This window comes from Pleurodeles waltl, chromosome 4_1, assembly GCF_031143425.1.
Source record: "Pleurodeles waltl isolate 20211129_DDA chromosome 4_1, aPleWal1.hap1.20221129, whole genome shotgun sequence".
NCBI lineage: Eukaryota > Metazoa > Chordata > Amphibia > Caudata > Salamandridae > Pleurodeles > Pleurodeles waltl.
This window is the reverse complement of record NC_090442.1, coordinates 410,268,142-410,556,499: the sequence shown is the minus strand read 5'-3', so window position 1 is coordinate 410,556,499 and position 288,358 is coordinate 410,268,142. Positions and strand designations below refer to the sequence as shown.

The 288,358-nt window shown below is 45.0% G+C and overlaps 1 protein-coding gene across 1 annotated transcript; it reads left to right on the top strand.

Moving 5' to 3' along the window:
- Positions 1-97,704: 97,704 nt before the first annotated feature.
- On the top strand, positions 97,705-256,586 carry LOC138287799 (NADH-cytochrome b5 reductase 3-like). Its single transcript, XM_069228644.1, has 9 exons — positions 97,705-97,850; positions 111,338-111,469; positions 145,434-145,506; positions 186,831-186,937; positions 214,742-214,871; positions 240,696-240,779; positions 240,859-240,944; positions 246,396-246,495; positions 253,295-256,586. The coding sequence occupies exons 1-9, from the start codon at positions 97,830-97,832 to the stop codon at positions 253,465-253,467; spliced, it is 906 nt and encodes a 301-aa protein (XP_069084745.1). The 5' UTR covers positions 97,705-97,829; the 3' UTR covers positions 253,468-256,586.
- The last annotated feature ends 31,772 nt before the right edge of the window (positions 256,587-288,358 follow it).

Sequence of the window (288,358 nt, the reverse complement as noted above, 5' to 3'; positions counted from 1 at the left end):
CCTGTCGCGGGTGCTAAGCCTACCCACACAATTGAGGTATCATTTTTATCGGCAGACTTGGGGGAACGCTGTGTGGAAGGAAATTCGTGGCTCCTCTCAGATTCCAGAACTTTCTGTCACCGAAATGTGAGGAAATTGTGTTTTTTTAGCCACATTTTGAGGATTGCAAAGGATTCTGGGTAACAGAACCTGGTCAGAGCACCACAAGTCACCCCATCTTGGATTCCCCTAGGTGTCTAGTTTTCAAAAATGCACAGGTTTGGTAGGTTTCCCTAGGTGCCGCCTGAGCTAGAGGCCAATAGCTACAGGTAGGCACTTTGCAAAAAACACATCTGTTTTCTGTCAAAAAATGGGATGTGTCCACGTTGTGTTTTGGGGCATTCCCTGTCGCGGGTGCTAAGCCTACCCACACAAGTGAGGTGTCATTTTTATCGGGAGACTTGGGGCGAACGCTGCGTGGAAGGAAATTCGTGGCTCCTCTCAGATTCCAGAACTTTCTGTCACCAAAATGTGAGGAAAATGTGTTTTTTTTAGCCAAAGTTTGAGGTTTGCACAGGATTCTGGGTAACAGAACCTGGTCAGAGCCCCACAAGTCACCCCATCTTAGATTCCCCTAGGTCTCTAGTTTTAAAAAATGCACAGGTTTGGTAAGTTTTTCTAGGTGCCGGCAGAGCTAGAGGCCAAAATCTACAGGTAGGCACTTTGGAAAAAACACCTCTGTTTTCTGTAAAAAAAATGTGATGTATCCACGTTGTGTTTTTGGGGCATTCCCTGTCGCGGGCGCTAAGCCTACCCACACAAGTGAGGTATCATTTTTATCGGGAGACTTGGGGGAACGCTGCATGGAAGGAAATTTGTGGCTACTCTCAGATTCCAGAACTTTCTGTCACCGAAATGTGAGGAAAATGTGTTTTTTTAGCAACATTTTGAGGTTTGCAAAGGATTCTGGGTAACAGAACCTGGTCAGAGCCCCACAAGTCACCCCATCTTGGATTCCCCTAGGTCTCTAGTTTTAAAAAATGCACAGGTTTGGTAGGTTTCCCTAGGTGCCGGCTGAGCTAGAGGCCAAAATCTACAGGTAGGCACTTTGCACAAAACACCTCTGTTTTCTGTCAAAAAATGGGATGTGTCCACGTTGTGTTTTGGGGCATTTCCTGTTGCGGGCGTTAAGCCTACCCACACAAGTGAGGTATCATTTTTATCGGGAGACTTGGGGGAACGCTGTGTGGAAGGAAATGCGAAGCTCCTCTCAGATTCCAGAACTTTCTGTCACCAAAATGTGAGGAAAATGTGTTTTTTTAGCCAAATTTTGAAGTTTGCAAAGGATTCTGGGTAACCGAAACAGGTCAGAACCCCACAAGTCACCACATCTTGGATTCCCCTAGGTCTCTAGTTTTAAAAAATGCACAGGTTTGGTTGGTTTCCCTAGGTGCCGGCTGAGCTAGAGGCCAAAATCTACAGGTAGGCACTATGCAAAAAACACCTCTGTTTTCTGTCAAAAATGGGATGTGTCCACGTTGTGTTTTGGGGCATGTCCTGTGGCGGGCGCTAGGCCTACCCACACAAGTGAGGTATCATTTTTATCGGGAGACTTAGGGGAACGCTGGGTGGAAGGAATTTTGTGGCTCCTCTCTGATTCCAGAACTTTCTGTCACCGAAATGTGAGGAAAATGTGCTTTTTTAGCCAAATTCTGAGGTTTGCACAGGATTCTGGGTAACAGAACCTGGTCAGAGCCCCACAAGTCACCCCATCTTGGATTCCCCTAGGTCTCTAGTTTTCAAAAATGCACAGGTTTGGTAGATTTCCCTAGGTGCCGGCCGAGCTAGAGGCCAAAATCTACAGGTAGGCACTTTGCAAAAAACACCTCTGTTTTCTGTCAAAAAATGGGATGTGTTCACGTTGTGTTTTTGGGCATTTCCTGTTGCGGGCGTTAGGCCTACCCATACAAGTGAGGTATCATTTTTATCGAGAGACTTGGGGGAGCGCTGGGTGGAAGGAAATTCGTGGCTCCTCTTAGATTCCAGAAATTTCTGTCACCGAAATGTGAGGAAAGTGTGTTTTTTTAGCCAAATTTTGAGGTTTGCACAGGATTCTGGGTAACAGAACCTGGTCTGAGCCCCACAAGTCACCCCATCGTGGATTCCCCTAGGTCTCTAGTTTTAACAAATGCACAGGTTTGGTAGGTTTCCCTAGGTGCCGGCTGAGCTAGAGGCCAAAATCTACAGGTAGGCAGTTTGCAAAAAACACCTGTTTTCTGTCAAAAAATGGGATGTGTCCACGTTGTGTTTTGGGGCATTCCCTATCGCGGGTGCTAAGCCTACCCACACAAGTGAGGTATCATTTTTATCGGTAGACTTGGGGGAACGCTGGGTGGAAGGAAATTCGTGGCTCCTCTCAGATTCCAAAACTTTCTGTCACCGAAATGTGAGGAAAATGTGGTTTTTAGCCAAATTTTGAGGTTTCCAAAGGTTTCTGGATAACAGAACCTGGTCAGGGCCCCACAAGTCACCCCATCTTGGATTCCCCTAGGTCTCTAGTTTTCAAAAATGCACAGGTTTTGTAGGTTTCCGTAGGTGCCGGCTGAGCTAGAGGCCAAAATCTACAGGTAGGCACTTTGCAAAAAACACCTCTGTTTTCTGTCAAAAAATGGGATGTGTCCACGTTGTGTTTTGGGGCATTCCCTGTCGCGGGTGCTAAGCCTACCCACACAAGTGAGGTATCATTTTTATCGGGAGACTTGGGGGAACGCTGTGTTGAAGGAAATTCGTGGCTCCTCTCAGATTCCAGAACTTTCTGTCACCGAAATGTGAGAAATTGTGTTTTTTTAGCCACATTTTGAGGTTTGCAAAGGATTCTGGGTAACAGAACCTGGTCAGAGCACCACAAGTCACCCCATCTTGGATTCCCCTAGGTCTCTAGTTTTCAAAAATGCACAGGTTTGGTAGGTTTCCCTAGGTGCCGGCTGAGCTAGAGGCCAATAGCTACAGGTAGGCACTTTGCAAAAAACACATCTGTTTTCTGTCAAAAAATGGGATGTGTCCACGTTGTGTTTTGGGGCATTCCCTGTCGCGGGTGCTAAGCCTACCCACACAAGTGAGGTATCATTTTTATCAGGAGACTTCGGGGAACGCTAGGTGGAAGGAAATTTGTGGCTTGTCTCAGATTCCAAAACTTTCTGTCACCGAAATGTGAGGAAAATGTGTTTTTTAGCCAAATTTTGAGGTTTCCAAAGGTTTCTGGGTAACAGAACCTGGTCCGAGCCCCACAAGTCACCCCATCTTGGATTCCCCTAGGTCTCTAGTTTTCAAAAATGCACAGGTTTGGTAGGTTTCCCTAGGTGCCGGCTGAGCTAGAGGCCAAAATCTACAGGTAGGCACTTTGCAAAAAACACCTCTGTTTTCTGTCAAAAAATGGGATGTGTCCACGTTGTGTTTTTGGGCATTTCCTGTTGCGGGCGTTAGGCCTACCCACACAAGTGAGGTATCATTTTTATCGGGAGACTTGGGGGAGCGCTGAGTGGAAGGAAATTCGTGGCTCCTCTTAGATTCCAGAACTTTCTGTCACCGAAATGTGAGGAAAGTGTGTTTTTTTAGCCAAATTTTGAGGTTTGCACAGGATTCTGGGTAACAGAACCTGGTCTGAGCCCCACAAGTCACCCCATCGTGGATTCCCCTAGGTCTCTAGTTTTAAAAAATGCACAGGTTTGGTAGGTTTCCCTAGGTGCCGGCTGAGCTAGAGGCCAAAATCTACAGGTAGGCAGTTTGCAAAAAACACCTGTTTTCTGTCAAAAAATGGGATGTGTCCACGTTGTGTTTTGGGGCATTTCCTGTCGCGGGCGCTAGGCCTACCCACCCAAGTGAGGTATCATTTTTATCGGGAGACTTGGGGGAACGCTGGGTGGAAGGAAATTTGTGGCTCCTCTCAGATTCCAGAACTTTCTGTCACCGAAATTTTAGGAAATTGTGTTTTTTTGCCACATTTTGAGGTTTGCAAAGGATTCTGGGTAACAGAACCTGGTCAGAGCACCACAAGTCACCCCATCTTGGATTCCCCTAGGTCTCTAGTTTTCAAAAATGCACAGGTTTGGTAGGTTTCCCTAGGTGCCGGCTGAGCTAGAGGCCAATAGCTACAGGTAGGCACTTTGCAAAAAACACATCTGTTTTCTGTCAAAAATGGGATGTGTCCACGTTGTGTTTTGGGGCATTCCCTGTCGCGGGTGCTAAGCCTATCCACACAAGTGAGGTATCATTTTTATCGGGAGACTTGGGGGAACGCTGGGTGGAGGGAAATTTGTGGGTTGTCTCAGATTCCAAAACTTTCTGTCACCGAAATGTGAGGAAAATGTGGTTTTTAGCCAAATTTTGAGGTTTCCAAAGGTTTCTGGGTAACAGAACCTGGTCAGGGCCCCACAAGTCACCACATCTTGGATTCCCCTAGGTCTCTAGTTTTCAAAAATGCACAGGTTTGGTAGGTTTCCGTAGGTGCCGGCTGAGCTAGAGGCCAAAATCTACAGGTAGGCACTTTGCAAAAAACACCTCTGTTTTCTGTAAAAAAATGGGATGTGTCCACGTTGTGTTTTGGGGCATTCCCTGTCGCGGGTGCTAAGCCTACCCACACAAGTGAGGTATCATTTTTATCGGGAGACTTGGGGGAACGCTGTGTGGAAGGAAATTCGTGGCTCCTCTCAGATTCCAGAACTTTCTGTCACCGAAATGTGAGGAAATTGTGTTTTTTTGCCACATTTTGAGGTTTGCAAAGGATTCTGGGTAACAGAACCTGGTCAGAGCACCACAAGTCACCCCATCTTGGATTCCCCTAGGTCTCTAGTTTTCAAAAATGCACAGGTTTGGAAGGTTTCCCTAGGTGCCGGCTGAGCTAGAGGCCAATAGCTACAGGTAGGCACTTTGCAAAAAACACATCTGTTTTCTGTCAAAAATGGGATGTCTCCACGTTGTGTTTTGGGGCATTCCCTGTCGCGGGTGCTAAGCCTATCCACACAAGTGAGGTATCATTTTTATCGGGAGACTTGGGGGAACGCTGGGTGGAAGAAAATTTGTGGCTTGTCTCAGATTCCAAAACTTTCTGTCACCGAAATGTGAGGAAAATGTGGTTTTTAGCCAAATTTTGAGGTTTCCAAAGGTTTCTGGGTAACAGAACCTGGTCAGGGCCCCACAAGTCACCCCATCTTGGATTCTCCTAGGTCTCTAGTTTTCAAAAATGCACAGGTTTGGTAGGTTTACGTAGGTGCCGGCTGAGCTAGAGGCCAAAATCTACAGGTAAGCACTTTGCAAAAAACACCTCTGTTTTCTGTCAAAAAATGGGATGTGTCCACGTTGTGTTTTGGGGCATTCCGTGTCGCGGGTGCTAAGCCTACCCACACAAGTGAGGTATCATTTTTATCGGGAGACTTGGGGAACGCTGTGTGGAAGGAAATTCGTGGCTCCTCTCAGATTCCAGAACCTTCTGTCACCGAAATGTGAGGGAATTGTGTTTTTTTAGCCACATTTTGAGGTTTGCAAAGGATTCTGGGTAACAGAACCTGGTCAGAGCACCACAAGTCACCCCATCTTGGATTCCCCTAGGGCTCTAGTTTTCAAAAATGCACAGGTTTGGTAGGTTTACCTAGGTGCCGGCAGAGCTAGAGGCCAATAGCTACAGGTAGGCACTTTGCAAAAAACACATCTGTTTTCTGTCAAAAAATGGGATGTGTCCACGTTGTGTTTTGGGGCATTCCCTGTCGCCGGTGCTAAGCCTACCCACACAAGTGAGGTATAATTTTTATCGGGAGACTTGGGGGAACGCTGGGTGGAGGGAAATTTGTGGCTTGTCTCAGATTCCAAAACTTTCTGTCACCGAAATGTGAGGAAAATGTGGTTTTTAGCCAAATTTTGAGGTTTCCAAAGGTTTCTGGGTAACAGAACCTGGTCCGAGCCCCACAAGTCACCCCATCTTGGATTCCCCTAGGTCTCTAGTTTTCAAAAATGCACAGGTTTGGTAGGTTTCCCTAGGTGCCGGCCGAGCTAGAGGCCAAAATCTACAGGTAGGCACTTTGCAAAAAACACCTCTGTTTTCTGTCAAAAAATGGGATGTGTTCACGTTGTGTTTTTGGGCATTTCCTGTTGCGGGCGTTAGGCCTACACACACAAGTGAGGTATCATTTTTATCGGGAGACGTGGGGGAGCGCTGGGTGGAAGGAAATTCGTGGCTCCTCTTAGATTCCATACCTTTCTGTCACCGAAATGTGAGGAAATTGTGTTTTTTTAGCCACATTTTGAGGTTTGCAAAGGATTCTGGGTAACAGAACCTGGTCAGAGCACCACAAGTCACCCCATCTTGGATTCCCCAAGGTCTCTAGTTTTCAAAAATGCACAGGTTTGGTAGGTTTCCGTAGGTGCAGGCTGAGCTAGAGGCCAAAATCTACAGGTAGGCACTTTGCAAAAAACACCTCTGTTTTCTGTCAAAAAATGGGATGTGTCCACGTTGTGTTTTGGGGCATGTCCTGTGGCGGGCGCTAGGCCTACCCACACAAGTGAGGTATCATTTTTATCGGGAGACTTGGGGGAACGCTGGGTGGAAGGAAATTTGTGGCTCCTCTCTGATTCCAGAACTTTCTGTCACCGAAATGTGAGGAAAATGTGTTTTTTTAGCCAAATTCTGAGGTTTGCACAGGATTCTGGGTAACAGAACCTGGTCAGAGCCCCACAAGTCACCCCATCTTCGATTCCCCTAGGTCTCTAGTTTTCAAAAATGCACAGGTTTGGTAGGTTTCCCTAGGTGCCGGCTGAGCTAGAGGCCAATAGCTACAGGTAGGCACTTTGCAAAAAACACATCTGTTGTCTGTCAAAAAATGGGATGTGTCCACGTTGTGTTTTGGGGCATTCCCTGTCGCGGGTGCTAAGCCTACCCACACAAGTGAGGTATCATTTTTATCAGGAGACTTGGGGGAACGCTGGGTGGAAGGAAATTTGTGGCTTGTCTCAGATTCCAAAACTTTCTGTCACCGAAATGTGAGGAAAATGTGTTTTTTAGCCAAATTTTGAGGTTTCCAAAGGTTTCTGGGTAACAGAACCTGGTCCGAGCCCCACAAGTCACCCCATCTTGGATTCCCCTAGGTCTCTAGTTTTCAAAAATGCACAGGTTTGGTAGGTTTACCTAGGTGCCGGCTGAGCTAGAGGCCAAAATCTACAGGTAGGCACTTTGCAAAAAACACCTCTGTTTTCTGTCAAAAAATGGGATGTGTCCACGTTGTGTTTTTGGGCATTTCCTGTTGCGGGCGTTAGGCCTACCCACACAAGTGAGGTATCATTTTTATCGGGAGACTTGGGGGAGCGCTGAGTGGAAGGAAATTCGTGGCTCCTCTTAGATTCCAGAACTTTCTGTCACCGAAATGTGAGGAAAGTGTGTTTTTTTAGCCAAATTTTGAGGTTTGCACAGGATTCTGGGTAACAGAACCTGGTCTGAGCCCCACAAGTCACCCCATCGTGGATTCCCCTAGGTCTCTAGTTTTAAAAAATGCACAGGTTTGGTAGGTTTCCCTAGGTGCCGGCTGAGCTAGAGGCCAAAATCTACAGGTAGGCAGTTTGCAAAAAACACCTGTTTTCTGTCAAAAAATGGGATGTGTCCACGTTGTGTTTTGGGGCATTTCCTGTCGCGGGCGCTAGGCCTACCCACCCAAGTGAGGTATCATTTTTATCGGGAGACTTGGGGGAACGCTGGGTGGAAGGAAATAAGTGGCTCCTCTCAGATTCCAGAACTTTCTGTCACCGAAATTTGAGGAAATTGTGTTTTTTTGCCACATTTTGAGGTTTGCAAAGGATTCTGGGTAACAGAACCTGGTCAGAGCACCACAAGTCACCCCATCTTGGATTCCCCTAGGTCTCTAGTTTTCAAAAATGCACAGGTTTGGTAGGTTTCCCTAGGTGCCGGCTGAGCTAGAGGCCAATAGCTACAGGTAGGCACTTTGCAAAAAACACATCTGTTTTCTGTCAAAAATGGGATGTGTCCACGTTGTGTTTTGGGGCATTCCCTGTCGCGGGTGCTAAGCCTATCCACACAAGTGAGGTATCATTTTTATCGGGAGACTTGGGGGAACGCTGGGTGGAGGGAAATTTGTGGGTTGTCTCAGATTCCAAAACTTTCTGTCACCGAAATGTGAGGAAAATGTGGTTTTTAGCCAAATTTTGAGGTTTCCAAAGGTTTCTGGGTAACAGAACCTGGTCAGGGCCCCACAAGTCACCCCATCTTGGATTCCCCTAGGTCTCTAGTTTTCAAAAATGCACAGGTTTGGTAGGTTTCCGTAGGTGCCGGCTGAGCTAGAGGCCAAAATCTACAGGTAGGCACTTTGCAAAAAACACCTCTGTTTTCTGTCAAAAAATGGGATGTGTCCACGTTGTGTTTTGGGGCATTCCCTGTCGCGGGTGCTAAGCCTACCCACACAAGTGAGGTATCATTTTTATCGGGAGACTTGGGGGAACGCTGTGTGGAAGGAAATTCGTGGCTCCTCTCAGATTCCAGAACTTTCTGTCACCGAAATGTGAGGAAATTGTGTTTTTTTGCCACATTTTGAGGTTTGCAAAGGATTCTGGGTAACAGAACCTGGTCAGAGCACCACAAGTCACCCCATCTTGGATTCCCCTAGGTCTCTAGTTTTCAACAATGCACAGGTTTGGTAGGTTTCCCTAGGTGCCGGCTGAGCTAGAGGCCAATAGCTACAGGTAGGCACTTTGCAAAAAACACATCTGTTTTCTGTCAAAAATGGGATGTGTCCACGTTGTGTTTTGGGGCATTCCCTGTCGCGGGTGCTAAGCCTATCCACACAAGTGAGGTATCATTTTTATCGGGAGACTTGGGGGAACGCTGGATGGAAGAAAATTTGTGGCTTGTCTCAGATTCCAAAACTTTCTGTCACCGAAATGTGAGGAAAATGTGGTTTTTAGCCAAATTTTGAGGTTTCCAAAGGTTTCTGGGTAACAGAACCTGGTCAGGGCCCCACAAGTCACCCCATCTTGGATTCTCCTAGGTCTCTAGTTTTCAAAAATGCACAGGTTTGGTAGGTTTACGTAGGTGCCGGCTGAGCTAGAGGCCAAAATCTACAGGTAGGCACTTTGCAAAAAACACCTCTGTTTTCTGTCAAAAAATGGGATGTGTCCACGTTGTGTTTTGGGGCATTCCGTGTCGCGGGTGCTAAGCCTACCCACACAAGTGAGGTATCATTTTTATCGGGAGACTTGGGGGAACGCTGTGTGGAAGGAAATTCGTGGCTCCTCTCAGATTCCAGAACCTTCTGTCACCGAAATGTGAGGGAATTGTGTTTTTTTAGCCACATTTTGAGGTTTGCAAAGGATTCTGGGTAACAGAACCTGGTCAGAGCACCACAAGTCACCCCATCTTGGATTCCCCTAGGGCTCTAGTTTTCAAAAATGCACAGGTTTGGTAGGTTTACCTAGGTGCCGGCAGAGCTAGAGGCCAATAGCTACAGGTAGGCACTTTGCAAAAAACACATCTGTTTTCTGTCAAAAAATGGGATGTGTCCACGTTGTGTTTTGGGGCATTCCCTGTCGCGGGTGCTAAGCCTACCCACACAAATGAGGTATAATTTTTATCGGGAGACTTGGGGGAACGCTGGGTGGAGGGAAATTTGTGGCTTGTCTCAGATTCCAAAACTTTCTGTCACCGAAATGTGAGGAAAATGTGGTTTTTAGCCAAATTTTGAGGTTTCCAAAGGTTTCTGGGTAACAGAACCTGGTCCGAGCCCCACAAGTCACCCCATCTTGGATTCCCCTAGGTCTCTAGTTTTCAAAAATGCACAGGTTTGGTAGGTTTCCGTAGGTGCCGGCTGAGCTAGAGGCCAAAATCTACAGGTAGGCACTTTGCAAAAAACACCTCTGTTTTCTGTCAAAAAATGGGATGTGTCCACGTTGTGTTTTGGGGCATTCCCTGTCGCGGGTGCTAAGCCTACCCACACAAGTGAGGTATCATTTTTATCGGGAGACTTGGGGGAACGCTGTGTGGAAGGAAATTCGTGGCTCCTCTCAGATTCCAGAACTTTCTGTCACCGAAATGTGAGGAAATTGTGTTTTTTTGCCACATTTTGAGGTTTGCAAAGGATTCTGGGTAACAGAACCTGGTCAGAGCACCACAAGTCACCCCATCTTGGATTCCCCTAGGTCTCTAGTTTTCAACAATGCACAGGTTTGGTAGGTTTCCCTAGGTGCCGGCTGAGCTAGAGGCCAATAGCTACAGGTAGGCACTTTGCAAAAAACACATCTGTTTTCTGTCAAAAATGGGATGTGTCCACGTTGTGTTTTGGGGCATTCCCTGTCGCGGGTGCTAAGCCTATCCACACAAGTGAGGTATCATTTTTATCGGGAGACTTGGGGGAACGCTGGATGGAAGAAAATTTGTGGCTTGTCTCAGATTCCAAAACTTTCTGTCACCGAAATGTGAGGAAAATGTGGTTTTTAGCCAAATTTTGAGGTTTCCAAAGGTTTCTGGGTAACAGAACCTGGTCAGGGCCCCACAAGTCACCCCATCTTGGATTCTCCTAGGTCTCTAGTTTTCAAAAATGCACAGGTTTGGTAGGTTTACGTAGGTGCCGGCTGAGCTAGAGGCCAAAATCTACAGGTAGGCACTTTGCAAAAAACACCTCTGTTTTCTGTCAAAAAATGGGATGTGTCCACGTTGTGTTTTGGGGCATTCCGTGTCGCGGGTGCTAAGCCTACCCACACAAGTGAGGTATCATTTTTATCGGGAGACTTGGGGGAACGCTGTGTGGAAGGAAATTCGTGGCTCCTCTCAGATTCCAGAACCTTCTGTCACCGAAATGTGAGGGAATTGTGTTTTTTTAGCCACATTTTGAGGTTTGCAAAGGATTCTGGGTAACAGAACCTGGTCAGAGCACCACAAGTCACCCCATCTTGGATTCCCCTAGGGCTCTAGTTTTCAAAAATGCACAGGTTTGGTAGGTTTACCTAGGTGCCGGCAGAGCTAGAGGCCAATAGCTACAGGTAGGCACTTTGCAAAAAACACATCTGTTTTCTGTCAAAAAATGGGATGTGTCCACGTTGTGTTTTGGGGCATTCCCTGTCGCGGGTGCTAAGCCTACCCACACAAATGAGGTATAATTTTTATCGGGAGACTTGGGGGAACGCTGGGTGGAGGGAAATTTGTGGCTTGTCTCAGATTCCAAAACTTTCTGTCACCGAAATGTGAGGAAAATGTGGTTTTTAGCCAAATTTTGAGGTTTCCAAAGGTTTCTGGGTAACAGAACCTGGTCCGAGCCCCACAAGTCACCCCATCTTGGATTCCCCTAGGTCTCTAGTTTTCAAAAATGCACAGGTTTGGTAGGTTTCCGTAGGTGCCGGCTGAGCTAGAGGCCAAAATCTACAGGTAGGCACTTTGCAAAAAACACCTCTGTTTTCTGTCAAAAAATGGGATGTGTCCACGTTGTGTTTTGGGGCATTCCCTGTCGCGGGTGCTAAGCCTACCCACACAAGTGAGGTATCATTTTTATCGGGAGACTTGGGGGAACGCTGTGTGGAAGGAAATTCGTGGCTCCTCTCAGATTCCAGAACTTTCTGTCACCGAAATGTGAGGAAATTGTGTTTTTTTGCCACATTTTGAGGTTTGCAAAGGATTCTGGGTAACAGAACCTGGTCAGAGCACCACAAGTCACCCCATCTTGGATTCCCCTAGGTCTCTAGTTTTCAACAATGCACAGGTTTGGTAGGTTTCCCTAGGTGCCGGCTGAGCTAGAGGCCAATAGCTACAGGTAGGCACTTTGCAAAAAACACATCTGTTTTCTGTCAAAAATGGGATGTGTCCACGTTGTGTTTTGGGGCATTCCCTGTCGCGGGTGCTAAGCCTATCCACACAAGTGAGGTATCATTTTTATCGGGAGACTTGGGGGAACGCTGGATGGAAGAAAATTTGTGGCTTGTCTCAGATTCCAAAACTTTCTGTCACCGAAATGTGAGGAAAATGTGGTTTTTAGCCAAATTTTGAGGTTTCCAAAGGTTTCTGGGTAACAGAACCTGGTCAGGGCCCCACAAGTCACCCCATCTTGGATTCTCCTAGGTCTCTAGTTTTCAAAAATGCACAGGTTTGGTAGGTTTACGTAGGTGCCGGCTGAGCTAGAGGCCAAAATCTACAGGTAGGCACTTTGCAAAAAACACCTCTGTTTTCTGTCAAAAAATGGGATGTGTCCACGTTGTGTTTTGGGGCATTCCGTGTCGCGGGTGCTAAGCCTACCCACACAAGTGAGGTATCATTTTTATCGGGAGACTTGGGGGAACGCTGTGTGGAAGGAAATTCGTGGCTCCTCTCAGATTCCAGAACCTTCTGTCACCGAAATGTGAGGGAATTGTGTTTTTTTAGCCACATTTTGAGGTTTGCAAAGGATTCTGGGTAACAGAACCTGGTCAGAGCACCACAAGTCACCCCATCTTGGATTCCCCTAGGGCTCTAGTTTTCAAAAATGCACAGGTTTGGTAGGTTTACCTAGGTGCCGGCAGAGCTAGAGGCCAATAGCTACAGGTAGGCACTTTGCAAAAAACACATCTGTTTTCTGTCAAAAAATGGGATGTGTCCACGTTGTGTTTTGGGGCATTCCCTGTCGCGGGTGCTAAGCCTACCCACACAAGTGAGGTATAATTTTTATCGGGAGACTTGGGGGAACGCTGGGTGGAGGGAAATTTGTGGCTTGTCTCAGATTCCAAAACTTTCTGTCACCGAAATGTGAGGAAAATGTGGTTTTTAGCCAAATTTTGAGGTTTCCAAAGGTTTCTGGGTAACAGAACCTGGTCCGAGCCCCACAAGTCACCCCATCTTGGATTCCCCTAGGTCTCTAGTTTTCAAAAATGCACAGGTTTGGTAGGTTTCCCTAGGTGCCGGCCGAGCTAGAGGCCAAAATCTACAGGTAGGCACTTTGCAAAAAACACCTCTGTTTTCTGTCAAAAAATGGGATGTGTTCACGTTGTGTTTTTGGGCATTTCCTGTTGCGGGCGTTAGGCCTACCCACACAAGTGAGGTATCATTTTTATCGGGAGACTTGGGGGAACGCTGGGTGGAAGGAAATTTGTGGCTCCTCTCTGATTCCAGAACTTTCTGTCACCGAAATGTGAGGAAAATGTGTTTTTTTAGCCAAATTCTGAGGTTTGCACAGGATTCTGGGTAACAGAACCTGGTCAGAGCCCCACAAGTCACCCCATCTTCGATTCTCCTAGGTCTCTAGTTTTCAAACATGCACAGGTTTGGTAGGTTTCCCTAGGTGCCGGCTGAGCTAGAGGCCAAAATCTGCAGGTAGGCACTTTGCAAAAAACACCTCTGTTTTCTGTCAAAAAATGGGTTGTGTTCACGTTGTGTTTTCGGGCATTTCCTGTTGCGGGGGTTAGGCCTACCCACACAAGTGAGGTATAATTTTTATCGGGAGACTTGGGGGAGCGCTGAGTGGAAGGAAATTCGTGGCTCCTCTCAGATTCCAGAACTTTCTGTCACCGAAATGTGAGGAAATTGTGTTTTTTTAGCCACATTTTGAGGTTTGCAAAGGATTCTGGGTAACAGAACCTGGTCAGAGCACCACAAGTCACCCCATCTTGGATTCCCCAAGGTCTCTAGTTTTAAAAAATGCACAGGTTTGGTAGGTTTCCCTAGGTGCCGGCTGAGCTAGAGGCTAAAATCTACAGGTAGGCACTTTGCAAAAAACACCTCTGTTTTCTGTCAAAAAATGGGTTGTGTTCACGTTGTGTTTTGGGGCATGTCCTGTGGCGGGCGCTAGGCCTACCCACACAAGTGAGGTATCATTTTTATCGGGAGACTTGGGGGAACGCTGGGTGGAAGGAAATTTGTGGCTCCTCTCTGATTCCAGAACTTTCTGTCACCGAAATGTGAGGAAAATGTGTTTTTTTAGCCAAATTCTGAGGTTTGCACAGGATTCTGGGTAACAGAACCTGGTCAGAGCCCCACAAGTCACCCCATCTTCGATTCCCCTAGGTCTCTAGTTTTCAAAAATGCACAGGTTTGGTAGGTTTCCCTAGGTGCCGGCTGAGCTAGAGGCCAATAGCTACAGGTAGGCACTTTGCAAAAAACACATCTGTTTTCTGTCAAAAAATGGGATGTGTCCACGTTGTGTTTTGGGGCATTCCCTGTCGCGGGTGCTAAGCCTACCCACACAAGTGAGGTATCATTTTTATCAGGAGACTTGGGGGAACGCTGGGTGGAAGGAAATTTGTGGCTTGTCTCAGATTCCAAAACTTTCTGTCACCGAAATGTGAGGAAAATGTGTTTTTTAGCCAAATTTTGAGGTTTCCAAAGGTTTCTGGGTAACAGAACCTGGTCCGAGCCCCACAAGTCACCCCATCTTGGATTCCCCTAGGTCTCTAGTTTTCAAAAATGCACAGGTTTGGTAGGTTTACCTAGGTGCCGGCTGAGCTAGAGGCCAAAATCTACAGGTAGGCACTTTGCAAAAAACACCTCTGTTTTCTGTCAAAAAATGGGATGTGTCCACGTTGTGTTTTTGGGCATTTCCTGTTGCGGGCGTTAGGCCTACCCACACAAGTGAGGTATCATTTTTATCGGGAGACTTGGGGGAGCGCTGAGTGGAAGGAAATTCGTGGCTCCTCTTAGATTCCAGAACTTTCTGTCACCGAAATGTGAGGAAAGTGTGTTTTTTTAGCCAAATTTTGAGGTTTGCACAGGATTCTGGGTAACAGAACCTGGTCTGAGCCCCACAAGTCACCCCATCGTGGATTCCCCTAGGTCTCTAGTTTTAAAAAATGCACAGGTTTGGTAGGTTTCCCTAGGTGCCGGCTGAGCTAGAGGCCAAAATCTACAGGTAGGCAGTTTGCAAAAAACACCTGTTTTCTGTCAAAAAATGGGATGTGTCCACGTTGTGTTTTGGGGCATTTCCTGTCGCGGGCGCTAGGCCTACCCACCCAAGTGAGGTATCATTTTTATCGGGAGACTTGGGGGAACGCTGGGTGGAAGGAAATTCGTGGCTCCTCTCAGATTCCAGAACTTTCTGTCACCGAAATTTGAGGAAATTGTGTTTTTTTGCCACATTTTGAGGTTTGCAAAGGATTCTGGGTAACAGAACCTGGTCAGAGCACCACAAGTCACCCCATCTTGGATTCCCCTAGGTCTCTAGTTTTCAAAAATGCACAGGTTTGGTAGGTTTCCCTAGGTGCCGGCTGAGCTAGAGGCCAATAGCTACAGGTAGGCACTTTGCAAAAAACACATCTGTTTTCTGTCAAAAATGGGATGTGTCCACGTTGTGTTTTGGGGCATTCCCTGTCGCGGGTGCTAAGCCTATCCACACAAGTGAGGTATCATTTTTATCGGGAGACTTGGGGGAACGCTGGGTGGAGGGAAATTTGTGGGTTGTCTCAGATTCCAAAACTTTCTGTCACCGAAATGTGAGGAAAATGTGGTTTTTAGCCAAATTTTGAGGTTTCCAAAGGTTTCTGGGTAACAGAACCTGGTCAGGGCCCCACAAGTCACCCCATCTTGGATTCCCCTAGGTCTCTAGTTTTAAAAAATGCACAGGTTTGGTAGGTTTCCGTAGGTGCCGGCTGAGCTAGAGGCCAAAATCTACAGGTAGGCACTTTGCAAAAAACACCTCTGTTTTCTGTCAAAAAATGGGATGTGTCCACATTGTGTTTTGGGGCATTCCCTGTCGCGGGTGCTAAGCCTACCCACACAAGTGAGGTATCATTTTTATCGGGAGACTTGGGGGAACGCTGTGTGGAACGAAATTCGTGGCTCCTCTCAGATTCCAGAACTTTCTGTCACCGAAATGTGAGGAAATTGTGTTTTTTTGCCACATTTTGAGGTTTGCAAAGGATTCTGGGTAACAGAACCTGGTCAGAGCACCACAAGTCACCCCATCTTGGATTCCCCTAGGTCTCTAGTTTTCAACAATGCACAGGTTTGGTAGGTTTCCCTAGGTGCCGGCTGAGCTAGAGGCCAATAGCTACAGGTAGGCACTTTGCAAAAAAACACATCTGTTTTCTGTCAAAAATGGGATGTGTCCACGTTGTGTTTTGGGGCATTCCGTGTCGCGGGTGCTAAGCCTACCCACACAAGTGAGGTATCATTTTTATCGGGAGACTTGGGGGAACGCTGTGTGGAAGGAAATTCGTGGCTCCTCTCAGATTCCAGAACCTTCTGTCACCGAAATGTGAGGGAATTGTGTTTTTTTAGCCACATTTTGAGGTTTGCAAAGGATTCTGGGTAACAGAACCTGGTCAGAGCACCACAAGTCACCCCATCTTGGATTCCCCTAGGGCTCTAGTTTTCAAAAATGCACAGGTTTGGTAGGTTTACCTAGGTGCCGGCAGAGCTAGAGGCCAATAGCTACAGGTAGGCACTTTGCAAAAAACACATCTGTTTTCTGTCAAAAAATGGGATGTGTCCACGTTGTGTTTTGGGGCATTCCCTGTCGCGGGTGCTAAGCGTACCCACACAAGTGAGGTATAATTTTTATCGGGAGACTTGGGGGAACGCTGGGTGGAGGGAAATTTGTGGCTTGTCTCAGATTCCAAAACTTTCTGTCACCGAAATGTGAGGAAAATGTGGTTTTTAGCCAAATTTTGAGGTTTCCAAAGGTTTCTGGGTAACAGAACCTGGTCCGAGCCCCACAAGTCACCCCATCTTGGATTCCCCTAGGTCTCTAGTTTTCAAAAATGCACAGGTTTGGTAGGTTTCCCTAGGTGCCGGCCGAGCTAGAGGCCAAAATCTACAGGTAGGCACTTTGCAAAAAACACCTCTGTTTTCTGTCAAAAAATGGGATGTGTTCACGTTGTGTTTTTGGGCATTTCCTGTTGCGGGCGTTAGGCCTACCCACACAAGTGAGGTATCATTTTTATCGGGAGACTTGGGGGAACGCTGGGTGGAAGGAAATTTGTGGCTCCTCTCTGATTCCAGAACTTTCTGTCACCGAAATGTGAGGAAAATGTGTTTTTTTAGCCAAATTCTGAGGTTTGCACAGGATTCTGGGTAACAGAACCTGGTCAGAGCCCCACAAGTCACCCCATCTTCGATTCTCCTAGGTCTCTAGTTTTCAAACATGCACAGGTTTGGTAGGTTTCCCTAGGTGCCGGCTGAGCTAGAGGCCAAAATCTACAGGTAGGCACTTTGCAAAAAACACCTCTGTTTTCTGTCAAAAAATGGGTTGTGTTCACGTTGTGTTTTCGGGCATTTCCTGTTGCGGGGGTTAGGCCTACCCACACAAGTGAGGTATAATTTTTATCGGGAGACTTGGGGGAGCGCTGAGTGGAAGGAAATTCGTGGCTCCTCTCAGATTCCAGAACTTTCTCTCACCGAAATGTGAGGAAATTGTGTTTTTTTAGCCACATTTTGAGGTTTGCAAAGGATTCTGGGTAACAGAACCTGGTCAGAGCACCACAAGTCACCCCATCTTGGATTCCCCAAGGTCTCTAGTTTTAAAAAATGCACAGGTTTGGTAGGTTTCCCTAGGTGCCGGCTGAGCTAGAGGCTAAAATCTACAGGTAGGCACTTTGCAAAAAACACCTCTGTTTTCTGTCAAAAAATGGGTTGTGTTCACGTTGTGTTTTGGGGCACGTCCTCTGGCGGGCGCTAGGCCTACCCACACAAGTGAGGTATCATTTTTATCGGGAGACTTGGGGGAACGCTGGGTGGAAGGAAATTTGTGGCTCCTCTCTGATTCCAGAACTTTCTGTCACCGAAATGTGAGGAAAATGTGTTTTTTTAGCCAAATTCTGAGGTTTGCACAGGATTCTGGGTAACAGAACCTGGTCAGAGCCCCACAAGTCACCCCATCTTCGATTCCCCTAGGTCTCTAGTTTTCAAAAATGCACAGGTTTGGTAGGTTTCCCTAGGTGCCGGCTGAGCTAGAGGCCAATAGCTACAGGTAGGCACTTTGCAAAAAACACATCTGTTTTCTGTCAAAAAATGGGATGTGTCCACGTTGTGTTTTGGGGCATTCCCTGTCGCGGGTGCTAAGCCTACCCACACAAGTGAGGTATCATTTTTATCAGGAGACTTGGGGGAACGCTGGGTGGAAGGAAATTTGTGGCTTGTCTCAGATTCCAAAACTTTCTGTCACCGAAATGTGAGGAAAATGTGTTTTTTAGCCAAATTTTGAGGTTTCCAAAGGTTTCTGGGTAACAGAACCTGGTCCGAGCCCCACAAGTCACCCCATCTTGGATTCCCCTAGGTCTCTAGTTTTCAAAAATGCACAGGTTTGGTAGGTTTACCTAGGTGCCGGCTGAGCTAGAGGCCAAAATCTACAGGTAGGCACTTTGCAAAAAACACCTCTGTTTTCTGTCAAAAAATGGGATGTGTCCACGTTGTGTTTTTGGGCATTTCCTGTTGCGGGCGTTAGGCCTACCCACACAAGTGAGGTATCATTTTTATCGGGAGACTTGGGGGAGCGCTGAGTGGAAGGAAATTCGTGGCTCCTCTTAGATTCCAGAACTTTCTGTCACCGAAATGTGAGGAAAGTGTGTTTTTTTAGCCAAATTTTGAGGTTTGCACAGGATTCTGGGTAACAGAACCTGGTCTGAGCCCCACAAGTCACCCCATCGTGGATTCCCCTAGGTCTCTAGTTTTAAAAAATGCACAGGTTTGGTAGGTTTCCCTAGGTGCCGGCTGAGCTAGAGGCCAAAATCTACAGGTAGGCAGTTTGCAAAAAACACCTGTTTTCTGTCAAAAAATGGGATGTGTCCACGTTGTGTTTTGGGGCATTTCCTGTCGCGGGCGCTAGGCCTACCCACCCAAGTGAGGTATCATTTTTATCGGGAGACTTGGGGGAACGCTGGGTGGAAGGAAATTTGTGGCTCCTCTCGGGTTCCAGAACTTTCTGTCACCGAAATGTGAGGAAATTGTGTTTTTTTGCCACATTTTGAGGTTTGCAAAGGATTCTGGGTAATAGAACCTGGTCAGAGCACCACAAGTCACCCCATCTTGGATTCCCCTAGGTCTCTAGTTTTCAAAAATGCACAGGTTTGGTAGGTTTCCCTAGGTGCCGGCTGAGCTAGAGGCCAATAGCTACAGGTAGGCACTTGGCAAAAAACACATCTGTTTTCTGTCAAAAATGGGATGTGTCCACGTTGTGTTTTGGGGCATTCCCTGTCGCGGGTGCTAAGCCTATCCGCACAAGTGAGGTATCATTTTTATCGGGAGACTTGGGGGAACGCTGGGTGGAGGGAAATTTGTGGGTTGTCTCAGATTCCAAAACTTTCTGTCACCAAAATGTGAGGAAAATGTGGTTTTTAGCCAAATTTTGAGGTTTCCAAAGGTTTCTGGGTAACAGAACCTGGTCAGGGCCCCACAAGTCACCCCATCTTGGATTCCCCTAGGTCTCTAGTTTTCAAAAATGCACAGGTTTGGTAGGTTTCCGTAGGTGCCGGCTGAGCTAGAGGCCAAAATCTACAGGTAGGCACTTTGCAAAAAACACCTCTGTTTTCTGTCAAAAAATGGGATGTGTCCACGTTGTGTTTTGGGGCATTCCCTGTCGCGGGTGCTAAGCCTACCCACACAAGTGAGGTATCATTTTTATCGGGAGACTTGGGGGAACGCTGTGTGGAAGGAAATTCGTGGCTCCTCTCAGATTCCAGAACTTTCTGTCACCGAAATGTGAGGAAATTGTGTTTTTTTGCCACATTTTGAGGTTTGCAAAGGATTCTGGGTAACAGAACCTGGTCAGAGCACCACAAGTCACCCCATCTTGGATTCCCCTAGGTCTCTAGTTTTCAACAATGCACAGGTTTGGTAGGTTTCCCTAGGTGCCGGCTGAGCTAGAGGCCAATAGCTACAGGTAGGCACTTTGCAAAAAACACATCTGTTTTCTGTCAAAAATGGGATGTGTCCACGTTGTGTTTTGGGGCATTCCCTGTCGCGGGTGCTAAGCCTATCCACACAAGTGAGGTATCATTTTTATCGGGAGACTTGGGGGAACGCTGGATGGAAGAAAATTTGTGGCTTGTCTCAGATTCCAAAACTTTCTGTCACCGAAATGTGAGGAAAATGTGGTTTTTAGCCAAATTTTGAGGTTTCCAAAGGTTTCTGGGTAACAGAACCTGGTCAGGGCCCCACAAGTCACCCCATCTTGGATTCTCCTAGGTCTCTAGTTTTCAAAAATGCACAGGTTTGGTAGGTTTACGTAGGTGCCGGCTGAGCTAGAGGCCAAAATCTACAGGTAGGCACTTTGCAAAAAACACCTCTGTTTTCTGTCAAAAAATGGGATGTGTCCACGTTGTGTTTTGGGGCATTCCGTGTCGCGGGTGCTAAGCCTACCCACACAAGTGAGGTATCATTTTTATCGGGAGACTTGGGGGAACGCTGTGTGGAAGGAAATTCGTGGCTCCTCTCAGATTCCAGAACCTTCTGTCACCGAAATGTGAGGGAATTGTGTTTTTTTAGCCACATTTTGAGGTTTGCAAAGGATTCTGGGTAACAGAACCTGGTCAGAGCACCACAAGTCACCCCATCTTGGATTCCCCTAGGGCTCTAGTTTTCAAAAATGCACAGGTTTGGTAGGTTTACCTAGGTGCCGGCAGAGCTAGAGGCCAATAGCTACAGGTAGGCACTTTGCAAAAAACACATCTGTTTTCTGTCAAAAAATGGGATGTGTCCACGTTGTGTTTTGGGGCATTCCCTGTCGCGGGTGCTAAGCCTACCCACACAAGTGAGGTATAATTTTTATCGGGAGACTTGGGGGAACGCTGGGTGGAGGGAAATTTGTGGCTTGTCTCAGATTCCAAAACTTTCTGTCACCGAAATGTGAGGAAAATGTGGTTTTTAGCCAAATTTTGAGGTTTCCAAAGGTTTCTGGGTAACAGAACCTGGTCCGAGCCCCACAAGTCACCCCATCTTGGATTCCCCTAGGTCTCTAGTTTTCAAAAATGCACAGGTTTGGTAGGTTTCCCTAGGTGCCGGCCGAGCTAGAGGCCAAAATCTACAGGTAGGCACTTTGCAAAAAACACCTCTGTTTTCTGTCAAAAAATGGGATGTGTTCACGTTGTGTTTTTGGGCATTTCCTGTTGCGGGCGTTAGGCCTACCCACACAAGTGAGGTATCATTTTTATCGGGAGACTTGGGGGAACGCTGGGTGGAAGGAAATTTGTGGCTCCTCTCTGATTCCAGAACTTTCTGTCACCGAAATGTGAGGAAAATGTGTTTTTTTAGCCAAATTCAGAGGTTTGCACAGGATTCTGGGTAACAGAACCTGGTCAGAGCCCCACAAGTCACCCCATCTTCGATTCTCCTAGGTCTCTAGTTTTCAAACATGCACAGGTTTGGTAGGTTTCCCTAGGTGCCGGCTGAGCTAGAGGCCAAAATCTACAGGTAGGCACTTTGCAAAAAACACCTCTGTTTTCTGTCAAAAAATGGGTTGTGTTCACGTTGTGTTTTCGGGCATTTCCTGTTGCGGGGGTTAGGCCTACCCACACAAGTGAGGTATAATTTTTATCGGGAGACTTGGGGGAGCGCTGAGTGGAAGGAAATTCGTGGCTCCTCTCAGATTCCAGAACTTTCTGTCACCGAAATGTGAGGAAATTGTGTTTTTTTAGCCACATTTTGAGGTTTGCAAAGGTTTCTGGGTAACAGAACCTGGTCCGAGCCCCACAAGTCACCACATCTTGGATTCCCCTAGGTCTCTAGTTTTCAAAAATGCACAGGTTTGGTAGGTTTCCGTAGGTGCCGGCTGAGCTAGAGGCCAAAATCTACAGGTAGGCACTTTGCAAAAAACACCTCTGTTTTCTGTCAAAAAATGGGATGTGTTCACGTTGTGTTTTTGGGCATTTCCTGTTGCGGGCGTTAGGCCTACCCATACAAGTGAGGTATCATTTTTATCGAGAGACTTGGGGGAGCGCTGGGTGGAAGGAAATTCGTGGCTCCTCTTAGATTCCAGAAATTTCTGTCACCGAAATGTGAGGAAAGTGTGTTTTTTTAGCCAAATTTTGAGGTTTGCACAGGATTCTGGGTAACAGAACCTGGTCTGAGCCCCACAAGTCACCCCATCGTGGATTCCCCTAGGTCTCTAGTTTTAAAAAATGTACAGGTTTGGTAGGTTTCCCTAGGTGCCGGCTGAGCTAGAGGCCAAAATCTACAGGTAGGCAGTTTGCAAAAAACACCTCTGTTTTCTGTCAAAAAATGGGATGTGTCCACGTTGTGTTTTGGGGCAATTCCTGTCGCGGGCGCTAGGCCTACCCACCCAAGTGAGGTATCATTTTTATCGGGAGACTTGGGGGAACGCTGGGTGGATGGAAATTTGTGGCTTGTCTCAGATTCCAAAACTTTCTGTCACCGAAATGTGAGGAAAATGTGTTTTTTAGCCAAATTTTGAGGTTTCCAAAGGTTTCTGGATAACAGAACCTGGTCAGGGCCCCACAAGTCACCCCATCTTGGATTCCCCTAGGTCTCTAGTTTTCAAAAATGCACAGGTTTGGTAGGTTTCCGTAGGTGCCGGCTGAGCTAGAGGCCAAAATCTACAGGTAGGCACTTTGCAAAAAACACCTCTGTTTTCTGTCAAAAAATGGGATGTGTCCACGTTGTGTTTTGGGGCATTCCCTGTCGTGGGTGCTAAGCCTACCCACACAAGTGAGGTATCATTTTTATCGGGAGACTTGGGGGAACGCTGTCTGGAAGGAAATTCGTGGCTCCTCTCAGATTCCAGAACTTTCTGTCACCGAAATATGAGAAATTGTGTATTTTTAGCCACATTTTGAGGTTTGCAAAGGATTCTGGGTAACAGAACCTGGTCAGAGCACCACAAGTCACCCCATCTTGGATTCCCCTATGTCTCTAGTTTTCAAAAATGCACAGGTTTGGTAGGTTTCCCTAGGTGCCGGCTGAGCTAGAGGCCAATAGCTACAGGTAGGCACTTTGCAAAAAACACATCTGTTTTCTGTCAAAAAATGGGATGTGTCCACGTTGTGTTTTGGGGCATTCCCTGTCGCGGGTGCTAAGCCTACCCACACAAGTGAGGTATCATTTTTATCAGGAGACTTGGGGGAACGCTGGGTGGAAGGAAATTTGTGGCTTGTCTCAGATTCCAAAACTTTCTGTCACCGAAATGTGAGGAAAATGTGTTTTTTAGCCAAATTTTGAGGTTTCCAAAGGTTTCTGGGTAACAGAACCTGGTCCGAGCCCCACAAGTCACCACATCTTGGATTCCTCTAGGTCTCTAGTTTTCAAAAATGCACAGGTTTGGTAGGTTTCCGTAGGTGCCGGCTGAGCTAGAGGCCAAAATCTACAGGTAGGCACTTTGCAAAAAACACCTCTGTTTTCTGTCAAAAAATGGGATGTGTTCACGTTGTGTTTTTGGGCATTTCCTGTTACGGGCGTTAGGCCTACCCATACAAGTGAGGTATCATTTTTATCGAGAGACTTGGGGGAGCGCTGGGTGGAAGGAAATTCGTGGCTCCTCTTAGATTCCAGAAATTTCTGTCACCGAAATGTGAGGAAAGTGTGTTTTTTTAGCCAAATTTTGAGGTTTGCACAGGATTCAGGGTAACAGAACCTGGTCTGAGCCCCACAAGTCACCCCATCGTGGATTCCCCTAGGTCTCTAGTTTTAAAAAATGTACAGGTTTGGTAGGTTTCCCTAGGTGCCGGCTGAGCTAGAGGCCAAAATCTACAGGTAGGCAGTTTGCAAAAAACACCTCTGTTTTCTGTCAAAAAATGGGATGTGTCCACGTTGTGTTTTTGGGCATTTCCTGTCGCGAGCGCTAGGCCTACCCTCCCAAGTGAGGTATCATTTTTATCGGGAGACTTGGGGGAACGCTGGGTGGATGGAAATTTGTGGCTTGTCTCAGATTCCAAAACTTTCTGTCACCGAAATGTGAGGAAAATGTGTTTTTTAGCCAAATTTTGAGGTTTCCAAAGGTTTCTGGATAACAGAACCTGGTCAGGGCCCCACAAGTCACCCCATCTTGGATTCCCCTAGGTCTCTAGTTTTCAAAAATGCACAGGTTTGGTAGGTTTCCGTAGGTGCCGGCTGAGCTAGAGGCCAAAATCTACAGGTAGGCACTTTGCAAAAAACACCTCTGTTTTCTGTCAAAAAATGGGATGTGTCCACGTTGTGTTTTGGGGCATTCCCTGTCGTGGGTGCTAAGCCTACCCACACAAGTGAGGTATCATTTTTATCGGGAGACTTGGGGGAACGCTGTGTGGAAGGAAATTCGTGGCTCCTCTCAGATTCCAGAACTTTCTGTCACCGAAATGTGAGAAATTGTGTTTTTTTAGCCACATTTTGAGGTTTGCAAAGGATTCTGGGTAACAGAACCTGGTCAGAGCACCACAAGTCACCCCATCTTGGATTCCCCTAGGTCTCTAGTTTTCAAAAATGCACAGGTTTGGTAGGTTTCCCTAGGTGCCGGCTGAGCTAGAGGCCAATAGCTACAGGTAGGCACTTTGCAAAAAACACATCTGTTTTCTGTCAAAAAATGGGATGTGTCCACGTTGTGTTTTGGGGCATTCCCTGTCGCGGGTGCTAAGCCTACCCACACAAGTGAGGTATCATTTTTATCAGGAGACTTGGGGGAACGCTGGGTGGAAGGAAATTTGTGGCTTGTCTCAGATTCCAAAACTTTCTGCCACCGAAATGTGAGGAAAATGTGTTTTTTAGCCAAATGTTGAGGTTTCCAAAGGTTTCTGGGTAACAGAACCTGGTCCAAGCCCCACAAGTCACCACATCTTGGATTCCCCTAGGTCTCTAGTTTTCAAAAATGCACAGGTTTGGTAGGTTTCCGTAGGTGCCGGCTGAGCTAGAGGCCAAAATCTACAGGTAGGCACTTTGCAAAAAACAACTCTGTTTTCTGTCAAAAAATGGGATGTGTCCACGTTGTGTTTTGGGGCATTCCCTGTCGCGGGTGCTAAGCCTACCCACACAAGTGAGGTATAATTTTTATCGGGAGACTTGGGGGAACGCTGTGTGGAAGGAAATTTGTGGCTCCTCTCAGATTCCAGAACTTTCTGACACCAAAATGTGAGGAAAATGTATTTTTTTAGCCAAATTTTGAGGTTTGCAAAGGATTCTGGGTAACAGAACCTGGTCAGAGCCCCACAAGTCACCCCATCTTAGATTCCCCAAGGTCTCTAGTTTTCAAAAATGCACAGGTTTGGTAGGTTTTTCTAGGTGCCGGCAGAGCTAGAGGCCAAAATCTACAGGTAGGCACTTTGGAAAAAACACCTCTGTTTTCTGTCAAAAAATGTGATGTGTCCACGTTGTGTTTTGGGGCATTCCCTGTCGTGGGCGCTAAGCCTACCCACACAAGTGAGGTATCATTTTTATCGGGAGACTTGGGGGAACGCTGGGTGGAAGGAAATGTGTGGCTTGTCTCAGATTCCAAAACTTTCTGTCACTGAAATGTGAGGAAAATGTGTTTTTTAGCCAAATTTTGAGGTTTCCAACAGTTTCTGGGTAACAGAACCTGGTCAGGGCCCCACAAGTCACCCCATCTTGGATTCCCCTAGGTCTCTAGTTTTCAAAAATGCACAGTTTTGGTAGGTTTCCGTAGGTGCCGGCTGAGCTAGAGGCCAAAATCTACAGGTAGGCACTTTGCAAAAAACACCTCTGTTTTCTGTCAAAAAATGGGATGTGTCCACGTTGTGTTTTGGGGCATTCCCTGTCGCGGGTGCTAAGCCTACCCACACAATTGAGGTATCATTTTTATCGGCAGACTTGGGGGAACGCTGTGTGGAAGGAAATTCGTGGCTCCTCTCAGATTCCAGAACTTTCTGTCACCGAAATGTGAGGAAATTGTGTTTTTTTAGCCACATTTTGAGGATTGCAAAGGATTCTGGGTAACAGAACCTGGTCAGAGCACCACAAGTCACCCCATCTTGGATTCCCCTAGGTCTCTAGTTTTAAAAAATGCACAGGTTTGGTAGGTTTCCCTAGGTGCCGGCTGAGCTAGAGGCCAAAATCTACAGGTAGGCAGTTTGCAAAAAACACCTGTTTTCTGTCAAAAAATGGGATGTGTCCACTTTGTGTTTTGGGGCATGTCCTGTGGCGTGCGCTAGGCCTACCCACCCAAGTGAGGTATCATTTTATCGGGAGACTTGGGGGGACGCTGGGTGGAAGGAAATTTGTGGCTTGTCTCAGATTCCAAAATTTTCTGTCACCGAAATGTGAGAAAAATGTGGTTTTTAGCCAAATTTTGAGGTTTCCAAAGGTTTCTGGGTAACAGAACCTGGTCAGGGCCCCACAAGTCACCCCATCTTGGATTCCCCTAGGTCTCTAGTTTTCAAAAATGCACAGGTTTGGTAGGTTTCCGTAGGTGCCGGCTGAGCTAGAAGTAAAAATCTACAGGTAGGCACTTTGCAAAAAACACCTCTGTTTTCTGTCAAAAAATGGGATGTGTCCACGTTGTGTTTTTGGGCATTTCCTGTTGCGGGCGTTAGGCCTACCCACACAAGTGAGGTATCATTTTTATCGGGAGACTTGGGGGAGCGCTGAGTGGAAGGAAATTCGTGGCTCCTCTTAGATTCCAGAACTTTCTGTCACCGAAATGTGAGGAAAGTGTGTTTTTTTAGCCAAATTTTGAGGTTTGCACAGGATTCTGGGTAACAGAACCTGGTCTGAGCCCCACAAGTCACCCCATCTTGGATTCCCCTACTTCTCTAGTTTTAAAAAATGCACAGGTTTGGTAGGTTTCCCTAGGTGTCAGCTGAGCTAGAAGTAAAAATCTACAGGTAGGCACTTTGCAAAAAACACCTCTGTTTTCTGTCAAAAAATGGGATGTGTCCACGTTGTGTTTTTGGGCATTTCCTGTTGCGGACGTTAGGCCTACCCACACAAGTGAGGTATCATTTTTATCGGGAGACTTGGGGGAGCGCTGAGTGGAAGGAAATTCGTGGCTCCTCTTAGATTCCAGAACTTTCTGTCACCGAAATGTGAGGAAAGTGTGTTTTTTTAGCCAAATTTTGAGGTTTGCACAGGATTCTGGGTAACAGAACCTGGTCTGAGCCCCACAAGTCACCCCATCGTGGATTCCCCTAGGTCTCTAGTTTTAAAAAATGCACAGGTTTGGTAGGTTTCCCTAGGTGCCGGCTGAGCTAGAGGCCAAAATCTACAGGTAGGCAGTTTGCAAAAAACACCTGTTTTCTGTCAAAAAATGGGATGTGTCCACGTTGAGTTTTGGGGCATTTCCTGTCGCGGGCGCTAGGCCTACCCACCCAAGTGAGGTATCATTTTTATCGGGAGACTTGGGGGAACGCTGGGTGGCAGGAAATTTGTGGCTTGTCTCAGATTCCAAAACTTTCTCTCACCGAAATGTGAGGAAAATGTGGTTTTTAGCCAAATTTGTAGGTTTCTAAAGGTTTCTGGGTAACAGAACCTGGTCAGGGCCAAACAAGTCACCCCATCTTGGATTCCCCTAGGTCTCTAGTTTTCAAAAATGCACAGGTTTGGTAGGTTTCCGTAGGTGTCGGCTGAGCTAGAGGCCAAAATCTACAGGTAGGCACTTTGCAAAAAACACCTCTGTTTTCTGTCAAAAAATGGGATGTGTCCACGTTGTGTTTTGGGGCATTCCCTGTCGCGGGTGCTAAGCCTACCCACACAAGTGAGGTATCATTTTTATCGGGAGACTTGGGGGAACGCTGTGTGGAAGGAAATTCGTGGCTCCTCTCAGATTCCAGAACTTTCTGTCACCGAAATGTGAGGAAATTGTGTTTTTTTAGCCACATTTTGAGGTTTGCAAAGGATTCTGGGTAACAGAACCTGGTCAGAGCACCACAAGTCACCCCATCTTGGATTCCCCTAGGTCTCTAGTTTTAAAAAATGCACAGGTTTGGTAGGTTTCCCTAGGTGCCGGCTGAGCTAGAGGCCAAAATCTACAGGTAGGCAGTTTGCAAAAAACACCTGTTTTCTGTCAAAAAATGGGATGTGTCCACGTTGAGTTTTGGGGCATTTCCTGTCGCGGGCGCTAGGCCTACCCACCCAAGTGAGGTATCATTTTTATCGGGAGACTTGGGGGAACGCTGGGTGGCAGGAAATTTGTGGCTTGTCTCAGATTCCAAAACTTTCTCTCACCGAAATGTGAGGAAAATGTGGTTTTTAGCCAAATTTGTAGGTTTCTAAAGGTTTCTGGGTAACAGAACCTGGTCAGGGCCCCACAAGTCACCCCATCTTGGATTCCCCTAGGTCTCTAGTTTTCAAAAATGCACAGGTTTGGTAGGTTTCCGTAGGTGCCGGCTGAGCTAGAGGCCAAAATCTACAGGTAGGCACTTTGCAAAAAACACCTCTGTTTTCTGTCAAAAAATGGGATGTGTCCACGTTGTGTTTTGGGGCATTCCCTGTCGCGGGTGCTAAGCCTACCCACACAAGTGAGGTATCATTTTTATCGGGAGACTTGGGGGAACGCTGTGTGGAAGGAAATTCGTGGCTCCTCTCAGATTCCAGAACTTTCTGTCACCGAAATGTGAGGAAATTGTGTTTTTTTAGCCACATTTTGAGGTTTGCAAAGGATTCTGGGTAACAGAACCTGGTCAGAGCACCACAAGTCACCCCATCTTGGATTCCTCTAGGGCTCTAGTTTTAAAAAATGCACAGGTTTGGTAGGTTTCCCTAGGTGCCGGCTGAGATAGAGGCTAAAATCTACAGGTAGGGACTTTGCAAAAAACACCTCTGTTTTCTGTCAAAAAATGGGATGTGTCCACGTTGTGTTTTGGGGCATTCCCTGTCGCGGGTGCTAAGCCTACCCACACAAGTGAGGTATCATTTTTATCGGGAGACTTGGGGGAACGCTGTGTGGAAGGAAATTCGTGGCTCCTCTTAGATTCCAGAACTTTCTGACACCAAAATGTGAGGAAAATTTATTTTTTTAGCCAAATTTTGAGGTTTGCAAAGGATTCTAGGTAACAGAACCTGGTCAGAGCCCCACAAGTCACCCCATCTTAGATTCCCCTAGGTCTCTAGTTTTAAAAAATGCACAGGTTTGGTAGGTTTTTCTAGGTGCCGGCAGAGCTAGAGGCCAAAATCTACAGGTAGGCACTTTAGAAAAAACACCTCTGTTTTCTGTCAAAAAATGTGATGTGTCCACGTTGTGTTTTGGGGCATTCCCTGTCGCGGGCGCTAAGCCTACCCACACAAGTGAGGTATCATTTTTATCGGGAGACTTGGGGGAACGCTGGGTGGAAGGAAATTTGTGGCTTGTCTCAGATTCCAAAACTTTCTGTCACCGAAATGTGAGGAAAATTTGTTTTTTAGCCAAATTTTGAGGTTTCCAACGGTTTCTGGGTAACAGAACCTGGTCAGGGCCCCACAAGTCACCCCATCTTGGATTCCCCTAGGTCTCTAGTTTTAAAAAATGCACAGTTTTGGTAGGTTTCCGTAGGTGCCGGCTGAGCTAGAGGCCAAAATCTACAGGTAGGCACTTTGCAAAAAACACCTCTGTTTTCTGTCAAAAAATGGGATGTGTCCACGTTGTGTTTTGGGGCATTCCCTGTCGCGGGTGCTAAGCCTACCCACACAATTGAGGTATCATTTTTATCGGCAGACTTGGGGGAACGCTGTGTGGAAGGAAATTCGTGGCTCCTCTCAGATTCCAGAACTTTCTGTCACCGAAATTTGAGGAAATTGTGTTTTTTTAGCCACATTTTGAGGATTGCAAAGGATTCTGGGTAACAGAACCTGGTCAGAGCACCACAAGTCACCCCATCTTGGATTCCCCTAGGTGTCTAGTTTTCAAAAATGCACAGGTTTGGTAGGTTTCCCTAGGTGCCGGCTGAGATAGAGGCTAAAATCTACAGGTAGGGACTTTGCAAAAAACACCTCTGTTTTCTGTCAAAAAATGGGATGTGTCCACGTTGTGTTTTGGGGCATTCCCTGTCGCGGGTGCTAAGCCTACCCACACAAGTGAGGTATCATTTTTATCGGGAGACTTGGGGGAACGCTGTGTGGAAGGAAATTCGTGGCTCCTCTTAGATTCCAGAACTTTCTGACACCAAAATGTGAGGAAAATTTATTTTTTTAGCCAAATTTTGAGGTTTGCAATGATTCTAGGTAACAGAACCTGGTCAGAGCCCCACAAGTCACCCCATCTTAGATTCCCCTAGGTCTCTAGTTTTAAAAAATGCACAGGTTTGGTAGGTTTTTCTAGGTGCCGGCAGAGCTAGAGGCCAAAATCTACAGGTAGGCACTTTGGAAAAAACACCTCTGTTTTCTGTCAAAAAATGTGATGTGTCCACGTTGTGTTTTGGGGCATTCCCTGTCGCGGGCGCTAAGCCTACCCACACAAGTGAGGTATCATTTTTATCGGGAGACTTGGGGGAACGCTGGGTGGAAGGAAATTTGTGGCTTGTCTCAGATTCCAAAACTTTCTGTCACCGAAATGTGAGGAAAATGTGTTTTTTAGCCAAATTTTGAGGTTTCCAACGGTTTCTGGGTAACAGAACCTGGTCAGGGCCCCACAAGTCACCCCATCTTGGATTCCCCTAGGTCTCTAGTTTTAAAAAATGCACAGTTTTGGTAGGTTTCCGTAGGTGCCGGCTGAGCTAGAGGCCAAAATCTACAGGTAGGCACTTTGCAAAAAACACCTCTATTTTCTGTCAAAAAATGGGATGTGTCCACGTTGTGTTTTGGGGCATTCCCTGTCGCGGGTGCTAAGCCTACCCACACAATTGAGGTATCATTTTTATCGGCAGACTTGGGGGAACGCTGTGTGGAAGGAAATTCGTGGCTCCTCTCAGATTCCAGAACTTTCTGTCACCGAAATGTGAGGAAATTGTGTTTTTTTAGCCACATTTTGAGGATTGCAAAGGATTCTGGGTAACAGAACCTGGTCAGAGCACCACAAGTCACCCCATCTTGGATTCCCCTAGGTGTCTAGTTTTCAAAAATGCACAGGTTTGGTAGGTTTCCCTAGGTGCCGCCTGAGCTAGAGGCCAATAGCTACAGGTAGGCACTTTGCAAAAAACACATCTGTTTTCTGTCAAAAAATGGGATGTGTCCACGTTGTGTTTTGGGGCATTCCCTGTCGCGGGTGCTAAGCCTACCCACACAAGTGAGGTGTCATTTTTATCAGGAGACTTGGGGGAACGCTGCGTGGAAGGAAATTCGTGGCTCCTCTCAGATTCCAGAACTTTCTGTCACCAAAATGTGAGGAAAATGTGTTTTTTTAGCCAAAGTTTGAGGTTTGCACAGGATTCTGGGTAACAGAACCTGGTCAGAGCCCCACAAGTCACCCCATCTTAGATTCCCCTAGGTCTCTAGTTTTAAAAAATGCACAGGTTTGGTAAGTTTTTCTTGGTGCCGGCAGAGCTAGAGGCCAAAATCTACAGGTAGGCACTTTGGAAAAAACACCTCTGTTTTCTGTAAAAAAAATGTGATGTGTCCACGTTGTGTTTTGGGGCATTCCCTGTCGCGGGCGCTAAGCCTACCCACACAAGTGAGGTATCATTTTTATCGGGAGACTTGGGGGAACGCTGCATGGAAGGAAATTTGTGGCTACTCTCAGATTCCAGAACTTTCTGTCACCGAAATGTGAGGAAAATGTGTTTTTTTAGCCACATTTTGAGGTTTGCAAAGGATTCTGGGTAACAGAACCTGGTCAGAGCCCCACAAGTCACCCCATCTTGGATTCCCCTAGGTCTCTAGTTTTAAAAAATGCACAGGTTTGGTAGGTTTCCCTAGGTGCCGGCTGAGCTAGAGGCCAAAATCTACAGGTAGGCACTTTGCACAAAACACCTCTGTTTTCTGTCAAAAAATGGGATGTGTCCACGTTGTGTTTTGGGGCATTTCCTGTTGCGGGCGTTAAGCCTACCCACACAAGTGAGGTATCATTTTTATCGGGAGACTTGGGGGAACGCTGTGTGGAAGGAAATGCGAAGCTCCTCTCAGATTCCAGAACTTTCTGTCACCAAAATGTGAGGAAAATGTGTTTTTTTAGCCAAATTTTGAAGTTTGCAAAGGATTCTGGGTAACCGAAACAGGTCAGAACCCCACAAGTCACCACATCTTGGATTCCCCTAGGTCTCTAGTTTTAAAAAATGCACAGGTTTGGTTGGTTTCCCTAGGTGCCGGCTGAGCTAGAGGCCAAAATCTACAGGCAGGCACTATGCAAAAAACACCTCTGTTTTCTGTCAAAAAATGGGATGTGTCCACGTTGTGTTTTGGGGCATGTCCTGTGGCGGGCGCTAGGCCTACCCACACAAGTGAGGTATCATTTTTATCGGGAGACTTAGGGGAACGCTGGGTGGAAGGAATTTTGTGGCTCCTCTCTGATTCCAGAACTTTCTGTCACCGAAATGTGAGGAAAATGTGCTTTTTTAGCCAAATTCTGAGGTTTGCACAGGATTCTGGGTAACAGAACCTGGTCAGAGCCCCACAAGTCACCCCATCTTGGATTCCCCTAGGTCTCTAGTTTTCAAAAATGAACAGGTTTGGTAGATTTCCCTAGGTGCCGGCCGAGCATGAGGCCAAAATCTACAGGTAGGCACTTTGCAAAAAACACCTCTGTTTTCTGTCAAAAAATGGGATGTGTTCACGTTGTGTTTTTGGGCATTTCCTGTTGCGGGCGTTAGGCCTACCCATACAAGTGAGGTATCATTTTTATCGAGAGACTTGGGGGAGAGCTGGGTGGAAGGAAATTCGTGGCTCCTCTTAGATTCCAGAAATTTCTGTCACCGAAATGTGAGGAAAGTGTGTTTTTTTAGCCAAATTTTGAGGTTTGCACAGGATTCTGGGTAACAGAACCTGGTCTGAGCCCCACAAGTCACCCCATCGTGGATTCCCCTAGGTCTCTAGTTTTAACAAATGCACAGGTTTGGTAGGTTTCCCTAGGTGCCGGCTGAGCTAGAGGCCAAAATCTATAGGTAGGCAGTTTGCAAAAAACACCTGTTTTCTGTCAAAAAATGGGATGTGTCCACGTTGTGTTTTGGGGCATTCCCTGTCGCGGGTGCTAAGCCTACCCACACAAGTGAGGTATCATTTTTATCGGTAGACTTGGGGGAACGCTGGGTGGAAGGAAATTCGTGGCTCCTCTCAGATTCCAAAACTTTCTGTCACCGAAATGTGAGGAAAATATGGTTTTTAGCCAAATTTTGAGGTTTCCAAAGGTTTCTGGATAACAGAACCTGGTCAGGGCCCCACAAGTCACCCCATCTTGGATTCCCCTAGGTCTCTAGTTTTCAAAAATGCACAGGTTAGGTAGGTTTCCGTAGGTGCCGGCTGAGCTAGAGGCCAAAATCTACAGGTAGGCACTTTGCAAAAAACACCTCTGTTTTCTGTCAAAAAATGGGATGTGTCCACGTTGTGTTTTGGGGCATTCCCTGTCGCGGGTGCTAAGCCTACCCACACAAGTGAGGTATCATTTTTATCGGGAGACTTGGGGGAACGCTGTGTGGAAGGAAATTCGTGGCTCCTCTCAGATTCCAGAACTTTCTGTCACCGAAATGTGAGAAATTGTGTTTTTTTAGCCACATTTTGAGGTTTGCAAATGATTCTGGGTAACAGAACCTGGTCAGAGCACCACAAGTCACCCCATCTTGGATTCCCCTAGGTCTCTAGTTTTCAAAAATGCACAGGTTTGGTAGGTTTCCCTAGGTGCCGGCTGAGCTAGAGGCCAATAGCTACAGGTAGGCACTTTGCAAAAAACACATCTGTTTTCTGTCAAAAAATGGGATGTGTCCACGTTGTGTTTTGGGGCATTCCCTGTCGCGGGTGCTAAGCCTACCCACACAAGTGAGGTATCATTTTTATCAGGAGACTTGGGGGAACGCTGGGTGGAAGGAAATTTGTGGCTTGTCTCAGATTCCAAAACTTTCTGTCACCGAAATGTGAGGAAAATGTGTTTTATAGCCAAATTTTGAGGTTTCCAAAGGTTTCTGGGTAACAGAACCTGGTCCGAGCCCCACAAGTCACCCCATCTTGGATTCCCCTAGGTCTCTAGTTTTCAAAAATGCACAGGTTTGGTAGGTTTACCTAGGTGCCGGCTGAGCTAGAGGCCAAAATCTACAGGTAGGCACTTTGCAAAAAACACCTCTGTTTTCTGTGAAAAAATGGGATGTGTCCACGTTGTGTTTTTGGGCATTTCCTGTTGCGGGCGTTAGGCCTACCCACACAAGTGAGGTATCATTTTTATCGGGAGACTTGGGGGAGCGCTGAGTGGAAGGAAATTCGTGGCTCCTCTTAGATTCCAGAACTTTCTGTCACCGAAATGTGAGGAAAGTGTGTTTTTTTAGCCAAATTTTGAGGTTTGCACAGGATTCTGGGTAACAGAACCTGGTCTGAGCCCCACAAGTCACCCCATTGTGGATTCCCCTAGGTCTCTAGTTTTAAAAAATGCACAGGTTTGGTAGGTTTCCCTAGGTGCCGGCTGAGCTAGAGGCCAAAATCTACAGGTAGGCAGTTTGCAAAAAACACCTGTTTTCTGTCAAAAAATGGGATGTGTCCACGTTGTGTTTTGGGGCATTTCCTGTCGCGGGCGCTAGGCCTACCCACCCAAGTGAGGTATCATTTTTATCGGGAGACTTGGGGGAACGCTGGGTGGAAGGAAATTTGTGGCTCCTCTCAGATTCCAGAACTTTCTGTCACCGAAATTTTAGGAAATTGTGTTTTTTTGCCACATTTTGAGGTTTGCAAAGGATTCTGGGTAACAGAACCTGGTCAGAGCACCACAAGTCACCCCATCTTGGATTCCCCTAGGTCTCTAGTTTTCAAAAATGCACAGGTTTAGTAGGTTTCCCTAGGTGCCGGCTGAGCTAGAGGCCAATAGCTACAGGTAGTCACTTTGCAAAAAACACATCTGTTTTCTGTCAAAAATGGGATGTGTCCACGTTGTGTTTTGGGGCATTCCCTGTCGCGGGTGCTAAGCCTATCCACACAAGTGAGGTTTCATTTTTATCGGGAGACTTGGGGGAACGCTGGGTGGAGGGAAATGTGTGGGTTGTCTCAGATTCCAAAACTTTCTGTCACCGAAATGTGAGGAAAATGTGGTTTTTAGCCAAATTTTGAGGTTTCCAAAGGTTTCTGGGTAACAGAACCTGGTCAGGGCCCCACAAGTCACCACATCTTGGATTCCCCTAGGTCTCTAGTTTTCAAAAATGCACAGGTTTGGTAGGTTTCCGTAGGTGCCGGCTGAGCTAGAGGCCAAAATCTACAGGTAGGCACTTTGCAAAAAACACCTCTGTTTTCTGTCAAAAAATGGGATGTGTCCACGTTGTGTTTTGGGGCATTCCCTGTCGCGGGTGCTAAGCCTACCCACACAAGTGAGGTATCATTTTTATCGGGAGACTTGGGGGAACGCTGTGTGGAAGGAAATTCGTGGCTCCTCTCAGATTCCAGAACTTTCTGTCACCGAAATGTGAGGAAATTGTGTTTTTTTAGCCACATTTTGAGGTTTGCAAAGGATTCTGGGTAACAGAACCTGGTCAGAGCACCACAAGTCACACCATTGTGGATTCCCCTAGGTCTCTAGTTTTCAAAAATGCACAGGTTTGGTAGGTTTCCCTAGGTGCCGGCTGAGCTAGAGGCCAATAGCTACAGGTAGGCAGTTTGCAAAAAACACCTGTTTTCTGTCAAAAAATGGGATGTCTCCACGTTGTGTTTTGGGGCATTCCCTGTCGCGGGTGCTAAGCCTACCCACACAAGTGAGGTATCATTTTTATCGGGAGACTTGGGGGAACGCTGTGTGGAAGGAAATTCGTGGCTCCTCTCAGATTCCAGAACTTTCTGTCACCGAAATGTGAGGAAATTGTGTTTTTTTAGCCACATTTTGAGGTTTGCAAAGGATTCTGGGTAACAGAACCTGGTCAGAGCACCACAAGTCACCCCATCTTGGATTCCCCTAGGTCTCTAGTTTTAAAAAATGCACAGGTTTGGTAGGTTTCCCTAGGTGCCGGCTGAGCTAGAGGCCAAAATCTACAGGTAGGCAGTTTGCAAAAAACACCTGTTTTCTGTCAAAAAATGGGATGTGTCCACGTTGAGTTTTGGGGCATTTCCTGTCGCGGGCGCTAGGCCTACCCACCCAAGTGAGGTATCATTTTTATCGGGAGACTTGGGGGAACGCTGGGTGGCAGGAAATTTGTGGCTTGTCTCAGATTCCAAAACTTTCTCTCACCGAAATGTGAGGAAAATGTGGTTTTTAGCCAAATTTGTAGGTTTCTAAAGGTTTCTGGGTAACAGAACCTGGTCAGGGCCCCACAAGTCACCCCATCTTGGATTCCCCTAGGTCTCTAGTTTTCAAAAATGCACAGGTTTGGTAGGTTTCCGTAGGTGCCGGCTGAGCTAGAGGCCAAAATCTACAGGTAGGCACTTTGCAAAAAACACCTCTGTTTTCTGTCAAAAAATGGGATGTGTCCACGTTGTGTTTTGGGGCATTCCCTGTCGCGGGTGCTAAGCCTACCCACACAAGTGAGGTATCATTTTTATCGGGAGACTTGGGGGAACGCTGTGTGGAAGGAAATTCGTGGCTCCTCTCAGATTCCAGAACTTTCTGTCACCGAAATGTGAGGAAATTGTGTTTTTTTAGCCACATTTTGAGGTTTGCAAAGGATTCTGGGTAACAGAACCTGGTCAGAGCACCATAAGTCACCCCATCTTGGATTCCCCTAGGTCTCTAGTTTTAAAAAATGCACAGGTTTGGTAGGTTTCCCTAGGTGCCAGCTGAGATAGAGGCTAAAATCTACAGGTAGGGACTTTGCAAAAAACACCTCTGTTTTCTGTCAAAAAATGGGATGTGTCCACGTTGTGTTTTGGGGCATTCCCTGTCGCGGGTGCTAAGCCTACCCACACAAGTGAGGTATCATTTTTATCGGGAGACTTGGGGGAACGCTGTGTGGAAGGAAATTCGTGGCTCCTCTTAGATTCCAGAACTTTCTGACACCAAAATGTGAGGAAAATTTATTTTTTTAGCCAAATTTTGAGGTTTGCAAAGGATTCTAGGTAACAGAACCTGGTCAGAGCCCCACAAGTCACCCCATCTTAGATTCCCCTAGGTCTCTAGTTTTAAAAAATGCACAGGTTTGGTAGGTTTTTCTAGGTGCCGGCAGAGCTAGAGGCCAAAATCTACAGGTAGGCACTTTGGAAAAAACACCTCTGTTTTCTGTCAAAAAATGTGATGTGTCCACGTTGTGTTTTGGGGCATTCCCTGTCGCGGGCGCTAAGCCTACCCACACAAGTGAGGTATCATTTTTATCGGGAGACTTGGGGGAACGCTGGGTGGAAGGAAATTTGTGGCTTGTCTCAGATTCCAAAACTTTCTGTCACCGAAATGTGAGGAAAATTTGTTTTTTAGCCAAATTTTGAGGTTTCCAACGGTTTCTGGGTAACAGAACCTGGTCAGGGCCCCACAAGTCACCCCATCTTGGATTCCCCTAGGTCTCTAGTTTTAAAAAATGCACAGTTTTGGTAGGTTTCCGTAGGTGCCGGCTGAGCTAGGGGCCAAAATCTACAGGTAGGCACTTTGCAAAAAACACCTCTGTTTTCTGTCAAAAAATGGGATGTGTCCACGTTGTGTTTTGGGGCATTCCCTGTCGCGGGTGCTAAGCCTACCCACACAATTGAGGTATCATTTTTATCGGCAGACTTGGGGGAACGCTGTGTGGAAGGAAATTCGTGGCTCCTCTCAGATTCCAGAACTTTCTGTCACCGAAATGTGAGGAAATTGTGTTTTTTTAGCCACATTTTGAGGATTGCAAAGGATTCTGGGTAACAGAACCTGGTCAGAGCACCACAAGTCACCCCATCTTGGATTCCCCTAGGTGTCTAGTTTTCAAAAATGCACAGGTTTGGTAGGTTTCCCTAGGTGCCGGCTGAGATAGAGGCTAAAATCTACAGGTAGGGACTTTGCAAAAAACACCTCTGTTTTCTGTCAAAAAATGGGATGTGTCCACGTTGTGTTTTGGGGCATTCCCTGTCGCGGGTGCTAAGCCTACCCACACAAGTGAGGTATCATTTTTATCGGGAGACTTGGGGGAACGCTGTGTGGAAGGAAATTCGTGGCTCCTCTTAGATTCCAGAACTTTCTGACACCAAAATGTGAGGAAAATTTATTTTTTTAGCCAAAATTTGAGGTTTGCAAAGGACTCTAGGTAACAGAACCTGGTCAGAGCCCCACAAGTCACCCCATCTTAGATTCCCCTAGGTCTCTAGTTTTAAAAAATGCACAGGTTTGGTAGGTTTTTCTAGGTGCCGGCAGAGCTAGAGGCCAAAATCTACAGGTAGGCACTTTGGAAAAAACACCTCTGTTTTCTGTCAAAAAATGTGATGTGTCCACGTTGTGTTTTGGGGCATTCCCTGTCGCGGGCGCTAAGCCTACCCACACAAGTGAGGTATCATTTTTATCGGGAGACTTGGGGGAACGCTGGGTGGAAGGAAATTTGTGGCTTGTCTCAGATTCCAAAACTTTCTGTCACCGAAATGTGAGGAAAATGTGTTTTTTAGCCAAATTTTGAGGTTTCCAACGGTTTCTGGGTAACAGAACCTGGTCAGGGCCCCACAAGTCACCCCATCTTGGATTCCCCTAGGTCTCTAGTTTTAAAAAATGCACAGTTTTGGTAGGTTTCCGTAGGTGCCGGCTGAGCTAGAGGCCAAAATCTACAGGTAGGCACTTTGCAAAAAACACCTCTGTTTTCTGTCAAAAAATGGGATGTGTCCACGTTGTGTTTTGGGGCATTCCCTGTCGCGGGTGCTAAGCCTACCCACACAATTGAGGTATCATTTTTATCGGCAGACTTGGGGGAACGCTGTGTGGAAGGAAATTCGTGGCTCCTCTCAGATTCCAGAACTTTCTGTCACCGAAATGTGAGGAAATTGTGTTTTTTTAGCCACATTTTGAGGATTGCAAAGGATTCTGGGTAACAGAACCTGGTCAGAGCACCACAAGTCACCCCATCTTGGATTCCCCTAGGTGTCTAGTTTTCAAAAATGCACAGGTTTGGTAGGTTTCCCTAGGTGCCGCCTGAGCTAGAGGCCAATAGCTACAGGTAGGCACTTTGCAAAAAACACATCTGTTTTCTGTCAAAAAATGGGATGTGTCCACGTTGTGTTTTGGGGCATTCCCTGTCGCGGGTGCTAAGCCTACCCACACAAGTGAGGTGTCATTTTTATCGGGAGACTTGGGGGAACGCTGCGTGGAAGGAAATTCGTGGCTCCTCTCAGATTCCAGAACTTTCTGTCACCAAAATGTGAGGAAAATGTGTTTTTTTAGCCAAAGTTTGAGGTTTGCACAGGATTCTGGGTAACAGAACCTGGTCAGAGCCCCACAAGTCACCCCATCTTAGATTCCCCTAGGTCTCTAGTTTTAAAAAATGCACAGGTTTGGTAAGTTTTTCTAGGTGCCGGCAGAGCTAGAGGCCAAAATTTACAGGTAGGCACTTTGGAAAAAACACCTCTGTTTTCTGTAAAAAAAATGTGATGTGTCCACGTTGTGTTTTGGGGCATTCCCTGTCGCGGGCGCTAAGCCTACCCACACAAGTGAGGTATCATTTTTATCGGGAGACTTGGGGGAACGCTGCATGGAAGGAAATTTGTGGCTACTCTCAGATTCCAGAACTTTCTGTCACCGAAATGTGAGGAAAATGTGTTTTTTTAGCCACATTTTGAGGTTTGCAAAGGATTCTGGGTAACAGAACCTGGTCAGAGCCCCACAAGTCACCCCATCTTGGATTCCCCTAGGTCTCTAGTTTTAAAAAATGCACAGGTTTGGTAGGTTTCCCTAGGTGCCGGCTGAGCTAGAGGCCAAAATCTACAGGTAGGCACTTTGCACAAAACACCTCTGTTTTCTGTCAAAAAATGGGATGTGTCCACGTTGTGTTTTGGGGCATTTCCTGTTGCGGGCGTTAAGCCTACCCACACAAGTGAGGTATCATTTTTATCGGGAGACTTGGGGGAACGCTGTGTGGAAGGAAATGCGAAGCTCCTCTCAGATTCCAGAACTTTCTGTCACCAAAATGTGAGGAAAATGTGTTTTTTTAGCCAAATTTTGAAGTTTGCAAAGGATTCTGGGTAACCGAAACAGGTCAGAACCCCACAAGTCACCACATCTTGGATTCCCCTAGGTCTCTAGTTTTAAAAAATGCACAGGTTTGGTTGGTTTCCATAGGTGCCGGCTGAGCTAGAGGCCAAAATCTACAGGTAGGCACTATGCAAAAAACACCTCTGTTTTCTGTCAAAAAATGGGATGTGTCCACGTTGTGTTTTGGGGCATGTCCTGTGGCGGGCGCTAGGCCTACCCACACAAGTGAGGTATCATTTTTATCGGGAGACTTAGGGGAACGCTGGGTGGAAGGAATTTTGTGGCTCCTCTCTGATTCCAGAACTTTCTGTCACCGAAATGTGAGGAAAATGTGCTTTTTTAGCCAAATTCTGAGGTTTGCACAGGATTCTGGGTAACAGAACCTGGTCAGAGCCCCACAAGTCACCCCATCTTGGATTCCCCTAGGTCTCTAGTTTTCAAAAATGCACAGGTTTGGTAGATTTCCCTAGGTGCCGGCCGAGCTAGAGGCCAAAATCTACAGGTAGGCACTTTGCAAAAAACACCTCTGTTTTCTGTCAAAAAATGGGATGTGTTCACGTTGTGTTTTTGGGCATTTCCTGTTGCGGGCGTTAGGCCTACCCATACAAGTGAGGTATCATTTTTATCGAGAGACTTGGGGGAGCGCTGGGTGGAAGGAAATTCGTGGCTCCTCTTAGATTCCAGAAATTTCTGTCACCGAAATGTGAGGAAAGTGTGTTTTTTTAGCCAAATTTTGAGGTTTGCACAGGATTCTGGGTAACAGAACCTGGTCTGAGCCCCACAAGTCACCCCATCGTGGATTCCCCTAGGTCTCTAGTTTTAACAAATGCACAGGTTTGGTAGGTTTCCCTAGGTGCCGGCTGAGCTAGAGGCCAAAATCTACAGGTAGGCAGTTTGCAAAAAACACCTGTTTTCTGTCAAAAAATGGGATGTGTCCACGTTGTGTTTTGGGGCATTCCCTATCGCGGGTGCTAAGCCTACCCACACAAGTGAGGTATCATTTTTATCGGTAGACTTGGGGGAACGCTGGGTGGAAGGAAATTCGTGGCTCCTCTCAGATTCCAAAACTTTCTGTCACCGAAATGTGAGGAAAATGTGGTTTTTAGCCAAATTTTGAGGTTTCCAAAGGTTTCTGGATAACAGAACCTGGTCAGGGCCCCACAAGTCACCCCATCTTGGATTCCCCTAGGTCTCTAGTTTTCAAAAATGCACAGGTTTGTTAGGTTTCCGTAGGTGCCGGCTGAGCTAGAGGCCAAAATCTACAGGTAGGCACTTTGCAAAAAACACCTCTGTTTTCTGTCAAAAAATGGGATGTGTCCACGTTGTGTTTTGGGGCATTCCCTGTCACGGGTGCTAAGCCTACCCACACAAGTGAGGTATCATTTTTATCGGGAGACTTGGGGGAACGCTGTGTTGAAGGAAATTCGTGGCTCCTCTCAGATTCCAGAACTTTCTGTCACCGAAATGTGAGAAATTGTGTTTTTTTAGCCACATTTTGAGGTTTGCAAAGGATTCTGGGTAACAGAACCTGGTCAGAGCACCACAAGTCACCCCATCTTGGATTCCCCTAGGTCTCTAGTTTTCAAAAATGCACAGGTTTGGTAGGTTTCCCTAGGTGCCGGCAGAGCTAGAGGCCAATAGCTACAGGTAGGCACTTTGCAAAAAACACATCTGTTTTCTGTCAAAAAATGGGATGTGTCCACGTTGTGTTTTGGGGCATTCCCTGTCGCGGGTGCTAAGCCTACCCACACAAGTGAGGTATCATTTTTATCAGGAGACTTCGGGGAACGCTGGGTGGAAGGAAATTTGTGGCTTGTCTCAGATTCCAAAACTTTCTGTCACCGAAATGTGAGGAAAATGTGTTTTTTAGCCAAATTTTGAGGTTTCCAAAGGTTTCTGGGTAACAGAACCTGGTCCGAGCCCCACAAGTCACCCCATCTTGGATTCCCCTAGGTCTCTAGTTTTCAAAAATGCACAGGTTTGGTAGGTTTCCCTAGGTGCCGGCTGAGCTAGAGGCCAAAATCTACAGGTAGGCACTTTGCAAAAAACACCTCTGTTTTCTGTCAAAAAATGGGATGTGTCCACGTTGTGTTTTTGGGCATTTCCTGTTGCGGGCGTTAGGCCTACCCACACAAGTGAGGTATCATTTTTATCGGGAGACTTGGGGGAGCGCTGAGTGGAAGGAAATTCGTGGCTCCTCTTAGATTCCAGAACTTTCTGTCACCGAAATGTGAGGAAAGTGTGTTTTTTTAGCCAAATTTTGAGGTTTGCACAGGATTCTGGGTAACAGAACCTGGTCTGAGCCCCACAAGTCACCCCATCGTGGATTCCCCTAGGTCTCTAGTTTTAAAAAATGCACAGGTTTGGTAGGTTTCCCTAGGTGCCGGCTGAGCTAGAGGCCAAAATCTACAGGTAGGCAGTTTGCAAAAAACACCTGTTTTCTGTCAAAAAATGGGATGTGTCCACGTTGTGTTTTGGGGCATTTCCTGTCGCAGGCGCTAGGCCTACCCACCCAAGTGAGGTATCATTTTTATCGGGAGACTTGGGGGAACGCTGGGTGGAAGGAAATTTGTGGCTCCTCTCAGATTCCAGAACTTTCTGTCACCGAAATTTTAGGAAATTGTGTTTTTTTGCCACATTTTGAGGTTTGCAAAGGATTCTGGGTAACAGAACCTGGTCAGAGCACCACAAGTCACCCCATCTTGGATTCCCCTAGGTCTCTAGTTTTCAAAAATGCACAGGTTTGGTAGCTTTCCCTAGGTGCCGGCTGAGCTAGAGGCCAATAGCTACAGGTAGGCACTTTGCAAAAAACACATCTGTTTTCTGTCAAAAATGGGATGTGTCCACGTTGTGTTTTGGGGCATTCCCTGTCGCGGGTGCTAAGCCTATCCACACAAGTGAGGTATCATTTTTATCGGGAGACTTGGGGGAACGCTGGGTGGAGGGAAATTTGTGGGTTGTCTCAGATTCCAAAACTTTCTGTCACCGAAATGTGAGGAAAATGTGGTTTTTAGCCAAATTTTGAGGTTTCCAAAGGTTTCTGGGTAACAGAACCTGGTCAGGGCCCCACAAGTCACCACATCTTGGATTCCCCTAGGTCTCTAGTTTTCAAAAATGCACAGGTTTGGTAGGTTTCCGTAGGTGCCGGCTGAGCTAGAGGCCAAAATCTACAGGTAGGCACTTTGCAAAAACACCTCTGTTTTCTGTCAAAAAATGGGATGTGTCCACGTTGTGTTTTGGGGCATTCCCTGTCGCGGGTGCTAAGCCTACCCACACAAGTGAGGTATCATTTTTATCGGGAGACTTGGGGGAACGCTGTGTGGAAGGAAATTCGTGGCTCCTCTCAGATTCCAGAACTTTCTGTCACCGAAATGTGAGGAAATTGTGTTTTTTTTGCCACATTTTGAGGTTTGCAAAGGATTCTGGGTAACAGAACCTGGTCAGAGCACCACAAGTCACCCCATCTTGGATTCCCCTAGGTCTCTAGTTTTCAAAAATGCACAGGTTTGGAAGGTTTCCCTAGGTGCCGGCTGAGCTAGAGGCCAATAGCTACAGGTAGGCACTTTGCAAAAAACACATCTGTTTTCTGTCAAAAATGGGATGTCTCCACGTTGTGTTTTGGGGCATTCCCTGTCGCGGGTGCTAAGCCTATCCACACAAGTGAGGAATCATTTTTATCGGGAGACTTGGGGAACGCTGGGTGGAAGAAAATTTGTGGCTTGTCTCAGATTCAAAACTTTCTGTCACCGAAATGTGAGGAAAATGTGGTTTTTAGCCAAATTTTTGAGGTTTCCAAAGGTTTCTGGGTAACAGAACCTGGTCAGGGCCCCACAAGTCACCCCATCTTGGATTCTCCTAGGTCTCTAGTTTTCAAAAATGCACAGGTTTGGTAGGTTTCCGTAGGTGCCGGCTGAGCTAGAGGCCAAAATCTACAGGTAAGCACTTTGCAAAAAACACCTCTGTTTTCTGTCAAAAAATGGGATGTGTCCACGTTGTGTTTTGGGGCATTCCGTGTCGCGGGTGCTAAGCCTACCCACACAAGTGAGGTATCATTTTTATCGGGAGACTTGGGGGAACGCTGTGTGGAAGGAAATTCGTGCTCCTCTCAGATTCCAGAACCTTCTGTCACCGAAATGTGAGGGAATTGTGTTTTTTAGCCACATTTTGAGGTTTGCAAAGGATTCTGGGTAACAGAACCTGGTCAGAGCACCACAAGTCACCCCATCTTGGATTCCCCTAGGGCTCTAGTTTTCAAAAATGCACAGGTTTGGTAGGTTTACCTAGGTGCCGGCAGAGCTAGAGGCCAATAGCTACAGGTAGGCACTTTGCAAAAAACACATCTGTTTTCTGTCAAAAAATGGGATGTGTCCACGTTGTGTTTTGGGGCATTCCCTGTCGCCGGTGCTAGCCTACCCACACAAGTGAGGTATAATTTTTATCGGGAGACTTGGGGGAACGCTGGGTGGAGGGAAATTTGTGGCTTGTCTCAGATTCCAAAACTTTCTGTCACCGAAATGTGAGGAAAATGTGGTTTTTAGCCAAATTTTGAGGTTTCCAAAGGTTTCTGGGTAACAGAACCTGGTCCGAGCCCCACAAGTCACCCCATCTTGGATTCCCCTAGGTCTCTAGTTTTCAAAAATGCACAGGTTTGGTAGGTTTCCCTAGGTGCCGGCCGAGCTAGAGGCCAAAATCTACAGGTAGGCACTTTGCAAAAAACACCTCTGTTTTCTGTCAAAAAATGGGATGTGTTCACGTTGTGTTTTTGGGCATTTCCTGTTGCGGGCGTTAGGCCTACACACACAAGTGAGGTATCATTTTTATCGGGAGACGTGGGGGAGCGCTGGGTGGAAGGAAATTCGTGGCTCCTCTTAGATTCCATACCTTTCTGTCACCGAAATGTGAGGAAATTGTGTTTTTTTAGCCACATTTTGAGGTTTGCAAAGGATTCTGGGTAACAGAACCTGGTCAGAGCACCACAAGTCACCCCATCTTGGATTCCCCAAGGTCTCTAGTTTTCAAAAATGCACAGGTTTGGTAGGTTTCCGTAGGTGCAGGCTGAGCTAGAGGCCAAATCTACAGGTAGGCACTTTGCAAAAAACACCTCTGTTTTCTGTCAAAAAATGGGATGTGTCCACGTTGTGTTTTGGGGCATGTCCTGTGGCGGGCGCTAGGCCTACCCACACAAGTGAGGTATCATTTTTATCGGGAGACTTGGGGGAACGCTGGGTGGAAGGAAATTTGTGGCTCCTCTCTGATTCCAGAACTTTCTGTCACCGAAATGTGAGGAAAATGTGTTTTTTTAGCCAAATTCTGAGGTTTGCACAGGATTCTGGGTAACAGAACCTGGTCAGAGCCCCACAAGTCACCCCATCTTCGATTCCCCTAGGTCTCTAGTTTTCAAAAATGCACAGGTTTGGTAGGTTTCCCTAGGTGCCGGCTGAGCTAGAGGCCAATAGCTACAGGTAGGCACTTTGCAAAAAACACATCTGTTTTCTGTCAAAAAATGGGATGTGTCCACGTTGTGTTTTGGGGCATTCCCTGTCGCGGGTGCTAAGCCTACCCACACAAGTGAGGTATCATTTTTATCAGGAGACTTGGGGGAACGCTGGGTGGAAGGAAATTTGTGGCTTGTCTCAGATTCCAAAACTTTCTGTCACCGAAATGTGAGGAAAATGTGTTTTTTAGCCAAATTTTGAGGTTTCCAAAGGTTTCTGGGTAACAGAACCTGGTCCGAGCCCCACAAGTCACCCCATCTTGGATTCCCCTAGGTCTCTAGTTTTCAAAATGCACAGGTTTGGTAGGTTTACCTAGGTGCCGGCTGAGCTAGAGGCCAAAATCTACAGGTAGGCACTTTGCAAAAAACACCTCTGTTTTCTGTCAAAAAATGGGATGTGTCCACGTTGTGTTTTTGGGCATTTCCTGTTGCGGGCGTTAGGCCTACCCACACAAGTGAGGTATCATTTTTATCGGGAGACTTGGGGGAGCGCTGAGTGGAAGGAAATTCGTGGCTCCTCTTAGATTCCAGAACTTTCTGTCACCGAAATGTGAGGAAAGTGTGTTTTTTTAGCCAAATTTTGAGGTTTGCACAGGATTCTGGGTAACAGAACCTGGTCTGAGCCCCACAAGTCACCCCATCGTGGATTCCCCTAGGTCTCTAGTTTTAAAAAATGCACAGGTTTGGTAGGTTTCCCTAGGTGCCGGCTGAGCTAGAGGCCAAAATCTACAGGTAGGCAGTTTGCAAAAAACACCTGTTTTCTGTCAAAAAATGGATGTGTCCACGTTGTGTTTTGGGGCATTTCCTGTCGCGGGCGCTAGGCCTACCCACCCAAGTGAGGTATCATTTTTATCGGGAGACTTGGGGGAACGCTGGGTGGAAGGAAATTCGTGGCTCCTCTCAGATTCCAGAACTTTCTGTCACCGAAATTTGAGGAAATTGTGTTTTTTGCCACATTTTGAGGTTTGCAAAGGATTCTGGGTAACAGAACCTGGTCAGAGCACCACAAGTCACCCCATCTTGGATTCCCCTAGGTCTCTAGTTTTCAAAAATGCACAGGTTTGGTAGGTTTCCCTAGGTGCCGGCTGAGCTAGAGGCCAATAGCTACAGTAGGCACTTTGCAAAAAACACATCTGTTTTCTGTCAAAAATGGGATGTTGTCCACGTTGTGTTTTGGGGCATTCCCTGTCGCGGGTGCTAAGCCTATCACACAAGTGAGGTATCATTTTATCGGGAGACTTGGGGAACGCTGGGTGGAGGGAAATTTGTGGGTTGTCTCAGATTCCAAAACTTTCTGTCACCGAAATGTGAGGAAAATGTGGTTTTTTAGCCAAATTTTGAGGTTTCCAAAGGTTTCTGGGTAACAGAACCTGGTCAGGGCCCCACAAGTCACCCCATCTTGGATTCCCCTAGGTCTCTAGTTTTAAAAAATGCACAGGTTTGGTAGGTTTCCGTAGGTGCCGGCTGAGCTAGAGGCCAAAATCTACAGGTAGGCACTTTGCAAAAAACACCTCTGTTTTCTGTCAAAAAATGGGATGTGTCCACGTTGTGTTTTGGGGCATTCCCTGTCGCGGGTGCTAAGCCTACCCACACAAGTGAGGTATCATTTTTATCGGGAGACTTGGGGGAACGCTGTGTGGAAGGAAATTCGTGGCTCCTCTCAGATTCCAGAACTTTCTGTCACCGAAATGTGAGGAAATTGTGTTTTTTTGCCACATTTTGAGGTTTGCAAAGGATTCTGGGTAACAGAACCTGGTCAGAGCACCACAAGTCACCCCATCTTGGATTTCCCTAGGTCTCTAGTTTTCAACAATGCACAGGTTTGGTAGGTTTCCCTAGGTGCCGGCTGAGCTAGAGGCCAATAGCTACAGGTAGGCACTTTGCAAAAAACACATCTGTTTTCTGTCAAAAATGGGATGTGTCCACGTTGTGTTTTGGGGCATTCCCTGTCGCGGGTGCTAAGCCTATCCACACAAGTGAGGTATCATTTTTATCGGGAGACTTGGGGGAACGCTGGATGGAAGAAAATTTGTGGCTTGTCTCAGATTCCAAAACTTTCTGTCACCGAAATGTGAGGAAAATGTGGTTTTTAGCCAAATTTTGAGGTTTCCAAAGGTTTCTGGGTAACAGAACCTGGTCAGGGCCCCACAAGTCACCCCATCTTGGATTCCCCTAGGGCTCTAGTTTTCAAAAATGCACAGGTTTGGTAGGTTTACCTAGGTGCCGGCAGAGCTAGAGGCCAATAGCTACAGGTAGGCACTTTGCAAAAAACACATCTGTTTTCTGTCAAAAAATGGGATGTGTCCACGTTGTGTTTTGGGGCATTCCCTGTCGCGGGTGCTAAGCCTACCCACACAAGTGAGGTATAATTTTATCGGGAGACTTGGGGAACGCTGGGGTGGAGGGAAATTTGTGGCTTGTCTCAGATTCCAAAACTTTCTGTCACCGAAATGTGAGGAAAATGTGGTTTTTAGCCAAATTTTGAGGTTTCCAAAGGTTTCTGGGTAACAGAACCTGGTCCGAGCCCCACAAGTCACCCCATCTTGGATTCCCCTAGGTCTCTAGTTTTCAAAAATGCACAGGTTTGGTAGGTTTCCCTAGGTGCCGGCCGAGCTAGAGGCCAAAATCTACAGGTAGGCACTTTGCAAAAAACACCTCTGTTTTCTGTCAAAAAATGGGATGTGTTCACGTTGTGTTTTTGGGCATTTCCTGTTGCGGGCGTTAGGCCTACCCACACAAGTGAGGTATCATTTTTATCGGGAGACTTGGGGGAACGCTGGGTGGAAGGAAAGTTGCTGGCTCCTCTCTGATTCCAGAACTTTCTGTCACCGAAATGTGAGGAAAATGTGTTTTTTTAGCCAAATTCTGAGGTTTGCACAGGATTCTGGGGTAACAGAACCTGGTCAGAGCCCCACAAGTCACCCCATCTTCGATTCTCCTAGGTCTCTAGTTTTCAAACATGCACAGGTTTGGTAGGTTTCCCTAGGTGCCGGCTGAGCTAGAGGCCAAAATCTACAGGTAGGCACTTTGCAAAAAACACCTCTGTTTTCTGTCAAAAAATGGGTTGTGTTCACGTTGTGTTTTCGGGCATTTCCTGTTGCGGGGGTTAGGCCTACCCACACAAGTGAGGTATAATTTTTATCGGGAGACTTGGGGGAGCGCTGAGTGGAAGGAAATTCGTGGCTCCTCTCAGATTCCAGAACTTTCTGTCACCGAAATGTGAGGAAATTGTGTTTTTTTAGCCACATTTTGAGGTTTGCAAAGGATTCTGGGTAACAGAACCTGGTCAGAGCACCACAAGTCACCCCATCTTGGATTCCCCAAGGTCTCTAGTTTTAAAAAATGCACAGGTTTGGTAGGTTTCCCTAGGTGCCGGCTGAGCTAGAGGCTAAAATCTACAGGTAGGCACTTTGCAAAAAACACCTCTGTTTTCTGTCAAAAAATGGGTTGTGTTCACGTTGTGTTTTTGGGGCATGTCCTGTGGCGGGCGCTAGGCCTACCCACACAAGTGAGGTATCATTTTTATCGGGAGACTTGGGGGAACGCTGGGTGGAAGGAAATTTGTGGCTCCTCTCTGATTCCAGAACTTTCTGTCACCGAAATGTGAGGAAAATGTGTTTTTTTAGCCAAATTCTGAGGTTTGCACAGGATTCTGGTAACAGAACCTGGTCAGAGCCCCACAAGTCACCCCATCTTCGATTCCCCTAGGTCTCTAGTTTTCAAAAATGCACAGGTTTGGTAGGTTTCCCTAGGTGCCGGCTGAGCTAGAGGCCAATAGCTACAGGTAGGCACTTTGCAAAAAACACATCTGTTTTCTGTCAAAAAATGGGATGTGTCCACGTTGTGTTTTGGGGCATTCCCTGTCGCGGGTGCTAAGCCTACCCACACAAGTGAGGTATCATTTTTATCAGGAGACTTGGGGGAACGCTGGGTGGAAGGAAATTTGTGGCTTGTCTCAGATTCCAAAACTTTCTGTCACCGAAATGTGAGGAAAATGTGTTTTTTAGCCAAATTTTGAGGTTTCCAAAGGTTTCTGGGTAACAGAACCTGGTCCGAGCCCCACAAGTCACCCCATCTTGGATTCCCCTAGGTCTCTAGTTTTCAAAAATGCACAGGTTTGGTAGGTTTACCTAGGTGCCGGCTGAGCTAGAGGCCAAAATCTACAGGTAGGCACTTTGCAAAAAACACCTCTGTTTTCTGTCAAAAAATGGGATGTGTCCACGTTGTGTTTTTGGGCATTTCCTGTTGCGGGCGTTAGGCCTACCCACACAAGTGAGGTATCATTTTTATCGGGAGACTTGGGGAGCGCTGAGTGGAAGGAAATTCGTGGCTCCTCTTAGATTCCAGAACTTTCTGTCACCGAAATGTGAGGAAAGTGTGTTTTTTTAGCCAAATTTTGAGGTTTGCACAGGATTCTGGGTAACAGAACCTGGTCTGAGCCCCACAAGTCACCCCATCGTGGATTCCCCTAGGTCTCTAGTTTTAAAAAATGCACAGGTTTGGTAGGTTTCCCTAGGTGCCGGCTGAGCTAGAGGCCAAATCTACAGGTAGGCAGTTTGCAAAAACACCTGTTTTCTGTCAAAAAATGGGATGTGTCCACGTTGTGTTTTGGGGCATTTCCTGTCGCGGGCGCAAGGCCTACCCACCCAAGTGAGGTATCATTTTTATCGGGAGACTTGGGGGAACGCTGGGTGGAAGGAAATTCGTGGCTCCTCTCAGATTCCAGAACTTTCTGTCACCGAAATTTGAGGAAATTGTGTTTTTTTGCCACATTTTGAGGTTTGCAAAGGATTCTGGGTAACAGAACCTGGTCAGAGCACCACAAGTCACCCCATCTTGGATTCCCCTAGGTCTCTAGTTTTCAACAATGCACAGGTTTGGTAGGTTTCCCTAGGTGCCGGCTGAGCTAGAGGCCAATAGCTACAGGTAGGCACTTTGCAAAAAACACATCTGTTTTTCTGTCAAAAATGGGATGTGTCCACGTTGTGTTTTGGGGCATTCCCTGTCGCGGGTGCTAAGCCTATCCACACAAGTGAGGTATCATTTTTATCGGGAGACTTGGGGGAACGCTGGGTGGAGGGAAATTTGTGGGTTGTCTCAGATTCCAAAACTTTCTGTCACCGAAATGTGAGGAAAATGTGTTTTTAGCCAAATTTTGAGGTTTCCAAAGGTTTCTGGGTAACAGAACCTGGTCAGGGCCCCACAAGTCACCCCATCTTGGATTCCCCTAGGTCTCTAGTTTTAAAAAATGCACAGGTTTGGTAGGTTTCCGTAGGTGCCGGCTGAGCTAGAGGCCAAAATCTACAGGTAGGCACTTTGCAAAAAACACCTCTGTTTTCTGTCAAAAAATGGGATGTGTCCACGTTGTGTTTTGGGGCATTCCCTGTCGCGGGTGCTAAGCCTACCCACACAAGTGAGGTATCATTTTTTATCGGGAGACTTGGGGGAACGCTGTGTGGAAGGAAATTCGTGGCTCCTCTCAGATTCCAGAACTTTCTGTCACCGAAATGTGAGGAAATTGTGTTTTTTTGCCACATTTTGAGGTTTGCAAAGGATTCTGGGTAACAGAACCTGGTCAGAGCACCACAAGTCACCCCATCTTGGATTCCCCTAGGTCTCTAGTTTTCAACAATGCACAGGTTTGGTAGGTTTCCCTAGGTGCCGGCTGAGCTAGAGGCCAATAGCTACAGGTAGGCACTTTGCAAAAAACACATCTGTTTTCTGTCAAAAATGGGATGTGTCCACGTTGTGTTTTGGGGCATTCCCTGTCGCGGGTGCTAAGCCTATCCACACAAGTGAGGTATCATTTTTATCGGGAGACTTGGGGGAACGCTGGGTGGAGGGAAATTTGTGGGTTGTCTCAGATTCCAAAACTTTCTGTCACCGAAATGTGAGGAAAATGTGGTTTTTAGCCAAATTTTGAGGTTTCAAAGGTTTCTGGGTAACAGAACCTGGTCAGGGCCCCACAAGTCACCCCATCTTGGATTCCCCTAGGTCTCTAGTTTTCAAAAATGCACAGGTTTGGTAGGTTTCCGTAGGTGCCGGCTGAGCTAGAGGCCAAAATCTACAGGTAGGCACTTTGCAAAAAACACCTCTGTTTTCTGTCAAAAAATGGGATGTGTCCACGTTGTGTTTTGGGGCATTCCCTGTCGCGGGTGCTAGCCTACCCACACAAGTGAGGTATCATTTTTATCGGGAGACTTGGGGTAACGCTGTGTGGAAGGAAATTCGTGGCTCCTCTCAGATTCCAGAACTTTCTGTCACCGAAATGTGAGGAAATTGTGTTTTTTTGCCACATTTTGAGGTTTGCAAAGGATTCTGGGTAACAGAACCTGGTCAGAGCACCACAAGTCACCCCATCTTGGATTCCCCTAGGTCTCTAGTTTTCAACAATGCACAGGTTTGGTAGGTTTCCCTAGGTGCCGGCTGAGCTAGAGGCCAATAGCTACAGGTAGGCACTTTGCAAAAAACACATCTGTTTTCTGTCAAAAATGGGATGTGTCCACGTTGTGTTTTGGGGCATTCCCTGTCGCGGGTGCTAAGCCTATCCACACAAGTGAGGTATCATTTTTATCGGGAGACTTGGGGGAACGCTGGATGGAAGAAAATTTGTGGCTTGTCTCAGATTCCAAAACTTTCTGTCACCGAAATGTGAGGAAAATGTGGTTTTTAGCCAAATTTTGAGGTTCCAAAGGTTTCTGGGTAACAGAACCTGGTCAGGGCCCCACAAGTCACCCCATCTTGGATTCTCCTAGGTCTCTAGTTTTCAAAAATGCACAGGTTTGGTAGGTTTACGTAGGTGCCGGCTGAGCTAGAGGCCAAAATCTACAGGTAGGCACTTTGCAAAAAACACCTCTGTTTTCTGTCAAAAAATGGGATGTGTCCACGTTGTGTTTTGGGGCATTCCGTGTCGCGGGTGCTAAGCCTACCCACACAAGTGAGGTATCATTTTTATCGGGAGACTTGGGGGAACGCTGTGTGGAAGGAAATTCGTGGCTCCTCTCAGATTCCAGAACCTTCTGTCACCGAAATGTGAGGGAATTGTGTTTTTTTAGCCACATTTTGAGGTTTGCAAAGGATTCTGGGTAACAGAACCTGGTCAGAGCACCACAAGTCACCCCATCTTGGATTCCCCTAGGGCTCTAGTTTTCAAAAATGCACAGGTTTGGTAGGTTTACCTAGGTGCCGGCAGAGCTAGAGGCCAATAGCTACAGGTAGGCACTTTGCAAAAAACACATCTGTTTTCTGTCAAAAAAATGGGATGTGTCCACGTTGTGTTTTGGGGCATTCCCTGTCGCGGGTGCTAAGCCTACCCACACAAGTGAGGTATAATTTTTATCGGGAGACTTGGGGGAACGCTGGGTGGAGGGAAATTTGTGGCTTGTCTCAGATTCCAAAACTTTCTGTCACCGAAATGTGAGGAAAATGTGGTTTTTAGCCAAATTTGAGGTTTCCAAAGGTTTCTGGGTAACAGAACCTGGTCCGAGCCCCACAAGTCACCCCATCTTGGATTCCCCTAGGTCTCTAGTTTTCAAAAATGCACAGGTTTGGTAGGTTTCCCTAGGTGCCGGCCGAGCTAGAGGCCAAAATCTACAGGTAGGCACTTTGCAAAAAACACCTCTGTTTTCTGTCAAAAAATGGGATGTGTTCACGTTGTGTTTTTGGGCATTTCCTGTTGCGGGCGTTAGGCCTACCCACACAAGTGAGGTATCATTTTTATCGGGAGACTTGGGGGAACGCTGGGTGGAAGGAAATTTGTGGCTCCTCTCTGATTCCAGAACTTTCTGTCACCGAAATGTGAGGAAAATGTGTTTTTTTAGCCAAATTCTGAGGTTTGCACAGGATTCTGGGTAACAGAACCTGGTCAGAGCCCCACAAGTCACCCCATCTTCGATTCTCCTAGGTCTCTAGTTTTCAAACATGCACAGGTTTGGTAGGTTTCCCTAGGTGCCGGCTGAGCTAGAGGCCAAAATCTACAGGTAGGCACTTTGCAAAAAACACCTCTGTTTTCTGTAAAAAAAATGGGTTGTGTTCACGTTGTGTTTTCGGGCATTTCCTGTTGCGGGGGTTAGGCCTACCCACACAAGTGAGGTATAATTTTTATCGGGAGACTTGGGGGAGCGCTGAGTGGAAGGAAATTCGTGGCTCCTCTCAGATTCCAGAACTTTCTGTCACCGAAATGTGAGGAAATTGTGTTTTTTTAGCCACATTTTGAGGTTTGCAAAGGATTCTGGGTAACAGAACCTGGTCAGAGCACCACAAGTCACCCCATCTTGGATTCCCCAAGGTCTCTAGTTTTAAAAAATGCACAGGTTTGGTAGGTTTCCCTAGGTGCCGGCTGAGCTAGAGGCTAAAATCTACAGGTAGGCACTTTGCAAAAAACACCTCTGTTTTCTGTCAAAAAATGGGTTGTGTTCACGTTGTGTTTTGGGGCATGTCCTGTGGCGGGCGCTAGGCCTACCCACACAAGTGAGGTATCATTTTTATCGGGAGACTTGGGGGAACGCTGGGTGGAAGGAAATTTGTGGCTCCTCTCTGATTCCAGAACTTTCTGTCACCGAAATGTGAGGAAAATGTGTTTTTTTAGCCAAATTCTGAGGTTTGCACAGGATTCTGGGTAACAGAACCTGGTCAGAGCCCCACAAGTCACCCCATCTTCGATTCCCCTAGGTCTCTAGTTTTCAAAAATGCACAGGTTTGGTAGGTTTCCCTAGGTGCCGGCTGAGCTAGAGGCCAATAGCTACAGGTAGGCACTTTGCAAAAAACACATCTGTTTTCTGTCAAAAAATGGGATGTGTCCACGTTGTTTTTTGGGGCATTCCCTGTCGCGGGTGCTAAGCCTACCCACACAAGTGAGGTATCATTTTTATCAGGAGACTTGGGGGAACGCTGGGTGGAAGGAAATTTGTGGCTTGTCTCAGATTCCAAAACTTTCTGTCACCGAAATGTGAGGAAAATGTGTTTTTTAGCCAAATTTTGAGGTTTCCAAAGGTTTCTGGGTAACAGAACCTGGTCCGAGCCCCACAAGTCACCCCATCTTGGATTCCCCTAGGTCTCTAGTTTTCAAAAATGCACAGGTTTGGTAGGTTTACCTAGGTGCCGGCTGAGCTAGAGGCCAAAATCTACAGGTAGGCACTTTGCAAAAAACACCTCTGTTTTCTGTCAAAAAATGGGATGTGTCCACGTTGTGTTTTTGGGCATTTCCTGTTGCGGGCGTTAGGCCTACCCACACAAGTGAGGTATCATTTTTATCGGGAGACTTGGGGGAGCGCTGAGTGGAAGGAAATTCGTGGCTCCTCTTAGATTCCAGAACTTTCTGTCACCGAAATGTGAGGAAAGTGTGTTTTTTTAGCCAAATTTTGAGGTTTGCACAGGATTCTGGGTAACAGAACCTGGTCTGAGCCCCACAAGTCACCCCATCGTGGATTCCCCTAGGTCTCTAGTTTTAAAAAATGCACAGGTTTGGTAGGTTTCCCTAGGTGCCGGCTGAGCTAGAGGCCAAAATCTACAGGTAGGCAGTTTGCAAAAAACACCTGTTTTCTGTCAAAAAATGGGATGTGTCCACGTTGTGTTTTGGGGCATTTCCTGTCGCGGGCGCTAGGCCTACCCACCCAAGTGAGGTATCATTTTTATCGGGAGACTTGGGGGAACGCTGGGTGGAAGGAAATTCGTGGCTCCTCTCGGGTTCCAGAACTTTCTGTCACCGAAATTTGAGGAAATTGTGTTTTTTTGCCACATTTTGAGGTTTGCAAAGGATTCTGGGTAACAGAACCTGGTCAGAGCACCACAAGTCACCCCATCTTGGATTCCCCTAGGTCTCTAGTTTTCAAAAATGCACAGGTTTGGTAGGTTTCCCTAGGTGCCGGCTGAGCTAGAGGCCAATAGCTACAGGTAGGCACTTTGCAAAAAACACATCTGTTTTCTGTCAAAAATGGGATGTGTCCACGTTGTGTTTTGGGGCATTCCCTGTCGCGGGTGCTAAGCCTATCCACACAAGTGAGGTATCATTTTTATCGGGAGACTTGGGGGAACGCTGGGTGGAGGGAAATTTGTGGGTTGTCTCAGATTCCAAAACTTTCTGTCACCAAAATGTGAGGAAAATGTGGTTTTTAGCCAAATTTTGAGGTTTCCAAAGGTTTCTGGGTAACAGAACCTGGTCAGGGCCCCACAAGTCACCCCATCTTGGATTCCCCTAGGTCTCTAGTTTTCAAAAATGCACAGGTTTGGTAGGTTTCCGTAGGTGCCGGCTGAGCTAGAGGCCAAAATCTACAGGTAGGCACTTTGCAAAAAACACCTCTGTTTTCTGTCAAAAAATGGGATGTGTCCACGTTGTGTTTTGGGGCATTCCCTGTCGCGGGTGCTAAGCCTACCCACACAAGTGAGGTATCATTTTTATCGGGAGACTTGGGGGAACGCTGTGTGGAAGGAAATTCGTGGCTCCTCTCAGATTCCAGAACTTTCTGTCACCGAAATGTGAGGAAATTGTGTTTTTTTGCCACATTTTGAGGTTTGCAAAGGATTCTGGGTAACAGAACCTGGTCAGAGCACCACAAGTCACCCCATCTTGGATTCCCCTAGGTCTCTAGTTTTCAACAATGCACAGGTTTGGTAGGTTTCCCTAGGTGCCGGCTGAGCTAGAGGCCAATAGCTACAGGTAGGCACTTTGCAAAAAACACATCTGTTTTCTGTCAAAAATGGGATGTGTCCACGTTGTGTTTTGGGGCATTCCCTGTCGCGGGTGCTAAGCCTATCCATACAAGTGAGGTATCATTTTTATCAGAAGACTTGGGGGAACGCTGGATGGAAGAAAATTTGTGGCTTGTCTCAGATTCCAAAACTTTCTGTCACCGAAATGTGAGGAAAATGTGGTTTTTAGCCAAATTTTGAGGTTTCCAAAGGTTTCTGGGTAACAGAACCTGGTCAGGGCCCCACAAGTCACCCCATCTTGGATTCTCCTAGGTCTCTAGTTTTCAAAAATGCACAGGTTTGGTAGGTTTACGTAGGTGCCGGCTGAGCTAGAGGCCAAAATCTACAGGTAGGCACTTTGCAAAAAACACCTCTGTTTTCTGTCAAAAAATGGGATGTGTCCACGTTGTGTTTTGGGGCATTCCGTGTCGCGGGTGCTAAGCCTACCCACACAAGTGAGGTATCATTTTTATCGGGAGACTTGGGGGAACGCTGTGTGGAAGGAAATTCGTGGCTCCTCTCAGATTCCAGAACCTTCTGTCACCGAAATGTGAGGGAATTGTGTTTTTTTAGCCACATTTTGAGGTTTGCAAAGGATTCTGGGTAACAGAACCTGGTCAGAGCACCACAAGTCACCCCATCTTGGATTCCCCTAGGGCTCTAGTTTTCAAAAATGCACAGGTTTGGTAGGTTTACCTAGGTGCCGGCAGAGCTAGAGGCCAATAGCTACAGGTAGGCACTTTGCAAAAAACACATCTGTTTTCTGTCAAAAAATGGGATGTGTCCACGTTGTGTTTTGGGGCATTCCCTGTCGCGGGTGCTAAGCCTACCCACACAAGTGAGGTATAATTTTTATCGGGAGACTTGGGGGAACGCTGGGTGGAGGGAAATTTGTGGCTTGTCTCAGATTCCAAAACTTTCTGTCACCGAAATGTGAGGAAAATGTGGTTTTTAGCCAAATTTTGAGGTTTCCAAAGGTTTCTGGGTAACAGAACCTGGTCAGAGCCCCACAAGTCACCCCATCTTCGATTCTCCTAGGTCTCTAGATTTCAAACATGCACAGGTTTGGTAGGTTTCCCTAGGTGCCGGCTGAGCTAGAGGCCAAAATCTACAGGTAGGCACTTTGCAAAAAACACCTCTGTTTTCTGTCAAAAAATGGGTTGTGTTCACGTTGTGTTTTCGGGCATTTCCTGTTGCGGGCGTTAGGCCTACCCACACAAGTGAGGTATCATTTTTATCGGGAGACTTGGGGGAGCGCTGAGTGGAAGGAAATTCGTGGCTCCTCTTAGATTCCAGAACTTTCTGTCACCGAAATGTGAGGAAAGTGTGTTTTTTTAGCCAAATTTTGAGGTTTGCACAGGATTCTGGGTAACAGAACCTGGTCTGAGCCCCACAAGTCACCCCATCGTGGATTCCCCTAGGTCTCTAGTTTTAAAAAATGCACAGGTTTGGTAGGTTTCCCTAGGTGCCGGCTGAGCTAGAGGCCAAAATCTACAGGTAGGCAGTTTGCAAAAAACACCTGTTTTCTGTCAAAAAATGGGATGTGTCCACGTTGTGTTTTGGGGCATTTCCTGTCGCGGGCGCTAGGCCTACCCACCCAAGTGAGGTATCATTTTTATCGGGAGACTTGGGGGAACGCTGGGTGGAAGGAAATTCGTGGCTCCTTTCGGGTTCCAGAACTTTCTGTCACCGAAATTTGAGGAAATTGTGTTTTTTTGCCACATTTTGAGGTTTGCAAAGGATTCTGGGTAACAGAACCTGGTCAGAGCACCACAAGTCACCCCATCTTGGATTCCCCTAGGTCTCTAGTTTTCAAAAATGCACAGGTTTGGTAGGTTTCCCTAGGTGCCGGCTGAGCTAGAGGCCAATAGCTACAGGTAGGCACTTTGCAAAAAACACATCTGTTTTCTGTCAAAAATGGGATGTGTCCACGTTGTGTTTTGGGGCATTCCCTGTCGCGGGTGCTAAGCCTATCCACACAAGTGAGGTATCATTTTTATCGGGAGACTTGGGGGAACGCTGGGTGGAGGGAAATTTGTGGGTTGTCTCAGATTCCAAAACTTTCTGTCACCAAAATGTGAGGAAAATGTGGTTTTTAGCCAAATTTTGAGGTTTCCAAAGGTTTCTGGGTAACAGAACCTGGTCAGGGCCCCACAAGTCACCCCATCTTGGATTCCCCTAGGTCTCTAGTTTTCAAAAATGCACAGGTTTGGTAGGTTTCCGTAGGTGCCGGCTGAGCTAGAGGCCAAAATCTACAGGTAGGCACTTTGCAAAAAACACCTCTGTTTTCTGTCAAAAAATGGGATGTGTCCACGTTGTGTTTTGGGGCATTCCCTGTCGCGGGTGCTAAGCCTACCCACACAAGTGAGGTATCATTTTTATCGGGAGACTTGGGGGAACGCTGTGTGGAAGGAAATTCGTGACTCCTCTCAGATTCCAGAACTTTCTGTCACCGAAATGTGAGGAAATTGTGTTTTTTTGCCACATTTTGAGGTTTGCAAAGGATTCTGGGTAACAGAACCTGGTCAGAGCACCACAAGTCACCCCATCTTGGATTCCCCTAGGTCTCTAGTTTTCAACAATGCACAGGTTTGGTAGGTTTCCCTAGGTGCCGGCTGAGCTAGAGGCCAATAGCTACAGGTAGGCACTTTGCAAAAAACACATCTGTTTTCTGTCAAAAATGGGATGTGTCCACGTTGTGTTTTGGGGCATTCCCTGTCGCGGGTGCTAAGCCTATCCATACAAGTGAGGTATCATTTTTATCGGGAGACTTGGGGGAACGCTGGATGGAAGAAAATTTGTGGCTTGTCTCAGATTCCAAAACTTTCTGTCACCGAAATGTGAGGAAAATGTGGTTTTTAGCCAAATTTTGAGGTTTCCAAAGGTTTCTGGGTAACAGAACCTGGTCAGGGCCCCACAAGTCACCCCATCTTGGATTCTCCTAGGTCTCTAGTTTTCAAAAATGCACAGGTTTGGTAGGTTTACGTAGGTGCCGGCTGAGCTAGAGGCCAAAATCTACAGGTAGGCACTTTGCAAAAAACACCTCTGTTTTCTGTCAAAAAATGGGATGTGTCCACGTTGTGTTTTGGGGCATTCCGTGTCGCGGGCGCTAAGCCTACCCACACAAGTGAGGTATCATTTTTATCGGGAGACTTGGGGGAACGCTGTGTGGAAGGAAATTCGTGGCTCCTCTCAGATTCCAGAACCTTCTGTCACCGAAATGTGAGGGAATTGTGTTTTTTTAGCCACATTTTGAGGTTTGCAAAGGATTCTGGGTAACAGAACCTGGTCAGAGCACCACAAGTCACCCCATCTTGGATTCCCCTAGGGCTCTAGTTTTCAACAATGCACAGGTTTGGTAGGTTTACCTAGGTGCCGGCAGAGCTAGAGGCCAATAGCTACAGGTAGGCACTTTGCAAAAAACACATCTGTTTTCTGTCAAAAAATGGGATGTGTCCACGTTGTGTTTTGGGGCATTCCCTGTCGCGGGTGCTAAGCCTACCCACACAAGTGAGGTATAATTTTTATCGGGAGACTTGGGGGAACGCTGGGTGGAGGGAAATTTGTGGCTTGTCTCAGATTCCAAAACTTTCTGTCACCGAAATGTGAGGAAAATGTGGTTTTTAGCCAAATTTTGAGGTTTCCAAAGGTTTCTGGGTAACAGAACCTGGTCAGAGCCCCACAAGTCACCCCATCTTCGATTCTCCTAGGTCTCTAGATTTCAAACATGCACAGGTTTGGTAGGTTTCCCTAGGTGCCGGCTGAGCTAGAGGCCAAAATCTACAGGTAGGCACTTTGCAAAAAACACCTCTGTTTTCTGTCAAAAAATGGGTTGTGTTCACGTTGTGTTTTCGGGCATTTCCTGTTGCGGGGGTTAGGCCTACCCACACAAGTGAGGTATAATTTTTATCGGGAGACTTGGGGGAGGCGCTGAGTGGAAGGAAATTCGTGGCTCCTCTCAGATTCCAGAACTTTCTGTCACCGAAATGTGAGGAAATTGTGTTTTTTTAGCCACATTTTGAGGTTTGCAAAGCATTCTGGGTAACAGAACCTGGTCAGAGCACCACAAGTCACCCCATCTTGGATTCCCCAAGGTCTCTAGTTTTAAAAAATGCACAGGTTTGGTAGGTTTCCCTAGGTGCCGGCTGAGCTAGAGGCTAAAATCTACAGGTAGGCACTTTGCAAAAAACACCTCTGTTTTCTGTCAAAAAATGGGATGTGTCCACGTTGTGTTTTGGGGCATGTCCTGTGGCTGGCGCTAGGCCTACCCACACAAGTGAGGTATCATTTTTATCGGGAGACTTGGGGGAACGCTGGGTGGAAGGAAATTCGTGGCTCCTCTCTGATTCCAGAACTTTCTGTCACCGAAATGTGAGGAAAATGTGTTTTTTTAGCCAAATTCTGAGGTTTGCACAGGATTCTGGGTAACAGAACCTGGTCAGAGCCCCACAAGTCACCCCATCTTCGATTCCCCTAGGTCTCTAGTTTTCAAACATGCACAGGTTTGGTAGGTTTCCCTAGGTGCCGGCTGAGCTAGAGGCCAAAATCTACAGGTAGGCACTTTGCAAAAAACACCTCTGTTTTCTGTCAAAAAATGGGTTGTGTTCACGTTGTGTTTTCGGGCATTTCCTGTTGCGGGGGGTAGGCCTACCCACACAAGTGAGGTATAATTTTTATCGGGAGACTTGGGGGAGCGCTGAGTGGAAGGAAATTCGTGGCTCCTCTCAGATTCCAGAACTTTCTGTCAGAAATGTGAGGAAAATGTGTTTTTTTAGCCAAATTTTGAGGTTTGCACAGGATTCTGGGTAACAGAACCTGGTCAGAGCCCCACAAGTCACCCCATCTTGGATTCCCCTAGGTCTCTAGTTTTCAAAAATGCACAGGTTTGGTAGGTTTCCCTAGGTGCCGGCTGAGCTAGAGGCTAAAATCTACAGGTAGGCACTTTGCAAAAACACCTCTGTTTTCTGTCAAAAAATGGGATGTGTCCACGTTGTGTTTTGGGGCATGTCCTGTGGCGGGCGCTAGGCCTACCCACACAAGTGAGGTATCATTTTTATCGGGAGACTTGGGGGAACGCTGGGTGGAAGGAAATCCGTGGCTCCTCTCTGATTCCAGAACTTTCTGTCACCGAAATGTGAGGAAAATGTGTTTTTTTAGCCAAATTCTGAGGTTTGCACAGGATTCTGGGTAACAGAACCTGGTCAGAGCCCCACAAGTCACCCCATCTTCGATTCCCCTAGGTCTCTAGTTTTCAAACATGCACAGGTTTGGTAGGTTTCCCTAGGTGCTGGCTGAGCTAGAGGCCAAAATCTACAGGTAGGCACTTTGCAAAAAACACCTCTGTTTTCTGTCAAAAAATGGGTTGTGTTCACGTTGTGTTTTCGGGCATTTCCTGTTGCGGGGGGTAGGCCTACCACACAAGTGAGGTATAATTTTTATCGGGAGACTTGGGGGAGCGCTGAGTGGAAGGAAATTCGTGGCTCCTCTCAGATTCCAGAACTTTCTGTCAGAAATGTGAGGAAAATGTGTTTTTTTAGCCAAATTTTGAGGTTTGCACAGGATTCTGGGTAACAGAACCTGGTCAGAGCCCCACAAGTCACCCCATCTTGGATTCCCCTAGGTCTCTAGTTTTCAAAAATGCACAGGTTTGGTAGGTTTCCCTAGGTGCCGGCTGAGCTAGAGGCCAAAATCTACACTTTGCACTTTGCAAAAAACACCTCTGTTTTCTGTCGAAAAATGGGATGTGTCGACGTTGTGTTTTGGGGCATTCCCTGTTGCGGACGCTAGGCCTACCCACACAAGTGAGGTATCATTTTTATCGGGAGACTTGTGGGAACATACAATAGCAAAATAAGTGTTATTGCCCCTTGTCTTTCTCTACATTTTTTCCTTCCAAATATAAGAGAGTGTGTAAAAAAGACGTCTATTTGAGAAATGCCCTGTAATTTACATGGTAGTATGGGCACTCCGGAATTCAGTTATGTGCAAATAACCACTGCTCCTCAACACCTTATCTTCTGCCCATTTTGGAAATACAAAGGTTTTCTTGATAGCTATTTTTCACTCTTTATATTTCAGCAAATGAATTGCTGTATACCCAGTATAGAATGAAAACCCACTGCAGGGTGCAGCTTATTTATTGGCTCTAGGGTTCTTGATGAACCTACAAGCCCTATATATCTCAGCAACCAGAAGAGTCCAGCAGACGTAACGGTATATTGCTTTGAAAAATCTGACATTGCAGGAAAAAGTTACAGAGTAAAACATAGAGAACTTTTTTTGTTGTTTTTCACCTCAATTTCAATATTTTATTTTTCAGTTGTTATTTTCTGTAGGAAACCCTTGTAGGATCTACACAAATAACCCCTTGCTGAATTCAGAATGTTGTCTACTTTCCAGAAATGTTTAGGTTTCTGGGATCCAGCATTGGTTTCATGCCCATTTCTGTCACTGACTGGAAGGAGGATGAAAGCACAAAAAATCATAAAAATGGGGTATGTCCCAGTAAAATGCCAAAATTGTGTTGAAAATTGGGTTTTCTGATTCAAGTCTGCCTGTTCCTGAAAGCTGATGATTTTAGCACCGCAAACTCTTTGTTGAAGCCATTTTCAGGGAAAAAAACACAAGCCCTCTTCTGCAGGGCCTTTTCCCATTATTTTTAAAAAAACGAAATTTTCACTGTATTTTGGCTAATTTCCTGGCCTCCTTCAGGGGAACCCACAAAGTCTGGGTACCTCTAGGATGTTGGAAAAAAAGGATGCAAATTTGGCGTGGGTAGCTTATGTGGACAAAAAGTTATGAGGGCCTAAGCGAGAACTATTCCAAATAGGCAAAAAAAGACCTGGCACAGGAGGGGGAAAAGGCCTGGCAGCGAAGGGGTTAAAATGATACCCCTTTATATTGTGATGTTTCATCTGATATAGGTGGGAGTATGATTATGGAATTCAGGGCCTACTGGGGTGAAATGCAATATACCAGTGTAACTAGAGTTATTTCAAAGTACTTAATTTATGTATGGTATGTGTGTAATAAATGTGCTTTTCCTTTTTCTAAGCAAAAACATTGACTGGACAAAAATGTATTGACGGTTGTGTGCCAGTGAACTGGGATTGCTAGACCACATCACCTACCCCAAGTAGGCCTTGAACTGCTCTGCTTCGCTACTCTGAGAGTCGCAAGGGCTAAAATGTGGTACTTGGTTCTCAGTAGGGAGACAATCATGTAACTATAACTTTTAGTAAGATTTTACTTTACATTTTTTTTAAACCTGGAAATTCACTGAAAAAATCAAAAGGTTTACGTCATCAATGATGGCCACGTACATGTCATGAGTACTGCAATACGTGCGGTCATAAGCAGGATGTACATGTCATCAAGTTATAGTTGGCTCATCAAACTATAATTAGCCATTTCAGTGGTTTGTCAGGTTGGAAAGGTAACACAATGACTACCATTGTTATCTAACTCTAACATCCCTTGAGCCCTGTTTTTGTAATAAATATAAATATCCATATGTATTTCGCAGGGAACTCTTGTTTTCGAACCATAAAACAAGTCCACGGACATTTCCAAATGAAAGATTTAATTAGCAGCGTCACTACATATGTACATGTGTGTGAGGGAATTAAACATTAAAAATGTGTGTTTGATTAACATGGATGGGTGGCAAACGGAGTAAAAACGCTGTATTTCTCCATAAATAAGTTATAAAATTGACATAACTAATCAATTTGCATGTGTGCACATTTTAAATTGGATTTGTTATTTCTGTCTATGCAGCTCGTGTTAAAAAATGCCTTTCAATATTCAGTAAAAATCCTTCTTAATTCAAGCAGTTTTTTTGGTCCTGTCCTAATGTCTAATGTATCTTTACAACATATTATTTTCATGTTTCGAATGTTCGTGGAGGAACAAGCTCTGCTTGACTGTATATTTACGAAGTTGCATATGTAATATAAAATTTTCTAGCTGTCGCGTCTAGAATTTTCAATTCTATTAAGGACACGGAGGCGAGGATTATGCTTCTCTTTCCATGCTTTTAATATTCAGCAGCCAATAGGAAAGGTTATACAAACAAAACTACAAATCCCATGAACCCCAAGGGACACAACTACAACCATAGAGACCAACCCTATAAAACCCTCATGACTCAGTGTCTCTTCCTCTTTCTTTGCAAATATAGATACAGTTAATTCACTGATGCTCAAAGTTATACAAACGAAAAACCTCAAGTCCAGAATCATGAACACAACATCCAACCGGAACGAAGCAGAAGATCACAGAGGAAGGAGGAAAAACGGGTTCCAAGGAGAAAATCCTGGGAGAAATCCTGACGAAGCTCACAGCATCATTTTTCTTCTTGACCTAAGACAAGCACAGAACACATAGCCATAAAAACTGTCTTATCGTTATAAAAAACATTATCATCTAAAAGACATATTACATTTTTTTTTTTTTTTTTTTTTTTTTTGCGTTTTTAAAACAACTTGAAATTCAGGGAGGGTAGAAACAAATAGTCAATTCAAACAGCACATTGTATAATATACTTTGTATAATTGAACTTTTCTGCCAGGGTGGGATAATCCTCGCCTCCGTGTCCTTAATAGAATTGAAAATTCTAGACGCGACAGCTAGAAAATTTTATATTCTATGTCAGGACCGGAGGCTCTGATTATGCTAGTTTAAAGTTTAGACATTACCACAGAAGCTACATCCAAAATGGGTTTGTAATAAAACCTCTTAAATGTGGAATCCGAAGACCAGTCTGCAGCGTTTAAAATGTCCTCAAGACGAGAACCTAAAGAGAAAGATTTTGATGCCATAGCACCTCTCACTGAGTGAGCACCAAATTTGGAGACATCAATACCTGACTCTGCTAAAATCCATTTTACCCACCGAGCCAAGGTTGCAGATGCAACTGGTCGAAAAGGCTTTTGAAGGGAAATAAGCAATTGACCTGTCATATCAGTACGAAATTCTGCCGTACTCACCTCGTAGTCCTTCAGACATTGCACAACGCAGAGTTTCTGATTATCGGGGAAGGCTGGGTAAGATACTACCCTTGTATTGCATTTAGTTCTTCTGGAAATCATAAAGGAGACACCCTCCGGAGAAAAACTTCTCCCTGCCAAATCTAAGGCTCTAACATCAGACACTCGTTTACATGATACAAGACAGAGTAAAAAGGTAAGTTTTGCCGACAGCTGTTTTCTGGAAAGATACTTATTGGAAGGCCAGGAATCTAGAAATTGTAGAACACCGTTAACATCCCAAAGATGAGAATACTTGGGGCGAGGAGGATTCAACATTCTGATATCTCGAAGCAGTTTACAAACCATAGGCAACTGACCGATAGGTCTACCTTCGACAAACACATGACCAGCCGAAATGGCCGAACGAAAATTGTTGATGGAGTTATAAGCCATACCTGAGGCGGCTAATGAAGCTAGAAAATTCAAAATCATGGTGCAATCGGCAGTAAGGGGATCTGAACCCCGAGAAGAACACCAACTACACCAACGTCGCCAGGCTGAGGTATAGCGTTTATGAGTGTTGGGGGCCCAGGCCTGGTTGATGAATTCCTGAGCTTCGCTCGAAAGGCCTGGGAGGTTCCAATTTTGCCTGAAAGACGCCAGGCTAGGAGAGAGAGTTGGCCCGATAAGATCAAGGGATGGGGCGATCTCCCTGGGTCTAGGAGGAGGTCCCAAGACCAAGGTAAGAGGAAGGGGGGAGCACAAGTCAGCTCCATGATGATGGGAAACCAAGGTTGCGCTCTCCAAAAAGGAGCAATCAACACTAATTCCGCCTCTTGTCTCCGAAGATGTGCTAGGACCCTGGGGATCATTACAAAGGGGGGAAACGCATAATTCAGAGAGGGAGACCAATCCTGGAGAAAAGCGTCTGACGCTCTCGCTCCCGGGTCCGGACGCCAACTGAAATAAGACGGAAGTTGTGTGTTCAGTCGGGAGGCAAATAGGTCTATTGAACAAGGGCCCCACATCCGCATAATCGTCTTGAAGACTCGAGGATGTAATCTCCAATCGCTGGCATCCCTCAGATGACGGGAATGCCAATCCGCTATAACATTCCGTTGACCCGGAAGGTACTCTGCTGTCACCGAAATTTGGTTCTGGAGACAGAAGTGCCAAAAATCCTTGGCGATCTCCGTCAGGATCTGAGACCGGGTTCCCCCTAGTTTGTTCACATATCGCACTGCTGATACATTGTCCATCCGAAGAAGGATGCAACATTTCGCTCTGCCTGCAGAAAAACTGCGGATGGCAAAGGAACCCGCTAAGAGCTCCAGGCAGTTGATATGCATTGAAAGTTCCTCCTGGGACCAACGACCCCCGGTGGAGAGGGGACCGCAGCGAGCACCCCAACCCCGACGGCTGGCATCCGCCTCTATGGTCAGGTCTGGAGAACATGGAAAAATGGCCCTGCCGTTCCATGCCTCCATGTGGTTTAACCACCAAGAGATCTCGAGTCTCGCTTCTTCTGATAGAGGAACTAATTGGGAGTAGGCCAGACCTTTGTTCAAGTGAAGGCTCTTCAGACGCTGGAGGGCTCTGTAATGCAGAGGACCCGGAAAGATCGCCTGGATAGAAGACGCTAGCAGCCCCACTATATGGGCTAGGAATCTCAATGATACAGTCGTTTTGGACAATGCAAGTCTCAATTCTTTCTTGATCCTCTTCACTTTCACTTGTGGGAGAATCAGTTGAGCAGAGGGAGAGTCCACCAGGAATCCTAGGAATTCTATTGATTGAGACGGGACCAGTATGGATTTCTGGACATTGATCACAAAACCCAGATCTTGAAGGAGAGAAATCGCCCATTCGAGATGTAACATGAGCGTCTGATGGCATTGGGACATGATTATGATGTCGTCCAGGTAGATGATGAGACGAACACCCCTGGCTCTCAGATATTCCACCACCGGTCTCATCAACTTCGTGAAGCACCACGGAGCCGACGATAGGCCGAAAGGGAGAACTTTGAATTCGAATATCCTCCCCTCCCAGCGGAATTGTAGGAAACGTCTGTGAGGGGGGAAGATGGGGATGGACAAGTAAGCATCTTTGAGGTCCAAGCGGACCATCCAATCTCCTGTTCGAAGGATGTCTCGAAGTAAATGGATCCCCTCCATTTTGAAATGTCGGTAGAGGATCCATTGGTTGAATTCTTTCAAGTTGAGGACCAATCTTGATCCGCCTCCCTTTTTGTCTACCAAAAAGATGGGGCTTACAAAACCCCTGGGATGTAAAGTGGCTTCTTCTATCGCCTCTTTTGACAGGAGAGCAATAATTTCTTTGTGTATAAAAGACCGATCTGAGAGGGAAAAATACATTGTGTTTGTGGGAAGATTCTGGATGGGGGATTGAAAAAATTCTATCTTGAAACCAAGAATGGTCTCGAGTATCCACGGATCGTTTGATATCTTTAGCCAATTGTGATAGAAAAGTCGAGTGCGCCCCCCCAAAGAAATTTCCTCCCAAGGAATGATTCTCACCTGTAGAGGAGGAGTCTTGAATGGCGGCAGCTGCCCCTCTGAATCTTCCTCTGCGGAAGCGGCCGCGGAAGGACCTTCTTGAGGGATAGAAGGTGGAGGGCTGATCTTGGTAACCACCTCTGCCTTGATGGCCCTGGAAGCTATCTCCAGTGGGGTTGTGAAATCTCCGGCCGAACGATCGCCCTCTGAAGCGTCCGGCCCGGGAAAAAAGAGGGCGAAGAGCTTTCCTAATAGAGCCCTGTGCTTTATCCAGGCTGGAAAAGGTAGCAACGAATTTGGAGAGTTCTTTTAAGAAGGGGGCTCCAAATAAAAGACCTTGGGCCGCTGGGCCCGCTTCCGAAGATGCCAGGTCGGCTAACTTGGGATCCATTTTCATCAGAATGGATCTGCGGCGTTCATTGGAAATGGCGCAATTGGTATTGCCCAGAATGCAGATTGCTCTTTGAGACCATCCAATGAGAGTATCCGAGTCTATCGGGACATTGGATTCTTTCGCTTGGTAAGCGAGTTCCAGGATCTTGGTCAAGGGGCCTGTTAAATCCAAAAGTTTATCCTGACAGGATTTCCAGGCCCTGTCGATTCCCTTCTTAGGGTCTTTAGTGTACCTTTTGAGGTAAGTAATCATGGAGGGGTCTATTTCTGGAGTTTCTGATATTTTGTCTGGGAGGTCAGGTCTTGGGCACTCAGAGCGAAGGCGAGCTCTTACCTCCTTATCAAATTCTTGTCGCAGGTGATTTTTTACGTAATCTGAGACCTCCGGGGGAGGAATCCAAGCAGAGGATTTGGGGTGAATGATCTCCCCCGGTTCAAATGTTAAGAGTTTAGGTTGTTTAGCCCCGGAGGTATGGTGGGATTTAGCTTTGCGCTTACGAGGATGTGAATCCTCCATAGGAGGGCTGTGAGATGAGCTACCCTCCGAGTCCTCCGAAGGGTCTGAGGGAGGATCAGTTGACATGCTATAAGGGTGCTCCGTCATTAAAGATGACGTTAATTTCTCGAATGCCTCGGCGTGAATGGATTTTGCGGGAGGATTGGGTTGTCCTTCAAACATGTTTCCTTTGGGGGGAAGCCATCCCTGCTGTTGTGCAAACCCGAAAAGGTGGTGTTTCAGAGGGGTGATTGCCTTGGCTAGGGCATCATTCACTGTCTGGCGCACGCCTGCGTCCAGAGCTTGGGCCAGATCCTGTTCGAAGGAGCCTGGATGGACTTCCTCATAGAAGTAATTTTCATCACCCTCAAGCTCTTCTTCATACATAATACCTTCAAGGTAAAGGACCCACCAAAGCACTGGTGGAGAGGGGGAGCTTATCAGTGTATGTAAATATAAATATATATAAAAGAGTATACACATACACTAATCTGACCCCAATGCAGGTGAGAACAAAAAGAGAGATTTTAAATGTGGAGGGAGCACCTGCACCAAGCTCTAGGTGAAAACACCTGAATTATAATTTTACAACCCTGCAGACACTTTCTGACAGGGCGTTCAGGGGGAGCACAGGGCTATGACATAGAAAATGCCCAACTTTCTAAAAAAAAAAATGAAGTTTTTAGTGCCCAGAAGAGGGTTTTGGGGCACTCACAGCCCAACAGCAAGCGTGCGAGTCGATCGGCAAGTCCTTGAAATAGAAGGAGAAATGCCGGTCGGCTCGCGCGCCCTTCGTTCGAATTAGAAATAGAAATAGGACTGCGCGACGAGGTCGCGCAGTCCCGCTCCCCGATACCGGCTCCCACTCCACAGCAACTGCGGGCGGCAAGCCGCCCTTCGGCAGTAAGGTGCGCGTTAGTGCGCGTTAGTAAATTATGTATTAAACAACATCAATCAACAATATTATATATAACAAATCGCGCTAAGGCAAAAAGCGACTTAACTGGCTGCGCAGCAGCAAAGAAAGAGGGTTGGTCTCTATGGTTGTAGTTGTGTCCCTTGGGGTTCATGGGATTTGTAGTTTTGTTTGTATAACCTTTCCTATTGGCTGCTGAATATTAAAAGCATGGAAAGAGAAGCATAATCAGAGCCTCCGGTCCTGACATAGAATTTTAAATGCGTCACTGTTTGCTATTCACTAATTTTAAAGTTAAAAGTAATCACTTATTATGCATGCAGGACAGTGTTCTTATTTTCAATGTGACGCTGCATTTCCCCACTTAACTAGGCCTCTAATCTATTTGCATGTGTGCACATTTTAAATGTATTTTCTTATTACTGCCTGTGCAGCTCGTGTTAAAAAATGGCTTTCCGTGTTTACTAAAAACCCTTCTAAATTCAAGCAGTTTTATGGCCCTGTCCTAATGTCTACTGTATCTTTATAACGTATTCTTTTCAAGTTCCAAATGTTTCTGGAGGAAGAAGCTCTGCTCGACTGTATTTTTACGAGGTTGCATATGTAATTTCAAATGAGTCATTGTTTGCAATTCCCTAGTTTTTTAGGTTAAAGGTAATTACTTCGTATGCATGCAGGCATTTTCCGTCACGTATTTTATGTTTCAGTGGATGTCATGATATACCTTGTGTTTCATACCACAGTGACAATGCGGCTTTTCTGCTTGAAAATGTATATATCTTTTTTTGAATGCAGACCCAATGTCAGTTTTCTGTTTGTATCAATATTTAAGAGCTTTCTCATGAATGTCTCTTGTTTTAAAATTGAGACAGTCCCTATAATATCTTGCTCTTTGACACATTATTTTCCTTGTGCTAGACTGTGTTTGGTTATGACTATTAACTAGCATAGAGTACAGCTTCTGTTGCCTATGCGTATTCACTTTTAAATATTTTGAACTAACCATTTGTCTTTTTGCCTTCTGTAATGATTTCTAAATGTTAAATACGTCTTTATGGGTTGTCTCTCACCTAACTACCACTTTCGACTTGTACATGTAAAATTCCTCTATTGTGTCTATCATACTAGTATTGGGATGCATAGGACAGACCATCAGGTGGACATGCACTGCTCACTCTTTAGCTATGAGGATGGCGATTTTCTGCATTTGGCCTGGGGTTGCCCAGGAGTGGTGGGCTTCTGGTCCGACATCTACACCTGCCTGGATGAGGTGGCTGGTCAGCCAGTGCCACTGACACCCCTAGTTGCACTATTTGGCTGTGTCGAAGACATCCCGACTAGCACCTGTCGGCTGAGAGACATGCTACTACTGTTAGCTAAGAGGAAGGTAGCGATGCCTTTGGGGAACCAGGTTTGTCCAAAATCCAAAGACTGTTTGGTGGGCATGGCTTTTTGCCAGTGGAGGCTGGAGGAATATTGGGTGTTGATGCTGGAAAAAATTTGACTAAAGGATATATCAGCTCCCTTTGTGGCTTATGCTGGTCGCCGCATGCCATGAGGAAATGGCACATGTTCGACTTGACATAGTACCTAGGGCCAAGAGAAGGAACTGTGGAGGATTACTGAAGTGGGAGGCCTGAACACAATATTACATGCCACTGTTGTATTAAATGAGACTATATACACTGTTGGCTGGAGCGCACTCTAGAACAGACATGAGATGTGGCCAAAACTGTAAACAAAACGTGGAAATACTTGATATCTATGGGACAGCATTATCTATTGTACGCTTCTTTTTAGTTACTTAAAAAACTTTAATCAAAAAATCCTTTATGTTCTTCCGTTCAACCTTGTTCGTGTAGATTTTCCTGTGTGGAATTTCCTATGTGGGTATCCTTGTGATTCAATATCTAGAGCCCTCGTCCTTTGAGACTGAGAGTCCAACAACAATCTTAAACAAGCAATGGCAAAGCCAACAGATCTTGCTTTTATTGCTTAACTAACTTGGAATATCGTCTTTCACTTCTATTTCATGTGTTTAAAAATGACTATACTGAACAAAACCTAGGGTCGGTGCAGTCGCCGGGCACGGTTTGGGCCGCCTGTAAGGCTACCCTCCGGGGAAAAGCCAAACATCTCCTCCGCATACAAGAGCGTGCGCACAAACTGCAGGTGTCAGAACTTGAGGCCAGAGCATTGCGACTTGAACGCTGACTCGCGGTCTCCACTTCGAGGCAACTCACCATAGTTAAAGAAGAAATCAGACACTTAACGCTAGAGACAGCGAAGCATCTCTGGGGAGCATCAGTAGCCCGAGTGTACGGTTGGGAGGACAAGAATGGGAAGCTCCTACATTGGCTAGCCACTTGGCCACTGGCTGATAGATTCATCTCGGAAATAGCCGACGAGTCAGGAACTCTTTCCAAGACACCAGGTGATATTGCACGGAGGTTTGCCTCCTACTATACACGACTGTACGCAGAGCGGCCTCGGCCGCTAGCAGAAAGGGAGGCCCCTCTCCTGGGAGATGTTGTACTCCCGAAGATCTCACAGGTGACCAGGTGCTGCCTGGATGAGGCTATAAGCCTCGAAGAGATCAAAGATGCGATTGCAAAGTTATCACCAGGTAAAACACCTGGTCCAGGCGGCTTCCCTGCAGAATTATATGGTATATGTAGAGACATCTTGGGCCCCCACTTGCTGGCCATGTACGAGGAGGCGGAAAAAAACAGGCCGTTTTCCCTCTGGGGTCGACCAGGCCACCATTGTGGTGATTCCCAAGACTCAACCCCCATCGCGCCACTGCTCAGCGTACCGTCCCATCTCCCTCTTAAATACCGAGGTTAAGGTATTATCTATGATCCTTGCAACCAGATTGAGGGTGGTGCTTCCCTCGCTGATTCACTCTGACCAGTGCGGATTTATGCCCATAAGAAGTACAAGACACTGTATCAGGCGTCTACATGTAGCCCTAGCCCCCTGCAACTCCCTAGCTCCATCCCCCTTTGCTCTTCTCCTGCTGGGCTTCGAGAAGGCCTTCGACACCACAGGTTGGACCTACCCGGCCCAAGTCCTGCTGAACAATGGATTTGGACATAAATTCCGTGGCCTGGTGAAGCTCCTCTACTCCACTCCGACTGCCCGAGTTGAAGTGAACGGGCTGATTTCAGATCCGTTCCCCATCTGTCGGGGGACCCGCCAAGGGTGACCATTGTCCCCCTGCTCTTTGCACTCGCGATAGAGCCTTTGGAGAAACTATTGAGAGAAGACCCGCTAATTGAGGGTTGGTTATGGCCAACAGGGCATTATATGTGGATGATGTGCTTGTATACTTGGCCAATCCCGCCAGCAGCGGTCCTCGTATCCTACAACTCCTGGGTCTGTTCTCTGAGGCTTCTGGTTTGATTCTGAACATTTTGAGGTTTGCAAGGATTCTGGGTAACAAAACCTGGTCAGAGCCCCACAAGTCACCCCATCTTGGATTCCCCTAGGTCTCTAGTTTTAAAAAATGCATCGGTTTGGTAGGTTTCCCTAGGTGCCGGCTGAGCTAGAGGCCAAAATCTACAGGTAGGCACTTTGCAAAAAACACCTCTGTTTTCTGTCAAAAAATGGGATGTGTCCACGTTGTGTTTTGGGGCATTCCCTGTCGCGGGCGCTAGGCCTACCCACACAAGTGAGGTATCATTTTTATCGGGAGACTTGTGGGAACATAAAATAGCATAATAAGTGTTATTGCCCCTTGTCTTTCTCTACATTTTTTCCTTCCAAATATAAGAGAGTGTGTAAAAAAGACGTCTATTTGAGAAATGCCCTGTAATTAACATGGTAGTATGGGCACTCCGGAATTCAGTGATGTGCAAATAACCACTGCTCCTCAACACCTTATCTTCTGCCCATTTTGGAAATACAAAGGTTTTCTTGATAGCTATTTTTCACTCTTTATATTTCAGCAAATGAATTGCTGTATACCCGGTATAGAATGAAAACCCACTGCAGGGTGCAGCTTATTTATTGGCTCTAGGGTTCTTGATGAACCTACAAGCCCTATATATCCCAGCAACCAGAAGAGTCCAGCAGACGTAACGGTATATTGCTTTGAAAAATCTGACATTGCAGGAAAAAGTTACAGAGTAAAACATAGAGAAAAATTGCTGTTTTTTTTCACCTCAATTTCAATATTTTTTTTTTCAGTTGTTATTTTCTGTAGGAAACCCTTGAAGGATCTACACAAATAACCCCTTGCTGAATTCAGAATGTTGTCTACTTTCCAGAAATGTTTAGGTTTCTGGGATCCAGCATTGGTTTCATGCCCATTTCTGTCACTGACTGGAAGGAGGCTGAAAGCACAAAAAATCATAAAAATGGGGTATGTCCCAGTAAAATGCCAAAATTGTGTTGAAAATTGGGTTTTCTGATTCAAGTCTGCCTGTTCCTGAAAGCTGGTGATTTTAGCACCGCAAACCCTTTGTTGAAGCCATTTTCAGGGAAAAAACCACAAGCCCTCTTCTGCAGGGCCTTTTCCCATTATTTTTAAAAAAACGAAATTTTCACTGTATTTTGGCTAATTTCCTGGCCTCCTTCAGGGGAACCCACAAAGTCTGGGTACCTCTAGGATGTTGGAAAAAAAGGATGCAAATTTGGCGTGGGTAGCTTATGTGGACAAAAAGTTATGAGGGCCTAAGCAAGAACTATTCCAAATAGGCAAAAAAAGACCTGGCACAGGAGGGGGAAAAGGCCTGGCAGCGAAGGGGTTAAAATGACACCCCTTTATATTGTGATGTTTCATCTGATATAGGTGGGAGTATGATTATGGAATTCAGGGCCTACTGGGGTGAAATGCAATATACCAGTGTAACTAGAGTTATTTCGAAGTACTTAATTTATGTATGGTATGTGTGTAATAAATGTGCTTTTCCTTTTTCTAAGCAAAAACATTGACTGGACAAAAATGTATTGACGGTTGTGTGCCAGTGAACTGGGATTGCTAGACCACATCACCTACCCCAAGTAGGCCTTGAACTGCTCTGCTTCGCTACTCTGAGAGTCGCAAGGGCTAAAATGTGGTACTAGGTTCTCAGTAGGGAGACAATCATGTAACTATAACTTTTACTTTACATTTTTTTTTAAACCTGGAAATTCACTGAAAAAATCAAAAGGTTTACGTCATCAATGATGGCCATGTACATGTCATGAGTACTGCAATACGTGCGGTCATAAGCAGGATGTACATGTCATCAAGTTATAGTTGGCTCATCAAACTAAAATTAGCCATTTCAGTGGTTTGTCAGGTTGGAAAGGTAACACAATGACTACCATTGTTATCTAACTCTAACATCCCTTGAGCCCTGTTTTTGTAATAAATATAAATATCCATATGTATTTCGCAGGGAACTCTTGTTTTCGAACCATAAAACAAGTCCACTGACATTTCCAAATGAAAGATTTAATTAGCAGCGTCACTACATATGTACATGTGTGTGAGGGAATTAAACATTAAAAATGTGTGTTTGATTAACATGGATGGGTGGCAAACGGAGTAAAAACGCTGTATTTCTCGATAAATAAGTTATAAAATTGACATAACTAATCAATTTGCATGTGTGCACATTTTAAATTGGTTTTGTTATTTCTGTCTATGCAGCTCGTGTTAACAAATGCCTTTCAATATTCAGTAAAAATCCTTCTTAATTCAAGCAGTTTTTTTGGTCCTGTCCTAATGTCTAATGTATCTTGACAACATATTATTTTCATGTTTCGAATGTTCGTGGAGGAACAAGCTCTGCTTGACTGTATATTTACGAAGTTGCATATGTAATTTTAAATGCGTCACTGTTTGCTATTCACTAATTTTAAAGTTAAAAGTAATCGCTTATTATGCATGCAGGACAGTGTTCTTATTTTCAATGTGACGCTGCATTTCCCCACTTAACTAGGCCTCTAATCTATTTGCATGTGTGCACATTTTAAATGTATTTTCTTATTACTGCCTGTGCAGCTCGTGTTAAAAAATGGCTTTCCGTGTTTACTAAAAACCCTTCTAAATTCAAGCAGTTTTATGGCCCTGTCCTAATGTCTACTGTATCTTTATAACGTATTCTTTTCATGTTCCAAATGTTCCTGGAGGAAGAAGCTCTGCTCGACTGTATTTTTACGAGGTTGCATATGTAATTTCAAATGAGTCATTGTTTGCAATTCCCTAGTTTTTTAGGTTAAAGGTAATTACTTCGTATGCATGCAGGACGGTGTTCTTATTTTCCCTGTCACGTATTTTATGTTTCAGTGGATGTCATGATATACCTTGTGTTTCATACCACAGTGACAATGTGGCTTTTCTGTTTGAAAATTTATATATCTTTTTTTGAATGCAGACCCAATGTCAGTTTTCTGTTTGTATCAATATTTAAGAGCTTTCTCATGAATGTCTCTTGTTTTAAAATTGAGACAGTCCCTATAATATCTTGCTCTTTGACACATTATTTTCCTTGTGCTAGACTGTGTTTGGTTATGGCTATTAACTAGCATAGAGTACAGCTTCTGTTGCCTATGCGTATTCACTTTTAAATATTTTGAACTAACCATTTGTCTTTTTGCCTTCTGTAATGATTTCTAAATGTTAAATACGCCTTTATGGGTTGCCTCTCACCTAACTACCACTTTCGACTTGTACATGTAAAATTCCTCCATTGTGTCTATCATACTAGTATTGGGATGCATAGGACAGACCATCAGGTGGACATGCACTGCTCACTCTTTAGCTATGAGGATGCCGATTTTCTGCATTTGGCCTGGGGTTGCCCAGGAGTGGTGGGCTTCTGGTCCGACATCTACACCTGCCTGGATGAGGTGGCTGGTCAGCCAGTGCCACTGACACCCCTAGTTGCACTAATTGGCTGTGTCGAAGACATCCCGACTAGCACCTGTCGGCTGAGAGACATGCTACTACTGTTAGCTAAGAGGAAGGTAGCGATGCCTTGGGGGAACCAGGTTTGTCCAAAATCCAAAGACTGTTTGGTGGGCATGGCTTTTTGCCAGTGGAGGCTGGAGGAATATTGGGTGTTGATGCTGGAAAAAATTCGACTAAAGGATATATCAGCTCCCTTTGTGGCTTATGCTGGTCGCCGCATGCCATGAGGAAATGGCACATGTTCGACTTGACATTGTACCTAGGGCCCAGAGAAGGAACTGCGGAGGATTACTGAAGTGGGAGGCCTGAACACAATATTACATGCCACTGTTGTATTAAATGAGACTATATACACTGTTGGCTGGAGCGCACTCTAGAGCAGACATGAGATGTTGCCAAAACTGTAAACAAAACCTGGAAAGATTTGATATCTATGGGACAGCATTATCTGTTGTACGCTTCTTTTTAGTTACTTAAAAAACTTTAATCAAAAAATCCTTTATGTTCTTCCGTTCAACCTTGTTCGTGTAGATTTTCCTGTGTGGAATTTCCTATGTGGGTATCCTTGTGATTCAATACCTAGAGCCCTCGTCCTTTGAGACTGAGACTCCGACAACAATCTTAAACAAGCAATGGCAAAGCCAACAGATCTTGCTTTTATTGCTTAACTAACTTGGAATATCGACTTTCACTTCTATTTCATGTGTTTAAAAATGACTATACTGAACAAAACCTAGGGTCGGTGCAGTCGCCGGGCACGGTTTGGGCCGCCTGTAAGTCTACCCTCCGGGAAAAGCCAAACATCTCCTCCGCATACGAGAGCGTGCGCACAAACTGCAGGTGTCAGAACTTGAGGCCAGAGCATTGCGACTTGAACGCCGACTCGCGGTCTCCGCATCAGCCTCCACTTCGAGGCAACTCACCATAGTTAAAGAAGAAATCAGACACTTAACGCTAGAGACAGCGAAGCATCTCTGGCGAGCATCAGTAGCCCGAGTGTACGGTTGGGAGGACAAGAATGGGAAGCTCCTACATTGGCTAGCCACTTGGCCACTGGCTGATAGATTCATCTCGGAAATAGCCGACGAGTCAGGAACTCTTTCTAAGACACCAGGTGACATTGCACAGAGCTTTGCTTCCTACTATACACGAGTGTACGCAGAGCGGCCTCGGCCGCTAGCAGAAAGGGAGGCCCCTCTCCTGGGAGATGTTGTACTCCCGAAGATCTCACAGGTGACCAGGTGCTGCCTGGATGAGGCTATTAGCCTCGAAGAGATCAAAGATGTGATTGCAAAGTTATCACCAGGTAAAACACCTGGTCCAGGCGGCTTCCCTGCAGAATTATACGGTAAATGTAGAGACATCTTGGGCCCCCACTTGCTGGCCATGTAAGAGGAGGTGGAAAAAAACAGGCCGTTTTCCCTCTGGGGTCGACCAGGCCACCATTGTGGTGATTCCCAAGACTCAACCCCCATCGCGCCACTGCTCAGCGTACCGTCCCATCTCCCTCTTAAATACAGAGGTTAAGGTATTATCTATGATCCTTGCAGCCAGATTGAGGGTGGTGCTTCCCTCGCTGATTCACTCTGACCAGTGCGGATTTATGCCCACAAGAAATACAAGACACTGTATCAGGCGTCTACATGTAGCCCTAGCCCCACGCAACTCCCTAGCACCATCTCCCTTGGCTCTTCTCCTGCTGGGCTTCGAGAAGGCCTTCGACACCGCGGATTGGACCTACCCGGCCCAAGTCCTGCTGAACAACGGATTTGGACCTAAATTCCGTGGCCTGGTGAAGCTCCTCTACTCCACTCCGACTGCCCGAGTTGAAGTGAACGGGCTGATTTCAGATCCGTTCCCCATCTGTCGGGGGACCCGCCAAGGGTGACCATTGTCCCCCTGATCTTTGCACTCGCGATAGAGCCTTTGGAGAAACTATTGAGAGAAGACCCGCTAATTGAGGGTTGGTCATGGCCAACAGGGCATTATATGTGGATGATGTGCTTGTATACTTGGCCAATCCCGCCAGCAGCGGTCCTCGTATCCTACAACTCCTGGGTCTGTTCTCTGAGGCTTCTGGTTTGATTCTGAACCCCAGCAAATCCCTACTAGTCCCCCTGCATTCTTCTAGAGAGTGCATTGAGCGGCAGCAAAGCATCCTTATTAGACGTAATAGTTTTAAATATCTGGGTGTGCAGGTGGCCCTGTTGCCGGAGCTGGCATGGGCAGTCAATATTTCACCGCTCTCCCTGCGAATCAAGGACGACCTTCAACGTTGGCAGGCCCTACCTCTCAATCTGCTTGGCAGAATAGCACTCTATGAAATGATGATCCTCCCTAGGCTCCTTTACCTACTACAGAACTTTCCGCACCCAATTCCCTGGAAATGGTTCAAAGAAATGTATACAGTAGCACGGCACCCGTCCTAGGCTGGCCCTTGATTCCTGCCAAAGAGACGTCTATGATGGTGGTCTGGGAATGTCCAATATTTACTATTATTATCTTGCAATGCACCTATTCGTAATAAATGACAGGATGGGGGAGGCTGGACGGATCCAGCGTACCAACTGGAGCTCCAGACGATGGGTTACCCCAGGGTACTTGAGGCACTATATGGTCATCCAATCCCGAGTGACCCCTGAAGTGACTAAGGTGGTTCTGTTGGGCTGGCGCGAGGCCCAGAGGGTATCAGGTTGGTGGGACCATCTTACCCAGCAGACCCCATTATGGCATGGGGGATTGTTGGCAGAGGTTTCAGCGCTGGAAGGATTTCAGAGATGGGACAGCATAGAAATCTCCACGCTTGGAGACGTCTGTGGGGGATCACGCATGCGACCTTTTGAGGAGCTCCATCGACTCTTCACACTTAATAAGACCCAGTTCCACAGGTACCTGCAGCTCCGTGATGCGTTGCAGGTGTACGTCTGGGCTGGAGAGGTCATCCCTGAGTATAGTCCCATGGAGGCGAAGGTGATGATGGGAAGCCTGGGCAGGGGTGGGGTCTCACAGATCTACCGCTCTCTGATCGCCAACACTGCTCGGCCGCTAGACGAGCTTCGTCAAAGGTGGGAGGAGTGGGTGAGCCCGATAGAGGAGGAGGATTGGAAGGAGGCGCTAATGGCCCCTCGGACCTTAACCATAGCCACCCACTTTCGGGTGTTACAGACCTTCTACCTACACACTGCATACCTCACGCCCCTTAGGTTACATAGAGCGGGCCTCCGGCCCCGTGCTGACTGTCCCCGATGTGCAGGCCCAGATGCCGATTTTTACCACATGGTGTGGTCCTGCCCGACCATAGCGGTCTACTGGAGGGCGGTGGCGGGGGAGGTCTCTAGGGTTCTGCAGGGGGAGGTGGAAGTGGCTCAGTTGCCGCTCCTTCTGGGGGTTATGGGGGGGTGGGATCGAGAAGAGCTGACCGAACCTTCCTGGGTGTGGCATGTTTGGTGGCCAAAAGAGACATAATGACAGACTGTAAGGCAGGGGCAGCGCCGGCGTTGGCCAGATGGCGGCGAGGAGTAGACTGGTGTGCTCAATGTGAAAAACTAGTATATGAATCCAGGGGGTGCCCAAACAAATACAACAAAGTGTGGGGGAAATGGGAGACCACGTGGCGTACTTAATCTGCTCATGGGCTGGACGGTCCGTCGTGGGGAGCCCGTTCCCAGCGGCAATTTGTGGGGGGTTTTCTTTTCTTTTCCTTTCCTCTTCTTTTTCTCTTTTTAGAGATCTACCCATTGGAAGTAAAGTTCTCTATGGTAGCTTGTTCGGGGCGTGGGAGGTGACTGTCTCTTGGTACCATTTGGTACCATGTTGTGTGTATTTTATTTTTATTGTTTTTGCAAAAAACAATAACATTCTTTATTTAACAAAATGACTATATTTAGATTTCATTTGGGGCCTGCTGTTTTTGACAAAGGTGAGATTCCCCCACATCTCACCTATGTCACAGCCACAACCTGGCTTATGACAGCTGTGGTAATCAACTCATCTGACTGCCCATGCAGTATGCCATCCAGTGCGTATTCATATTGGAGCAGACATTACACTTGGATCAAGCCGGCGGGACACTACAACAAAGATCCAAGTTACTACGGATATTCAGATGTAGAAACCCTTCTCTATGCACAGTATCTGCTTCTAACCTGAATCGAGTGCATGGGATGAAAAGGTAGGCGTACATCAGTTAACGCTGCAACAAAAACGAAAAGCTAATGGCAGCTGCAGCAAACTCACCTTCTGAAGTAAATGGACTGCATTGCTTCTCAAACAGTTTGATTTAAAAAAAGAAATCTGTAGGCCACTGTGTTTTTGTTTACAAACCACATGACTAACGGTAAAAACATTCTAATAGTTTTCTTATCATGCTTGGTAGGAGTGTGGCTTTAAGTGTGTTAGTAAGATCCAAGGAATGTCTTGGCTGATGGATGTTCCACTTACTTTTCTAATTAGATTAACTTGATTATACTGTGGAACTACTGTGTACCCTGAGGAACCAGACACATTTCCCTTACTCAGGAAATGTGTTTTTTAAAGCTGCTTCTTCTTTGTAAGTATCATTATTGCGCTGAGTGGAATGGCCCATATTGGAAAAAGGTGGGCTAGAGCAGCAGCAAAGCCAGACCATTACAGACTATAAGGTACTCAGGTATGCCTGCAACAGAAAGGAGCAATAGCAGTTACAAGCTATTCTTAACTGCAATAAACATAGAAAAGGACTTCAGCAGAAAGTACTCTTCCTGCGCCCTAAACCTAGTCACCATTTTCAAATGGACACATATGCAGGAGATTAATAAGGAAATATTGGATTAGAGAGGAGCATGGCGCTTGCACACAGAACTGACATGTATTCCAATAAGCTGGCTGCCCCAAATGTCCTATTTGTATGTATTGATGATATAGTTACATTTGCCTGTGCAATCACAACCACGCCCTATGGATAAAGGGCCAGATTTAGATTCCAGCGGACAGGTTACTCTGTCCCAACAGTGACAGTCAGCCCGACCACCGAAATCTAAATCCCATTATATCCTGTGGGATTTAGATTTTGGTGTGCAGGTTATCCGTCACAGTTGAGAAGGAGTAACATGTCCGACGAAGTCCAAATCAGCCCCAAAATCTTAGAAAATCTGTTAGCTGAGATAATAGCAAACTATTGTATTGTGCTAGTATAAGGAAGGTAAGCAATCAGTCACACTGCCTGTGTTCTCCGATGAATAATGATGGCTCTCATGACCTTGGTGAAACACAAAGGTGCCAAGAATAGAGCGAATGGTAGGCTTTTGAATTGATAAAAGGCATTTCTCTATTGAAACTGAAGGAAGTTTCTGAATGATGGGTGTGTTGGAATTTATAAATATGTAACGTTTAGGTCCAAACTAACCATCCAAACACTTTCTTGCAAAGAATCGCAAAGACGTATTATAGTTTCCATTTTGAATTTATGGTAAACTACATCATTTTTTAAAGATTTTAGATTGATAACAGGATGGAACTGTTTCTTGTTCTTTTGAACCAAAATGATTGTACTGACAAAACCTGTTGGATCATAAAGAGTTATTTCTAAGGCTTGTTTCTGAAGAAGAGCGTGGACTGCTTGTAGTTACTTACAGCTCCTGGACTTTGTCAAAGAAGAAAGGCGGAAGTATTGAGTTTTGAACTGGAGAAGTGTAAAGATCTATACGATAACCATGAATAGTCACTACACCCAAAGGATCAGATGTTATTGCTTGCCAAGCAGTTAGAAACAGTTTTAAATAACCTCCTATTGGAGGATAGCCAAAAGGTGAAGAGCATCCCTGAATTTTGGAATCCTCTATTTGTGCCACCACAGTGACTGAACCCTTTGTTCCTTTGATGGAAGAACAGTGTATTATAGTCTTTCTGGTATCCATAGGAGCCACTTGTTTGGTTGTACCAAACTCCTGCCTTTGCCGGCCCTGTCAAAAATCCTAGGGCTGAAAATGTATCTTAATTAGAGGCAAAGGAAAAAGTGGTGACATATATGCTGATGTCTTTAAATAATGCATCACCAACCAGGAGAGCTTTGGCCCCCTGAGCCTCTTCTTTGGTTGGAAAGGCCCCTAGTTTGGGATCAATTTTCAGCAATAAGCTCTTGCTTAACTCTTGAGCCATAGCTGAATTGGCATTTCCTAAGAGGCATATTGCACTCTGACCCCAATTAGATAAAATGGTTGAATCAACTCAGTTGTTCTGAATTCTTGCTTCCCCTGCCAGGACCAAAACCCTACAGAGATATCCAGTTAAATCTAATAGCCTATCTTGGTAATTAGTCCATTTCCTGATTACCCCTTTCTTATGATCTTTCCTAAACTATGTCAAGAATAGTAGTACATTTGGTCAGTTGATGTGGTATCAGCAATATTATTTGGCAAAGAAGGGCACAGGCATTTAGAACAGAGTCTACTTCAAGATATTTTATCCCTAGGTTGCCTCAATGTATTTGACACGTATTGTACTATTGTGTTAATAGGGAATCCACTCTGTAGAATTTGGGTGTATAGTAAGAGTTAGGCCAAACATTGGTTAGCCTGCAAAATCAAGAAGCATAGCATTTCCTGAACCTGACAACTCTCCCAACTCAACTAGAGAACTTTTACGCTTTTTCTCCAGAGGCCCCGACCAGATAATTATGGCTGGAGCATCATCCCCTTGATTGTCTAAGTCAACTAAGTCATCATTAGTGTCATGTATCTTTTGTATATGTATGGGAAGCTGCAATTTGCCTGACAACTTATCAACCTGAATAGGAGGGTCTAGTTTTGGAGAATCATTTAAATTTAATACTTGCTCAGTCACACTCTTTTTTTCAATTTTTGCCTTATTTACCTCTTTAGTGAAAGATTAATGTGCCATAATGTCATGTATAGAAGGCTCAGTGGACTTCATGGATTCAGAGAGTGCTTGTTGTACTGAATCCTCAATAAAATAATTCAGATTATTTCAAAACACCTTTGCATCTTCTTCCTCATCAAAGGACTCCAAAATAATAATGGCTCAACCAGGAAGAATTGAGGGCAGTCAAATATGTTCTTTAGAGAAGAAACAAATTATTGTGAAATGTAACCAATTAATTTTAAACCAATTAATATATTTTAAGAATAATTCAGTAAGAATGAGAGAGCAAGTCTTACAGCAGCTTTCAACCGATAGCTGTCAAGAAATGGTTTTGAAATGCAGCCTGAGTGAGTGGCTGAAATTAAAACTACAGATGTGGCTGGGGGAGCGGCCTACCACCTCAGCATATGTGTCAGGCAGAGCCTCTGTTGAAGAATAGGGGCTTCAGAGTGTAGATGCCTCCAGGAGGGTACCGTCTGGTTTCCTTTGTTTGAGGGGTGTAGAGGTGTTCTTTGATGGAGCGCAAGCCACTGTCGCCTATTCAGAAAAGGAATACATCTGAGAATATGTGCTCTGAACGCCCATACCTCTGGAGGACAAATGACCTCAGAAACGAATGTGTGACATAGGAACGCACTATTGAAGAAGTGAGGGTCAGAACAAGTCTGTTTTTAAGTATAAGCACAATTAATAACAGCAAAAATCGCACTTTCATTAACAAATAAAATATTTAAGGGAAAAACATAAATAATATTTAAATTAACTGCAAGCAGCAAGAAAATAGGGCTTGTTGCTCCCAGTCAAGGGATTAAGTGTTCCTTATACATGATTGTTGATACCTTTGTGCCCTCATTCTGTAGTTGATTCTCTAAATACTATGAGAACTGTAGTTTTGCTTGGCTGCTAATCAAATAAAGGCAAGACAAGAAGCCATAATAAAAGCCTTCGGTCTTGTAATAAAATCTGAATTGGACAGTGCAGGCAACTGTTGAGGATTGGAAAGGCATATATGTGCACTTTGCAAGCTCCCCCAAGCCCATGCAGCTGCAAACTAACTTTAAGGGGAAAAAAGTGCCAACCTGGGCCAGCCCAAAGTTTCCAGACCAATTAGATTGATCTAATAAGAAGGAGCAAGGTCAGCAAAACAATAAGTAAAATAATGCAGTACAACCAGTGCTTTAAATGGAAAAATGAAAGTGCTTGTTTCCGAGAAGAGCTGCTACTCTCCAATTACAAGTATTACGTTTTTCATGAGATGTGCCGGTACTCTCCCTCTCAAAATAAAAAAAGTGCAGGTACTCAGTACCGGACAGTACCGGCCCATTTAAAGCACTGAGTACAACAATAAAAACTTTCAGCAGGTGTGACCTAACGCCAATGGAGTAAGCAGCTTTCCATGGAGCTCCCGGCTGAGTGTTGCCATCTGGCATCATCCTGACCCACTGCAAGCCATTATCCCCATCTAACACTATTGAGGGTGAGATGGACACTTGCTGCCACCCTGGATATGCTGTATTTGCCATCCCCTGTGGCATCCCAGGAGTCTGGACTACCTTACCAAACTTCAGCGCCTAAGATGACAGCCAGCAGATCCTGAGTGGAGCAGGGTGCCATGGCGAGGCCCCAGCCTTTGTTGTGTACATCGGCCTGCTGGGGGGAAGAGGTATTGTTCCTCCACTCCTGTGCCTCCCAGTGACACCCTCCCCGTGAAGCACACCAACCAGACCTGTTATTGAGGAGCAACCCACTCCCCCCGGGGGGAAGGGTGACGCCGATCCCCTGCCAGATGACAGAGACCCAAGGGCCTGGCTGGATTGTCCCTTGGTTACCAGGCATCAGGGAGATGCTGACTTGAGCTGCTGTGTGACAGAGCCCGTATGTTTCTTTTTACAGTGGGCCCATTGTTGCTGCTCAGCTGAGATGCTAAAAGGTCGCCCAGCGACTTGATGGAGCACCAAGAGCACAGCTCCAGAGCAGAGACTCCGGAAAAGTGACTTTGGCCATTGGAGCTTCTGAGGCTAGCAGTGGGGGGACCCCCCCAGCTGTGGGGGGTTGGAGCCCTACTGGCCTGAAAGTACCCTTGACCCCTCCCTCCATTGTGACCAGTATCCTGACTGAGGGACATATTTGCCCCTCGTAATCCCCCTAAGTCCCATGTCATGGAACAGCACTCACGTTGGAGAGGCGTGGCCTCTGGACCCAGGAAGAGACAGACAAGGGCTCCGAACTCCCACAGTAACCACCCCTGATACCTGCCGACAAGATTTACTTGTTCTTACAGGCCATCAAAGTCTCCAGGGAGGCCCTTGAATTTAAAATGGATGCAATTGTGCTAGACTTAAGCCTCCTCCAAGATGACCAGCGTAGGTTAGCAGATAGAGTAGCGAAGGCTGAAGAAACGCTGTTGATCTTACTCCTTTAGCAAGGGACTTGAACAATCAAATGGTCGACATGGTGGCTAGGATTCAGGTGCTGGAGTACAGGGTGGAAGATGTAGAGGGAGGGCCTGTAGGAACAACATCCGAATGGTGGTTCTAGTGATATGCTGGCCTACTTCGAAATCTGGCTCAGAGAAACTGTGGCTTTGGAGGGGCTGTCCCTCTTCATTGCTCTGGAATGCGCTCACAGGGTCGTGGCTTGTCCATTACCCCCTTGGACACCACCTTGCCTCGTGGTGGCATTATTATTCCACTTTAGAGACTGAGACTGCATCCTGCGATGGGCCAGAGACCTTGGTGACCTCTGTGTGTAAAATTTATCGACTTTATACTGAGGCTGCAAGCATCATTCCTGGGACAGGATGAGATCAACAAGGCCTTTCTTTGGTGCTGCACTTTGCTGTATTCCAGCACAGGTGGAGACAGAGAGGGCCCTGCTTGGCAGTTTTTCAAGGACTTAATCCTCCCTTGCCTTACAGCCAACAAAGCGGATGACCGAGGGGCTGAGACAACAGAGAGAAATCGTGGCAGAGGTGAAAAAAATAGCTCGTGGAAAGGTGCTGAGAACAGATGGCCTCCCAGTCGACTTTTATGAAGCATATATACTAACGAATGCCCCCAGCTTTCCGTACTTTACCCAGCATCACAAAATGACCTCTCTCCTACTTAAATCTGGGAAATCAACCACAGATGTGGCAGCATAGTGTCCACTTTCTATGCTGAAAGTCGATAAAAAGATACTCACTGGTATCATGGCCACAAGGCTCCTGCCCATTTGTAGAGATTCATTCACCCTGATCAGTCCAGGTTCATTCTGGGCCGTAATATGGCAGTGAACATTTGCAGGCTGTTGGCCATCTTGACAGATGACCCAACCGTTAACACTGACAACTTGACAAGCTTTTGATAGCCTTGAATGAGACTTAATTTATGCTGTGATGCCTCAATTGGCACTGGGACCGGGGTTCATTGGATGGAGGAGGTTGCTAGACATGACTCCCACCACAAGAGTTTGGATAGGGAGAGTGAGCTCTGTCTCTGTACAGTGCCTGGTGGAGAGTGGTACTAGACAGGCATGTCCCCTTTTGCTGTTGTTGTTCACACTAATGGTAGAGTTGTTAGCTGGTAGGAGGCCTACTTCACGGTGTTTAGCACCTGCGGTGTCACACATTGCATCGCCCTGTATGCCAGTGAGATGCTACTCTTTCTTAACAACAAGGTAGCATGCCCTGAGAGAGTAATGCGACTGCTTAACATATTCAGAGACACCTCTGGGTTGCAAATTAATGACTCAAATCATCCTGTTCCCTGTCCAGGCCTCCCCTGGGGCTGTCCCTAACACACTCGGTATGCGTTTGGAGTTGTGAGAGTGTGACTTTTCAAATATGTTTATTAATGATTTTCGTATTAATAATGAGTGATTAATCAAAGTGTAAAACGAGAAAGTTTTTACTTAACTGAGCAAAACTATATTCAGATGCTGTAATTATTTTCCATGATTCGAAGCTTCTATAATAAATGTTTTCAAGCTTGTGTAGACGTATCCACAGCTACCCCTAGCCGGTTGCGGTGACATGTCCTACAAGGTCATATATTAACCGAGCATTGCATAAGTTGAAATATCCTATTGTTTGAGAATGTTAATAATATATAGTCTTTCCTCAAGGATGGAAGTAAAATGTTGCAGCGTTTCTTCCTGAGAACAAGATATGCAAGAGGCGGATGAGACAATAGAGTTACAGACGAGACGGAAAGAGAGAGTATTTACTGAAAGAAAATGTTATAGTTAGCGTAGGTTTGTCAAGTTTAGGTCATCAAATTAGTTGTTGATTGGCTGAAATGAAAACACTCCACAGACTCCCCAATCAGGAGTTGAATAGATTTTAGTATAATAATCTGTGTAGACTAATTAGGGGGGTTAGTGGTTCTCAGGGAGAGTAGAATGGTAGGACGTGGGTTCGTTGTTGCTTGAGAGCAGTCAAGTGTCAAGATTAGCTGTCATGAGGGCTAAAGCTGTTGATGGTGTCCTCAAGTGGAAGCTGATCTTTTGCTGTTACTACTATTGTGGTAATGTATGTTATTAAACGTTAATTGTGTCTCTTTTGCTTTTCAGGTACCAACTGCAATTAATGATTATATTGCTGCACATTATTAATTTTTATAAATTGAGATAAGAGTTTTCTAAATTTGTATTTCTACATTCTTTTTCACATAAAGCCCAACATGTAATGCTAATTTGTGGTTAGTCAGAGAAAATAATCCTATATCGCTTATGATCTGGTTTCAAATCATTTTAATGCTGAGCTAAAGACTCCTGCATCATCATTACTGGTTTTTGTAATATTAATAAGTGTGATTCTACTAGAGATTATTTGTTTGACTGTATTAATCAAATTGAGATACATACTTTGTTTCAATGAGCCGCTTTTAATTCTTTATGCTTATCATTTGTGTTTGAGAGTTATCTTCGTGACCTAAGCATTGTTAAAATAGGGAAATAAACTTACATATTCTTGTTACTAAACTGGTGTGATTATTGACTAAAGCTTTTTAATATTGAATATTGTTGAATTGTTATTGGATTATTGGTACTCACAATTCCCATTGGTGACATCCCCTCAAACCTATGTCGCTTCGATCCATCGTCCTCTAGCGCAGACCCTTTATATGATATTAATAAAATGTGGATCTTGTGATGCGCTTGCAGAGTCAATGCCTATAAAATACCTGTGGGTTTATATTTACAGAAAAGACACAGACATCCTTGAAGGGAATATTGGCACCACCCTGTGGGCCACTGTGGCCTTTTGGCAATCACTCCCTCTTTCAGCCATGCGTAGGGTAGCGATCGCTAAAATGGTGGAATTACTGCACCTACTTTGTTATTTTTACTACGTTGCCAATGGTTGCCCATAGAAGCAAGTTTCGAGACCTAAACTCTATTCTGGTGGACATGATGGGGAGGAGGAAGATGACAAGTGGCACTGTCTAAACTGACTTATGGAGGCCTTGGGCCCTGGACTTTGAGACATACTATTTGGCAGCCCAGTTGAAATGGTTCCTGTGATGACTGTGGAAAGAGATGGCCAGCACGGTGGCTAATATCCCGGGTGCCCTGACTCCTGGCCTTCTGCGATCCCTACCACTTGACCCTAAACAAACCACTGTGAAAGGCCGCAGTGATCTGAGAGTGGTTTGATACTACTACATTAGAGCCCTGCAGAGGACACAAACAACCACTCCATAGTCATCAACACTCCCCCTTCAATTCTTAGCTGCACTTCCGCATGGTGGTAACTGGAGGGAGCTTCGAGGGTGGGAGACTTGGGGACTGAAACCTTTGACTCCTTCTTCCGTAGAGGTGGATTGCTCTCTTTGAGAAATTAAGGGAGGGACACAATGCCCCATTAGGACAGTTCCTCCTCCCTGGTGCTGTGATAGCAACTATTAAGAAACATTGGGGGAGAGGAAATAATGAACCCCCAACGCACCAGAGCTGCAAGCTCCTCTGTTCCACTCACAGAGTAGTGTCTGGACTATATAAGGCACTGAGAAAGGACTTGACCCACCCACCACTCATCTAGCTGAGGGATAGGTGGGAGTCCCATCTGTGGAACCCTATTTCGGATGAGGATTGGTGAAAAATCCTAGAGGCAGTCCCAAGCGTTTCTTGCAATGCATGGTTCAAACTGCGCAACTACTATACTGTTCAACGTGTGTACCTCACGCCCAGAAGACTTATTACCTTTTTTTATAACTCTATTTTATTGAGTTTATTATACAGACAACAAAAAGATAAAAACAGTGCAGTGCATATCATTGCGAGATACCACAATATCTGTTTATCCCCTGACTGGAGGGAGATGACTAATACAGATAGAAATATGGCCTCATCCGACCCTGACTCCACCTACTACCTCTTCCCATAGGCTGGGGGATGTGGCTTCACCTGAGAGACCCCCTAGATTTCTTATACCATGACTGCCCAACTTGACCATGGGGTTGCCTCCCGACCTCAGAAACTGGCATTTGACTACACTGACACAGTATAGTCCTCTCTGACACTCCTCATACTACCATTAGACACACCTTGACACATGGGGATTTGGGGGAGGGGTGGATGTGGGCCCATGTTGAGCTGAGTTACTAATCTATTGTGCATCTGTGTTACCATTCACTGCTGGACTACTCCAGTGATAGCTGACTATTTCACTGAGATGTTGTCGAGCTACATCACCATCTCTGATCATTGCGGTCCACACTATGCATGTGCATTGGTTAGACACTCCCACTGTGGTTGCTGTTATCATATTGCACAGACATGTGATTATATGAAACCAATAAAATATTTCAATTTTTTATACATACAAGAAAGGGTTTTCAGATATACATTGCACAATCTAGTCATACACAGTATGAATACATTAAAAACAAGCCAAAGAAACTGTAGTACCACAGTAGTTCAATTAAAAGCAGCAGCAATGTTCAACCTTGAATTAAAGATGGTGGAAGGAAAAAGATTGCTTAAAAACATCTTTTGCAAGGTTGGCTGTCCATTCTACTCAAGGGTTCATCTCTAGGGTATCCATAGTTATCGAACTTGAGGAGATAGAGTGTGAGGCACCAGGGTCAACTCCAGGATTTCCGATCTAGAAGAGCTGGGAAGAATCCTGATGGGCCATGAAGTTATGCCATGGGGCAAGCCAAAATCACCAAAGGATTTTTGGAGATTTGTTGTTCAAACTCTGACAACATTGGTCCAACATGACCGTGTCTAAGAAGTGAAAGTAAAATACATTTAGTAACGTTGGCTCTAGAGGGTACACTTTGATAAAGCCTGGCACCCAATTTTGTGTCTGAGTTTAATCTTCCTTCTAGTGGGAGCTTGTGCTCTCTGTTTTGGTTTATTGGAAAGTTGTGGCATAATGTGATGTTCAGTTGTGCATGGGTGATGGGTATGATAACATCAGTTTTCTTCTTCACTGAACTCAAAAGTATCTGCACAGCAAGCTGTTCAGAAGGTTTTGTGAGGCCCTTCCTTTGCTCTCTCCCAAAATGTTTTGAGCATCTTGAAAAACATTTTTGATTTTAAAAGATATTGCAGTCACTTAAAAAAAGTTGGGAGTATTTAAATAAGCTTTTACACAGTGCTAGGAGTTCTCTTCGGGGTTTTCTGGAAACATAAATGGCAAATAGAGCTTTTTAAAACAGTGTGGTTAAGTAACATTGATGAAAACAAGATATGTTTATAGTAGTGGGAGAGAGGAATTGTTGTAAAAACTGGTACATGGTGTATTTTAATGCATAGTGGGCCGGTCACATTGCTTAAAACACAATAGCATTTTAACACAATTTTACGTGGGATATGTAGTTCCCCGTCAGTAATTACTTAAGAAAATACACAGTGCAATTAAAGCACGTAGATGAGTAACAGTGATTCCCCACATGGTCGAAGATAAAAATGAGGAGAAAAACACAGTACAGAATACATTTAAAATTAACTTAGAAATAAGATCACTTTATAACAGGTTGGTATCTCATACATGCCAACACTGCAAAACAGGAAAGAAGGAGCTCGTGAAAACAAATCAAAGGAATTTATTTTCCCCACTGATTAACATTGAAGCAGAGGCAACTTTAGGCAGCAGACAGCTAAAATAAAGGCATTTTAGGGTTTAAAAACCAAGTGTCTTCCGCCTGTATCAGGTCTGTTGGCATGTTCACAGCAGCTGCTCTTCACACAGCAAAAAAGGGCTGTTTTTGCACTGGGTCACAAATATGACACAACATGGTGCAAAGTGTTAAATTGCTGTTAGTTTTGCGCTGGAGGGTAGCCATAAAGTAATGTGTAGTAACATTGTGCTCTGCTTTGCGTAAAAGGAGCATTCCCATTACATGGATGGTACATGCGTGTTCCCATGCAACCACACACAGGTTGTGATAAATCCCCATCCACTAATTTTGGTATTTGCTTCAGAAAAATACTACTCCTCTAAATTTAGAGAAAAGTTTGATTTTCTACAAACGTTTCCAACTTTTCATGTGTGCTGCACTCAGACATGCCAATAGATCCGATTCAGGTGGATGACTCCCAATTTTTAAATCCAAAAATGGCTTTTACTCTCTCCTGTCTGAATTATTTGTCTCTAATCCAATAGAAGTCAATGGGCGAAATACATTCTCCTGATTAATATTTTTAAACCTCCCACTTACCGCTTATAAAGTGTTGGTATGTATTTGTATTCAAACTTAGAAAAGTTTTAAACTATGTCTGAGCATAGTATTTTGTACTGGAAGGTTACCCTTCCCAATGCAAAACCTATGCTAGACAGCATACGTGGCAACATTTTACAGGAAAGTGAGAAATTTTGTGCAAAAACAAAACTGACTTTGATGAAAGCAGCTGCACTTTTAGCTGGAAACTGCTAAAATAAAGCAATTTTTGACTTTAAAAGAAATCAGGTCTGTTGGCATAAAGTACACTTATTAATTAACATAAAATATTACAAATCTTGAAGGTGTGTGATTATAAAATGCAACTTTACTTCTCATATTATTTTATCCATTATTATACTCCTTGCACATATATTCACTTACTATGTATTTACATATCTATTTATTTATTACTCTAGTCCTACTGTTCTGGAAAAAAAGAAATAGAAATAAATAAAATTAAATAAATACATTGTAGGAAGTTGGCTCTGTATATACTATCTCAAAATGAGAGATAGTGTGCACAGAGTCCAAGGAATCCCCTTAGAGGTTGATAGTGGCAAAGTTAGATAATACTAATGATCTATTTTGTGGTAGTGTGGTCGAGCAGTAGGCGCATCAGTGGGTAGTGTTAAGCATTTGTTGTATATACACAGGCAATAAGTGAGGAACACACACCCAAAGACTTAACTCCAGGCCAATTGTTTTTATAGAAAATATTTTTTTTTCATTTATTTTAGAACCACAAGATTAGAGATTTGAGGTAAATACATAAAATGCAAGGTATTTCACACAGGTAAGTATAGAACTTTGATTTAAAACAGTAGTGCACACAGTTTGGGTTAAAAGGGCAATGAGCTATTTTAAAAGTGAACACTGCAAAAATCAACAGTTCTGGGGGAGGTAAGTTTGGTTAGGTTTCTCAGGTAAGTAAAGCACTTACACAGTCAATCTCCTGGGCATAGGCAGCCCACCGTTGGGGGTTCAAGGCAACCCCAAAGTCACTGCACCAGCAACACTGGGCCGGTCAGGTGCAGAGGTCAAAGGAGGGCCCAAAACACATAGGCGCCTATCGAGAACAGGGGTGCTCCGGTTCAGGTCTGCTGGCAGGTAAGTACCTGCGTCCTCGGGAGCAGACCAGGGGGGTTTTGTAGAGCACTGGGGGAGACACAAAAAGGCACACAAAACACACCCTCAGCGGCACAGGAACGGATGGGTGCAACGTGCAAAGCAGGCGTCAGGTTTGCTATAGGAAGCAATGGAGGGACCCGGGGGTCACTTAGGCGATACAGGCAGGGCACTGGGGGGCTTCTCGGGCCAGCCACCGACTGGGCTAGGAAGAGGGCCGCCCGCTGGTCACTCCTGCACTGGAAGATGGTTCCTCTCGGTCCTGGGGGCTGTGGGTGCAGTGCTTGGTCCAGGTGTCGGGTTCCTTGTTATCAGGGAGTCGCGGTCAGGGGGAGCCTCTGGATCCTCTCTGCAGGCATCGCTATTGGGGTGCAGAGGGGGGTCGACTCAGGGCATTCACGTTGTTGTAGTCACCTGGGAGCCCTCTCTGCGGTGTTTGTTCTCTGGATCTCGAGTCGGGCGTCGGGTGCAGAGTGAGAAGTCTCATGCTTCCGGCGGGAAGAGAGAGTTCTTTGAAAGTTGCTTAAAAGTTGCAAAGTTGTTGCAGTTTTGGAACAGCGCTGCTGTTCTCGAGAGTTTCTTGGTCCTTCGGGTTCAGGACAGTCTTCTGAGTCCTCAGAGGTTGCTGGTCCCTGTCGGATGCGTCGCTGTGCAGGTCCTTTGAGTCTGGAGACAGGCCGGTAGGGCTGGGGTCAAGTCAGTTGTCGTCTCAATCGTCTCTGCGGGGCTTTCAGGGCAGGAGTCCTTCTTCTTGGTATAGGTTGCAGGAATCTGATTTCCTGGGCTCAGGGTTGCCCCTAAATACTAAATTTAGGGGTGTGTTTAGGTCAGGGGGGCAGTAGCCAATGGCTACTGTCCTGGAATGTGGCTACACCCTCTTTGTGCCTCCTCCCTAAGCGGAGGGGGGCACAGTCCTATTCCTATTGGGGGAATCCTCCAATCTCAAGATGGAGGATTCCTGAAGGCAGGGGTCACCTCAGCTCAGGGCACCTTAGGGACTGGCCTGACTGATGGGTGACTCCTCCTTGTTTTCCTCATTATCTCCTCCAGCCTTGTCGCCAAAAGTGGGGGCAGTTGCCGGAGGGGTGGACATCTCCACTAGCTGGGATGCCCTGCGGTGCTGTAACAAAAGGCATGAGCCTTTGAGGCTTACCGCCAGGTGTTACAGTTCCTGCATGGGGAGATGAGAAGCACTTCCATCCAGTACAAGCTTTGTTTCTGGACACAGAGTGACAAAGGCACTCACCCCATGTGGCCAGAAACTCGTCTGGTTGTGGCAGGCTGGCAGAATCTGGTCAGCCTAGGACTAGGAGTCAGACTGGTATTCTCTAAGATGCCCTCTTGGTGCATTTTACAATAAATTCCACACTGGCATCAGTGTGCATTCATTGTGCTGAGAAGTTTGATACCAAACTTCCCATATTTCAGTGTAGCCATTATGGAACAGGGGAGTTCATAATTGACAGACTCTAAGACCATATACTCTTTATGGCTACCCTGCACTTACAATGTCTAAGGTTTTGCTTAGACACTGTAGGGGCATAGTGCTCATGCACTTATGCCCTCACCTGTGGTATAGTGCACCCTGCCTTAGGGCTATAAGGCCTGCTAGAGGGGTGACTTACCTATGCCACAGGCAGTGGGAGGTGGGCATGGCACTCTGAGGGGAGTGCCATGTCGACAGAAGATGCACTTTCAAGCTGCTTTGTATCACCCACAAAGCTATACATGGAACAGGACCGCTTTTTATCAGAAACAAAATAACCAAATACATCCAACAAAGAAACCTCCGCTCAAGACTGGCACCCCGCCTTAGAAAATCACCATACAAGAAAAAGACTATAGGTGGTACATCCTTCTCCGTTCAAGCAGCCAAACTATGGAATTCATTACCCCCAACTATAAGAGCCACAGATAACTTTTTTGTCTTCAGAAAAGTACTGAAGAGTTGGCTCTCTCCTTCATAACCACCATATTCAAACAACTATGAACTGCATATGCCTATGTTGATAAATTATTTTTTTCAGATGATGTGTATATTTCTAATTATGTATAGTTTCTTTAGAAAATATGTATCGCTACTATGTCATAACAATAAAATACACACACACTCTTTAATCCTGTTTGACTAAGTATATTTTACCCATGGTTCTAATTATGTATTGTATGTGCATATGTGTGTGTATTCATGTGTGTATGTGTGTGTGTATGTATATATATATGTATGTATGTATGTATGTATATATGTTGTTTCTGTGCTTGGCATGTTCGTGGATCATTGCATGGCTCCTGGGTGGTTTGTTATACTAGATATCTATGAATTCCTGCTCTCATCTTATCACACTTATCTACCCATCATCATATGTCATGTCTCTATCAAACTATCCTCCATTCTCACTCTGACTCATCCCAAATCCTTTCTACTATTTTCATCTCCTAAATAACTCTGCCTAAGCTCTTCCCTCCGCTTCCACATCTAACTCACCAAACCTCACTCTATTACCTATCACACAACCCTACTAAATTCTCCCGCATTTATCTCACCCTGCTACTATGCTCTCCCTAACCCTTCCACATACTCTTCCCTACTCCATCCTCCTTTACTCATTCCAAGCCTTTGGGTTGAGTAAATTAAGGATATACTCCCAATTAACACTTCTGGATTTCTTTCCTCCTCCACCCCTCCATTACTCCAGTCAATCTAACTAACAAACTCTCATATCCGCGGCTCAAATTAACTCATAATAATACTAAAACTGTACTCATTATTTCCTGATACTAATCCATCACTAATTCTTGTTGGGTTCCAGAGTAGCGTGCTACTCACCGAAAAGCGCTTCGAAACCTCGTCAGGGGTAGTAAGCGTTATATAAATACAATTGCAATACAATACAATACAATTTTCTCCCCACCAACACACCCAAGCTGTGAGGCAGTGTGCATGTGCTGAGTGAGGGGTCCCTAGGTTGGCATAAGACATGCTGCAGCCCTTAGAGACCTTCCCTGGCAACAGGGCCCTTGGTACCAGGGGTACCATTTACAAGGGACTTATCTGTGTGCCAGGGCTGTGCCAATGGTGGGAACAAAGGTACAGTTTAGGGGAAAAACACTGGTGCTGGGGCCTGGTTAGCAGGGTCCCAGCACACTTTCAATCATAACTGGGATCAACAAAAGGCAAAAAGTCAGGTGGCAACCATGCCAAGGAAGGCATTTCCTTACATACATTAAAAAAAACACACACATTTTTTTAAAAAAGTAGTCTCTCGTAAGCTTTACTCTGTCTCCCCATCATCCTATGTCCCTATCAGTCTATCTTCTATCCCCACTCTGGCTCATCCCAAATCCATTCTTCTAGTTTGATCTTCAAAAAAACCTTGCCTAGGCTCCTCCCTCCTCTACTGCTCCTGGCTCACCCCACACCTCAGTTTACTACCATGATCTCCCAAACAACCCTACTACATTCTCCCTCATTTATCTCACCTTTGACTCATCCAAAACCTTCTGCTATTATGATCGCCCTAACCCCTTTCCACAAACTCCTCCCTCCTCCATCTCTCTTGTACGTATCCTATTACTGTAAACTTCCACTTAACACTTCTGGATTCCTCCCTCCTTTATCCCTCCATTACTCTAATCATTCCAACTAACAAACTCACATATCCTCCGCTCAAATTAACTCATACTAATACTGTACTCATATTTCCTTATTATAATCCACCAGTAATTCCTCTTAGGTTCTGGAGTAGCGTGTTACTCGCCGAAAAGCGCTTTGACGCTGCCTCGTTAGGGGTTGTTAGCGCTATATACAGTTACAATTATATGTAGCCACTATACACGCACCTTTGCACTATGTTCGTGGGGGGGGTGTTTGTGTGTGGTCAAGTTTGCGCTGTATAAAACTTACTAAAATAATAAATTAACAGAAATTGATGGCTATTCATTTAAAGTGGGTGGGCCAGACAGCAAACTCTCTTGTGAGGGTCTCTTTTTTTAAAAAAATGGGGCAACGCAGTACCCTGGGACCTGGGTAAGTGCATAATATAACAAAAATAGGGGAGGGTCGGCCGCCCTGCCCTTTCTCTTAGAACCAGGCCAGTCCTGCTCCCATCCACCCAAACTCGCCAATTAAAGAAGTTCTCTCACTTACAGAATAACTAACATTTGTCATTACATGTTCTACCAGGTTAGGCACTAGTGGCTGAATTGGAGAAAAGTATATGTCCCGATAGCATGTGTACAATAGACAGGGCGTGGCACGCCTCACTGGTATGTACAGCTTATTCAGGGGGGACGTCCGACTGTGGAAGACGCGGATAGATAGCTGTTTAGTGTTTTTATTTTCTGTATCGGTGGTTTTGGTGCTTCTTCAGTGTCCGCGCATCATGGCATCTTCTTCACTTCACTCATGTTATTCTAATATTCTTAGTATAAGATTGCCACACTGTGACGTGCTGTGCAGAAAATGGGATATGAGTCATTGAGAAAACATGGCTAATTTGATATCCGTGTTCTTCGACCATTTGTTATAACGTGTGTCATTGGAAAAGTACCGCTCCAAAATGGCCGCCAAGTTACGCTGGCTCTTATGGCTTAGACCGCTAGGCGTGTGTCGGATCTTACTTGATTCAGCAGAGAAGTACTTCGTCTGCAAACTGCTATTAGTTGATTGCTGTCATTTGAACGTAAAAAGCTAGAAACACCCATTTACACAGACTATCGCGGACCTATCCGAGCGCTGGTTTTGGGAAATTGTCATAGCTGTAGTCCTACCTTTGTGTCAACAGGGTGGGGAGTGGCAGCTGAGCTCACCACAGACTTTTCTACAAGCCTGGGTATCTTCTGCAGGGACACTGTGACCCCCTGTTTTTAACACGATGGGCGCTCAAATCAGCACGGTAGGTGTCTCGGCACGCAGGACACATCCTAAGGTTTGTACGCTTAGCTGGATTTCAAGTAGTGAACACCCACCTGTGGTTTACGCAACCGTAGTTTTCGAGGGTGTAACCAGGCACGGGCTTTCTTCTCCTGCATCCCTACCACTATTGCCCAAGTGTCTGTGCAAGATGCCGAAGTGAAGTATGTGTGTGTACCTGTTTGCAACTCAGGGAGTCGGATACTTAATAAGCAGTACATTAAGTGGCATAAGAAGGCTATGTTAAATTGGTCTAAGAAGCGTAAAGTCGAAATCTTGTCCTAGAGGCGTGGCCTATTTAATTTATTGTGCGGTTTAAATATGTAAATGTAAAATTCCCATGTTTGGTACAGTGCGACACTTGACTACTATCTTGGGCCCTCACTGTGAGTTTTCTACTGTGACATCCAGACTTATCACTCAGGAATTTACACGTACTAAAACAAGCCTAACAATAGTTTGTTTGCAGTATGAGCTGATAAAAAAGTAACAATAGTGGTCTGTTCTAGGTCAGATGGGAATGAGTCCTGATTTTCTAAATGTTGTGATGAGACCACATGAATCCAACTGTGCTTAAGCGAGGTAGTGGACAAAGGGGGAACTAACTAACCTATTAAATTGAGAGAAGAAACTTCGGTACCTGACCGATTGCATTCATGATTCCTCCAGACTTAATGGAAGCTCCATAGCGATGCTTTTATTCGCCGATGATACAGTGTTAATTTGACGCACGGCCACGGGCTTACAAAACCTTTTAAACAAATGAATGGTCTTTTGAGATGAGAGGAATTTAGAAGTAAATACGTCGATAATAAAGTACGTGATTTTCAACCTCATAAAACAGGCAGTTTTTGTATGAAGGGGGGCATTTTCTAGAAAGAGGAAAATTCTGGTTTTCTTGGCATCACTCTAGATAATTCATCTTCTTTGTCCAAGCAGTCAAACTACGTACATCTTTGCTGCCCGGTGCCTCTACTGTGTTAAAAAGATACAACAAGCATTTGCAATGCAACGGGTCTCGCATTTTCTCGCGTTAGAGCTATTAGGGTTATAAATTCCTAACTGGACTTTTCTTGCCACATAAATTAAAAATGAAAAGTAAAACAGTTTCACATATGCGAGCCGACAGCCGTCATGAGCATGAAGGAGACACAGAAATAGAAGCAAAAGTTTTCTTGCTTTAGTTTCAGCTACTTGACTTCACACATTTCTGTGTGTAATCATTCGATATGTGTATTTCTAAAATTTAGAGAATCACCACCTCTGTGGTCACTCATATTACAGAATAGTCAGGTGAAGCCCCAGCACCATATCTATAATTGCATCCCTGTACTATGTGTATGACATGTCAGCACTTTTAAGTCAGCCGAAGAAGTGCATCTGTATTGGTAGTCCAAAGTTTATGTGCACTTGGCAGCACTGCGAGTAGGCATGTAGCGCCATGAGTGACAACTTGTAAAGGAAAATGGCTCCTTGTTGCAGTTACCCCCCCCCCCCCCCCAACACTTTTTGTCTGATATTGATGCTGACGTGCCTGAAAGTGTGCTGGGACCCTGCTAACCAGGCCCTAGCACTAGTGTTCTTTCACTAAAAATGTACCATTGTTTCCACAATTGGCACACAGACAAGTCCCTTGTAAAAGGTACCAGTGGTACCAAGGGCACTGTGACCAGGGAAGGTCCCTAAGGGCTGCAGCATGTGTTGTGCCACCTTAAGGGACCCCTCACCTAACACATGCACACTGCCATTGTAGATTGTGTGTGTGTGTTGGTGGGAAGAAAAAGGCAAAGTCGACATGGCATCCTCCTCAGGATGCCATGCACACAAAATACTGCCTGGGCATAGGTAAGTCACCCCTCTAGCAGGGCTTAAAGCCCTAAGGCAGGGTGCACTATACCACAGGTGAGGGCATAGCTGAATGAGCAATATGTCCCTACAGTGTCTAAGTCCATTCTTAGACATTGTAAGTACAGTTTGGCCATATTAATTATATGGTCTGGGAGTTTGTCAAAACTAACTCCACAGTTCCATAATAGCTACACTGAACAATGGGAAGTTTGGTATCAAACTTCTCAGAGTAATAAACCCACACTGATGCCAGTGCTGGATCTATTAAAAAAATGCACACAGAGGGCATCTTAGAGATGCCCCCTGTATTTTACTCAATCCTTCAGTGCAGGACTGACTGGTCTGTGCCAGTCTGCCACTGATAGATGAGTTTCTGACCCCTGGGGTGAGAGCCTTTGTGCTCTCTGAGGCCAGAAACAAAGCCTGCACTGGGTGGAGGTGCTTCACACCTCCCTGCTACAGGAACTGTAACACCTAGCAGTGAGCCTCAAAGGCTGAGGCTTTGTGTTACAATGCCCCGGAGCACTCCAGCTAGTGGAGATGCCCGATTTCCCCCCCCCGACACAGCCCCCACTTTTGGCGGCAAGTCAGAGAGATAATGAGAAAATCAAGGAGGAGTCACCCCCTCAGCCAGGTCCACCCCTAAGGTGACCAAAGCTGAAGTGACCCCCCTCCTTGGAAAATCCTCAATCTTGTTTTGGAGGATTTAGCCGAATAGGGACGGGGATGTGCTCCCTTCCCCAAAGGGAGGGAGGATGTAGCCACCCTCAAGGACAGTAGTCATTGGCTGCTGCCCTGGCACCCTAACATACCACTAAATTCAGTATTTATGGGGGGGACCCTGAACCCAGGATTTTAGATTCCTGACGACCTACAAAAAAAAGGACTGCTTAGCTGAAAAACCCTGCAGAGAAGAAGGAAGACAACAACTGCTTTGGCCCCGCCCTTCCGGCCTGTCTCCTACTTCAGAGAACCTGCACCCCAGCGATGGATCCTGCGGGCCCAGTGACCTCTGTCGACTCAGAGGACTGCCCTGCAACTACAAAGGATCAAGAACTCCAGAGGAAAGCGGACCTGTCCAACCAAAGAAAGAAGAAACCATCTTTAAAGGGACTCTCACCTCACTCCAGAAGCATGAGTGCCCACCAATCTGCACCTGACGCCCCTGGCCCTTGTCCAGAGAAACCAACTACCCAGAGAGGATTCTCCAGGCGCCTCCGATGACGTTTCCACCCTGGGCTGACCTCCCTGCAACTCTACGATGATGCCCGCTGAAGGAACCCCGAGCACGACTGCGATTGCCCAGGATGAAGATATCCGACACCTGGAGAAGCACTGCACCCGCAGCCCCCATGAGAAACCGACCACTGGTGCAGCAGTGACCAGCAGGCGGCCCTCACCCTTGCCCATTTGGTGGCTGGCCCGAGAAGCCCCCCCTGTGCCCTGCCTGCAACGACTGAGTGACCCCCCACCGCCCCCCGGTCCCTCCATTGAATCCTATTGAAAACCCGATGCCCTGTTTGCCCACTGCACCGGGCTGCCCCTGTGCCGCTGAGGGTGTGTTTTGTGTGCCTACTTGCCCCCCCACCCCCAGTGCTATACTAAACCTCGCCCCCTCCCTCCCACGGTCTGTCTCCCAAGGACGCGGGTACTTACCTGCCAGCAGACCGGGACCGGAGCACTCCCTGTCTCCATAGGCGCCCATGTTATTTTGGCTCCTCTTTGACCTCTGCACCTGACCGGCCCTGTGTTGCTGGTGCTGGGTGTCTGGGGTTGACTTGAACCCCCATCGGTGGGCTATCTATGCCCAGGAGACTGAACTTGTAAGTATTGTACTTACCGTATTAGCCTAGCTGTTCTTCCCTCCCCCAGGAACTGTTGAATTTTGCACGGTGTCCACTTTTAAAATAGCTTATTGCCATTTTATGCCAAACTGTGTACAGTACTGTTTTGATTCAAAGTCCTATCTATACCTATGCAAAGTACCTTACATTTAATGTACTTACCTGCAATTTGAATCTTGTGGTTCTAAAAAAAAAAAAAAAAAGAAAATATTTGTCTATATAAAAACCTATTGGCCTGGAGTTAAGACATTGAGTGTGTGTTCTCATTTGTTGCTTGAGTGTGTACAACAAATGCTTAACACTATCCTCTGATAAGCCTAACTGCTCGACCACACTACCATAAATCGAGCATTAGTATTATCTATTATTGTCTCTGTCAAGCCTCTTGGGGAACCCCTGGACTCTGTGCACACTATATCTCATTTTGATATAGTATATACAGCGCCAGCTTCCTACAAATTGTTAATAAATAGCACTTTGTGCCACATTTCTAAGTACCATTAGGAACTGCATGGTCATCCTTTTACTGACATTGAAAGGATGAAAGGCTTATGTGACCTCATTCGTATTTGAACATGTGGCTTGCACATGACAGGTTATCAGTGGCAAGCATTAAAATCGATGATAGGTTAAAAAGGCAAGATGGTGCAGTGAGTGAAGTGGTGGCCGTCAACACCCTGCAACACCCAGCTCGGTATTTTATCTGTCTGAGGTTGCTAACCCTGTGTTTTGCTTCTCTAATGACCGAGCTGAAACACTCAAGCACTGACAACAATCTCTGGAATGCGCTTCTTAGTCCAAAGAAGACATTTATTATTTCACTACGCAAGGTTCCTAAAAGGAGATTAGCATGCTGTAAGCACACGTTCAAAAATGGTCACAGCAATGAAATGACAGAATGTGCAAAAGATTCTCCACTGCAATATACACAGCAAATATATGTATCTATATTATAATGCAAAGCAAATAATGAATTACAAAATTTGCATCACTATGAGAAAAGGGCATCACTGCTTCATCTCCCTCCTATTCAGCATCAGATCGCCAGATCCCAGAATCGATCGAGGAGAGAGAGCGAACAATTATCCTCACGGGAAGGATAGCACACTCTAGCGTCCTGGATGTGCCTGAGATCTGCAAACACTCTCTGTCCCCGGTCCATCTGGTCTCAGCCTCTTATACTTTGAACAAACAAGAGAGGAACATTTTAGAACCTCCCTCTCCATGCAGAAGTTTATTTATTCAAAAAATGCTGATTGCTTTAGGCCTGTTTTGAAAACAACATGTAGGGACCTGGCCACAATCCCAAGGTGCCAATTCAAAACAAGACCATCCCTGCCGTCTGAGTACATTCTTATCAGTCTAAGCCTTTGGTGGGGAAAAAACACAAAGAATAAAAACATGAGCACAGTACAGCGTGGAAAACTACTTGCAGCTTTTAACATGACAGTGGCTAATGCTAAAATAAAGTCAGTAGGCAAAATGAAGCTCGTGGTCACTAATGTGACGGTGTAGTGCTAAGCTAAGTACAACGTGGAGTCAGTGGTCAAAACTCACATATCATTAGACCTTGTTATTAAATGTCTGCATGTAAATTGCTAAGAAAATCAAACTAGTTAGAGCTATTAGCGTTGTAAACTCCTAATCTGAGTTTTCTTACAACATAAACTAATAATGAAAAGTAAAACATTTTCACATATGCGAGCCAACTGTCGCCATGAGCGTGAAAGAGACACAGAAAAGGATACAGAAGTTCGCTCGCATATGTTTCAGCCACTTGACTTCACACATTTCTGTGTGTAATCATTTGATATGTGTATTCTAAAATCTAGAGTAGCACCACCTCTGTGATCACTCATACTACAATATAATAAGGTGATGTCCGAGCACCATATCTATAATTGCATCACTCTTCTATATGTATGAAATGGCAGCACTTTTATGTCAGTCAAGGAAGTGCATTTGTGTGCGTAGCGCAAAGTTTACGCGCACTTGGCAGCACTACGAGAAACCATCAAGCACCTACCCTCTTCAAGCCTCCAAGTTAAATGTTACATTTTGTTTAGTTTCTTCACTAACAAACTATTTAATCAAATCCATCCTCATCTCAGGAAAAACTAGAATAACACCAATCTCTACCAACATTATTAAACATCTCCACAGAGTTCTCACCAGTCACATACCTGAGTAAGCATTCTCAGAGACCAGAAAACTCTCTGTTCTCCAAGACCGTTGAAATTAGTAAATGATAATGGTTGTACAAGAAATAAATTGTGCGGGTCGTAAAGATGATCAGACAAAGTTCTGATTATGTCACCCAATTTCCTTCTTGATGTGGTAAACTCTGTTGATTGAATGAAGGGGTAAACTATCAAGAGAGTAAATATGTATATTGTAAAACAAAGCAAGCCATTCAATTAATTCAAATCAATACAAGTGAAATGGCACGGAAGAGGGTCATCTTGTCCCAAGAGTGATGTTGTGCCTTACGTTTTTGTATTTTTATGAATCCCATGGATAAAATCGGGGAAATAAACTGGAAAAAAATATGACAAAATATATAAGGGCATGTAGAATGTGTCAAAGAAATTTTTAAGAAAAACAATGTTCTTTCTTGCCTTTATTTTACCACATTATCATACCTAGCTTGCAATTCGCTTTGTGTCATGTGACATCTCCAGCTAGTCCCGGGTTTTTATCAAAAGCACTTTACTTGTTTTAATGTTTTTAGCGCATCCATATAGTGTTAATTGAGAAACTGCCTATCCCAAAATTTTATTTGCTGTTTGTTAAAATACCATGACTGACTGAAGGTATTTAACATTAATTGGGTCGACTTGGCAGCTTATCTAACAGTTCGAACTCAGAAACTGTGTTTGGTTATCTCTTTTAAAACATGCTTTTTGTGGACCTGCCACCCTAAAAGTTTTCCACACTGTGATCCTTTAACCCCTTCACTGCTAAGCCTTTTCCCCCTCCTGTGCTAACCCTTTTTTGACTATTTGGGGTAGTTCGCACTTGGACCCCCTTAACTTTTTGTCCACATAAGCTATCCACGCCAAATGTGTGTCCTTTCTTTCCAACATCTTAGGGATTCTAAAGGTACCCAGGGTTTGTGATTCCCCTGGTGGGGACCGAGAAATTAGCCAAAATACATCTAAAATGTGTGTTTTTTTTGGAACAAATGTAAAAAAAAAAAAGTGCTGCAGAAGAAATCATCTGTTTTTTCGTCTGCAAATGACATCAACAAAGGGTTGGCTGTGCTAAAATCACCATCTTCCCAGCTTTCAGGAACAGGCAGACTAGAATCAGAAAACCAAATTTTTCAACCCAGTTTTGGCATTTTACTGGGACATACCCCATTTTTCCTTTTTGTCTGTGCCTCCAACCTCCTGCCAGTTAGTGACACAGATGGGTGTAAAACCAATGGTGGATCATGGAAAGATATACATTTCTGAAAAGTAGACACAATTCTGAATTCAGCAAGGGGTCATTTGTGTTAGATTGATAAAATAGTACCTTATTTATGGGGTATTCAAGGCTTAGTCAGCATAAAACGTATTTTAAAAATAAACACTGCACTTATGAACACGCTCTGGTGCCACCTCAATCTCTAAATGTTTTATGGCCCTTCCCTGTTGCAGACACTTGGGCCACCCACACAAGTGAGGTATCATTTTTATCAGGAGACAGAGAGACACACTGGGTGGTAGGACATTTATACCGGCGCAGTGATCCCACACAGAAATGTGAGGAAAATGTAATTTTTTTTTTTTTTTTTTAGCTACATTAGGGTTTGCAGGGGATTCTGGGTAAGAAAACATTGGGGATCCACACAAGCCACACTTCCCTGGACACCTCTGGTTGTCTGGTTTTCAGAAATGTCTGAGTTTAGTAGGTTTCCCTAGATGGCTGCCAAGCCGAGGGCCAAAACGCAGGTGCCCCCTTTTCAAAAACAGATCGTTTTGTGATAGATAATTTTGATGTGTCTATGTTGGGTTTTGGGTCCTCCGATGACTTGGGTACCTATTTCTGTTTCTGGAAGAATATGGCACAGAAGTGCAAGGAAAATGTGGGATTTTAGTCACAATTTGAGGTTTGCCGGGCATTATGGGTAAGAAAATTTACTGGGATCCACAATAGGCACACCACCCTGTACTCCCCTGGCTGTCTAGTTTTTGAACATACCTAGAGTTGGTAGATTTTACCTAGACAAGAGACGAAGCGAGCATGCTATAGAGTCTCTTACTTCTGTGATGGCGCAAACATTCAAATTGTGGAAAATAAACACCCTTACATTTTGTTGAAAAAACCCCTCACCCACCAACATAGTTGGTGGCATGATTTATCATTGGGGTCTCACCTGAGACACCTGGCATGTCCGGGGCGTACTTTGACGCCTGATTACAGCAGAGTGTTTTTTTCATGATAACACAGACACACTGGTTGGATTTGGCACGAGGATGTGTGATGGTTCAATATATAACATTTTATTAACGAGATTTCACAAAAATGAAATGCTCTGTTAATAATTGATAGATAACAAAACCATCGACTCACAGCTCTTGAGCTGTAAAGCCACGACAAGGCACCAACTGCTTTACAGGCCATTTACAGTCCTTTCATATATGACAAACACAAGATCATTCATACCATTAGCTGCAGACCCCGCACATCACAACACTTAAATCAACAGACAGCGCCTTTTAAGGTCCCATCACTTTAATTTGCCCACATGACTTGACATAGCAATTACACCGGCTGGCGGCTGACTGAGTGTGTGGACTGGTGTTTGGCTAGCAGTGTGTGTGTAGTGACTAGCAGCAAGTCACTACTCAGGATTGCCGAAAAATCGTAACTCATGCCCTGGTTACCTGTAGACTCGGCTATGGCAACACCCTCTATGCCAATACCACCCAGAAGAACATCAAGAAATTACAGCACATCCAAAACACCGCCAGACTCATCCTGGATATTCCCCACCGCAAACATATCTACAATCATCTAAGAGACCTCCACTGGCTCCCTATCATGAAGAGAATTAACTTCAATCTCCTCTTCCATGCTTACAAGGCCCTCCACGACTTAAGATCCGCCTACCTCAACCACCGCACCTCTCCACTCCATTCAACAAGTACTACCCACTGTACCCCATATACGGAAGACCTCAGCTGGAGGGAGATCCTTTGCCTACCTTGCGGCAAAGAACTGGAATACCCTTCCCCTGTACCTCAGATAGTCACCATCGCTATCCCAATTCAGGAAGGACCTTAAAACCTTCCTCTTCAACTGAAGGTCAGAGGACAAACCCCCTTAGTGCCTTGAGACCCTTACGGGTGAGTTTTGGACTTTATAAATCCTGATTTCATTTGACAAACTGGCAGCCAAGAGCCAGATTACAAATACTCTGTCAAGCGCCAGTCCACACACACTGCCATCACATTCTTTTTTTTTTTTTTTTAACAAAAAAGAAAACCCAAGCCATCTGTAAGTAAATGCAAGACTACAAACCCAGCTCTAACAAAATACATCACACTAATGCCAACCTTGAAACTGAACAAAAAATACAAAACAATACAGAACAGGTAACGCTCATGGGTGCTCCCAGAAAGTTTTGTGTGTGGTATACTCTGAAACAGGCAGGCACACGCAGCTCAGGTTTAGAAGGACAATCAGGGCAGTGCATGCGACTTTCCTTCTGCATGCCTCTTCGCATACATACTACTTCGCTTAAAAGGATTTTTTTTAATAGGTGTGGGAGGACTGTGATCAGCAAAGTGGCAATCTAGCCACATCCTTCACCACTACAGCTCTCTAGGAACACTTGCTTGTTCCACTACAACAAGGCTGCTTATCACAGATCCCTGAAATTGAACAAAAGTCATCTTTGACTCTGGAGGACAAACCTTGAACACAACAAAAGCATTAAAGGTTGCTAAATGGAAGAGATGGATAGCCAACTTCTAATACCAAATGTAAGCCTTACAAACAGCAGTGTAAGGTTCCAACCTCTGATCTGCTCTATCTACACCACCCATGTGCTTACCGTAGTCTATAAAGCACACCGGTTTGCACACTTCAGCTGACCCCCAAACATTCACAGGTGAAGTACTTTCATCATGGATGGTAGTCAGCATATAGACATCCCTCTTGTTTGAAAATTTCACAGCTAGCAGTTCTTCATTATGCAAGGTTACTGCACTGTGCTCTTTCAAGTTTTTTTGGACTGTGCCGCAAGCAACAGTGTTCACTTTGCACAATTCCCTGAATAATAGCACATCAATGTAAAAGTTATCTAGGTACAATTTTCTCACTAACTCCCAAAGTGGATGGACAACCGGGGGGTAAGTAGTGAAATGTCTACCACTGTAGACAGAGAAATTATAGACTTTTTCAGTACTACTCTCAGGCAGCATATACATCTTAAATCCATAACGTACCCTCTTGTTAGGAATGTACTGCCTAAAAACCAAATGACCCTTGAACAGGACCAAAGACTCATCCACAGCTATTTCTTTCCCTGGAACATAGATATCTGAAAATCGATCTACAAAGTGATCAAGAACAGGCCAAATCTTAAAAAGACTGTCACAATCAGGGTGATCTTGTGACAACGCTAAAGCATTAGCAACAAAATGCTGCGTCTGAAGCAGAAGCAAGTACCGATCACGACTCATGATTGCAGGAAATATGACCATTGCTATCAAGGGAGTTGTAGACCAACATGAAGACAGGGGTGGCTTCTTTATAGAGCCCATCAAAAAAGTTAAACCCAAGAACTTCTTCAACTCTTCCCAATTTGTGGGTGTCCACCGGGCAGCTCTAGAGCAGGGCCCAAGTCTGAAACTGTTGTCCCTCAGATACTGTTCAGCATACAAATTAGTCTGCTCAGCAATCTCACCCAAAAATACTTTGTCCATATACAATGCAAGGATGTTTTTCGGCAAAAGGTTTTCAGTATTCACTCAGCGCCCTGCGACACCAGTAATGGCAGGCAACGCCGGCTGTACCATGTTTGGGGCACCCTAGAGTTTAGCTCATTCAATAGAAAGCCTTGCAGCCCCAGGCTGAAATCCAAATGCCTCTTGCTGCACTATTAGCACATCAGTGTCCTCTTCAATAACAGGCACTTCATCCGCACTGAGAGTGGCTTAATCATCAGATGATTTCTGTCGGACAGAAAATTCACTGCCAGAATCTTTCACTTCCTCCTCTGCCTCTGATACAGAGTCAATCTCATAATCATGGTCAGAGGAAGATTCAAAAAGCATTCCAAAAGCCTACTGAGTGGTAATCCTGCGACTAGCCATGATCATTACTAATGAAAGGAACTTGACAAATAAGTCAACAACAACCAAACATGGTGCAACAAAAGGAATAAACCGAGTGTGGCTTTATCACAAAGACCTATATACTCAAAAACAATACCACTCACTTGCCAGAGACAGCTAGACTTTCCAGCACCTACTCTGCACAGACAAGCAAGCGCCAACGATTTCCAACTAAAAAGTAAAAACAAAGTAAAATTACACATCAGACACCACAATACACATTGTGCAGAAATCTAAGGAGCATTTCACACACTGTAAAACATAAGCTAAATATGCTCTATTTTTTATGCTATTATTACATCTTTTAAAAAAAAGCTCAGTCATGCATAGCAGTAATACTCAACGCAGACTGCAGGTCTACTACTGCCAAGACCGCAGCAGGAGTCACAGCAAGGGAATCAAAAGCTTTGAACCAGAATAAAGAGGAGAAATGTAACATGATCACAAATACAAATAATACACCAGTCCACAAACACCCTGCCTCCAAGCATTCAGAAACTTTCCCTGGTGTCTAGTGGTTTTCTGCAACCTTTGGGGGCAGGTAGGCCTAAAAAAGAAAATGACTGATCTGCACCAGAGGGGGGCAGAAATTACCAAAATATGTGCTCCTCGAAGTGGTGATTAGTGGTTTCTGCTCCCCTTGGGGGTAGAGGGACCTAAAAAAAGAGGCTGATCTGCCCTTCAGGGGGGCAGAAACGAGCAAAATACATGTCCCCGCAAAGGGGAGCGACCCTTGCCCAAGGGGCCGCTCCCCCAAACAAATAAAACATATGCTGCAAATAACCCCTTGTGTCTAGTGGTTTCTTCCCTTCTTGGGGGCATATGGGCCCATACTAAGGAGGCCAGCCTGCCCCCGTGGGAGGCAGAAACGTCCCAAATACATTTTCCCCAAAGGGAAGCGACACTTGCCCAAAGGGCTGCTCCCGTATAATACAAATCAAAACAAACAAAAAAAAGTCCCTGGTGTCTTGTGGGCATTCCTGCTGCATGATCGCTGTGCGATCGTGCAGCATGAATGTTCAAAGGGACATTGGAGGGAAGGAAAACCGTTTCCTTTCCCCCGATACCTCTTTTGTTAATAACAAAAAAACCTCCCCCCCAGGACAAACATAACCGTTCCTCCAGTGATGCGCTGGAAGCAAATGGCTTCCAGTGCTTTGGGGACAACTTCTAATGATGTTGGTGTGCGATGACGTCATTAGATGCCAGGGGAGGGGGGGGTTGGCAGTAAAGCCCTTCTGCTGTCATACCTGGTGGGGGATGCTCAAGGGCGACCCATGGAGGAGAGGGGCAGCGCTACCCCAATGTGTGGGTTCTAGGACAGCCAGGGGCAAATTTGGTCCAAGATCAGACTATATAATATTCCCATAGATTGTAAAAAGCCCCAAAGCTACATGGAGAAATTGACGGGCCTCTGTTAGATTGGTAAATACTGGTGTTCCTTATTCTTCTTCTTTTAAAACTTAAAAAAAACCACCTGAACACAAGACATTTGGAACAATGCCCTCTGAACAGTTGAGACCAAATTGGAACTGTGTGTTATGCAGCGCAAAAAGTTTGAACCAAACACTGTGTCACCACAAGAAGCTCATACCAGCTGTCAAGCATGGTGGTCAAGGAGTGATGATATGGGACTGCAATGCAGCCAGAGGGAACGGATGCCACACAGTCTTTGAGTCCTCTGTTATTTCCTTACTGTAGCACAATTCAGAGGGGGTTATGTGAAATATCTGTACAACAGCTAAAGCTTAACTGAAAGTGGAGCATGAAACATTATGTTGATCCAAAACAAATCTACGACTGAATAGCTGAAATGAATCCAAAATTTCCAGATTTCAAGTCGTTGATATGCTAAGGAGGGACTTAAAACAAGCTATGAATAAACAATTGCCTTCAAAGGTCACCAATCATAAACAGTTTCCCAAGTTATGTGAGAACTTGAAACTCCTAGGAAATGCTTGTTTGATGTTATTGCTGAAAAAGTGTGTTCCACAAGTTATCGAATCACAGGTGCACTTAAATGTAGACACAAGCCCACTGAATGTGGACTGTTGGACCTCAAAGTCGCACTCAGAAAACTATATTTTCAGCTTCATTTTGTGTTTTTCCAGCTCTGTTTTACTGTGTTTCATAGCTCCATGCACTTGATTGTGGGGATCATTGTGTTTTATATTTTGCTCACTGGATTGCAAACTTGTGGCAGGTTTGTTGTTGTTCAACTTCATCTGCCATTCCTTATGCTAATATATGTTGCCTATTTGTCCATCTTGCTGGTCTGAGAGTAGATGGATTTTGGTCAGAGGACTTTCAAGAACACATTTGTCTTAGTTAGAACCATCCTTTTTCTTTTTTGTTGTTTTTTTTTTTTACTTTCTTTAGTGTTTTGATGATTTGGAAATAAAAATTACAGAAAGTGTGGTTGCTAAAACTTTCCTTAAATTTTTCAGCTGGCCAACGTGGCCATGTCCCCAGTGTGGTTCATTTTCAGTATCTTCATGAGACTGTTCCGGAAACCTGCTCCTGCCATCACGCTTGAGAACCCAGACATAAAATATCCCTTGAAACTGATTGACAACGAGGTAAGAGGCCTCTGAACTTTCTAAAGTGCCTTTCCCTTTACCTGCTTCCCAAAGCATTAGGTTAGTTAACAAGTAATAAATAGTTACAGAATAACAGCCATTATAATTCAGACTTCAGAAATGAAAAGCTGAGTAATTATTGCTGGGATACTTGGCTTTTAGATCTTTTGTTTACAATTTGGTCTCCAAACGTTTTATAACACAACCCAATGTTTGGAGCGACAAACTTTCTTAACCCACCTAGCTTTAATCGACATGAGGCAGGCAATTTTGTAATGTAACTAAAGCATTGTGTGGTTGTACAATATTGTTTACAGACTGCACATTTTCCATTGAAATGGCCACTAAATTTGTACAGTTTTACTTATAAAGCTATATTGCACACAATGTGTGGAAACTGGATTTCAGTGAATATTTATCATTTTTGAATTACCAAGTAAAGTTTCTTGATCTGTTTTGATCCTGTTAACCTTTGTTTCCATCTCACTTCAGAATTACAAAAAATGTGCTTCAGTTTTGCTTTCCTAAATGCTGAATATGTACGTTTAATAAACAATTATTTACATACTGTTGTGTGTTACAAAAAAACTGACATCCTACAGCCTTTCCTTTCACACATGTAAAGTGAATTATGAGATAGATTGTCACATAATTTATTTTACTTTTTATTCTGTAATTGGAATGTAAGAGGAGATTGTAAACACCTATGCCTTTGTTAAAAAAAAAATAGGCACAGATTTCTCAGTAGACATAGCCTGAAATGTGACAAGATAAATCCAGAATTTGAAGGCATCTTTATTTATTGCTTAGTGTTAGAAATGTGGTCTTTGGTTGGCAGTCAGGTTACCCCCTGTCTAAGCAAGTCAGGGCAAAGGAGAAGCACACCCCGTTAACCCCCGCTCACCCCGCTCACCCCTTGGTAGCTTGTCACGAGCAGAAAGGCTTAATCCTGAGACAATGTGTAAAGTATTTGTACCGACACACACAGTAATACAGTAAAAACACTAAAAAGAGGCAATATTTATCTGGGCAAACCAAGACCAAAACGGCAAAAATCCAACACACACAAGCCAAGTTATGAATTTTTAAAGCTTAAACTTCAATATAGCGCTTAAAAACACAAATGCTTCAAATTGGTGATATTATGACGTCATGAGAGTCGTTTCCAACAATCCAGCGCTAATGGCGCCAGTCACGGAGTCAAAACGGACCCCCGGGTACAGTACCTTGTCAAAATGAGGAAACAAGCCGGTGCACAGATTTGGGGATTGCGGCATCGCTGGATCCGATATGGCGTTGGTTCCGGTGCTGCGGAGCGGAGACATCATAAAGAGGAGTACGTTCCTTCCCGCAGAGCGGTGGAGGTGAGGCGCGTTGATGTGAAGCATTGGATCTGTGCACTTCCGGCAGAGTCGGTATCTGGCGCTCACGATGTGGTGCAGCGACTTCCACGGAGTTGTGGACTTCAGCGAGGCTGCAGTGGCGTCAGGCCTGCAGGGTTGTTGCACTCCAGCGAGGACCACTGCTTTGGTTGTAGGCGGCGTCACAGGATTCGGCAGCAGCGTCAGTCCTGAGTCATCTGAAGTCTGTTTCCTTGGATCTTCTTGATTTTTCTACCAGCTTCTCCTTTCAAGGGCCCAGGGAATGGAGTAGGCACCACTTAGCAGGGCAGAAGTCTCAGCAGAGAGTCCAGGTGCTGACAGAGGAAATCGTTGATGGACCTCAGACTTCAGAAAAGAGGGCAAATGCAGTCCAAGCCCTTGGAGGTTCTTCCTAGGCAGGAATATTCCACAAAGTCCAATTTTTGACCCCTTTCCCATTTAGAAGCACCAACTGCAGGATAGCCCAACAAAGCACAGTCACAGGCAGGGTCAGCATTCGCCTTCAGCTCTTCTCCTTGGCAGAGGTTCCTCTTGGGTCCAGAAGCAAATCTTGAAGAAATCTAAAGATCTGGGGGTTTTGGGTACACTAATTATACCCCTTCCTGCCTTTTGAAGGTTCCCAACTTCAAAGAAAAGTGTCTGTTGTTTACAAGATCCTGACATGGCCAGACACACACCGGGGGGTTGGAGACTGCATTGTGTGAAGGCAGCCACACCCCATTCCGGTGTAAAGTGACCACTCCTCCCTCCACTCTAGCCCAGATGGCTCATCAGGATATGCAGGCTACTCCCCAGCTCCCTTTGTGTCATTGTCTAGAGATTCACAAACAGCCCTACTGTCAGTCTGACCCAGAAAGGGAATCCACAAACAGGCAGAGTCACAGAATGGTTTAAGCAAAAATATGCCTACTTTTTAAAAGTGGCATTTTCAAACTAACAAACTAAAAAACAACTTCACTAAAAGATGTATTTTTAAATTGTGAGTTCACATACACCAAAGTCCACATTTCTATCTGCTCTCAAAGGAAAACTGCACTTGAAGAATATTTGAAGGCAGCCCCCATGTTAACCTATGAGAGAGAGAGGCCTTGCAACGGTGAATTTGGCAGTATTTAATTGTTAGGACATGTAAAAACACATCACTACATGTCCTACCTTTAACATACACTGCACTCTGCCCATGGGGCTACCTAGAGCCTTATAAGTATAAAAAGTGAAGGTTTGGGCCTGGCAAGTGGGCACACTTGCCAGATCGAATTGGCAGTTTAAAACTGCACACACAGACACTGCAGTGGCAGGTCTGAGACATGTTTACAGGGCTACTCATGTGGGTGGCACAATCAGTGCTGCAGGTCCACTAGTAGCATTTGATTTCCAGGCCCTTGGCACCTCTAGTGCACATTACTGTGGAGTTATCAGTAAATCAAATATGCCAATTATGGAAAAGCCAATTACACATGCACTTTCACATAGGGAGCACTTGCACTGGTCAGCAGTGGTAATGTTCCTAGAGTATCAAAAACAGCAAAAACAGAGTCCAGAATACAGCAACAACCTGGGAAGTAAAGCCAAAATGTTAGGGGAGACCCCGCCAAGGAGGCAAGGATAACACTTGGACTTTCATGACCCACCAAAAATCGGTTCATGACCCACAAATGTGTCACAACCAGCTGTTTGGGAAACACTGATTTAGACTGTTACTCACGTTTTGTATGAGTTTACTTTTTTCCTTTTCACATGTAATGGGACTTGCATCATTCATGGCAAACATATTATATTCTGTTTGTACAGTGCTCTTGTTATTTTCCATTGAAACCTCTAATGCGACAGTTTTTCTCTTCATTCCCCCTACATTACAACAGGAGACCATCGAAGGCTGCGTGTACAATTCTATTCAATCTACCCCTATTGGTCTATAATATACCTTGAATGCCCTTGCCGAATCCTGCAAATCATACTGGTTAAAGATCAACATAGCAGAAATAAAAGTAATGAGATTTTGAAGGAAGAAGAAAAAAAGTCAATTTTATTTGAAGTCTTGATAATTGCCAATTGGAAACACTGTAGAGATATTACTATCTGGAGTGACTTTTTTCAAACAACTTGTATTTTGCCCCCCATGCCAACACTATTTGTAAGGAAATGCCTCCTTGGCATGGTTACCCCCTGACGTTTTGCCTTTTGTTGATGCCAGTTATGATTGAAAGTGTGCTGGGACCCTGCTAACCAGGCCCTAGCGCCAATGTTCTTTCCCTAAACTGTACCTTTGTTCCCACCATTGGCACAGCCCTGGCACTCAGATAAGTCCCTTGTAAAATAGTACCCCTGGTACCAAGGGCCCTGTTGCCAGGGAGGGTCTCTAACTGCTGCAGCATGTCCTATGCCACCCTGGGGACCCCTCACTCAGCACATGGATACTGCCTCACAGCTTGTGTGTGCTGGTGGGGAGAAAATTACCAAGTTGACATGGCACTCCCCTCAGAGTGCCATGCCAACCTCTCACTGCCTGTGGCATAGGTAAGTTACCCCTCTAGCAGGTCTTACAGCCCTAAGGCAGGGTGCACTGTACCAGAGGTGAGGGCATATATGCATGAGCACTATGCCCCTACAGTGTCTAAGCAAAACCATAGACATTGTAAGTGCAGGGTAGCCATAAGAATATGGTCTGGGAGTCTGTCAAACACAAACTCCACAGTTCCATAATGGCTACACTGAAATCTGGGAAGTTTGATATCAAACTTCTCAGCACAATAAATGCACACTGATGCCAGTGTGGAATTTATTGCAAAATGCACACAGAGGGCATCTTAGAGATGCCCCCTGAATACCAGCCTGACTCCTAGTGCTAGGCTGACCAGTTTCTGCCAGCCTGCCACAACCAGGCGAGTTGCTGGCCACCTGGGGAGAGTGCCTTTGTCACTCTGTGGCCAGGAACAAAGCCTGTACTGGGTGGAGGTGCTTCTTACCTCCCTCTGCAGGAACTGTAACACCTGGCGGTGAGCCTCAAAGGCTCATGCCTTTTGTTACAGCACCCCAGGGCATCCCGGCTAGTGGAGATGCCCACCCCTCCGGCCACTGCCCCCACTTTTGGCGGCAAGGCTGGAGCAGATAATGAGAAAAACAAGGAGGCATCACCCACCAGTCAGGACAGCCCCTAAGGTGCCCTGAGCTGAGGTGACCCCTGCCTTTAGAAATTCTCCATTTTGAGATTGGACGATTCCCCCAATAGGATTAGGGATGTGCCCCTCTCCCCTCAGGGAGGAGGCACAAAGAGGGTGTAGCCACCCTCCAGGACAGTAGCCATTGGCTACTGCCCTCCTGACCTAAACATACCCCTAAGTTCAGTATTTAGGGGCACCCCAGAACCCAGGAAATCAGATTCCTGCAACCTGAAACAAGGAGGAGGACTGCTGACCTGAAAGCACTGCAGACGACGGAGAAGACAACTGCTTTGGCCCCAGCCCTACCGGCCTGTCTCCTGACTCAAAGAAAATTGCACAGGGACGCATCCAACATGGACCAGCGACCTCTGAAGCCTCGGAGGACTGCCCTCAAATCCGAAGGACCAAGAAACTCCTGAGAACAGCGTCACTGTTCACCTACAGCAACATTTTTGCAACTTTCTGACAACTTTTAAAGAACTTGCTCTACCCGCCAGAAGCGCAAGACTTAACCCTCTGCACTCGACGCCCATGGCTCGGGCTCCAGAGAACCGACACTACAGGGAGGACTCCCAGGCAACTTCGACCTCGTGAGTAACCCGAGACGACCCCCCTTCGCCCCCACAGTGAAGCATGCAGAGAGAATCCAGAGGCTCCCCCTGACCGCGACTGTCTGTAACAAGGAACCCAACGCCTGGACCAAGCACTGCACCCGCAGCCCCCAGGACCAGAAGGAACTGAACTTCAGTACAGGAGTGACCACCAGGTGACCCTCTGCCTAGCCCAGTCGGTTGCTGGCCCGAGAAGCTCCTCTGTGCCCTGCCTGCACCGCTAGAGTGACCCCTGGGTCCCTCCATTGATTTCTATACAAAACCCGACACCTGCTGTGCACACTGCACCCGGCCGCCCCTGTGCCGCTGAGGGTGTGTTTTGTGTACCTACTTGTGTCCCCCCCCCAATGCTCTACAAAACTCCCCTGGTCTGCACTCCGAAGACGCAGGTACTTACCTGTAGGCAGACTGGAACCGGAGCACCCCTGTTCTTCATAGGCGCCTATGTGTTTTGGGGCCTCCTTTGACCTCTGCACCTGACCGGCCCTGTGTTGCTGGTGCGGTAACTTAAGGGTTGCCTTGAACCCCCAACGGTGGGCTGCCTATGCCCAGGAACTTGAACTTGTAAGTGCCTTACTTATCTGACAAACTAACCATTACTTACCTCCCCCAGGAACTGTTGATTTTTGCAGTGTCCACTTTTAAAATAGCTTATTGCCATTTTAACTAAAACTGTGTATGTTACTCCCCTAATTCAAAGTTCTTAACTTACCTATGTGGAGTACCTTGCATTTTATGTATTTACTTCAAATCTCGAACTTGTGGTTCCAAAAATAAATCAAGAAAATATATTTTTCCATATAAAAACTGTTGGCCTGGAGTTAAGTCTTTGAGTGTGTGTTCCTCATTTATTGCCTCTGTGTGTACAACAAATGCTTAACACTACCCTCTGATAAGCCTACTGCTCGACCACACTACCACAAAATAGAGCATTAGAATTATCTAATTTTGCCACTATCTTACATCCAAGGGGAACCATTGGCCTCTGTGCACACTATCTCTCACTTTGAGATAGTATATACAGAGCCAATGTCCTACACTATTACTGGGGAAGCAAGGATGCCTGCAGGTACATAAGGCAAATTGGATATAAATGTGGCATAAATCAGTGGAAGTACTAAGAGAAGCCTATGAATTAAAGGTAACAAGTGTGTTACTATGCATGTGCAAAATACAGACCTAAGCAAAATCTACTTATTGGAAATGGTGATTTTGAATGGATGGATTAGATTAGCCCAAGGCACTCTGGGTGCACCCTGAGGTTAGAGCTTGGATTGGCAAGCATTGTGTATAAATATTATACAAGAGACGTAACCTGCTGGTATTGTATTATAAAGGCAAGGTTTGACACCATTTGGTTCCCTCTCACAAATATCTATAAAGGTTAATCATGTCTCAGTCAATAAAAGTGTGATGGGTACCTATAAACTTTGAGTAAAGGAGTTAAGAGCATAATAAAAGATGTGAACTTTAAATTCGATTTAATTTGTAGTTGCATTTATATTGCCTACTACTCCTGAGGAGGCATCGAAGTGCTTTAAGCTGGGCAGCACGGTGCTTCTGAACCGAAGGTTAATGGTTAGTTCAGTACTATTGGTTATTGTTGGCATCTGGGATTAGTTTTCTGTACCCAAGCTAAACCATTCCATGCATTAACTCCAGTTTGTTTTTAGTGGACTCAATTAATAGGAGTTTGTTGTGGTCATTAGTGAGGTGGGGGTCTGTGACCTCGTACACATTGTTCGAAGTTTGAATCACAGTGTTTATTACAAAACAGACTGAGATCCATTTGAATGCCTCTGGTTTGTACTAGCACAAGATGGAGGGCAAGGACTATTTTCCAGACAGCCGAAATGTATTGTCTGCATTCAGGTGGCTGGACAGAAGAGATGCAGACACTGGTGTGAAGAGGATAGCGGCAGGGATCCCTTTATAAATTCCGTGAAGACTTTGTTAGCAAAGGGCTGCTTATTAGACTTACAGAAGCACTGCTCGTTGGCCGATGGTAGTAGGGGTATAACTGCAGATTCAGTTATGCAGGTTGACGGGGGACTTTCTGGTAAGGCCAAGCCTTTTGTCTTCCTTGAGCACACTTTCATTGCAGAAACCTCAGGCCAGTTTTGTCTCTCTTATGTGTGCTCCATGCTATGAGACTACCATGTTGTGAGGGGCACCTCAACTCACACTATGCCTAGAGAGCACCAAAACTGGTTCTGAAGCATGGGACAGTGGATGCACTTGAGCCAAGTATAAATTTTAAAAAAAAACTGCACTGTGGCAACTAATAGCAAGGCAATGATCTATCCATTGAGGACCAGAGTGAAGAGCCTTACTGGCGGCGGGGGAAGGGCATTACAGTACAGCTCACCACTTTTAATCCCCTTGCATTCCAGAATCTCACAAAGGCAATAATAATGCATTTATTCGAGAGAGGAACCTAGCTGAGAGGTTGGGGTTGGGCCCGCTGGCAGGCCAGACACTGTGCCGAGCTGCTGCGAGGGGACTGCCAGCCCACGGTGCGTGGAGCCAGAGACTGGGCAATGAGTTAGGTCCAGCTTCCAAGCCTCAAGCCTATAAACATGTACGTTCAGCAAGACATGTTGACATATATGTGTTTGTTGTTACCACTTATTTTCTCACACTAACTTACATCATTCCACATACTGTAGTGATCAATTTTTCATTTTCAAAGCTAATTCTGTTACGTTCTTAGACAAAGGAGACTGGTTGTCAGAAACATGTGTGGTTGGTAAAGACTCGTGCCTTCTAGAATCTGATCCCATAAATGTATGCTGAGGTACTCTCTCCTTCTCTATGCCAGATACACCCCAAATCAGCACCAGGCTGCTCCATCATACCAGCAATGCAGAAAGCCCCTCACCACCCTGGCAGCAATCCGCCATTCACATACGATGAAGAGACTCAAAAACTGTAGATTATAACCGGGAACCAGGACTCGCACACTCTAACTGTACACCCAGCCTCCTCTCCTACAAACTGTTCTACACCAGCCACTCCCACTAGCTGTGCACCCAGCATATCATACGGACTGGTTCTCCACCAAGCAACCACTTGCAGCAGCTGTGCACCCATTCTGCCCTTCAAACTGCTCTACACAGATGCCCTTGCACCCTAACTGTGCACCCTGCTTTTCACACTGGCTGGTAGATCTAGAGCAGGTCTGTTTGAGAGGCTGGGTGGGTACATGGAGTAGAACTAGCTGGTATGAGAGCCTATTAATACAGCTCCGTTTTGGGAGTCCGGTCTGGGTTTTTAACTGGATATGCAGACACCCACCCCCCTCAGCTGTGTACCAAGCATGTCATATAGACTCGCTCCATACCAATACACCCTCCTGCACTAGCTGTGCACCTGGTCCCTACACAGTGCTTCTCTGCCTCAGACACACTCCACTCGAAATTTTATCAAAGTCCAAACCAACCCCCCAAATCTGATACCCACTCATTTAAGCTGTGCATGAAACCCGTATACACAACACCTCTAAATCGAACACCAACCCCATAGCATTGGTGCACGCAGCCTGGTATACGACCATACAGCGCAGGTCCACGCTAGTCAGCCTGCCACAGAGACCAGCTGCACATAGACAGACACATATTTTGCACACCACACCATAAACAGCCTGTTCCCTTAATTCACTCCATAGGCTACAGCTGCCCACCCGGACCCTCAGACCAACTCCATACTTGAGTCCAGACCCATATCCCAAAGTTTCACCCAGCCCCTGACATAACCAAGCTCTACACCATATCTACCCACCCTTCTACAGCAAATCATCTTAGATTTTTGCCCGGCCCTTAGTGCAGAAGGTATTTGCAGCTACCTGCCACACGTGCATTCACATGCCGATCCATCCATCCACCCAAACCCATCCATCCACCTATCCATCCATCCATACATCCATATCCAGTTAAAAACCCAGACCGGACTCCTAACACTGAGCTGTGTTAATAGGCTCTGATACTAGCTAGTTCTACTCCATGTACCCACCCAGCGTGGTTCGTCACCTAGCTTCTCAAACAGACTTGCTCTAGATCCACCAGCCAGCCACATCAGCTGTGCGTGCAGCCTTTAGCGCATACCAGCAAATTACCTTTCCCACAGATCATTTTTGCACCCTGCTTCTCATACTGACCAGTTTTACATCAAACACCCACCCCAGCTGTGCTCCTGGCCTCTCCTACAGACCAACTCTAACATCAGCCATGCTGACCACAGTTGCACTGTACACAGGTCTGTGTATGCCCAGATCTGAACCAAGAAAATGCCTTTACAACTGCTTCCAGCTTGTCTCACCCAGTCATTCCTTTGATGCCCACATCTACAACCCCAACAGGTACGCCAGCACCTGTCCATATAGTCACCGAGGGTGGACGGAATGCGGAACAAATCAAAAATTCACTCCCAGTCACAGATATCCGCTTCTAATTCATCACTTTTTTTTGCTTGCCATGCCATTCCAGTTTGGGTCCAGCGATATGCAGAAAAATGGATTAAGCCGAGGTCTGTGACTTGGGGTAACTGTTGGAAAAGTTTTAGCACTCTGCCCATCATCCGTTTGTGTTGCTAAAGTTGGCCTAAGTGGGAAGGGTATGCCCAGAAGTGGGTCCAGAGCTCATTGTGCCACTGGATTCAGGCTAGCCTGGCTGGTGAAGGGCAACACCTTGAAACTGATCACAGGATGCTTGTTTCTTATCCAGGGATGACGTGGCTTGGCAGTTCCGGCTGGACTGTTCCCTTGGGGAACAGGGCCAAGACTGATTTTCATATGGCTGGGTCCAAACTGGGGTTTCCTGGTGAGCAAAAGAACGATGGATTAAACCCAGATCTGTGATTGGAGGTGAATGTTTGAAAAATGTCAGCTCTCCGTCCATCATCCTTTTGTGTTGCTTGGGTTGGTTAGTGAGCCGAAGGTCCAGACCACAGTTCAGTATTTGGACATAGGCTCACCAATAGATCCTTAATGGTTATTGGAGGATAAGTGTTACATTCAGACTGTTATTAGGGCCATAGCCCAGCCCACATTCAATGTGGGGTTGCCAATAAGCTATAGACTCTGTTGCAATCACTTATTTTCTGCTTGGTTCTACCTTAGGATTAAATCATCCATTTGATACAAAATATGTTTAAATCATAGCGTGAACATTTTTAGTGAGGTTGAAGGTTACACCACATTGCCCGATAAGGCAGATTCTTTTTTGACATGGAGAAGTCCTGAAAAAAATATTGTTGAACTTGCCAAAATGTGAAACAGCTTTTTTAGTGGGATGAAGAGGAGAATCCAGATCTTTTTTGGTAGTTTTCATATTTCTGTCTTTATGCTTCTCCGTCTGCATGATGCTGTCTAGGTTTGCTTTCCAGGTAAGACTCTTAGGCTAGGATGGAATAGATACAATTAGTTTGGTGTCAGCTCAGCATGAGTAAAACAAAGATGTAGACCAGTAAGAGTTTTGAGCAAAATATTAAAATCCTCTGGATCCATGTGCTTTGAACCATTTTCGACTTTAATGTGATTTGATGGTTAAGTTTTAACATAGCTGAGAGTAGAGAGTGCAGTTAAACTGCAAATTATGTGGTTTGACTGAATAGCCTCACACTCATCTATGGGACTTAGAAGTGAACAGGCCCTTGAAAGGATGCTTGGATGGATCACAGCACCACTCGGTACTTGTAGACCTCGTGTTGTCACCAAGGTATGCCGATGACTGACTCTTCTGAAACTGTGGCTCTGCAGTCCTGGACAGAACTATTTTGATGACCTGTATGTCACCGTTATGACCTTGCTAGTCAAGAGCCAACACTTTTCTTCTGTCAACTGAACACTTTTACAGCAATAAAGTGAAAGAATAAAGAAAAAAAATTGTGGACATCTGGAAACGCATTGTCTTACAGCAGTGGTTCCCAAACTTTTTCGATCCCCGGCTCCTTTGACCTATTGGCCGTGTTGGCCACAGCTCCCCATTATGTTACTTTTTTTTGGCGGGTGGGGGAACGTAATCCCAGCCTGTACCTACACTATTTACAGTTTGACTTCTTAATTCTCTCGTTCAGGTTCCTGAAAACCATTTATTTTAAACTATTTCTTTTCTTTTGTCATAGGGATATTATTAATGGTACTCTGGCGCCCTCCGCTGGTCACAATAATTAATGCAGGGGGTTTTGTTTCCAAAACCACGGTGAAAAGCTACCGATTAAAAGCACCTCCGAGTGGTTTCCGGACTGTGTGCGGCGCCCCTGGCTAATTTTGACGGCGCACCAAATCAAATCAAATCATTAACATTTATAAAGCGCGCTACTCACCCGTGCGGGTCTCAAGGCGCTACGGGGGAAAGGGGGGGTTATCGCTGCTCGAACAGCCAAGTCTTTAGGAGTCTCCGGAAAGCGGAGTGGTCCTGGGTGGTCCTGAGGCTGGTGGGGAGGGAGTTCCAGGTCTTGGCCGCCAGGAAGGAGAAGGATCTCCCACCCGCCGTGGAGCGGCGGGTGCGAGGGACGGCAGCAAGTGCGAGGCCAGCGGAGCGGAGGGGGCGGGTGGGGACGTAGAAGCTGAGGCGTCTGTTGAGGTATTCCGGTCCCTTGTTGTGGAGGGCTTTGTGTGCGTGGATGAGAAGACGGAAGGTGATCCTTTTGCTGACTGGGAGCCAATGCAGGTGTCTCAGGTGTGCGGAGATGTGGCTGTTGCGGGGTACGTCGAGGATGAGGCGGGCCGAGGCGTTTTGGATGCGTTGCAGGCGGTTTTGGAGTTTGGCGGTGGTCCCGGCGTAGAGGGTGTTGCCGTAGTCCAGGCGACTCGTGACAAGGGCGTGGGTCACGGTTTTTCTGGTGTCGGCGGGGATCCAGCGGAAGATCTTGCGGAGCATGCGGAGAGTGAGGAAGCAGGCGGAGGACACGGCGTTGACTTGCTTGGTCATGGTGAGAAGAGGGTCCAAGATGAAGCCGAGGTTGCGGGCGTGGTCTGCGGGGGTCGGTGCGGTGCCGAGGGCCGTGGGCCACCAGGAGTCGTCCCAGGCGGACGGGGTGTTGCCGAGGATGAGGACTTCCGTTTTTTCAGAGTTCAGCTTTAGGCGGCTGAGCCTCATCCAATCTGCGACGTCCTTCATACCCTCTTGTAGGTTGGTCTTGGCGCTGGCGGAGTCCTTGGTGAGGGAGAGTACAAGTTGGGTGTCGTCGGCGTAGGAGGTGATGATGATGTCGTGCTTGCGTACGATGTCGGCGAGGGGGCTCATGTAGACATTGAAGAGTGTCGGGCTGAGCGATGAGCCTTGAGGTACGCCGCAGATGATCTTGGTGGGTTCTGAGCGAAACGGAGGGAGGTAAACTCTTTGGGAGCGGTTAGCGAGGAAGGAGGCGATCCAGTCCAGGGCCTGGCCTTGGATCCCGGTGGAGCGTAGGCGGGTGATTAGGGTGCGGTGACAGACGGTGTCAAAGGCAGCCGAGAGGTCGAGGAGAATGAGGGCGACTGTTTCACCGTTGTCCATCAGGGTTCTGATGTCGTCTGTGACTGAGATGAGGGCGGTTTCCGTGCTGTGGTTGGTTCGGAATCCGGTTTGTGAAGGGTCGAGCAGGTTGTTGTCTTCCAGGAAGGTGGTCAGCTGTTTGTTGACGGTCTTTTCTATTACCTTGGCTGGGAAAGGTAGAAGAGAGATGGGGCGGAAGTTTTTCAGGTCGCTTGGGTCAGCCGTAGGTTTCTTTAGTAGGGCGTTGACTTCAGCGTGCTTCCAGCATTCGGGGAAGGTAGCAGAAGAAAAAGAAGAGTTGATGACGGTCTGGAGGTGCGGGGCGATGATGTCGTCGGCTTTGTTAAAGATGAAGTGCGGGCAGGGGTCCGAAGGGGCGCCGGAGTGGATAGAGTTCATGATGGATTTGGTTTCTTCCGTGTTGATGTGGGTCCAGTTGTTGAGGGTGATGTCCGGGGAAGCGGGTTCAGTGGTGTATGGTTGGGTCTGGTGTCCGAAGCTGTCGTGGAGGTCGCTGATCTTGCGATGGAAGAAAGTGGCGAGGGATTCGCACAAATCCTGTGAGGGTGTGACGGCGTTGGCGCTGGCGCTGGGGTTGGAGAACTCTTTGACGATGCTGAAGAGTTCTCTGCCAAGGAGCCGCGGCGCACAGTTTGGGAACCACTGTCTTACAGTAATAAAGACTGAAGCACGTTTGTTACAATGTATCGAAATATAAGCGTGAAATCGATGTCTGTTTTTCATACCCCTTTCATCCATTTGCCTGTAACTGCTTATGCAACATACCGTTCAATTCACGCATGGATTTATAATAATTGCCATCTATGCTGAATAACATGTTTTGTGCCAAGAAGTATGTTTTATAATGCATGAAAAATGATATTTTTTCAGTTTAACTTTACGACCTTGAAAAAGTCTGGTTCATAAACGTGCGATGGGTTACTGAGTGGTCTCTCCATGTCACTATTTTATCTAATTAGACAAAGTACTAAACTTTGTGTCAAACAAATCATTTTTATAATCTTCTCAAACACACGCCTTTCTCCAGCTACTGTAGCCAGTGTGGTTGGCTGTCAGAAAACAATAAAGACTTCTATTAAAAGCAACAAAAAGTTCTTTCCCAAAATTACCACTTGTCCCAAACCGTTATTTGCGCTAGGTCAACCATAATTTTGTAGTCACTCTGAAACATCCCTGTGCATCATCCAGATTAATATTTCTGTTTAAAGGAACTTCTGCAGTTGAACTTTCCCATGCTGCTGAAGAGGGCACCCACTCTCTTTGCTTTACACTTTTAGGACTGCTTTCAAGAAACACCTCATTTTACACGAATCCTAATTATTAATCATACTCTTAACTTACTTCCACTCTATATGCAGCACTGTTAGTTATAACTCCTTAATATATGTTTAAAAACTACCAACGAAAAAGACATATTGTTACGAATCATAATAAAATAAACATTGAAATATGCAAGTTTTAGTTACCTTCACAACCGTACCTCGCACAACATCCATGCCACCCATAACTGTCACACCAAATGTAATGCTCATAACCTCACCCTTGATGTGACTTATGCAGTTAAACCCAGTAGAAAAATTAATTGTTACAGGGCAGCTTACTTCTCACATAAACACACCAAAAGGGACAACAATAAATATAATGTTGCTTTACATTTTGAATAGGTGTTGCTTTGTACCAATGTTGGGATTTGAGGTGTTGTTACTTGTTGGATTTATTTTATTGAGGTCCTAACGATTACATTTGGTTAGCGAGTTTTGGAAAGGTCATGGCTTTAATAAACAATTAGCCAGGTTTCATATTTAGCAAGCTGACGCTTATGAGGTCTAATGAAGTCTTTGGTTGGAAGAGATTTATTAGTAACCTTAGTGGCATGGACAACTAAGGCCAAGGGCTCAATAAAGAGGAAAGGAACCAAGGACATTCACTAGGTGATTTTAGCAAGAGCTAAACTGCAGAGTTCTAAAAATTATTCCTTGCATAGAGTAGATTGAACAAGGAGCCTCCAGCGTGATCCGAAAGAGAAATGCTTCCAACCGGGAAGTGGGGGCAGGCAGAGGCATGGAATTAAAGGAAAGGTCTTAAACGCCCACTTGGTACCAGGGACCTTAGATTATAATTTTTTTTTTTTTAAACTATTTACTTACGAGGGGAGCGGCCCCTTTGGCAAGGGTCGCTCCCCTGGGGGACAAATTTATTTTAGGCCATTCGGCCTATTTCTATTAGGCTGATCTGCCCCCTGGCAGAAACCACTTAGGCACCAGGGATTGGTGTGTGTGTTTGTTCTGTTTGGGGGGAAGCCCTTTGGGCAAGGGTTGCTCCCCATGGGGGCACATTACTGCTGGCCATTTCTGCCACCCTTGGGGGCAGATCAACCTATTTTTGTAAGGCCCATCTGCCCCCGAGGGAGGCAGAAAGCCCATCAGAGACCAAGGAAGATTTTTTTTCTCAAACAGACCAATGCCCCACCCCATCTTGCGCCCCCTCCCCCCGAAATATGGGGACAATGTTGCTCTGGTGGGCAGATGGGACAATTACCCCCGATCCACTCCCTGGGGGTGCAGAAAGCACACTAGATGCCAGGGAACCAACCAATATGGGCTTGTTTATGTCCCCACCCCAACTGAAGGGGGGGGGGGGGGTAACCGTCTTCTGCTCTCCCCCCGCACACTAAAACATCTTATCCCACAGCAAGCAAGAGGATATTTGATTATTTTGGGTTTTGGTTATATATTTGGGCCATGAGAGCTTGTCTAACTTTCAAAATTGTCCCACTTGAAATGGTGAGGGCTGAACTTTTGGACTTTGGGACGCTGCCATGTAGAAAAATCTACGAGACCTAGACACATCTGAAAACTAAACATCTGGGTGAGTCCAGGATGGCGTGCTTCACATGCATCCCGCACCATTTTCCTACCCACAATGCCCTGCAAACCTCCAAGTTTGCTTGAAATCACACATTTCCCCACATTTTTGTGATGGACCCTTCCGGAATCAGCAGGAATCCACAAAATTCCTACCACCCAGCATTGTCACATCTATACTGAGAAAAATTCTGCTGCACTTGTCAGCCTAAAAACTTTTTTTTTTTTTCCAAAACTGCCCTTTTGGAACCACTTTGGTCCCACCCTCAATGTCAACATGTTTTTGGCTCTTCCCTATCACATTCACTTGGCCCACCTACACAACTAAATTTGAGGTTTGCTGAGGGTTGTGGGTAAAAATACACTGGGGAATCCACGCAAGTCACACCTCCCTGGACTCCCTCGGTGTCTAGATTTCCAAAAAGCCTGGGTTTGGTAGGTTTTCCAGATAGGCCCAGGACCAAAAACGCCAGTGCCTGCCCCCCCCCCCTTGCAAAAAGTTTTGTATGTGATAATTTTGTTGTTTCCACATATTGTTTTGGGGAATTTACTGTCACGGGCACTAGGCCTACCCACACAAGTGAGGTACCATTTTTATCCGGAGGCCTGGGGGAACGTCGGGTGGAAGGAAATTTGTGGTTCCCTTTAGATTCCAGAACTTTGCAGCACCAAAATGTGAGGAAAAAGTTTATTTTTTATTTTTTTTGGCCAAATTTTATGGTTTGCTAAGGATTCTGGGTAACAGAACCTGGTGAGAACACCACAAGTTACCCCATCCTGGGTTCCCCCTAGGTGTGTAGTTTTCAGAAATGTCCAGGTTTTCTAGGTTTTCCTAGGTGCCGGCTGAGCTAGAGACCAAAATCCACAGCTAGGCACTTTGCAAAAAACAGGTCAGTTTTCTTTGGGGAAAATGTAATGTGTCCACGTTGTGTTTTGGGGCATTTCCGTAAAAGGAAAGGTCAGGAACAACGGTGAATGCTATTAAAGACAACATCCACTCCAAGTCGAATTCCTCCACAATTGATGAAAGTACTGAAATAAACAAGAGAGGATGTGTTTTGAACATTGATAAAGTTAAAAGAACATCCTCAAGGATGGGTAGGTGCCAGTATGACTTGTAGGAATAAACCAGTGTGTGAGATTAAATTAGGGGAGATACTGATTTTGATTGTCCCAGTACACGATTGTTGACAGGAGTGTGTGGAAGGAAAAATTTGAAGGAGCATTGGGTTCCCATTTGTTGCAATCTGATATTGCGCCAGAATTTCACTGGTAAACCTATACCAGTGGTGGGCTATTACAGGCCTGTCAGGTTTCAGTTTAAAAAACAGATGAGCTATGGGAAGACTCGAGCATGGAATTCCTATAGCCTGACGCCCAGGACATATTGTTTGAGGTCAAGGACAACACATCTTTGTTTATATTGTCCATGGGACAAGTAGGCCCAGCCCCTTGCGGCACAAACCCTTTGACTGCCAGTCCATAATACCACATGAAGCAGGGAAAGGAATTGTCTGCAGTTGAAGTAATATTTCTGTCCATTTGTTAATGTTGTTCAAACTTTTATGGTTCATTTATGCAAAGCCTTTAATATCAGGGTGAGCGCTCTAAATTCATTTTGTAAGCCTGGACTGCACTACTGATAGTGGTTCCTGTAGAAACAAAAAAAATGTGTATACCCATTGCTAAGTCTACCAATATGGGGCTATGAATGTAGCTCCCAGTATGCTCTCTGCTCAGATGCAAATGCTTGAAAGCAAGATTGATGATTCTTTGTTTTCACAATAAAATGTGCGCAAAAAATTAAACTAGGAAAAAATGTTTTGCAAAGTTGCTGTGAAATTTGAAGTATCATTTCTTTGAAGCATCATTTAGTAGACTTTGTTGATGCATGCTAGTATTCCCCAAAAATATTTGTAATGGAAAATCAGTGTAACAAGGTTTAACAAGATTTTGGGAAACATTTTGGCAAAGCCAAGAGGCCCACCGATGGTGGTCAATCTTTTGATTTTGTGAATACGTGTCTTATTTTGACATGGCTTTTGTAAAACTTTATTGTTGTGGAAGCTGTCCGGACTGCACCATGTTAACAAATATTGGCAAAGAAGCAAGCATTTTTTTTTCTCAAAAAGCACACATTACCACTGTAGTTCCTTGCTCTGAACAAAAATGATTCGTGTCCCAATATGTTCTGTGTGAAAGAGCAGATTGCTATCACTCACAGATTGATTAGAGGGAGAGATACTTTTTTGAATAAAAACAAACGTTCCTGGTTAACTCCAGACCCAATTAGAGGACTAATTCCTAAAAAAAAAAGGAACAAAAGCCACAAAAGTGCACCCAGGGTAGATGTCTTTGATTTAGTGCAGCTTTACGTATTTCATGAATTCACACACATTTTTACATGTAGGCCAGGCAATTGAACTCTTTCAAAATATTTGTGAACTGTATTTTAGCACAAGCAAATATGCACACGTAGAATTGCTCATGCAAGAATCTATTGAGCATTTACAAGTTCACTTTCCCCTCCAACAAATTTTTCCCCAACCCTGGAAGAAGTTTTACTTTTGCTCTTGTCAGGATTACATTTCCAACCTTTCTCAGTAAGGAAAAAATAAGCAAAGAAACGTGCAAGTTAGTAGGTTTGCATAGATTCAAAAGGGCATTCCAACCGTGGTACTAAGTTATACGTTCTGGGAGGTTTGTGATGAGTTATCTATGTCAGGTGAAAATTTGATGAGAGGTGAGAGAATTACACCACTGCAAAATCTGAGACATAAAGTGGTGGAGTTGTGTCATGAAGGACGTTTGGGTATAGCAAAAAAGCAAAAAGGAACTGATAGTGAAGTGGTACGAGTGCTCTGATTGTGAAGTTGCAGATAAGTCTAAAGTTACTTTGAGACAGCCTTTAGTTCTGGTGGATGGTCCAGGTATGGTTTGGGAAACGATTGGAGTGGACATTATGGTATCTGTATGGAGTGAGTATGGAGGATGTGTTTATGTGCTGGTGGTCATAGATTATTTCTCGAAGTGCCCAAACGTTGCTTTTGTGGAGGATGCTAATGCAAAGAATCTGCTCAAATGTTTTGATTCATTGTTCATGAGGGAAGGTTTACCTATGAAAGTAACCACCGTTAATGGCGCTCAGTGTAAGGCAGTGGAGATTGAATTGTTTTTGCAACGCAGTGGTGTGAAACGTAAATGTACCTCTGTTTATCATCCTGAAGGGGATGGTGAAGTTGGAAGGTTCAACAGTGTTTTCAGGGGTGCTTTGCAGATGTCTACTAGTAAAAAGATCAAGTGAATGTTGGAGGTGATGAAATTGGTGTGGATGTATCAGATTACCCCAGGGATTACTGGATATAGTTAATTTATGGTAATTTGTGGTAGAGTTCCATTCACAAAGGATTCTCCGGGGTGGATGGAGACGTCTAAGCAAGTACAGTGGTCACCGGATGTGGTTAAGAATAATATTTAAAAAAATTACAGGAGAAGTATAAATTGTACATTGATAGTAAATCTGGAGCTAATATGGTGCGTCTTTGTGTAGGAGAAATGGTATGTGTCAAAAAACCTAGGATGGCGAGAAAGGGAAGAGAGTACATTTTCCAAAGCGTTGAAGGTGGAGGAAGAGTTTGTGCATGCTGCAAGGTTGTGATGATTGTGTGTGGCACCTGAGTAGAATGGCGATTTGCAAAGGGGTTGCGCGGATGGATGAAGGTGATGTAGCAAGGAGGTATTATGATTGGTTGAGTGAGGATGAGATTGGTGACAGGTGATGGAAGAAAGTGGTTTGGGCGATGTGGAAGATATAAACCTGTCGTGGTCAGAGTGCCATTCAGAGGTGACAAAGGGGATGTGAGTAGAGAGGTGAGCTGAGTAAATCAGGTTGTTTTGTCTAGAAGCCCATGTACTTAAAGGATTCTATCACTTAAGTTTGTTGAATGATTAGGTTTTTCAAGTATGAATAAAGTTTTATTTTTATAGGCTTTATTTTTATGGAAGTTTGTTTTTAGTTATTTCTATTATTTATTGTGTATTTATGATGTTGTTAAGGGAGTGGGATGTGTTTGTAGTACTACTTTTATATTCTTGGGTAGACTGGGGCTAATAATCTGTTTGTGGTAATGGAATGTGATTTTTCAATGGGAACTGTTATAGAGTCAGTTGAGCTGATGAGAGGAGGCTGCAAGATATGTGGATACTGGCGGCTGGCCAAGGCTTAATTAAGAGTGTACTTATACATCAGTCCAGAAGTGGAATCTTCTTTTGTACACCAGAGGTTTATTTGGACCAGAAATCCCAGTGCTTTAAGTGCTAGAGTGCTAGTGAAGGAGAATGCATCAGCACTGGAGGCAGGCTTTGGTCTAATGCTATGAGTCGGAAGGCCAGAGCAGAGGCTTTCAGTCTATGTTCTGCCCTCCCCGATATGCTTTACTTCGCAACAGCCACTTGATGCCTCCTGCTCTTGACTCCAGCGGGGACTTCAGCAGGAAACCTCAGCAGGAAACCTGTCACTCCCTTTCTGATAATGAACCCACCATAAACTGAGATCCAGCCATAATTACTTTGCCCCGAGTAAGTGTCTGGGGAAAAAGCAGCATTGAGGACAGCCAGTAAGGAAAGCCTTCTAATTCTCCATTCATCCATTCAAAAGAAAAGAAGTGCTTATCTAGTTAAATGGTATTGCAAAAATTGCTGAGCAAAATTTTAGTGTCCCGTTAGCAACATGTTGCTGGTGAGAGACATTTTGAGTGCCGCTTTTGCACCAGCTGAAGAGGAGGTGCTAAGTAGAACATATGTGTGGTGCCGTACTTCCTCCCTACCCTCTAGCAGGGGGACAACGGGAGAGAAGGAAGGGAATAGGAATCCTTCTGAGTAGCCCTGGCATACGATGGACTTTCCAGGAGAAGAGACAGGAGCTTAATAGACTCTAGTGAGTGATGGGCCAGCATTAGACTGATTTGTGTCAGATTGCTTCCTCGCATTGGTTCATCTCAGCAGCCTGGAACAGAACTTCAAGACGCGTTGCCTGTAATCTGGGCCCTTAGGACTCTTAAGAGGCAGTAGGTTGGCCTTCCATGGTGTCCTACTTGGGTAGAGCTACTAAAGCAGGTCACTGAATCGGCTTCTTGCCCAGGACCAAATGTGCCGCCAGGTGGCAATCTGTAGTGTAGCAGCCGTGGATCCAACTCCTGTATGACGACCTGCTAGAGCCACTTGTGACACAGAAGTGTTAGGACCTGGCATCCAGCTCATACGACTCGTTCTTGACACTAGCTTGCTCTCCTCACCCCAATAAACTGGAAAGAGCCCCTTAGGGTTTGTTTTGGAGTGTTTAACTATGTTGCAGTGCATTTCCTTGTCTCATCTTATTATTTTGTTGTAGTGAGTGATTGGATGCTGCCTTAAGGTTGAAGAACCTTTAGACTTGTATAGACCATATAGTTTTCCACATTGATTGACATATTGATTGACAGATAAAACAACAACATCAAACAATAATAATAATCATCAAGGAATCAATATATAATGCACCATGACCCATTTGGCCATGAATAACCACACCTCTTAGTCTCAATTAAAATATTTATTTCCCTATATTAACACTGCTAAAGTCACAAAAAGTATTCTCAGCACCAAATGGTACAAATGAAGTAGCGTCACAGGCTGGCGACTTCCTCTGAAAAAGCTCAGTTTAAACAGAGAAAATAAAACAATACACTCCATACTTAAAACACAAATCAATAACATGAGTATCTGTGTAAGAGAGCTAAAATACATTTGATTCAGCAATAAACTATGTCAAACCATAAGCAAAGAGAAAACACCTCAGTAACCTCAAATTAGTGTTAGCATGTTGGGCATCATGCAAAGGTTTTAGTAACATAAATTTAGAAAACATCTAGCTATGGCACTATCAAAAATTGCAGCAGAATTTTAAACAGTAGAAGCTTGTACCTGTAAAACAAAAAGACAAATACACAGAATTCATACATTTACCTCTCCTTAAAGTAAACCGCACTCAGGTTACAGCTTCATCAGGGGGATCTACGCATCAGGACAGAGGCAGTGGAAAGGGGTGACAATTCAGAAATTTGGACTCTAAATTCTCAGAACATTCAAATTAATTATTAAAGGCAGGCAGTATAGCAGTTTAGGCTCTAAGCACTAAGTGCTAAATGAGCACCAGCATGTTTCCATGGAACCTAGAAAATAATTAAAAATATTAAAGTACCAGAAGTCAGCTGACTGACTGGCAAAACATGAAATGTCAAAGTGACAGATCATAAGAATGAGAAGTGAAGCCTCTGGAAACTAAGGAAAATAATGCACAAAAATTAATGCCAGTGTCGGATTCATAACATTAAATTAAACTTGCTAAACCTCTGTGATTAGCTGAAAACTGCATATCATCCAATCACAAAACATCAGCACATCAGAAAATATTCCACTATTAACTTAAATATTTTGTGTTTCCCTGCCTCTTCTTTTAGCATAAGCACAAAAAGATATTAATTATTTCCTGCAGTCTTCTCTGCGTGGGTTTTGTGAAGGTCTTTTGTTCAACACATTCCAGAGTGCCCTTGCTGTCAGAGGATAGTCATGAAGAAATATTAAAACTTTCAAATCAACTCTTTCTCCTCGAAAGAAATACACTCCATTAGTACCAAAACACAGATTAAACTCATAATTCAAACAATAGAAGCTTCTATTTCTATGGAAACATTTGACACTTTTAGCTCGGCCTGGCAAACGGATAACTACACGTGATGACTTTGCTTAATTAAACCACAGCAGAGAACAAATGTTGCTCACTCGTTCCCACAAATGTTTTATCTACCCAAGATTCTGGTCTGTATATACAAAGCTTTCCTACATGTTGTGCATCTAAAGTTAGTGTCCCTTGTTTAGTAATGTCAGTATATGCATAGTCAATCCCAGGACTATGTGAAACGAATCCCTTATCTATTTTAGCCTTGATCGTGCTTCCCCTATCATCTGTATAATCTAAAAAAATCTCTTTTCTAAAGATGAAAGCAAACCGGTAAGATTATTTCTGTGTGCTAAAGCAGTTTCAAATGTTAATGTAGGTTCAAAGAAACCCTTCACTATTTTTATGTTATTATCCTTAGCTATCTTATTGAGATCCCTAAAGATGGGTACAAAAGAAAACACTACATCTATATTAGAGTAGAAATACCGAATATACTCTTGGTTATAGAATCGTGTTAGTAAAAGACTACAACTTAAGCAGTAAACTATGATAGGCAGTTCCCTCTTCAACAGAAGCTGGAATCTGCGTGCAAACATAACAATCTCTTATATTCATTATATCAACATACTCCATAAGCGATACAAGACATTAGAAGAAAGTTCTCCCTGTGAATGCAAATATTTCTAATCTATTTTAAATCTAGCTATGGTTGAAAGAATAGGCACCAATTCTGAAGAAGTTGTTTCTAAAGATATGGTATGATTGGTCCCATTCTTATCAAAGACAATCACTCCTGCAATCAATACCAAACATACAATTGCACAAACGATCACCAAACCAATACCCATGTATTTACAGCATCTATTTTTAGCATTCTGCTGGTTTTGGTTACCCATGGTCTGTAAAGAATCAGAAAGTAAAAACAAAAAAGCAACAAAAAAAATCTGGCTATGCGGGAAAAATCTAAACAAAAAAGAAAAAGAAATTTCAAGTCTTCAGTTTCAATCCTTCCTTATTATTTTTCTTTCTTTTTCCAATAATGTTCACAGCTTCATTCACACAGGACCCTTTTTGTCAAAAATCGGTAAAGTTGTCAATCTGTTTAACAGCTTTGTCAAAATGAGGTTATTAAAGTTTCTTCTCAACAAAGTCTCTCCTTTACTTTTCAAATTTTCTTTTTTTTTTCTCAACATGTCTCCATCAGTTTTCTTCATGTGCCAAAACATAGACCCGGAATGTCTCTGTCAAAACAAAAATTCTTCTCGCCATTCATTAGTAGTTAAATATGCCCATTCAGGACCAGAGTATCTTCGATTGGCGACTTTCTTTTTGATTTTCGACCATCACTTGATTCACCATCACTCAGATCTTCACTTCTGGTGTAAACGATTTCTTCCAGTGTTGGTTGCACCAGATTTGTCTTCTTTGACTTTGAACTTGTTTCTGGACAGTTGTCACCTTTCAGAGATTTTCTTGTTAATGCTCTTTTCAGTATTGGACTCAAACTCTTCTCCATCGACGTTCCTGTGACTGGTTCAGGAGGAGTCAAATCAGTTTGACTTAGATCTTCCTCAACTCCTTTCCCGCTGGGGTTAGTCACTTGTTCAGTGTGGTTTGTCAGACCATTTGTGTCTGAGGACACCCTCTGAGCAGGACTTCTCTGGACCGGTTCCCTTTCTTGCTCTCTCTAGACCGGTTCTTTTACTGTTTCATTTGAGGATGTTGATGACCTTTCATCCTCATCTTCCAGGATTCCTTCCACTACGTCTGGCACAGGAGTGGGCAAGTCAACTTGAGCCTGTTTGGTCACTGTCTCCATATCATTTGTTTTCCTGTCTTGTCCTGGAATACATTTAGGTGGTGGTAATCCCAACAGTTCTTCTTCTTCTGTTGGACTATTCACCTTCCTAGTGTGGCTCACGTGAATCCAATTCGGAATTCCTGCACACTTTACAGATGTAGTAGTGATAAATATCACCTGGTAAGGTCCTTTCCACCTTGGCTCCAAACACGATTTTCTCACATGCTTCCGGATCACAACCCTGTCCCCTTCCTTCAGGTTGTGTCCTTGCCCTTGTGACTGTAGCAGTGTGGTAGCTTCCACCTGATGAGAGAAAGTGCGAACTACATCAGCTAGGCCTTTGCAGTCGTCCAATACCATATAATCTGTAATATTTACATGGGCATTTGCAGGTACAGCTGGCAATCTCAGAGCCCTTTCCATGAGGACTTCATGGGGCGACAGTCCTGTTTTCTTGTCAGGAGTACTTCTCATTGACATTAGGACCAAACTGCAAAGCATCTGGCCTTTTCAGATTTGTTGATGCATACAATTTTGCCAATTTTGATTTTGAAGTACCATTGATTTGTTCTACAAGCCCTGAGGCTTCTGGGCGGTAGCTACAATGAAGCTTCTGCTCAATGTTTAAAGCTGAACATAGCAACTTAATCACCTCATTGTTGAAGTGACTTCCTCTTTCTGATTCTAAGGAGACCGGAAAACCAAAACATGGAATTAACTCCCTACGAAGTAACTTTGCTACTGTGAGACTGTCATTTCTTCTTGTAGGGTAAGCATCAATTCAATGACTGAAAATGTACACAGTCACTAACACATATTTCAAACCAGCACATGCAGTAATTTCAATGAAATCCATCTGCGTTTTGCTAAATGGTCCTCCAGCCATGCCTATATATCCCATGTTGACAACTGTTCCTTTGCCCAAATTCATCTGCTGGCAGCTAACACGTGTGGCAAACTGCTTTGGCAACCTGTCTAAATTTTGGATTGAACCAAAATTGTTTAAACAGCATAACCATAGCATCTCTCTCCACATGAGCTTGACCATGATAGTATCTGGCCATCTGAGTCAGTAAGCTGTTCAGCAGTACTACCTTCCCATCTCCCGATATCCAGATGTCATAATTTCTTTGGACACATTTCATCATAACTCAGTCTCTACGTTCATCTTTCCCAGCATCATCTTGGAGAGTTTTTAAATTCTTCCAAATTATCAGTGACATGCATAATTTGCATAGATTTCATCATCATCAGGTAACAATTCCCATTCTCCTTTGAAGGATGTGCCGTTCAGTGACAGAACTTTGCTACTTGATCCGCATATGCATTTCCCAATGACACGTAATCTTGTGATCTCTGATGTCCACTACATTTCACTACAGCAATCTTTTCAGGTATTTGAATTGCCTTTAACAAATCCTGAATTATTTCACCATTTCTTACAGGTAAACCAGAAGAAGTCAGAAAACCTCTCTGTGACCATAATTGGTCAAAGTCATGCACAATTCCGAATCCATATTGACTATCTGTGTAAATAGTCACTTTCAATTGAGTTGAAATGTAGCATGTTCTAGTAAGAGCCACTAGTTCTACTACTTGTGCAGAAAACACTCCTTGAAGCCATAAAGTTTCCAGTATGCCAGTGATAGTACATACTGCATATCCTGCTCTTCACGTGCCCACATTATCTCTCAGGCAGGAACCAGCAACACAGATAATTTGGTAATTTTCTTCCAGACAGGTATCTCTAATATCTGCTCTGGGTTTTGTGCATAACTCTGTAATTTCCAGACAATCATCTTTAGTGTCATCCAATTTATCAATGTTTGCTTCCTCATTTGGAAGTATAATTGCTGGGTTAAGCACTGTACATCTTTAATATTTACATTTGGAGATCCCAAGATTACTGCCTCGTATTTGGTCAGCCTTGAGCTGGTTAGATACTGTGTCTTAGACCTGGTGAGTAAAATTTCAATAGAATGGGGAACCATTAGAGTAATGTGATAACCCATTACAATACTCTCGCTCTGAGCGAGGCTCTGTTTAACTGCTGCAACAGACCACAAACAACCAGATAAAGCTGCTGTGACCGGATCCAAAGTAGTTGAAAAATATGCCACTGGGTGGTTCACACCACCATGAGTCTGAGTCAAAACAGAAAAAGAACATGAATCAGGTTCATGACAAAACAGAAAAGGCTTAGTGTAGTCAGGCATACCCAAAGCTGGAGCTTGGCACACACACTTTTTCAAATCAGTAATACAATCCTCATTCAACACTATAGGATCTGAAACATCCTCATGAGTCCGCTTCTGTAAGGGCTTTGAAAGAACTGAAATTTTTTTAGATCCATTGGCGGCAGTAACCTACCATTCCCAAGAACATCCTCACATCTTTCTGAATAGTTGGTGCTGGCATTTTCAAAATAGTTGCAACTCTCTTTAGAAATCTTTCTAGTTCCTTTCTCAATCAAATTACCCAAGTATTTCACCTATTTCTGACAGTACTGCAATTTAGCAGGGGACACTTTGGGGGTCATTCTGACCCTGGCAGCCGGTGACCGCCAGGGTCACCGACCACGGGAGCACCGCCAACAGGCTGGCGGTGCTCCCAAGGGCATTCCGCCGCGGTCAGAAAGGGTAAACCGGCGGTCTCCCGCCGGTTTACCGCTGCCCCATTGAATCTTCCATGGCGGCGGAGCGCGCTCCGCCGCCATGGGGATTCAGACACCCCCTACCGCCATCCTGTTCATGAACAGGATGGCGGTAGGGGGTGCCGCGGGGCACCTGGGGGCCCCTGCAGTGCCCATGCCAATGCCGTAAGAGGGCCCCACAAAGTATTTCAGTGTCTGCTTTGCAGACACTGAAATACGCGACGGGTGCAACTGCACCCGTCTCACCCCTGCAACTACGCCAGCTCAATTCTGAGCCGGCGTCCTCGTTGCAGGGGCATTTCCGCTGGGCCGGCGGGCGCTCTTTTGGAGAGCGCCCGCCGGCCCAGCGGAAATGTTTGAATGGCCGCCTGGTGCGCTCATTTGTCGGCGGTACCTTGGCGGACGGCCTTCGCCGTCCGCCAAGGTCTAAATGACCCCCTTTATGTCCATTGTCTCCCAGGGAATTGAACAGTGCAGTTGTATCATATTTTACACCTTTCTGTTGTCCTGGACACAATTACTAAATCATCAATGTATTGCACCAATGTTTACTGATAGGGCATCACAGATGATTCCAAATTCTTTTTCAAGATCTGATTAAAAATTGATGGTGACTCTGAGAACCCTTGAGAAATTCTACACCAACAGTAGACTTTATTCAAGAATTTGAAATAAAAGCAATATCTGCTGTCCTCGTGAAGAGGCACAGAAAAGAGCGCTTGAAAGAAGTCTACCACAGTGAACCATTCAGCATCATATTGGATCTGAAGCGCAATCACAGCTGGATTTGGCACAACTGGGCAACACTTGACCACTATGCCATTAATTTTTCTCAAATCTTGTGCAAGTCGAATTGTCCCACAAGGCTTGTGCAGTCCCATTATTGGTGAATTACATGGGCTGCTCAACACTTCTTTCAGAATCCCACAAACTCTCCCATCAATGGTCTCACTCCCTCAATTGCATCTTTTGCCATTGGATATTGTGAAGTCTGCGGAAAAACTACATTGGTTTTCACTACAACTCTAACTGGCTCTACTCCTTTTATCAACCCACTATCCTTTTCAGAAAGATCCCAAAATTCAGTCTTAAAACTTTTCTGTAAGTCATCAGGAAGATCCTTCATTGCAAATACTGAAAAGAAACGAATCAAAGGAGCTTCCTCCTACAATGGCTCATCAAAACTGATCAAAGAAAATCCTTCAGACACTGTCTTATTAACAGTAAGTATTGGGTCTTCATCCTCACTGTTTGTTTGAATTTCGATTTCCCTCATTTGAACAGGTAATGCAACATCCTGTTTTGCACAATAGATCCCTTCCCATTAAGGACACAGGACTTGAATCACAAACCACAAATGTATGCAAAATTTTAACCAAAACTGGTTCTGTAATTGGCTTTGTCAAATATTGATTAGCAACCCCCACAACCTGAACTGTCTTCCCTAACAAGGGCAAATCTGGAACTTCAGATCTCGCTGTGGAGCGTGGAGCTCCAGTGTCAACCAAAAATAAAACTCTGTGACCATTCAAGTTTCCTTTAACAAAAGGACCTTTCTGATCCACTTCTAAAGAAGCTGTCATCACACATTCTTCTTCATCTGGACTGTCGGACATCCATTCATTTTTTTATTCCATACTTACTGTGTAATGGAAATTGGTGTTCTGTATTGTTACTCTGATTCACACTTGGACCTGTAACCATCTGAGAAAGCATCACCTGCTGCTGATCCATAGGTGCTTGAAGTATCTGAATCTGTTGTCTAGTCATTTGAATTTGTTGTGCAGGCACCATCTGCACCCGTGGCTACATCTGCTGTAACTGGGGCATTCACGTTTGTACAGGCTGTACATTTTGTATGGGTTGAAAACCTTGCATTCGGTTTACACTATTATGGAAATTTAGAATTTGACCTCTCATTCTTGGTCCTTTCACATTTTGAAATGTATTGACATCATTTGCTTGCTAAGTTTACCTCTCTGATTTACCATAGGACACTGCAGTTTCCAGTGTCCGATTTCCCCCGCAAGCATGGCAAGGTAACATTCTCTTTCCTTGCTGCTCTCCTTGAATAATTACTGCATTCAAATCCAAACCAAGATTAACACTTTCCATTCCACCACCACCTCTACCTCTGCCTCCATTCTGAAATATACCTTTATTCTGAAACATGCAATTTCCCTGTTCCTGCCGAGGCTGGCAACTTCCCTGAACCCCTGTCTGTGCAGCCTTATTCTGCATCACTATCACTTTCTCCTTCAACCTTTTCTGTTTCAACTCAGTCTCATCACTACAGTATTTCGCATACTGCAGAACCTCATCAATTGATTTGGCTTGCCAACAAATCAAATGACTCTCAGTCATCTGACTAATCTCGGGTCTAAGTCCCTCAACAAATTTGAACACAAAATAAATCATGTCTTTTGGCTCAATTGTTTCTGTACCACCCTAATCTTTAAATTCTTTTAACAATCTTCAATAATATGCATGAATTAATTATTTTGCTTCTTGTGCAGTCCTATATATTCTCTGCCAATCAATGTTTTTGGGTGAGATTCTTGTTTTCAGAAATTCATTGATATTATAGTAATATTTCATTACTTCAGGTGATGGTGCACCTGATGCTGGATCTCTTGGTGGTTCACTTGTTAGCCAATTTACAATACTCTTGCATTCAGTCCATAAATCTGCTGGAACAACTATCTCTAAAAGAGTGTTCAAATCTTCCCAAGGGACATGTCTTAAATTCCCTCCTGAAATTTCTCTCATTTGTAAAACTTTTACTGCGTCTCTGTCCTGCGGTGCTTCTGTAGAAGAATTATCAGGACCTTTTTTAAGCTGGTCTCTTAATCACCCGTCTGCCTTCCCATTTATCTAATGCTCTCCATATCTGGACGCCTTGAAGTAACTCTCTAAGGGGTGTTTTCATTCCTGCAGATCTCATGTGTTCAAAATAACCTATAACTTATTTTCAAATGTTTCAATTTAAATAAATCTATCCCATGTTTGTCTGCTACACTAGCTAACTGTTGATGTTTCTCACCTGCTTCTTTTGTAATCTTCGGGCACAAGTATCTCAATTCTTCTTCAACGTAGGACTCTAACCTGTTTACACCCATGGTTCCCTCAACAAGTTCACTTGCTTCCATTGAAAGCCTAGTGTAGTTAATATAATTCCCTCCACTAGAAACATCTTGTGAGGTATTCGTCTTTTCCAACCACTGGGTTAATTGTTGCGCTGTCAACCCTTGTAATGATATGTTATTAGGCTGAGTACTAGGTAACTGTTGTACAGTTAGACTCAGAGGTTGAGGTGTCATTGACCTCGAGTCAGCGCCAATAGGTGACCCTGCTCCAGTATTCAGAGGAGTATTCAGAGAACCTCTGAAAGGACTCAAGTCTATCAATGACCTTGTGCCATCAACAATCTGTGCCACAGGTGTACCTATTTTAGCATTAACACTGATTCCTCCTCCCACTAAATTCGGATTCAGGATTCCTTCTCCATCTGTACCATTGTTACCCTGGGCATACAAAGATATGGGTGGACCAATTGTGACAGGTACAGACACTGCATCTGTACTTATTGTGGCATTTACGTTCTGAGATTGCATTACACCTGTGTTCTGCACTTGAGGTATTAACAACGAGGTTGGCTCTGCCTGAATCAACATTTGTTTCTGGTGAACCTGTCCTCTTGGCACTGTAAGATTTGTTGTTGCCTCCACAATTGGCACATTTGGATAAATCCTAGGAACACTAGGTTGTGGCAACTGTACAGAATCTGTTGACTGATGTACACTACTCTGCATTGGTATTTGTACTACAGGACTAGTTTGCACTGCGCTCTGTGTCATGTTAGGATTACCCTGGGTAGAATTCTCAATCATGTTAAGGCTACTCTGTATTGAACTCTGGTCTGCCACATATGGTGCTGGTAGCCAATTTCTAAATATCTGTAAAATCAACTCCTCATCATCTGATTCTTCATTATTAATCACATACTCTCACACTTTGGAGTACACAAACCCCTTCTTCAACAACATTTGGAGTACGCCAACTCCCCTAAAACCTCACAAACAACTGAAATCAACTGCAAAAAACAATTAGCTAAAGCTGTGCAAGTGCATAATCTACTTCATCCAACCTAACAACAGAACATTGAGAACATTCCCCAGCAACATAGGCAGACTCCAAGGGCCAGGAACAGCCACCTTGGGTGTTTAGGGTCACACCTTCTCCATAATTTTCATCGATTAAAAAAAAAAAAAAAAAAAAACAATAAAATTCAATTAAAAATCAATAATTAATCATATTCAATAATCCACAATCCATAAAGACATAACCATCAAACTCTGGCTACCAAAAACTGTTGCAGTGCAGATCCTTGTCTCATCTTATTTTATAATAGTGAGTGAATGGACGCTTCCTTAAGGGCGAGGAACCTTTTGACTTGTATGGATTATATTGATTGCTACATTGATTGGCGTATTGATTATTGACACATAAAACAACAACATTGAACATTAATAATATTCACCAAAGAATCAATATATGATGCACCATGACCCATTTAGCCATGAATAACCAATGTATCTCAATTAAAATATTTATTTCCCTATATTAACAAAGCTAAAGTCACAAAACTTATTCTCGGCACCAAATGGTACAAATAAAGTAGCATCACAGGCAGGCGAATTCCTCTGAAAAAGCTCAGTTTAAACAGAGAAAATAAAACAATAGACTCAATTATTAGAACACAAATCAATAACATGAGTATCTGTGTAAGAGAGATAAAATACATTTGATTCAGCAATAAACTATGTCAAATCATAAGCATAGAGAAAACACCTCACAAAGAACAAATTAGCATTAGCATGTTGGGCATCATGCAAAGTTTTAGTAACACAAATTTAGAAAACATCTAGCTATTGCCCTATCAAAAATAGCAGCAGAATTTTAAACAGTAGCAGCTTGGTACCTGTAAAACAAAAAGACAAGTGCACAGAATTCATACATTTACCTCTCCTTAAGGTAAACAGCACTCAGACTACAGCTTCATCAGGTAGATCTCAGCATCAGGACAGAGGCAGTGGAAAGGGGTGACAATTCAGAAATTTGGACTCTAAATACCCTGAACCCTCAAATTAATTATTTAAAACAGGCAGTATAACACTATAGGCTCTAAGCACTAAGTGCTAAATAAGTACCAGCATGTTTTCATGGAGCCTAGAAAATAATTAAAAATAATAAAGAACCAGAAGTCAGTGGACTGACTGGCAAAACATGAAATGTCAAAGTGAGAGATCGTAAGAATGAGAAGTGAAGCCTCTGGAAACCAGGGAAAATAATGCACAAAAATGAATGCCAATGTCTGATTCAAAAACATTAATTTAAATTAAACTTGCTAAACTTCTGTGATTGGCTGCAAACAGCATATATACACAAATCATCCAATCACAAAACATCAGCACATCAGAAAATATTCCACTAGTAACTTAAATATTTTGTGTCCCTCTCCCTCTTCGTTTTTGCGTAAGCACAAAAAGATACGAAATATTTCCTGCAGACTTCTCTGCATGGTATTTGTGAAGATCTTTTGTTCAACACATTCCAGTATGCCCTTGCTGCCCTACGATAGTCATGAAGAAATATTAAAACTTTAAATTTAGCTCTTTCCCCTTGAAAGAAATACATTCAATTAGTACAAAAACACAGAATAAACGCATGATTCAAACAAAAGAAGCTTGTAATTCTACGGAAACGTTTGACACTTTTTGCTCCGCCTGGCAAACAGAGAACTACACTCAATGACCTTGTTTACTTGAGCCACATCAGAGAACAAGTGTTGGAAGAAATACATTTCATTAATAAAGCATTGGCAGACATTCAACATCAGCTCTGGCCTTGTTCTGCTGAAAGGCACCGCAGAAAACTCAAGAATTTATTCTAACATTATTTTTCAAAGCAAATGCTCTTAGAGACAGAGCATTTTTCTTTCATCATTAAGTTAACACATTAAAAAAAATATGTGCAGGCCTATTACTCTGATGGCGGCCACTAACAAGCACACTTTCCATGTTAATATTCTTTTTTCATCATTAGAAGCATTTCTCATGTTAGTGTATTAGTGTGATTACATAAACTAATTGTTTCATTTCAGGTCTGCTCTCACAACTATGATGCACAAACTATCTTTCTGTAGCCAGAAGAGCTGCCTCTTTGGATCCAGTTCTGTATCAGAAAGTATTGAATAAAGACAATGACATGATAGCATAACCTTTTGAGCCTCTACTCATGGAAGCATTAATGGTTCTTGGACCCACCAAACCATGTGGAGGCTCGAATATGTGAAGTAAGATGTCTCAGAAGCAGTTTAAGATTCCTTCATACGCATACCTTTCCACACACCAAAAAAAGCTGGCCAGCAATACCACTCTGGATGTGAGCTAACTTTTGTAGAGGTCCAAGCCAGCTTCATGTCCTGCCTACTGGGTACGTGCTAGCACAGAGCAAACTATGACTGGATCAGCGTTTGCTTCTCTTTTGCTGCTCCAAACATTTGGCACATGCCTTGCTCCTTATGTTTGCCACTTACCCATTCCGATTAATTTGGCAGGGGACGAGTCTTAAATTTCGCAAATTAATATTCACATTACTTTTTTTTTTTCTTTGTTTCCAAAACGTTTTTCACAACTCAATACATTTTTACTCTGCCTATTAACTATTTCAGTAAAACAAATCACACTGCTGCGAGTTGTATCGAAGGTGTTAATTCTTGATGCGCTCCATTGTGTGTCATCCGACTTTTATTTCATCAGTAGTGACATCGATGATGGGGAATAGTGGTCAAATACCTTGCCCTTTGGTTGTACATTAAACAGAAAATAAACATGGATCTCTGATTATACGTAATACAACAGATTCTTAAATTCTGTGAAGTAGTGAAACAACAGATGCAGACATAATATAAAACCTGCACAACAGATGTTGGTGCAGGTTTTTTATTGCTTTATATAGAATACGCATTTCATGCAAGATACTTGGTCCTTTGTGTAGAAAAGGCATATTTTTTAAAATAAAAATGGAAGACATGTCTTCCTAGCTGATACATAATTTATTAGTTATTTCTTTTAATGACAGTCTAAAAGCATTGTTTAGTATCTGAAACACGGCCTCAATATGCTGTTTTAATTAAAGTCAAGATTGTGTTTGAAAATGTTTATTATTTTTCTTAAGCATTTTATATCACTAATATAATGTTTTTATGCATTGCAGCATGTTAGCCCTGACACCAGAAAGTTTCGATTTGCCCTTCCATCTAAAGACCATGTGTTAGGTCTTCCAGTTGGTATGTTTATACATTGGAATATCTTCCATTTTCAGCATTTTTGTCGTGCTTCACAATATGTTTCTTTTCAGATGTTAACATCTTAATGTGACGCTTTGTAAGGTATATAATGTATTACGTAGTGAATGTCCATCAAATTTTAGTAACTGTCTGTTATCTTAACTCTTCTTTAGTGCACCCAATCAGGAGCTGTTTTGCTAGCAGCTCAGCCCTTTTTATGGACTAGTGAAAATCGCTCCGTCCATTCTGTAATCTCTCTTTGGGCTTCAAACCACTCCCATGCCATGTCAGTCACTTATATTGGTTCGTGGCATTGCCTTTTAAAATCTGCTTGCTTTCATTTCAGAAAGGCATGCATACGTCATGCCTTTTCTGGTGTTTAGCCCACCTACACAGCACCGGTAAAGTACTAAAAACATACGAGGCTCGATGTTTTCAGCCTGGGGTCCGGACTACTTTATCTGTTTATTTTCCACGCAAAGCGATGGCGCTGCATTTTACATAGCGCGATTGCGCTGCGTTTTTTTTGCTTTACAACGCTAATAGCTCTAACTCGAACAAATGCGAGACCCGTTGCATTGAAAATGCTTGTTATTATTATGGCTTACCTGTCTACGACATACACCGCACTCATCACAAGAGAATGGCACTGTCATGTGTGATACAGACAAAGACTAACTGAGACAGAACACAACAGTAATTAAAGTGACCAATGTTGTTTTTTGTAATCATTGTAGTGAACAGGGTAATTAATGTCTTCTTAACTCAGCTTTGTGGTTCCACAGAGACCCTGATCTCATCACCTGTTGTTCACCTGTGGTTTCAGTGACAAAACTGAGAAAGGAATAATTGCGCCCATAATGATTATCCCGTGGGGTCTGTGCCAACAGCATACCCACAGAGTCCGCTTTCACTGCCTGTTGTACTGATAAACTTTAAAGTACACTCCTCCAGTGGGGCAACCTTTTGATATGCACAGCCGTTATGATGCATAATATGACCATTTAAAACCTAAATGGACATTGGAAAAGCCAGAATGTCTTTCTCAGGAAACCTGTTGGCCTTGGCAATGTTTTTTCCCCACTTCGAGAGTTGCAACGTGTGCGTGTGAACTTATAACCACAAAGGCATGGCAGCCATATTGTAACGATTTTTCCTTAAATGAAGAAAACAAATGATTCAAAGATGGCTATTGCAAATGGCAGCCATATTTTGATGGTTTTACTTTTTTTTTTTTTTTTTTTACGTAAATCATTAAAGTATGGCTGTCCTGTGTGTGCTCATATGTGCACCAACTATCGGGTAAGGGTTTTTCGTAAAGGAAAAGAAAAATTATTCAAGGATGGGCACCGCATATGCATGCTCTTAAACCATGACCATGTTTAATTTTATTTTTTTTGCTTAAAGAACAATTGCTGAAAGGTGGCCTTGATGCATGTGCACACAAGCATGGTGGCCATCCTTGAAGGCTTTCTCTCAGAGCACTAGATAAGTCATTTAAATAAGGTTGCCATTTGTTCATGACTATGCAGCGATCATCTTTATATATTCTTTTTAATTTACCATTTCAAGAATGCGAGCAGCAATTTTAGTACAGTAAATTAAAAAGTAAAATCTGCTGGGGTTGAAATGCACAGTGGGGCATGCAGTCAGCCCATTAGTAATGTGCAGCTGCTGGGCCTTTGCAAAAAGCGAAAAAGAGAGGAATATATATAAATATATATAAAATAAAATGTGGAGGATAGTGGAAAGGTCAAGGAAAGTGATGCGCTACCATGTGGTGCTGAATATAAAATAAAAATATAGGGCCAGATATACTTACATTAAGAATTGTGATTTCCAAGTTGCTATTCTTACCAAATTGGAATTTAGAAATAACCGTTCCTAATGTACTAAATAATTATTTTTTAAATATTGATTCCTAGTAGGTTCGCAGATTGACTCTCTTCATGAATATTAATGAGGCAGTCACAATTTGTGACCCACAAGGAATCACAGCCGTCAGGGATGATAGCCTGGTGGGGTCAGCAGGCATCCATGTTTGTGATTGCATTTTAATAAATCAAGCTTTATTTTCTTTTAATTTTAAATGCAGCCTGTTTTTCTTAAAGGAAAATAGAATGTACTTAAAAACAGAAATTCAATTTTGAAATTACATTTTTTATTAAGAGTAGGAAGTGCTGTTGACTCTTGAAAATGTATATATTTTTGCTTTCTAAAATGGTAAGGGGTACTTGAGAAACCGTTGGATTACTGTAGGAGGCTGGCCTGGCTTATAGTGGGTACCCTATGGTACTTACACCCTGTGCCAGGTCCAGTTATCCCTCATTAGTAGAATAGAGGTGTTTCTAGCAGCTTAGGCTGATAGAAGGTAGCTATGGCAAAGCAGCTTAGGCTGAACTAGAAGACATGCAAAGCTCCTACTATACAACTTATATCATATGCACAATATCGTAAGAAAACACAATACTCAGAGTTACTAAAAATAAAGGTACTTTATTTTTATGACAATATGCCACAAGTATCTCAGTGAGTACTCTCAGTAAGAAGGTAAGTACTATACACAAGTTATATGTACACAAACCCAAAACAGGTAAGTAAGAGTCAGAAAAGTAATGCAAACAGTGTAGAATGACAATAGGTGGCAATAGGCAAACATAGGTCTAGGGCCAACACAAACCATATACTCCAAAAGTGGCATGCGAATCACAAATGGACCCCAGACCTATGGGAGTTTGTAGAGGGTCGCTGGGACTGTAAGAAAACAGTTAGGGTGTCCAAGATACCCCACCCCAAGACCCTGAAAAGTAGGAGTAAAGTACCCCTACTACCCCAAAAGAACACAATAGTCATGATAGGGGTATTCTGCAAGAACCACAAACACCAGCAAAGCACTGAAGCCGGATTCCTGGACCTGAGGACCTGCAAGGCAAGGGGGCCAAGTCCAAGAGTCGCGATAGTGTCTGGGTGGGGGGGGGGGGGCAGGAGCCCAGAAAACCCCGGATGAAGGTGCAAGGAGGCTGCCTCCTGATGGAAGAAGCTTGGAGTTCTGCAACAACGAAGAGGACTATGAACTTCTCCTTTGGATGGAAGATGTCACACGTCACGATGAAGGTTGCAGAAGTGTTTCCATGCAGAAATACCGCGAACAAGCCTTGCTAGCTGCAGGGGTTGCTGTAGAGGTTTTTGGGTGCTGCTGGGGACCAGGAAGGACCAGGATGTCTCCCCTTGGAGGAGGAGACAGAGGGGGTGCTCAGCAACTCAGAGAGCCACCACAGAAGCAGGCAGCACCCGCAGAAGTACCCGAACAGGCACTTAGAAGATTTGTGAACCGGAGCTGGCTCAGAGTCACTAAGGAGGGTCCCACGATGCCGGAGGCCAACTCAGAGGGTTGAGCACTGCAGGACGGAGTGCTGGGGACCCAGGCTAGGCTGTGCACGAAGGAAATCCTGGAAGAGTGCACAGGAACCGGAGCAGCTGCAAATCACGTAGTACACAGGTTTGCAGTCTAGCTTGGGAGGCAAGGACTTACCTCCACCAAACTTGGACTGTGGGAGTCACTTGGATAGAGTTCCTGTGTTCCAGGGACCACGCTCCTCAGGATGAGAGGGGACCCAGAGGACCGGTGATGCAGTCTTTTGGTGCCTGCGTAAGCAAGGGGAAGATTTCTTCTTGGCTTCCAGTGCAGGGTGAAGGCAGGTGACCCCCAGAGCATGCACCACCAGGAAACAGTCGAGAAAGCCGGCAGGATGAGGCACTACAATTTGCTGGTAGTCGTCTTGCTACTTTGTTGTGGTTTTGTAGGCGTCCTGGAGCAGTCAGCGGTGGATCCTTGGCAGAAGTCGAAGAGTGAAGTGCAGAGGCTCTCTGGTGAGCTCTTGCATTCGTTATCTGAAGAGAAACCCACAGGAGAGACACTAAATAGCCAGAAAAGGAGGTTTGGCTACCAAGAAAGGACGATTGGCTACCAAGAGAGGTAAGAGCCTATCAGAGGGGGTCTCTGACGTCACCTGCTGGCACTGGCCACTCAGAGCAGTCCAGTGTGCCCCCAACACCTCAGTTTCCAAGATGGCAGAGGTCTGGGACACACTGGAGGAGCTCTGGGCACCTCCCCTGGGAGGTACTGGTCAGGGGAGTAGTCACTCCCCTTTCCTTTGTCCAGTTTAGCGCCAGAGCAGGGCTGGGGGATCCCTGAACCGGTGCAGACTGGATTATGCAGAGATGGGCACCATCTGTGCCCATCAAAGCATTTCCAGAGGCTGGGGAGGCTACTCCTCCCCAGCCCTTCACACCTATTTCCAAAGGGAGAGGGTGTAACACCCTCTCTCAGAGGAAATCCTTTGTTCTGCCTTCCTGCGCCAGGGCTGCCTGGACCCCAGGAGGGCTGAATTCTGTCTGAGGGGTTGGCAGCAGCTGCAGTGGAAACCCTGGAAAGGTAGTTTGGCAGTGCCCGGGTTCTGTGCTAGAGACCCGGGGGATCATGGGCTGACTATTCCATGATCTTAGACATGTTACATGGCCATGTTTGAAGTTACCATTGTGACGCTATACATAGGTAGTGACCTATGTATAGTGCACCTGTGTAATGGTGTCCCCGCACTCACAAAGTCTGGGGAATTTGCCCTGAACAATGTGGGGGCACCTTGGCTAGTGCCAGGGTGCCCACACACTAAGCAACTTGGCACCCAACCTTCACCAGGTGAAGGTTAGACATATAGATGACTTATAAGTTACGTATGTGCAGTGAAAAATGGCTGTGAAATAACGTGGACGTTATTTCACTTAGGCTGCAGTGGCAGGCCTGTGTAAGAATTGTCTGAGCTACCTATGGATGGCAAAAGAAATGCTGCAGCCCATAGGGATCTCCTGGAACCCCAATACCCTGGGTACCTAAGTACCATATACAAGGGAATTATATGGGTGTACCAGTGTGCCAATGAGAATTGCTAAATTTAGTCACTAGCCTGCAGTGACAAATTTAGAAAGCAGAGAGAGCATAAACACGGAGGTTCTGGTTAGCAGAGCCTCAGTGATACAGTTAGGCACCACACAGGGAACACATGCAGGGCACATACTATGAGCACTGGGGTCCTGCCTAGCAGGATCCCAGTGACACAGGGGCTAAAACATACATACATACAGTGAAAATGGGGGTAATATGCCAGGCATTGTGCTATATGATATACGTGGTATAGTATGTCTCCTAGTTAAGCCTAAGCTGCTTTGCCATAGCTACCTTCTATCAGCCTAAGCTGCTAGAAACACCTCTATTCTACTAATAAGGGATAACTGGACCTGGCACAGGGTGTAAGTACCACAGGGTACCCACTATAAGCCAGGCCAGCCTCCTACATGCATCAAAAATTGAATTTTGCGGTCTCAGACTGCCAGGTTCAATGAATCTGGATGTTTACAACTTCAAAAAGGCTTTGCACATGATCCATAGTCCTCTTACATCAGCAGCCAAAGGATACAACTCATTAAGTCAAAATATTTGTGAAACTGAAATGCTCCTGGGGCTGGTAAGCACAAGAACAGGAGGGACAGCCATTAAGTCGGGAGCAGGGAGTGGACCCAAATCCTGCTCTGTCTGTATTGGAAACAATAGACCTCTTTGCCAATTCCTTAGGCGAGACTTAAAAACATTAATTGTAATAAACTGCTTTTTCTCCACATCTCTGCTCAGGTCTTTCATCCTGGCCTTAATGTTACTCTCAGTTCAATTAGAAGAATATGGCTTTGTTAACTGAAAGCACCACTCTAATGCTGTATTAGAAGAAGCAAAGGGACTATTTTGTTATGCTTATATACAGCTCACGTGTCCCTTAGGTGTCTTGTGAATTGAGATAACTGTGAACTAAGCCAGAACATCTCTTAGTTTTGTCTTGAAACCTAGTCACACCCACATGTTTTGGAACTGAATTAAAATGTGCAAGATGAGATCGCCATTAAATATGATTTCACCTAAAACTGTTTAGCGCCGCTTATTGGAGACAGCAGTTTGAAAATTCTTATTTTGTAGAGCATTTTGAGGATCACAACCTATTGCTTTAAATTTCCATTGAAATTACGACCCTGGCGGAAGGCAGAGAAGCGGCGGTAAGACCGCCAACAGGCTGGCGATCTTTTTTTTTTTTTTGTATTATGACCATGGCGGTTACCGCCATGGTCATCCGCCGGTTCTCCGTTCCGCCTGCCGGGCTGGAGACCAGGGTCTCCAGCCCGGCGACTGTCACTATACCGCCGCCCGGTATTTGGACCCGGCTGACCGCCATGGATTTCATGGGGTCTGAAACCACCATGAAATCCATGGCGGTAAGCACGATCAGTGCCAGGGAATTCCTTCCCTGGCACTGATAGGGGTCTCCCCCACCCCGACTCCCTCCCCTACACCCCCTGCAACCCCCCAAAGGTGGCAGGACCCCCCCTCCCTGACCCCCAACATAACATCACACATACACACACAACACGCATGCAGGCACCACCAACACACATACACGCACACACACCGACATACATGCAAACATCCACACACAGTCAGACATGCACATCCACATTCAAACATACACATACACATCCATACAGACATACCTACAGACATACACGCACTCATTCCCAAACACAGAACACCCCGCAAGCATACACGCACTCACACACCCCCTCTACATACACACACACACACCCCCATACACGCACACAACGACGATCCTCCGGGAGGGGACGGGATCTATGGGGGCTGCTCCGCCGACACCACATCGCCAACAGAACACCGCCACGCCGAATCACAGGGCGTGATTCGCTGGGCGGAGTTCTGTTGACGTGGCGGTGGAGGTGGAGCAACCTCCACTTCCCCGCCGCCCGCCAGTATGGCTGTTGGCGGCTCTCCGTCCGTAAAAGGTCATAATAGGCCGAGCGGCAAACCGCCAACACTGGCGGTCTTCCGCACGGCGGTCCCTCGGCGGTCTTGGAAAAAGACCGCCAAGGTCAAAATGACCCCCAAAATGTACAGCTTGTAGGACGTTCAAGCCTAAGAGACTTGCTGGAAAAGCAGATACATTTGAGAATCTGTTCTGGGTCGTCGAATAGTCAGTCTGCCTCAGGCAGTGCTGAAACCCAAAACTTACAGGGATGAGAGATACATTTGAGAATCTTTCCGGGTAGTCAAATAGTCAGTCTACCTCAGGCAGTGCTGAAACCCAAAACTTACAGGGATGAGAGCTAAGTGAATATCCATAACAAAGATGTCTGATCAGATGGGTATTCTGGGTTAAAGTACTCTGAAAGTCATTGTCTGTAGTGTCAGTAAAGAAAGCCATCCCCAAGCATGGTAGCACTTTGAGGTCCCCAAGAGCGTGCTGCCTTTGGAGAACTCGCTGAAGTGATACTTTAAGTCCTTAAAGGAACAGTGCTTTGACTCCTGAATACGTGAGACAGAAGACAAGTCTTCAACATTTTTCTCCTACAACTCAAAGTCACAACACTTAGGCATATTGTATGTAATACCATATGTTTTCAGCCTATCAGATAAGTGAAGACCAGAAGAGTTATGTACTGATGTGCTTCGTACCGTTCTTGCTGACTGGTAGTGAGTGCAGGCCCCAAGAAGAGCACTGCTATCGCTGAATGGTTTTGGATAAGAGGATGAAGTCATTCGGGGTTGAGACCATCGGATAGATGAGGATTCAACGGAGAGACGTACATGCAGGGATACAGCCTGTGTGGCGCTAGGCAGAACCGCCCGCTCGGCTTGTTCTGCTTTGCGGACCCCCATTGAACCACCGTTGACTTACTGCGGCCCATCCGCGGGCGAAGGTCGAGGCAAAAGTGGTCAGAAGGCGGACAGAAAGCTGGTAGCAGAACGGAGGTGAGATGAGCGCGAGGGTTGAGGGGTGCCGAGGGCAGCCCAGCAGGAGCTGGAAGCGAAGCGATGAGGTTGTAGTCAGCCTCGACAAAGCGTGTGCCCCCAGAATACTGCGGAGGTGGCTCGGCTAGCGCTGGGTGCAGCCTGAAGAGGGGCTGGTGAGCCTCAATCCCAACCCTAGCTGAGTGTTCACCGCTTATACCTCTCCCCAGTCAGCCGCCCAGTCGGACTCCTCCTGGATCTTTTCAGAGTCATTGACACACCGCCAGATAACAAACAGTACACCAAACCACATCAAATTACGCAATATATCATCTGCAAGTGAATGCGCCTGCATGCCGATTGTGGCAAAATTATCATCCCTATCAGAAGTTCTTTCTTCCATGGTCACTGAATGGAAAACAGTCCTGCAAAGGGCATCGCCAGGCCATTAATGCTAGACACAGCACAAGCTAATCTTATATATCAAGCTCTAACGAAAGCACCAGCCGAAGCATCAACTCAAGAGGTGCAAACATCCAAGACTACCATCTCACCCCTGGCCCCGGTACCCTGGCAGGATAATCATCCTAATCAGCCCAACTTTCCAACCGCAATGGACCACTTACAAACTGACGAGACCCACACCTTGCAAAAACCTCTTTCACTGCCCCAAAGCGGCTAAGAAGCCGAGATCTGTAGAAACGCAGACACACCTAATGAACTGAACAGCAGATTGCCACACTGGACAAGAGTGATATCGAAGAGAGCGAAAAAGAGACTAAATAAAGGCAAAGCATAAAACAAATAAGGCCTTATTACAAGTACAGCAAAACACGGAATGCAGGACAGCATCGCCAGACAACCCAAGCGTATACCTTATTTTCAAGGACAGGAAGTTATGAGGGCCTAAGCGCGCATTGCCCCAAATAGCCAGAAAAAGGACTGGCACCTGAGGGGGAAAAGGCCTGGCAGCGAAAGGGTTAAAACAGTTGATATACACACACATTCAATCGATCTAGCACTGTGGATGTTAAAATATGTCCATACATTCCACACTGATATGGAAGATGATGAAAGACTTATTCCCCTTGTGGTTGAACTTTACCCCAGACAAATGAGTGTTATAAACAAGTCATGTTTTCAAAGTATTGTCACTCAACAACCAGCCTGGCAGCTGCTTGAAGCACTGACCCCTAGAGATCCATAGTGAATGGCCCAGTCTTGTGCGTCTAGTGAAAGATATGGAGTTTCATTATCGGAATTTAAATGACGCTTAACAGATATTAACAGAATTTTTTATAATACCAATAAGGTTCTGTTTGGAATACATCTGTGATTCAAAAAATGGACAGTAGTAGCCTTCTGATGTGTCCACGGTGCAACTATCTCCCATGTGGATTGTTCTATATAGTGGATGCAACAACCATACCTTTTTGGATTCAAAGGATGATTGGAGTACAACCTTAATGAACTGAAATTGCTTAACAATTGTCAGTTTGTGTGTGTGATTTTTTTATATGTGTTATGTTATTTAAAACTGACTGTTTTTATGTGTTAAGATGATTTATTTATTTAATCTAGACAATTGCACCATTTTGATGAAGTATAATTAAATTAGTTTTAGAAATTGTTTTTTTTTCTTCCAGTGATTACCTCAGGTATTCACTGATATTCTAACGGTACATTATTTTTCCCTACAAAATAACCACATATTTTACCCATAATTCTGTTTACCTAGGTTTAGTAGGGGGGTCACTAGGGCAAACTCCCTATTTTCGTCTGTTGTCTATGACAGATGTGACATATCATGTGCCCACATGCATCAGAGTTAGGGCTCTGTATGAGTGTAGGAGTAATGTTGCATGAGTGTAAGGGATAGTACGAGCCACTTATGGTATAACATAGTGAACAGTGAAGACATGTCTAAAATAAAAGTAAACAAAAATCTTAGTGAATACCCCAAGAGCAGTGCAAAAAACGAGTGTCCTCTCAGACCGGAAAACGGTATAGTTCAAGAAAACAGTTAAGGTTTCTATATAGGGGGGAGGAGAGTACAACAGCTAGAACTAAAATAATGCCATGCTATGAAAAATAAGAATTGCCAGCTGTAGGAAAATCACTTTTTTGGCATAGTTATGGCGCTTTTTGTATGTATATCAGTATGTTTAGACTGTCTGCGCTGTGATCCTGCTTACCAGGACCTCCAACTGCTCTCTCCTCCAACTATGGTTGCCTTGGTACCCTTTACATCCCTCAGTTGGCATACTGGTACATACCAGTTTGCTGCTTGACCAGATCATGCCCGGGAAGGCAGAGCAAAGGATTTCCTGTGGGAGAGGATGGCAACACCCTCTCCCTTGGGCATAGGTGTTACAATACTGGGGAGGTTTTGCTTTGAAGGGCACATTTGGTGTCTTCCATGCATAAACTGGTTTGCACCAGTCCAGGGATCCCCAGCCCCTGCTCTGACCTGAAACTGGACAAAGAAAAGAAGAGTGACCACTCCCCCGTCTATCACCACCAGTGGTGTGGTGCCGAGAGCTCCTCCAGGTGGCCACTTGATTCTGGCATCTCATGCAGAGGCCCCTGGGAGATTCTGAGTGGCCAGGTCAGGCAGGTGATGTCAGTGACCCCCTCTGATAGGTGGTCACCGTGCAAAGGGACCAGGTACCCAGTTAGGGCTATTTAGGGACTCACTTGGGGGTGAGTCCCCAGATTCGATGTGCAAGACCCCACCAGGACTTCTCTGTATCCACCTTTTCTGCTCCTGTCTACGTGACTGCAACTGGTCACTCCAGGAACCGACAAGACTGCAACTCCCGAGACTAACTCACCTTCCAACATTGTCTCCCTGGCTCTTTTCCAGCAACTGCAGCATTTCCACGGCTGTGCGTCCTCTGGGATCGGCAAGACTTTAGCTGCACCAGCAAGCAAAACGGAATATCCTTTGGAGTGAAGGAATCACTCCCCTGTATCTACAGGCACCTAAATCAATGACATCCGGCTGAGAGGACCTGCCCTCTTCTGTAACTGTGTGGATCCGCAACACAGTTAGTGGTCCTGATTGGTCCCCTTGGTCCTCCTGCCGATTTTTGGAGACGGTGAGCCCTTGCCTCTTCTTGCAGGACAGTAGCCCTGTGCACTGCGATACTTGGACCAACCATGGCTTGTGGACTCCTCCTCCAAGGGATCTTCAGGCTCCAAGTAGCCCCAGCCTCCAGCACTTCATCCTTGCAAGGACAGTCTCTCCTCTGCTGCTCCAGTGACATGGGACTCCTCTCCAGATGTGCTGTTTGGGCCTCACTGCAACTTACTGTGCCTGCTGCCAGGGGGTTGCAACTGCTTCTGCTGCCTCTCCCCACTGCCGAGGGTCAGCTCCGGACTCCTCTCCAAGGATTGAGTCCCCTGGACCTTGCTGGTCCTCTTCAGCTTTGCAACTCATTTTTTGCTTCAGCTTGTATTTGCCAAGACTTGTTGGTGGTCCTCCTGACCACTGTCCAACTGCCACCCGATGTGGGACATCATCCACACGACTCCAAGGACTTTCCTGCAGCTCCTGGACTCCATAGCTGATCTTCATCTTCCCTCAACGACCCAGATCTTCATCCACAGAAGGGTGGGGTAGTGGCTCCTGCCCTGTCTGGACACACTATTGTGGACTGGACTCTGTCCACTTCTTTTGAAAGACCTCTTCTTCCAGGTTTCACCCTTGGGTTCCTCTGATCTGGCCCTGTTCTCGCAAAGTTCCTTTTCTAAGTCTTCTTGTTAGTGCTTGGGAAGACCAGGTACTTACGTCAGCTCTGCTGGTCGCTGGGTATCCCTCACCCCTTGAGGTCTCCAGTTCTCCCAGCTCCCCTCTGACTACACCATATTCTTGGGTGAGGAACTTCACTTCGCATTCCACTATTTTAGTATATGCTTTGGCCCTCCCCTAGGGCTCTAGGCAACAAGCATTTTCTATAGTTTCTTGTCAATGCTTGTTGTTTCTTCATCTAATTCCTGAGAGAGAGAGGGGAAAAAAATAAATAAATATATATATATATATATATATATATATATATATATATATATATAATGGCATGTGTCTCTGCAGATACACATGCTGTGAATACTTCTGCCATCTAGTGTTGGGCTCGGAGTGTTACAAGTTGTTTTTCTTCAAAGTGTTTTCGAGTCACAGGATCGAGTGACTCCTCCTCTTCGGTTGATTGCGCATGGGCATTGACTCTGTTAGATTGTTTTCTTTCCGCCATTGGGTTCGACTTGTTTCTTTTCGTTCCCATAGTTCGATTCGGAAAACCTTGAAAAAGCTTAATTTCTGGTCTTTATTGTTTCGATTGCGTTACACCCTCTATCAGCACTTCAGTACTGTCGGAACAAACATCTCTACTCGCCCTTCGGGGCACCCGCTCCCAACTCTGGTCTGGTCGGGGCAACCGCATGGAAGCCTCATGGATCGGACTCCATTCCGATTCTGTTCTCGGTGCCACGTTAAATTCCCCTATACAGACCAACACCTCGTCTGTAATCTCTGCCATTCCCCGGACCATCGGGAAGAAAATTGCGAGTCCTGCAGATCCTTCCAGTCAAAAAAGACACTTCGGGACAGAAGAGCACAGAGGCTCGAGATGGCGTCAAAAAGTTCCAAACATCTCGACATTGAAGAGGAAGAGAACATGCAGACAGCAGTCTCCGTTCGAGGATCCGACTCCGACCAGGATTCCAAGGAGGACATACTGGTCACAGCAGGACAGCACGTGAGTACACCTGCCCCTGTACCATCTAAGCTGAAACTTAAGGCCTTGGGGACGCCACTGCCGAATCAACCCACCAGTTCGGCACCGAAAAAGGCCACTCCTCCGAAGCCATTGTGTTGAGCCAAAGCTCCGTCACTGAACCGAGTAAACACTGCTCTTCCGAGTCAGTCTCAAATCTTTTTCGGAGCTGAGACCATCCTCAACCCCATCTTTTTCGATTCCGATAAAGCCAGCTTCGGAACCGAAAAGACCTGGTTATACAGAGGAGCATGGACTTTCAAAAACACTTAGAGAAATCTATAAAATTACTGAGGAGGACTCACAAATACAACCAATCATGGAAGTAACAGATGAAAGGCAAGCCAGGATTCATATCCATAAAATAACTGGCAGAATTTTAACTGCACCTCCTCCAAAATCAAAGAGGAAATTAACCTTTCTGGAGGAATTGCACACTACACAGCCTCCAGCTAAAGTGCCAAAAACAAAGGAGAGACCTCCATCTCCTCAATTGTCTCCTCCTCAGTCTCCTCCTCACTCTCCACACCTACATATCTCTCCTCCTACCATCCCTACACCTATGCAGTCACCATCACATTCGTTTGATTCATAGCAGGACAATGTGGTTCCATGGGATCTTTATGATCCAGACCCCATTCCGGACAGTAACCCAGATTGCTATCCCTTTAAGCCTTCACCACCAGAGCATCGTAAAGGCTACAATCAAGTGATAGCTAGGGCGGCAGCGTACCATAATGTCACCATGCACACTGAACTATTGGAGGACGATTTGTTGTTTAATCCACTCTCCTTCACGCATGCAGCATATCAGTCGCTCCCTATGCTCCCCGGCATGCTAAAACATGCTGATCAGATATTTAGCGAGCCTGTAAAAGCAAGAATAATTACTTCTAGAGTAGAAAAGAAATATAAGCCACCTCCTTCCGATCCGGTCTATATTACTCAGCAACTACCGCCAGACTCAGTAGTGGTAAGCGCTGCCAGGAAAAGGGCAAACTCGCAGTCGTCAGGTAATGCACCCCCACCAGACAAAGAGAGTAGGAAGTTTGATGCTGCAGGGAAAAGGGTGGCATCTCAGGCAGCCAACCAATGGAGAATAGCCAACTCACAGGTGTTGTTGGCTAGATATGACAGGGCCCATTGGGACGAGATGAAAGATATAATCCAGCATCTCCCCCAAGAACAGCAAAAGAGGGCACAGCAGATAGTGGAGGAAGGGCAAGCCTTCACCAACAATCAGATTAGGTCTGCCCTAGACTCAGCAGATACAGCGGCCAGAAGCATCAACACTGCTGTAACCATAAGGAGACATGTATGGCTTAGGTTCTCAGGGTTCAAACCTGAAATCCAACAGGCAGTGTTGATTATGCTATTCAACAAGAAACAGCTTTTCGGCCCAGAGGCCGACACTGCTATAGAAAAAATGCGTAAGGATTCAGACACCGCAAAAGCCATGGGTGCACTGTACACCACACAATACAGGGGATCCTTTCGCAAGCCCTTAGGGCTCAAACTGCGGAGGCATCCTCATCACAGCCAAAGCTGGCCTACCAACCTCAATACCAACGAGGTGGTTTGAAAAACATATATACAGGCCAGTACCCCAGAGGCAGGGGAACATATCAAACACCTTAACAAGCCTCACAACAAAGTAAACAGTGACTTGTGCCATTCCTGTCCAATCCACACCTCCCCTGTGGGAGGAGGACTTCAAAAGTTCCACAACAATTGGCCAAACATTACCACAAACAACTGGGTATTATCAATTATCCACAATGGCTATTGCCTAGAATTGATACAAACTCCACCAAACATTCCACCAAAACCACACAAACTATCCACAGACCATATCACTCTGTTACAGGAAGAAGTCAAATCTCTATTACTCAAACAAGCAATAGAAGCTGTGCCACAAAATCAATTAGGGACAGGAGTTTACTCATTGTATTTCCTAATTTCCCAAAAAGATGGCACCCTCAGGCCAATATTAGACCTCAGGCCCCTCAATCTCTACATCCTGTCAGAACATTTTCACATGGTAACTCTGCAAGATGTTATTCCACTGTTACAAAAACAAGATTTTATGACCGCTCTAGACCTCAAAGGTGCGAATTTCCACATACTCATCCACCCAGCTCACAGAAAATATCTCAGGTTTGTCATAGCAGGAAAACATTACCAGTTGAAAGTGTTGCCATTTGGCATAACAACAGCTCCAAGGGTGTTAACAAAGTGTCTAGCGGTAGTAGCGGCATACTTAAGAAGACAACACATCCATGTCTTTCCATATGTAGATGATTGGCTAATAAAATCTAAAACTTTACACATTGCCAAAAACATACACGTTATGTGATAGAAACTCTGCACACATTAGGATTTTCTATAAACTACCAAAAGTCACACCTTGAACCAGCACAAGTACAACCATATCTGTATGCTATCCTAAATACTCAACTAGCTCTAGCATATCCAAATGTACAAAGGATACAAGCTTTCCAAAATCTAATAACACTCATACAGCCAAATCAACAATGTGCTGTAAGATTTATTATGAAGATTTTAGAAATGATGGCATCTTGCATAGCAATAGTCCCACATGCAAGATTAAACATGAGGCCTTTACAACAGTGCCTTGCACAACAATGGTCACAGGCACACTGTCGAATTCAAGATCTAGTGTTGATGGACCGCCAAACACATATGTCGCTTCAATAGTGGAATCACAGCAATTTAATGAAGGGGCGGTCGTTTCAAGACCCTGTGCCTCAGACCATAATTACAACAGATGTATCAATGATTGGTTGGGGAGCTCACCTAAACAATCATACCATTCAAGGGCAATGGGATGTCAAACAGAAACAGCTACACATAAACCACTTAGAATTATTAGCTGTATTCCTTGCCCTAAAAGCATTTCAACCTCTTCTCAAACAGAAGAATGTTCTCATAAAAACAGACAACAGGACAACAATGTATTATCTCAACAAACAGGGAGGGACACATTCATCTCAGCTGTCCCTTCTAGCCCAAACAATTTGGAAATGGGCAATTCCAAATCCAGTTCATCTACTAGCACAATACATTCCAGGAATAGACAATCAGTTGGCAGATCTCCTCAGCAGAAATCACCAACAGACACACAAATCAGAGATTCACCCCCAAGTACTTCAAAAGTACTTTCAAAGGTGGGGAACACCAGACATACATCTATTCGCAACAAGCGAAAATAAAAAATGCCCAAACTTTGGATCCTGACACCCACATTCCCTATCCAAGGGCAATGCTCTATGGATCAATTGGTCAGGGATATTTGCTTACGCTTTCCCCCTCTCCCACTCCTTCCATTTCTCGTCAACAAATTTGGTCAAACGTCACTCAACATGATACTCATAGCACCAACATGGGCCCTCCAGCCTTGGTACACAACACTATTAGACCTATCTGTAGTACCTCACTCCAAACTCCCACAGACCAGATTTGTTAACACAAAACAAATGTCAAATCAGGCATCCAAACACCAATGCTCTCAATCTAGCAATTTGGCTCCTGAAGTCATAGAATTTGTTATTTAAATCTTCCATCTGAATGTATGGAAGTAATTAAAGAAGCACGAAAACCCACTACTAGACAGTGCTACGCAAACAAGTGGACAAGATTTGTCTACTATTGTCAATCTTCGATCCACTTACAACATCTATACAAGATATTGTATGCTATGTACTTCATTTAAAAAAAACAAATTTGCCTTTTTCCTCCATAAAAATACACCTTACTGCATTATCTGCATACTTACAAACTATTCAACATACTTCTCTATTCCGAGTTCCTGTTATCAAAGCCTTGAAGGAAGGATTAAAATGCATCCTTCTACCCAGAAGAACCACCAGTTCCATCACGGAATTTCAATATTGTACTTACCAGACTCATGGGACCACCTTTGAACCCATGCACTCTTGCCAAATTTAATTTTTAACATGGAAGGTTGCCTTTCTTGTGGCTATTACTTCTTTACGAAGAGTTAGTGAAATACAAGCATTCACTCTTGAAGAACCTTTTTTCCAAGTGCACAAACATAAGGTTGTACCAAGAACAAATCCGTAATTTCTACCAAAAGTAGTATCTCCTTTTCACATCAATCAAACAGTGGAATTGCCAGTCTTCTTTCCACAGCCAGATTCTGTGGCAGAAAGAGCTCTTCATACCCTAGATCTAAAGAGAGCTCTTACGTACTACATAGACAGAACTAAACAGTTTAGAAAAACAAAACAACTTTTTGTTGCTTTCCAACAACCACATACAGGCAATCCTATATCTCAACAAGGTTTAGCAAGATGGATTGTTAGATGTATTCAAACATGTTATATCAAAGCAAAAAGGCAACTTCTGATCACTCCTAAAGCACATTCTACAAGAAAGAAGAGTGCAACAATAGCGTTTTTTTAGGAAACCTACTAATCGTTGGTATATGTAAAGCAGCTACGTGGTCAACCCCTAATACATTTACCAAACACTACCGTGTTGATGTTTTCTCGCAGCAACAAGCCACTGTAGGCTAAGCTGTCTTAAGAACATTATTCCAAACAACTTCAACACCTACAGGCTAGCCACTGCTTTGTGGGAGGACTAACTGCTTTGTAGTCTATGCATAGCATGTGTATCTGCAGCTACTCATGCCATTGAACAGAAAATGTCACTTACCCAGAGTACATCTGTTCGTGGCATGTAGTGCTGCAGATTCACATGCACCCTCCCTCCTTCCCAGAAGCCTGTAGTCGTTTAAGTTACTAACATTTGTACATATGTATATACATTTACATTTGCATGGACATCTCTTTTTCTTTTATATACTCTCACTCCTTTCTTCACCCTCTGTGGGAAAACAATCTAACAATGGAGTTGATGCCCATGCGCAATGGAACCGAGAGGAGTCACCACATATATATATATATATATATATGTTCGATGGCATGTGTAGCTGCAGATACACATGCTGTGCACAGTCTGCCGTCTGGTGTTGGGCTCGGAGTGTTACAAGTTGTTTTTCTTCGAAGAAGTCTTTTCGAGTCACGAGACCGAGGGACTCCTCCCACTTCGATTCCATTGCGCATGGGCGTCGACTCCATCTTAGATTGTTTTTTTTCTGCCATCGGGTTCGGACGTGTTCCTTTTCGCTCCGTGTTTCGGGTCGGAAAGTTAGTTAGAATCTCGAAAAAAACGTCGGTATTGTTTGCGTTCGGTATCAGGTTAGTTAGAACAAATCGACACCGAATTTGGAAGAGCTCCGGTGGCCCTTCGGGGTTTTTTCGATCCCCCGTCGGGGCCTGGTCGGCCCAGCCACGTGCGACTTCAAGGCTCATGGAACGGACCCCATTCCGCTTCTGCCCAAAATGCCATCACAAGTATCTGTATACGGATCACCATCTGGTCTGTAACTTGTGCTTGTCCCCCGAGCACAAGGAGGATACTTGTGAAGCTTGTCGAGCGTTTCGGTTGAGGAAGACGCTGAGAGACCGAAGAGCCAGGAGACTACAAATGGCGTCCACGCCGACAGGTCAAGATCGTTTCGAGGAGGAAGAAGAAGCTTTCTCCGTCCGCGAGTCGGATTCGGAAGAACTCGAGGCTGAAGAAACAACCAAAACCGCGAGTAAGACGTCGAAAATCAAGACTCACAAGAAGTCTACAAAAGCCCAGGGGACGCCACCGCCAACAGGCCATGGCTTAACCCGAAAGATAGGTGACCCATCCAAGGCACCGAAAAAGGGCATGCTGGTGTCGAAGTCATCCGACTCCGGTCGAGATACCGCCAGACAGCAACCTCGGAGCCGAGACAGCGGCTCCGAGAAACTTCGGCACAGAGACAGCGGCACCGAAGAATTTCGGCACCGAGACACCACGCCGAAAACAAAGAAGGTTTCTTCGGAGCCTAAAAAGACTTCCGAAAAGGTTTCGGTTCCGAAACAGCCAGCCTCGGAGCCGAAAACTAGTTCCTATACAGAGGAACAAGTATTAACCTCCCAATTACATAGATTTGGAGAGGAGCTTCAAGCTGGAGAGCCTGACTACACACAAAGAAGGCTTCATATTCATGAGGACACAGGGAAGATAACCACTCTTCCCCCAATCAAAATAAAAAGGAAACTTGCCTTTCAACAAAAGGACAAGCAACCACAGGCAAAGGTGGCAAGGAAAACAACCCCACCACCGTCTCCACCACCATCAATACATGCATCACCAGCAACAACTCCACCACTGATGCACTCACCAGCTCATTCCACAATGAGTCAGGATGATCCCGATGCATGGGACCTCTACGATGCTCCAGTGTCTGACAATAGCCCAGACTCTTATCCTACAAAACCGTCACCACCTGAGGACAGTACATCCTGTACACAGGTGGTCGCAAGGGCAGCAGAGTTTCACAATGTCTCCTTACATTCGGAACCAATTGAGGATGACTTTCTTTTTAACACCCTATCCTCCACCCATAGCCAGTATCAATGCCTTCCCATGCTCCCAGGAATGCTAAGACATTCAAAACAAATTTTTCAGGATCCAGTTAAAGGCAGAGCCATAACTCCAAGGGTGGAGAAAAAATATAAGCCACCGCCCACAGATCCAATATATATTACAACACAACTAACACCAGACTCAGTAGTTGTGGGGGCAGCTCGTAAGAGAGCCAACTCTCATACCTCAGGCGAAGCACCACCTCCAGACAAGGAGAGCCACAAATTTGATGCTACGGGAAAAAGGGTTGCAGCACAAGCAGCAAATCAGTGGCGTATTGCCAATTCACAAGCACTTTTGGCAAGATACGACAGGGCTCATTGGGATGAAATGCAACATTTCATCGAACACTTACCCAAGGAGTTCCAAAAAAGAGCGCAACAGGTGGTGGAAGAGGGACAAAGTATCTCAAATAATCAGATACGGTCTTCCATGGATGCAGCAGATACAGCTGCAAGGACAATAAACACTGCAGTCACAATACGAAGACACGCATGGCTGCGCACTTCTGGGTTCAAACCGGAAATCCAGCAGGCTGTGCTCAATATGCCGTTTAATGAACAGCAATTGTTTGGGCCGGAGGTAGACTCGAAAAACTCAAAAAGGACACCGATACAGCCAAAGCCATGGGCGCACTCTACTCCCCGCAGAGCAGAGGCACATTTCGGAAAACACCTTTTAGGGGAGGGTTTCGAGGTCAACCCACAGAAACCACAACCTCACAAACCAGGCCTACCTACCAGGGTCAATATTAGAGGGGAGGTTTTCGGGGGCAATTTAGAGGGGGCCAATTCCCAAAAAATAGAGGAAAATTCCAAGGCCCCAAAACCCCTCAAAATAAGCAGTGACTCACAAGTCACACACCCCCATCACATAACACCTGTGGGGGGAAAACTAAGCCAATTTTACAAACTTTGGGAGGAAATAACAACAGACACTTGGGTCTTAGCAATTATCCAGCATGGTTATTGCATAGAATTTCGCCAATTCCCTCCAAACGTCCCACCGAAAACACACAATATGTCAAAACAACATATAGATCTTCTAGGACTAGAAGTTCAAGCATTGCTACAAAAGGACGCAATAGAATTAGTACCAATTCAACAAAAAAACACAGGCGTTTACTCACTGTACTTTCTAATACCCAAAAAGGACAAAACTCTGAGACCAATACTAGATCTCAGAACACTAAATACCTACATAAAATCAGACCACTTTCACATGGTCACATTACAAGACGTAATCCCACTGCTCAAACAGCAAGACTAAATGACAACATTAGATCTAAAAGATGCGTATTTCCATATACCAATACATCCTTCACACAGGAAATACCTAAGGTTCGTATTCCAAGGAATACATTACCAATTCAAAGTGTTGCCATTCGGAATAACAACTGCGCCAAGAGTTTTTACAAAATGCCTGGCAGTAGTAGCTGCACATATCAGAAGGCAGCAAATACATGTGTTCCCGTACTTAGACGACTGGTTAATCAAAACCAACACGCTAAAACAGTGTTCACAGCACACAAAAAATGTCATACAAACCCTTCACAGGCTAGGTTTCTCCATCAACTATGCGAAGTCACACCTTTTGCCGTGCCAAACGCAGCAATACTTAGGAGCGACAATCAATACAGCAAAAGGGATTGCCACTCCAAGTCCACAACGGGTTCAAACATTTCACAAAGTAATACAGGCCATGTATCCAACACAAAAGATACAAGTCAGAATGGTAATGAAACTACTAGGCATGATGTCTACATGCATAGCCATTGTCCCAAACGCAAGATTGCACATGCGGCCCTTACAACAGTGCCTAGCATCACAATGGTCACAAGCACAGGGTCAACTTCTAGATCTGGTGTTGATAGACCGCCAAACATACCTCTCGCTTCTATGGTGGAACAGTACAAATTTAAACCGAGGGCGGCCTTTCCAAGACCCAGTGCCACAATACGTCATAACAACAGATGCTTCCATGACAGGGTGGGGAGCACACCTCAATCAACACAGCATCCAAGGACAATGGGATATACATCAGAGACAGTTTCACATAAATCACTTGGAAATGTTAGCAGTCTTTCTAGCGCTCAAAGCATTTCAACCCATAATAACCCAAAAATACATTCTTGTCAAAACAGACAACATGACAACAATGTAGTATCTAAACAAACAAGGAGGGACACACTCAACACAGTTGTGCCTCCTAACACAGAAAATATGGCATTGGGCGATCCACAACCACATTCGCCTAATAGCACAATTTATTCCAGGGATTCAGAACCAGTTGGCAGACAATCTCTCTCGAGATCACCAACAAACCCACGAATGGGAAATTCACCCCCAAATACTAAACAATTACTTTCAAAGTTGGGGAACGCCTCAAATAGATCTATTTGCAACAAAGGAAAACTCAAGATGCCAAAACTTCCCATCCAGGTACCCACAAGATCAATCCCAAGGCAATGCTCTATGGATGAACTGGTCAGGGATCTTTGCATACGCTTTTCCCCCTCTCCCTCTCATTCCATATGTAGTAAACAGGTTGAGTCAAAACAAACTCATACTAATAGCACCAACATGGGCGAGGCAACCTTGGTACACGACACTACTAGACCTGTCAGTAGTACCTCATGTCAAACTACCTAACAAACCAGATCTGCTAACACAACACAAACAACAGATCAGACATCCAAATCCAGCATCTTTGAATCTAGCAATTTGGCTCCTGAAATCCTAGAATTCGGACATTTGCACCTCACACAAGAATGTATGGAGGTCATAAAACAAGCTAGGAAACCTACCACTAGACACTGCTACGCAAACAAGTGGAAAAGATTCGTGTATTACTGCCAGAATAATCAAATTCAGCCATTACACGCATCTCCAAAGGATATAGTAGAATATTTACTACATTTGCAAAAATCAAATCTAGCTTTCTCTTCCATAAAAATACATCTCACCGCAATATCAGCTTACCTACAAATTACTCATTCAACTTCACTATTTAGAATACCAGTCATTAAAGTGTTTATGGAAGGCTTAAAGAGAATCATACCACCAAGAACACCACCTGTTCCTTCATGGAACCTCAACATTGTCTTAACAAAACTCATGGGTCCACCTTTCGAGCCCATGCATTCTTGTGAAATGCAATACTTAACGTGGAAAGTTGCATTTTTGATTGCCATCACATCTCTAAGAAGAGGGAGCGAGATTCAAGCATTTACCATACAAGAACCATTTATTCAGATACATAAAAATAAAGTAGTTCTAAGAACAAATCCTAAATTTTTACCAAAGGTTATCTCACCGTTCCACTTAAATCAAACAGTAGAATTGCCAGTGTTCTTCCCACAACCAGATTCTGTAGCTGAAAGAGCACTACATACATTAGACATTAAAAGAGCACTAATGTACTACATTGACAGAACGAAACTAATTAGAAAAACAAAACAACTATTTATTGCCTTTCAAAAACCTCATACAAGAAATCCAATTTCAAAACAAGGCATTGCTAGGTGGATAGTTAAGTGTATTCAAACCTGCTATCTTAAAGCAAAGAGACAGCTGCCTATTACACCAAAGGCACACTCAACCAGAAAGAAAGGGGCTACCATGGCCTTTCTAGGAAATATTCCAATGAACGAAATATGTAAGGCAGCAACATGGTCTACGCCTCATACATTTACCAAGCACTACTGTGTAGATGTGTTAACTGCACAACAAGCCACAGTAGGTCAGGCTGTACTAAGAACATTATTTCAAACTACTTCAACTCCTACAGGCTGAAACACCGCTTTTGGGGAGATAACTGCTTACTAGTCGGTGCACAGCATGTGTATCTGCAGCTACACCTGCCATCGAACGGAAAATGTCACTTACCCAGTGTACATCTGTTCGTGGCATGAGTCGCTGCAGATTCACATGCGCCCACCCGCCTCCCCGGGAGTCTGTAGCCGTTTAGAAGTAGATCTTCAACATTTGTACATTTGTAAATATATTACTTTAACCTTTATTATGTACATACGTATTCATTCCATTGCATGGGCACTATTACTAACATACACAACTCCTACCTCACCCTCTGCGGGGAAAACAATCTAAGATGGAGTCGACGCCCATGCGCAATGGAATCGAAGTGGGAGGAGTCCCTCGGTCTCGTGACTCGAAAAGACTTCTTCGAAGAAAAACAACTTGTAACACTCCGAGCCCAACACCAGACGGCGGACTGTGCACAGCATGTGAATCTGCAGCGACTCATGCCACGAACAGATGTACACTGGGTAAGTGACATTTTCCATATATATATATATATATATATATATATATATATCACCTCCGGTTGAGGGACTGCCTAGTTCAGTGATACTATAATAAAGTACCTTAATTTGTGCAACACTGTGTGGTTCCTTTCAGGTGTGATAAGTTGCTGTGGTATTGCAAGTGCGTTGCACTCCTCCTAGATAGGTCTTGGCTGCTCATCCACAGCTACCTCTAAAGTGCCCTGGCTTCCCAGACACCGTCTTCATTCACTAATAAGGGTTGGATGGATGGACCTGCAATAAGGTGCCAACACCATAGGTGTATACCAGACACCAGGCCAGCTTCCTACATTGGTGGTGCAGCAGTGGGATAAGACACTTGCAATTGCCTTATCACTTTGTCACTTGTAACTTTTCCACAGGAAAGTTCACCACTAGTCTATAGGGTATGCTACACTCCGTAATTAATACCACTAGACTTCTAGTTTAGGTGAGGTGGTGGTCTAACCGAGCCCCTTTTCTAAATTCTTTAGAATGTATAGTTACTTACAGTAGGTGGGTGCACCCATACCATCTATGGAAATGTCTTTAGTGGAAGACACAACCCAGGCCTCAGACTCTAGGTATGAGATCCTCACTTCTCATCTCAGGAGTTAAGGGAAATGTGTGCTTTCAGGAAGCTAAAGACCGGGAGAAAGCCCAACAAGGCTCTCGTCCTAGGATTGCTCTTTCAGGCTGATAGAGCACTGAGGAGCAGGAGGCAGAGACTGACCTTCCAGTCCTAGAAATGAAAGACTTAGTACTTACTGGGGAGGGTCTGAAAGAAACCGGGGAACACACCAGTCCTCCAGGGAGCACTAATGGAAGTGAGAAGGGGGTACACACAAGTTGGTCCACTTTTACTTTGGTGGCAGCAACAGCTTCAGGGACACCAGGCGCAGGGAGAACTCCTATGATTCTAGGAACCTAAGCAAGATTGTCCCTCCTTAGAAGATGGGGGGTGATATCCACAAGTAGTTCACTGCCGTGGAGAGAGCCTGTAAGTAAAGTTCATAGGGTCTCTCAAAGACAGTGGGCAGCTATCTTGTGGCTCTCTTTTTTGGATAATGGTAGGGACAAACTCCTCTCTGTCAGAGAAGATGCTGATCACTATCAGGCACTCAAAAATAAACTCGTTGATAGATTTGGTTTAACCACTGAAGAGTACATAATCAAATTTAGGGAGGCTAGGAAGGAGTCCTCCCAGGATTGGGTTGATTTTGTAGACTGCTCTGTAAAGTACCTGGAACGCTGGTTACAAGGTAGCAATGTGCAGGGCTCAGGGCTTATACAGTCTACTTGTGAGAGAGCAGAGTGTTGCGGTTGAGGCCTGCAGGGACACAGGTGCCAGTGTCACAATGGTGACTGAAAAACTGGTGTCACCTGAACAACACCTACCTGTCACTTATACAAAGTGACTGATGATCATAATGACAGTGCCAACCGATGGCAGTTGTTGACTTTAGCTGATGGGAGGTTACTGGCCCAAAGAAAGTTGTGGTATTCTCTGATCTGCTGGTAGTGTGACTGTTAGGCAGTGATTTGTAGCTGAGCTCTTAGGTTCAGGGGGACCCACTAGGGAAGAACTTAGTTTAGAGCAGAAGACTTGTCGAACTTTAGAATGCCTAAGGCAGCAAGCTGCAGCTTAGAAAGCAGGGGATGTCAGTGGGACCCATAGGGTCTACTGGGGCAATGGCCTCCTTTATTCTGAGGCAAGGGACCTCAAACCTGGGGCAGCCTGGAGGTTGGTCATTCCTCAGAAGTTTAGGGAGTTTCTGTTGACTTTGGCCCATGACATTACCCTTGCAGGCCATCTGGGGCAAAGCAGGACATGGGACAGGTTTTTCCCTCACTTTCACTGGCCCCACATGTCTGACGATACAAATGAGTTTTGTTGCTCCTTTGTAACTTGTCAACAGGTGACACTCCAAAGCCCCCCTTAATTCCACTACAGTGGTTGGTGAACCCTTTGAAAGGGTAGAGGTAAATATTGTTGCCCCCCTGGACCCTCCAACTGCATCTGAGAACAGGTTTACACTGGTAGTGGTGGACCATGCCACTTGATACCCAGAGGCAATTCTTCTTAGGACCACTACAGCCCCTGCAGTGGACAATGCTCACCTGGGAATCTTTTCCAGGGTGGGTTTTCCTAATGAAGTGGTAGGGCAGGGTAAAGTAGTTTATTTGGGCCACTTGGTAGGTGGACGCCAAATCCATCCACTCAAGGGCAAAATACAGACAGTCTTGGATTGGGTTGCCCCTACCACTCAAACCCAAGTAAGAGCCTTCTTAGGTTTGACTGGGTCCTCCAGGAGGTTCATTAACGGATGGCTTCATTGTAGCCCCCTTAAATGACCTCCCATCCAAAAGGATGCCAAATAAAGTTCTCTGGGCAGCTAGCTGGCAGAAGGCCTTTGATGATCTCAAACAGGCCATGTGCTCCGCTCCCATACTAAGAAGCCCTGATTACTTCAAACAATTTATTGTACAAACAGATGCTTCTGAGGTAGGAATAGAGGCAGTACTTTCTCAGCTAAGTGATGAGGGCTAGGATCAACTAGTTGGTTTCATAAGTATAAGGTTGACCCCCAGAGAGAAGCGTTGGTCAGCCATTGAGAGGAAGGCCTTTGCTGTGGTCTGGGTCTTGAAGAAGCTGAGGCCATACCTGTTTGGCACTTAGTTCCTTGTTCAAACAGACCACAAGCCCCCCTATGTCTTAAACACAGATGAAAGGAGAAAATCCCAAATTGTTTCAGTGGTCCATATCCCTACAGGGAATGGCCTATACAGTGGAACACAGACCTGGGAGTAATTACTCCAATGCAGATGGACTCTTCAGATATTCCCACTTAGACAAAGACTCAATTGGGCAAGGTTAGTCTTATTCTTCTTCGTTTGTTGGCTGGTTGGGGGGAGTTGTAGGAAAGTCACTCTTTTTGACCTGATTACCCCCCACTTGTTGCCTGTTTATCAGTATGTTTAGACTGTGTGCACCAGGAACTCTGTGATTGTTCTCGCTCCCTCCAAATTTGGCTGCCTTGGTACCCTTTACTCCTCACAATTGGCATACAGGTGTCCCTAGTATATGGTACTTGGGTAACCAGGGCATTGGTACACCAGTGGTCACCTGTGGGCTGCAGCATGTGCCACCCATGGGACCCCATCCAAACTATGTCTGCAGGCCTACCATTGCAGCCTGCATGAAAAGGTGCTTCATGCAGCCTTTCAATACTAGTCACTGCACCAGGTCACTGTAAGTCACCCCCATGGGAGGCCCTCTTAGCCCAGAGAGCAGGGTGCAGGTTCCTGTATGTGAGGGCACCCCTGCATGATTAGAGGTGTCCCTACGAACTGCAGTTATAAAGCTCTGGACTTCATAAGTTCTTGGACACCATTTTTACCTGTGTACATGCCACGGATCACATCGGTGGTCCAACTACATAATGGTAACTTCGTTCCTAGGCATGTTTGGTATCATACATGTTGGAATCATACCCTGATACTAATGCCAGTATTGTAAGAAAGGTTACTCCCCCTCCCCTCACTTTTTGCCTGATATTGATGCGGACTTGACTGAGAATGTGCTGGGATCTGCTAACCAGGTCCCAGCACCAGTGTTCTTTCCCAAAAACTGTACCTTTTGCCCCTTAATTGGCAAACCCCTGGCCCACAGATAAGTCCCTTGTCAAAGATACCCATGATACCAAGGGCCCTGTGACCAGGGGAGGTCCTCAACAGCTGCAGCATATATTATGCCACCCCGTGGGACCCCTCACCAAACACATGCCTACTGTCATTACAGCCTCTGTGTGTTGCTGGGGAAAATAAGCCAAAGGTGACGCCCACAAACCACTGCCTGTGGCATAGGTTAATGACCCCCATCCCTAGCAGGCTTTACACCCCTAAGGCATGGTGCACTATACCACAGGTGAGGGCATAGCTGCATGAGCAATATGCCCCTACAGTGTCTAAGTCCATTTTAGACATTGTAAGTGCAATGTAGCGATACGAAGTATATGAGCTGGGAGGTTGTCATTACGAACTCCACAGCTCCATAACATCTTCACTGAAGTCTGGGAAGTTTGGTATCAACCTTCTCAGCACAATAAACACATACTGATGACGGATTTATTGGAAAATGCTCCCAGAAGGCATCTTAGAGATGCCCCCTGGATTTTAACCACGCTTCTAGTGCAGAACTGACTGGTCTGTGCCAGCCTGCCATTTCCAGCCAAGTTTATGGCCAAATGGGTGAGAGCCTTTGTGCTCTCTGTGGCTTGGGACAAAGCCTGCTCTGGGTGGAGGCGCTTCACACCTCCCCGATGCAGGAACTGTTGGTGAGCCTCAATGGCTCAGGTCTCTTGTTACAGTGCTCCAGGGCACTCCAGCTAGTGGAGATGCCCCCCACCCCTGGACAAAGCCTAACTTTTGGCGGCAAGTCTAGCAGGAAAGTTAGGGAAAACAAGGAGTGACCACTTCAGTTAGGACCACCCCATAAGGTTTCCAGAGTTGAAGTGACTCACTCCTTGCAAAATCCTCCATCTTAGTTTGGAGGACAAGGACCAGTAGGGTTAGGTTTGTGTCCCCCTCCCCAATGGGAGTGGATACAGTCACCCTCAGGTGACAGTAGCCATTGGCTACTGCCCCCAGACTCCTGCAATACCCCTAAATCCAGATTTAAGGGCTCCCCTGAACCTAGCTTGTCAGATTTCTGGCGACCTCAAGAAGAAGACAATAAGAAAGAAGGAGGACTGCAAAGCTGATTCCCAGAAGACCAGACTGAGGACACCAACTGACTTGGCCCAGCCCTACAGGCCTGTCTCCAGCTTCTGAAGTTCTGCTACAAATAAGTGACAAATCCTGCAGGACCAGCGACCTCTTAAAAGTCTCAAGAGGACTGCCTACATACTAGAGGACCAAGATCTCCTGTGGACAGCTCCCCTGTGCAGAAAGAAACTCCAACAAAGGACTCCAGAACCGCCCTGGATCCGTGTGTACTGCCCACTCTGCACCTGATGCCCACAGTCCGTGTCCAGGTGGCCCACTGGACTAGAGCTGGTCCCCAGGTGATTCTGACCTAGTGTCCACTCTGTATTGTCCCCTCCTGTCCATCACAGAGACGCCTGCAGACTAAATCCCAAGGACCCCCCTGCCTGTGAAGGATCCAGCAAAGATACAGGAGGCGAAAAGGTACCCTGCACCTTCAGCCCCCTGGCCTTAAGGAACCTGACATCTAGTGCAGGTGGCGGCCCTCCTCACTGTGCAGCCTGTGGTTTTTCCGAACTGACCCCCTGGACCCAGCCTGCAGCTTAATTGTGACCCGAGGTTTCCCCTATGGAAAAGTATTGGAAGCCCAACTCTGTGTTTGCACCCTGCACATGGCCGCTCCTGAGCTGCTGAGGGTGTGTGTTTGGTGCTGACCAGTTGCTGCCCCCGGTGCTCACCTAAACCCCCAGGTCCACCCTCTGAAGATGCAGGTACTTACCTGCAAGCAGGTCTGATTGAGTGCCCCCAGTATCTGTAGGACTCTATTTTAAATCTTGCCTCATCCTTTACCTCTGCACCCAGCCAGCTCCGTGTTGCTGGTGGTAGGTGTTTGGGGTTAACTTGAACCCCAGCCTGTGGACGTGCTAACCCCCGGAGACTGGAACTGTTAGTTGTGTACTTACCTCGAGACTGTGCTAACTTTTCTTCCATCCTAAAACTGTGTTTGAAAATTGCACTGTCAACGTTTAATAGAGATGTGCTATTTTTTCGAAAACCCTTTAACTTGACAAATTGAAACAAAGTGGGGTTGATACATATGTCTGATACTTACAAATGTACTTACCTGCAAACTGAAACCTGTGGCTCTAGAAAAAAGTATATTTTTGTTATATAAAAACAGTGGCCTGGAGTTAGTCCTACAATGTGTGCTTCCTTTGACTGTGTGTGTCCAACAAATGCTTTGCACTACCCTCTGATAAGCCTAACTCCTCAACCACACTGCCACAAAGGAGACCATTAGTACTATGTACTTTAGCCTCCGTTAAGCCTCTGGAGAATCCCTGGACTCTGTGCACAGTATAAATCATTTTGATATAGTTTATACAGAGCCCGCTTCCTGCAAGTATTGGTAGCATGATTACATGCACTCTGGGGACTCCTTAGAGCAGTGATTCCCAGCCTGTGGTCCGGGGACCCCTGGGGGTCCTCAAAGCCTCCTTAGGGGATCTGTGGCTGCTTAAAAAAAAAATAATATGAATAGATTAGGTCCCCAATTTTCAGTAATGGCTCAATGGGAGAGTCCCCGGATTCCAATAAAGAGTCAGTGGGGGTCCCCGGGCTCCAATAATGATAAAGTGGAGGTCCACAGTATTGCTCCTACCAGTCTTTCAAGGTTTGCGAGCAGCCCGCTTCTGTCCCCTGCTCTTTGACCAGCTCAGGCAGGTTAAAGTAGAATAAAGGATTTCCTGTGGGAGAGGGAGGCAACACCCTCTCCTTTGGAAATAGATGTTACAAGGTTGGGGAGGGGTAGCCTCCACAGGCCACCAGTTTGCTTTGAAAGGCATATGTTGTGCCCTCTTTGTGTAAACCGGTTTGTATCAGTCCAGGGTCCCCAGTCCCTGTTATGGCACAGAACTGGACAAAAGAAAGTGGAGTAACCACTCCCCTGTCCATCACCACCACTGGGGTGATTCCCAGAGCTCCTCTAAGTGGCCACGTTTTTCTGCCATCTTGGAAACAAGATGTGCAGGGGCCACTTGGAGTATCTGAGTGGCCAGGTCAGGCAGGTGACATCCATGACCCCTCCGATAGGTGGTCACTGTGCAAAGTGACCAAGCCCCCTGTTAGGGCTACTTAGGGATTCCCTTGCGGGTGGGTCCCCAGATTCGGCGTGCAGTACTCAACCAGGATTCCTCTGCATCAACCTCTTCTGCTCCTGGCCACCCGAACAGCGACTGGACACTTCAGGAACTGAGAAGACTGCAACTTGCGAGACTACCTCGCCTTGCAGCATTGTCTCCCTGGCTCCTTCCAGCAACAGCAGCATTTCCACTGCTGTGCATCCTCTGTGCGACAAGACTTCAGGTGCACCAAGAAGCAAGAAGGAAGAAGGAATCTCCCTTGGAGTGAGGGGGTCACTCCCCTGCATCTTTAGGCACCTAGAGAACGAATTCTGACTGTGTGGATCTGCCCTCATCTGGAACTGCGTGGATCCTGCAACACAGGTGGTCTGGAGTGGTTCCCTTTGTCCTTTCTGCTATCTTTTGCAGCAAACAAGGCTTGATGGCTCCTGCTCCAAGGTATCTTCTGGCTCCAAATAGCACCCGCCTCCTCCATTTCATCCTTGCAAGGACAGTTTCTCCTCTGCTGCTCCAGCGACATGGGACTCCTCTCCAGGCGTGCTTATTGGGCCTCACTGCAACTTATTGTGCCTGCTGCCAAAGGGTTACCTGTGGGGGTTGCGGCTGCTTCTGCTGACTCTCCCGACTACTGAGGGTCAGCCTGGATTCCCCTCCAAGGGTAGAGTTCCCTGGCTGGTCCTCTTCAGCTCTGCAACTCTTTTTTTTTTTTTTTTTGATTGGGGCAGCGCGGTGTAAGTCCCCCAAGATTAGGCCTTTCCAGAGCCTCATGTCCCAGTCTCCCTCGTCCCAGTTTTTTTATGGGGTAAGTGGCCGAGACTGACCAGATCTGCCAACTCAGGCGCGGGGCCCACCTTCCAGTTATTGCGACCCTGCCTGTAATATGCGGATTGCCCGTGGGACCTGGGCCTAGGCCCAATCTGACCTCTGGCGTTACGCCACCGTGTGGCAGTGGAGCAGCCACACAGTAACTCAACCCCTCCCAGCCTCACTAATATAGCAAGGGAAATCGCAGGGGCTCTCTCGTGTCTCTCAGCCACCTACCAGTGAGCTCCAGGAACCGCCAATTGAAAAAAGCAGCCACCCCCCTGCAGGTGCAGACAGGCTCCGACGGTTGGGTCTAGGTCCGATATGACCCCCGGGCCCTCACAGCTGCCATGCAGTGACTTAGGGCCTCAGTCCAGCAGCACACCAGGCTCCCCTCTTACCTGGAGTAAGCTGGCATTTCGGGCTGTACTGCAAACTCGGTGGGCATGGCAGACTCCGTCAAGGTGTCCCCTGGCCTGCACGCCCATCAAGGGCAGGCACCACAGCCCTTCCAGTACATAGGAGGTGTACCACTAAGACAATGTGTCCCCTCTGTCTCAGTAAGTCCCCCCCCCCCTAGTTTTAGGGGATGTCTCGCCAGGTGGGTAGGAGACTGGCGGTTTCCATGGGGCATATTAGTGCTTCGGCACAGCAGGCCACGATGCACCATACGTAAGTAGAACTGAACCAGGCTAGTGCTCTGGTGGCGCTTCCTGAGTTCCAAATGCATCCCAGGTTTTATTGGCCTGTGTAAGGCAGGGCCAGGAGTCCAATGGGGCAGGTGCAAACAGGAAATGCCTGGCAATAAGAAGGATATTTTGTAGATACCTGGGTTAGTTGTGCGGGGCCTCTCTAGGGTGCGTTCGCCATCTAGGCTTCACAAGCCACCTCCTACCCTGCCCTTTTCTGTGCACATGAATGCCAAACCCATCCACTTGTTCGTTCATTGACTCCATATAAAGGCTAAAAACAAACGTAGTGTGAATAATTCCTTAGTGCACTGATACTCACACAGAAGGACACAGAAACTTGGACAGACTCCGCCATTGCCACCCTGCATGTATTAAATGATAAAGGAGGAGCACCAAAGCAAGACCATTGAAAAAAAGAATTTTCAAGTGACGTTGCCAGATTTTCAGAAAATTATGTTGGCCTTTCCTGTGAATGGAAAGCCACATAAGACACCGGAGAAATAGAATTGTGAAGAGGGATTATTACATTGCAAAGGTTCCCGTAATCATGGGACGTGATGCTTGTTGGTTAAAGATGAAAATGGGCAAATTAAGTAGCTGAATGCTCATGGGAAGCCTTACATCAAGCATTTCCCAGTTTAAATTCAAATAGCTTAACATGATTCCTCGGACACAAATAATTGCTTGCAACAAAAGTACATGGCTAATCTGTAATAAAGTTTTGCTGAGGGAGTAGAGTGGACTGCCAATGAACTTCATTTGTTTGAAGAATGTGGGTTGAGGATTTAAAGCTTTCCAGGCAAATGTCCTGCCTCACCCTGATGAAATATAGGACATGCACAGCAGGGAATAAGTCGGTCCTATGGAAGGCAGTCCTTCCTACTGGCCATTTCGGCACACCATTGACAATACATGTTGATATTTTCCCTTCAGTCTAGTGTCAGTCGTAATCAAGTAAAGGCTGATCCACGTCCAATCCATCCCTTCCCCTGTTATGCAGATATGGCTTCAGGAAGGTCGTTTGTTTGTATGAGATTAGTTTCCCTTCCCTGGGGTCTCCGGAAAGTGAGTAGAGTAGCTGCGAAGAGTTTGGTGTATAGGGCAGGTTTGGTTGTTTTGTTTTATTCCGATGAAGTTACCCTCAATAAAGTGTATGTAGGTAAATTTTCTTATTCTGGAAGGTTTAATGTTGCTTCCCAGCAAGCTTTTCATTTCTAATGTGTTGTTTGCCACAGACCTAGTTGCCTCTTTGAAACAAGTTCCAGAGGCGCCAGAGATATCCAAGTACCAGCTCGCCTCCTTCCATGTTTCTCCGACAGCTCATTTCAGTATATTTATCACTTTCTGATGAATGACACAAGCTCTGTAATTCCACATGTTGAGTCGCTTACGTATCCTTCCTGAGCTCCATGTCCTTTCAATGTTTGTGTCAATTGGCTAAATTAATAAATTAATTTCTACTTTATTTTTTTTTCTGATCACACCCAGATTTTCCTTCAAATTATTTGTTTCAGTCCTATGGTTGCAGTACCACTAACACCCTGCTAGTGGGGTTCCTGACTAGATTCATTGGGCCTATCAGGTTAAAACGTAGGCAGGCAAGCAACTACAGCAAAAGGTGCTTTTGTACCACAGATTCTAGCCACAGGCGCTGATATCTCGTCTCTTGTCTTGAGACCCTAGCGGGTGAGTAGTTGCGCTATACAAGCACCGATTGATTGCCTCAGCTACAGTAATGAATGTGGGTGCCCTACATGATAAGAACTTAGAACTTTGCTCGCCAAATGGGCGCAATCTCTAAAGCACATCATTTCAAACTTTGCATCCAGCTAGGGTGTTATACTCACTTGAATCCAAACGGAATTCTTTTCATGGGTCATGGTTTTGCCAAGGTTATCTCATTGAAGTGGTCTGTCTCTTGGCCTGCTTTCCTGTATGCTGACTGCGCAGTGTCTGCAGGATACAACAGACAAATGTCTCATAATACAGATTACAGGCAACACACCACATCATACTAGCCTAGTGTGATGAGGTCTCTGGCTCGCTGTACACCACTGTATCAAATTCAGAGTCCTCTGTGTGGTTCTTGTGCACATCTCATCACATTGTGCCATCCATAGAAACCACTAAATGTATGCCTTTCTGAATCTAAACAATGGAAGATGTAATTTTACAGTCAAATGTTTCAGGTAGAATGTGATCAAACTATTCAACTATGGGATACACACACATGGCGTCGAACCATTATGTCATGACATGGCTCTTTTGGAAAGGATGGTTAATGGAGCAAACAATTGAAGCCGTATGGGCTAAGAAAGCTAGCAAGGCTTTCATCACAAGCTCTGGCATTACACATGGTTGTAATCAGATGAAATCCTTCCTTTAAAGAATCTGTGCAATCTGAACCAAAATATTACACAACTGGAACACATACCAAATATTACTCTAAGATTGCCGTCTTGATGCTTTAAAGAAAGCAATTTTAATGTTGCCCCCACAGCATTGCAGTTCTTGTTCTCATTTTTTGAAATCTACATTCATGTTGAGAAGTGGAACGTGCTAAGCATTCGCAGCAGGAGAGTGATTTGCTTGCACAGCCACTTAGTTTCTAGAGTAAGAACTATGTGGGCTACTATGGGAGCAAAGATATTGGACTTGGAGTTATGGGTCCGTGGATTGTCTAATGCAAAACTAGTTGGCCTTTATCACAGTGGCCTTAACACCAGTTTGGTAGCCTCACCCTCCTATTTTTCCAGTGCATCCTAACAAGGTACAGTGAGCACTTTCCTGATTTTGGAAAGTGCAAACAAATTTAGCATGCAGCAATGAAAAACAGTTTAAAAAATCCTATAACAGAAAAAGGGAAGTAGGACTTGGAAGAGCCACAGTAAAACCAGTCAAATAAAAGTCTGCATTTTGTACAGTTGGTAAAGAAATAGGCAGATGTGATGTATCTGGGGGTCTTTCCATGGTAGCATTTTTTATGCATAAATGTACTGGAGGTATTTTTCCTTCTTGAGACTACGGTAGTGAAGAACTCTCATGTCAGGATTGAGCAAAGTAGATAATCTCTATTTTTTAACCTGCAGAACTTGGCATTGTCTGCAAGCTACAGCATTCAACGGTGGTGGCTGCAAATCTCAAAAGGGGACGGGGGATAATAAAAATACAAAAATTAAAACCTTACCTGCCCTGCCGCTGGTTGCCACGCTCTTCTTCTCTCTCAATGGTGTCCCAGCAGTCTCTGGGACACCAGCACAGGCTCCCCACACAATCTGGACGCTGCTGTCATGCTATACCTGTTATGAGAGCAGCGCCATGTTTGGTCTGAGCAGCTTGGTCTGCCGCTCAGACAATGCACTGGAGTGCAACACAGCTGGGTTGGGTAAACCGAAGTGCACATGTCAGGTTGGCTGGCCTAAGGCAGCTGGCCAAACTGACATGCGCACTTAAGTGCACTCTACTCCACTCCTCATCCCCATGGCCCAGCCCCACCTCTCCTTGCGTATGCTGGCTCAGCCAGCAGCTGTGAAATAAACCAATAATAAAATATGGTTTTATTTTTCAGCTGCTGGCTCTTACTCAGTGGGGTGACGCTCCTTTGCCATCGTGAAAGAGTCGTCCATGACTGCATCTCCTTTGCAACAAAATGATGCTGGGCCATGATAAATTGATTTAGCATTTCCCGTCGTTTTTAGGGTGCTTCAACAAATTTGAGCTTCAAAAACATTTAAGATGGGGTTAGCTGTTGGCAGATTGTGTGGAAAAAATGTTTCTTGAAGGATAGAAATACCAGGTAAAGTAGGTGATGATATATTGGTGATTTGTAGAATAGTATGTGAGGCTGTTCAACCGAAGGGAGTAAAACGTTCCAGTGTGATCTAAGTATGTATTGGGCAATAATGTCTTGGGTTTATTATCTATCCTGAGTTAGGATTTCCGGATCCAACAGCAGGTTGTAAAGCAAAAAAAAAAGAGAAAATGTGACATACATTTATTGGAGACCCCTAATAGAAGTCTACTGATCACTAGAAAAGACCTTGCAGGTGCTCACTGATTTAAAAAAAAATAATAATATTATAAGATCCTGGCAGACAACTAAGCCTGTCAGGCCTTCTGAAGGGATTCTAGCAAAAACGTATTCTAGTGTGAATCTTCTAACTCTGGTATTTGTCAAATGGTGTAATCAATGCCAAATCCTATGCCTACAAAGGCCGTCTGCAAGAGTTCATGCAACAAAATACATATTTGGAAACCTTAACATGGTGCACTTAAAACCCAACCATCAATGCCTGTTGGCTGTAACGTGTATCCTTTGAAATCATGCCTACTGCCTTTGTTACAACTTTTAATAATACAGTGATCAGACCTATGCCGTATGAACTAACTTTCCTTTTGAACCAGTAGGGAATATAACCTTTCTCATTGTCTTGTCACCATTAGCAACTCTGACCTACTGTATTGAGCATAATCTTTCCCACTAGGCAGTCATGAAGTATATCATAATAAAATTACAAATATGTACAGAATTGCAGTTGTCAAAACAATATAAAATCCCTCCTAGAAAGAATATAATAAGGATTATCAGAGTGCAAATCATCTATTCCGGCTGGTATAGCCTGTGAGATTCCATGATACAAAATACATGCGTACAAGCCTAAGCGTAGTGTAGTAACAGTCCACCCTTATAAGCCTGTTTCTTAAACCCAAGTATTTCACCATAAGTAAGTCGGGCCTGCTGGCTTTGTTATAACGTTTCGTAATAAACATATAGGATCTGGCATAATGTTTGCCACTGAACGGCACAGCTAAAAAATATTCAACTCCATCCTCCCAGAGTTTGTCACAGTGGGGAACCAGCCCCAAAATGTTTGCCTATTATGGAAATCTTTGAGATTCCTTGTAATAAAGTTCTTCTCTGCAGGCTTTAGTACAGAGTAATCTCTGCAGGCTTTAAGTCAGAGTAATATCACTCGTCCCTTAAATGCCCTTTGCCTTTAACTTCTTCTCTTCACAATAAATTTGTCAGGTCTGTTGCATTTATAATGACTTTTCATCCACATCACGTCTCTTCCAGTGCCTGAAGAAATATGATCACATCACATCACTCGCTCCCTAATCCCTAAATATGATCACATCACATCACATGCACCCTAATCCCTTCACTCCCTTTGCCAGCCCGCACCATCGCCAAAACCAGCTGCATCATTTACAAAGCAATCATAACTAGTATCCCTGCTTATCTTGCAGACAAGCTCACTATCTCTGGTTGTGCTCAGCATACTCACAGCTAGGACACAGTCAGACTGCAGATTAAGAAGTTTAAACATGAAAAAACAAAACAGCCCTTTTCTATCCATGCCCCTAGGATCTGGAACAATATCCTTTTATTCATTAGTACCGGCCCAACACTACTACAATTTAGGAAAGAGATGATACTTCCCTCTTTCAGGAGCATGACATGACAGTGCACTAACTGTCTGTAACTCCACTTCCTCTCTTATTACTTGCGGACTTTAAACTTGCCTTTGACCATGTACAGTGCTTGGCCGCCTTTTGCCTAGGTTTGTGCTTTAGAAATGCCATAGTCATACATATGTAACCAATCCGGCATGTATGCTTGCTACCATAAGCTACACAGAGCTGCTGTATTGAACATATATTTTCTTACTAGGCAAAAAGTGCAGTAATGAGACACTTTTCCAGTGGAAGTGTAAGGAAATGCCTCCTTGGCATGCTTACCCCATAACTGTTAGCATCAGCAAAGGCAAAGTTATGATTTGAAAGTGTGCTGGGACCCTGCTAACCAGGCCCCAGCACCAGTGTTCTTTCCCTAACCTGTACTTTTGTCTCCACAATTGGCACAACCCTGGCACTTAGGTAAGTCCCTTGTAACTGGTACCCCTGGTACCAAGGGCCCTGATGCCAGGGAAGGTCTCTAAGGGCTGCAGAATGTCTTATGCCACCCTAGGGACCCCTCACTCAGCATATGCACGCTGCCTCATAGCTTGTGTGTGCTGGTGGGGAGAAAATGACTAAGTCGACATGGCACTCCCCTCAGAGTGCCATGCCAACCTCACACCGCCTGTGGCATAGCTAAGTCACTCCTCTAGCAGGCCTTACAGCCCTAAGGCAGGGTGCACTATACCACAGGTGAGGGTATATGTGCATGAGCACTTTGCCCCTACAGTGTCTAAGCAAAACCTTAGACATTGTAACTGCAGAGTAGCCATAAGAGTATATTGTATGGGAGTTTGTCAAACATGAACTCACAGTTCTATAATGGCTACACTGAAAACTGGGAAGTTTGGTATCAAGCTTCTCAGCACAATAAATGCACACTGATGCCAGTGTGCAATTTATTGTAAAATACACCCAGAGGGCATCTTAGAGATGTCCCCTGAATACATGCCCGACTTCTAGTGTAGGCTGTCCAGTTCCCGGCAGCCTGCCACACACCAGACATGTTGCTGGCCACATGGGGAGAGTGCCTTTGTCACTCTGTGGCCAGGAACAAAGCCCGTACTGGGTGGAGGTGCGTCTCACCTCCCCCTGCAGGAACTGTAACATCTGGCGGTGAGCCTCAAAAGCTCACCCCTTTTGTTACAGCGCCCCAGGGCATCCCAGCTAGTGGAGATGCCCGCCCCTCCGGCCACTGCCCCCACTTTTGGCGGCAAAGCTGGAGGAGATAAAGAGAAAAACAAGGTGGAGTCACCCACCAGTCAAGACAGCCCCTAGGGTGTCCTGAGCTGAGGTGACCCCAGCTTTGAGAAATCCTCCATCTTGAGTTTGGAGGATTCCCCCAATAGGATTAGGGATGTGCCCCCCTCCCTACAGGGAGGAGGCACAAAAAGGGTGTAGCCACCCTCAAGGACAGTAGCCATTGCCTACTGCCCTCCCAGACCTTAACACACCCCTAAATTCAGTATTTAGGGGCTTCCCAGATCCCAGGAAATCAGATTCCTGCAACCTGAAGAAAGAAGAAGGACTGCTGACCTACAAGCCTGCAGAGAAGGAGAAAGACGACAACTGCTTTGGCCCCAGCTCTACCGGCCTGTCTCCAACTTCGAAACCCTGCTCCAGCTACGCATCCGACAGGGACAAGGGACCTCTGAAGCCTCAGAGGGCTGCCCTGGACTACAGGACCAAGAAACTCCAGTGAACAGCGGCCCGTTCAAAACCTGCAACTTCTTTGCAACAAAGAAGCAACTTCCAAAGACTTAACGTTTCCCGCAGGAAGCGTGAGACTTCACACTCTGCACCCAACGCCCCCGGCTCGACCTGCAGAAAACCAACACCTCAGGGAGGACTCCCCGGCAACTGTGAGCCCGTGAGTAACCAGAGACGACCCCCTGAACTCCCACAGTGACACCTACAGAGAGAATCCAGAGGCTCCCCCTGACCGCGACTGCCTGTAACAAGGGACCTGATGCCCGGAACCAACACTGCACCCGCAGCCCCCAGGAGCTGAAGGAACCGAACTTCAGTGCAAGAGCGACCCCCAGGCGACCCTCTGCTTAGCCCAAGTGGTGGCTGTCCCGAGAACCCCCCGTGCCTGCCTGCAATGCTAGAGTGACCCCCGGGTCCCTCCCTGCTTTGTTCACTGACCTGGCCGCCCCTGTGCCGCTGAAGGTGTACTTTGTGTGCCTTCTCGTGTCTCCCTGTTCCACACCCCCCCCCCCCCCCCCCCCCCCGGTGCTCTACAAAACCCCCCTGGTCTGCCCCCTGGGGACGCAAGTACTTACCCGCTGGCAGACTGGAACCGGAGCATGCCTGTTCCCCATAGGCGCCTATGTGTTTTGGGCACCTCTTTGACCTCTGCACCTGACCGGCCCTGAGCTGCTGGTGTGGTAACTTTGGGGTTGCCTTGAACCCCCAACAGTGGGCATTATGCCCCAGACTTGAGACTTGTAAGTGTTTTACTTACCTTCCAAACTAACCTTTACTTACCTCCCCCGGGAACTGTTGATGTTTGCAGTGTCCACTTTGAAAATAGCTTACTGCCATTTTTACAAAGACTGTACACAATATTGTTTTCATTCAAAGTTCCTAAAGTATCTAAGTGAAGTACCTTACATTTAAAGTATTAACTGTAAATCTTGAACCTGTGGTTCATAAAATAAACTAAGAAAATATATTTTTCAATATAAAAACCTATTGGCATGGAGTAAGTCTTTGAGTGTGTGTTCCTTATTTATTGCCTGTGTGTGTACAACAAATGCTTAACACTACTCTCTGATAAGCCTACTGCTCGACCACACTACCACAAAAGAGAGAATTAGAGTTATCTAATTTTGCCACTATCTTACTGCTAAGGGGACCCCTTGGACACTGTGCACACTATTTCTTACTTTGAAATAGTATATACAGAGCCAACTTCCTACAGGAAGCACATAACTTCTTCCCAATCGAGTGCTGTACCCAAGAGAACCAACGCATGGGCAGAGCCTATGCCACTCTCTCCGTAGTACTTCTGAAACTTTTATGGTCGGAGGTCAACTGCGCAACCAAGCCAGCCCTAAAAATGGCTCTCCTTCCGGGGCCTACTCAATATGGATTTTCAGTGAAGCCGAGACAGTAAACAATAAAAAAGAACAACCAAGACTGGATTTGAAAAGGTTGTGGGGAAGTGGAGTGAGGATGTAACACTAGAGAACTCAAACAAGGGGAGATAATTGCTATGAAAGGGACAATCTCTTCAGTGGAAAAGGCCATCTATGAATAGAATCATGGGAACCCTGAAAGGACACCCCAAGCCTTCGTACACACAAATACACCCCAGCATCCATAGAAAACTTTTTAAAAAACGTGGCAGCCAAGTTTGGAGAGATTGGATGGATTTACCACATGGTGCCAGTAGGCTTCTTGCACCAGGGCTACACGAATGCCTGCTATACTATGATGGACTGTCAGTGGCACCAGCTTCCAGTCTCCTCATCTCCCAGTACCCTGATGTGTTGCCCTGAGCCGAAAACACACTTCTAGATCAGAATGGTGCAGGAGGGGCCCAGTACTCGAGGCATGGGTGGTGGAAAGTTGTAGGATTTTCTACATGTGAGAGGTCATCCATGTAGTAAGATTTTGAGAAGTACCAGCAACCCCCCTCCCCCCTACTCTACCCCCCCCTTCAAGCACCTTAAGACCCTCATGGGTGAGTAGTGCGCTTTTCAAATTTCTGATTGATTTGTATTAGAGATATGTTTTAGTTAGTGGTGCTGTATGTATTCATGCTATGCTAAAGTGTATTAGGCTGTGTAAGCTTTAAGAAAGGTAGGCCGATTGATTGTGGTGATCCATCAGTTTAGAGAACAAAAGACATCCCCCTGGCAAAAAAAAAAAAGATTGATATTATGGCAATATAAATGTGACATTGACAAAGAATTAGAACTTCTGATGACTGATTGAAATCTATTTTGACAGTTGCATGGTTGTTCTGGACATCTCAAACATATGGACAGATTGTCATGGTTGGCTCACAGCCACCCTCCTATGCTTCACCCAAAAGACAAAAAATATGAGTAATCCACTTTTTTACTTGTTCTACAGGGCAGCACATATACCTTTCTGCAAAGATTGATGGCAATCTGGTGGTCAGACCTTACACTCCAGTTTCCAGTGATGATGATAAAGGTTATGTGGATCTTGTGGTCAAGGTATATTAATTGTCTTTACATTGAAAATGCTGTGCAGTTGATTAAATGAGTAAAGACTTTTACAAGGAGCACTACCTCAGAGAGGTATTTTCATTCAGGTCATCTGTACTTCTGAATCAATTATGACTTTAAGGCTAAAAGCTAGACAAAATGGCTAACAAGCTATGCTGCACTGGTAATCAGGTCACCAAATAGGACCTGCTATAGAAAAAGCTCTGTCACTCGTAGATTTGAGACTGCAGCTCGGTCCAAATAACTACTTGGCCCTTGCTGCTAAGAGTACTTCCGTGTTTGTAATATGAGACTCTTTGGTTAAGAGAGAGTGGTCCCAACCAGTGGCAGCATCTGAACATTCTATAACCCATCTTGTACCGGACCTGATAGTGAACACCAGTTCAGTGCTTTTTTTATCCTGAGAGATGTGACCTCTATAACCCAAACTCATTACGGGTCTACAGTGATACTTTGTACTTTTTCTCGCTATGAGAGAATATCAGTTAATGGCTCCAAATAGAGGCCACTGCAACAGTCTAATCTAATAGCTCAATGGTTCCCAACCTGTAGTCCTGGGACCCCTGGCGGTCCGCGTAGCCTTCTCAGGGGTTCCGCGACTGCTTAGAAAATTAAATAATATTAACAGATTAGGTCCTCAGCTTTCAGTAATTACTCAGTGGGGGGTCCCCGGATTCCAGTAATGATTCAGTGGGGGTCCTTGGGTTCCAGTAATGATATAGTGGGGGTCCACAGAAGTAAAAAGGTTGGGAACCGCTGTAATTGACTAACAATCTAGTCTAATTGGATCATTGCTTTAACCACCGTCCAGTGCTTTGTTTTGAGCAGATAGCAGGGGGAAGAGGAGGCCTCAGCTTGGAAAGTTGAGAAAACAAAAAAAAAGCGATACCAATCACCTTTCCAGTCTGAGCCTCCAAGGCATTTTATGATCAAAGGTAACTCTCATGTTTCTTTACTGTAGCAGACCATGTTGAGTTTGTAGGATGGTAAATGCATAAATTCCCTATGAAAATGATAAGCACAGTGTAAGAGCTGTCCAGTTTAAGTTGGTTCTTATATTTCCAGGTTTTTATTTTAGAAATTCTTCAAAAAAATTGATTATCCTAAAGTCAGTAGATACACAAATGTACCCTTGAGTGGTGTGCTCAAAGGTTGTACCTCAAATTCATATAGAGGTAGAACAAGTAGGCCATATGGACATTAAACATGACCAGTGACAGTGGGGAAAATTACTGGGGTACCACCACACTAGAAGTAACTTCTGAAGATGTAAAAGGGCTCTGTCAGATTCTTTGAAACTTTTGGACAAGGAAGAAACTGAACCAGCAAATGGCCAAAGGGCTGGTATGGGACACAGATTAATTCCTCTGAGGTAGGTAGTAGTTGAATAACGACAAACGGGTGAGGAAACAGGAAGTTTCCAACTTAATCAGTAGCCAAGCTGGGGGCGGATGTATAGGGACATCCGTACATTCAAGCAAGTTAAGTAAGATTTCAGTTTCTCTGACACTTGGTGTAGACAACAAGGAGATGAACAAAGCCAAAAGCATTGCTGGATGAAGACTTCAGAAAAACTAAGAAAACCAGAAATCATCAACCCAACAATCGAATTCTGCAGCGAAGAATCTGGATCAGCAGGTGGAGGGAGGGAGAAAATAACTAAGGAAACACAACTTTCCTGCAACGAAGCCTCCCAACAGACTGTTGCACTCAGATAGCAAAAGAACAGGATAAGTAAGTGACATCAAACATCACATGACTGGAACCATACTGTATTGGCAAATTCAGGAGGACCCACTGGAGCAAGCACGGCCATGGATGGAACCAAATACAGTTGACTTTTTAAGAGTGGCACCCTTAAATGACTTCTAAGGCAGGCTGGCCAGAAATACATACAAATGCAAATAGGACAGCCAAATCTCTTTCACAGTAGAGTGTCAGGTTCAACCAGCCTTGTGCGCGGGATGCAACGGAAATGGTGTGTTTGATGGCATGTGTGGGTGTAGATACACATGCTGCACATTATCCTGCCATCTAGTGTTGGGCTCAGAGTGCTGCAACGTGTTTTTCTTCAAGACGGTCAAGGGGATTGAGTGGCTGCTCCTTCTCGCTGCGAGATTTCTTTTTCTCTGCCGTCTGGTTCGGACGTCTTTCTGCTCGCTCCGTATTCACTCGCTTCGGTTTAAGATTCTCTTCATCTTTACTTTCCATTCCATGGACGGTATTGTATTTTGATCGAGTTTTCTTAATCATAATATACATCGGCTCGAATTTCAAACGAGTACCCTTCAGGGCTACTCTCACCCAGCTCCAGTCCTATTTTCACGTGGCATGGAAGAATATGACACATTGATGGAATGGACGTTTACATTTTGTCCTTAGTGCCATGCCAAATTTCCACACACTGTTTACCTTCAAGTGAGTAACCTCTGCCTTTCTCCAGACCATAACGGGGCCACCTGTGACGCATGTTGATCGTTTTGGTCCTAGAAAACACTTGGGGACCGAAGAGAATTGAGGGTGGAAACGGCACAATCAACGCACGAGAGCACCCCAGATATTTAGAACATACACAAGAGGAGCTGCTGCAACAAGGGGGATTCTTGATTGAAGAGACAGATTTTGATGTGCAATCCAACATCGAGAGCCAGGACATCTCTTAGGCGTAAGTCGTGAGTTAGAAAACTGCCTGTCCTCCTTCCACAAAGACAGTTAAAGGGCTCACACGAGGGAACTGGACCACCACTGCCTTTACCGAAACTTAATTTGAGTGCCCTGCCCCTGGGGCTTGGCTCCGAAACTCAAGACAGACTGAAGTTCAGTCTTCACATCTGGCCTCTATTCCTTCAGTCCAACCAAAACAATCCAAGGGTTCGGAACCGAAAAACGTTGGCATCAGTTACTTTGGTGCCATCAGCTTCAGCACTGCAAATTTCGACATGAGCAAAAGTACACCATCTGCCCCTTCGGGATCGAAGGTTCTACACCAACACAACATTTCAGTGCCAAAAGCTGCTGACTCTGCCCATTCTTCAGCTTCGGCCTCTCTTTTTGAACCAGTTCTAGAGACTATGGACGCTAAGCAAAGGAAAATAAAAATTGAAAAAGACACAGGCAGAATTGTGGCTTCTCCCACCATTTATGTGAAGAAGCAGCTTTCTTTTTAGGAGGCTCTCGATACCTCCCCTCCACCAAAAAAGCCACGTAAGGAAAAGGCTTCTACTACTGCACCAGCTGTACCTTTACAAGAGCTGCCGCCACCTCCTCCATCACTACCTCTTCTCTCTCCTTCACCTCATTCACCTAGCTCTCAAGCAGGTGGAGATTACACACCACAGGGTTCACCTGTATATGGTAGGGAAGAAATAGAGGATACTCCACAAGGCCCTACACCTGGGACACTTATGATATGGACCCGATTATGAATACAGATCTCTATTGTGCCTGTCCTTTGCCTCCAGAAGACACCACAACAAGTAGTAGCAAGGGCTGCTGCTGCATATCACAATGTGCGATTAATTCAAGACCTAATAGAGGAAGACTTTTTATTTGCTACTCTCACTTCAACACACAAGGACATACAGTTCCTTTCTATGTTGCCAGGAATGCTTGGACATGTCCAAAATATTTTTAAAGAACCTATTGGCTCCTATATAATCACACCACGGATAGATAAAAAATATTAGGCTCCCCCGTTTGACCCAATATACATCTGGTCCCAAGTCCCACTAGATTCCATTGTCATCACACTGCCAGGAAAAGAGTAAAGAGCCAGGCTACTGGATATTCTCCTCCTCCAGAGAAAGAAAGTCAAAAACGTGATGCTGCGGGAAAAGGGGTCGCTGCCCAAGTGGCCAATCATTTCCATTTTGCTAACTCCTAAGCGCTCCTTGCTAGATCTGAAAGGGCACACTGGGGCGAAATGGAAGACCTCCTTCAGCACCTCCCAGAAGAATACCGTAAACATGCACAGCAAGTTGTCTCTGAAGGGCAGACAGTTGCGAATAATTCAGTTAGATGTGCATTAAATGCGGCTGACACAGCTGCACGAGGGGTCAATACCAATATACTCCTCAAGAGACATGCCTGGTTAAGGTCCTCTGGTTTCAACCCAGAAGTCCAACAAGTTGTCCTCAACTAGGCCTTTGATGGGGAGCACCTATTTGGGTCCCAGGTTGACTCCACCCTTAAAAACGAAAAAAAGACACCAACACTGCTAAAGTGATGGGTGCCTTACAAAAACAACCAAACAAAGGGTTTTTTCCCTGCCCATTAAACAGAGGTGGTCACAAAGCAACCACGTCCTCTGATCACTCAACTTCGCAGCAGCGTCAAACATCTTCCTCCTACTCCAGAGGTTTGTTTCAGAGGAAACAGCTCCAAGGGCAGGGGAAAAACCACCAACACTTGAGGTTCACTCTCCACAGCCAAACATTGACTACCTCCACATTCCCACTCCTCGTTCCACTCCAGGTGGGGAGTGTCTTCATCTTTACCACCAACAGTTGACAACATACGTTGGTCCTATCCATTATGCAACATGGTTATTGTCTAGAACTGACATCAGCCCCTCAAAACAAAACATTCCACCTCGCAAACGCAAAATATCAGCAGACCACCTTGCTCTTTTAAACAAAGAGGTTCAATCATTACTGGCAAAACAAGCTATATAAAAAGTTCCTATGCAGTTCCAAGAAACGGGAGTATACACGCTATACTTTCTCATTCCCAGAATGAACGGCACCCTCGGGTTTATTTTAGATCTCAGACCTCTAAATCAATATATTCTATCGGAAAATGTTCGCATGGTCACACTTCAGGATGTGATTCTTTTACTGCAGAATGGCGACTTTCCCCGCTCGAGATCTGAAAGATGCCTACTTTCATATTGCAATTCATCCTGCACACCGCAAATATCTAAGGTTTGTAGTGGCAGGACAACATTATAAGTTCAAAGTTCTACCTTTCGGGGTCATAACCGCTTCCAGAGTGTTCACCATGTGGCTAGCAGTAGTTACAGCACATCTAAGAAGACAATAAATACACATTTTCCCGTACTTGGACGACTGACTGATCAAAGCCAACAATTTAAGTCAATGTCATTCTCACATTCAAAACACAGTACACCTTCTCCACAAATTAGGGTTTACAATAAACTTAATAAAATCACACTTACAGCCTCTACAGATTACCCCAATTTAGCACTTGTTCGCACTTTTTAACAAATAATCTCTTCAGTACAAGTCGATCAAATGTACACAGTCAAAACATTGATCTGACTCCTAGGTATGATGGCATCCTGCATTGCTATCATCCCTCATGCCAGACTTCATATGCGTCCCTGCAACGTCTCTCTCACTAATGGTCGCAAGTGCTGGGTCATCTTCAGGATCTAGTGTTGGTAGATCAGCCAGCTTACATCTCTCTACTATGGTGGAATCCCACCAACCTACTAAAGGACAGCCTTTTCAAGACCCAGTTCCCCAAGTAATTCTGAACTCAGATACCCCCCTTACAGGATGAGGAGCTCATCTCAACAATCTCACAGTACATGCACATCAATGTATTGGAACTTCAGCCAGTCTTTCTAGCCCTAAAGGCTTTTATGCCTCACTTAATGCACAAATCTGTCTTGATCCACGCTGACAACAAGACAGCAATGTATTATTAAAAAAAACTGGGGGACACGCTATCTCCAGTTGTCTCAGCTAGCACAAACAATCTGGAGGTGGGTTCATTATCACCCCATTCAACATGTGGCAGACTATCTCCCAAGCACAGACAGTGACTTTGCAGACCTGCTCAGCAGGACGCATCAATAAGTCCACGCATGGGAACTCCACCCAGTAGTCCTTTCAAAATACTTTCAAAAGTAGGGAACACCTCAAATAGATCTATTCACCACAGCAGAAAACTCAAAATGCCAAAACTTCACATCCAGGTACCTGCACCCCCAGTCCAAAGGCAATGCTCTATGGATCAACTGGTCAGGGATATTTGCCTACGATTTTCCACCTCCTCATTCCTGGTGAGGAAACTCAAACTTCTTTCCAAATTATCCTAGTAGCACCCACATGGGCTCGTCAGCCGTGGTTTACAACTGTGGTGGATCTCTCTCTAGTAACTCACAAGAAACTCCCCAACAGACCGGATCTTCTCACACAAAATCTCCGACAAATAAGGCACCCAGATCCCAAATCACTCAACCTTGCAAATGACTCCTGAAGTCATAGAGTTCGATTACCTTCAGTTACCTGTAAAATGTTTGGGTATTTTAAAACGGGCTCGTAGTCCAACAACAAGAGCGTGCTATGCATCAAAATGGAAATGTTTTGTCTGTTAATCTCAATCTAAACACATTGATCCATTAACATTAGTGCAAGACATTCTATGTTATTTGCGTCACCTGCAAAAATCAAATATTGCTTACACATCAATTCTGACTACACCTAGCACAATTGCAGCATATTTATAAAACAGACAACATACTTCAGTATTCAAATTACCAGTCATTAACCCCTTCGCTGCCAGGCCTTTTCGCCCTCAGATGCCAGGCCTTTTTTTTTATATTTGGAGCAGTTCGCGCTTAGGCCCTCATAACTTTCTGTCCATATAAGCTACCAACGCCAAATTTGCGTCCTTTTTTTCTAACATCCTAGGGATTCTAGAAGTACCCAGAATTTGTGGGTTCCCCTGAAGGAGACCAAGAAATTAGCCAAAATACAGCAAAATATATATATATATATATATATATATATATATTTTTTTTTTATTTAAATGGGAAAAAGGGCTGCAGAAGAAGGCTTGTGCTTTTCTCTCCTGAAAATGGCATCAACAAAGGGTTTGCAGTGCTAAAATTGCCAGCTTTCAAGAACAGGCAGACTTGAATCAGAAAACCCAATTTTTCAACACAATTGTGGCATTTCACTGGGACATACCCCATTTTTACTATTTATCTTTGTGCTTTCAGCTTCCTTCCAGTTAGTGATAGAAATAGGTGTGAAGCCAATGCTGGATCCTAGAAGGCTAAACATTTCTGAAAAGTAGACAAAATTCTGATAGCAGCAAGGGGTAATTTGTGTAGCTCCTACAAGGTTCTCCTACAGAAAATAGCAGCTGAAATAAAACAATATTGAAATTGAGTTGACAAAAAACAGCCATTTTCTCAGTGTTTTACTATGTAACTTTTTCCTGCAATGTCAGATTTTTTTAAAGCAATATACCGTTGCGTCTGCTGGACTCTTCTGGTTGCTGGGGTATATAGGGCTTGTAGGTTCATCAAGAACCCTAGGTACCCAGAGCCAATAAGTGAGCTGCACCTTGCAATGGGTTTTCATTCTGTACAGGGAATACAGCAATTCATTTGGTGAAATATAAAGACTGAAAAATAGTTATCAAGGAAACCTTTGTATTTAAAAAATTGGCACAAGATAAGGTGTTGAGAAGCAGTGGTAATTTGCACATGTCTGAATTCCGGGGTCCCCATACTAGCATGTGAATTACAGGGCATTTCTCAAATAGACATATTTTTTTACACACTGTGTTACATTTGGAAGGAAAAAAATGCAGAGAAAGACAAGGGGCAATAACACTTGTTTTGCTATTCTCTGTTTCCCCCAAGTCTCCCAATAAAAATGGTACCTCACTTGCGTGGGTAGGCCTAATGCCTGCAACAGGAAACGCAACATGGACACATCACATTTTTACATTGAAATCTGACGTATTTTTGGGAAAGTGTCTAGCTGTGGATTTTGGCCTCTAGCTCAGCCGACACCTAGGGAAACCTACCAAACCTGTGTATTTGTGAAAAGTAGACACCTATGGGAATCCAAGATGGGGTGACTTGTGGGGCTCTCACAAAGTTCTGTTACCTAGAATCCTTTCCAAACCTCAAAGTTTGGCTAAAAAAACACTTTTTCCTCACATTTCTGTGACAGAAAGTTGTGGAATCTGAGAGGAGCCACAGGGTGGCCCAGGTGCCGGCAACAGAAAAAGGCCAAAAACCTGTAGAGATTGAGGGGATAGCACAGCAAGCACTTATTTTTCTTTTGTACATCTTTAGGCTGACTCTGCTTTGGGGACTCACACAAGTGAGGTATCATTTTACTTGGAAGACTGAGGGGAACTCTGAGGGGTAGGAAATGTGTGCTGGTGCGGTGATCCTACAAAGAAAAGTGAGGAAAATATGCTTTTTTTAAAGCAAATTTTGAGGTTTGCAGAGGAGTCTGGGTAAGAGAATGTTGGGGGATCCACGCACGCCACACCTCACTTGACTCCTTGGGGTGTCTAGTTCTAAAAAATGTCTGGGTTTGGTAGGTTTCCCTAGATGAAGGCCGCACCCAGGACCTAAAACACCCCCCCCCCCTCCCCCCAACACAGGTAGTTTTCTAATAGGTCATTTTGATATGTCCACGTACTTCTGTGATGTTCCAAACACTAATATTGTGAAAAGAAACACAATTAGGTTATGTTAAAAAGACCCATCACCCACCAACCAAATTGGTGGCATGCTTCATCATCGGGCTACCACCTGAGACACCTAGTGTGTCACAGGTGTGCTGCGAACCCTGATTAGGGTGGAGCAGGTTTTGTTATTTTTACCATACACACTGGTTGGATTTGGCATGAGGGCGAGTGGTTGTTCACTAGATCAAGTTTTATTAACAAGAGATTTCACAAAAATAAAATGCACTGTTAATACCTGAAAGGCCGAAAAACTCAACCAATGACTTGCATCTCGTGAGCTGTAAAGCCACAACAAGGCACCAACCGCTTTACAGTCCATTCACACACCTTTCATACATGACATGCACAAGACCATTCACGCTGGCAGCCACAGGCCCAGCACATTACAACACTCGCATCGACAGACGCGCCACTCAAGGGCCCATCACTTACATACACCCACATACCTGATACAGCAATCACACCAGGTGATGAGAGTGTGTGGACTGGAGTTTGGCTGGCACTGCCAACCAAGCGCCACTCCACGCACAACGCCATCACTTTTCTTTTTTTTTTAAACAACAAAGAAACCACTTACTAATTATAAATAAGTACAAAATTACAAACACAAAAGCTCTAACTGAAAAAATGACAGAAATTCCAACTGTGAAACTGAACAGATGAAAATGTGTCCGGAAGTTAATGCTCACAGTATTTAGCAGAATTTTATTTTGGGTGTGGTAATTCCTGAAACAGCCGGCCACACAGAGCCCAGGCATTGAAGGGCAATCGGGGCAGTACATCCGGCTCTCCCTCCGGATAACTCTTCAGGCACAGACTCTACATTTCTTAGTGGGCAAGTCTTTTTTGGGAGTGGGAGGAATGTGATCAGGAAAGTGGTGACCTTTCAATCTAGCCACATCCTCCACCACTGCTAATTGCCTGTTCCACCACAATAAGGCTCTCTATCACTGACTCCTGAAATGTATTTAACAAATTTCATCCTTGACTCAGGTGGACAATCCTTGAACACAACAAAAGCATTAAAAGTTGCCAGATGAAATAAATGTATGTCCAACTTTTTATACCACACGTAAGACTTACGAAGAGCAGTGTAAGGTTCCACCCTCTGATCTAATCTATCAACACCACGCTTGTGCTTATTGTAGTCCAAAATGCACGCAGGTTTACACACTTCGGCAACCTGACCCCAAACACTCACAGGGGAATTACTCATCATGGAGAGTAGTTAGTATGTACACATCCCTCCTGTCAGAAAATTTTAGAGCTAGCAGCTCATCATTCTGCAAGGCACTGCACTGTCCCCTCAAGTTTTTTTACAGATAAGCTCCCTCGGATAGCCTTTCTGGTTAGAACGGATTGTGCCACAAGCAACAGTGTCCACTCTGAACAACTGCACTCCAGTGTAGAAATGATCTATGTACAAACGGTGACCTTTGTTAAACAGTCGTCTACCAAGTTCCCACACAATTTTCTCGCTATCTCCAAAAGTGGACAGGCAACCAGGGGGTCAATACTGGAATCCCTACCAGTATAGCCCCGGAATTTATACACGTATCCTGTACTACTTTCTGACAGCATATACAATTTAATTCCATACCGTGCCCTCTTGCTAGGAATGTACTGCTTAAAAACCAAACGCCCCTTGAACAGGACCAAAGACTCGTCCACACTTATTTCTTTGCCTGGAACATACACCTCTGAAAACCAGTCTACAAAATGATCAAAGACCGGCCTAGCCTTAAAAAGACTGTCACAATCAGGGTGATCTCGTGGCAAGGCTAAAGCATTGTCAACAAAATGCAGCATCCGAAGAAGAAGCAAAGAGCGATTGCGAGTCATGGTTGCAGGAAATATAGCGGTTGACATCAAGGGACTAGTAGACCAATAAGAAGCCAGTGACGCCTTCCTTAACAACCCCATCAAAAAAGTCAAACCATAGAACTTTTTCATTTCTTCCAGATTTGTGGGAACCCACAGGGTTGCTCTAGACTGAGGCCTAAGTCTGGCAGCGTTGTCTCTCAAATACTGCTCCACATACAAATTAGTCTGCTCAACAATCTCTTCCAAAAATACATTGTCCATAAACAACTCAAAGAAATTGACAGGCAAAAAGTTTTCCGTATTTATTCTACACCTTGGGAGACAGTAAAGGCAGGCAGCTGTGGCTGCTCCATGTTTGGGGCAACACAGGTGTCAGGTCTTCCAAAGGGAAACCTTTCAGCCCCAGGCTGCTGCACTATTGGCACATCAGTGTCCTCCTCTAAAACAGGCCATTTATCTGCAATCTGAGTGGCCTCCTCATCAGAAGATTTCTCTCGGACAGAAAACTCACTGCCAGAATCTCTCACTTTCTCCTCTACCTCCAATGCAAAGTCAGTCTCATGATCATGGTCAGAAGATGACTCAAAAAGCATGCCAACAACCTGCTGAGCGGTCACTCTGCAGCTAGCCATGATCCTTTCTTACAACAAATGGATTGCCATTAACAACCAGCACTTTCTAAAACAAGTAATAAACAAAGTGTGGCTTTATCATAAAGAGTTATGTACTAAAAAACTATACCACTCACTTGCCTGAAAAAGCTAGACTCACCAGCAACTACTCTGCACAGACACAGCAATCTCCAATTATATCCCACTAAAAAGAAAAAAAGAAATGCAAACTAGACATAAGACAACACAAATATCGTTGTGAACAAATCTAAGGACAATTTCACACACAGTCCTGCATTTAGTATACCACCTATGTCATTCATGCATGTCAACAATACTCCTTTGGAGTAAATTGCTTTTACTTTCCTAAAACATGCAAGTACGCAAACTGCAGGTCAACTACTGCCAAAACCGCAAGGATCCACAGCAAAGGAAGCAAAAGCTATGAACTAGAACAAAAAAAGAAATAAACTGCTATAATCACAAATACAAATAATTCGCCAGTTGACAAACACCCCGCCACCAAGCATTTACAAATAGTCTCTAGTGCCTAAGTGGCTTCTACCCCCTTGTGGGCAGATGGGCCTAAAAAAAAGTAGGCCGATCTGCCCCCAAGGGGGGAGCAGAAATGGCCATCAGTAATGTGTCCTCTTAGTAATGTGCCAAAGGGGCTGCCCCCCACACAAAACACACACACAAGATCCCTGGTGCCTAAGTGGATTCTGCCCCCCTTGGGGGCTAATGGGCCTAAAAAAAGAAAAAAGGCCAATCTGCCCCCAAGGGGGACAGAAATGGCCATCAATGTGCCCCCTTTGAGGGGTGACCCTTGCCAAAGAGACCGCCCACAACACACACTCTCTCTCTCTTCCCCCCGGTGCCTAAGTGGATTCTGCCCCCCCTTGGTGTCAAATAGGCCGATCTGTCCCTGGGGGGGGTCAGAAATGGTCAACAGTTCTGTGCCCCCTTTGGGGGGGGCGACAAAGGGGGCAACCCTTGCCAAAGGGGGCACCCCCAGCACAAACAAAAGAAAGGGAAGCAAAAACAAACCCTGGTGGTGTCTTGGTGGCTTCTGCCCCCATAGGGGACAGATGGGCCTAAAACAAAATAGGCCGATCTGCCCCCAAGGGGGGCAGAAATGGCCAACACTAATGTCCCCCCTTTTGAGAGGTTGGGGGGTGACACTTGCCCATGGGATGCCCCCAAGACACAACAAACGCACACACACACACAAAACACAATCCCTGGGGCCTAGTGGGTTTTGCCTAAGGGGTCGCTGCCAAAAAACATTATTGAAAACGGAATCCCTGGTGTCTACTGGATTTCAACCCTTGTCCAAGGGGTCACTCCCCAAAATAAACTGAAAAGAACATCCCTGGTGCCTAGTGGTGGATTTCTGCTACACGATCGCGGCCCTCGCCCAAGATCGTGGATCAGGAATCCATTGAAAACAGGCACGGGGAGAGGAAAATCTCTTTCTTTTCCCCCTGTGTATGTTGTCTAACCCCACCTGCCCCCCAGGAGAAGGACTCACCTTAGATGCGTCCTCCCTCCACTTGCGCTGGAAGCAAATTGCTTCCAGCGCGTCCATTGCAGCATTTGATGATGTTGGTGTGCTGTGAGCGCGCTGACATCATCAGATTGCCGAGGGTGGGGGTCGGGGTGGCAGGAGAAGCGGTTCCCCTTCCATCCCCAGCTGGGATGTGTGGTCAGGGTGCAAGACGAGATTGTCTCCTTCCTGGCACGCGGGAACCGTGTGCGAAAACGAGACAAGCTCGCCCCAGGCACCCTACCGGTTAAAGCTTTTATGGAAGTCCTTAAAAGAGTAATCCCACCAAGGCTACCCCCAGTGCCTGCCTGGAATCTTAATAGTGTACTCACTAGGCTCATAGCCCCCCTCCATTTGAGCCTCTTTATTTATGCCTGATACAATTCCTTTCTTACTAAGTGGCTTTCTTAGTTGCTATTACATCCCTAAAATGTGTTAGTGAACTGCACGCCTTAACATTAGAGGATCCGTTCTTTCAGGTACATAAGAATAAAATAGTGCTGTGTACAAAACCTACATTTCTACCAAACGTTATCTCACAATTCCACATTAACCAAACTATTGAGTTACCGGTTTTCTTTCCAAAACCAGACTCTGTGGCAGAAAAAGCACTCCACACATTAGATGTTAAAACAGCTCTCGATATTATATTGCTAGAACTAAAGAGTTCAGAAAACTAAACAGCTTTTTGTGGCTTTTTAGTACCTCAAAAAGGAAATCCTTTTTAAAAAAATAGCATAGCTAGATGGAAGCAAAAAGACAATTAATATTTACTCCTAAAGCACATTTCTCAAGGGAAAAAAGGCGCCACAATGGCATTCTTAGGAAATATCCCCTTAGCTGACATTTGCAAAACAGCTACCTGGTCTACTTCACACACATTTACAAAACATTACTGCATATATGTTCAGGCTTGTCAGCAAGCCAGTGTAGGTCTGGCTGTCCTAAAAACAGGACTGCTTTACAGTCTATGCACACCATGTGTATCTACAGCTACACATGTCATAGAATGGAAAATGTTACTTACAACTAGACATCTGTTTGTGGCATGTAGTGCTGTAATTTCACATGCTCACTCCTTCCTCCCCAGAAGTCTGTGGCCGTTTCTTTTAGTTTGCACTTCTATGTAGTTGTATATATTTCCTTATACTCGCATGGTCATACTCTTTCCTGTACTTCTTGATCTCTCACCCACCTGTGGCAAAACAATCTAGCAAAAAACTCGATGCCCATGCGCAGTAGCACCGAAAAGGAGGGGCCACTCCATCCCGTGACTCCAAAACTCTTCTGGAAGAAGAACCCGTTGCAGCACTATGAGCCCAACACTAGATGGCAGGATACTGCAGAGCATGTGAATCTACAGCACTACATGCCACGGACAGATGTCTACTGGTAAGTAACACTTTCCTTTTTATCTTTTTCTCATCACTTCTACCCGTGAACGCATATATGAAAATGTGAAAGCCAATGTAAGAAGCACACAAAGAGCAATGGGATAAGGGAGAAAAGAGGAAAAACCGCACTCCACCATTCCTATTCATCAAGGTCTGTGGAATACAGTGAATCCCTAAAGTGCAAAGAGTCAGTGTAAGTGACTTGTTTACATTTACTCTCATTCCCTATCCCTAAACAGCTTAGACCTAGGTGATTTAACTGCCCACTACAATAGGGATGCCACTTGAAGTTCCACTAATGGACTCGAGGTGGATGTGTTGTTGTGGCCAAACTTGGGTTTGGTACATCATAAATATTTACTTTGTTTCCATCATATCTCAAAAAGATGATATCAGACAGGTCTATGAGAAAATCGATGTGCGAAAGAGGTCATATTTTATTAATCTTACCACGGACATTATCTGAATGTGAACTGTGGATTATGCAGGGGTGGCCCTGCAGCTGATGCATCGGGTTGCGGTGGAGCCACATTGAAGATGGCAGCACAGAGGATGAGGTAGCATGGGGCCGGATTGGGGCCTCCCGGGCTGGCCGCTTTGGGGGCAGTGAGGTGGCGTGGCTGCACCTCGGTACGGGCCTACAGAGGGCCGCGGCTGAGCACTGCCCTGGCGTGGGTCCTTGAGGATGGGGCCGAGTTCTGCCCTGGGTCTGTGCCCCCACTCTCCACTGCCTTGCATCACAGAGGCAAAAAAGGAGACTGCCCAGTGTTGGAGAGAGGGCTGCAACACAGCATGGTAGCTGGGTGCTCCTGGCCGAAGAGAAGGCTGGGATTTCGGCAGGCCCCCATTGACAGTCGGGTGAGTGGGCCCATATGATTGCTGAAGTGCACGTCCTGAGAGCGGCACCACCCTCCGGCATCAGAGACTGGGTAGGAGCTGGAGACGAGGGCTGTGGGGCATACACTGGTGGCCTGGGACCCTGAGGCCTACCGGCGCGGGATGTACCTGCGCAGCGTGAGAGTGGGTGCTGTGGAGAACTGAGGCGCTGGCCGCACAACCCTCACAAGACACGTTTTAAGTCTGCTCCACCCTAGATTGATTGCCTGCATAGTGCCAAGGTGCCCACCTCAAGCTGGAAAAGAGTTGAGGTGCGTGTGCTCCGCCTTTGCTTTGATTTGACCTTCAGGACTAGAGTACCCACCGGTACCAAGACTACTGCACCAAGGTGCCTCTTGCCGGTGACTGTGTTGTGGGGCGAGACCCTGTCCCGGTGGCCCTGCGGGACTTAAGGCCGCAGGGCAAAGGAAGCAAGTTGATTCCACTGAGGCGGATATTGGTCCCAGTGTAGGTTTGGGTCAGCAATCCAGCTCTCCTGTAAGGGCGTCTCTAACCCAGACTGGATCTGCGGCTACTGTGGTGCCCTTTCCTGATTGCCCTCTCCTGGACTGCTCAGTGTTTGTATCGCCATGGAGCCGTAGAAGAAGGGAGCATGATCCACAGTACATTGCGGCTGCGCAGGCTATAAATAAAACCGCTAACATGCTGCTGCAACCCAGGTAACGCTGAAGCTAGTGTAATCAGTCCATGCCTTAGGCAGGGATATCCGCAAATCTGGGGTAATGCGACCACTGTAATTAGTAGCAGACTTTCTACAGATCTGAATGAGCTCCCATTTGCAACTTCTGTGCACACACACTGGGAGGGCTACAATGGGTAAGGGCAAACCGGCTCGGTCCACGTCGGGCGTAAACACGCATGGAGTAGTTTACTACGGGCCCAAGCTCGACTCACGCGGGTGACCTGGCATCGGGTGGCCCTGGTGGGAAACTGTTGCCCGCTGGAGACGTGGCGACCATCCTTCAGGCTATTCAGACCTCCCAAACAACGGTGGAGACGAAACCCGGGGAGGTCAGAGTTGATGTGGCTCTAGTGCGCCAAGATCTCTGCAATGCAACTGCAAGGATCACAGAGACTGAATCTAGAATATCCAACATGGAGGACGAAATGACTGCCCTTTAATTTCAAGTATCAAAATTGCTAGTCCGGACATCAGAATTGCATCACAGGGCGGAAGACACTGAAAATCGCTCAAGACGAAACAACATCCATATCATAGGGCTTCCCGAAAACATGGCAACCTCTTCCTTGGCATCCTTCCTGGAAGAGTGGTTAAAATCGTGGATGCCGGTGGAGCGCCCATTGAGCTTTGCTGGCCAGGCCCCCAACAGGCTCTTCCTCACAACCTGTGATACTCTGATTCTTTAAATTTAAGGACAGAGATGTGGTGTTACAGGAGGCACGAGCAAAAAAGGAATCGTGCTGTGAGGGAGCAAAGGTCCTTATATTCATGAACTATACAGGAGAAGTCCAACTACAGCGTAGATCCTATGTAGAGGTTAAGCAAAAATGAAGAGCGATGGAGATACCTTACCATCTTCTCTGTGAGGTGCTGCCAATGGATAGCCTGCCGCGACGGCCTTCAGGTCAGCGCTGGTGCATGCGCGGTCAGACGCAGGGCTTGTCGTGACTCGCGGTCCAAATCCCCTGTTGGTTCCCTGCAGGATGGGACCGCGCAGCTGACGCTGCCCGAGCATCCAGCAAATTACTTGCAGTGGTGAAACAGAGACGGAGCCGCACACAGGGGAATGGGCAGCTGAGCGCTTGGATGCCCTCAGCGACTTAGACCTATCCCGTAATCCGGCATAGTGACATTCTTGCTGAGAAAGGAATAAAGAAAGGGCGAGGACAGCTTCAATCTGGCTACGGGCTCAGAAGCAACTGCCTGCTAACTAATGCTCTTTAATCCAACACCATGGAGGGGTCTACCACTGCCCAATAGATTGGGGTTAAGAACCTTCTAAAGAGAGTAAAATGTTTTATAAGGGTGACAGATGCTTCATGGGGGAAGCATGTGGAATGGGCGGGAGTTGGGGGTGTGTGGGAGTTTGAGCCAGTATGCATGGCATTTGTTATTGTTATTCAGAATCAGTGTTTGTTTGCTTTCCTTATCGCATGCACAGGGAGGTAGGCACGCACTGCTATATGACAGGTACTATGACACACACCAGGGAAATAATCCTGTTCCGTTGGTTGGGGGTCTGGATGGTATCTGGAAGGACCCACAAAAAAGTGCACAGCTGACATATTCCCACAGGCATGATGGTCCCGATGCAAATTATTTCATGGAACATTAATGGTCTTCTAGATAAGATCAAGCGCACAGCGGTACTAGTGCACGTTCATCACCACCGACCTGACATACTCTTGCTGCAAGAGACCCATCTTCTCGGAGACCAATGCCCGTTCCTGGTCCATAGGGGATTTGACAAGGTGTACCATGCGGGGTTTGCTCAGGTGTTGAGGGGGGTAGCAGTACTGCTTCACCACTCCTTTCCTATGGTGGTCACTCAGGTGCAGAGGGACCCACAAGAGCAATATGTGATCCTGACTGGGAAGGTGGAGGGCCTCACCGTCAACGTTATCAATGTATACTCCCCTCCAGCGGCCATGCGCAAGACTCTACACGACCTCACTAGCCTACTTCTAGCTTTGCCCTGGGGGTCACGGTTCTGGGGGGAGACTTTAACGCAGTCCCTGACCCCGTGTTGGATGTGACAGGATCCCCATCGGCTCATAGACAGACCGCGCCTCAGGACTGTCGATCTGGCTGGCGTCCGTGGGGCTGTGTGATGCATGGAGAGTCTGGCATCCGCATCGCAGTTAATTTATGCATACTTCAGCAGCACACTGTACCCAATCTAGAATTTATCTTGTTTATTACCTGCTCCAGATTGCAGCCATCTCACACACATTGAAATTCTACCGAGGGGTATATCAGATCATGTGTACTGGGATTCGCTCAGGCGGAGCTCCACCCTATGTGGCGCATGAACGCATGGTACCTGCGGCACAAGCCCCATGTCCAACAGCTGCGGGAAACACTTATTTTATTCTTAATACAGATTTGGTCTCTTCACCGGGTACTCTCTGGGGGGTGCGCACAGCAGTGGTATGGGGCATAGCCAGGAGCATCATCCGCTCCTGGGAGCGGTCCCAGACCCTACACCTTACCCAATTAGAGGCCCGAGCCACCCAACCAGAAGCGGAGCAATCTACTCAGCCAAATGAAGCGGTTGGCCAGCAACTCCTGCTGATATAGGACGAGATCCTTGATCATTCTTTAGAGGTGGCTAAACACCTCTGGCATGCAGTTAATGCCAGGTTATATGGGGAGGACAAAAATGGGAAACTGCTTTACTGGTTGGCTTCAAGCCATCAATCATCTAGAATTGTCACTGACATTTTTAACACACATGGGACAGTCTGTTACTAAACTACAAGACGTGGCGGATACATTCGCTTCCTACTATGAGGTACTTTGCAGGGCCTCTTCGGCGGTTGACCAGGAACATGCTCGCCAATTCTTAAGACGTTCCCCTTCCTGTACTGCCTCACGCAGGGGCAGCTATCCTGGATCACCCCATAACGAATGAGGAAATCAATGATGCAAGTTCCTCACTGGGAACTGGCAAGACTCCCGGACCTGACGAGTTTCCGTCGGAATACTATGAAGCATTTTGAGACGACGTTACACCACACCTCAAAGCCTTCTATGATGAGGTTGACCGCCGGGCTTCTTTTCGGAGGGATTAGATATGGCCACTATTGTGGTGCTTCCCAAAACACAGCCGCAGTCATGACTTTGCACTGACTACAGACCAATCTCCCTTACTAACAGTGAGGTGAAGATGTACGACACGATTCTTGCATCGCGCCATTGGAGTGTCCTGCCATCACTGATCCACTCGGACCAGTGTGGATTTATGGCCAACCGAAGCACGCAACATTGTGTATGTCGTCTACACGTGGCCTTAGCAAGACGTCACCAGTTATCCCAGGACCTGGAACTTCTCTTTGTTGATTTTGTGAAGGCCTTTGATACCGTGGACTGGGGGTTTCTCTTTCTAGTGTTGCAGTGTACTGGACTGGGGCCTAGATTTTGTCGATTGGTCCATTCCTTATACGCCAATCCCATGGCCTTGGGTACAGGTCAATGGTATCTTATCCTTTTTCTTCCTTATCTGCCGGGGAACGCATCAGGGCTGCCCCCTGCCCCCCTCCTTTTTTCCCTGGTCATTAAGCCTTTGGCACAACTGATTGGAATTGACCATCTGTATCACGGCTGGAACTGGGGAAATGTATATGAAGACCGTGTGACTCTGTATGCTGACAATGTCCTACTATACATGGCAGAACCCAGTGAATCTGGTCCGCTGAGTTTTCACCTCCTCCGCTGTTATGAAGAGGCTTTGGGGCTTAAAATGAACCCCGCCAAATCCGTACTGGTACCCTTGACACCACCACAGGACGCCATGATTGGCAAGGAGTAGTACCTATTCGTCGGTTGAGCTTTAAGTACTTAGGTACATGGGTGGCCCTCCTCTCGGAGCTAACATGGTCCCTAAAATTAATGACGTTTATGTCTCAAACTAAGGCAGACCTGCAGTGATGGCAGGCGCTGCCATTAAATGTTTTGGGCCATGTGGACTTATATAAAATGATACTGCCGCCCATTTTGTACATGCTCCAGAACGTCCCGTTCCCACGCTCCTGGGTCCATACATTAGACAGGGACACAACCTAATTTCTCTGGTATGGCTAGAGCACTGCAACATTTTCATAGGGGGGTATACAACGGAGGGATGAGTATGGCTAACCATTATTTATACTACTTAGCGGCGCAGCTCCTGGTCGTGAATGACTCGTTCAATGGAGGGTGGGCCGACCCGGATTATCAGCTGGGATTGGCGGCACTTCGTTTTCCACAAATTTTAGACTTAATCTATGGTTCACCACTCCCCCGTGAGATGGATCCAGTGACTAGAGCAGTGTTTTATGCATGGAGTGCTGCCCGGCGTCATACTTGATGGAATAATGTCATTACCCAGCAGACCTTATGGCACAGCAAATGGCTAAAAGAATCGACTACATTGAGTGCGTTTGAAAAATGGGACTTGGTGGGCATTTCACAATTGGGGGATGTGTGGAGGGGGGATTCGATGTGATCCTTTCAGGACCTAAAAACCGACTTCCAACTCTACCGCACACAATTGTTTAAGTACCTACAACTGCGACATGCCCTGAATGTGCATTTGTCCCGCACTGACACACTGCCTGAATATAGTCCACTGGAGGCTAAATTGCTTATGGGCGCTCTGGGGAAAAAAAGAGGTGTCCCAAATTTACAGGATGTTAATTAACCATTCCCTGGGCGACCTAAACCACTGCAGAGATAAATAGGAGGGATAGCTGGGACCTCTTGAGGAGACAGATAGGCTGGATGTGCTGATGGCACCTAGATTACTGGTGGTGTTGGTGCGGTTGTGATGGGTGCAAATGTTTTTCTTGTATGGGGTCATAGCTTTCTCCTGTCTGGCTGCATCAAGCGGGCCTCGGCCCTTCTGCCCACTGTCCTAGGTGTACAGAGGAGTCAGCGGATTTTTTTCATATGGTCTGGAAATGCCCGAGTATAGATGCATACTGGGGCACGATATTCCGTGAGCTGAACACAGTACCGGGGAGAGAGCAGCAGATGTCCCTGAAACTGGTCTTGTTGGGTGCTATGGACGAACTGGACGGCTCGGGGGCAGACCGAGCATTCGTGGGTACTGCCTTGCTGGTGGCAAAAAGAGACATTTCAGCCACTTGGAACACCGCCAGTGGCCCGCTTTTACGGAATGGAAGCATGGAGTTGACTGGTGCGCAAGCCAAGAATAATCAGTCTATGAGGCAACGGGTTGTCCCCATAAACACACAAAGGTGGGGGGGAAATGGCTGGGTTTTCTCCCTTGACCACTTAATGCTGTGTTCCTTGCGTGGTACATTAGTGATGTTGAGATGCATTACTGACAATCTATGCTGTCTATATGATGTTGTGTGCATGCTGGCTAGGCCAGTTCCTACCTTTGCTTTTCCACTTCTACTACTTCTTCTTTCTTTTCTTCATATAAAACCAATTAAAGTTGTTTATAAAAAATTAAAAAATAGAAGAAACCCTCTTGTTGCTTGCATATGACAATTCAGAAGAATTGTAGTAGGGTGCAGCTTTACCTGTGGCATGGACATATGGAAGATAGTACTAAATTGCGTTAATGAACATCAGTTCTACTCTACCAAATTATGTATGTGATATGTATATTCTGCTTGACATTATGACTCCTTTACATAATGGGCTGCAATTTTTTTTCTGATTTTTTAATGTTTAAGCACTACTAAACATCAATAAATAGAATTGGGGGGAAAAAAGAAAATGTTCATGTGATCTTGCAGATTAATTACAGATAACTATTGCATTTCCCCTAAGGTTTTGACCTGTGAAGTCAAGCCTTTTGCACTAACTGTTCAGTGGTACAGTGAAGAAAGCTTTGGGGCTAAGCCTTACAGGTGATGCTTGAAACCACCAAACTCTCAGAAGAAGGATGCATTGATAAGAACGTAGGATCAGAAGACATAGGCCTGCAGAGCAAACTATTTGCCTGTGATCTTCTGTGCCTGAAAACGGATTCTCTCCGGCAGGAACGCTTCAAGTTTGACGCCTTGTTGAACAGAAAAAGTGGTTCCGTGGTCGCAAAGATAGCTTGAGGATCTCTGTAAAGATGTTAAATCTAGGATCCTCAGATGGCGTAGTTAACACAAGCATCTACCCTGCTTTGTGCTCAACAGAAGTAAATGAGCAGATATCTTGAAAAGGAGAGTGTAATGGTTATGGAGTATCACCTTCTCAAGATGTAGCAAGAGCACTAGTATGTTGGAGGTTTAAGGAGAGCCCAACATCTATGTGATAAGGAGAGAGAAGGTTTCCAGTCTCCTAATCATCTTCCTCCATGCACATAAAATACACATTAGGTATCTCTGGTGCCATCAGAAACTAAGCTTGAAGGGTTCTTCCATCTGTATGAATCTTTGGGTTCTGGGGAGAGTTGAGCCTTGAAGGAAGCCTTGACCTTGCTGTAGCCACCTGAATTATTTCTGCAGTCTTCAAGGCTGAGGTGGCTCAGAAAACAGTTTGAGAGCAGAGTCAAGGATGACATCAGACTCTACTTCGACGTCAGTTGCACTAAACGTTTTTATAGATAGTGATTTCCTTGTAATTAAAGCTGTAAAGGTGCAGAGTTTTGTGGTGCCTGTGTCAGCCAGGTGTGAGCAAGTTTCAGTGCCCTCTGCAACCCATTGAAAAAAGACATGCTTCCTGCCATTACCTCCCCCACTTCCCCGGGCAGCAGGTTGGGCAGGATTGCCCCCAATCTGCCCCCCTCCAGGGGTATAAAGCCCCATAGACACCAAGGATATCTCTCTTGTTTGAGTGGTCTGTGCCCTCCCAATTCAGTGACAAGAGTCTTTCTGCCTATACGTGGAGGTTTTCCACTAATCTGCAATGCGGAAGAGGGAAGATTAGGGAAGTGGAAAACCCATTAGATGCCAGGGAAATGTGCTGGTGGCCCACCCTGTTATAGGGTCATGCCCTCATTCCAAAGGAATCATTGCTGTGGGTAGAGAGCACACTAGAAACCAGGGGTCTTCAGGCCAATTTTTCGGATGGGATGGGTTGGCCTATCGTGGGATAGGGCCATGACCACACACCAAAGGGGGCAATGCAATCTTTCTATCCTTCCAAGGAGGCACGTTGAGGGTGCAAAAGGATTGTTAGAGACCAGGAAAATTATTTTTTGTAACAAAGGGATGGGGATGGCACCCAGGGGGCAGATTGGGATATTTGTCCCTCAAACCACCCCCTCCAGGGGATAAAAAGCAGACAAGAAAGGATTTTTAGGCCAATTTGTTTTGAAAGAGTTGGGGATGGCCCACTCTGTCTTTTTTTGCCTGGGGTGCAGAGCATCCCCATCCGCATAGCAAGCAAGATGTAATGTGAATTATATTGGGTATGGTTTTGACGTACGAGCCAACAAAATGAGTGTAAGTCCAAATTTTCTCTTACTTGTCATGCTTTACTCATTCAGTGCAGAAGCCTAGGTACCTCAAATAGAAGGATGAAATGTAGAAGCAGATCATTGTTTAGAAAAAAAGGATTGAGACCACAGTAGGCTATTGCTTAATAGTAAGTGAAGTTTAATAGATTTCAGCATATACATGAAACATTTGCAAAAGAAGGAAATGCCATTTAGCAAGAGACCTGTTGGCCCTCTATGTAGTGTACAAAAACCAAGTACACTATGTAGAGGGTCCGAATAACCACATGTTAGTCTTCAGGGGTACAAATCAGACCACCCAATGCTCTCATTTTTAAGGTAGCTGGTCGAGCAGTTAGGCTAATCCAGGAGATGTGCTAAGTATTTGCTGTACTCACAGATCCAATCATGCACCACACACACTCAGTGAATAACTCGAGGCCGGAATTTATAAAAATACTTCAGTCTTTTATATAATTTTTAAGACCAAAATCTTTAGAATAGATTAAGTACTTTTCTTGTTATGACTTTTTAAAGTTTTACGCACCATAGGAATCAATAGGTAGTCACTTTTAAAAATGCATTAAAAATCATATGGTTGAGTTACCAGTCTCTTCTTTTGCAGGATGGTCGCAGAGGTCGGTGGGCACCTTGTGCCAGCTGGAGAGCTTCGGGCAGCTACCGGCTTCGGCGGGAGCCACGTTGGCAAAGTTCTTGGCACAGGGCCACCTGGATGGGCCACTTGGAAAAGGAACTGGTTTGCAAATTCAAAGTGGTGCCTGGGGGTTGTCTGAGTCACCAGATCCTCGGGGTCTGTGCACGTTCCCAACATGTCCACCACAAGATAGCTCCAATACTCTGATGAGAATGTCAGAGTCTAAGTGGGGAAAAGGGGATTAGGTAGGGAACAGCTGGGAAGGAGACCTGTAGGAAGCAAAAGGTTAAAACACACAATATCAAAATTATATCATATTAATCTTTACTAGACTATGATTTCTAAGCATTGTCATATTGTAACCATGGATAACTTAAGCATGGACTAATTAACTAGGCCTCAAGACATCCGGTAACCTGGGAAGAAATTAAGAATGATTAATACAACTTCTCAATAAAACCTCTTAATGAATTGTTACACATTGACTAGAAACATAAAAACCCTCTAGAATTAGGTCTTCAGAATCAAACACAATCTTTTTGCATGAGGACAAGGAAATAATCTGAACGTTTTCTGGAGCACCATAGGAGTTGTACTAAGGGGCTTATTATGCACATATATTGTAACATCTAGAATTCTAACACTTAGTTTTTAAATGCAGAAACATGAATTGCGCACATTGCTGATTTCCACAAGAATATGTAAAACGCCATGAAATGGTTGCACACAATGATTATCATGAGTTAAGCACAAGAAATGAATTGCGCATCTTGCCGATTCGAATGCCACCATATAAATGCCATGAAATGTTAGCACACAATGAATAACATGAATTAAGCACAAGAAATGAATCACGCGTCTTGACGATTCGAATGCTACCTTGTAAATGCCATGAAATGTTAGCACACAATGAATAACATGAATTAAGCACAAGAAATGAATCACGCATCTTGCTGATTCGAATGCCACCATATAAATGCCATGAAATGTTAGCACACAATGAATAACATGAATTAAGCACAAGAAATGAATCACGCGTCTTGACGATTCGAATGCTACCTTGTAAATGCCATGAAATGGTAGCGCACAATGAATAACATGGATTAAGCACAAGAATTGAATTGTGCGTCTTGCCGATTCAAATTCTACCTTGTAAATGCCATGAAATGGTAGCGTACAATGAATATCATGAGTTAAGCACAAGAAATTAATTGCGTGTCTTGCCGATTCGAATGCTACCTTGTAAATGCCATGAAATGGTAGCGCACAATGAATAACATGGATTAAGCACAAGAAATGAATCGCGCGTCTTGCCGATTCGAATGCTACCTTGTAAATGCCATGAAATGGTAGCGCACAATGAATAACGTGGATTAAGCACAAGAAATGAATCGCACGTCTTGCCGATTCGAATGCTAGCATGCAGATGCCAGAAAAAGCCAATCGCACATTTACACGCACAAGGTAAAATCATTTATCATGAAAATTAGGCCCAAGAACTCGAAAGCCTTCGAGAATGGGATCGGGGGCCCAGCCCGACCTCCGTCTTACCGCCCTGATCAAGAATCACCAACAAAGTGAAGGGCAAGGCCTGGAAGATCAAAATAAGCCTCCAGAACAGGAGCTCAGGACGTTGCTGCTGCTCTGCACCCGGACCTCTGAATAGTGAGCACGTGTATAGAGTCTTGGACCAGCCCACAGCCACACCCAGTCGTGCTGCAGAGGAAGCTTCTAGAAGGCCTTGGAAAGGGACCACACCCTGACACACTCTGAAAGCCTGCAGCAATACATTGCAAATGAACAGTATTTATAAGCACCTTGAAGATAAGTCTTCAGGGTTAAACTCTGCAATGCAAAAGGTAGAACAGCAGCACATCAGCATAATGCATGAATTACATTATCTTGGAAGTGCTGGATTTTTGCATTCCAGTCGCCCGTAGAGCACGTACTGCCCTGATGTTGACAGGGGTCCCCTTTGGCTGTCTAGGTCACAAGGGGTTGGGACCCGGGGCACACAGCAGACCCGTGATGCAAGGCCCAGGGCGGCCGGTTACAGGGAGTTTTGGAGGTCTTGGATGCTGTGCGCAACAGAGTCCTTTGGAGCTGGAGGTAAGTCTCTTTGTGGGCCACTTGCAGGACAACGGCGGCACTCTGGTCAGAGGTCTGGGATGTTCCTGAGGTCCCTCGACTGGGGCTTCCTCCTGATCCTTTGTTAGCTCTGGGGGAGCTGGTTTTCTCCTGGTCCGATGTCAGCTGACTAGGACCCAGGGTATTGTTCTATCTCAGCCACCAGGGGTTGCAGCACCACCAAACTCGATACAGTTCGGGGGCACTTCCGCACTGTCTGTGTGTCGTTGGGTCTGGCTGTGACTTCTGGTCTCGGAGATATTGGCGATTCAGTGAAGTGTCCTTCACTGGTTTCTTGGTCTTTTGCAGATAAAATGCGTTTCTTGAGTGATACCTTCACTCAGGAGGGAGATCTGGGGTGATCCTTGAAGCCTGGAGGTCCCCTGGGTTTCTTGGGGTCAGTCCAGTGTTCAGCTCCTCCGCTGTCGCGATTGTCGGGACTCTGGCGCAGCAAGCAAGGGTCTTGATGGCTCTTCTGGTGCAGAAGGTCCTCAGTTCTCGTCCTGGCGGTTTCTCTGGTGCAGGTTTTCTTGTCTTCTTGGAATCCTTTTCAAATCTAAAATCTTGGTCTAGGGGAGACCACTAAATACTGAATTTAGTGGGCTTTTTAGGGGGAACCTGGTAGTGACCAATGGGGCACTTACCTTTGGGTGGCTATACCAACTATAGTGACCACTTCCTGTGGGAAGGGTCACTTCCCTAAACCTCATTGGCTGTTTCTCTCCATTCCAAGATGGTGAAATCTGAATCAGAGGGTCCATTTTGCATGCAAGCCCTTAGGGGTGGTGCATGCTCAGTGAGGCCACTCCTCTTACCCTTTGTCTGGTTTCCCGCTTTTGCTCCCGCCAAAAGTGGGGGTTTGCAAAGGGGGAACCCCTCTGCTGCTAACAGCAGGCCTGGAGGGTCAAGTTTCAGGGGCTGTAGCCCTTTGAAGCTCACCGCTAGGGTGTTGCACATTCCTGAGAGAGGGGGTGTTAGCTCCTCCGCCCAGGAAGGGCATTGTCTTACAAACCAGAGAGCCAGGACTCTCCCTCAGGTTTGTATATTGGCTCTCTGGAGTGGCAGCTGGACGGAACCAGCCAGCAACTCTACCAGTTAGGGTTAGCTTTTGCAGCGGGCACCTCTAAGGTGGCCCCTGGGTACATTTAGGGTTAAATCCAATACTGGCAGCAGTTTGGATTTAATATTCTGAGTTGTTTGATACCAAACAACCCAGGGTACAGAGTGGCCGTTATGGAGCTGGGGAACTCGTGTTTGGCCAGTGCCCAGTACATACATTAAAATGGCTGCCCTGTTCACTCACTATGTCCTAGGTTTGGCAAGGACACAGTGGGGGCATTTGGCTCATGCAGCTATGCCCTCACATATAGTATGGTGCACCCTGCCTTAGGGCTGTAAGGCCTGCTAGAGTGGTGGCTTACCAATAACATATGCAGTGTAGGGTGGATAGGGCACACAGTGTGCGCCATGTCGAATTTATCCTTTTAGGGTTGCCCCAGGCACTCAGCCTGCAATGGCAATGGCAATGTTGGTTGCAGGGCCATTAGGGGTGGCACAATCAGTGCTGCTGCCCCCAGGGGCCTACTCTTAATATCTCTTGCCCTGGGTGCTGGGGTACCCATTTATTATGGACTCACTGAGGTATTTAAGAGTAGAACTAGTTGTGCCAAGCATCACAACAGTTTTAGGGAAAGAGACCTGTCTTAGGGAACCTGTTTAGCAGGGGCCCTGGGCACTACCAACTTCTAGAACACATCAACATCAGGATAAAAGTGGGGGCTAACCATGCAAAAAGAGGCCTCCTCTCACAACATGGGGGTCTGTTTCAACATTAAAAAGAGAAATGCATACATTGGCTGGCCTGGCAGGTCTAGCTTGCTCTTAGTTTGTGTTTCTGCAGAAAGTCCCCATATATGTGAAGACCAATATCTTGTGTTCGCTGTAGGGATGCATTGCGCATGGTCTCATAATCTGCCTATGTGAAGAGATATCCGACTAGACTTTCCAAGATAATACATTACAGTTCAGTTGCTGTGTTTGCTTTTATAAGACAAATTCCATACTTTACAAATTCACTACTTTTTAGTTTTAGTGAAGTATTTTTACATTAAGTTTATTATCAAGTAAGAATTAAGACAGTGACCTTTTTCTTGCATAATATGTTCCACATGTTTTTTTAACATATAGTTGTAATATTTTTCAGATTTATTTCAAAGGCGTTCATCCAAAATTCCCAGAAGGTGGCAAGATGTCTCAGTATCTGGAGAGTCTGAAAGTTGGGGACACTATTGATTTCAGAGGGCCTAGTGGTTTACTTGTCTATCAGAAGAAAGGTAACTGGACGATTGGATAGCTAGCTATTTGAATTAGTGTCCTGGATGTTTGAGGATATGAGCCATTAGTCCTGCAAACTGTATCAGGCATGCAAGAACTGTGTATCTTTTTTTGTTTCATGTTTAAACGTTGCACTTTTCCAAATAAAAGAAAATGCAGTGTTACCTGTATATTGTGGATGCATGTTTTACTATGGAGGGCACGTTTGCCACTCAGAAAGAATAACATGCCTGTCTTTCACTGACCAACTCATGGGCCCTTGACCATCTGTTGTGCCTACTGTGGGATTGCGATCGAGAGACCCTGAAGTTTTCCAGAATGTAAAGTTACAATGTTTGTAGTATTGGTAGCCTCCTGAATGGGATAGCTGACTTATCACATATTGATTGACAACTGTTTTGTGACTGCAGACAAGTGAGTACCAACCTTCATTAGAAAACTCAATATTTGATGACGTGTGGCTGTAGATACATATGCATTGCGTAAGTCCGCCATCCAGTGTTGGGTCCAGAGTGTTGCAAGTTCTTTGAATTCAAAGAATCTTTTCAAGTCACAAGATTGAGTGACTCCTCTTGGTGATACTGCATGTGGGCATTGAGCCCTTTGTTAAATTGTTTTCTCTCTGCCATCTGGTTCGGACGTTTGTTCCTCTTGCTCTGGTATTTCCTCGGCTAGGTCTATTCTGAACTGTTCTCTTCTGTCTTTCTTTCAGCAACGGTATTGTAATACAATCAAGTTCTCTGTATATTTTGCGGTCGGCCTGAATTTCCGCACCATGAGCCAGCTTATCACCCTATGGGGCTTCCGCACCAGTCTCTGGCCTATTCCTTCATGTGGTGTTGGACTATGCAGGGCTAATGGAACACACTTCATTTCGCTTTTGCCCTCAATGCCACTAGAAATACCCAATTCCCCCACACTGACCAACATCTGGTGTGTAATTTTGTGTCTCTCCCCGGACCACAACGACCAAACCTGCAAGTCCTGACATTCCTTTCGATCCAAGAAGACGCTCTGGGACTGAAGAGCTCGAAGGTTGGAGATGGGGTCCAAAACACCAGATGACACTCCTGATATCTTTGGGGAAGAACACATGCAGGAGGAGCCGGAACATGAGGAGGCTTTCTCCATCAAAGGTTTTGAGTCAGATGTCCAGTCTGACATCGAGAGCCAGAACAGCCCCTACTCCTACTACAAAGACTTTAAAATAGCTTCGGAAGCAGGTCACCTGACCATCACTACCTTTGACCCATAGTTGGATCCAAAAAATCACCTTTGGATGCCCACCTCCCCCCGTGGCTTGGCACCGAAAACAGCCAAGACATCTTTGGTAGTGACCTTCAGCTCGGCAACATCCCAGTCAACACAAGGCTTCGGCTCCAAAAATGTCAGAACATAAGACTGTGCCTTCCAGAGACTCCAGTCATTCCTCCGAATCAGTTTCATCAGTGGAACCCATCTTAGAAGTAATGGACGCTTGTCAGAGCCAACTCCATATTCAAAAAGGAACTGGGAGAATAATTGCTTCCCCCCGGTCCAACCAAAAGGAAGCTCACCTTTGAAGAGGCCTTGGACACTGCTCCTCCCCCTAAAAAGGTCTCTAAGGACAAGGCTCCAGCTGAACCTCAGCCTTCTCCACCACACTCGCCAGTGCTTCCTTCTACTCCACCACATCCTCAATCTCCTACAACACAGTTTTCACCACCACCTCAAGGAGATGATTTGGGTGACATGCCACAGGTCATAGAGCCATGGGATTCATACGATCCAGATACCTTTGGGTGAAATGCCATAGGTCATAGAGCCATGGGATTCATACGATCCAGATACCATGCTGCCAAACGACCCTGACTGATATCCAGCACGGCCATCACCACCTGAAGACACAACATCCTATCAGCAGGTCATATCCAGGGCAGCCACATAGCATAATATCCAGCTGCACACTGACCTTATTGGAGTATTTCCTCCTCAACATCCTCACTTTCTTCACATAAAGAGAGTCAGTTTTTACCCATGCTGCCAGGCATGCTTAGACATGCCAGCGATATTTTTTAAAGAACCTGTAAAGTCCCTGGATTATCACCCCAAGGGTGCACCTACAGACCCTTTATTTATATGGGCTCAAATCCCTCCTTACTCCATAGTCCGAACAGCACAAAAACTTGCTAATAGTCAGTCCACAGGAGATACGCCTCCTCCCGATAAAGTAAAAAACTAGATGCAGCGGTGAAAAGAGTGGCGCTCACACTGCCATTCATTGACGTATTGCCAGTTATCAGGCACTTTTGGCACGGTACTACAGGGCCCACTGGGACAAAACAGATGAACTCCTCTAGTACCTCCCAGAAGAACATCGTAAAAGGGCACAAGAGATAGTTTCGAGGGTCAAACCATCTCTAATAATTCTATTAGTTGTGCAACTGATGCCGAAGATACTGCAGCACGCGGTATTAACACTAGTGTCATTGTCCCTAAGCACGCTGGCTTAGATGTTCAGGATTCGAGCCAGAAATGCAGCAGGCAGTCCCCAAAATGCCATTCGATAGGGAACACTTATTTGGCCAAGAAGTAGACAACACCATAGAAAAACTTAAAAAAGACTTGGAGACAGCTAAAGGCAATGGGGGCATTGGTCACCACCACACAACGTGGTAATTTTGTTTGCCAACAAATTCAGCGAAGACTTCAAACCATCCTCTAACCGAGCCTTCCACCTCTCAAAACAAAGTTCCCATTCTACAATAGAGTATCATTTAGAGGATCCTACAGACGTGCAAACAACAAGGACTGAGGAAAGCCATCCACCTCCACGAGGATCTGCCTCCACTGCACGCCAGTGACTAGTTATACCTTCCACCACCTCACACCTCTCCAGGAGGGGGAAGACTGAAACATTTCTACCCACAATGGTCAGATATCACCACAGAACAGTGGGATCTCTCAATTATCCAACATGGTTACACTTTAGGGCTCACTTCTACTCCACTGAAGATCCTCCCCCATATTCACAAATTCTCGCAAGAACATCATACTCTTCTCACAAAAGAGATGCAATACCTTCTTCTCAAAGGGGCTATAGAACTAGTCCCCTTCTCAGGACAAAGGTTAGGAGTATACTAGTAATACCAAAGAATAACAGATCGCTCAGGCCAAATACTAGATCTCAGACCACTAAATCTCTACATTCTTTTCATAGCATTTCCATATGGCCACTGTCCAAGATGTCTTTCCTCTTTTACAGCATGGTGACTTCATGACAGCTTTAGGTCTAAAGGACGCTAACTTTCATATTCCCATTCACCCAGCACACTGCCAATATCTCCGATTTGTAATTGCAGAGAACATTGTCAGTTCAAGGTTTTACCTTTCGGGGGTTACAACCACAAGATCTTCACTACCGCAGAAAATACAAAATACCAAAACTTTGCGTTCAGATATACCCACACCCTCAGTCCAAGGGCAAAGCTCTATGGATGAATTGGTCAGGGATATTTGCTTATGCTTTTCTGCCTCTCCCACTCATTCCGTCTCTAGTTTGCAAATTGAGGCAAACTTCACTTACTGTGATCCTTGTAGCTCCCACATGGGCATGTCAAGCTTGGTTCACAACACTTTTGGATTTATCAGTAGTCCCACATGAGAAACTCCCTGAAAAGCTGGACCGTCTCACCCAAAATCACAGACAGATCAGGCATCCAGACCCCAAAACGCTCAACCTTGAGATATATTTCATAGAGTTTGGTTGCTTAAAGCTACCACCAGAATGCATGGACATTCTAAAAGAGGCATTGTTGTGCTGCAAAATGGAAATGTTTTCTATGATACTGTCAATCTAAACACATTGATCCACTCAAAGCTTCAGTCCAAGATATTGTCTGTTATTTGCTACATTTGCAGAAAGCAAACTTAGCATACTCGTCTATTTGTCTTCATTTAGCAGCTATAGCTGCTCAGCTCCAGAAACAGACAACACATCTCTTTATTCAAAATTCCAGTTATAGAAGCCTTCATGGAAGATCTCGAGTCATTCTACCTGGGGTACATCCAGCACTATCCTGGGACCTTAATGTTGTTCTTACTAGACTCCTTTTTAGCCAATGCCTACATGTCCTCCAGGTTCTAACCTTAGAAGAACCATTCTTCCAAATACAGAGAGAGAGAGTGGTTCTTCAAACAAACCCTAAATTCCTTCCAAAAGTAGGTTCACAATTTCATGTCAAACAATCAGTTGAATTACCAGTATTTTTCCCACAAAGAAACTTGGTTGCAGAAAGAGCTGTTCACACACTAGATGTTCAAAGGGCTCTAATGTGTTGTATTGACAGAACCAAACAATTTAGGAAGTCTAAACAACTTTTTGTAGCATTTTTCAGTACCTCGTAAAGGCAACCCAATATCAAAAAATGGCATAGCTAGATAGATGATCAAATGTGTTCAGACTTGCTGCGCCAAAGCCAAATGACAGTTACCTGCTATTCCCAAGAGCACACTCCACTAGGAAAAATAATGCTATCATGGCTTTTCTAGGTAACATGCTAATAGCAGTATATGTAAAGCTGCTACTTGGTCTACACCACATACATTTACGGAACACTATTGTGTAGATATTTTAGCAAAACAACAAGCCAATATTGGCCAAGTCAAGCAACTCCAGCTCCTACAGGCTAGCCACAGCTTATTTGGAGGGACTGCTTTACAGTCTATGCAAAGCATGTTTATCTACAGCCACACGTGCCATTGAACGGAAAATGTTACTTACCTAGTAGACATCTGTTCGTGGCATGTAGTGCTGTAGATTGACATGCTCCATCCCTCCTCTTTGGACACCTGTAGCCATTGTAGTTGCATTGTCATAAATATTGTGAATATGTAAATACACTGCATGGTCATCTCTTTCTCCTTATTCTCTATGTACTCCTTACCTCACCCACCTGCGGGAAAACATTCTAACAAAGGACTCTATGCCAATGTGCAGTATCACCGAGAGGAGGAGCCACTCGATCTAGTGACTTGAAAAGATTCTTCAGACAAAAATTACTTGCAACACTCTGGACCCAACACTAGATGGAGTACTTATGCAAAGCATGTGAATCTGCAGCACTGCATGCCACAAACAGATGTCTACTGTGTAAGTAACATTTTTCTTTTCCTCCTAGTAGGTGATAAATGCAGTAGTCTACATGAGACACCCTACATAGCCCAAATCTGTGGTGTGATCTTATAGCTACATGTGGAATAGGAAGTGTATTTTTTTTATCTGATAGAGGCTTCTAGCTGCATATTCCACACCTTTGATTTTCCCAGGCATCAGACTGGATCCGGAAACTTCTGCTGAGCAATACCTTTTTCGCGCGCCATCGGGTGGCTCCATTCGACTCTGCATGGTGTCGTTGGGGCCGGAAGTGATGTTGTATCAACCTTTATAGTCGCCACCCAGTCACGCAGGCCTCCGTTCTTTTCTTTGTGCCTCAGTGCCTTGTTTCGACATTTTGTTGAGATTTTTTGGTGTGTCGTGGATGAATTTGAAGAAGGCTAGGTTCAAACTGTGTGGCGCCTGTCACCACGCAATGTCGGTCACTGACACCCAACCCCCCTACCCCCCTATCTTGCTTGCCTGTAGTGCCTCAAGCGCGAACACTACTCCAAGTCGTGCTCAGAATGCCGGGCCATGGCGTGGAAGGCTGTGAGGGAGAGTGCCCCCTAACGCTGCTTGCGGCACGGCAGTCAGCAACACCAGTGCGTGAAGTCTCAGTCCCAGTCGAGGAGGTCCTCACAGGACTGATCTCGGAGCTCCATGTCCTCTTCTTCCCATTCAAGGTCCTCGGGACACCTGGGAAAGAGGCACAAGAAGAAGGAGTCCAAGAGGACTTAGCCTTGTCCGTTGGCTGGTGAGATGAATGGTGAATATCGGCATTCCTGGCAAGGTTCTACGGAGCCATTAGCCAGCTCGAGTCTGGGTTTCCCACCTTTTCCGGGCACCAGGTCAACATCCACTCAAATAAGATAATTTTATGAGGCCATGCGCTGCATATTTGAGCAGGCTGACACTTCTGGCACGCCTTCAGGCCCCTCGAGGTTGAGCGAGACTCCTACCGGATCCATGCTGGTGGCTTCGGCCTCAGTGGAGCTTCATGGTTCCGAGTCTGGATCTGGACTTGCACAAGTCATACCCAGGTGACCTTCCCCAGCACCGGTGACAATGCCAATGCTCCCAGCAACCCGTGGGTGCCAGCCCCATTCTTATCCTCGATGATCCAGAATGGCGTTGCACAACGCCGATTCCTGTGCTGAAGGTGCCACCAGGTGCCAGATCATTGCCCGACCCTTATTTTTCATATTCAGGCATGGGAGAAGAGTGGGAGAGGTCGCTGGACCCCTAAAACATGACCTGGAACAATCCATGGACTGATATTAGGAGCTAGGAGAGGCCAGTGGTCTGGACGACTCGCCAAACACTGGGTTACTCTCTCTGCCTACTGTGGTTATGGAGTAGGGAGCAACGGTGGTGCAAAAGGCAGCAGAGGTCCTCGACCTCTAACTGCCTTCAGTGGCTGCCAAGACCAACATTGAGACAGAAGTGCTTCAGCCTGGAGCTTCCACATCTAAATTCTTTTGCCCCTTAATGAAGCACTTAGTGACGTCCTGCTGGGACCTTGGTCCAAACCCAGCACAGGGGCTCCTGTTAGTAGGACGATTGCTCACCGCCATTGACCGGCTCCAGGTGATCCTAGCGTTCTCAGCCAACCCCAACCCCTGAGAGCTTAGTTGTCGAAGCCTCCATGTCCCATGCACATTCCCTTCTTCTCCCCCAGATAGGGAATCCAAAAAGCTGGACCACCTTGGGAAGAAGTTGTTTACTTCCATCAGCCTGGCACTGAGGTCACTGAACAACTCGTGCCTATTGGGCCATTTCTCCTATACCATTTGAGACACACTTGCGCAAGTGCTGCCTCAGGTCCCAGAAGAGGCCCAGGCCATACTCTCCCAAGTGGTGAAAGATGGGAGAGATGCAGCTAAATTAATCATACGGTGTGGACTAGACACAACTGATTCGCTGGGCAGAACGGTTGTATTGTCAGTGCCGTAAGACTCCATGCTCTAGGCAAGACTGCTGGTTTAAGGATGACAGTACTTATGTTTGTAGGCAACTAAACCAGTCCTACAACAGGTCACAACTGTCGTCCCAACCCTCCCAGCTCACAAGCAGTACCTCACCAAAACCCAAACAGTAAAAAGGTGATTTGTGGCAGCCTTTACGCAGCCTTTACGCATGGACTCAAGAGTGCGACATCTCAGGGAGTGTCGTGGTTAAATGGAGATTACCCTTTCTCACACTAACATGTCTCAGTCACACTCAGGCAATGAATGAGATGCAGTAAAGCTTTCAGTAGGTTTTATTAACAAAACTTCAATCTAAGGTAAGTTGCATGGGCTGAAATGATAAGGATAATAATGAATAATGCAAGAAACAGAACTGTGAATACGAGAGTCATTAATACAATGATCCCCACCATCTTGCAGTAACATAAAATGACATGAGATATGAAATATGTCATAATAGCCCAGCATGATAAACCTAATCTCTAGCCCAAGGAGAGCTAGGTGTGTTAAACCTAGTCTGCCAATGCCATGTCCATGAGAAGAGTCCCCCCCACCCTTGTTACCTGGGAATTAGGTCTCTAGGTCAGACTCCATAGGGACACGAAGACTGGGTTAGCGTCAAGGCGACATGCAGCAAAAATAGCAGCGATGGCCTCTGGTCGGAATCGCTCTATCGGTCTATGTGAGGTGCATTTATACAGATCTGCTCGAACCCCTGACGTAGGTCTGTTCCCAAACAATAAATAACAAGACCTACTTGGGACGGCAACTTATGTAAACAATTCCCTCGAAGGCGTGAAGAAGGAAAGTACCTAATGTGAATACCTACAGTATGTTTATCTTTGTCGCTTGACAGTGACGCCTTAGCGTGGTGGCAATGATAATTTGAAACTAAAACATTGGCCTAACTAGAAACAATGCAGCCATCTTGGAAATATATAATTAAATAATTGTGCTAAAACAGAGCAAGCTAAGTAGGGTAAAAATCACTAGGTGACGGGGGCACAGGTCCGCAAGCCAGAAGGCTAAGCTAACTCCTGTTTCCCAATAAAACAAGATAGGATTCACTACAGCGCCTGGCTGAGGACATCTTGCTGTTCAGGAGATGTCCAAGCAAATTTGAAGGGCATGCCCTTTGATGGCACTCGCTTTTTTGGCGAGAAGATAAACTTCAGCTGGAGCGTTTTAAGGACTCTCTATGACCAAGTCCTTGAGCCTCTCAGCCAACCCTCGCCATCTGCCTTTTGGGCCTTTCGTGGCTACAGAAGTGGCGTGGCACCGCTACAGCCCTGTGCCAGCCACTGTCCCTCGCAACCAACCCATGGTATGCGCGGATGTGGACGCGGTGTCTTCAGATCTATAGGATCTGCAGGCCAGAAGACGTCTACCATAAACCCCCGACAGCTGCAGTGTGTAAGCCTTCTTGGTTTACATTTGCAGGACCATGTTTGCCCAGTTGGAGGGATAATATATCATCATCTTCTCCAATGGAAGTCATTAACATCAGACGCATTGGTACTGCAGATCATCAGGTAGGGCTGTGCCTTGCCTTTTCAATCCTTACCTCCTCCTATCCCCGTACGTTTGAACGGCTGATGGAGGATCATTTAAATCTACTCTGAGAGGAAGTTTTGGCCAAGACAACCAAAGGGCTCCAGTGTCAGAAGTAGGCAGTGGTTGTTATCCCTGCTACTTTCTGATACCTAAAAATAACAAGGGCACTTGCCCTATTATAGACTTAAGGAACGTGGAGCTCTTCCTCAAGAAGGAAAAATTCAAGATACTCATGTTGGCTCAGGTCTTGTCTGCCATAGACCCAGAAGACTGGTTGCTAGCGCTGGACTTGCAGGATGTGTACTTCCATATCCCAATCCTGCTGGGCCACAGGGGCTACCTGCTGTTCAAAGTAGACCACAAATACTTTCAGTTCACCTTGCTCCTCTTCGGCCTTACCAGCGCCCCTAGGGTGTCCACGAAGGTGATGGTGGTGGTCACAGCTTATCTGCCCAGGTTAGGGATTTCAGTCTTCCCCCCACCTCAGTAACTGGCTATTGAAGGCAAGTTTGCCCCAGGTTGTCGTCCCCCATCTCCAGACTATGCAAATCTTCTGTATCCAACTGGGGTTCACTTTAAACATGCCAAAGTCACACCTGACTCTTTCTCAAACTCTCCCTTTCATCGGAGCAGCTCTAGACACCGTGCAATTTCGGGCTTATCCTCCCTAACAGCGAGTCCATGTGTTTCAGCCTGTGTCATGGATTTCAGTGAGAGTGACTTTTAGGCTGCTGGGCTTCGTGGCCCCCTGCATCCTGTGGGTAAAACATGCCAGATGACTTTAAGTTCTAGTGGGCGCAGCATCAGGGAAATCTTTTAGACATGATCCAGAGGGACTGTGAAAGACCTGCATTGGTGGTTAACAAACTGCAAATTGGACAGAGGCAGACTCCTCTCCTTTCCCAAAACAGATCTCGCAGTAGTGACAGATATGTCACTTCTGGGATGGGGTGGCCGTTTTGGAGAGGTGGATATCAGAGGGCTCTGGTCTGTTGCGGAATCCAGGCTCCACACCACATGCTGGAACTCAGGGAGATCAGATTAGCATTGAAGGCACTTCTTCCCTCTGTCAAGCGGGGAAGTTAATGCAGGTGTTCATGGACAACATCAAGGCCATGCGGTACTGCAACAAGTAGGGCGAGGTGGGATGGAGTTGTGGACCCTTTGTCAAGAGGCTCTGCGTCTCTGGAGATTGCTGGAACAGCAGGGCTTAACCCTGGTGGTTTAACATCTGGCAGATTCTCTGAACACCAGGGCAGACCAACTCAGCCATCGATGCCTAGCAGATCACAAGTGGTGTCTCCATTTGGAGGTGGTGCAAAGATTCTTTCAGCAATGTTTAGATCTATTCACCTCTGAAGAGAATGTGCAATGTCAGCAGTATTGCATGTTGGAGTATCCAAGGCAGCACTCGCTCGGCGACACTTTGTGTTTCAAGTGGAGCTCAGGCCTCCTGCACACCTTTCCACCCACATCACTCCTGCCCAGAGTTCTCAAAAAGGTCAAGAACGACCGGGCCCAAGTAATCCTTGTGGCTCTGGATTGGGTACGTAGAGTCTGGTATCCCAAACTTCTGAAAATTAGCATCAATCCTCGAATCAGGCTGCCCTTTTGGGAGGATCTTTTGTTGCAGCAGCAGGAGAGGGTCCTCCACCCGAACATGTCAACTCTGTGCCTTCAAGCATGGAAATTGAGCAACAGCAGTTGACAGCTGGAGGGTCCTCCACCCGAACATGTCAACTCTACAACTTAATGCGTGGAGATTGAGTAGCGGCAGTTGACAGCTTTCAACCTTCCTTCCAAAGTCTGTAACATTATCTTGGCAGACAGGCATTCCTCCACAAAGCCGGTATATGCCTTCCGTGGCAACAATTTGTAAAATATTAAACTGAGAAGTCTATAGATCCTCTATCTGCCTCCCTGTCTGATATTTTTATTTTCATTCTTTCTCTTCCTCTTTGGGGACATTAAAGGGCTATCTTTCTCCTCTATCAGCCTTTTTGCGGCTACCTGATCAACCCTCTCTTTTCAAATCCCATATTGTAAATAGGTTTTTTTAAAGGGCTTGTGAATGTTTCCTCCTACGCCCTCTGTAATGCCTCAGTGGGATCTTAATTGGGTTGTAATGTACCTCATGTTCGCTCCTTTCGAGCCATTACACAATTATCTTCTCCGGCTGCTCATTATCAAGACAGCCTTCTTAGAGGCAATAACATCTGCCTGGATGGTGAGTGAGTTACAGGTCTTATCTTCTAAACCTCCATATCTCACAGTTTTTCTGGAAAAATTGGTGTTACGCATCCGTGCCTCTTTCCTTCCCAAGGTGGTGACCCCTTTCTATCTGGGTCAAACTATCACCTTGCACACCTTCTTTGCTCCCCCACATCCCTCTAAAGAAAAAGAGCAACTCCACCGGCTGGACCCAAAAAGAGCTTTGTCATTCTACCTTGACTGCACAAGAGTTCCGGGTGGACGATCAACTCTTTTTGGGGCATGTGGGGACAAAGAAGGGTCGGGCAGTACAGAAGCAGACCATTTCACTCCGAGTTGTTCTCTGTATCAAGATCTATTACGCCCTGGCTAAGAAGCAGCCTCCCAAGGGCTTATGGGCCCATTCTTCCCAGGAGAAAGCTGCAGCCACTGCACTAGCACGTGGAGTTCCTGTCCTGGACATCTGCCAAGCAGCAACATGTGCGTCACTGCACACGTTTGCAAAGTACTACTGCCTGGACAATCAGGTCCGCAGGGATGGGCATTTCACCCGTTTGGTCTTGCAGGACATTTTAGTTTCAAACAGTGCCTGCAACCTACCACCATGAGGAAATGGCTTGCTTATCTAATCAAAGGTAAGAAATCTGCAGCTAGAAGTCCCTATCAAATGAACAATTTACTTACCTTCTGTAACACATTATCTGGTACAAACTCTATCTAGGTGCAGATTCCCTACACCCACCCATACCTCCATGATGTGAAGACTTGTTACTAGGGCTAGGGTGATTTCTTTTTCAGGGCTCTAGTTTTGACACACTTTGCCCCAGTTCTTATCACGACTGCTTTTCTGGCATGGAAAGTTGTGGTAAAAGTAAGTGAAACCCGCACGTCTGGGTGGTGCCTATAAAGATGTCCGCGACGTCACTTCTCGCACCAACTATGCCACGCGGAGCCGAATGGAGCCACCAGGCTGTGTTTGCAAGGGGTATTGTGCAGCAAAGTTTCTTGATCCAGTCTGTCGCCTGGGAAAATCAAAGGTAAGAAATCTGCTGCTAGATAGTCTGTACCAAAATGCAATACTGAAGGTAAGTAACTTGTTCTTTTCTGCTACACCAGGAGGCAAAATCACTTACAGCAGGAAATTGTATGGTTAGTTTGCCTGCTAGATGGGATTCATGTTCATTTACAGGCTGAGAATGATGGTCACGTCAGGATAAACAGAACAGTCTTGGGTGATTTGGATTCTTTAGCCAAAACCACATTCTGCACAGGACCAAACTTAGTTTTGTAAAACATCTTTCCTGATACAACTCTCTAGGTATTTGAAACAAACCGGTAAAGGGGTTATATGTATTCTTGTTTGTATGTGTGTGTATATATATATATATAAGTATATATATATATATATATATGTTCAATGGCATGTGTAGCTGCAGATACACATGCTATGCATAGGTCCTGCCATCTAGTGTTGGGCTCAGAGTGCTACAAGTTGTTATTCTTTGAGTCATGGGATCGAGTGACTCCTCCTCTTCGGCTCCATCGCGCATGGGCATCGACTCCATACCAGATTGTTTTCTTTCCGCCATCGGGTTCGGCCGTGTTTCTTTTCGCTCCAGTAGTTTTGAGTCGGAAAAGTACTACAAACTCTCTAAATTCATCGATATTGTTTCGATTGCATACCATCTATCATCAACACTTCGGTACTGGCGGATCCAGCTCTTTACTTGCCTCGTCGGCCCGACCAAAGCCTCATCGAAGCCTCATGGCCTGGACCACATTTCGTTTCTGCCCTTGGTGCCACGCCAAGTTCCCTTATACAGACCAACATCTTGTCTGTAACCTGTGTCTATCTCCAGACCACCGAGAGGATACTTGCGAGGCCTGCAGATCTTTCCGCTCGAAGAAGACTCTACAAGACCGAAGAGCACGAAGGTTGGAAATGGCGTCGGGAAGCACCGAACATCTCGATGTGGAAGAAGAGGAGATTATGCACACTGCAGTCTCTGTTTGGGGGTCCGACTCCGAGCAAGAATCTGACAATGACAGACCAATCACGGCAGGACAGCAGGTGAGTATGCCTGCCTCTGTCCCATCCAAGCCCAAACACAAGGCCTCTGGGACGCCACTGCCAGAAGGCCATGGCTCCACCCGTAAAAAGACTTCAGTTGACCAAGCAACAACTTCGGCACCGAGAAAGGCCACGCCACCGAAGCCTTCAGACTCGAGCCGAAGCACAGGCTCCGAAATAGGAAACACCGAAAATCCCTCTCTGAGCCGAGGCCAACATCTACTCCAGGCGTTTCGATCCTGAGAAAACCGGCTTCAGAGCCGAGAAGACCCATATACACAGAGGAGCATGGACTTTCCAAACAACTTAAAGAAAGCCATAGATATTCTGAGGAACTTGCGCAAATGGAGGAATTTGATGAAAGGCAGGCCAGAATTCAGATTCATAAAGACACTGGCAAGATCCTCACTGCACCTACTCTAAAAACAAAGAGGAAGCTGGCCGTTCAAGGACATTTGGACACTAGTCAGCCACCAGCTAAAGTGCCAAAACCCAAACAAAAATCTCCACCTCCTCAGTTCTCACCTCACCAGTCTCCTCCTCATTCTCCTCACCTGACTGTCTCTCCACCTACTACCCCCACTGCACAGTCTCCAGTACAGTCTGCAGATTCACTCCAAGATAATGTCGACCCATGGGACTTTTACGATCCCATTTCTGATAACAGTCCAGACTGCTACCCGTCAAAACCATCACCCCCAGAGGATAGCACTTCATACACTCAGGTTCTAGCTAGGGCAGCGTCATACCATAACATAGCCATGCACACACAACCTCTTGAGGATGATTTTCTCTTTAATATGTTGACCTCCACTCACACTACGTACCAGTCTCTACCCATGCTTCCTAGCATGTTAAAACATGCACATCAGATTTTTCAGGAACCAGTTAAGGCAAGAGTCATCACTCCTAGGGTAGAAGAGAAATGTAAGCCGCCTCCTTCTGACCCAGCTTTCATTACCCAGCAGCTACCTCCAGATTCCGTAGTTGTCAGTGCAGCAAGGAAAAGGGCTAACTCCCAGTCGTCTGGTGATGCACCGCCACCAGATAAAGAAAGCAGGAAACTCAATGCTGCTGATAAAAGAGTAGCATCACAAGCGGCTAATCAATGGAGAATAGCCAACTCCCAAGCACTACTGGCTAGGTACGATAGGGCCCACTGGGATGAGATGAAAGATATCATCCAGCATCTCCCCAAGGGTCTACAAAAGAGAGCCCTGCAAATAGTCGAGGAAGGGCAGGCTATTACAAATAATCAAATTAGGTCAGCTGTAGACTCCGCAGACACAGCAGCAAGAACAATCCATACTGCGGTCACCATTAGAAGACACGCATGGCTTTGGTCGTCAGGGTTTAAACCCGAAATCCAGGAGGCTGTCCTTAACATACCATTTAATGAAAAACAGCTGTTTGGCACTCAGGTTGATACAGCCATTGAAAAAATGAAAAAGGACTCTGACACTGCTAAAGCCATGGGGGCTCTTTATTCAACACAGTACAGAGGCTCATTTCGAAAGCCTCAATACAGGGGAGGTTTTAGAACCCAAACAGCTGAGGCATCTACCTCACAATCAAAACCGTCTTACCAGCCTCAGTACCTAAGAGGTGGGTTTCGAGGAACCTATAGGGCCAGTTCCCCAGAGGTAGGGGAAAATATCATCCCTCAAAGCAAACCACACACACAAAGCAGTGACTTGCTTCACATCATCCCTCACCACAATTCCCCTGTGGGAGGAAGACTGCAAAAGTTCTACACACACTGGTTACCCATCACAGCAGACAATTGGGTCTTATCCATTATCCAACATGTTTACTGGATAGAATTCGCACAAATTCCTCCAGATATACCTCCAAAACCACACAAACTCTCCTCCCAACACTATTCAATGTTTCAAACAGAGGTACAGTCACTATTACTCAAACAAGCCATAGAGCTTGTACCACACCATCAAATAGGAACAGGGGTTTACTCCCTGTATTTCCTCATTCCCCAAAAAGACGGAACATTGAGACCAATACTAGATCTCAGAACCCTCAATCTTTACATCCTATTAGGACACTTTCACATGGTAACACTACAGGATGTAGTCCCACTGTTAGAACAACAAGATTTTATGGTAACACTGGATCTCAAAGATGCGTATTTTCACATACCCATCCATCCAGCGCACAGAAAATATCTCAGGTTTGTAATACAAGGAAAACATTACCAGTTCAAGGTGTTACCTTTCGGGATAACAACAGCTCCCAGAGTATTTACAAAATGCCTTGCCGTAGTCACAGCCTACATAAAAAGGCAACACACCCATGTCTTTCCATATCTCGACGATTGGCTAATAAAATCCAACAGCCAGACACAGTATCAACACCATACACGTTATGTAATACAGACCCTATACACCCTAGGGTTTTCAATAAACTACCGAAAATCTCACTTACAGCTAGCGCAAGTTCAACAGTATTTAGGAGCCACATTAAATACCCAAACAGCACTTGCAAGCCCAAGTCCACAAAGGGTACAATCATTCCACAATATATTACCACAAATTCAGCCAAACCAACAGTGCACAGTCAAGTTTGTCATGAAACTGTTGGGCATGATGGCATCATGCATCGCCATTGTCCCGAATGCAAGACTAAACATGCGACCCTTACAACAGTGCCTCTCAACAATGGTCACAGGCACATGGTCAACTTCAAGATCTAGTGTTGATAGACCGCCAAACACACATCTCGCTTCAGTGGTGGAATTCCACAAAAGAAGGGCTGGGGAGCACATCTCAACAATCACAACATTCAGGGACAATGGGACAACAAACACAAACAACTTCACATAAATCATCTAGAATTGCTAGCCGTATTTCTAGCCCTCAAAGCCTTTCAACCTCTTCTCGTTCACAAACATATTTTCATCAAAACCGACAACATGACTACAATGTACTACCTAAACAAACAAGGAGGGACACACTCATCACAACTATGTCTTCTAGCACAAAAGATTTGGCATTGGGCAATACACAACAACATTCACCCTGTAGCACAATACATTCCAGGGATACACAATCAATTAGCAGATGTTCTCAGCCAGGATCATCAACAAACACACAAGTGGGAAATTCACCCCCAAGTACTTCACAAATACTTTCACCAATGGGGAACACCAGACATAGATCTATTCGCCACCAGCAAAAACGCAAGCCAAAACTTTGCATCCAGATTCCCACACCCTCTATCCAAGGGCAATGCTCTATGGATCAACTGGTCAGGGATATTTGCTTACGCTTTTCCCCCTCTCCCGCTCATTCCATTTCTGGTCAACAAACTGCGTCAAAACGAACTCACTCATACTTATAGCTCCAACGTGGGCACGTCAACCATTGTACATGACATTGTTAGACCTATCACTAGTACCACACATCAAAGTGCCAAACAGACCGGATCTGTTGAATCAAAACAAACAACTAATCAAGCAATACTCAATCTAGCAATTTGGCTCCTGAAGTCTTAAGAGTCTGGATATCTACATCTTCCACCAGAATGTATGGAGGTAATTAAACAAGCAAGAAAACCCACTACCAGGCAGTGCTATGCAAACAAATGGAAAAGGTTTGTCTTTTATTGTCAATCCAAACAAATTACACCTCTTTCCGGATCAATACAAGACATTGTAGGTTATTTACTTCATCTACAAAAAGCTAATTTAGCTATTTCATCCATTAAAATACATCTCACAGCTATTTCAGCGTATTTACAAAATAAACAAAACATGTCTCTATTTAGAGTCCCTGTTATCAGAGCCTTCATGGAAGGGCTAAAACATATCATACCACCAAGAACACCACCAGTGCCTTCATGGAATCTCAATATTGTACTGACACGGCTCATGGGTCCACAATTTGAACCCATGCATTTGTGTCAGATTCAATATCTAACGTGGAAAGTAGCATTCTTCGTTGCAATCACTTAATTACGAAGAGTTAGTGAAATACAAGTATTCACCATTGAACACCCCTTTATACAAGTACACAAACATAAAGTAGTTCTTCGCTCAAACCCAAAATTCCTACCTAAAGTCATCTCACCATTTCATATAAATCAAACAGTGGAACTTCCAGTCTTCTTCCCACAGCCAGACTCAGTAGCAGAAAGAGCGCTGCTTATATTAGACATTAAAAGAGCTTTCATGTATTACATTGACAGAACAAAATCATTTAGGAAAACTAAACAGTTATTTGTGGCATTCCAAAAACCACAAACTGTAAATCCAATCGCAAAACATGGACTAGCTAGATGGATAGTAAAATGCATCCAAACGTGTTACCTAAAAGCCAAAAGACAGCTATTAGTAACACCAAAAGCACATTCCACAAGGAAAAAAAGGTGCAACAATGGGCTTTTTAGGAAATATACCAATGACCGAGATTTGTAAAGCCGCCACTTGGTCAACACCCGTACATTTACCAAGCATTACTGTGTAGATGTGTTGCAGCACAACAAGCCACAGTTGGACAGGCTGTACTAAGAACACTATTTCAAACAACTTCAACTCCTACAGGCTGACCACCGCTTATGGGAGGAAAACTGCTTTATAGTCTATGCATAGCATGTGTATCTGCAGCTACACATGCCATTGAACGGCGTACCCAGTGTACATCTGTTCGTAGCATGTTCCGCTGCAGATTCACATGCGCCCACCCAACTCCCGGGAGCCTGTAGCCGTTAAAGTTACAACAAACATTTGTACATATGTGTATATATATTTCAATTCAATTTGCATGGACATCTCTTTTCTTTATACTCTATCACTTCTACCTTACCCTCTGCGGGAAAACAATCTGGGATGGAGTCGATGCCCATGCGCGATGGAGCCGAAGAGGAGGAGTCACTCGATCCGTGACTCGGAGACACTTCTTCGAAGAAAAACAACTTGTAGCACTCCAAGCCCAACACTTGATGGCAGGACCTATGCATAGCATGTGAATCTGCAGCGGAACATGCCACACAAACAGATGTACACTGGGTAAGTGGCATTTTCCATATATATATATATGTTCGATGGCATGTGTAGCTGCAGATACACATGCTGTGCACAGTCCGCCGTCTGGTGTTGGGCTCGGAGTGTTACAAGTTGTTTTTCTTCGAAGAAGTCTTTTCGAGTCACGACACCGAGGGACTCCTCCCACTTCGATTCCATTGCGCATGGGCGTCGACTCCATCTTAGATTGTTTTTTTTTCCGCCATCGGGTTCGGACGTGTTCCTTTTCGCTCCGTGTTTCGGGTCGGAAAGTTAGTTAGAATCTCGGAAAAAAACGTCGGTATTGTTTGCGTTCGGTATCGGGTTAGTTAGAACAAATCGACACCGAATTTTGAAGAGCTCCGGTGACCCTTTGGGGTTTTTTCGATCCCCCGTTGTGGCCTGGTCGGCCCGGCCACGTGCGACTTCAAGGCTCATGAAACGGACCCCATTCCGATTCTGCCCAAAATGCCATCACAAGTATCCGTATACGGATCACCATCTGGTCTGTAACTTGTGCTTGTCCCCCGAGCACAAGGAGGATACTTGTGAAGCCTGTCGAGCGTTTCGGTCGAGGATGACGCTGAGAGACCTAAGAGCCAGGAGACTACAAATGGCATCCACGCCGACAGGTCAAGATCGTTTCGAGGAGGAAGAAGAAGCTTTCTCCGTCCGCGAGTCGGGTTCGGAAGAACTCGACGTCGAAGAAACAACCAAAACCATGAGTAAGACGTCGAAAATCAAGACTCACGAGAAGTCTACAAAAGCCCAGGGGACGCCACCGCCAACAGGCCATGGCTTAACCCGAAAAATAGCTGACCCATCCAAGGCACCGAAAAAGGGCATGCTGGTGTCGAAGTCATCCGACTCCGGTCGAGATACCGCCACACAGCAACCTCGGAGCCGAGACAGCGGCTCTGAGAAACTTCGGCACAGAGACAGCGGCACCGAAGAATTTCGGCACCGAGACACCACGCCGAAAACAAAGAAGGTTTCTTCGGAGCCTAAAAAGACTTCCGAAAAGATTTCGGTTCCGAAACAGCCAGCCTCGGAGCCGAAAACTAGTTCCTATACAGAGGAACAAGGATTAACCTCCCAATTACATAGATTTGGAGAGGAGCTTCAAGCTGTAGAGCCTGACTACACACAAAGAAGGCTTCATATTCATGAGGACACAGGGAAGATAACCACTTTTCCCCCAATCAAATTAAAAAGGATACTTGCCTTTCACCAAAAGGACAAGCAACCACAGGCAAAGGTGGCAAGGAAAACAACCCCACCACCGTCTCCACCACCATCAATACATGCATCACCAGCAACAACTCCACCACTGATGCACTCACCAGCTCATACCACAATGAGTCAGGATGATCCCGATGCATGGGACCTCTACGATGCTCCAGTGTCTGACAATAGCCCAGACTCTTATCCTACAAAACCGTCACCACCTGAGGACAGTACATCCTATACACAGGTGGTTGCAAGGGCACCCGAGTTTCACAATTTCTCCTTACATTCGGAACCAATTGAGGATGACTTTCTCTTTAACACCCTATCCTCCACCCATAGCTAGTATCAATGCCTTCCCATACTCCCAGGAATGCTAAGACATTCAAAACAAATTTTTCAGGATCCAGTTAAAGGCAGAGCCATAACTCCAAGGGTGGAGAAAAAATATAAGCCACTGCCCACAGATCCAATATATATTACAACACAACTAACACCAGACTCAGTAGTTGTGGGGGCAGCTCGTAAGAGAGCCAACTCTCATACCTCAGGCGACGCACCACCTCCAGACAAGGAGAGCCGCAAATTTGATGCTGCGGGAAAAAGGGTTGCAGCACAAGCAGCAAATCAGTGGCGTGTTGCCAATTCACAAGCACTTTTGGCAAGATACGACAGGGCTCATTGGGATGAAATGCAACATTTCATCGAACACTTACCCAAGGAGTTCCAAAAAAGAGCGCAACAGGTGGTGGAAGAGGGACAAAGTATCTCAAATAATCAGATACGGTCTTCCATGGATGCAGCAGATACAGCTGCAAGGACAATAAACACTGCAGTCACAATACAAAGGCACGCATGGCTGCGCACTTCTGGGTTCAAACCGGAAATCCAGCAGGCTGTGCTCAATATGCTGTTTAATGAACAGCAATTGTTTGGGCTGGAGGTAGACACTGCCATCGAAAAACTCAAAAAGGACATCGATACAGCCAAAGCCATGGGCGCACTCTACTCCCCGCAGAGCAGAGGCACATTTCGGAAAACACCTTTTAGGGGAGGGTTTCGAGGTCAACCCACAGAAACCACAACCTCACAAACAAGGCCTACCTACCAGGGTCAATATCAGAGGGGAGGTTTTCGGGGGCAATTTAGAGGGGGCCAATTCCCAAAAAATAGAGGAAAATTCCAAGGCCCCAAAACCCCTCAAAATAAGCAGTGACTCACAGGTCACACAACCCCATCACAACACCTGTGGGGGGAAGACTAAACCAATTTTACAAACTTTGGGAGGAAATAACAACAGACACTTGGGTCTTAGCAATTATCCAGCATGGTTATTGCATAGAATTTCGCCAATTCCCTCCAAACGTCCCACCGAAAACACACAATATGTCAAAACAACATATAGATCTTCTAGGACTAGAAGTTCAAGCATTGCTACAAAAGGACGCAATAGAATTAGTACCAATTCAACAAAAAAACACAGGAGTTTACTCATTGTACTTTCTAATACCCAAAAAGGACAAAACTCTGAGACCAATACTAGATCTCAGAACACTAAATACCTACATAAAATCAGACCACTTTCACCTGGTCACATTACAAGACGTAATCCCACTGCTCAAACAGCAAGACTACATGACAACATTAGATCTAAAAGATGCGTATTTCCATATACCAATACATCCTTCACACAGGAAATACCTAAGGTTCGTATTCCAAGGAATACATTACCAATTCAAAGTGTTGCCATTCGGAATAACAACTGCGCCAAGAGTTTTTACAAAATGCCTGGCAGTAGTAGCTGCACATATCAGAAGGCAGCAAATACATGTGTTCCCGTACTTAGACGACTGGTTAATCAAAACCAACACGCTAAAACAGTGTTCACAGCACACAAAATATGTCATACAAACCCTTCACAGGCTATGTTTCTCCATCAACTACGCGAAGTCACACCTTTTGCCGTGTCAGACGCAGCAATACTTAGGAGCGACAATCAACACAACAAAAGGGATTGCCACTCCAAGTCCACAACGGGTTCAAACATTTCACAAAGTAATACAGGCCATGTATCCAACACAAAAGATACAAGTCAGAATGGTAATGAAACTACTAGGCATGATGTCTTCATGCATAGCCATTGTCCCAAACGCAAGATTGCACATGCGGCCCTTACAACAGTGCCTAGCATCACAATGGTCACAAGCACAGGGTCAACTTCTAGATCTGGTGTTGATAGACCGCCAAACATACATCTCGCTTCTATGGTGGAACAGTACAAATTTAAACCGAGGGCGGCCTTTCCAAGACCCAGTGCCACAATACGTCATAACAACAGATGCTTCCATGACAGGATGGGGAGCACACCTCAATCAACACAGCATCCAAGAACAATGGGACATACATCAGAGACAGTTTCACATAAATCACTTGGAAATGTTAGCAGTATTTCTAGCGCTGAAAGCATTTCAACCCATAATAACCCAAAAATACATTCTTGTCAAAACAGACAACATGACAACAATGTATTATCTAAACAAACAAGGAGGGACACACTCAACACAGTTGTGCCTCCTAACACAGAAAATATGGCATTGGGCGATTCACTACCACATTTGCCTAATAGCACAATTTATTCCAGGGATTCAGAACCAGTTGGCAGACAATCTCTCTCGAGATCACCAACAAACCCACGAATGGGAAATTCACCCCCAAATACTAAACAATTACTTTCAAATTTGGGGAACACCTCAAATAGATCTATTTGCAACAAAAGAAAACTCAAATTGCCAAAACTTCGCATCCAGGTACCCACAAGATCAATCCCAAGACAATGCTCTATGGATGAACTGGTCAGGGATCTTTGCATACGCTTTTCCCCCTCTCCCTCTCATTCCATATGTAGTAAACAGGTTGAGTCAAAACAAACTCAAACTCATACTAATAGCACCAACATGGGCGAGGCAACCTTGGTAGACGACACTACTAGACCTGTCAGTAGTACCTCATGTCAAACTACCCAACAAACCAGATCTGTTAACACAACAGATCAGGCATCCAAATCCAGCATCTTTGAATCTAGCAATTTGGCTCCTGAAATTCTAGAATTCGGACACTTGCACCTCACACAAGAATGTATAGAGGTCATAAAACAAGCTAGGAAACCTACCACTAGACACTGCTACGCAAACAAGTGGAAAAGATTTGTGTATTACTGCCAGAATAATCAAATTCAGCCATTACACGCATCTCCAAAGGATATAGTAGGATATTTACTACATTTGCAAAAATCAAATCTAGCTTTCTCTTCCATAAAAATACATCTCACCGCAATATCAGCTTACCTACAAATTACTCATTCAACTTCACTATTTAGAATACCAGTCATTAAAGCGTTTATGGAAGGCTTAAAGAGAATCATACCACCAAGAACACCACCTGTTCCTTCATGGAACCTCAACATTGTCTTAACAAGACTCGTGGGTCCACCTTTCGAGCCCATGCATTCTTGTGAAATGCAATACTTAACGTGGAAAGTTGCATTTTTGATTGCCATCACATCTCTAAGAAGAGGGAGCGAGATTCAAGCATTTACCATACAAGAACCATTTATTCAGATACATAAAAATAAAGTAGTTCTAAGAACAAATCCTAAATGTTTACCAAAGGTTATCTCACTGTTCCACTTAAATCAAACAGTAGAATTACCAGTGTTCTTCCCACAACCAGATTCTGTAGCTGAAAGAGCACTACATTCATTAGACATCAAAAGAGCACTAATGTACTACATTGACAGAACGAAACTAATTAGAAAAACAAAACAACTATTTATTGCCTTTCAAAAACCTCATACAGGAAATCCAATTTCAAAACAAGGCATTGCTAGGTGGATAGTTAAGTGTATTCAAACCTGCTATCTTAAAGCAAAGAGAGAGCTGCCTATTACACCAAAGGCACACTCAACCAGAAAGAAAGGGGCTACCATGGCCTTTCTAGGAAATATTCCAATGAACGAAATATGTAAGGCAGCAACATGGTCTACGCCTCATACATTTACCAAGCACTACTGTGTAGATGTGTTAACTGCACAACAAGCCACAGTAGGTCAGGCTGTACTAAGAACATTATTTCAAACTACTTCAACTCCTACAGGCTGAACCACCGCTTTTGGGGAGATAACTGCTTACTAGTCGGTGCACAGCATATGTATCTGCAGCTACACATGCCATCGAACGGAAAATGTCACTTACCCAGTGTACATCTGTTTGTGGCATGAGTCGCTGCAGATTCACATGCGCCCACCCGCCTCCCCGGGAGCCTGTAGCCGTTTAGAAGTAGATCTTCAACATTTGTACATTTGTAAATATATTACTTTAACCTTTATTATGTACATACGTATTCATTCCATTGCATGGGCACTATTACTAACATACACAACTCCTACCTCACCCTCTGCGGGGAAAACAATCTAAGATGGAGTCGACACCCATGCGCAAAGGAATCGAAGTGGGAGGAGTCCCTCGGTCTCGTGACTCGAAAAGACTTCTTCGAAGAAAAACAACTTGTAACACTCCGAGCCCAACACCAGACGGCGGACTGTGCACAGCATGTGAATCTGCAGCGACTCATGCCACGAACAGATGTACACTGGGTAAGTGACATTTTCCATATATATATATATATATATATATATATATATATATATATATATATATATATATATATATAGTGTTGTGGAGTAAAGCAGTGTATAGTGGTGGGGCGTGCACTATGCATGGTGTGGTAGTAAACTTCTTTACATACAGCACATTTTCAATTGAAATGACTATTTAATTTGCACAGACATGCAGTTTTACTGATAAAACTATACAGTGCACAAACAATAATGTGTGGAACTAACATCACCTACTGTATTGATCATATTAAATATTAGTTCCAGCGCACTTCCTAATTAAAAAAAAAAAAAGGATTAATTTGTGCTCTCCTAATTTTTATATTTTTTGCAATATTTGTGCAGTTCATTTACAGGCATTTATAGTTTGTGTTTGCTGGAAAAAAGCCTTTCCTTTCATACCCCTCAGATTGTCATATAAATATTCTCACTTCGAAGTTAGAGAAAGAAACATAAACACCAAGCTCCATTGGGAGACAGATCTTGACATTTGACATCTCTTTGAATGCACAGCAAATGTAACAAGATAAGAACAATTTTTAAAAGCCTGTTTACAGAAAGTGAGCACTTATGGAAGAATACAGTAAACAGGCAGTGCCTAACAGGATGGACAAAGACATGCTAAACAGCCTAAAAAAAGCCGTCAAATAGAAAGTAAACAAACGTGAGTTACAAACCACAAAGCCAATGGTAAGCATTGAGCAGAATCTATTCTTAGGTCAACCTCCAGAATGTCCCCAAGAAGTCTTTAGCAATCAGACAGCTGTTTGCTCTCATAGGCTTCGACCTAAAATAATAGGCTTCGACCAATGAAAACCCTGCCACATGCCTGGAAAATGGTAAATCCCATTTACTTGATGGCCGTAAGCTACCCTTCCCTGTCAGTTGTTGAGACCACAGAGAACTGAAGGAAGGACTTGGAACATTCATCAGGGCCCATTCAGGCACCTGTAGGTCAGGCTGGCATTCTCTATCCCTCTACACACGAAGCGATCGCTGTAGGGAACAAAATGTTTTTACAACACTGAATCTGCCTGCGGTGTTTTGCAGAAATGCCGTCAGAGACATACTGAGGAATATGGGATACGCTGGGTATCTGGCCAGTAAGAGGGGTGATTAAAAGGGGGCGGGGAGCAACACTTAAGAGTAAGGCAGATTTTTTTTAAATTTACTTGGCATGATTATGTGATAATTAAATACAAAAACAAACAGAAGAAGTGACATGCTACAGGGGAAAAACACCGCAAGATGAGGAGAAAAAAGCCAGTTTAATGGGGAAGGGGTACAAAAGTGTAGGTAGTGCAAGATCCACTGGGGTAGACTTTGGAGCTGAGGTGTGTAGGCAGAGATGAGTGTGCTAGGGCCGGAGGGTGGATATGCAACGGTAAAGGCTGCTGTAGAAATGCTAAAATGTAAACATGGTAAGTGAAAAACGGTTTCGGGGTGTAGGAAGGAGGAACTGGTCATCGTGCGACAGTATAGTTCAGAGAGTAGGTAGGCTGAACCTAAGTGGATGATACACTAGAATTTGGGACAGCACCAGTGACTTAATTGGCTTCCTTGTTATTTGATTGGTGGATTGTTTGGAGTAGGGTATTTTTTAAAACGTTGTATTTGGGTGAAGACGTATAAACTAACATTTCCCGTAGCACCAGTGTTCAGGGAAATCTAATGCCTCACGTGTAGCTGTTACAGCAATATGTGCCTTAATGTCCAGGGCCAAGAAGTGCTATTAGCTTCTGGTTTTCAGTGTAGCTTCTGATTTCAACAGCTCTTTGTAACTACCTATGCTCTACGCCACTTTGCAGCCCAAACCCAGAGATTACCTTACTTCACTACGGTCTAAACGACCCATGTTGTGCCAGAGAACTGGCATCTGGTGTAGGCCTTGGTCCAAGGACTGAGTAATTACAACTGAGTTTATTCATATGACATATACTATCAGCAATCGTATTTGGTTTTCTTTTTAGGTAATTTTGCTATTCGTCCTGACAAGAAGTCTGAAGCAGTTATTAAAAGAGCAAAGCATCTTGGAATGATAGCGGGTGGAACTGGTATGGCTATAAAATGTTTACTATCCTTTTTTTATTGCTACTTGTTGTTGCTTCTTTTTGACAATTAATTTATTTCCAGGAATAACTCCAATGCTGCAACTTATCCGGGCCATCGTGAAGGACAGAGAGGATCCTACAGTTTGTCATTTGCTGTTTGCTAACCAGGTATGTTCTGTCGTATACCGAGGTGAGTAAATCACTGGTTTTAAATTTAGTGGAGACTATATTTTGGGAAATCACATTCAGACCGTTGATTTCAGTGGCCCCAGTGATTCATTACTTCTTGTCTCTGCTTCAGACTGTAGATTGATGGAGGGTGAATACAGAAAACATACAACTGTGCTAATGTGAAACTGTCTAGAACAGAGATAAGAAGGACCGCATGGCAATGGGTTTGCTGTGAAAACAGCTTGCAAAAATGACCTCAGTAGAGGGGCTAGTGGTATTAAGCTTTAGTCATTCTAGGCTGGCAAAAATATAGTCCTTCAATCTTGGATACACTTCAAGCTCCTTGATTGCGTGATTTCACCAAGAAAACATTTTTTACAGAAATCACAGAGTTGTGCAAACACTAACTTGGCGGAATACTTAATACATCATCTTGGACTTTCTGTTCACATCGCTGCCAATAATGCTAAAATTAAATCAAGCATTTTTTCAGAGGTTAGAGTGTCTGAAGCCAAACTATCCTGGTTTACCCCGATTACCAAGTCTACAATACTACAAAAAAAACTTTATGCACCTGTCACTCTTCACTAGCCTAAGCTCCGTTCTGCAGTCCGAAGCAGACCCTCTCATTAAACTTTGTATCACCATTACACTGTTCACGAGCATGTTGCCAAGATGTTATTCTGAGATATTCGAACTGGCATCATGGGCGTAGAAGTTGTCCATTGAAATCACCATAGATACTATGGATTGTTAGTATAAAAAAATATATATTTTTGACCGTTGTGCCTTTTTAAGTAAAAAATCGTATTTTCAACTCCAGGGGCCTTCCTACATTGTATTGTATCTAGAAGTAAAGACAGAAAAAAATAAATTACAGCTACTTTACAAAGAGCCCTTCTCGTTCTTTGTGCTGGGTGCACTGCCCTTTTGAAAAGTAAGTTCCGGTGTCCTAAGTACGTGAAGATGATTGTGGTGCCAAATGGCCACCATATAGCTCTGAGACAACCCCACCTTGATCCAAATAATTAAAATGGGTTGCTCTGGCACATATGTTTATGAATGAGCTGAAAAAGAGCATTCCTCAGACATCCTCTACTTCCTCAGTAGATTGGTCGTTGCATATGTGAGCTCTCTCAAACTAGGAGGTATCTGCATTGGCCATCTACTGCTTCCCACCTGAACATCCTGTTGTTACCTAAGAGACTAATGATCTTTCTGTTTGAAATTGTATTGGTGCAGTCGAGGCTGATATGCTCGGAGGTATGTGATGCAGTAACTGCCAAGTTAGAAGTAAAGCATTGCAACCCCATAATAAGTGACATGTTTTGTTAAACCAAGAGCTGGTGTATTGAGTGCTGTTTAATTCTGTCTCAACTCCTGGCTGCTATCACATAATTGTGTCACACCTTAGAATTCATACTATAGAAGATTTACACAAAAACGTTCATTTAAAAGGTACCTTGAATGGATGGCTGAAACTTCTGAATACCAGATCACTGTCGGGGGAACTCAAGGCATCAGTGACATTTGTCATACCTGCCCAATTCCTGTTTTTGTACCACGTTTCGGTAACAAAGGATCACCGTTTTCAGAAATATAACACCTTTACCCATCCATAAGGTCATGGAAAAATCAAAGACCTCCTTCAGAATTCAAATCCCCAGCATTATCCTTGTTGGGGGTCAAGTCTTCACTGATTACTCAGACAATCTATTGAATGGGAAAGTAGTGTTTCCCCAACTGCAGAAAGTGATAATTTTTGTAACTAGACATTCAGTGCAACCAGTCCTGCTCTGCTTTTATTATTATTCATCACTCTGCCAAATTGCCAAGCTTTATTTCCTCCTGACCGAGCCAGGGATAACATATTCACCAAAATCACTGGCGGGAACTTTGCAAGGCCTGGCCGATTCTCAGTGGTTTTAGGAGGAGGATCCAAAGTTTACAGCACAGTAATTCCATGCTCTGCTTGCCAGCATTGAAGAACTTAATCACAGGGTTTCCTGTTACACTAGTGGTATAGTGAACAATAATTGTATTCGGAGTGTGGAAAATAGTTGCCGGTTCCTGACAAAATGTATTTTATTGAGAGAAGGTATTGTGCCCAGAACACCTTACTAAGGTTCAGGAACTCTTGTCATGCCTTTGAAATCTTCCTGTAGAATTAAGAGGCAATGTGTGTGTTCCACATATGTCACACTCAACATTTGGCGTCTTCATTCTATGCTGGTTTATTCTTGAGAATTCCAGGATGTTACCATGTTACCCTCTTGCAGAGGCTAGTCTCCATTCTGAAGAGAAACTGAATATTTACAGTAGATTTATTAAAGGTCCACTTCACAAACTAATATGAAAACACATCAAAAGTCTGATTTTGGGGTGAGAGGACAGCAGATACAATTCATAGACCTTGGTGAAATACAGAAACATTATAGTGGTAGACAGACATAATCTAAACCGAAATGGCATACATGTATTTTCCAAATCTTTTATTTATTCATTTATTTGCATGATTAATTAAAATCTTAGCAACAAGAACAATAATAAAATAGTATTAGAAAAACAAAAAGATTCGGACTATTAACATTAATAAAAGCAATTATTAAAAGTAATGGAACACTTGCAAAACGCAAAACTCTTCCACCTTATCCATTAAATGTGCGTCCCAGATAGCAAGTTTACACCTGTGGTGTGCGCAGTCAAGAATTTGACGGGTCTGCAGATTGTCTGCGGATTGGTTGAGTCAAACATTTTCATCACTGCTGGCTGACACAAACGAATCCCATTCCTCTTGAAAACTGGTTTTAGCAGTTGGCGAAGGGCTTGTTTTAAGGCCGGGCAAATACAGGTTAAGTGGACATATCCTCTTTGGCACCATTGCATAGCCTGCAAGACGTCTCGCCTCCATTCTTCCACGATGGTTGATCTGCTCTAGATGGTAGAGCTCCTAAACGAAGTGCAAGCAGGCGATGTTTGATATGAACTGCAAAAGTTGAAATCGGGTATTGCGATGGTGCCAGGGTATTGTGAGTGTGCGTAAGAAACTAGGCGTGCAAGCGTTGTGCAAATGTAGATTTGTCATCTAGAAAGGATTGCAGACCTATTTCCTTTATTAATACACAACACAAGAGGGGATATGAGATATTGGAGTCCCATAGGTGCCTCATTTGTGTCTCTTGCAGGGAATTTTGCAAATACCTATTGTATACTGACTTTGGATTATTACTCACAGAATTCCATAAAGCCACAAGTGAGGGGCTAGCAGTGTTTCTGCTTATTTTATACCAGGTCTTTATTGTATGAGCTTTCCTGTCCAACTGCTGTTGTTTGAGGCTAAATTCTAACCTGACCTGTGCAGGAGAAGCAGTACGAGGAAGATTAAAGACTTGCTTGTAAGTTTTTATTTGTTGCTGATCCAAAAGCAAGGCTTTTTTCCCATATAGGGCTGCGCTTCCATATGTAATAGCTGGGAGGAATTTGTCTGACATGACAGACAGTAATGGTTTGTACGAAGGCCCTTTTAACCTTTTGGCTAGAGCGCAGAAGGTGACAGCTAGGGCTTTACACTTCTGCGCAATGTACTACCTTTGCGGCACGAGGTTAGTCTTGTTGTCTATAGTAAAACCCAAGTATTTGTAGCAGCGAGTCATTTCAAAGGTAATGCCGCTCAACTTTAGTTTGTTTACAAAATTAGAAGGGCATCCTATAGGCATAGTTTTAGTCTTTGTGGTGTTGATTTCTAATTTGTTTGTCGTTGCAAAGTCGCCCAGGGTGCTGACCAGCCACTGCAGCCCTATTTTCGTGTGGCTCAATAAAACGATGTCATCAGCATACGAAAGGTGCGATATAGACAAACTTCCCATCCTTGGAGAGTGTGAGTTGGTCGCGTCCAGCTTTGGGGAGAGATCCGCCATGAAGAGGTTAAAGAAGTGCCGGGCCAGAACGCAGCCTTGTTTTAAACCTATATTTGTTGGTATCCTCCTTGAAGTTTTCGAGCTATCTGCACCCAGGTTTTGTCATATAGCATTTCGATACTCCTAAGAATCTGTTCTTGCAAGCCCCAACTTCTCAGTTTACACCGGAGAGTTGCTCTGTCCACCTGATCAAAGGCACTTTTGAAGTCCACAAAGCATAAATGTAACTTTTTCTTTTTCCGAATCATCAACCGGACTCATGTCTAACCCGTTGCTTAGTTACTTCCATCTAGTACTCGAAACCCTGTGCTTGTTTTGGTTCAAAGACCTAAACCAGACAGAACCTTTCTTCTAGCAGAGGTTTGTTCTTTCCAGCACCTCCTATCCATTGTCCCAAGTTGTTGCTAAATGCCTCAGCACAGGTCAACCCAGACAAAGGAGGCACAGTTTCTTACCTTCATTCCTAGTTTTCACTCCTTGCTGGCTTGCTGAAGTTTTCTGTTAAGAAGGATTTTTTCTAATCCTTTGAAGCAGAAAGCTTCAGGCATAGAAAGGGGTTTTTAAGATTTAGCTATGGTGGAACTTAGGGGTGGTGAGGGTTTAAGTTTCAGGGATGGGTGGAGTGTACAGGTATTGAGAGTTTTTTTTAGAGTTCACTGCTTAGAGAATGTTAGGGCTGGAGAGGGTTTTAACGTTTAATGATGGGTAGAGTTTCGGGGTGGTGGGTTTGTTTTAGGGTTCAGGGATGAGTGGAGTTTATGGGTGGCAAGAGTTTTAGGGTTAAGGAATATAGTAGGAGTTTAGCAGTCGGGGTGTAGTTTAAGAGTAGTGAGGGTCTTTAGAGTTAAGCATTGGGTTGAGTTTAAGAGTAGAGAGGAATTTTAGGGCTCAAGGGTGGGGGAATTTAAGGTTCTGGGATGGGTTGCGTTTAGGTGTGGTGTGGGATTTTTAGGGGGTTGGGCCAGCTGGTGTTTATGGGTTGTGTGGGGTTCAGGGAGTGATGGTCAGAGGTCAGCAAAGTAAAAGCATTTGAAGTAATTGTTTGACAATATAGAAGACATAAATTCAAAATAATGTCCCCTGAAGTACAGCATTGAAATAAATACCTAAGGCAAAACGTTTCTGGGAAAAAGAGTTGTAGCCATTTCAGTTACACCTTAAAAAAATAAGCCTGCAAAAGTAAATTTGGGAAAAAAAATATGAAATGGCAAATGCTATTCATCATGCAAATTTCAAATCGGTTCAGGTGAAATGGTTTCTGAGGAATGGTATTCCAAGAAATTGTTTTTCTGTGAAAACACATACAACAGTGTTTTTATAATTGCAATTGCATATTTGAGAAACAATGGAGAGTCGGTACTTTGATAAATACAAAATAAAGTATGCATATGCAACCGAACATGCACATGAAAAAATATGTATGAATTATCTATTGGGACTCGTGCCGGCACACCATCAGGAATTAAAAATGTCAACAGTTAGTCACTCTTTGTATTGTTGCAGTCACAGTTTTTTTCCTTAAATTCTACAGACTGAAAGAGATATTCTTCTGCGAGATGAGCTGGAGGAAATTCAAGCCCAGCACTCCCAGCGCTTCAAACTCTGGTACACCTTGGATAAAGCTCCTGAGAGTAAGTTGAATGGTGAATTTATTACTTTGTGGTTTATTATTGAATATAACGGATGCTTTTAACCTAAAAGTTTAACTTTTATTTATCTGCAGCACATCACCCTTTTCTTCTGGAAATTAGTATGAACAGTGTGACAACGTGAAAAGGCTGATGGAGATTGAAAGTATATTTTATGCTTGTTCTAGATTCTTTAGATCCCTGATGTTAGAAAGGCTCCCTACCTTCTATTACAACAGTGGTATCAGTAAAAATCCTTGTCTGTCTGGTACAGCTCAATGGCATGCCCTTTCCTGCATGGCCTTCGGCTCCCACATCACTGCATATCTTGGCCTGAGTTGAGATATCTATCACCATAAAAAAAAAAAAAAAAACATAAGCAACAGTAATGGGGGCTGGCTTTTATGTGCCAATGCATGTAGAGCGAGTTTAGGAAATAAATAACCGGGTAGCTGCATAGGGGTGTGTAGGCTGCAGAGTGGCACTGAACAAATACTGCAAATATGCACATGCACATGTTTGCATGTGCTATCACTTTAAATCAAACCTATTGTTTCGTCTGTGCTTGAAAAAGCCAGTATTTGATAATGTGAGTACCCATGTTTTGTATGAGAGTGAAACTGATTTCTCATTCAATCAGGCACTTTTAGAAGGGCAGGACTAATTTTTAGCTTAACTGCAAAGAATCTATTTACAAATATTTGCAAAGACTCAGTACATGGTGTGCACCACAAGAATAAACGGACTTAACATAGTACATTAAACACAACACCTTTGAAAAGGCTATGCGCTGATGTACCATTAGAAAATAAAAATATGTATTAATTGCATAGTAAATGCATTTTATGAAATTAGCAAAAGTCTTATTTAAAGGGACAAGTGAGAATTCCCCTCACTGTCCCTTAAAGGAATGTGCTTGCCGTCTGCATGATTTACCGGAAACCTCATGTTCTCAGTAATAGAGGTATGACAGCAAATGTGCAAGGAAGGCCTAGTTGATGGTTTGGGTCATACAATCTGCAGAACCATGGAGTTGATCTGGCTGCAGCAACTCTCAAAATCATCATGTATAGTGCACACAAAGATAGCATGTGGACCACAGCATTTAATCATGCTTAGCTGCAGTCCCAACCTCAGCTGCTCCTGCAATAGTCTCTGCATGTGGCAAGGAAAACCTTAGGTTGGCCTCACAGCGGTCACATGCTTGGCACTGTGCCTTCTTGATCTCGGTGGCATAATTGTTGGCTGGCTACCAACAGTGAAAAACAAACAGCTGAAAACTGACAAAGGGTGCAAGTTGAGAAGCTTGAACAACGCTAGAACAATTTTAACTTATCCAAACCAGCCATCGCCAAAACGATTATTTTCAAATTAAAATAAGAATATGGATTCATAATTGTGTAAGTTGCACAGAATGGGGAGGGGACTCTCATGGAGTAATTCTTATGCCAGTTTTGAGGGGTTCTATGAAATGTGGGCTCGGTTGTTAATATTATTGCTATCTGTTGTGTTGTTGCAGTAAAGAAACGGCTGCATATTTTGTGACTCCGTCCCAGAGAGATTTGACTGTGGCTGCTGCCTTTTTTACATTATTTGCGCGGTATGACAACTCCTTCAGCTGGGTTTATTGGAGTTCAAGGTGGAGCGTCGGTGGTTGGTGTTGGAGTACACTTGATAGCTAGTATTTAAAGTCACAGACTGGAAAAAAAAAGGCTACAGTGCATTGTAGGTAGTTGGCTAGTCACTGATAAGCATCTGCTCTTAAATAATTATAAGTTAGGGAGTTGGTCTACTTTTCTTTGTGTTCTTTACCCCTTCTCAAATGGATTCAATTTTCCTCTGCTCATTTCCAAAGTGAAATTCATAATATTTGGCATATTTTCTGTTAGATCTGCCAGCCTTAGGGTGATCTTCCCCCAAACCTTTTGGCTACTTATCTCAATTTGTGTGCTTAAATTTGTTTTTGTTGGCCCTAGGACTCTGCACTGCTAACTAGTGCTGAAGTGCTTGTGTTCACTCCCCTGAACATGGTTTAATTGGTTTACACTTTATTTGAATATTTAATTTACTTGGAAGTTCCTTGTAGAGTGGTATACTATATACCCAGGGCCTCTACATTAAATGCTAATAGTCAACCTACAGCTCTTATTGCGCCACCCACTTAAGTAGCACTTCAAAATATTTCCCAGGCCTGCCATCACAGCCTCAGTGCAGTTTTAAACTGCCAATTCGACTTGGCAATATAATGTCCTTGTCAAGCCTTAACCCCCCTTTCATTGCATATGTTATCCCTGAGGTACGCCCTAGGTAGCCCCTAGGTCAAGGGTGCATTGAAATTAAAAGTGCTAACTTTTGATTTGGACCAGGTATCCAGTTCATGTATGGTATTTATGAAATTGTTATGAAAATCCTATTTAATGGTTAAGTCAGAGATTTAATTGCAATTTTGAAAATGCCACTTTTTAAAAGTTTGCATTTTTCTGCTCTTAGCCCTTTCGTGACTGCAGCCTGTCTTGGGTCACAGGACTTGATGTAAATGACAGACTTTGTGAATTCCTCCCATACAGAGATACAATAGTGTGATTAGATGAGCCTCAAAGGGCCATCTGCTGGCAGGATGAGGGAGGGGGGAGCTGAGCACAGCCCTACTTGCAACCAAATAGGGTGTGCTCTGCCTTTCTCAAAAAGGAAGTATCACCTCCACATTGTCACAGGAGCCAACTTGGAGCCAAGACATGGAAGTCAGAATTTCCATGCATTTACAAAAACTTTTCTAGTAGCTTCCACCTCCCAAAGAAAGGGCACCAGGGTATAAAAATAAGACCCTCAAACCCACTCTTCAGTATCCTCCTCAACCTCCAGAATGACTCTGAGGACTGCCTGCTGCTGTGACCTGCTTTGATGTACCTGGAAGGACTACTTGCTGCCTGGAGCCTACCTTGAACCCTCACAGGCCAGCCCTGCTGTTGAGCCCCAGACTACCAGAGAGACTCCAAGGTCTAGTTTACTGACATCCTGTTCAGAGCCACAGGACACAAAAGGCTGCCACTATCTTGTACCCGCACCTGGACCCAATGTGGGTGAGTCCTGAACCCTTAAGTGGTGTCCCATCAGCCCTGGGCACCTGGTTGTCGTGTTAAAGGTGCCAAAATAGCCAAATCCCAATACTGAGGACAGAGAAACTTTTGAGACAAAATCTCCCCTGAGAACCTGCGGGACCAACCTGTTTGCCTATCCACCCAGGGTGCATCAGAAGTTGGATTGAATTTGTGGCTTCTCCTGCTACAATTGTCTCCGCAGCAGCAAATACTGTTCAGCAATCCTTCGCCAAAGGGTTATCTAGCCTCGCGGAACTGTCTTTGTCTACAGCCCTCTGCCTCTGGCTGGAGATTTTTAACTTGATTAAAAGGATTAAATTGAAATGTAGAAATGTTTACTGCGGCTTTGACCCAAGGCTTCCTGATGACAATGCTCCCTCCTCGGACACCCCCTATAGGCTTGCCCACTGAACATTATTCTCAGAACATTTTTCCTCAAAGTTTCTTCAAAGTCTGAAGGTAAACGTTGACCAGGCACAATCCACTTCTTGTATCTGAACCGCACTCCCATTACGGTGGGTCATGTCTTCAAAAATTTACCCAGTCTCGCACGATTAGATGTCCGCACTTGGTGCTTTGATCTTTTAGGTGCTCATTTTTACAAAACCTTTAAACATTCAGAACTCCGGTTCTACTGATTAGGTTTCTGTCATTTTGGTGTCCAATAATTTATTAAAGTTTTCTCTATTTCTCTAAATTGGTTTGGGATTTTTCTTGTGTTGTTTTACCCGCAACCCCACCACCGCCAAAACCAACCTGCCCTACACACTGCCCTCATCGACACCGCCAACTGGATGACTTCTAACCACCTCAAGCTTAACTCCAACAAAACCGAGATCATCATCTTCGGCCCCAACAAAACCACATGGGACGACGCCTGGTGGCCCACCGCCCTAGGCCCCGCACCCACCCCCGCAAACCACGCACGCAACCTCGGCATCATCCTAGACCCCGCCCTCTCCATGACACAACAAATCAATGCCCTAACCTCCTCCTGCTTCCACACACTCCGCACAAAATCCTTCAAATGGATTCCCCCAGAGACCAGAAAGACAGTCACCCATGCACTCACCAGCATCAGACTAGACTATGGTAACGCCCTCTACGCCGGCACCACACTCAAACTCAAACGCAAACTCCAGAGAATCCAGAACACAGCCGCGCGCCTCGTCCTTGGCCTCCCCCTCCACGAAAATATCTCACCACACCTCATATCCCTTCACTGGCTCCCCATAGACAAGAGAATCACATTCAAGATCCTCATCCACGCACACAAATCCCTCCACAACACCGGTACAACCTACCTCAACGAAAGAGTGAACTTTCACACGCAACCTCCGATCAGCCGACCTCGCCCTAGCCACAGTCCCCCACATCCAACCCACCACCACAGGAGGCAAGTCCTTCTCCTACCTCGCCCCCAAAACCTGGAACTCCCTCCCCTCCAACCTTCGCAAAACCAAAGACCTCCTGCTATTCAGAAAGGGCCTCAAGACATGGCTGTTCGAACAGTGACCCTACCTGCCCCCCTACCCCTCCTTTTTCATCCCCCCCCCCCACCCACCAGCACCTTGAGACCCTCACGGGTGAGTAGCGCGCTCTATAAAAGTTTTGATTGATTGTTCTCACTTTATTGCTGTTTGTGTGCTACATAAATACTTTACACAGTGCCTCTCAGTTAAACCGACTGCCTTTTCTTCCAAGCTATCCAGGATTAAGCACAGGTGACTGGGGGCCAGATGTAGCAAAACTTGGTTTTGCGACTCGGAAATTGCGACTCCGAGCAACTCGCAATTTCCGAGTCGCAAAACCATATGCAGAAAGGTGTCTCAGACACCTTCTGCGAGTCGCTATGGGGTCGCAAAGACCCACCTCATTAATATTAATGAGGTGGGTCACAAATTGCGGCCCCATAGCGACTATGGGCACTCACTGATATGGAGGCCTGCTGTAGTCAGCAGACCTCCATGTCCGTGACTGCTTGTAAATAAAGCAGTTTTTTTTTTTTCAAGTGTAGCCCGTTTTCCTTAAAGGAAAACGAGCTGCACATAAAAAAAAATCCGAAACCTTTTGTTTCGGAATTTTTTCAGGGCATTTTTTCTGGACCACTACCTGCCCTGAAAAAATAATATGGGGTCCATTCACAAAGGGGAAGGGTTCCCATGGGGACCCCTTCCCGTTTGCGAGTGGGTTACCATCCACTTCAAGTGAATGGTAACTGCGACTCCATTTCGGTCGCAAATGGAGTTGCATACCACTGCGACTCGCAAATAGGAAGGGAACACCCCTTCCTATTTGCGACTCTGAAATGCATTTTGCGAGTCGGTCCCGACTCGCAAAATGCATTTCTGAATAGCAAACTCCGGTTTGCGACTCGCAAACGGCGATTTTTGCCGTTTGCAAGTCGCAAACTGGTTGCTACATCTGGCCCTTATTGTGGTTCACCGTGCAAGGGATTGTGACTGTTGCTTGACAAGGACTTACACCCTAGTCAACCAACAACCCAATTTCTCACATTGGTGTTCAGCGCTGTGGATCAGAATTTGTTTTTGCAGTACCATATAGTGATTTGTTACCCAAAATTACCAGATAAATAATTTGACGTCAGTGTGACCTCTTTTTAAATTCTCATTAGTTTTCATCCCAGTCAACCAACACAATTTCTCACCTCACATTTTCCTTCTTAGTTATCCTACTGTAAATGTACGCTCTCCGCCCCTACCCTTACTCCTTGTATGGAAACAACTCTGCCTGCAAATTATATTCCAATGTAAGTGTTGCAATGTACAAAAACTCACTGAAAATGTAAATTTGTTACATAAATTATTTTATTTTATGAAAATTGCTGTACATTTAAATAGTTGAAAGAATGAACAAGTACATTCTTACTCATACTGGTTATCTAAAACCATTAGTTAAACTCTTTCCCATTATCTATCCCCTTGCGCAAGCCTTTCAACACCAAAGTTGATATTAGAGTGCACAATAGTAACTACTGAATTTAAGTAACTACTTCTGAAGCTCAGTTTTTTGATTTCCCTCCTTGTGCAGGTGAAACTAACAGGTTCTGATTAAAATATTGCACACTGCCATTTACTAACTGGGTTGCAGTAGAGAACATAGCTTTCCTAGATTTCACGCTGTGAGAACTTTTTTAGATAAATGGTGATATATTAACCGGCAGACCACATTATTTATCTAATGTAAGCAAACCGTGAACGGTGGCATTTGAGTTATTTCTCTCCTCCTTGGATGAGTGATTATCTTTTCCCAGTTGCTAAAGTGTGCCATAAGTTTACTCATCTCAACTTCTAGACTGTCTGAGTGGTCCAAGTGTACTATTAACCATTGGATGGGTGATTGATCAGTTCGCTATGTAGGACCTAGGTTGATGTGTCGTCCCTTTGCTTCCAATAATAATAATAATAATAGGAATATACACAGATTATCCATTAGGGTAATTACTATTTCCTTGTTCATGGGAAGTATTTCCTTCCAAAAATTACTAACAGGGTATGCTCCAGTTTTCCTATTTCCCCATTCTTTCGAAAACGCTTCAGGTTTGCAAGAACAGTCTGTGGTTATGACAGCTGTACTCATGTACCGCCTATAAAGAAATATATTAAATAAAACAAAAAAAGAGAATGAGAAACAACGTCTATTAATGGATCATGTTTCCTCCTCCTTTTTGTGTTTCTGTGCAGACTGGGATTACAGCCAGGGATTTGTGAATGAAGAAATGATCAAAGACCACATGCCACCACCAGCTGAAGACACTCTAATCCTAATGTGTGGCCCCCCACCAATGATCCAGTACGCCATTAACCCCAGCCTGGATAAACTGGGATATCCGCAGGACCGGAGATTTGCGTATTAAGTGCAGCCCTGTTTTCAGTTTCTTTTACCTATGCTAGAGTGGAGTGGGGTTGCAATGTACATGATTACAGTAGATACAAGGGTGGCTTATTGGGACACAGGAACATGCGATAATTTTGCACAATGCCCTGAAGGCTATCATTGTCCTATATTCTATTTAACTAACATGATTGAAACCATGAAGTAACAAGTCTGCAATCAGATACATATAATTTGAGCTTTTTGTAAAGCACTACGAATCACCGTGTGGTGGCTTTGGAACGATATATTGAAGGTGTGGGGAGGGGGGGGAGAAGGGGAATTTTCCTTCCACCCCTCCAACCAAATTCTGTCTGTCTGTCTGTATTAGTCCTTCACATTGACACATTCACCTTTCCTATTAATTTTCCATGTGAGTACTTATCAAATTGTGTTTGCTGCAGAACAGCAATGTATATTTTTTTCATTTGCCTTTAATGTCACCCCTTGGACCTTGCTCACTATCTGCAAAGAATAAACGTCAGTTTTCAGCAATTGACGTGACACACTTCCTTAGATCATTGATCGCAGTACACTTCTGACGTTTTGTTATTCCTAATTGAAATATCTATTCCCTGCAAATGTTTTGGACGATAACCACACTCTCCCAGTCTTGATAATCTTTGAATTTGTGTTTTCATGTGTTCGGAATTTAATGTAAGCACTTTAGTCACATCCCTGGTCTTAGATCTGTTCATTGTTAACTGTGCCTGTGCTCAGCCATAGCCCTTAAAAGCCCTTCATATTGACTGCTGGGGTTCGTCCACAGTGTATGTGCTTTAATCGTGCTTTTTCGGCTGTACTTTGGAAGGCTTACTGATTCTTGTTTATAAGAAGAGTGCCTTTGCTTGTGCAATTCAAAGTATAGTCAGCATTTTATATAAAACACAACTTTTCTTCGGTAAATATGGTATAGGGTTCCGCATCAAAGTGTCACTCTTGTCTTCATTAGCACACGTGGCCTCCAGAAGCAGTGTACAACTGATCCTGGGTGCTTTCCAACTTTTTCTGAGAACCAAACAATGCCCTTCCAGAGTACTTTCCTTCAGCACGATCGTATTTGAGTCTAGATCCTACACAGGTGCGTATGTCCCACCCACTGACTCTTCTGGTCCATCATGTACCCCTCCAGCCTCTGTTCATTTTATGCTGACTTCTTGATTCACCAAAGTATATCACTGTAACTTTTAAAAACTTTTGACATGGGTGACAGCGGCTAATCAGATGGATGCTCATTTCTGTGCTTCAGCTCCAGCTGCATCAGTTAAAGCCATATTTTCTTAGACCCACTATGTCATCAGTTTAGGAAGCATGCTGACTTCATGGACAGCCATATTATTTACTGTTCATGGACAGCCATATCATTTACAATTGGACATTTCAGTACCAAAGAGGAATCCTTTCAATGGAGTCGTTTCCATTTCTTTGGATTGAGGTTTTATTCTACAGTGCTTTCTATGTTTGCTTGACTGTGGTGCTAGATTTAATGCAACACATACATGTCCATGCTTTATCTATGTGCAGCAACAGCCAGCACATTGTGACGTACAAACATGCTCGGGAATGCTGTTTTTTTGTCAGGAATGGATTATGTGAGTGAAGCACAGAGGGCTCTGAGAGGGAGTTTGCGGTATTCTGTGACATTAACAGAAAATGAAAAGGCGACGTTGACCACAAAAACACACAAGCAATACAAATATTCGTTTTTTAGCTGCAGTGATTTTTAACATAATGCTTGGCTTGGGCTGTGTTAAGGTGATGGCTGCTAGCGGGAGCTGTTATTTGTGGTCTGAACATTTTCGTGTAAAATGTATCACATTTATCTTCTGAAGTTTGCTGCCTCAGTATTTATAAAAGCCTTGCATGGCTTGCACTTACTTGTCAAAGAGCTTTGTTTACAGCAATATTTGCTGACCACGTTTAGTTAGCTGCATTTTGGTTTCTCCATTTCATATGTAAGCATGGTGCATGGTGATTGTAGTGGTGGAAGGAGCACCAAGACTCGCTTCGTGAGGCATCAGGCTGTATGTGCCTTGAGCTACATTTTCTGGTGACCGGTTGGATCATATATCCTCTATTTGTACCACCGAGGAATTAAGCAGCCTGTCTGGCAATACATTGATCCTTTAGTCCTGGACTATTGGCTCCTTTACAAACCATATAGTTAATCCCCCCCTTCTTTGATTGGAATTGTGGGCAGGGGGACTGCAGATTTCACCCACACACTTTTTAACCGGGCTCTTTACATGTACAATTTGGTAAATAATCTTCTATTTGTGCAGTGTCTCCTCTTTTTAAACTGTTGCAGCAATGATCTATCTTTGCTGACACGTATCGTTGGTTCTAGTCTTGGCCTCCTGACATTCCTAGTTCCACTGACCAGTATAGGGAGAACTTCAGGAAACTATAAATAAAACAATAAAGAAAAATAATAGACCATAAAAAGCATAACCTACTGTGGGGAATGTTTTGAGATGACAGTTTGAAAAGGGACCAATAATGTGTGTATATGGTCATAAACAGTGCTCTCTGTATGTACTTAGAGAAGTGTGGTAATGTGTATCAGTTTGGGGATTGTGAACGATCAATGAAAGCAGCATATGAAGAATGATTCTAATAAAATGTAATCATTGCTTTAATTTCATCAATTAGATTGTAATCTATTCCGCCTGGATTAATTATGTTCAGTAATCAAAACAGCACAGCCGATGCTTGGTTGTAGTGTTTGCAGCATCTTAAGTTATCCTGTGGAAGCTATAAGATGTGGCCTCTCCATCTTTACTTTACCATGTATATTTTATTTCTTGCATGCTCCCTAGCCACTGAGACACTTTTGCTTTATTTGTATTGGCTCTTTTTTTAACCGAAATATCAATTCTCCGGTCTGGCTGCATGTCAAATAGCAATGGTGTAATTGCTGCGTTTTCCTGCCACTCTTACTCTTCCCGTTGCTATCATGTTAGGAGAAAAGTGGGGTTCCACCAACGAATTGAAGTGTTGTGACTTTTATATTACTTACTCCTACACTGTTAAATATTTGTTTTGCCAAAGTATATGTGCCCTTAATTGATGTCCAGCCAAATAAAATATTTTCGAAAGTGATGGAGTCAACTAATTTTGTAATAAGTAAAAGATCAAAATAGAAGATTTCTTCACTGATGTTCGGTTTCTAACACAAAATTAATGGAAGCATCTTGATATATTTTTGATTTATGAAAATAATCTAGTAAAGAAAACAAAGCGATAGGATTCGGCATTGTTTTTTTTAATTGTTTTTTATATTTGTATAAACTGGCTTCACTTGACAACTTAGTCATGGGCTATTTAATTCACTCCTGTTTTCTCAAATTGTTTTTCTAGATTTCTACCAAAGAAAGTCTCCCTACAGATGCTTCAGACTAGAATAATATGCCGAAAATTACAGTCCATATGACTAAGCTAACTGAAAGTTACACGTTCTGAAACAGAAGTCAGTAAGGGGTTAAAAATTGAGAAGTCAGCCATATTCATTATGTCGCTATAATTCTTGAACAAATCCATGTAAGAGTTTTCCCCAAATCTTGGTTCTAGCTATTTCTGCAGTCTAAATTACAGTCCGTAGTAGTATTCAAAAATATTCACCCATTAGTACTGTTTGGGAAATACCCATCAGGAAGATATGTGTACACTAACACACTATTAAGTGCAGCAAAAGGGGGAGGACGCCAGAGGGCCTGCAGGCAAGATGGCTGCACCTCAATGAGGCTGGCATAATTCAGCCATATCAGTGTTTTTATTCTGCCATCGAGTGCCTTAGACAAATGTGACCGGGTATGGAGGAGCTGCGGCATCTACTAGGCAGAGGGTGATTGGCTAAACGGCGGGTGGCGGCACGCATTCCTGCAGAGAGAGCTGCAGCATTGATGCCAAGCTAGATGCACCCTCCTGCGCATAGGGAGAAGCCACCTCACGTTCGATGTGCCTGGTTAACTGAGCAGAGAGAGGCCAATGAGAGTAAAGGCCTCGGAGGGAGGAGCAGGTGAGACCAGGGCTCCAAAGTGTATGGCTGGAGGGGGATACTAGCCGGATCGCAGCATCTGCCGGGCAGGGATTGATCGCCTGAGCAATGGCCCGCTGCCGCCTGTCATCCTGAGGAGAGGAGCAAGGCCTGGCTGAGTTGGGCAGTGTGGCAGTCGGGCCTGTCACGGCCCCTTGTACTGACAGAGGAGGCGGCAGCCTTTCAGCGTACTTGATGGCGGACGGCCAATGAGTATGTGATATCAACAACAGATAGAGTGAGAGAGGAGTTACTGGAGAAAAGGGTCAGTGGTGACTACGACTTCATGGGCAGTTTGGCTCTGGGTCCTGAAGTGCTCCTGCAGGGGTGCCAATGGAGGGCAGGAGAGCAGTGTGAAGAATTGTCCGCAAGAGCAGTTGGGGACGGGGACTTCCCACACTTTTACGCACCCTCATTTTTATTTGGGGTGGCTAGTAGGCCTCTCCACAGCCTGCGGATGTGCCTGCCCCCTTATGTGGGACCCAGTTCTTTAATTTGCTTGTGCCGACTGAGAGTCTAGGTGTACCCCCTCCAGGCACTCTTGTAGTTTGAGGGGCCCCTGCTTTGGTACCCATTGGCACATGAACGAACTACCTGCATATGACAACCCTTTTTTTTTTTTCCTAAGGCCTACTGAGCAGCCCAGTGACAGTGGGCCCTGGGAGAAATAATCTGGGTTCTCGCGATAACTCCAATTGTGTGCCATGGCATTATTTGAATTATGTTTTTGCCTCAATTTGACATGTATGCATGGACACTGTTTTAATAATAAAACACTAAACGTACGAAAAAATTAATGGCTAGAATAGAAGCAACCTACACTATATACTTGATATAGATATGAAGCGATAGATGCACAATTTTTATACAAGGCTTGGTGTCTTCCTTTTAAATACAAATATATGCACGAGTACAAAGAGGTTTTTGTTAGTCTACACAAGCGTAGAACTTCTTTGGGTCACTCCATCTATAAAGAGAACTCTTCATGGTGTTTGTAATGCGTCCATGGCTAACCTTGCATGTTATTTTAAGGGCGTTGCTCATCGAGGTACAATAGCTTTTGCACACTCAATTGCCACAGAATTTTGGTGACCTTGTACACCATATTTTTAATGCTTCTAACACGGTTGGTGTGGTATTTTATACAAACTGTGCTATGCAAATTTTGTACACCAAACGTTTGTATATGACTGTTTTAATATCTACAGCTTAAAACTATCCAATAGGAATGATCAGGTTTAATCACAGGAAATAATTGATTATTCATAGGGGAGACACAAGGCTCAATCATACCTTGGTATTCTAATTGTGATAGAATCTCCCTAACAGCATTTATCTTCATGTTTATTAGGGTATTGTGCTTTGCACTTGAAGACTGGACTTTATAGGTATAACATGATAAGGTGAGTTTTTATCCCACCCTGCCTGATTGTGATATAATGCTGTACAAGAGCCCATTCTGCAGCATCATATCTTTCCCTTGTGGGACTTTACGAATAAAGCCAGGTGATGAATGTGCTGCAGTCAAGAGAATGTCATATTCATTAGTTAAATTCTGTCAGAATATTACTTTAGTAATACACGGTACATCACCCTCAATTTGTATGTCAAAATCACAAAGTGTAACAAGGGCTTAGCTGCTGGTCTCAACCTGTACATAGTCATCAGTCGGTCTCGCATCGAGAAACATTTGAAGAGTTTGGTGAAATATTGTGACCTGTGCTACGAGAAGAGTTCTTGCCCACGTTGTGTTCAAAAGAAGACGTCTGAGTATTTTTGGCAAATTTAGTAGAAATCCTTGTCATCTTCTTTTAAATCGTGATTTTTGCTGTGGCATTTTCTCTTCCTTTTTTATGATGAGGTCAGAAGAGTGCTGTGACTCCATTTTTGGTTTCACAAATTCTTCCTGTTCGCGGGTGCCTTGTCCCCATCTCTGTCCGCTTGGCTGTAGAGTCCTGAAAGGCACAAGGAGGTCGTGCATCAGAATACTAATACCTATCAGGCTTTTTAATTGTATCACGGTTACATAGATTGTAATGTTTTTCAGAAGATTCCGGTTGTGGAGAACCAGTAAGTGGTTTAGTTTTAGTTCTGTCTTTATTTTTATCCAAGCGCTTTTTGGAAGACTTGGGTGTCTGCTCGATGATATTGGTATCAGATTTGCCTTTAAGTTGTGGCTTGTTAAGCCTGGTTCCCAATTTATCATGACCAATAGAGGTATAGGTCCCAGAGCTTATTTTAGGTATCCTGCGTTCCTGATCCACAGAGAGAACAAATGCAGACCATTGGTGTGTGGCCAAAGAAGCTGCCTACCCCTTGATATTACTTAACATTATTGAGGACACTGTGCCAAAGCTGCCTGTGAGTTTAATCCCAACATCTAGAGCAGGGGTTGCTCCCTTTTCATTCTGAATTTGTCTAAGGATTTGAGGTAAAACTGCAATTGAAGGAGTACCATGAGTAGTGGCGAATAAAGCATTACAGAACCCCATGTATTACACTCCTCAACAGAGGAACCATACCATAGTGAGAATTCTAAACGTATCTTGTGGCCCTGTTTGGGGAAACATTGCTTCAAGCTGATTTGTTTTCTGTGAAAATAGAAAAACAAAAACCCACCTTCTAAATGGTATAACATAATGAATATTCATTAAATTTTGGGACCTGCAAACTGTCCCCTTCCTAACGGGTACATGACATTCATAATCCATACATACCCTTTCACACCCACTCATTCAAATAAAATACACCATGTAGCAGGGGTTCCCAAACTGTGAGCCGCTGAACCCCGGGGCGCCATTAGAACTAGCCTGGGGCGCCGTGCACATCTTGGGAATGTGGTAAAAGGAAGTTGAGAAGATTTAGTGCGGGGGCCACACATTCGTTCTTTTTCTGCCCCTTAGATGTCGTATAATTTTATTATTAATAGACCAGAATTCTGACAACTGCCTCAGGCTGTCTGCGACGCAGACATTGACTCCAGGCAGCGCTCGCAACTCATAGTTATGGCAGGCACAAATCATGCACTCTGAGCATGCGCAGGCAATCCTAGATTTGCCGGGCTGAAAAGCTCACAGCCTTCAGGCTTGTGATATCACCAGCCCGGCAAAGCCATTGCATTTCTTCCTAAAGGGCCTTCCCCGCCTTTAAAGTTACTCTGGGACACTGTGGACTTAAAATCTGCAGCAGGCAGAGATACACATCAATCACAGCTGAGCAAGCCTCGCTGTTAACCTCGCCCTGCCCTGTGATGAACCACACGAGGACAGGGTTAATGTTAAAAGAAGGAAGCTGCACCAGCCTTCCACGCACGTCAGGTAAGAGAAATGAAAATGTAGACATTTCTAAAATAAACAGCTCAAAATGCATGCACCTGTTTTATCTCTCAGCAAGCCATAAAAGCGTTTAGCAGTGTTCAACCGTGTGTGCGCCATTGTGCTGTGTATCAGTTGCTGTAAAACATTAGTCTGATGTTCAGACGGAATGAGAATAAATGTTAGTTTATATTAACTACTAACATAGTGTGCACCAAAAAATGAAGTGTTTCACATGTGCTTTCAATTTGGTTGCTATTAAGAAACTAACTGCTACAGTTTATGGCTCCTTAAGGTTAAAAGAAGCAATTACTCACTTCAGGATTCTAGCTGCAGTCTACAAATTAATTTGCTAATTTGTACAAGTTAGAGGTGGAAAGCATGAAATAAGTCTGTGAAGCCTTCGCTTTCCACATATTGGAGGACAAAAATTTGAATGTCGTCATACTACAAAGATTTATCGACACTGCTTAATAGTACAAATATTTATCTATACCGATATGGAGCAAAACTAGAGTAGGAGCAAGCACTACCTAAACATCATGATTAATGATCTATAAAACGGTGATGCACAGCAGATGCACTGCTATTGGAATTCAGAACTCTTAATGTCACACAAAGAAGAACTAGTGCACATCTGTGGCTTCATATAGTGACAGAATGATGCATCTGCTAGGCTGCAAGTGTGATCCCCTTATTGTACAGGTTGCATTGTGCTTAAATCACAGAAAATACTAGTTGACAGCAGAAACATGATCGTTGACACTTATTGGTTCAATTTTAATTTTAGTACTGGGTGTCAAAAGGGAAGATACAGCATGGGGATAGGCACCGTATATGCCCTGACTGTTGACGACTAAAAAAGGAGCATGTGGTGGTGGGAGGGAGAGAGCAGTCTGAACTAAACAGCTGCTACAAGTTTCCTTAGGAGAGTTCCAATTCATATCCACCAATGACATGTAAAGATAAAGTAGGGCAGAATGCCTTTCTTATTTGGGGTTAGACTACTTACACCTGACCTGGCACCTAAGCTAACATCAATCAACATTATGTGAACAGCACTGATGCAAACAAGAAAAGTGACATGCACACACCAGGATTTTGAGGTTAGGGTGTGTGCAAACCACTGAATGCCTTACTTGAAGATTCATTGATGATTATAATACCTTCAGCGGCTTCATCTCAATTATTTTCAGGGAGAAAAATGTAAGTACTCCTGAGGCCGGGATTACATCGCCCCAACTGGGAAAAAAAAGTGACATAATGGGGAGCCACGGGCAATGGCCAATAGGTCAAGGGAAACGCAGGTTTAAAAAGTTTGCGAACCACTGCCATACAGAATAACTTGTTGTGTAGCCATTTTAGTTATAGCTTCGTACATGTTATTTTTAGCAAACTAAGCCTGCCGCTGTGCACTTTAACCTAGATATATTTTATTCAGCTTGGTTTCATTATTTTAACAATAGCCTCATTTGCAGTCTTGTTTTATTTTCTCTGTCTGGTTATTCTTGGCCTAGGCCAGCACTGAGTTCTTAAACAAGACATTTATTTCATTCACTCTGTGCTTTTCTCAAGGCTGCAGCCAGATAGGTTGCCTGCAAAAGTGGTACGCTCCGTCTCTAATTTTCACAGAAACATACACACTCTTACGTGGGGATCCTTTCTTGGAACATCAGTTGTTTTATTATAAAAACACTACTTTGACCAATGTATGTTAGAGGGAGATTCCAGCCAGATGACCACAACTGTATGCCGATTGCTGAGTGCTGCGCTTCAGCTGCTTATATACACTACAGGCCTCTTGCTCAGGTATGGGGGATGATGTCTTCCCAGGGGAACCTGAAGGGCAGAATTAGAGCTTAACTTGCTGTGCTCTAACATAGCCTAGGTAGGAGCAATTCTTAACGATCTTAGTGACAATATGGTAGCGTTATTTTTACTTTTCACTCTCCTTGTCACAATTTTTATCCTGTCATGCTTCATCGTCCTAGTTTTTGCAATTCATGCTTTATTATCTAAGATGCAGTTACTTCAATAAAAGCTTATTGAACTATACTCTGCCTCTGATTGTCCTTGCATATGTGAGACTAATGTAACTAAGAGAAACGGATGAGATCTGAGTGACCATAATTTCCCTGAGGAGTCATTTGTGTCATGCGCTCGGTTGCCCAATCAATCATCCCTGCTCTTGGGTAGAGATGAGGCACTGCTAGTTAGCCGGAACAAAACCTGGATTAGGCCGACAGGTGTCACCTGTAGTGGGTTCAGACTCAGTCCCCCACAGTGCAAGTGATTCTGCCGCCCGAATCCAGTTTTCTCATTAGGATAATAACAGCCTACATGACATGGCGCCGCCAACGTTTGGTCAGGCACTAATTTCCGGGTCCTCCTGGGTATCTCTGTCTCACTACATGCAAAGACACCTCAGTACTATATATGGAGACGTCCGTGATATTGAGGATTTTCCTCCTCAGCTAAATATGGAGTACCTAACTAACGCTGTAGGTTGTTCAAGCTTGAACCCTAAAAGGATAATCCCCATTTGGTGTGTTTATCTCTGAACAAAATTAACTATTCATCATGGCGAACCCGCAACAGGTAGCAATTGCAGTCAATATGCAACCCCCCCTTACTGCACAATTATTGGCACATGGCCTAAAGGCCCAGGGGGGGGCCTGTTACTTTTGTTGTTGAGGCTCATCCAGCTTAAAAAACAGAAATGTTCGATTCTTGGGTCACATTTACAGCAGCTGATGGGAACACAAATACATTTCATCACTATACACCTGCAAACATGTCTGCACAATGTAGAGCATATGCATATCTAGAAATACCTCTATCTTATCAAGAACATAATAGTTGGCTTCATAGCGCCCTACCACATACAATCTTACATGTTATGTTAGGTCCTCTAAGTAATGATGGTCTTACATGGCCCTTCACGGGAGCTGAAGTCCGTCCCTTATATGCAGAGTTTACAGCACTATACCGACGATTAGTAAAGTTTGTAATACAAACAGTAAATACAATCCCAGCTCGTGCTGCCCAGGCGCAACCACATGCAGTAACGCCAGGCATTAATCCTGCGACTGTACAGTCAATCATGGGTAAAGTGCCTGCCAAACGAGAAGAGATTCCATTTTGGTGAGCTAAAAAAATAAATGCACTGGAAGCAGTATTTCCCCATACAGGACCTCAGGATAAGCATAGAATATTAACAATGTGCTTGCCATTTGGGATGGTTCCCACAGTAGATAACTGCAATACTTGGGGCATGGTATTTGCCACTCTGTATACTACCGCACATGGGGCGACAAAAGCAAAAACAACAGATGGACAGAATGCAGAGCAAATCAAACATTCTCTCCCAGTCACAGATCTGGGTTTAATCCATCAGTTTTTTTGCTTGCCATGCCATTCCAGTTTGGACCCAGCCATATGTAAATCAGTCTTGACCCTGTTCCCCATGGGAACAGTCCAGCCCGAACTGCCAGACCAGGTCCTCCCTGGACCAGCAAAAAGCATCCTAGGACCGGTTTCAGGGTATCACCCTTCATCAGCCAGGCTAGCTTGAATCTGGTGGCATTGCAAGCAAGGGACCCACGCCTGGGCATACCCTTCCCACTTGGGGTGACAAAAGCAAAAACATGATGATGAACGGAATGCAGAGCAAATCAAACATTCTCCCCCAGTCACAGATCTGGGTTTAATCCATCAGTTGTTTTGCTTGCCATGCCATTCCAGTTTGGACCCAGTCATATGCAAATCAGTCTTTACCCTGTTCCCCATGGGAACAGTCCAGCCCGAACCGCCAGGCCAGGTCCTCCCTGGACCAGAAAAAAGCATCCTAGGACCGGACTACCGCACATGGTACACCGACACTCGCCAATTTACTGGAGATGTTAAAACAAATTCAAGATGAATACGGGGCTGCCCTGGACTTGGGAATGCAACTTATGGGCAATTTTGCCATTGTATCTTCCATTATATTAAGTAACCTTAAAGGGGAAGCATTTGCACGAGCAGTGCGCATGCGGCTCAGGGATGTTCCTCCACAGGATCAAGAACGTGAGCTGCCAAAGATTATGGCGGAGACCTACTCTAGTATCAGTCAAGATAGTCTGGGGGCCAGACCCACAAAAGCACAGTTTAAGGGTAAATCTAATAAAGATTCTACCAAGCAAGCTCCCGAGGGTTCTCAGAAACGCTGGTATAAAAAACAACAAACACCTAAAAAAGAAAGGGGATAATCTCTGCATATAGCGACCCCGCAGAATAGATATAATCTCAGAAATAGAGATAATATAAAAATGCCTGCCAGATATCAATATACTGATACACGCCAATCTCGTTCCTTTCAGGACTCAGTGGAAAAACGCAGTGAGAGGTGGGCGGTCAGAGCGAAGAACTGAGTACGTGAAACCGAGACAGGAATCGCAACGCTCTACAGAAGTTTCTGTTAAAAAAGCAGAGAATCTTCCCCAACAAAAACCCCAATTTAAATAGAAGAAAGTGGCAGCAATTGCGATTCGTCATGCCGCTCAAGAAGAGGGCTCTGTTGAAGAACAAGAAGTGGGCACTAGCGCTGCTAGACAGCGCAGCAGAGCTCACAATAGTTTACTGGAATCTTCAAGAGCATCTGGAGGTGAAAGCAACTGACGACTTCTAACAAGTTGAAACTGCAGACATGAATGTCTCCACGCCTGATAGGGTGTACAAAGTAACGTTACAGCTAGAAGGAGACATTGAACCCACAATAGATGCCCTCTTTTGGGACTGCGTCATAAACATATATGATATTCTACTGGCCGAAAGGGATTGGCCACCTGTATTTGGCCATATTTGCCCATATGGGAAGATGTTATCAAACCTTCTTTCTCGCCCCTTGTTCCCTATGAGCTCACAGAATCCTACATCATCCATTGGGCATTGGCGCAGGCACCCGCGTTATATCGCAGCCACGTAGGGTGGGATAAAGATTCCCCCTGTCATGTAATTCCTATTAAGAACCAACCCCAACCTCAACCACAGTATCCGATAAAACATGCTCCTAAAGCACCTGTGAGGGAAATCCTCACACAACTGGAGTACCAGGACGTAATCTAACCCTGTGACTCACCAATGAATAATCCTTTATTCCCTGTAGCTAAACTGGACCATTCATACAGAATAGTCTTAGATGACACACTTAAACAGTCATACACGCACATATGCCATACAAAACTCACAAAGGACAGCACTTATGAACAACATAGTGCGCAAAAAATACAAAACAATACTGGATATATCCAGTGGTTTCTTCTGCCAAAATATAGCGCCTGAGAGTAGAGACCTAACAAGTTTCAGTGCACTAGGCTCCCAGAAAAAATTCTGCAGTTTACCACAGAGGTACAAGAACAGTCCAGGACTGTTTGCGGCTCGTGTGACTTCAATACTGCACAACATTGACCATGAAGCATTGTCTTATGTAGATACCTATCCATCTCATGGATGATGAATTACTGCAACATCTAAGACAGGTAGCCCGCATTGTTGTAGGATTTGCCAAATTTGTCTATAAATTCAACTTCAAAAAAACAAAAATAGCCTTCCATAGTGTCCTATTTCTGGGCTACGAGTTAACAAGTGAAGGAAAGAGCCTAGCGCCACAATTCTTAGAAAAATGCACGCAGTTACAACCTCCAATTACCATTAAAAAAAAAAAAAAAAAACTCCAATCAATATTGGGTTTCCTAAATTTTGGCAGAACTTACATTCCAGATTACGCATAACGCATAAAACCCTTAGATCGCTTAATACATCCTGACTTTTCCAGTAAATTTTGGACAGTCGAACACATGCATTCTCAGAGCTTTAAAAACAGACATACTTGCAGCACAACACCTACACACAAGGGACAATATAAACATCTGGTCATCAGAGTAATTGCTGGTGCCATTGGTTTCCCCAATGTAACATTCAATGAGGGTGAGACGGTCCTGATTGCATACAAATCACATTTGTATTCAGCAGCAGAACAACGCTTTGCTCCCACTGAGAAAATTCTCACTGCTGTTCAGATGGCTGTCATTAAAGAAAGACCACTGCCCAGAGGAAACACATTATTGTTGTATCTCCAATTCCAGCCGTCGAAGCTGTTACCAAAGCCACCGTTCCAAACGCCTAAACCATTACATCCACGTTGGATCCAATGGGCAGCTTCTTTGACAGCCACTGATGTAGACTATATTTTTGCCCCAAAGTTACAAACACAAGAATTTTTGCAATATGAGCTAGAATACCCAGTTCAAGCAAATACGTTGCCTACTGCTCAATATCAAAGTCATGTGCACCGATGGCTCAGCACAACCTGCAATAGGCACAAAGCATCAATACTCTGCTGCTTGCGCAGTCGTAAGCGGCTATATGGAGGGTAATAAAGTCTATCCACCACATACTTTCACGCGAACCCTAGGGGATTGCACTGCACAACTGGCAGAGCTAAAGGCTTTTGTAATGGCACTGCAACATACGTGTCCTGCACAGCTAACACTGATTGTCTGTGATTCATACTATTGTGCCCAGTCCTTCAGTGAACATCAGCATTACTGGCGCCAGAATGGGTTCAGATATTCCAAAGGTAACACCATCAAACACAGACTTCTGTGGGGGAAAGTAGCAGATCTCAAGGAAACGCTACCAAATATCCATGCTGTACATACACTTGGACACCAGCGCGTTGGAATACACGTTGCTGGAAATACACTGGCTGATGAAGCAACCAAATCAGGAGTAGCTATGGCTTCTGTTGCTGCAGGAACTCGTTCTAGAACGAAACCGGACAGTGACATATGGGCTGCCGTGAAAGCCACAGCCGGCAAATGTATTTAAGGCTATTGGTTCTGGTTTCGTTAACATCTTCTCCCCTATATTCGGCTTAATACCTTCAGCCATCCACTCAATATTCTCCTGTATTTTCAGAGGGGATTTCCTATAACTTTGGCCATAATAGGTGGCATTTTGCTGTTGCTACTTCTTCTGCACAATGGCTGTCCGGTCACAACAAGGAGAACTGAAAGTGCTTCCACCAGCGCAGCTGTGTCATAAACGCATGATGCCGTACTTTGGAGCATCACTCCTGGAGCAATTGGAGTGTGACTGGTCTTTGTCATTCAGACCGGTTTTGCATTGTGTACAGCCTGTGTTTCTGTGCCTCTGGTGCTTGTTCGAACATGCAGTAAAAGTTTGTCTTTCTGTGCAGCGCTTGCTTTCGTTGGACGCTGATCTGTTGATGTTCTCGCTGAGGGCTCATTACCAGACATGCGCGTTGTGGCTCCATTTGCTACGGGAAGCTGCTTATGAGCTGCCCTTTGTGGATTAGGCAGCTCTAAACTCATTGTTGGGCACACCACGGAATGCTGCTGCCTTGGCTGGAGCTCAGGCTTTGAAACACAAATGGTCCTTGGTTTTCATTGGCGATGAACTGTCTACTTTACCACCTGCTGAAGTGTAAGATTTCCTGTCTTCAATTATCCCGGATTCAATTGGCAACTTCCAAAATGACTCTGACTTTTGAAAATTCTGCTTTTTTTTTTTACGCCACATTTAACATTTTAAATTGTCCTTCTAATACATGCTTAAGTGTCTTTTTAACTTGTCATTATTGACATTCTGAAATATATGCCTTAGGTTGAATTTTATTCGCTTTTTATACATAATTAGGCTTTGAACCACCTTTGAACCGGCAAGGGGAGGGTGTTGTGTAGCCATTTTAGTTACTGCTTCATACACGTTATTTTAGCAAACTAAGCCTGCCGCTGTGCACTTTAACCTAGATATATTTTATTCAGCTTTGCTTTATTATTTTAACAATAGCCACATTTGTGATCTTGTTTTATTTTCTCTATCTAGCTGTTCTTTGCCTAGGCCAGCACTGCGTTCTTAAACAAGACATTTATTTCACTCTGTGCTTTTCTCAAGGCTGCAGTAAGATAGGTTGCCGGCAAAAGTAGTACACTTTGGGCCAGATGTAGGAAGCCTTTTGCACCTCGCAAACTGCTAAAAACGCAGTTTGCGAGGCTCAAAAGGCTTAACGCGATGCAGAACCTCAAATTGCGAGTCGGTACCGACTCGCAATTTGAGGCTGCGACTCGCAAATAGGAAGGGGTGTTCCCTTTCTATTTGCGACCGCATCGCCATGCAGAGTTGGTTTGTGACCGCGAATGCGGTCGCAAACCAACTCGCAGTTACCATCCACTTGAAGTGGATGGTAACTCATTCGCAAAAGGGAAGGGGTCCCCATGGGACCCCTTCCCCTTTGTGAATGCCGAAAAAAAAAAAAAAAAAATCAGAGCAGGCAGGGGTCCTATGGACCACTGCCTACTCTGAAAAAAACGAAACCAAATGGTTTCGGTATTTTTTATTTTTGCAGCTCGTTTTCCTTTAAGGAAAACGGGCTGCAAAAAGAAAAAAAAACTGCTTTATTAAGAAAGTAGTCATGGACATGGTGGTCTGCTGTCTCCAGCAGGCCACCATCCCTGTGAGTGCCTAGACTAGCTATGGGGTCGCAAACTGTGACCCACCTCATAAATATTCATGAGGTGGGTCTTTGCGACCCCATAGCGAGTCGCAGAAGGTGTCTGAGACACCTTTCTGCATTTCATATTGCGATTTGCAATTTGCGAGTCGCTATGACTCGCACATTGCAAGTCGCAATATGAAACCTACCTACATCTGGCCCTTTGTCTCTAATGTTCACATAAACATACACACTCTTACGTAGGGATCCTTTCTTGAAACATCAGCTATTTTATTATAGAAACATTACTTTGACCCATGTACGTTAGAGGGAGATTCCAGCCAGATGACCACAACAATATGCTGAAACCTTTGCTGCAGCTGCTATGTAGACTACAGGCCTCTTGCTCAGGTATGAGGGATGATGTCTTCCCAGGGGAACCTGAAGGGCAGAATTAGAGCTTAACATGCTGTGCTCTAACATAGCCTAGGTAGGAGCAATTCTTAGTGACAATATGGTAGCGTTATTTTTACGTTTCACTCTCCTTGTCACAATTTTAATCCTGTCATGCTTCATCGTCCTAGTTATTGCAATTCATGCTTTATTATGTAAGATGCAGTTAATTCAATAAAAGCTTATTGAACAATACTCTGCCTCAGATTGTCCTTTCATATGTGAAACTAATGTAACTGAGAGAAACAGATGAGATCTGAGTAACCACGATTTCCCTGAGGAGTCATTTGTGTCATGCGCTTGATTGCCCAATCATCCCTAACCTTGGGTAGAGATAAGGCACTGCTAGTTAGCCAGTACAAAACCTCGATTAGTCCGACAGATGTCACCTGTAGTGGGTTCAGACTCAATCCCCCACAGTGCAAGTGATTCTGCCGCCCAAATCCAATAGTCTCATTAGGCTAATGAGAACCTACGCGACAAACTCATCTCCATAGGTTACAATGCAAATTATATGATATTACATTTATTTAGGTTCCTTATTGTTTGTATGTTTTTGAATATTATTTATAGGTGTTTATTTATGCTTGACTCATTATGTAACATGTAGGGATTCCACTTTTGTGGGACCATTTTAGGAGGAGGGTGGTAGTGTTTCTATTTGGTATATAGCCCCTGTCCTGCTCCTATACCTTGGTAAAGTCAGGGAACCCTTTTTCTTTTGTTTGTTTTCTGTGTAATCCAAATCAGAATTTCCTCATGTTTGGTATGGATTTTACCCATAAATTCATGAAAAGTAAGTGGACTAACTTCAGGCACAGCTAACTGCATCTGCCTAGCTTGAAAAGCCCTTGCTGGGTCATTAGTTAATATACACATAATAAACCTCATTAGATTTCCATACTGCTTAACCATATGGTTTTCACGCTCGTTTAAATTATTTGTATGTGGATATGGTGTGTAGCCTGCTAAGACTGGCCAGGTTGCCCCTTCATTACTGAGAGGGCCCAATCTTAAATTTTGAAGTGCATGTGAGAGGGCGCCTTTGAACCAATTATGATGTTCCTGGTAAGTTAAAGGTCTTTTAAAAATTCATAAGGTCTATGTGCAGCAGAAACTGCAGCCTCAGTGTAGATGTGAAATGTTTGTGTATTGGCATTGACTGCACCTTTATAAGCTTCCTGTGTCTCAATCACGAAGGTAACTTTTCCACCGCCATCATTAAGCCCATATCTAGTTAAATGATTAGTGACAGCTTTTCTGCACTTAACAGCAATAATCACTGGTTGCCCCATATTTAATAAATGGAAACAAACTAAAGGAAATGCTAGTGGAGGCAAGCCTACTGAAAGTGGCGTATCAAAGGCCCCCGCAGCCCAGCCCCTGTGGTAAGGGGGGCCCCAGAGCTCCAGGGGGCCCCCTCAACACAGTAAGCTGTGCACGGGCAGCAGGCCCCTGACTCGGTCCAAGGGGTAGGGGGGCCTCTCTATGCACTTTGCAGGGGGCCCTCAAGTTCTGTTATGCCACAAACATAAATGGGTGCTTCCTAATAAAGCTGAGGAGAATAAATCCTCATCACTACAGACGGCTCCATATAGAGGTGATAAAGGAGCCTTGGGCGGACGCAGGAAAACTACTCAGGAGACCTGTTAAATAGGCACCTCACCTAGAACATTTATGGCACTGTGTTACTCAGTTCCTACACATTTAGTAGGACTATGTATTAGGCCAACAAAACATCACAATATAGAGACTGAGTCTTCTTATATTGTCAGTAAATGTTGGGTTGTCTGGCTAGCTCATAGTACCACATATAAAACCCCTAATCTTTTTGGATGATAGATGATGTTGGTAAACTCAAACGTGACCACTCCATTTCCCAAGGAATTCATGCGAGCAGAGCTAATCCTGTCTTTTGTCACTTTTGTATGCCCAAGGTATCACAAAGAAAATTTAAAAAATTACATTTTAAAATATCTTATCCTTGTAAATAAAACTTGAGCTGAGATTATTAAGAAAATGAGACATCACTGTAATAAGCATTGTTTAAATAGTGAAAAACAAACCATTCAACCATGGTAATTGTTCTTTGTTACTCTTGTCTGTCACAAGAACTTCTACACAAAGGAGAGCATGTTGGGAGTACCCTTCTGCCAAACCTTTTGGAATGATATAACTCCAAACCTTTGCATTGTGTGTCAGGAAGCCGGCCTTGGAGCATTAATGAGTGCACCCGTTTAAATGTGCTGCTTGCGCATTTCTTTTGCACTGCAATTTTCCTTCTCAGGATGAATGTCGGGGCCAGCAGGACTGCATCTCAGTCACAGCAGTTCCATGATAACTTCACCGTGAAGTGGTTCTTGCTGAGTTCAGCGTGGACACTGTTTAAATAATAAAACACTATCCGTATTACACTGTGCCAGAGATGTAGAACAACATCTTTTGTCGGTCTTGAGAGAAACGTTTTCTCCTGTGAACACAAAAATATAACAAAGGCATCCCTGGAACTAATTGTGTAGACTACAGGGTGACAGTGCCTATCAGAAATAAATGCATGTGTGGCACATTCTCATATTAGGGAAAACCTGTGCACACCAACATTAGAAAAAGAAGCAACATTAAAAAGGAAAGCTAAAATGGAGACTAACTGTAAGCCCTACAACAGAGGGCACACAGGGCCCTTAACTCTAACCCGGACTGCCTATAATAGCATGACTGCTAAAGTTCTGCATTAGGGACACACCACTACGCCTCACCGGAGAGAAAATAAAATTAAACTTTGATGGAAACAACCTCTCCTTTTTTCCGGACTTCACAATAGCAGTCCAGGAGGCCAGACACAAATTCATACCCAGGAAGTAGCATCTACCTGATATACACAGTGATTTAACCTGCCCGGCTGAAAGTCAAACATGAAGGATTCCAAAACACATTTCAGTCTCCACAGCAGACGACGGATTTCTTAAAAACCATTCACTGAAGGACAGGAGAGAGGGGACTGGCTACTATGACGACATTTTCCACCCCTAACCCCCAAACCCCCCCAACACACGCACACACACCTCTCTCCCCACCCCCACACCTCTCTTCCTCCCCCTCAATGATTCAGACTGATCTGGAATCTGGTTGACTAATCATTTATCTTGAGCCTGTTTGTCACTGGTTTCGCCTTTCCTGAGAACTCTTCCTCTTGCCCCTACCCACTATACACATGTTGGTGTCTGGGAGGCTCCTGAACTCCCTCCCAATCGATTACTTGGTACACACTGCAATGGCATATTGAGCAATGTTCCTCCTAGCTTTCATGTATGCTATACACAGAGGATTCCCGTGGACAGCTCTGGTAACCCCCAAGTTATTGACACTCTTGTTTTCTGTTTTTCTATATCATTTTCTCTCTCCTTGACAGGTTCTTACAGCCAGGCATGCTTCTGTTCTGCTATCTTGGGCAGGTGCTGGGGTTTGATGGGATTGAGCCATCAGTGTGAGTGGGTTAGGGTAGGTGTGGGTTATGTTTTTGACATTTGTGACATACACAGCATTGTATTTATGGGCGACCTTGTTTGCTAAAGCATTGCTAATGATGAAGCTGTGGCTCACACAGGAGCGCACTCAGTCATACACACTTCTGTCATGACTGTCTAAGAACACGCTCACATACCAGCAGCGATATGCATCACATGGGATGTGCGAGGGGTGGGGTATCCACCTATAAAGCGTCTGGTGCTGCTCTACCTACTACCTAGATATGTTATTCATAGCCCTACTATAGGAAATTCACTTAGACCCAAAAACTGACCCTCCTTTTGCCAAGAAGTGGGAATCACACATATAGCTATCCCGCTACTCCTCATATACAAGAGTTGGAGCCATTTTGATTAAGAAGAGAACTCCCTTTAGGGTGGAAGGGTCATTGTATGGGGCAGATGAGGCACAACACCTCTCACACTGGTTAACTGTTATGGTCCCAGAGTAGTTGACCCCATTTCTTCTATGCTTTATGGGGTACTATAGCTCCCTCTTACCCCACCTACCTGTTTTGGGGAAGAGACTTTAACTGTCCTCTACGTGACACCCAAGACAGATCCCCACCTCTTCCTCGTGGTGGCACAGCTGGACGACTGAGAGATATCCTTGGTGACTATATGAAGGTTGACATTTGCTGGCAGCGATATCCTGGCAGATGGGGGTCCACCTTTAATTCAGCTGTTAATGATGTATGGTCCAGAATAGGTTATTGGCTTGCTTTTTAAGACTTGTCCCTGTGGGACGCCGCTGTGCTCCACCTCGCACATACATTGTCTGACCACCTTCCAGTTGTGCTGTATATACCTCCGCTGGGGGTGCAGCACTGGAGGGAGGAGCTGGTGACTGATCACAGACGCGCTTCTTAGATGACTCCTTAGCTGCAGATCTAATCAACACTATTGAGGAATATTTCAACCTAAACACGGGTTCATGGACAGCCTGGGCATGCTATGGGAGGGATTCAAAGCCACCAACAGAGGAGTGTGTATTGCCAAACATAACTGAATAGTGAGAGAGATGCGGGCACAGCTGAACCGGCAACTGACTGAGCTTGAGAGTCCTAAAGGGCAAACTTGTCAATGCAAACTCGCCCGCATTCCAGGCGCCATTAGGTAGCAATTCACTGATTACACAGAAACAGCAGAGAGGGAAGTAAAATATATTGAAAAATATGCTCGGGCACGAATGTAGGGGAAAGGGCAACGTCCAGGTAGATCACTGGCAGAACAAGTTAAGCGCCCTTGGGCAGCGAACAACATTACACATATTGTAGGTGACCAGGGTAATATGCATCATGAAAGACCACAGATCTTCTGCACCTTCCACATGCATTATTCTACCCCCAGTACCACCCGAGGAACTCTTAATCCATGGGTGAATACTTAGAAGGTACAGCGCTAAGCTGGCTAATGCTAGTGCAACGTCTGTTTCTCTTAGCCATTCACATAAGATGAACTCACAAGACACCAAGATCAGGTGTGTTCCTTGCCGAATTTTTTTAACATTATTCATATCTGTTAGTCACACACATACTGACACTATATGTATAATAGCGCTTGAAACATGTGCTCTCCAATAATGTCTGACATTACCATAGTTACCTGCTAAAGCCTGACAAACTGCCACTATATTGTGATTTGTAGCACCCGTTATCCCTGCTAAATTGCGACAACAAAATCTTAGGCAAATGAATAGCATATTGTCTAAATATCCTGCTCCCAGCTCGTGTGAGGCCTGACCAGGCTGGGTTTTTACCAAGTCAACGAACTGCACCCAACCTGCAGACCCCGCTCGCTCTTCTGCAAGATCTAGACCCAGATCTAGAAGCTGTAGCAATCTTGCAATAAGCCTCAAAGGCACTTCATGCCCTACGATGTCAGTATCTCCACCATTCTTGCCCAAAAGGGACTCCCAAATAACTTGCTAGGGTGGATAAAGTTATTTTATACGCATCAATAACAACTTCTCACCCCCTTGCTGTGTCGCGGGGGACTAGACAGGGGTGCTCCCTTCCCCCATATTCAATTTGCTCTAGCGGCAAAACTGTGCCAGTACTACGTGCAATATGCCATTGAATATACTTCACAACACATTCTCATCTCGCGGCCTGTCACAAGGGCACCCACGGCACCAGGGGACACCGCCCCGCACCAACAGACTACACAACGGGGCGCACGATCTGATGTTTCTCGGAGCCGATAGGGGAGCTCCGAAGAAAGGCTCCTACGAGGCTGCCATCTTAGCCACACCCCCGAAAGTACTTAAAAAAAAAAAATCATCTTGCTTTGTGCTCCATGTTGTCCGCCTTGGGAAGGAAGCAGAGAAAACAGATTCGTTTTTTTCACGAAATGCATCCGATACCCTGTATCCTGTTTTTTATGGCTGCCTCACTGTAAACTCTCCTCAAGTCGCGTGCGCATCACAGAAAAATCAATATCCCCACCAAGAGGCCACTGCGCCATTCCAGGAGAAATATTGACAGAAACCTGAATTGCCTCTCCGCCGAAGCGCGTTACAAAAACACCAATGCATGGACAGCAAGAAATGCTGCACTCGAAACATCCCCACTAGTCCTAGGCCAGGTATACCCAATTACATCTTTCAGCCACTTACATAGTGATACGGTATTTGAGTGAGCGATTTGAAGGTATCCGATACCTTCAAATCGCTCACTCAAATGCTCATCCCGGACATTCCACCGTCCATCATGCAAATGCTAATAACACAAGGTTATGCCATAAAAAACAGGATACAGGGTGTCGGATGTATTTCGATACAAAGGCCTTGCACTATGCCTGTACAACCACTACATTATTGACCAACACGTTTTACAAAGAACAAATTACACACTTTACACGTCCGCAGACGACACGCGCCGCTCGCTGGCTATCTTCATGCACCAGGACGCGGGCCAACAAATACCAAAGCCTCATGGGATGCATTTGCGGTCAAGAACACTTATATCATGTTCAAAAGTCCTGCACTGCTTTTGGTGGTTTTATTTTCTTTTTTTTTGGTGGGGGGGGGGGGGGGGAGAAGGAGAGGAGTGGAGGGATTACTATGTGGGCCACTGCTATCAGTTGATTGATCTCATCAGGATGAAAAACAAGGTTGGCCCTACCAGAATTCAAAGCAGTTGCCTTCGATGATTACACTGTATTAACCCCTTGCTCGCCATGGACATAATGGTTACGTCCATGGCTGTGCCTCTAGGGCGCCATGGACGTAACCATTATGTGACTTTACCAGCCCTCGGGGGAAGCGCTTGCGCTCTCCCCGAGGGGCCCACCCTCCCCAGTCAGTGCTGGAAGGGGAATCGCTTCCCCTTCCACCCCGCTTCCCCCCCCCAAGTGACGTCTGATGACGTCACAAGCGAGAGCGTGCTGACCTCATCAGATGTCACCGCACGCTTCCAGCGTGATTGCAGAAGAGAAATGCTCAGCATTTCTCTTCCGCTCGGGAGGAGGGGGGCAGCAGAGGCATGAAAGGAAAGGAAAGGCCTTACCTTTCCTTTCATGTCTCTGCAAGCATTTCTGCTGCCCAATCGCATCAGAAATGCCCTCTAGACACCAGGGATTTTTTTTCTCTTCTTTTTAAATGGAAATGAGGGGAGCGGCCCCTTGGGCAAGGGCCACTCCCGCGGGGGCCAAATTTCTTTTTAGGCCATTTCTGCCCCCCCTTGGGGCAGATCGGCCTAATATAATTAGGCCCATCTGCCTCCGGGGGCAGAAACCTCTAGACACCAGGGATATATCTATATTTTTTTATTTACTTTGTTTTTATGTATGGGAAGCGAACCTCTAGGCAAGGGTCGCTCCCCTGTGGGGAAAATTGTATTTAGGCCATTTCTGCCCCCTATTTTTGTTAGGCCAATCTGATTATTTTGGGTTTTGGTTTTACATTTGGCCATGAGATCTTGGTAACTCTCAAAATCGTCGCACTATGAATGGTGAGGGCTGTACTTTTTTGACTTTGGGACACTACCATGTAGAAAAATCCACAAGACCCAGACACATCTGAAAACTAAACATCTGGTTGGTTCCAGGGTGGTGTTCTTCACATGCACCTGCATCATTTTCTTACCCACAATGCCATGCAAACCTCCAACTTTGCTGGAAATCATTTTCCCCCCATTTTTGTGATGGAACCTTCCGGAATCTGCAGGAATCCACAAAATTCCTACCACACAACATTGTCTCATCTATACCGATAAAAATTCTGCTGCACTTGCCTAAAAATGTATTTTTTCAAACTGCCCTTTTGGGCCCGCTTTGGTTCCTCCTCAATTTCGACATGTTTTTGGCTCTTCCGTTTCGCAGGCACTTGGCCCACCTACACAAGTGAGGTATCATTTTTTACTGGGAGACTGAGGGGAACGTTAGGTGGTAGGAAATTTGTCCCGGTGCGGTGATCACACACAGAAATGTGGAAACAAAGTAATTTTTTTGTAGCTAAATTTGAGGTTTGCTGAGGATTCTGGGTAAAAAATCATTGGGGGATCCACGCAATTCAGACCTCCCTGGACTCCCTTGGGTATCTAGTTTTCAGAAATGTCTGGGTTTGGTAGGTTTCCCTAGATCGCTGCTGAGCCCAAGACCAGAAACACAGGTGACCCCCCCCCCCCAAAAAACATGTAGTTTTGTATTTTATAATTTTGATGTGTCCAGATAGTGTTTTGGGGCATTTCCTGTCGCAGGCGCTAGGCCTACCCACACAAGTGAGGTACCATTTGTATCGGGAGACTTGGGGGAACGCTAGGTGGAAGGAAACTTGTGTTTCCTCTCAGATTCCAGAACTTTCTGTCACCAAAATGAGAGGAAAAAGTGGGTTTTTTTGGGCCACATTGTGAGGTTTGCAAAGGATTCTGGGTAACAGAACCTCGTCTGAGCCCCACAAGTCACCCCCTCTTGGATTCCCCTACATGTCTAGTTTTAAAAAATGCACAGGTTTGCTAGGTTTCCCTAGGTCCCGGCTGAGCGAGAGGCCAAAATCCAAAGCTAGGCACTTTGCAAAAAACAGCTCTTTTTTTTGTGGTGAAAATGTGATGTGTCCACGTTGTGTTTTGGGGCATTGCCTTTCGCAGGCGCTTGGCCTACCCACACAAGTGAGGTACCATTTTTATCGGGAGGCTTAGGGGACCGCTGGGTAGAAGGAAACTTGTGTCTCCTCTCAGATTCCAGAACTTTCTGTCACCAAAATGAGAGGAAAAAGTGTTTTTTTTTTGGCCAAATTGTGAGGTTTGCAAAGGATTCTGGGTAACAGAACCTGGTCTGAGCCCCACAAGTCACCCCATCTTGGATTCCCCTAGGTGTCTTTTTTTTAAAAATGCGCAGGTTTGGTAGGTTTCCCTAGGTGTCGGCTGAGCTAGAGGCCAAAACCTACAGCTAGGCACTTTACAAAGAACATGTCAGATTTCAATGTGATGTAACCGTTTTGTGTTTCTTGTCGCGAGCAGTAGACCTATCCATGCAAGTGAGGTACCATTTTTATCGGGAGACTTGGGGGAACACAATAACAAAACAAGTTTTTACTGCCCCTTGTCTTTCGCTACATTTTTTCCTTCCAAATGTAAGACAGTGTGTAAAAAAGATGTCTATTTGAGAAATGGCATGTAATTCACATGGTAGTATGGGCACTCCGGAATTCAGAGATGTGAAAATAACCACTGCTTCTCAACACCTTATCTTGTGCCCATTTTGGAAATACAAAGGATTTCTTGATACCTATTTTTCACTTTTTTTATTTCAGCAAATTAATTGCTGTGTACCCGGTATAGAATGAAAACCCATTGCAAGGTGCAGCTCATTTATTGGCTCTAGTTACCTAGGGTTCTTGATGAAACTACAAGCCCTATATATCCCCACAACCAAAAGAGTCCAGCAGACGTAATGGTATATTGTTTTAAAAAATCTGACAAAGCAGGAAAAAGTTACAGAGTAAAACGCGGAGAAAAATGGCTGTTTTTTTCACCTCAATTTCAATATTCCTTTTTTCAGCTGTTATTTTCTGTAGGAAACACTTGAAGCATCTACACAAATGACCCCTTGCTGAATTCAGAATTTTGTCTACTTTTCAGAAAGGTTTAGATTTCTGGGATCCAGCATTGGTTTATGACCCATTTCTGTCACTAACTGGAAGGTGGCTGAAAGTACAATAAATTGTAAAAATGGGGTATGTCCCAGTAAAACATAAAAATTGTGTTGCAAAATGGGATTTTTCTAGTTCAACTCTGCCTGTTCCTGAAAGCTGGGAAGATGGTGATTTTACCACCGCAAACCCCTTTGTTGATGCCATTTTCAGGGAAAAAAACACAAGCCTTCTGCAGCCATTTTTTCCCATTTAAATTTTTTTTAAAATAAATACATTTTCGCTGTATTTTGGCTAATTTCTTGGTCTCCTTCAAGGCAACCCACAAAGTCTGGGTACCTCTAGAATCCCTAGGATGTTGGAAAAAAAGGACGCAAATTTGCATGGGTAGCTTATGTGGAGAAAAAGTTATGAGGGCCTAAGTGCAAACTCCCCCAAATAGCCACAAAAAAGGCTTGGCACCTGAGGGGGAAAAGGCCTGGCAGTGAAGGGGTTAAGCGGGTTCCTGTGTTAATACAGATTGTATTGCTTCATTTTGCACTTCGAGGGCAGTGTTCCTTCCTTCCTTCCTTCCTTTTCCTTCCATTTCTTCCTTTTCTTTCTTCCTTTCCTTCCCTCCCCGGGAGTTAAATCCTGACCCACGCAGTGATGTACAGGTTCTGAGTTTGACTCAGCAAATCTTCCCACTAGCATGGTGCCACCGTGTGTCCTTTCACATGGTCTTCTGCTGAACAACCGTATCACACGGTGGAATAAATGAGCTGCAAACCCCTTCACAGACACAGAGTGTATTTTCAACACATGTTCACAAGCTCCACAAAGCTTTTGGTGTTTTTCTTTTTCTTCTTTTTGGGGGGGGGGGTTGGAGTACTGTGTGGGTCACTGCTATCAGTTTATCGATCTCATCAGGATGAAAATAACTAAGCTGGTCCTACCAGAATTCAAAACAGTTGCCTTCAAGGCTGCATGCAGATTTCTTCAGCATGCACACTAACTCACCGAACAGAGAGATGAAAGCACGCAGAAATCAACGCCCTGCTGAAGAAACCAAAGGCAGACCCTGACGACCCCAAGAACTACCGACCGATCTCCCTCCTCCCCTTCCCAGCCAAGGTCATTGAAAAACCGTAAACAATCAACTATCCCGGTTCTTGGAAGACAACAAGGCACTCGACACCTCCCAATCCGGATTCCGCAAAAACCACAGCACCGAGACCGCACTCATCGCTGCCACAGACGACATCAGGACTATGCTCGACGAAGGAGAAACAGCAGCACTCATCCTCCTGGACCTCCCGCAGCGTTCGACACGGTATGCCATCAGACTCTCCGCACACGCCTCCACAACGCTGGAATCCGCAACAAAGCACTGGATTGATTTCATCATTTCTCACAGGCAGAACCCAGAGAGTTCGCCTCCCGCCGTTCCTGTCAGAAGCCTCCGGAATTACCTGTGTCATCCCCCAAGGATCTCCGCTCAGCCCCACACTGTTCAACGTCTACATGGCCCCCCTCGCCAACATTGCAAGAACATACCACATCAACATAGTATCCTATGCAGACGACACCCAGCTGATAATCTCCCTCACAAATGACCCCACAACAGCAAAGGACAACCTCCACAATGGACTTCACGCCATAGCCAGCTCAATGGAATCAAGCCACCTCAAGTTAAACACAGACAAGACAGAAATACTCATCTTTGGCACCAACCCTTCAGCTTGGAACGACTCCTGGTGGACCACCTCCCTAGGATCCGCACCCTCACCCATCACTCACGCACGCAACCTGGGCTTCATCTTGGAATCCACCCTCAGCATGACTCGGCAGGTCAATGCCATCTCCTCTTCCTGCTACAACACCCTCCGCTTGCTCCGCAAAATCTTCAAGTGGATTCTTGTCGAAACCAAAAAAACGTCACCCACGCCTTGGTCAGCAGCCGATTGGACTACGGAAACGCCCTATATGCAGGAATAACCATCAAACTCCAAACAAAGCTGCAAAGAATCCAGAACGCGTCCGCCCACCTCATTCTAGACGTCCCATGCCGCGACCACATCTCACCCCACCTCAGAGACCTACACTGGCTACCAGTATCAAAAAGGATCACCTCCAAATCCTCATCCATGCACACAAAGCCCTCCACAACACAGGTCCTGCCTACCTCAATGACAGACTCACTTGTCACACCCCCACCCGCAACCTTCGCTCCGCCAACCTCACCCTCTCCTATATCCTCCACATTTGTCGCACTACCGCCGGAGGAAGATCCTTCTCTCACCTAGCCGCCAAAGACCTGGAACTCCCTACCGCTCCACCTCCGCCTGACCCAAGACCTCCTTTCATTCAGGAAACGCCTCAAGACGTGGCTTTTGGACCAGCAGCTCCCCCCCCCCCCCCAGCGCCTTGAGACCCTAACGGGTGAGTAGTGCACTCTATAAATCCTTGATTGATTGATTGAGTCGCATAATTTTATACAGATGAGTCTCCGTAAAAAATGGGCACACAGTATTTTTTTCTCTCCAAAAGTTAGTTACCATAAAATACCCCCCTCTGCTTGTCCAATAAAAAGAATAGGCCTACACAATGAGTTAAGCTCTTAACTTTTCATCTTTGAGCAAGAAGTGCCAACAAAGCGCTGTATAAATAAAAAAACAATACTGCTGAAGTCAGTAAAATTAGTGCCAGTTCAGACCATGTAATAAAAAATCCCTGTATATACCATTTTTGTTTTATGAAAAGTTTTAGCAAAAATGTTAAATAAACTATTATTCTTTTTTAGGAAGTGTAGTAGTCTCTATGATTTCTCTTTTTTGGTATTTTATTTTATTTAACTTGTATTTTTTACCGCTTTTGCTACAAATGTTGTCAAATTACAATGTGGGGCAGCAGATGAAAAGCTAAAATACAAAATGTAATGTAGTGCTCCCAGTTTTAGGGGGTAAGGGAGGGAAGGCGCAGAGAGAAGTTTTTTTTTCTTTCGTTTTTTTAAAGCGATAAAGGTTGGCCTAGGATTACTATTTAAAATCGTGTAAGGAAACATCAGAACTTGTCTCCTGGATCCAAATTCTGCTGTGTTAACCACTCCACCACATCTCCCTATGTATCTCATGTGTACCTGACACTGTGCACTTGTAGCACATTCCTAGCTGACACCTCCTAGCCAAGCAACCAACCCAAACTTATTTACAAAGGTGCATGAATGTGTATAGCATCTACAGACCAAATAAAATAAGAGGCAGAATGGAATTTATTTGGAGGAGGAAAATTATGTTGCAGGCTTATTAAACAAGGTAATGGTTTAGTTTACGGGAGATCGAGAAGAGGCAAGTGATGATGCAACCTGACATACACACACACAGGTTTTGGTGGACGTCACATGTTGTGGGGTGGGCAGAATATACATGTGAAGAAAGTTACCCGGCTGCAGCTTGTTATGTGCCATTGGTATAAGCTAATGTTCCATCCCTTTTTGAGTGAAAGGTACATGTGAAAAGTCGCTCCTTCCAGCTGACTCGTGCCAGTTGTGAAGTCCCTCATACATACATCACAACATAAACAACTATACTTCATCAAATTTAAAACAAACATTATTATAACCTTTTTTTCAAATATTTATAATCCAGTTACTAGGACAGAATGCAAAAGAAAAAACAAAGGCTAAACCTATTGTCTTTGCCAATGCTTGTTTAATTTGGTGTCTTAAAAAAGTAACTTCTATCTGACAATACTGGAACTTTTGTTTTGTTGGAACATTAACATCAATGTGCTGTACTAAAACACCCTTACAAGGTAATTCCAAAGATTCCAAATCTTTTTTGAGCGCTTGAGAAAAGATAGAAGGGAATTGTGTGTACTCTTGTGGGATTCTTGCCCAAACAAATATTTTATCTTTAGGTATGAACATAAAAAGTTACTGGCTATTCTCATGTAGAGGAATGGAGAAAAGTGCAGAAAGCATATTGGTCACTGTGAACCATTCTACATCTGTTGAAATTTGAAACAAAATCAGTCCTGGATTCTGTACCGCTGGACATCGTGGGACTACTAGCTCATTAATCATTCCAAGATCTGGAACTCTCCTAAAATTCCCATTATGTTTTTGGAAGCCCATTATAGGTGAATTACATTGGCTCACCACAATGTCCCTTCAAGATTACCTGCTGCGCCATCTTTTCAGTCACAGTTGTAAGCCCTTCTTCAGCTTCACAAGATGATCTATATTAGGGAATGAATGGATAAACTTCATTAAGCTTCACACTAATGTGTACTATCTTTGCACTTTTAATGAGCCCAATATATCTTGCTATAAAATCTCAACCCTCTGTTTTTACTCTCTGTCTTAAATCTGGAATATTTTATTTTCTGCTAGGACTGAAAATGTACCATTTACACTGCCTCTGATTTCAGTTTGAACTCTACTAGGTGTTTCGTTTGAATATAGACACCATCCGTAGTGTAATAAATTACGCATTTCAGTTTACACAGTAAATCTCAAACCAACAGATTTACTGGACTGGTTTTACTAGTAATGAATTCATTGTAATTTACATATGAACCTGTTCATACTGGAACCTTTTCTGATGACTTGTTAATCACTTGTTTATCTGAAATGCCTACTACATGCACTTCTTTTCCTGAGAGGGTTAGGTCAGGAACTTCCACTGGTCTAACTGTGGAATGGGTTGCACCAGTATCAACCAAAAATGACTAGAATGGGGTGGAGTCCGTGGCACTAAGCCAGGAGGAAATGTGCGGTCTACGGCCTGGGACGATCTCATACACATATTCCAAAGTGGCCCTAAAGATGATACCTGTCCACCATAGCTATCCCCAAGCCCACCAATATATCTGCTGATGACCGTAACACTAAGCTTAGGACCCCCACACCAGTTTAACACTTGAGGGTAGGGCACGGCGCGCCTAAATAGGCCACGAAAGGACACTATGTAGGAAGCTGGCTCTGTATATGCTATACCAAAATGAGGTATAGTGGGCACAGAGTCCAGGGTTTCTCCTTTGTTTGTTTTTTGTAAATAATGCAGTTTACAAGTAAGTAGCAATTTTCTATTTCAAAAGTTGAACTCGTGCAATTTTTCTTAGGAGTCCATAGAATCCTGGGAGATGAGGGGAGTGTTAGCACAGAAAACAGGTAAGTACACGACCTACGATTCAAGTCTTCGGGCATTGGGATCGCCACAGGTCAAACTTTAGGCTGGCCTGACAAATGCAACACTAGCAACATGGCGCCGGCTGGGTGCAGAGGTCAAAGTTGGCGTCAGATTGTAATGAAATCCTATAAGGGCTGGGGGTGCCTGGTAGAAAGCAGATTGCAGGTAAGTACCCGCGGTTCCAGGACACAGGCCAGGTTTTTTTTTAGGTCAGCACTGAGGGACCACAGGATCACACCGAACATTCACCCTTAGTGGCACAAGGGCATTAGGGTGCAACCACAGAGCTGGGTGCCCAGTGCTTTTCAAAGGGGTGGCCCCTGGGGTCACAAAAGATGCTAAAGGCTGGGTCCAGAGGATCAGTTCTGGGAAGCCAAAGGCTGCACAGGCAGGAGAGGCACCCACTGGACGTTGCTGGACCATCCCCAAGGCCCGGGGGCTGTAGGTGCAGTGGTCTTCTTGGGCGTTGGGTAATTTCGTCGGATCAAGTTGTAGTCAGGGGGAGCCTCTAGATTCAGACTACAGGTGGCGTTGTGTTCGCCAGGAAAGTTCAACCCAGGATGGACTCTAGGTCAGAATCACATGTGGGCCTCCTCTGGACTGGTGGGCCACCAGGACTCTGACCATGGGCATTGGGTGCAGAGTGGACAGGGGTCACAGGTCCGGGGTGGTTCTCGAGTCCTTTTGGTGATTTCTTCTGGACAAAGCCACTGTCTTCCGGAGTTCTTGGTTCCCAGCTGAGCAGGCAGTCCTCTTGGGGGTTTGTAGAGGTCACTGGTCCTGTAGGATGCATCGCCTTCTTGGAGCAGGGGCCTTTCAAGCTGCAGACAGGCCGGTAGGGCTGGGGTTAAGTCAGTTTTCATCTGAAGTCTTCACTGCTGGGGTCGGCTTAGCAGTCTTTCTTGTTTCTTCTTTTTGAGGTTTCCAGCAATCTGGTGAGTAAGGTTCACGGGAGCCTCTAAATACTAGATTTAGGGGTGTTATAGAGGTCAGAGGGCAGTAGTCAATGGCTACTGTCCCTGAGGGTGGCTACACCCTTCCTGTGTGCAGTCCCTTTGAGGAAGTGGGCACATTCCTAACCTTATTGGTCCTTATCCTCCAAACAAAGATGAAGGATTCTGAAAGAAGGGGGGCACTTCAGCTCTGGACACGTTAGGGGTGGTCCCAGCTGAAGTAGTCACCCCTCTTTGTTGTTCCTAATTTTCCTGGTGGACTGGCCACCAAAAGTGGGGCTTGGTCCAGGGGGCGGGCATCTCCGCTAGCTGGAGTGCCCTGGGGCACTGTAACAGGAGGCCTGAGCCTTTGAGGCTCACTCCCAAGTGTTAGTTACTGCAGGGGGGAGGTGTGAAGCCCCTCCACCCAGAGCAGGCTTTGTTCCTGACCCCAGAGACCACAAAGCCTCTCACCCCCATGGGGTCAGAAACTTGTCTGTTAATGGCAGGCTGGCACAGACTGGTCAGCCTTACACTAAAGGGTTGGGTAAAATATAGGGGGCATCTCTAAGATTCCCTCTGGGTCCATTGTATAATAAATACAACACAGGCATCAGTGTGGGTTTATTGTGCTGAGAAGTTTGATACCAAACTTCCCAGCCTTCAGTGAAGCCACAATGGAGCTGTGGAGTTCGTAATGACAGACTCCCAGACCATGTACTTAATATGGCCACACTACACGTACAATGTTTAACAATGGACTTAGACAGTGTAGGGGCATATTGCTTATGCAGCTATGCCTTCACCTGTGGTGTAGTGCACCCTGCCTTAGGGCTGTAAGGCCTGCTAGAGGGGTGACTTACCTATGCCACAGGCAGTGGTTTGTGGGAATGGCATCCTGGAAGGGGTGCCATGTTGACTTTCCCTTTTTCTCCCCACCAACATACACAATCTGCAATGGCAGTGTGCAGGTGCTTGGTGAGGGGTCCCTTAGGCCCGTATTTATACTTTTTGACGCTAAACTGCGCTAACGCAGTTTAGCGTCAAAAAATTTTGCGCCGGCTAACGCCATTCTGAAGCGCCATGCGGGCGCCGTATTTATTGAATGGCGTTAGCCGGCGCAAGCAGACCGGCGCTGCCTGGTGTGCGTGGAAAAAAAAACACGTACACCAGGCAGCGCCGGCGTTGGGAAAAATGGCGCTAGGGCGTCTTAAAAATGCTGCAAGTCAGGTTGACGCAAAAAATCGCCTCCACCCGATTTGCGCCATTTTTAACGACGCCCAGATGCCATTTACATGACTCCTGTCTTCGTAAAGACAGGAGTCATGCCCCCTTGCCCAATGGCCATGCCCAGGGGACTTATGTCCCCTGGGCATGGTCATTGGGCATTGAGGCATGTAGGGGGGCACAAATCAGGCCCCCCTATGCCACAAAAAAAAAAAAAAATATATATTTATACTTACCTGAACTTACCTGAATGTCCCTGGGGTGGGTCCCTCCATCCTTGGGTGTCCTCCTGGGGTGGGCAAGGGTGGGTCCCTGGGGGCATGGGAGGGCAGCTGTGGGCTCATTTTGAGCCCACAGGTCCCTTAACGCCTGCCCTGACCCAGGCGTTAAAAAGTGGCGCAAATGCAGGGTTTTCTGCCCCGCCAACTCCCGGGCGTGATTTTTGCCCGGGAGTATAAATACGACGCATTTGCGTCGCAGTCATTTTTTTGGACGGGAACGCCTACCTTGCATCTCATTAACGCAAGGAAGGCGTTCACGCTAAAAAATGACGCTCTTTACTCATACTTTGGCGCTAGACGCGTCTAGCGCCAAAGTATAAATATGGCGTTAGTTTTGCGCCGAATTTGCGTCGAAAAAAACGACACTAATTCGGCGCAAACGGAGTATAAATATGCCCCTTAGGGTGGCATAATGCATGCTGCAGCCCATAGGGACCTTCCCTGGTCACAGAGCCCTTGGTTCCAATGGTACATTTTACAAGGGACTTAGCTGTGTGCCAGTGATGTGCCAATTGTGGAAACAATGGTACAGTTTAGGGAAAGAATACTGATGCTGGGGCCTGGTTAGCTGCATCCCAGCACACAGTCACATTAGTATCAATACCAGGCAAAAAGTGTGGGTGGGGGTAAACATCCCAAAAGGGGCACTTTCCTACACACTACATATGACATGTTACTCAAACCCACATAGAGATACCTGACTCAAAAGTCACTTGTGTTTTTTCTCTTGTTTCTGTTGAATCACCACAAGCCTGTACTCCTGCATATGGTATGTGACTATTAACGAATTATTGTATTTTATGCAAAAGCCAGAACTGCCACCGTCCCTTCCCCATAACCACCCGCTAAGCCTTTCTTGGGATATTTGGGGTAGTTCGCACTTAGGCAATCATAGGTTTTAATCCACATAAGCTATCTGCACTAAATTTGCAACTTTTTTTCCCAACATACTGAGGATTCTAAAGATTCCCAGGGTTTGTGAATTCTCCTGGAGGGGAACGCAAAATTAGTCAAAATATAGCTAAATATTATATTTTTGGGGGTGGGTGGGATGGAAAAAAAGTGGTGCAGAAGAAAGTATCTGTTTTTTTCCCCCTGCAGATGGCATCAACTAAAGGTTTGCTGTGCTAATATCACCATTTTCCCAGCTTACAAGCACAGACAGACTTGGTTCAGAAACACACATTTTTACCACAGTTTTGGCATTTTACTGGGATCCCATTTGTCCTATTTTTTTGTGCTTTCAACTTCCGTCCAGTTTGTGGTGGAAACGGGTGTGAAACCAATGGTGGATCCTAGAAATCCATAAATTTCTGAAAACTAGACAAAATTCTCAATTTAACAAGGG

What these genes read in the sequence shown, in the direction of transcription:
- LOC138287799 (XM_069228644.1), top strand. Translation starts at nt 97,830, where the DNA reads ATGGGCGCTCAAATCAGCACG. An exon ending in TGTGTTAGGTCTTCCAGTTG is followed by an intron (nt 145,507 to 186,830) that starts GTATGTTTATAC and finishes CTTGTTCTACAG; the next exon opens with GGCAGCACATATACCTTTCT. An exon ending in ATGTGGATCTTGTGGTCAAG is followed by an intron (nt 186,938 to 214,741) that starts GTATATTAATTG and finishes AATATTTTTCAG; the next exon opens with ATTTATTTCAAAGGCGTTCA.